General features: G+C 43.8%; 3 protein-coding genes and 1 pseudogene across 7 annotated transcripts; 2 read left to right on the top strand and 2 right to left on the bottom strand.

Moving 5' to 3' along the window:
• Positions 1-86,069: 86,069 nt before the first annotated feature.
• TTC21A (tetratricopeptide repeat domain 21A) lies at positions 86,070-146,407 on the bottom strand. Of its 2 annotated transcripts, XM_073334672.1 has the most exons (29): positions 146,274-146,407; positions 144,292-144,421; positions 142,895-143,008; positions 136,369-136,535; positions 134,818-134,940; positions 134,077-134,234; positions 133,189-133,273; positions 132,161-132,259; positions 130,670-130,865; positions 124,522-124,619; positions 123,340-123,540; positions 122,952-123,081; positions 121,005-121,162; positions 120,106-120,321; positions 117,465-117,703; positions 113,431-113,503; positions 113,120-113,230; positions 112,806-112,944; positions 112,386-112,489; positions 107,213-107,401; positions 105,159-105,269; positions 101,207-101,288; positions 100,563-100,713; positions 97,700-97,861; positions 96,971-97,166; positions 94,855-95,079; positions 94,097-94,217; positions 86,992-87,059; positions 86,070-86,907 (listed from the first exon to the last, which is right to left on the bottom strand). In XM_073334672.1, exons 1-29 carry the CDS (start codon positions 146,298-146,300, stop codon positions 86,830-86,832), a joined length of 3,951 nt encoding a protein of 1,316 aa, XP_073190773.1. In that variant the 5' UTR covers positions 146,301-146,407; the 3' UTR covers positions 86,070-86,829. The 2 variants fall into 2 exon arrangements, with proteins under 2 accessions (XP_073190773.1, XP_073190774.1); XM_073334673.1 differs by lacking the exon at positions 105,159-105,269.
• Positions 146,408-146,550: 143 nt separating this feature from the next.
• Positions 146,551-171,936, top strand: GORASP1 (golgi reassembly stacking protein 1). The gene is made up of 9 exons (XM_073334675.2): positions 146,551-146,712; positions 154,491-154,571; positions 159,211-159,414; positions 162,263-162,349; positions 162,708-162,838; positions 164,458-164,605; positions 165,306-165,456; positions 165,907-166,062; positions 167,145-171,936. Exons 1-9 carry the CDS (start codon positions 146,650-146,652, stop codon positions 167,399-167,401), a joined length of 1,278 nt encoding a protein of 425 aa, XP_073190776.1. The 5' UTR covers positions 146,551-146,649; the 3' UTR covers positions 167,402-171,936.
• A 19,469-nt stretch (positions 171,937-191,405) lies between these two features.
• On the bottom strand, positions 191,406-244,978 carry WDR48 (WD repeat domain 48). 4 transcript variants are annotated; one of them, XM_073334669.1, is made up of 19 exons: positions 244,876-244,978; positions 228,418-228,558; positions 227,428-227,506; positions 227,063-227,145; positions 226,795-226,924; positions 218,530-218,618; positions 218,049-218,150; positions 217,204-217,428; positions 210,787-210,861; positions 209,865-209,967; positions 207,640-207,737; positions 205,067-205,174; positions 204,509-204,605; positions 202,300-202,395; positions 199,082-199,187; positions 197,317-197,404; positions 195,900-195,976; positions 194,595-194,787; positions 191,406-193,360 (listed from the first exon to the last, which is right to left on the bottom strand). In XM_073334669.1, exons 1-19 carry the CDS (start codon positions 244,921-244,923, stop codon positions 193,265-193,267), a joined length of 2,034 nt encoding a protein of 677 aa, XP_073190770.1. In that variant the 5' UTR covers positions 244,924-244,978; the 3' UTR covers positions 191,406-193,264. The 4 variants fall into 4 exon arrangements, 3 of the variants coding, with proteins under 3 accessions (XP_073190770.1, XP_073190772.1, XP_073190771.1); XM_073334671.2 differs by lacking the exon at positions 227,428-227,506 and having other exon boundaries at positions 244,869-244,942; XM_073334670.1 differs by lacking the exons at positions 227,063-227,145; positions 227,428-227,506.
• A 4,519-nt stretch (positions 244,979-249,497) lies between these two features.
• LOC140906185 (sodium channel protein type 5 subunit alpha pseudogene) lies at positions 249,498-255,349 on the top strand (annotated as a pseudogene).
• Positions 255,350-288,358: the final 33,009 nt, after the last annotated feature.

Raw genomic sequence — 288,358 nt, 5'->3', positions numbered from 1 at the left:
CTTGTCATGAGTACCTGTCTGAAAGGCAGTAAAGGGACGTTAGCAATGATAGAGCAGCCGATGGGAGGAGAGCTCCCTGAAGGAGTGCTGGTCCCCAGTGGAGTCATAACCCTACCTGCTGAAGCCCAGGAAAGGGTGACTATACTGATTGCTAATGAAACGAGTCGTGATATTTTTGTGAAGCAAGGACAAAAGATAGCAGACCTCTTTGAGCCTGAGTCGATTGTAAAACCCCAGTATGAAACTCCAGTTCCGGCAATAGACCCAGCAAAGTTTGACTTTGGAGATTCACCAGTGTCCGAGGACTAGAAAGATCGCCTGAGGAAGAAACTTTGTGAAAGATCCAAGGTGTTCTCACTGCATGAGTGGGATGTGGGATGTGCAAAAGGAGTAGAGCACAATATCAGACTACATGACTCTCGACCTTTCAGGGAGAGATCTAGGAAGATTGCTCTCTCTGAGATGGAAGATGTGCGACATCATCTTCAGGAGCTGGCTGCGAATGGCATCATTACAGAGTCCCGCAGCCCATACGCCTCACCCATTGTGGTAGTCCGCAAAAAGAATGGGAAAATCCGGATGTGTATTGACTACCGCACCCTAAACAGCCGTACAGTGGTCGACCAGTACACTATGCCTCGAGTGCAAGACGCCTTAGACTGTTTGCTGGGAAGCCAGTGGTTCTCTGTGTTGGATCTTCGAAGTGGATACTACCAGATCCCTCTGGGAGAAGAAGATAAGGAGAAGACAGCCTTCATCTGCCCATTAGGGTTTTATCAGTTCGAACGCATGCCCCAAGGGATTTCTGGAGCACCTGCCACCTTTCAACGTCTCATGGAGAAAGTTGTGGGAGACATGAATTTACTGCAAGTGTTAGTTTATTTGGATGACCTGATTGTGTTTGGAAGAACCTTAGAGGAGCATGAAGAAAGACTTCTTAAAGTGCTTGATAGGTTGGAGGATTATGGTCTGAAGCTTTCAATTGACAAATGCCAGTTCTGCAGAACCTCAGTGAAGTATGTGGGTCACATTGTGTCCCAAGAAGGTGTGAGTACTGATCCTGATAAAATAGAAGCACTCACTACATGGCCACGTCCAAATAACTACAGAGAACTCAAGACCTTCCTTGGATTTAGTGGCTACTACCGCAGATTTGTGAAAAACTATGCTACGATTGTAAAGCCTCTGAATGATCTTACCAGGGGACATCAGTCCAGCAAGAACAAATCTAAGTCCAAGAATAAGGGGAGGTCCCCAAAGCCTCCTGTGCAGAGACACAATGGCCCCTTTGCACCATTTGGGCCACGGTGGGATGAGAGATGTGAAAGGGCTTTTCAAGAAATCATTACTTGCCTAACTCATGCTCCAGTCCTAGTTTTTGCTGACCCAAGCAAACCATTTATCCTGCATACTGATGCCAGTTTGGAGGGTCTGGGAGCAGTCCTGTACCAGGAAGTGGAAGGCAAATGTAAACCTGTAGCCTTTGCCAGCCGAGGATTGTCTGATAGTGAAACTCGCTATCCCACCCACAAGCTGGAGTTTTTGGCCTTGAAATGGGCCATCACTGAGAAATTTCGAGACTACTTGTATGGTGCTCAGTTCCAGGTGTGGACAGACAACAATCCACTGACTTATGTGTTAACAAGTGCTAAGCTGGATGCTACAGGGCAGAGATGGGTGGCCGCCTTGGCTAGCTATGAGTTCAGCATTCAGTACCGATCAGGGAGAAGCAATGTAGATGCAGATGCATTGTCCAGGCGTCCGCAGGCTCCAGAAGTTGCTGTGATACCCACAGGTGGAGTGAGAGCTATTTGCAGTGTGAGTCGCCGAGAGCCAGAGGCCCGTGAAGACTTTCAGGGATGTGTTGCAGAAGCTTTGGGCCTGCCCCCTGAATGCATGCCTTCTGCTTCGGTGAACTATATTGCATTAGACCAATCTCCTTTGCCCATGCTCAATGCGGCTGACTGGCAAGAAGCCCAGCGGCAAGATATTGACATTCGTGATACACTACTTGCCAAAAGGGAGGGGCGAAGCCCAACTGCGGTTGTCCCACCTAACCCGGAGGGTAAACTACTATTGAGAGAATGGACCAAACTAAAACTGATTCAGGGAGTGCTACACCGAATGACCACTGACCCTTTACAAAAACAACGAGCACAACTAGTACTGCCAAAAAAGTACAGAGCCCTGGCCATGAGGGCCCTGCATGATGACTTTGGGCATTTAGGGATGGAGAGGACCCTGGAACTTATTCGTAGTAGGTTCTATTGGCCCCGAATGGCTGAAGATGTTCGCAGGAAATGTGAGACTTGCGCTCGATGTGTTCAAAGGAAAACTCTGCCCACGAGGGCTGCATATCTCAAGAACATCACCAGCAACAAACCTTTGGAGTTGGTATGCATTGATTTCTTGTCTGTAGAGGTAGACAAGAGGAATGTTGGAAACATTCTAGTAGTGACTGACCATTTTACACGGTATGCACAAGCATATCCCACACGTGATCAGAGGGCCACCACCGTTGCTCGAGTATTGTGGGACAAATATTTCTCAGTCTATGGATTCCCGGCTCGGATACACTCTGATCAGGGGCGGGATTTTGAGAGTCACCTTCTGAAGGAGGTGCTGAAGATAGCAGGAATTAAAAAGTCTAGGACAACGCCTTATCACCCCCAAGGTGATCCTCAGCCAGAGAGGTTCAATCGAACCCTATTAGATATGTTGGGAACTTTGCGACCAGAGCAGAAGGCAACCTGGAGCCAGCATGTCGCATTTCTGGTGCATGCCTACAATGCCACAAAGAACGATGCTACGGGAGTCACCCCATATCTCTTGATGTTTGGGCGAGAACCAAGATTACCCATAGACTTGTGCTTTGGTGTATCAGAGGATGGAGATAGCTATGAAACTCATCAGCAATATGTATCCCGACTAAGAGAAAAGCTGCGGGATGCTTATCGCTTAGCTACCGCTGCGGCTCGGAAGAACGCAGACCGCAACAAACATCGATATGATGCTAGAGTGCGTTCGCAGGAGCTCCAGCCGGGGGACAGAGTCCTGCTGCGAAATTTGGGTATTGCTGGCAAACACAAGATAGCTGACAGATGGAAGGCAATACCTTACCTGGTGATGGAAAAGCTGGGAGATCTGCCGGTCTACAAGATCAAACCTGAAGACGGTCCAGGGCAAATAAAGACGGTGCATAGAAACCTTTTGCTCCCTGTGGGGGAATTGGTAAGCACCCCTTGTGAGATGGGCCACGGCAGGGCCGCCGGGCAGAACAGAGGTGCTAGACCAAAGCCGCCATCCAACACAGACAGTGGGCCCCCTGCAGCTAACTTACCCCTATTCTGCACATCTGAGAGTGAGTCTGAGGAGGAAGACACAACCCTGGTGTATCCTGGGATGGAGACAAGATTTCAGTCTCGATCAGCTGAACCAAACGAGAGTTTTCCCTCTTCCGCCCTAAACCCAATGGCGGAACTATTTAGGCCCCTTTCTGATACCCCGGTGCTGCTGATGAGACCCCCCTGTGACGACACACACAGGTTATTGGACAATGGGGACAGACAGGTAGAGGATGTCCTGGGCACCTTGGACCCTCCAGCGTTAGAACTAGGAGTGCAGGGGCCTACACCAGTAGCCGAGGGACCCTCCAGGGAAGCCTCTCCATCCGTCACTCAAGAGGATGTTCCCCTTACTTCGGCAACAGAGATTCTCAATAGACGAGACAGGGTGATAAGACCAGTGAAACGGTTAACTTATGATGCACCTGGGGTGACTAGTGAGGAGCCAATACATTTAGCACACAGGCTTGTGGAAGCTAAAGTGGGCTTCCTGAGGCCCTTTGGAGGAAACCAATGAGTTGGTATAAAGGGAGTGTGATTTGTCGGGACGACAAAGTCTCGGCTGGGGGGAGGATGTAAGCAGTGTCAGGATGAGCTCCACCCTGACATCTGGTGGTGAGGTGTGGCAAGTTGTGGAAAAGAACTTCAGGGGCCGATCTCATTTGCATAGGCACACCCACCACGCCTAGAATGAGACCATAGCTGCCCAAATGGTCACTTTGGCTGCTGTGGGATCCCCAGTGTCTCTGTTATTGGGGCAGGAAGAATAAATTGTTATTACCCTGATTATGGGAACTGTGCTTGGAACTGTACGTGGCCTTTTGTTACGATGGAGGGATTCACCATCATCTAAGTAGCACTCGCTAGGCAAGGGTCATGGGTTCCAAAACTGTGTGAAGGGAGAGAGGCTGGGGACAAGTATTAATACTTGGTGGCATGGGCCCCTTGGTGAGGGCCTTACATGCTAATTGCACTTCCTCCTCTCTCCACTGTGGAATATCAGAGCTAATTTTGATTTCATTAGAAGTCTAGTTATAGGCTGCTGAGCTCACTTTGGGCTGACAGTGCACCAGCACTGGGGCTCCCCTATTATAAGCTGAATTCACCTAAGCGCTGAAATCACTGAGTGTTGTGTTAAGTAGTTGGGGAGCCTGAAGATATATTGTGGAGCAGTTTGCGGGACGGCTGGCGAAGCAGTTCGACACGGAGCAGTGTGTGGATGGCAGGAGTTGCTTGTGGGCCGTGGAGCTGAGCGAAGGAGTTCGTGGGGCGGCTGGCGGAGCGGAGCGCAGCTGAGCGAAGGAGTTCGTGGGGCGGCTGGCGGAGCGGAGCGCAGCTGAGCGAAGGAGTTCGTGGGGCGGCTGGCGGAGCGGAGCGCAGCTGAGCGAAGGAGTTCGTGGGGCGGCTGGTGGAGCGGAGTGCAGCTGCGCGAAGGAGTTTTGTGGGGCGGCTGGCGGAGCGGAGCGGAGCGCCGCTATGGAGCTATGGGGCGGTTAGCTTCAGATCACGTAAGGTGCCTCTTACCCCCGTCCCATTTCCACCCAGGTTGGGAGGTAAAGCTCCGCCGATAAACTTTCGAACTCTGGGGCTGCCCTGACCAGGGACAGAGACTTTTGGGGCATTGGACTTTTGGGGTTGCTGGACTCAAGAACCAAAGGGAAAAGGGCATGCCCCAATTTGCCTGGGGTGGGGTTGTTTTTGCTCATGGGTTGTGTTATGAATCCGGTTGGTGGTGTTTCCCCAACATAATGCCACATTGTTTCTCTCTGTTATTAAAAGACTTTTGCTACACTCAGACTATGTGCTTGCGAGAGGGGAAGTATTGCCTCTTGGAGGCGCCCAGCGGGGGTGGTATATATTTGTCCCAGGTCACTGGGTGGGGGCTCGAGCCGGTTTGCATTGTGTTATTGGAATGGAACCCCTAGATATTGAACCCGGCCCTTGTTGCTGCCAACTCTGACGGGCAGAAGGGTTACAGTTATGAATTATTTCCTCATCTGTTTAAGCAATAGTAATTGCTTAAACCCCCCTCCTCCAATAGCTATTATGTAATACACAGTTAGCTAGGCGGACGGCATGTATTTCCTCTACGCATAAGGATCTGTTTAGTCATAATTTTAATTGATTGCATCTATGCATATAATTTCCTGTTAGGTTGATTGTGCTCCCCCTGCGAGAAGAATAGACCCCATTGTATTGCTCCATCAGCCATATGAACTGTGAGTAATGGGTTTAAACCCCAAAGGGATTGGAGAACGGTAATGATGGGTATGTGCAGTGCAGTGTGTACACTAAAGCTGAGAGAGAATTCTGTTCTATTCATGTTCTTATGCCATGCCCATCACCATGGTATCAGAGACCCAAGGCTGGCTCCAAAGCCCATTGAAGTCTGTGGAAAGGCTCTTGTTGATTTCAGTGGGCTTTGCGGCTGGCTCCCAGTGAAAAGGCATCACACAGAAGTATGGTGCACAGGCAGTCTTCTAATTCCAGCTTGTGCTGCCTGTCTTTTCAGGTGGCCAAAGCTACAGTTTCTTTTACAGTGTGGAAGAGTGCACTGGGCCGAATCTTGCTCCCTTTGCACTTAATGGGAGAACTGCCATTTTGTTCAGTGGCTGTAGGCCTTCAGGCTCCACCTAAAGTCAGCCACCGGGTGGCTTGGGCATGCCAGATGATAAATATGCTCTCAGAACCTCGTCCCTCCCGCCCCTTCTTTCTCTGACTCTTCCAAGACTGTGGCAGCAGAAGTTGGCAGCATATAGAATAATAGCAGACTTCATAATAGCTGCTTTGTGCCAAGAGAAGTTTATGTTTGATTTGAATAGCATGCAAGAGAAGGCCCTAGAGGAATTTCCTTCAGGGATTCAGTATCATGTCTCTGCAAGGCTGTAACTTTAAAGTGACAGACCCTTAATTTTTATAAGACTGAATTTTAAAAGGCCACAAATCTGCCTGTTTTATTTTAATTTTTTTATTTCTCCTGCTTTGAAATAAAAGAATCAACCTTCTGTCTTTTATTCTAGTGGAAAAGTCCTGCAGTGCTTGTCTCTCGCTGTCAATTAGAGCCACTGCAAACGCTGCCATGCCATTAATGCTAGATTACCTGTTACATGTGCTTCATACACGTTAGACCAGATTCTGAGGTCAGTTTCTCTGGTGTAAATGAAAAGAAGTGCCATGGAAATCACTGGTGCGCTTCCTGATTTAATCTGGTGTAAGGGAGAGCAGAATCGGAACCAATGACAGCTTACACGCACCAACTCACACACATCACCTAAGCCCACTACATACTCAATTTATGCATCATTTGACAGCAGGAGGTTCATCTTCATGTTGGTTGGAATTTGGGATGGGGTGTTAAATGAATGCATTGCTGCCTTCACTGTCACTTGTGGGGAGGAAGAGCTGTGCTTGATCACTGGCATTTGCTTCTTTCTTGTTCTGCCCCATTCTATTTTGCAAGCTCCCTTGTCTAGCCACCTCTTGCTCAGGGCTTTTAGCGCTTTCCTTTTTCTGGGCATGGCCATCACGTGAGTTTTTCTTTTAATACTCAGAGGTATGGGATTTCTCACCTCCTTTCTTCATATTCAGTTTGTGCGGGCCTATAAAACAAGAGTTAAACAGCACATTTAGCAACTAGGCTATAGAGCTTTTCTCCTCTAGGTCACAGAGCAGGATTTCAAAAGGGGCTGTGTCGTTTTATGACCAGTAATAACTACACATGGGACAGAGACGCCGAGTTCAGATCAAGGATGTTTGGATCAATGCCTTTGGTTTGGACACATCTCTGCTAATAGACAGGCTAGTTCCTCAATGCCATAAATCATAGTAGCGCCGCTGACTGCAACAGAGCAGTGCCCGTGTGCACCAGATGAGGATGGGTGTGTCTACACAGCAAAAAGAAACCTGCAGCTGCCCTGGGCCAGCCAGCTTGGGCTCACGGGGCTTGGGCTGCGGAGCTGTTTTATTGCTGTGTGGCGTTCTGGGCTCGGGCTGCAGCCCAGGTTCGAGGACCCACTGGGGTGGGAGGGTCCCCAAGCTTGGGCTCCAACCCGAGCCCGGAAGTCTACACAGCAATGAAACAGCCCCACAGCCTGAGCCCTGTGAGCCTTAGTCAGCTGGCATGGGCCAACGCCACGGGTATTTCTTTGCTATGTAGATGTACCCAGTGTGGCCCCATACTAGAATGTAAACCAGCCTACCGAGTGCTGACCAGCTGTCATGATTCAGCGTGCCAACGGCTCCGCTCAGGAAAACATTTCACTGCCACCATCATCATGGACCGTACTGCACAGCCGGGCAAGTAGCTATTGATATACGCCCCTGAAACATCAGCCACTGCCAGGTGTTTATTACACAACTGACATCACCTCCATCCCCGACACCAGGGGTTCCCAAACTGAGGTTCATGAACCCCTGGAGGTTCGCGAAATGTTACAGGGGGTTCTCAGGAAAAAATTCCCTAATGGCAGACAGAGCTGTACCTAGGAAACCCGGGCAGCAAGGGGCCAGCAGCCTGGAGCCCCTGGACTTCCAAGAGCTAAGCAGATCAAAGCAAGCATATCTATCACACTGAGGAGATTTAAACTTCAAGACTCCTTATAAGAAATGGAAAGGGAGGTGGATATTTTTTGCTGTTTTTAAAATTAAATAGGCAGCTACTATTGTTTTTAAAATGATTATGAAGAACAAGTTTAAGCTTTGTTGTAACATGCATTGTTTGCCTGGACTGCTCAAGACCTGAATGCTGTTTGAGTTGGCTTTTTAAATACCTTCATGCTGTTTCACATCTGATACTCCTTGATGAAACATAGGAGCCTTGTCATATAACAGGCTTATTCAAAGTGATACAAGCTACCAAAGTGAGATCTTGGAAGAGTGTTGCCGTTTTCATAATGATAAATAATAATTAATAATAAATAGTGTGTAATAAGCATGTCATAAAAACAAATTGTATATTTCTAAGATCACTGCTTTTATAATTTATACTCAGGTAAAGGAGAAAATCCCTGGAAATATTCATTTTTAGGAGGGGGTCACGAGACTTGACATTTTAGTGAAAGAGGTTCACAGGTGGTTAAAGTTTGGGAACCACTGACCTACACCTTTATTTTCTTTCTTCTCTGCGGCCCCTCCCCTCCGCAGAGAGGCAGCCCTGGTTAGGGATCTACTAAATTCGCAGCAATGAAAATCACATCACAGACTGTGAAATCTGGTCTACCCCATAAAATACGGTCTCCCCTGTGAAATATGGTCTCCGGCTGCTCAGCTCTGAAGGCAGCACCCCCGCCAGCAGCAGCGCCGAAGTAAGGGTGTCAGGGTCTAGTCACCCTTACTTCTGTGCGGCAGGGCTGCTGCCTTCACAGCTGGGTGCCCGGGCAGCAGCCACCACTTTCCAGCTGCCCAGCTCTAAAGGCAAAGCGGAGAGCGGTGGCAGCTCTGAAATCGGCGTCACCGCCTGCAGCTGCAGAGAAGTAAGAATGGCAGGGTACGGTATTGTCAGCCTTCTGAGCTGCTGCTGGCGGCGGCGCTGCCTTCAGAGCTGGGCACCCAGGCAGCAGCTGCTGCCCTCCTGCCACCCAACTTCAGGCAGCGCTGCCGCCAGCAGCAGCACAGACGGAAGGGTGGCAATATCATGACCCCCTAATAGACTTGTGACCCCATTTTTGGGCCTGGGCCCCTAGTCTGAGAAACGCTGCAGAGAAATCACACATTTTTCATGGGCTGGTCACATAGCAAATTTCACAGATGTGTTACACAGTCACAAAATTTGCTATTTATGCCATGACCGACCTGTGAAAATTGTGTAATTTCTCTGCCACTTAAGTAGACCCCTAGCCATTATAGTTCTCCCCAGCGACCACCTCTCACCAACACGCCGGCACCTTTCCTGGTCCCAGAAAGGCACCTGAAAAATCCACTGCTTCACCTGGAAGGCAGTAGTTAAATGTTCCAGTCCAGTTCATTCTGCTCTGACCAGGCCATAGTTCATGATAACTTCCAGATGAACAGAGATTTACTCTGTGTGGAAACAGAAGCTACAGCAGGAATTAGTTAATGTCTGCACTTAAAATAGGGATGAAAAATGTGCTATTTTAGCTCCTCTCATTCTGCATTGTTATTAGTATTACAGTAGGACCTACGGGCCACAATCAAGATCAAGTCCCCATTGCTGTGGACACTGTATATAAATATATAAAGACACTGTCCCTGCCCCAAAGAGCTAATGATCTAAGGGCCTGATCCTGCAAGCGTTCAGTGGTCTGCACACACACACACTACTCACTGCAGGATTGGGGCCTAACTTATCTTTGCATGTATGAATCTCCAGGTCTGTCTTTGCCTGCTCCTGATGGCCCATTAGCCTGAACGCGATGCTGGTAATTTATTCTGTATCAATTTTAAGGTATATTTTACCAATTAAGTTAAATGTGAGTAGTGAGCATTCCACTTTCATGGATTACAGGTCTGGAACTGCACAGTGAAGCGAACAGCACAAATATTTCAGAAATATTCTGGCTGGGATCCAACACCCCCTGCCAGCAGCGATGGACTTTATCTTCTGGTGAGAAAGAAACAAAATGAGAAAGATCAGAAGGAAAGCACCCCAGGAAAGAGCAGTTTTACTTCAAGGTAGTGCAAGATAAGCACTAAGGGCTAGAGGCACAAAGGGAACTTAGATCCAGGTATAATTTTAAAGCAAACATTCTTTTCTTACTTCTGGAGACTTACGTTCAGGATTCTGGACCTTATTCTCCTCCCACTGAAATCCTTGAGATTTTTCCATTAATTTCAATGGGAGACAGGCTCAAACCCTTAAGACATTTTTTCCCCCTAATTTGAGTGTCTAAAATTAGGCACCTAAATCAAAGCAGCCTGATTTTCAATTGTGTGAGGCACCAACCGCTTCAATGCATGTCAACTGAAGCTGTGGGTGCTCAGCACCTCAGAAAATGTAGGACCCTAAATATATATTTGGGTGAAGAAATTCAGGCTCCCAAGATGGAGCATTTTGGTCTTAGAGTTTTCCCTGCAACAGATGATAAAAATCACACACCTACCAGAGTGTAGGCTAAAGGAAGAAATCACAATTTAAATGATTAATAGGAAGGGTTAACTTGTTTCCTTCATAGATAGCAACTCTTCCGATGACCTTTTTAACGTGAATGCCTCTACATATGTTAAAACATTTTTGAACGGATCTATTTTATATCTCGAGTATAGATATGAAGACTGCAGCTAAAAGAATAGCAACATGTGTGCTGACCCCGTCCTCTCCTAAGCGAGCGATTTCCCTTTGCCGCCTAAGCTGGATGTCTGTGAGGGGTTCTACCACACCCTATGGTAGGACATGCAATGGTGCTGGGTGTATTGGAGGTGCAGGGCATTGGTAATTAGACTCAGAGCCTTCAAGGTCAGAAAGGACCAGCATGATCCTCTCATGAAGGCTCAGGGCATTGGTAATTGGGGTACAGAGCTGTTGCCTTTGAGGTCACAGTTCAAATCCAGTTGTGGCTGTTGGTAGTCAGAAGCTGATGGCTGTTTGGGGGGACTGTATGACATGAGGTCCAGTGGTCTCAGTCCAGTTCTTGGTGGGCAATTAGTCAGAGCACAGGACCCACCCCAGAACTGCATTAATTGGCATCCTTGTTGGCAGTCTCAAACAAGAGCAAGGGACTGAAGAGACGTAGAGACTGAACTGCATACTTCTGAGGCAGAGGGTGTCCCTAGATCAGGGTTGAGTCCTGCTGGGGGAGAGGGGTGGAAAGCACTCTCCTGCTGCTGCTGTTCTGTGGGCTACCTGGCAATAGGAGTAGATATGTCACCTTTCACAAGCCCTGGTGCCTGTTCTACGCTACAGATGTGCAATGTTGGTAAGAACATTTTGTTCTTACATAAGGGCCCCAAATGGTCGAGTGGTCTAGAACAGCTCACCTGTCAGCAGATTTAATAACAGGTAAAGGCTCAACCAGTTCAGTGCCAGGATGGATGCAGATTAGCTGAAATAGTTCAACTCATCCTCTTGTTACCATCCCACAGCTTACCAGCAGTCCAATGAAAAAACCTCCTAGAGTAGGAGCTGAGCCAGGAATTGTGGAGTAGGTGCTCACAGGGCATTGCAACTAGTCTGGACGCAGAGAGAACCTGACAGTGATTCAGCCAAACTGTTTAGTATAGACCTGGCCTAAGCACCTCATCCTGCACCACGAGTCAATAAGCATATGCCAATAACTTGAATGGGAGCAGAAGCAGGACCTAAAGCATTACAAAGTAAAACAGTGATTGTGGTGTACTTAAAATTGTAAATCATCACTTTACATTTCAGGGTTTTTTTGGTGCTGTTTGCTGGGTAGAGGATTCTGTACAATCTGGGCCTAGTAGCAGGCAGTCTACACTCAGCCACCGTGCAATAATATTAAGTAAGTTGTGCCTTAATGTTTTTTAGGGAGCAGCCTGTTTTGTCTCTCTCTGTTTTTTGCTCATTGTATAGATTATCATTCTGAATTCTAAGAAATAAAGTAGTGTTGCAGTCCAAGCTTCCAGCAAGAGTACTTATGTTTTTCTAATTTCCCTGTGTGTATGCCCGGAACATAACAAAGATGATGAATAATGTAGACAGGCCTAAATTATAGATAGGTCTGGTCCAATAGGTTGCAATGCATTACAAACTATTAACTATTATACCTTCTTGGACTAATAGAGAATAGAACTTAATGGGCCTTATGTACTTTTCATGCTCAAAGTATCCCAAAGTGCTTTCCAGTAATGAAGACTGAATTGCTCTCATGGGAGAACAGAGTTTATTATTTTCATCCCTCCTAATGCCCATCTTTTTTGCCTGCTGGTCAGTGGTTGATGGGTGAACAAGAAGAGGCAAACTTTATTAGAGACTTTGGAGACCACTCCCTACCCAGAAGGCTATTCAATCAGTCACAACACTGCAGGGACAGAAGTGACCAGAGCCAGGGCAGTATAGGATATTCCTCACGCACTTTAAGGCACTGCATTTCAGGCAGTGCAGCCGGACATTGCTCTTTCCACAGTGCTGTGTAGTTAGGGAGTTCATGCTGGGAGGTGCTGAGCACTCCTTTGAAGTGTGGAGTGCCGTCAGCTCCAAATAACATCCACAGGAGTGGAGGGTGTTTAGCTCCTCGCAGGCATGTCCGGTATCTTGGGGATCCATCTCTTTAAAGCCAGCCATTGTCTTGCCACACCCCTTCAAGATGGGAGTGCAGACTTTCCAAAATCTAGTGGGATCCCCTGTTTTATCTCAACCCACTGTCTGCCACCTTTGGAAAAGGTGCTTGATATTACCACCATCAGAGTATCATCACACAGTATGATTAGAAGGGTCACTTTAGATGAGCTTTTTTGACAGCCTTTCTTAACTGTGATTTGGGAGTGACATGATTACAGGTTTGTGATTGGGGCTTGTAGAAAGATGAGGGGTTTGTAGCTCCAACAAGACTCTTCAGTGCTGAGAGACATATGAAGCGTATAACATGAAGAATAATGCACATCTTACAAAGGCGGTGCAAGGCTGTAATTTTATCTAATGGTTCTTCTTATCCCATGTAATAAACTATGGCAAAGTAGCACAAGATGTTCCTGTCAAAGGAGCCTGAGAAGCAATGATCCTCTTTGTAATGATGACAAGATAATGGCCCTGAATTAGGGTTTACTTTCTCACAACATTTGGTTCTTCTGCCATGAAACTTGCATTGTGATACTTGCTCCTGGCTGTTCCAGGGACTGATTCTGATCTCAGTCAGTCTGGAATAACTCCACTGGCTTCAATCACTGACACCGGCATGACTGAGATTAGAATCTGACCGTCGGGGTTAAAGAAGCAACAACTTGCTCAACATCCAAAGCAACTTGTGATAACAGGTTTAAAACGGCACAGTCAGGGCTGTTGCCCTAAGCAAACTGATCACAATCATTATATCTACGGGACAGCTGTCCCAGGGCACCCTTATTTCGAGCTGATGACAGAGCTTGTTAGGAGTCATGAGAGGCTAATATCAGAGACAGGCTCACAGTGCACCATTCAGATCCCCAAATCTGAAAGGTCCAGAGTTCACTGGGTTCCAACCCAAGGCTTTGGTTCAAGACTTCCGTTAATTTATTCAGGCCGGTATAGGCCCAGTCTGTCAGGCACTGGGGGAACACAGCATTCTTGGCCCTGGGCCCTGCACATAGGATCCTTCATCAGAAAAGAGCCTGAGCCCCCTGGGGTCTAACACTGTTCAGGTGAAGGCTAGATGCTTTCACTGGGTGAAATTCTATGGCGTGTGTGATGCAGGATGTTACAATGGTCCCTCCTGGCTTTAAAATCCATGAAAGGCCTAAAATACCATCTCAGGAAAGCCTTCCCCCAGAGCCAGCAAGGCGCTAAATATTCCACACTCACAATTCTGTGCTCCTCAGCCCCAGAGGGACAGGGAAAGATCTTTTTGTTCTGGGCTTTTGTGCACCATTGTTTTGGCCAGCACCTAGATACCACAGTGATAGGCAGACAGACTGACCAGATTAGACTAGACAGAACCACTGACACCTCGGAACAGGGGAACTGAAAAAAATGTGAGAACCGAGGGGTGTCTACACCAAACAACCTGAACCATTCACAACCTAACTGCACTGATGCGTTCACATTACCCAGGCTGAGAGCTGGATTAAGGAAACCTGGTGCCTCAGGCACACCAAAACACAGGATGCCCCAGGGCTCCACCCACACAATCCCATGTCCATGCCATTACCTACAGTGGCAGTGGGCGGACCCCTCATCTGCCAGGAGCAGCAGAATTGGCAGCGAAGGTGGGCACCGGTATTTATCTCAGGAGCCATTGCTTGGGTACACCAAGGTTACTGCCCATCTGCTCTTTCAGCCACACGGAGTCCTCTGCTGGGGTGATGTTCTCAGCTCCCTCCCCACCCACCCCGAGAGATGTGAGTCTTGGAGATAATCCCCCATTGAAGTAGCTCACACTTTTCAGAGCTATTGTTTCAGGCTATCTGCACCCAAGCAGACGTCCCTGCATTGGTTACACTGGAGTCACATTTGTTCACGTCTATGAGAGCTACAAACTTAATTTTGTTTGAATGAACGCCGAGATTCTGAGGTAATCACATAGCTCAAGAGCCAGGGCCCTAGGCATAGACCTTATGCCTTAATCCAGCCTAGCCAGGTTCTTTCACTTTAAGAAGGTTTGTACTTCTGCTTCACATCCTCACTTGCACTGAGCTACAGTGAATCAGTTGCACTGCCCTTCAGGTAGCCCCCCAAAGCTCCTGGAGCCGCTCTCAGCTCCAATGGCTACTGGGTGATTTTGCAGGGCTTGTGAGATAACTCCAGAGCATCCAGGGGAACTGAGCAGGGCCGTCTTGGCGTTAGTAACGTGGTCATACGTGGTGAAGGATAGTTAGAGCTGTGTATCCTCTGCATATTGCTGGCACTTGAGTCCATGTCATCTGACCAGTTCACCTAGTAGCTGCATGTAGCTGTTGAAAAGGATGGGAGAGAGATTTGATCTTTGTGGGACTCAAGTGAGGAGTCTAAGTGATGAAAGTGCTGTTTCCCATCACCACTCACTGGGTGCATCCTTCCCGGAAGGACTCAAACCATTTTAGATCATTACCCTGCACCCTTGACACCTTTTTTAAGCAAGAAAGCACTGCTGCTTTCTGCAGCTTGGTCAGGAGGATGAGCATGGATGTCTGCCCTCTGTCCATTGACAGGAGGAGATCCTCCATCAGTACCTGTAAAGTGGTTGCAGTTCCATATCGTGGCTTGAATCCAGATTATGCTGGTTCTAGAGTCTTGGCTTCAATTAGATGAGCTTGTAGTCACCCTTTTGCTAGCTTCTCTATGAGCGTGCTCGGGAACGGGAGGTTTGACATTGGGCGGTAGCTGGCTAGAACCGATGAATGTAAGGTCATATTCTTCAGTGTCTATTGGCCAATTGTGTGTTTGAAGGAGGAATGAAAGATTCTTTCCCTGAATGATATGTTGGCTATTTTGGTCAGGAGTTTTCACCAGTTACTCATGATTCTCTTTCACAAGCCAGGAAGGGGCCAAGCTGGGTTCGTAAATCTTGGACTGAGACTCATTTAGGGTGTTCAGACCTTCTTGATAAGTGAATGTACTGAATTCTGGGAACACAGGCAGACTATGGGTTGGTGGGAGTAGGCAGGGTGGATCCAGGTTGTTTGGGAAGCCTTGCTGAATATCTGTGAACTTTTTAGGCTATGTCCACACTTAAAATGCTGTGGTGACACAGCTGCAGTTACACCATTGTAGCACTTCAACATAGACACTCACTACAGGACTGGGATGGGTTCTCCCATTGCTGTAGTTAATCCACCTCCCCAAGAGGCAGCACATAGATAGACAGAAGAATTCTTCTGATAGCCTAGTACTGTCTACACTGGCGGTTAGGTCAGCATAGCTACACCTCTAGGGATGTGGATTTTTCACACACCCCTGGACAGATGTAACTGTGCCAATGTAACGGTTCAGTTCACTAGGTGCTGGGTTCTGTTGCAGGCTGTAGGCACTTGGCATTGATGGAACAGTTCACCATCCTGATTAGCTCCGTTGGGCAGGATTTGGCAGCTTCAGTGGAGGCTAAGAGGAAGGTTCTCTGGGCCTGTAATATTGCCTCAGCATGGGCTGAGAGGAATTCATTATGTTTCATCCTCTCTCTATCAGCCTTCCACCAGTGTATCTACCCACTAAGGTCCAGATCCTCAAAGGTATTTAGGCTCCTAATTTTCATTGAAATCAACGGGAGTCAGGTGCCTAAATACCATTGAATCTGGGCCTAAGTGACCAAAGGGAAGGAGGGAGAAATGAACTCATTCCTTTAAGGATTCCAAGTGGCATCAGTTTTGCAAAACTTTTGTAGGGCAGGTCACTGGAGCACTTGGGGTACGTCTATCGAGCTAGCGGCTCGACAGACTTGGGGGAGTAAGGCTCACGCTAGCACTTAAAAATAGCCGTGTAGGCAGTGCTTTGAAGTTGCAGTTTGGGCTGGAGCTCGGGCTCTGAAGCCTGGGTGGGCTTCAGAAACCCTACCCGAGCTGCACCTTCAAAGATCTGTCTACACAGCTAGGTTTAGAGCGCTAGGATGAGTCCCACTACCCCAAGTCTATCCCCCGGGGCTGGGAGGCTCACTGCTGCAGGCTGTGTAGACATACATACCCTTGGAGACCAGGAACCTAGTGAATCTCAGTCAATGCTTTGTCCAGAACAAGTCTTATTTTTAAGCCTGTAAATTCCTCGGGGCAGGGCCTGTCTCTGTTTTCCATTGTCAGAATTGCAGGGCAAACAGCTGAGGCAGGAGCAGATGGAGGCTGGAACAGGGGCTGGCTAGTGTGGAAGCGGCCATGGGCTAAAGCAGGAGCAGGCTTTTGAAAGTACTGGCAAAGAGAGTGTTCCTGGCCAGGTAGTGATGTTGAACATACTGGAGAGACTCCTTCCCTGAGCAGCCTCTATATGTGCCTTGGGATCACTTGGGTGGATCTTCGCCTGTGGATTTGCTGAATCCTGGTTGAATGGCCTATCGCAAGACTTGCAGGTAATTGTCTTTAATGACTCATCACACTCTCTGGCTCAGGGATGACTCATTGGGATGACTCACCATCAACCTCAGCCTAGACCAGTCCACACAAGCCATCCATTTCCTGGACACTACTGTGCTAATAAGCGATGGTCACATAAACACCATGCTATACCGGAAACCTACTGACCGCTATACTTACCTACATGACTCCAGCTTCCATCCAGGACACACCACACAATCCATTGTCTACAGCCAAGCTCTAAGATACAATCGCATTTGCTCCAATCCCTCAGACAGAGACAAACACCTACAAGATCTCTATCAAGCATTCTTAAAACTACAATACCCACCTGCTGAAGTGAAGAAACAGATTGATAGAGCCAGAAGGGTACGCAGAAGTCACCTACTACAGGACAGGCCTAACAAGGAAAATAATAGAACGCCACTAGCTGTCACCTTCAGCCCCCAACTAAAACCTCTCCAGCGCATCATCAAAGATCTACAGCCTAACCTGAAAAATGATCCCTCACTCTCACAGATCTTGGGAGACAGACCAGTCCTTACTTACAGACAGCCCCCCAACCTGAAGTAAATACTCTCCAGCAATCACACATCACACAACAAAAACACTAACCCAGGAAACTATCCTTGCAACAAAGCCCGATGCCAAATCTATCCACATATTTATGCAAGTGACACCATCATAGGACCTAGTCATATTAGCCACCCCATCAGGGGCTCGTTCATCAGCACATCTACCAATGTGATACATGCCATCATGTGCCAGCAATGCCCCTCTGCCATGTACATTGGCCAAACCAGAAATTCTCTACGCAAAAGAATAAATGGACACAAATCTGACATCAGGAATCATAACATTCAAAAATCGGTAGGAGAACACTTCAACCTCTCTGGCCACTCAGTAACAGACTTAAAGGTGGCAATTTTGCAACAGAAAAGCTTCCAAAACAGACTCCAACAAGAAACTGCTGAGGTTGAATTAATATGCAAACTAGATACCATTAAAGTGGGCTTGAATAGAGACTGGGAGTGGCTGGGTTATTACACATATTGAATCTATTTCCCCATGTTAAGTATCCTCACACCTTCTTGTCAACTGTCTAAATGGGCCATCTTGATTATCACTACAAAAGTTTTTTTCTCCTGCTGATAATAGCTCATTTTAATTATTAGCCTCTTACAGTTGGTATGGCTACTTCCACTTTTTCATGTTCTCTGTACATATATATATATATCTTCTTACTATATGTTCCATTCTATGCATCCGATGAAGTGGGCTGTAGCCCATGAAAGCTTATGCTCAAATAAATTTGTTAGTCTCTGTTAGGATATAGATATTCTGGCCTGTCTGTAAAGGCCTATACTCTAAGAATTTAAATGTATTCTTATCACTTGGCTAGTTATAGAGGTATAAAAGAAACAATCAAAATCACTGTCTGCCGGTGTAAGAGCCTTCTCTTACTGTGACAGTCTGAGGCCCTATTCTTAGGCTAAGGCCTTTGGCTAAGCAACAGAGGCAGCCATAAGCTGGGAAGCGACCGGTCACATCCTCACATTCCAAACTAGTCACATTGAAATAAGGTGCTATTGGGCTGTTAGGAATACAATCCTGTCCTGATAGTGCCTATCGCCTCCAGAGAAAGGGAAGTGCCTAGAAAATGTAAAAGGAAACTTAGTTTGATAGCATCCTGTCTGCCAAGAACTCACTTATCAATAGCTGGGATATGAAATCCTCACTTCTGTATTGTTTTGTCATTATAGTTCCCACTTTGCTATTGTTTGTCTGTATAATCTTTGTCTGGTTCTGAGATTGTTTCTGTCTGCTGTATAATTAATTTTGCTGGGTGTAAACTAATTAAGGTGGTGGGATATAACTGGTTACATAATCATGTTACAATATGTTAGGATTGGTTAGTTAAATTTCAGTAAAATGATAGGTTAAGGTATAGCTAAGCAGAACTCAAGTTTTACTCTACAGTCTGCAGTCAATCAGGAAGTGTGTGGGTGGGGGGGAATGGGAATGGGGATGGGGGTGCGGAATTGGAATCATGTTTTGCTAAGGGGGGGGAATTGGAACAGGGACACAGGTGTAAGGCTCTGTGGTGTCAGAGCTGGGAAGGGGGACACTAAGGAAGGAAACTGGAATCATGCTTGCTGGAAGTTCACCCCAATAAACATCGAATTGTTTGCACCTTTGGACTTTGGGTATTGTTGCTCTCTGTTCATGCGAGAAGGACCAGGGAAGTAAGCGGGTGAAGGAATAAGCCCCCTAACAGTCTCTAAGGTGCCACAAGTACTCCTGTTCTTTTTGCGGATACAGACTAACATGGCTGCTACTCTGAAACCTGTCATTGGGTTTAAACAAGCTTGAGCTCAGAGGTAACCTGACTCAGGTTTAGGCAGGCTCCGAGGTAACTCATCACACCGATACACCACTGAGCTGTCTGTCAGCACATTAAGAGCTAAACAAATAAACAAGCAGCTAGCACAGAAGCAGAATAACACGCATGCATGTCCCGGACGTGAACAAATGCACAGCTTCCAGGGCTTATGTAAGCCACAACAGCTTCAACGGTAGAGTTCCATCCTGTACCATCCTTTAAGAAAGGAATGGCTCCTGGGAGCTGTAATCCCTTGCTATAGGCAATGGGGACATCTTCCTCATCAGCAACATCTGATTTCCTTTCTATATAGGACAGGCTTTATGCATGCCACATATCGAGGCTAAGCAGCCTGGCCCATGCTATAGGGCACAAAGTCAGGCTCCAGGACTAATGCTCTGTACCACATTTAATTATTTAGTAAGTCAAGCCCTTTCTTTTTTTTTTTTTTTAACAGTCAAACGGTGTCATGTTACCACTGTGCCATGAATATCCCACCTCTGGTATTCAGGGATCATTTGTCAGATGAACTCTGTAATCCTAAGCATAGCAGGAGTTGTGCAAAGCCCCAGCCTGCCCGTTGCAGCAGGTTGTGATCAGAGCTGAAGTTGACACATTATGGATGTGATATAACAAGGGTCTCTCTGCAGCCAATGGGATGTTGCAGAGATTTGAACAATTAGCTTTGCAGCCCTTTTTAATGAATGTTCTCCCATACCAAGTACTGAGGGCCAGTTTCGAGGGGATGAGTTGGATTTCTGGCTTGTGTATATCATCTTTCACCAGTGTATCACCAGTCAATCTGGTTTTATCCTCGCAGATCATCTTTTTTAGTGTATACAACGAGAAAACGGTGCACCCAGGATTGTGTTGCACCAGATAGCACGTGGAAATGTATGTCCTTACCAAGGGCAGCCTCTAGGTCGAGCAGCTTGTCTTCCAGTAGCTCTGTTAGTCTTTGTGAAAGGAACATATGATCTACACCCATTATTAGGGGTGTGGTGAATGCACTCACCATATTAGCTGCCACCTATGTAGACTACCCCGTCGTAGCAGGTGAGAGGAAAAGCGGGCTAGCACTGATGCAGATTGTCCATGATGACACCAGGCCTGCTGCCCCTTTACAGTACTGCATGTTAATGTGATGCTTAATGGACAGAAGGAGCTCTGCCTCAAGCAATAAACAGGGGCAACGGGCGAGAATTCTATTGACTTGCAGGTACCTTCCTTGACTGCCTGATGGTTGCCTTGGTTTCCAGTGAGGTCTCTCAGGACCTGTGCTCACTATTTTGGTGCCCTTGGCTGCTGCTACCCGGGGCAGTAAGGATGCCCTTACAGGGACACTCTCCTTCCCAGAACTTGCTTGGCTGGTGGGAAGGGAGTAGCCAGTCTGGGCAGGAGTCATGCTAATGTGTCAGCTCCTGGCCTGATTTCTGTAACAACTATCAGCAGTGGGAGGGGAGAGGTGCCCTTAAAGGGACAGTGTGGCTTAAACTGTCCTGGCTGACCTGGGGCATGGCCCAACTGGAGAATCACTTGGCCCTGCCACTGCTGCTGTCCCAGCTGAGCATAGGGGATGCTCTTAAAGCTGCTGCCTGTGTAACGTGGCCCTACGTGGACCCAGGAAAAGTTTGGTTTAGAGACGCCCAAGTCTCCTCTTCAGCTCATCCATAGTAGTGACTGACAAAGTGGAGTGGATATGGGACAATAATGATAGCCGGGGGCTAAGAAAGCCCAATAAATGCAGTTCTTCTTCGCATCCAGGCTTCAGACGATCTTTCCCACTATCCACCACATTGCCTTGGGCATAACAGCTCCACCAGTCAGGCTGAGAACAGGTGGCTTGGTCAACTACCGGGGAAAATAATTTTCTGCAATTTGGCAAGAAGACTGCCACAATCTGAAGGGAAAGAACAGATGGAGAAAACCAGATCTGCATTCCACAACATGGCAGTCTGTCAGATGGCAGGACATAACCTTGGATGCCCTCACACAACAGAAATGTAGCATGATTACTGACTTTCCAAGCAGTCAGATACTTATGGAGACAGAGGGCCCCAGCATTGTCATGTCAACACATCACACAGACTCATATATGGCACTTTTCAGAGTAGCAACCGTGTTAGTCTGTATTCGCAAAAAGAAAAGGAGGACTTGTGGCACCTTAGAGACTAACCAATTTATTTGAGCATGAGCTTTCGTGAGCTACAGCTCACTTCATCGGATGCACTGCGGAATTGGTGTCCTACAACCCGACACAGACTCTGCAGGGCCTTCTTTTTCCAGCCCCTGTTATCATGTGCCCTGTCTTGCTCAGGGGGCATGCCTTGCATTCACCGTAGATCCACAGTTGCATGCATGCACATTCAGATAGACTTTCCACATGCACTAGCAGACATGTGCAAGCAGATCCCTGCTCTGTGTACATGCATGGGTAGCCGGGCAACTGTCTAGCTAATGCACGCACACAAATCCAAGATTTGCGCATGTAGAGCCACATGAAAAGTAGTCCTGTTTGAACACATGGAAAATGGTCTTCTGGAAACTTACTGTGCTCACCCTGAACATCTTCCCATTTTACCTCTCTCTTCACTATAACAATCATTTCCCTTGACATTACAAGGGGCTGGCATTATCAAGGGATCATTGTAAGCCAATGCATATTGATGCCCCCTGACCTAAGCAGCTGGCCAATATTTAGGGTCTTGCCAGGTTGTTTTCATTAGGTGGAGAAATTGGCGATGGAGTCAGATATTTCTTTGGTGCAATGCTGTTTATTTACAGAGAATGTACACAAAGTCCTGCTTCCCAGAACACAGCAGGAAGTTGCTCACAATTTTCAAACCTGCCTTTCCAGCCATTTCTGTGCTCCGAGGTGCTCTGTCTGAGCTCGCACTCTGGGCCACGTGCACAACTGCTTCTCTGGCTTTCTGCTGATTTTCTCTTCCCTTTCCGGTTGCTTTCTGCCTTTGACAGACAAAACCTTCACAGACAAAACACAGCTGCAACCAATCAGTTCCTCAGCCCCTGCATTTCCAGTCCTCAGGGAACCCTCTCTTACTTTCCCTGAGTTAGTTCTTACTCAGGATTTCTTACATGGTGCAGTGTCTTGGGAGGTGGCTTCTATTGTTTCAGCTATCTTATTCCAGGAAGGAGCTTAATTGCTTCTCCCATGTAGCTTGAATGAAGGGTTACTAGCATGCTGCCCATCAGCTTTAACCAGGTCTGTGATTTCTTAGATGAAAGACATGCTTGCTGGAAGCTACTAAAACCTTCCAGCATAACCGTATTGTAAACACTGGTCCCTTTTGTGAGAAGCGTAGGAGTTAGCAGAGAGCAGAGAATATGGTGCCTTTAAGATCCTTTCAGTCAGCCTGGAACTGTATGTATCATAGGGGTTGTCTACACTTCACTTTCACAGCATAGCTATGGCGGGAGAGCCCTCTAGTGCAGTGGTTCTCAAAGCTGGTCCATCACTTGTTCAGGGAAAGCCCCTGGCAGGCTGGACAGGTTTGTTTACCTGCCGCATCCACAGGTTCAGCCAATTGCGGCTCCCACTGGCTGCAGTTCGCCGCTCCAGGCCAATGGGGGCTGTGGGAAGCGGTGCGGGCCAAGGGACGTGCTGGCCTCCCTTCCCGCAGCCCCCATTGACCTGGAGCAGCAAACCGCGGCCAGTGGGAGCCGCGATCGGCCGAACCTGTGGACGCGGCAGATTAAACAAACCGGTCCGGCCCTCCAGGGGCTTTCCCTGAACAAGTGGCAGACCGGCTTTGAGAACCACTGCTCTAGTGGAGACTCAGCATAAGCTGACAAAAGGAATTCCTTCGATAGCATCGCTATACCACCTCCCTGAACTACTTTAGCTAACCATCAGAGGAGTGAAGTTCTGGAACAGCCTTCCAAGGGAAGCAGTGGGGGCAAAAGACCTATCTGACTTCAAGATTAAACTTGATAAGTTTATGAAGGAGATGGTAAGATGGGATAATATGATCTTGGCAATTAATTGATCTTTAACTATTCATGGTTAATAGGCCCAATGGCCTGTGATGGGATGTTAGATGGGGTGGGATCTGAGTTCCTACAGAGAATTCTTTCCTGGGTATCTGGCTGGTGAATCTTGCCCACATGCTCAGAGTTTAGCTGATCGCCATATTTGGGGTCGGGAAGGAATTTTCCTCCAGGGCAGATTGGAAGAGGCCCTGGGGGGTTTTCGCCTTCCTCTGCAGCATGGCGCATGGGTCACTTGCTGGAGGATTATCTGCACCTTGAAGTCTTTAAACCATGATCTGAGGACTTCAATAGCTCAGACATAGGTGACAGATTTTTCGCAGGAGTGGGTGGGTGAGAGTCTGTGGCCTGCGTTGTGCAGGAGGTCATAATGGTCCCTTCTGACTTTAATATCTATGAGTCTATGAGCCTATGAGAAGCACTCTTCTGTGTCAGCACAGTTGCACCTACGATGGAGGCTTTGCTGCCCGGGCTACGCCTGCTAGCAGGTGTGGGGTTTTTTGTTTGCCTCGCCAACATCGCTATGCCGACAAATCTTAAGTCTCAGAGTCAGCATGTTTGCAATCATCAGAGCCCCTGGAAATTTCAGAGGGCACAACATGGTCAATGTATTTTTGACACGTGCCTTAACCATACTTAAGGGGACATATTTCAAGGAATCCCTGTTGAGGTTACAGGGACAAACCATCCCGATGAGTCGAAAGAATGGTAAATATGGCAGGCGACCAGCTTGGCTTAACGGTGAAATCCTAGTGGGTCTTAAACATAAAAAAGAAGCTTACAAGAAGTGGAAGGTTGGACATATGACCAGGGAAGAGTATAAAAATATTGCTCAGGCATGTAGGAATGAAATCAAGAGGGCCAAATCGCACCTGGAGCTGCAGCTAGCAAGAGATGTCAAGAGTAACAAGAAGGGTTTCTTCAGGTATGTTGGCAACAAGAAGAAAGCCAAGGAAAGTGTGGGCCCCTTACTGAATGAGGGAGGCAACCTAGTGACAGAGGATGTGGAAAAAGCTAATGTGCTCAATGCTTTTTTTGCCTCTGTCTTCACTAACAAGGACAGCTCCCAGACTGCTGCGCTGGGCATCACAACATGGGGAGTAGATGGCCAGCCCTCTGTGGAGAAAGAGGTGGTTAGGGACTATTTAGGAAAGCTGGACGTGCACAAGTCCATAGGGCCGGACGAGTTGCATCCGAGAGTGCAAAAGGAATTGGTGTCTGTGATTGCAGAGCCATTGGCCATTATCTTTGAAAACTCGTGGCGAACGGGGGAAGTCCCGGATGACTGGAAAAAGGCTAATGTAGTGCCAATCTTTAAAAAAGGGAAGAAGGAAGATCCTGGGAACTACAGGCCAGTCAGCCTCACCTCAGTCCCTGGAAAAATCATGGAGCAGGTCCTCAAGCACTTACATGAGAGAAAAGCGATCAAGAACAGTCAGCATGGATTCACCAAGGGAAGGTCATGCCTGACTAATCTAATCGCCTTCTATGATGAGATTACTGGTTCTGTGGATGAAGGGAAAGCAGTGGATGTATTGTTTCTTGACTTTAGCAAAGCTTTTGACACGGTCTCCCACAGTATTCTTGTCAGCAAGTTAAAGAAGTATGGGCTGGATGAATGCACTATAAGGTGGGTAGAAAGTTGGCTAGATTGTCGGGCTCAATGGGTAGTGATCAATGGCTCCATGTCTAGTTGGCAGCCGGTGTCAAGTGGAGTGCCCCAGGGGTCGGTCCTGGGGCCGGTTTTGTTCAATATCTTCATAAATGATCTGGAGGATGGTGTGGATTGCACTCTCAGCAAATTTGCGGATGATACTAAACTGGGAGGAGTGGTAGATACGCTGGAGGGCAGGGTTAGGATATAGAGGGACCAAGACAAATTGGAGGATTGGGCCAAAAGAAATCTGATGAGGTTCAATAAGGATAAGTGCAGGGTCCTGCACTTAGGACGGAAGAACCCAATGCACCGCTACAGACTAGGGACCGAACGGCTAAGCAGCAGTTCTGCTGAAAAGGACCTAGGGGTGACAGTGGACGAGAAGCTGGATATGTGCCAGCAGTGTGCCCTTGTTGCCAAGAAGGCCAATGGCATTTTGGGGTGTATAAGTAGGGGCATAGCGAGCAGATCGAGGGACGTGATCGTCCCCCTCTATTCGACATTGGTGAAGCCTCATCTGGAGTACTGTGTCCAGTTTTGGGCCCCACACTACAAGAAGGATGTGGATAAATTGGAAAGAGTCCAGCGAAGGGCAACAAAAATGATTAGGGGACTGGAACACATGACTTATGAGGAGAGGCTGAGGGAGCTGGGATTGTTTAGCCTGCAGAAGAGAAGAATGAGGGGGGATTTGATAGCTGCTTTCAACTACCTGAGAGGTGGTTCCAAAGAGGATGGATCCAGACTGTTCTCAGTGGTAGAAGAGGACAGAACGAGGAGTAATGGTCTCAAGTTGCAGTGGGGGAGGTTTAGGTTGGATATTAGGAAAAACTTTTTCACTAAGAGGGTGGTGAAGCACTGGAATGCGTTACCTAGGGAGGTGGTGGAATCTCCTTCCTTAGAGGTTTTTAAGGTCAGGCTTGACAAAGCCCTGGCTGGGATGATTTAATTGGGGATTGGTCCTGCTGTGAGCAGGGGGTTGGACTAGATGACCTCCTGAGGTCCCTTCCGACCCTGATATTCTATGATTCTGTGAAGGAGGAGTGAGACCAAAAAACCCTCCTATGACTCAGAAGCTGTAAAGGGTTGTGGGATTTGGGTAACAGCAAGATTTTCTGAGCCATTCTGGGGTGGGCTGGTGATACCGCTGGTTGAGGGGCATGTGGGAGCTGTTGGATGGGGGTGCTTATATGGTGGAGGGCTGGTGTTGCTGTGGGTGGGCTTTGGGGGTGAAGGGTTGGTTCTTCTGGGCGGGGTGCTGGTGTTGCCAGGTAGGGCAGTTGTGGGGTGGGGGAGACTGGTGTTGTCAGCTGGTGCTTTTGGGTGTTGGCGGGGGAGACTAGTGATGCCAGATGGGGTACTTGTGGGGTGGGCAACTGGTGTTGCTGGGGATGGACTTGTGGAGGGAGGGTAAGCTGATGCAGCTGCAGGTGGGCTTGTGTGATGGGGGTGAGCTGGTGCTGCTAGGTGGGGGCTGATGGTGTGGGGGTGGGGCTGGTGTCACTGGGTAGGAGGGGCCTATATAATTGCTTGCGCAGTGTTGGTGTGGATTGTTGAACAGCTGCTGTGTTCCTCACCAGAAGTGGCTGTACATGGTGGGTGAAGACAGTCCTGCAGTTCTCTTCAAATCCTTTTAAAAATCAGAAAATTAAAGTGTATTTTTGTAAAGCCAAACATATGGGGAAAACCCCATTGGTTTCCAGATCAAAACAGCAAAACATGCAGTTTAATACAGTAATGAGTATGACATTTTACCTAGATGTGGACTATAGGAGGCTCTCACCTCTAATCTTTATATTAGAAAGACATAACTGACCAAAAAAAATGTACCACGGTGAGTGTGTCTACCTGGTAAAAAACCCTGCTGCAGTGAGTCTCGGAGCCCGGGTCATCAGACTCAGTTAATATATGGGAGAACCTAGAAAATATTATCAAGTGCAATCAAATAACTTCATGATTTTAAAATTAAAATCCATCACTACAGATGCTCTCCAGTGCTCTTGCAACTCTTGCAAAACTTCTTCACTTCTTCATCTTCATTTGTACTTGCCATAATATACAAGATTTATCTATTTGCAGATCAGAAATGATCTCTCATTGATAATAATTGTATCTAAAAAGCAGCTCCCTTATATAGCTGTGAGTGAATTAAATGCAGGATATGCATGCACTGTTTCATCATTTAGATCCAAAGTATTTTCTTCGAGATTTGGCCTTTGTATAGTTGAGCAAAAATAAATATTTCTTTGATGTAATGGTGCCCTTCAGTGGCTCGTTTGGTTAATTACAAGTATAAATGCTGTAATACAGTTCCAGATGATTAATGCAGATATTGGGTGGAATACACAAAGGTCCACATCATGCCCTGGGGCTACGCAAGCAGCTATGAGATTTGGACAGAATAGGAGAGTGCACAAAGAAGTTAATGAGCTGGAATGGAAGTATTGGTAAATTAAACAGCAATTCTGCAGTTTTAAAATGTTCCTCTCCTATACAGCAGAAAGGGATTTGGCTACGGGTGGGTGTGTAGCTTCCCCACATACTCCAACAAGCTCCACTGTTTATAGTGTAATTAATCAGAAAATGAATCTGTTACCTCCAACTCCAGTAACAGGGTTTGATTGTTTTTTTCTGCTAGTTTCATAAACTCAATATCACCCCTGATTGGTTCTGACTCATCCTTTAAGCTGTTTAAAGCAGTTCACAGAAGTATTGTGTTGGTAAGAATACATATTGTTACACAGCTCCTATTATCGGGGATGGTGAATTCTCACATCCCAACACCTCAGTGTGTATTATTCATTATCACAGGACTGAAACAAGAGCTTCTCTTGCAGCCTTTGCCCTAGGCCTGCCCTCGCCACTCCACCAGCAATTCCAGCCTAGAAGCCATTCGTCTCCCTCTGTCACCCTGGTCTCTGAACCTTTTATCACCATGCCCCTCCTGCATGGAACTCCCTCTCCATTCCAGTTCAGCAAGGGCCTGATCCTGCTGACATCAGTGACAAAGCTCTCATTGAGTTCAGTGGAGCAGGCTCAGGCCCCAAGCCACCACCTTCTCATTCAAATGCCGCCTTAAATCTGAGCTCTTTTGCCCTTTCCACAACAAGTGATTTAATAATGATTTTTTAAAAATCCAAGCTAGCTCTTTCTGCTGGATTTCCCAATGCCAAGTTAGTTTTCTGTGTCTGCCTTTTAAGGCCCAGTCCTGCAACCACTTTACAAGGCACGTAAGCAGGTTGGGGTCAGAGGGATGATGCCGAGATGTAGCGTTGCTCATATGCCAAAGTGTTTGTGGGGTTGGGGATTTAAGCCCCAATCTTGAAAAGACTTAGGCCACGTCTACACACCCACTTTTTTCAGTATAACATAATGTCACGCCAGAGAGGGAAACAAACCCATAAATTCTACCGACAGAAGCGCCGGAGTGCACTGTGTTATGTTGGTGGGACAGCTTCTCCCACTGACCTAGCTCCCACCACTCACGGAGGTGGTTTCATTATGGCAACGGGAGAGCTCTTTCCCACTGGCACAGAGCGGCTACACGGACACTCTTACGGCGGCACAGCTGCATTGGTACAGCTCTGCTGCTGTAAGCTTGCTAGTGCAGACAGCCCCTTAAAGACATGCTTAACTTTCCAGGCTGTGAGTAGTCTCCAGTGAGTCCCATGCAATTGTTCCCAGTGCGTCAAGTTAAGTATGTGTGTAAATCTTTGAGTGAAGCGTGTGTGTAAATCTTTGCAGGACTAGGGGCTTGCATTGTAAGCTCTTTGGGGCCGAGACCATTGTCATTTTGTGTCTTGTACAGCCCCAAGCGCACTGTCAGAACTTATAATGAACCTTAATTTGGCTGAAAACCGTACCAAGGACAAATTGATTTATTCTGCATTAGCGTGTGTAACTGAAGTTGCATTCTCAGTTCTCAATAATGAACTACATGATGTTAACTCACTAGTTTAAAAAAAATGGTGTTTCTTCTACTGATGAATTAGCTGGATTTATCTCTGATGTGTCTTTGTCATCAAGAGCCGTCCATCTAATGTACTTATATGGTTGCATTACTGTAGCACGTGAGCACCTCACAATAGTTAATGTATTTAAATGGGGATGGGGAACTAAGGCGCAGAGAGAAGTAATGACTTGTGCAAGGTCACAAAGGAAATGTCTTTAGAGCCCCAGACTACTATGCTAGCCATTGGACCCTCCTTCTCTAGAAGAAGATCCCCTTCCTAAAACCTAGAACCACTGAGAAAATTAAACCGCTTGAATTTGTAAGTGAGCATGACATGCCTCCTCGTTTCATTCTCCTACACACTTGATTGGGAATAAAGGCGGGGGCACATTCTGTTCTCAGTTATAGTAGCATGATCCCACGGACTCCAGTAGGGAGCCATTCTGCACTGGCAAGGCAATGGAAATTGGTGATGAAAACATCTCGTCTATAAATTGCATGAAAACAGGCACAAACGGCTGGCCAAGGCTACACAAAGTTTTTCTCATCTGCATTATTGTTTCAGAAGTATGAGTACAAAGGGAATCAGTTCCTATTCACAGAGAAACATGAGTGCACGAGATAAGGGGAGAGAAAGGGATCACTTTTCTCCTCTCTAATGGATCCCTATCCCAGCTAAGGGCTTGTCTATACTTACCGGGGGTTCGTCACATGGTGATTGATGCATTGCTGGTCAATTTAGCGGGTCTAGTGAAGACCCGCTAAATCGACCGCAGATCGCTCCCCCGTCGACTCCCAGACTCCACCTGAACAAGTGCAAGGGGAATCAACGGGAGAGCGTCTCCCGTCGACATAGCGTAGTGTGGACCCCACAGTAAGTAGATCTAAGTGCATCGACTTCAGCTACGTTATTCACGTAGCTGAAGTTGTGTAATTTAGATCGATCTCCCCCATAGTGTAGACAAGGCCTAACTTTCAGAGAGGTGAAGGCCAGAAGGGACCGTCATGATCATCTAGGCTGATCTCCTGCCTAACACGTGCCATTGGACTTCACCCATTGATTTCTGCGTCAAGCCCACAACTACCATTTGAGCGATAGACTATTTTTTTAGAAAGACATGAAGTCTTGATTTAAGTTAACACATCGGACTGACATGGGTTGTGTTGTGCCAGAGCATCAACACCAGCAGCAGCAGCCTGTGGACAGCTGCGCATAGCCAGCACACAGATGTGCTTTCTGGTAGCTTGCCCGCATCTGCTGCTACTGGTTCTGTCAGGATGGCAGCGGGCATTGACCCCGTGCTGTTTTCAAGGTGTCTCTTTGATGGATGGAACCTCAGTGATGACACGGAAAAGTGCTCCAGCCTTTGAGGAGGTGGGTAAAATGGTCTGAATTTCAGATTTTCTCCAAGGACAGGGCTTCTCTCACATGTTTGGGTTTCTTGTAAATCTAGCTAAGAGTATGCTAGTTGTAAGTGATCAGGGCCCTAGCCTGGGACTTGGGGGGGCCCTAGCCTGGGACTTGGGAGACCCAGGTTCAATGCCCTGCTTCACCACAGTGTGATCTTGGGCAAATCAAGTTGTTATTTTGAGCCTCAGGCTAATAGCACTGCCCTACCTCACCGGGGTCTTGTGAGGAGAAATGACCTTGAGATTTTCAGGTGCTCAGACACTCCAGTAATGAGGGTTATAGAAGTACCCAAGACAGAGAACTTTAACTCTGAATTCCCTGGCTTTTTAATGGTGTGTGTTTGTTTTACTAGCTACAGTGTTCTTGTAAGGATTTTTATCTTCATGTCATGTCATGTCAATTTTAACTTCACCTAAATGAAGCTTTTTGTCTGTGGGAATACATAAAGGGAACCATATTCTATCCCAATTCTGCGAACAGAATGTTCTCTAACAGCAGTGGCAGTTTTATGCAGAGTCTGATAGTAAAGCATCACGTGAAGTTTATTCCTACCTACATTCACATGTTTTAATGAATCTCAATGATCACTAAGAAAGGATCAACTGGAAGCTCAGGGAAAATACTCTAAAATGCTCATTTGTTTCTGTCACAGATTTGAGTAGAGTGCCCCCTTGCGGTCTCTCACTAAACTGCTGTGAGGGGAATCCAAGCCCCTGGATGGTGACAGCCTCCTTTGGTCTAAGCAAACTGTAGCAGTTCTCTCCCTTGGTCTTTGGTACATTTTCTAGGCACCAACTCTCAGTCTACTATGTCACAGAAATGGAGCCCTACAGCCCACATGCCTTAGGCCCCTAGGACCAGTGCTGACCCCCAAGATATCCCAGTTGCTTACACACACCCTCTGCCAGAATCCCACCGGAAGGTGCAAGCCCTCTATATTATGAGTTTAACTCTCAGGAGGCACTTAGTAGAGGTGAGGTATATAACACATATCTATCTATCCACAGTGCAACCCCAGTGTAATCTCCTTTGATTGAAGCTTCACATCCACAACTGGTCAGTTCAGTCAGTAGTCTGACAGTGATCTCTCACATCGTGATGGCCAGGAGTAATGCCTTCTACTATCTCTGGTTGGCTTGGGGACTCCATCCCATCCTGGCAGGCAGGGCCGGCTCTACAGTTTTTGCTGCCCCAAGCAGTGAAAAAACTGCCGCCGCGGACGGCAAAAGGGAGAAGCTGCCACCGATTTGCCGCCGCGACCGGCAGAACAGAGAAGCTGCCGCCGAATTGCCACCGCGGAAACACTGCCGCCCCACGCACCTGCTTGGAACACTAGTGCCTGGAGCCTGCCCTGCCGGCAGGTGATGACTTGGCCACACCTTCATCACCTCTCGGCTGGACTACAGCAATGCAATACACCTGGGCATGAAGCCTTCAGCACCTAGGAAACTCCACTTAGTTCAAAACGTTGCCGTGCATCTCCTCAGCAACACGGGCTACACATCAAACCTGTCCGCCATGCTCTGGCTTCCCACAGAATGTCAAATCAAGTTTCAGGTCTCGGCCCTTATCTTCAACGCACTCAATGGCCTCGGCTCAGGGTATCTAGAAGATCATCTCAAGCTCTGGGACAAAGATTGTGGTCAACAACTTCACTCCTCTGGCACAATGGAACTCAATAACGAGAGTAAAGCTTGTATGTGTAGGTGACAGAACCTTCTTTGGGGGGGCGATCTGCGACTGTGGAATGAACTTCGCTGGCAACTAAGAACCATCACAAACTTCACTATTTTCCGCCCCAAGTGCAAGGCTCATTTCTTTGACCGTGCCTTCTCTAAATGGTATATTTAACACACACAAAAACCACACCCCTCAGAACCCTACCAAAGTGGGACACGCCACTCCACACGCTTCTCCTTCTGGGCCGAGGTAGAAAGAACAAACAACATGTGACAGTTGTATAGCCACATTGCTTAATGCAGTACTGGAAGACGCTCAGATACTATGGTGATGAGCCTGGTAAGAAAAGCCCACATAGAACAGAACAGATTCTTTGCAAGGAAGTCTAACACATTTTCTCCTTTGCTTAATCATAGAAAGCACAAGAGAGTATAGATCATTTAACAAACAACAAGCATTCTAACTGCTCTGCCCCTCACTAGCTCACCCTCTCCTTGGGAATCCTTGGAGGGTCCATCTGTGTTCAGGAAAGCAGGCAGGTTCCTCTGCCTCATGAAGCTGCTACATGGTGGTAGGGTTGCTAAGTTTCTACTTGCAAAAACAAATATTCCCACCCCACCCCCCCACCGCCCTGGCCTTCCTCCAAGGCCCCGTCCATGCCCCACCCCTTCTCCGAGGCCCCACCCCCCCGCTCACTCCATCCCGCCTCCCTCTGTCACTCACTCTCCCCACCCTCACTCACTCACTCATTTTCACCAGGCTGGCTCAGAGGGCTCAGGTGCGGGGGCTGGTGAGCGCTCCAGCTGTGGGTGCGGGCTCCAGGGTGGGGCCAGAAATGAGGAGTTCAGAGTGGGGGATGGGGCTCCAGGCTGAGGCAGTGGGTTGGGATGCCAGGGGGGGTGAGGACTCCAGCTGGGGGTGTGGGCTCTGGGGTGGTGCCAGGGATGAGGGGTTTGGGGTGCAGGAGGGGGTTCCGGGATGGGAGGTGGAGCTGAGGGGTTCGGAGTATGGGAGGGGGCTCTGGGCTGGGGCAGGGGGTTGCGGTGGGGGTGTGTGAGGGCTCTGGCTGGGGGCACAGACTCTGGGGTGGAGCTGGGTATGAGGGGTTTGGGGTGCAGGAGGGGGTTCCGGGATGGGAGGTGGAGCTGAGGGGTTCGGAGTATGGGAGGGGGCTCTGGGCTGGGGCAGGGGGTTGCGGTGGGGGTGTGTGAGGGCTCTGGCTGGGGGCACAGACTCTGGGGTGGAGCTGGGTATGAGGGGTTTGGGATGCAGGAGGATGCTCTGGGCTGGGAACAAGGGGTTCAGAGGGTGGGAGGGGGAATCAGGGCTAGGGCAGGGGGTTGGGGCGCAGGGCTCAGGGGTGCAGGCTTCATCTGGTGCTTATCTCAAGCAGCCCCTGGAAGCAGTGTCATGTTTCCCCTCCTGCTCCAGGTTGAGATAACACATAGAACAGATTCATAACGTGGCATCTCTCCTCACTCTCGTGTGACTCAAAGCCTCTCTCACACACACGCATGGTGCACTTGCCTGTTGATGGGCAGACAGCTGCTGTATTTTCAACAGTTTTGATCTGTTATCACTTAAATTGCGGAAGTGGGAACACTGCAGGATCTTTAGCTGGACACAGGAACTTTTAACATTAGATATCCCAGTGTATTGTGATAATAATGCAAATCTTTACACCCACATAAAAAAAAAAAAACCTGGCAGATTAAATTATTTTTCTGGCACCTGGCAAATCCATAAAAAACCCAGCCAGGCCGAGGAAATACCGGCCAGGTGGTAAACCTACTTGGGTGGCTAGCCTGGGCCAAAGTCCATGCTGCCGTAGCTTCAATGCTATTGGTACCCGAGCTAGCTAGATTAAAGCTAGCTTGAGTATATTTACATGTGCTGCAATCACACCTCCAACTGCAGTGTAGACATACCCTGAGACCCTCTCTACACATGGGCAGCAAAGCCTGCCCAAAATTGGGGGCCATGTGCACCCCTGCCCCACCCCGTCTCCGAGGCCCCCCCTCACTCCATCCCCCCTCCCTCCCTCCGTCACTCGCTCTCCCCCACCCCACTGATTTTCACTGGGCTGGGGCACGGGGTTAGGGTGGGGGAGGAGGGTGATGGCTCTGGCAGGGGGTGAGGGTTCTGGGGTGGGGCCAAGGATGAGGCGTTTGGAGTGCGGGAGGGGGTACAGGGTGCTGGGTCCTGGCAGGGCTTACTGCGGCTCCCTGAAGTGGCCACCAGGTGCTTGCGGCCTCGAGTGCGTGGGCGGTCAGGGAGGCTCCGTGAGCTGCAGCAGGAGCAGCCCCTGCAGCTCCCATTTGTGACAGTTCACGGCCAGTGGGAGCTGCAGAGCCGGCACTTAGGGCGGGGGCAGCACGGAGAGCTACCCTGGCTGCCCCTGTACATAGGGGCCACAAGAATCTGGCGGCTGCTTCTGGGAGCCACGCAGAGCTAGGCCTGGCAGGGAGCCTGCCTTAGCCCCAGGCCCTATCCTCCTTACTCCGAAAGTCCCAGGAACCATCCAGTGTCTCTAAGCTATGAGTATTCCTAATAAAGCACTAGTATGTATGTCTAGTTATGTGACATCCATGTGACAAGTACAACAGCTACCCTATCCCATCCCATCTGCACTATTTTGGGTTTCACTATATATAGTTGTAAACAGTCAGAATGAGCTCTACCCTGACATCTGGTGGTGAGCTGTGGAAAAGGACTTCAGGGGCTGATCTTGTTTGCATGGGCACTCTCATTTGCATGGGCACACCCACCCTGCCTAGCATGATGGACTGCTTGCCCAATGGTCACTTTGGCTGCTGTGGGATCCCCAGTCTCTCTGCTATTGGGGCAGGAGTAATAAAGGGTTGTTATCCTGGTTATGTGAATCAAGGACAGTAGAACTGTACTTGGCATTTTATGATGGAGAGGCTCGCCCTCAACTAAGTAGCACTTGCTTGGCAAGGGACATGGATTCCAAAACCTAGAGAATTGAGAGAGGTTGGGTATGTGGGCCTCTTCTCAAGGCCTCAAATATTACTTTCACACACCCCCACCATGGTGTAATAATAGAGCTAATTTTGGCTCCATTAGAAGCCTTGTGACATGCTGCAGAGCTGAAATCACTGATACCTAGGTCTAAGCATGAGACCTACTTTGGGCTAGTGGTGCGCCAGCACTGAGGCTCCCCCTACTATCAGCTAAAAATCATTGAGTTGGTGAGCAAACAGGAGGATGGCTAGAGCAGCGTGGGTGGCTGGCAGGAAGTGGCATGGAGCGGATAGCAGGGCAGCTGATGGAGAGGTGAGGCTGGTGGTGAAGACTGCAGCAGAACCCCATGGAGAGGCATGGCACTTGGCCGTTGACCTGAGCAGTGGAGAATGTAAGATGCCCCCCATATCTCCCTCCACTTCCACCCAGGCTGGGAGGTAAACTCTGCAGATTAACTTCTGAACTCTGAGGGGCTGCATTGACCAAAGACAGAAACTGTGGGTGGGGTGTGTGTGTATGACTATTGGCTTGCTGGACTTAAGACCCTGAGTGGAAAAGGACACTGCCAAACTTACTTTTGCTCATGCTTGGTGTTATGAATCCTGTTTGTGGTGTTTCCCCAACATAATGCCGCATTATTTCCCTCCTTTATTAAAAGGCTTGTGCTACACTCAGACTCTGTGCTTGCAAGAGGGGAAGTATTGCCTCTTGGAAGTGCCCAGGGGGGTGGTATCTAATTGTCCCAGATCACTAGGTGGGGGCTCGAGCCGGTTTTGCATTGTGTTATTGAAACGGAACCCCTAGATACTGAACCCGGGCTTTGTTGCTGCCAACTCTGACGGGAAGAAGGGTTACATTTGGACATAAGAGCATAAGAATATAAGAATGGCCATACTGGGTCAGACCAAAGGTCCATCTAGCCCAGTATCCTGTCTTCTGAAAGTGGCCAATGTCAGGTGCCCCGGAGGGAATGAACAGAACAGGTAATCATCAAGTGATCCATCCCATCACCCATTTCCAGCTTCTGGCAAACAGGGGACATCATCCCTGCTCATCCTGGCTCATAGCCATTGATGGATCTATCCTCTATGAATTTATCTAGTTCTTTATTGAACCCTGTTATAGTCTTGGCCTTCACAACATCCTCTGGCAAGGAGTTCCACAGGTTGACTGTGTGTTGTGTGAAAAAAATACTTCCTTTTGTTTATTTTAAACCTTCTGACTATTAATTTCATTTGGTGGCCCCTAGTTCTTGTGTTATGAGAGGGAGTAAATAACACTTCTTTATTTAGTTTCTCCACACCAGTCATGATTTTATAGACCTCTATCATATCCCCCCTTACTCATCTCTTTTCCAAGATGAAAAGTCCCAGTTTTATTAATCTCTCTTCATATGGCAGCTGTTCCATACCCCTAATAATTTCTGTTGCCCTTTTCTGAATCTTTTCCAATTCCAATATATTTTTGTGAGATGGGACAACCACATCTGCACACAGTATTCAAGATGTGGGCATACCATGGATTCAAATAGAGGCAATATGATATTTTCTGTCTTATTATCTATCCCTTTCTTAATGATTCCCAACATGCTGTTAGCTTTTTTGACTGTCGCTGTAGATTGAGTGGATGTTTTCAGAGAACTAGCCGCAATGACTCCAAGATCCCTTTCTTGAATGGTAACAGCTAGTTTTATTTGTATAGTTGGAATTATGTTCTCCAATGTGCATTACTTTGCATTTATCAACATTGACTATGGAATGCACAATACTACAAGTTTTTAATTCATTGTCACCTTATTATTATTGCAGCCAACCCATTCTATTACCATAGAATGGGTTGTGACCATAAGAGAGAGAGAAATGTAATTAACAGGCATATCTTTTCATTCAAACAGTAGTTCATATTCATGGACAAACTGATCCTTCCTTAATATCCACCATTATTCTCTATAATCTGAAAAACAACAGAGAAATGGATTCAATACAGAATATATTCAGTTTTGATCTTACATTATTTTTAAATGACTGAATAGGCCAATCCTCAGCTGTGCCAGACCTCCATTCAGCACAGCTCCGGAGAGTGGGGAACAAACGAGGCTATATTCCATGCCTGGGCTCTCCCCATACGGAGCTGATGGGGCTGGTTCAACTCCTGGTGCAAATTAGAGCAGTTTTAGGGCTGTTCCATCTGCCGGGAATTGCTTCAGTACAGCAGCACTTCAGCCATGCCCTCTTCACCACAGTTATGTCTTTGGCACGTCCTCTGTGCCAGAGGGTTGAGGGAGGCCAGAAGATGGCTAGCTATGCTAGCTTTATACCAGCAAGGGGTTCTCCCATACTAGGGGAATTCCCAGCTGGCTGGATCCACCAGGCTTCCAACTGCAGCTGAGGTGGGGCTAAAAATCTGATAATAAGACAACAACTTTCCAAATATAGAGAGTTCAGGTTAGTCATGGGCACTTTCCAACTAAAGGGTAAGTTACTTCAGATGAATCCATTGGGTTTTGTCCTATTTCCTGTTGACTGTAATTGGTGTAGTGCACATAAAACTCCATTAAACCCTTTGAAAGTTGGCTCCCCAGGGCCTATTTTTACCAGGTGAGGGATGCATTGCAGAGACCGCCATCTCATGGAAGAAATGGTTGTCCTGTTTTTATTCGTAATGGTTTAGAACATCTAGCTTGTTTCTATGGAAGTCTGGTACGCAGCACATCTTACAGACATGATTGTACTACAGCATTTTCCCGTGACCCCCGAAGCAGACGCCTCATTGTGGTGCACAATGTTGCTGGGAGCAAGGGCTCTTTGGACATTTCCATACCCTGGGCATTGACTGCATTGTGGGAATCAGCTGAACTGGGACAGCTACCGCACTTGTGCATTTGTAGATACAGTCTACAACTGTGTTGCCCCAGATTGGATTCAGAGATACAATAGTAGACTGCATGGATTCCTGAGGGACATGAGTTAAAGACATCGTCCCAGATATTATAACCAACTGGTACAACCATGCTTGTCATAATCACCTGGGACAGCTGCTGTATGTGTGCACAAAGCATTGTACAGGTGTCAGTCTCAAAATATACCAGGTAATTCATAGATTTTAAGGCAAAAAAGGACCAGTATGATCAGCTAATCTAACCTCCTGTATGACACAGGCCATAGAATTACACCAATGGTTTGTTGCAGTGTCTTTTTGCCTTATGTAGGAAAAGTCTAACTGATCAGATTTCATACCTATGGCCAAGTCGGATTTGTCAGCCTTACGTGTTGTACAGTAACTCCCCACTTAACATTGTAGTTATGTTCCTGAAAAATGCTACTTTAAGTGAAACTATGTTAAGCAAATCCAATTTCCCCATAAGAATTAATGTAAATGGGAGGGTTAGATTCCAGGGAAATTTTTTTCACCACACAAAAGACTATATTTATATATATACACACACACACATACAGTATAAGTGTTAAACAAACAATTTAATACTGTACACAGCAATGATGATTGTGAAGCTTGGTTGAGGTGGTGAAGTCAGAGGGTGGGATATTTCCCAGGAAATGCCTTACTGCTAAATGATAAACTAGCACTCGACTGAGCCCTCAAGGGTTAACACATTGTTGTTAATGTAGCCTCACACTCTACAAGGAAGCAGGAATGGAGGGAGCGGAGACAGCATGGCAGAGAGAGACAGAGACACACACAGTGTGTGTGAGAGACGCTCATTGGCCCTTTAAGTATGCTGACCCCACTCTAAGTACATTGCCTTTTTAAGTAGATCAGCAAGTTGAGACAGCAGCTGCTGCCAGCAAGCTCTCTCCCTCCTGAGCCATGTTGTGTCCCCTCTGCTCTGTGGAAATGGGGTACAGGAGCTGGAGGCAGGAGCGGGGTGAGGGGGCACCCTAACATTAGCACCCCTCTTCCCCCCGTCCCTTACACAGCAAGCAGGAGGCTCCTGGGAGCAGCTCCAAGGCAGAGGGCAGGAGCAGCACATGGCAGTGGGGGGAGGGACACCTAAATGCCCGGCAATTGATATCCTGCTGGTTGGCTGCCGCACAGGGAACTTAGGGGAGCCAGGAGCTGATAGGGGGGCTGCCGGTCCACCCTGGTTCCCACCCCCCACCAGCTAGCTCCAACGAGCTGCTCTTCCTGCAAGCAGTGGACAAAGCAGGTGGCTGCCAAACAACATTATAAGGGCGCATTGCACAACTTTAAACGAGCATGTTCTCTAATTGATCAGCAACATAACAATGAAACAACATTAACTAGGACAACTTTAAGTGAGGAGTTCCTGTACTTCAATCCTAGTATTTCCAGACAGTGACTGCATTCATTCTCCTTCATTAGATTTATTTGAATGTGCCAAAAATAAGGCCAAAGCATTTTGGATTTTAAACTCTCAACATTTCTTAATTCTGTTCTTAATGTAATAAGTATAATAATAAATGAATGTACTGGGTCAACCTTATCTCTGATATAACTCCATTAATTGTATGGGAGTACATCCAAGATGAATTTAAACCATTAACTTTGGGAGGAACTTACGTTGTAAATCCAGTTGATGTACGCAGATACCCGTGTGAAGACTGTAGGCTTCTGATAGGTGTTGCAGTAGGGGACAATCCCAAAACTAACAATCCCATGAATTTGCCAGGAACCATACCTGTTACACTGCAAAGGGCCCCCTGAATCGCCCTGCAATCAGAGTGGAGAGAAGTGACACACAGTTACACCCAAATTTTCTTAGCAGTTTAGAAAAACTGGAAAAAGTGGTGACAGCTGATTAATTCATGAACGTTCCAATCAATGGGCCCGATACTGTGACGTGCTGAGGATCTTTTGAGAGATGCTGAGTACTCCCAATGCCTACTGAAGTCAATGGGAGCAAAGAGTGCTCAGCACCTCCCAGAAGGTATGTGACATATTACAGAATCAGGCCCATAACTATTTGTTCTCTGAACTATTCCCAGGGGGATTCTGCACCAAAAAATTAAAAATTTTGCACATAAAAAATTAAAACAGCCTGAGAATGGGAACAGTTAACTAACAAAAAGATCATTAACAATGTTACTCTGCAGACAGGCGGCTACTTTTCTGTTCAGAGAATGAAATCAATTAACCAGCAACATTAACAAAATGTGTTTTGTTTTGTTCAAAAGCTATTTTCTTTAACTGGAAAACAAAAAATTTTCAGTAACATGATACTAATATTTAATTAAGTTTTTTTTACAATTCTCAAGAAGTTACAGACATTTTACTAGGCAGGCCGGCTGCTACATTTCTGCCTCGGGGACAGAGCCTTCCTCCTGCGTAACGAAAAGACCTACCCTCCTCGAGCCACAGTATCAAGCAAGAGGAACAGAGTCTCTCTTGCTTGTTGGCCAGCACCGCCCCCTGATGGTGATCAATGTCTCTCCCACAAGCATGTACACCCAGCCTCTCTCCCCCTGCAGTGATTTGTGTCTCTGAGGCTGCTCCAGGCATGCTGGAACAGATGCACTGCCTGGGCTGCTGGGGAAGAGACATGTCCCCCCAAAGATTTCTTTTGTATTTTTGTGTGTGTGGGGCACAGAAATATGCAGGCCATATGGATTCTGTGCCCTCGCAGAAGTGCAGAATTCTGTCAGGAGTACTGAACACACTCTCTTTCTGCCCCCTCCTATTCAATATGTTTAAGATGTTTAAGGCACTTATCCACTGCCTATTGAAGTCCATCAAAAGACTCCTAGTGAGTTCAATTCAAAGATTAGACTCTAAATAAATCAGAACACTCTTCAGGTATTTGGACCCTGCAGGAAGCTTCAGCTTCTAGCAGCTCCCATATTCAACCAGGAATGTTCTAATTCTTCCCAAGATGAGACAAATTCAAAGGATCACTGAAAGCTACAGCTCATGAATTTAAAGAGATAGCAGCACAAGAGAGGCTCTAACTAAAACAACAGAAGTGAAAGATAAACAGACTATGGGCTCCTGCTGGGTCTTAAAGCCCTGGGTTTTTTCAGGTTCCTTTATAATGAATTAATACTGAAAATATAGTCAAAGCCAAATGTATTGCCCCTTGTTTTTAGGGTTTTGCACCATTTCCTTGACTTGACTGCATAGCTGCAATGGCGGCCTGGGGCCCTGGCCTAGCACTAATTCCCAGGATCTGATCAATGGGGCTTGCTGGTGGGACAGCAAACCTTGCCCACCCTGATAACAGCTGGGGAGAAATATGTGCAATGAGAAGAGAAGGTTACTCACCATGTGCAGTAATTGAGGTTCTTTGAGATGTGTGTCCCTCTGGGTGCTCCACTTCAGGTGTGTGCGCAGTTGGTGCCTTGACTAGTGTACACACAACCCAACCCCCTCAGTTCCTTCTCTACCATAGAGTCCTGACCGCAAACTCTGAAGTAGAGGGGAGGAGGGTGGGTAGTGGAGCACGTCCAGGGACACACATCTCGAAGAACCTCAGTTACTGCACAAGGTGAATAACCTTCTCTTCTTTGAGAGCTATCTCTGTGAGTGCTCCACTTCAGATGATCGTAGAGCAGTGCCCTTGTGTGGATGGAAGGGGCTTTGGAGTTGCATTCGTAATGGAGGTTAGCACTGTTAGACCTAGCATTGTGTCTGAGCTCAAATCTTGAGTAATTGCGTAATGGTTCGTAAATGTGTGTTCAGAGGCCCTGGTGGCCGCTCTGCATATGTCTATTATTGGTACATTATTTAAGAAGGCTATTGAGGTAGATACTAATGTTGTTGAATGGGCCCTGATCCCTGATGGGGATGCTGTTTTGAGTTGTTCATAACACATCTGGATACAGTTGGAGATCCATTTTGACCGTTTCTGTGTGGATATTGCAGACCCCTTGGAAAGCTCTGTCATTGAAATAAAAAGCCTTGGGGATTTTCGGAAAGGTCTTGTTCTGTCCAGATAGAATGCTAACACGTGTTGGACATCCAATGTATGTCGGGCAGTCTCTTGTGTATTCACATGAGGTTTGGAGTAAAATGTAGGCAGGTGAATCAATTGATTGAGGTGGAAAGAGGATGATATTTTTGGTATGAATTTTGGATGTAGTCTCAATGTGACTTTGTCCTTGAAGAATATGGTGTACAGGGGATGAGCCACAAGAGCACCTAGTTCGCTTACTCATCATGTGGATGTAATTGCGACCACGAACGCCACCTTCATTGATAAGTGAAGAAGGGAGCAGGTGTCTAGTGGCTTGAATCAGGCTGTCAAGGTACTCTAGGGTACAGATGTGGGGACCTGCATGAAAAACCTCCTAAGCTTATCTTTACCAGCTTAGGTCAAAACTTCCCCAAGGTACAAAATATTACACCCGTTGTCCTTGGACTGGCCGCTACCACCACCAAACTAATACTGGTTACTGGGGAAGAGCTGTTTGGACGCGTCCTTCCCCCCAAAATACTTCCCAAAACCTTGCACCCCACTTCCTGGACAAGGTTTGGTAAAAAGCCTCACCAATTTGCCTAGGTGACTACAGACCCAGACCCTTGGATCTTAAGAACAATGAACAATCCTCCCAACACTTGCACCCCCCCCTTTCCTGGGGAAGGCTTGATAAAAAGCCTCACCAATTTGCATAGGTGACCACAGACCCAAACCCTTGGATCTGAGAACAATGAAAAAGCATTCAGTTTTTTACAAGAAGACTTTTAATAAAAAATAGAAGTAAATAGAAATAAAGAAATCCCCCCTGTAAAATCAGGATGGTAGATATCTTACAGGGTAATTAGATTCAAAAACATAGAGAACCCCTCTAGGCAAAACCTTAAGTTACAAAAAAGATACACAGACAGAAATAGTTATTCTATTCAGCACAATTCTTTTCTCAGCCATTTAAAGAAATCATAATCTAACACATACCTAGCTAGATTACTTACTAAAAGTTCTAAGACTCCATTCCTGTTCTGTCCCTGGCAAAAGCAGCATACAGACAGACACAGACCCTTTGTTTCTCTCCCTCCTCCCAGCTTTTGAAAGTATCTTGTCTCCTCATTGGTCATTTTGGTCAGGTGCCAGTGAGGTTACCTTTAGCTTCTTAACCCTTTACAGGTGAGAGGAGCTTTCCCCTGGCCAGGAGGGATTTCAAAGGGGTTTACCCTTCCCTTTATATTTATGACACGGGCTCTGGTAAGGCTTTAGAGCACCAAGTTTAAGTCCGATGGTGGGGTGGGTTCATGTATTTGTGGGTACATATTTTGTATGCCCGTGAGAAAAGGATTCATCATGGGGTGCGCCAATATTGATACGCCATTGACCTTATGGTGAAAGGCAGTAATGGCTGCTAGGTGTACTCTAGACAAGCTTGTGGAGAGTCCTGAGTTCTTTAGTTCTAATATGTATCCCAAGATCAATTGTAGTGGTGCCTTGAACGCAGATACGTGCTTGTTCTGGCATAATAAGGAGAATCTTTTCCATTTTTGGAGGTAAGTGGTACATGTGATTGGTTTTCTGCTGCTTACTAATACCTGTTTTACTTGTTCCAAGCAGGTTAACTCATAATGCTGGAGCCATGGAGGAGCCAGGCCTTCAGGTGAAGCGTGATGGGGCATCTGTCCCACACTGGCAGAAAAGGGGTTAAAAGCAGGCCTAGGGAGGCTGCGCAGGAGGCAGCCAATCACAGAAGGGCTTATAGGAGCAGCCAATCAGGGCCGGGCTGACCCATATAAGAAGGGCTGCAGAACAGAACAATGGGAGTCATTCCCTGGAGCTCGAGAAGGGAGGAGGACTGGCTGCCTTGCCGGCAGAAGGCAGCAAGCACCCTGGACTGAGCAGTGCTGTAGGCAGAGACTCAGAGGCTAAAGGCAGCTCCTGTCAGGCTACAGGGATCTGCAGACTGAGGCCCTGATGCAAGGGCAAAGAGGGTGCTGGAGCCCCTGAAGGAAGTGGACTGCAGTTTGTCACTGAAGGAAGTGGCTAGACAGTGGACTGCAGGTCCCTCCAGAAGGCAGGGAACATAGAGTGTGGCACAGCCGGAGGACAGTGTCACTGAAGAGGATGCTGTGGTCCTGGGAGTGACGTGGGACCAGGAACAGAGGTGACAGCAGGCGAGACACCACCAGAAGAGGGAGCAGTGCTAATTCCCTGCACAACCTGCAAGAGGTGCTGCAGTGGTGAGTCATGCCCCATCACATGAAGTTTTTCCAGGTTTGGGTGGAGGACTTGACCTCCATCTTGTGCGAGGAGATCCCCATCACAGAGGGAGATTGTGTGGTGCACAAATCACCATGCACCTCAGGTATGGGTACCAGGTCTGCCTGGGCCATGTCAGAACTATAAGTATGACGTTGGCTTTGTCAGTCCATATATTGTGTAGTACTCTGAGATTAGTGGTATCGTTGGGAATGCGTACAGGAAAGGAGCGTCCCATCTGATGAGAAAGGCGCCTCCAAGGGATCGTGTTCCCAGTCCTGTTTGTGAACAGAGTTGTGGAGATTTATTGTTTCGTGCTGTCACAAATAGGTTGATGCGTTGTGCGATACTATTCTTCAGTTCCCATTCATGGTCTTGGGAAAAGTGTCTGCTTAATGTGTCCGCTGTCATGTTCTGGCAGCCTGGGAGGTATGAAGCAGTGATGATGCTGTCATGAATTATGCACCAGTTCCATAATTTTATAGCCTCTGTGCATAGGGAATGAAAACAGGCTCCTACCTGTCGATTTGCTTCATGGCACCTAATTGTAGAAGATAGTTCACTTCTTGCTGTGGAAGGTGCTTATGAGGAGAGTCCCTGAAGAGGTACTGGGCGGGCGGTTGGGTGGGTGGGTTAGAGGTAAAGGGGATGGCATAACCCAATTGTATTATTTCCAAGACTCATTGATCCATGGAGATGGATGCCCAAGTGTGATAGAATGGACACAGTCAGTGGCCAAAGACCTGGGTATGTGCAGATGGCACTGGTTGTCAGGGGAGGTCGTTCAAACCCTCAGCCAATGTTTCAAAATTGTGTCTTGTGCAATGATGTCTGTGACACTGTAGGCTGAGACTGTGGGGTTCAGCATCTCTGTGGGCATTGTCTCGGTCTCTGGGAGTCGTAAGGTCATTGTCTTTGTCTTCTCCACCTATTTGAAGGTGTGTATATGCCTAAGGTATGGAGAGTTGCCTGGGAGTCCTTCATGGAGTGAAGGACCTCATCCTTTTTGGCCAAGAACAGCTTGTCTCTGTCAAAGGGAAGATCTTCAACCTTTGTTTGTAAGTCCTTCAGGATTCTGGATGAATGTAGCCATGATGCTCTGCGCATGACTATCACTATGGCTGTCGTTCATGTGGCCATGTCTGCCACGTTGAAGGATGTCTATAGTGCTATTCTTGCCACAAGCTGTCCCTTGTTAAGGATTGCCTTAAATTGTTCCTTCTTCTCTTTGGGGATGTCAGTAAGGAACTCATTGAGTTTCAAATAATTGTCGTAGTCATGTTTTGGAGGACCACGGCATAATTAGCTCTGCAGAATTGTAGAGTTGTGGACGAATATACTTTGCGGATGAATAAGTCTAGCCTCTACCAGTCTTTGTCTTGTGGGGTGGACCTGTACTGGTGTTGTTTTCCTGTGTGATTGGCTGCATCTATCACTATTGAGTTAGGGGAGGGAGTGAAAAGAGGAAGTCCATTCCTTTAGTAGGAACATAATATTTTCTATCAGCTCTTTTACATGCCGGAGGAACAGTGGCTGGTGTTTGCAATACTATTTCTGCCAGCTCCATTATTGTATTAACTGGCAGTGCTATCTTGCACCTAGAAGATATGTGGAAGATCTTTAGAAGCATTTGCTCAAGAAACTCCCTGAAAAAGCACAAGATCAAATCCGCACAGACGCACCCCTGGAACCCCGACCTGGGATATTCTATCTACTACCCAAGATCCATAAACCTGGAAATCCTGGGTGCCCCATCATCTCAGGCATTGGCACCCTGACAGCAGGATTGTCTGGCTATGTAGACTCCCTCCTCAGGCCCTACGCTACCAGCACCCCCAGCTACCTTCAAGACACCACTGACTTCCTGAGGAAACTACAATCCATCGGTGATCTTCCTGATAACACCATCCTGCCCACTATGGATGTAGAAGCCCTCTACACCAACATTCCACACAAAGATGGACTACAAGCTGTCAAGAACACTATCCCCGATAATGTCACGGCTAACCTGGTGGCTGAACTTTGACTTTGTCCTTACCCATAACTATTTTACATTTGGGGACAATGTATACCTTCAGATCAGCGGCACTGCTATGGTTACCCGCATGGCCCCACAGTATGCCAACATTTTTATGGCTGACTTAGAACACCACTTCCTCAGCTCTCATCCCCTAATGCCCCTACTCTACTTGCGCTATATTGATGACATCTTCATCATCTGGACCCATGGAAAAGAAGCCCTTGAGGAATTCCACCATGATTTCAACAATTTCCATCCCACCATCAACCTCAGCCTGGTCCAGTCCACACAAGAGATCCACTTCCTGGACACTACAGTGCTAATAAACGATGGTCACATAAACACCACCCTATACTGGAAACCTACTGACCGCTATTCCTACCTACATGCCTCCAGCTTTCACCCTGACCACACCACACGATCCATCGTCTACAGCCAAGCTCTGCGATACAACCGCATTTGCTCCAACCCCTCAGACAGAGACAAACACCTACAAGAGCTCTATCAAGCATTCTTACAACTACAATACCCACCTGCGGAAGTGAAGAAACAGATTGATAAAGCCAGAAGAGTTCCCAGAAGTCTCCTACTACAGGACAGGCCTAACAAAGAAAATAACAGGACGCCACTAGCCGTCACCTTCAGCCCCCAACTAAAACCCCTCCAACGCATTATTAAGGATCTACAACCTATCCTGAAGGATGACCCAACACTCTCTCAAACCTTGGGAGACAGGCCAGTCCTTGCCTACAGACAGCCCCCCAACCTGAAGCAAATACTCACCAGCAACCACATACCACACAACAGAACCGCTAACCCAGGAACCTATCCTTGCAACAAAGCCCGTTGCCAACTGTGCCCACATCTATTCAGGGGACACCATCACAGGGCCTAATAACATCAGCCACACTATCAGAGGCTCTTTCACCTGCACATCCACCAATGTGATACATGCCATCATGTGCCATCAATGCCCCTCTGCCATGTACATTGGTCAAACTGGACAGTCTCTCCGTAAAAGACTAAGTGGACACAAATCAGATGTCAAGAATTACAACATTCATAAACCAGTCGGAGAGCACTTCAATCTCTCTGGTCACGCGATTACAGACATGAAAGTCGCTATTTTACAACCAAAAAACTTCAAATCCAGACTCCAGCGAGAAACTGTTGATTTGGAATTCATTTGCAAATTTGATACAATTAACTTAGGCTTGAATAGAGACTGGGAGTGGCTAAGTCATTATGCAAGGTAACCTATTTCCCCTTGTTTTTTCCTACCCCCACTCTCCCAACATTCTTGTTAAACCCTGGATTTGTGCTGGAAATGGCCCAACTTGATTATCGTACACATTGTAAGGAGAGTGATCACTTTAGATAAGCTATTAGCAGCAGGAGAGTGGGGTGAGAGGAGGTATTTTTTCATGCTTTGTGTGTATATAAAAAGATCTTCTACACTTTCCACAGTATGCATCTGATTAAGTGAGCTGTAGCTCACGAAAGCTTATGCTCAAATAAATTGGTTAGTCTCTAAGGTGCCACAAGTACTCCTTTTCTTTAGAAGTTTGTAGACAAGTTCTGGCGGACACCTGCAGGCTGTTCCGCACTGTTGAGATCAAGGTGGTTCGAGTCAGAAAGAATTTTGTTGGTAGGAAGGCAGTTGCTTCAAGGGAGTTGAGGTCCACTCCAATGAATTCCAGGCATTGGACAGGTTTTAGAGTAGACTTTTGTATGTTTCTTTGAAGTCCTAAGCTGGTGAACAGATTTATTGTACATTGGGTGGAGTCTATGGCTGTCTGTAGTGTTGGTGCTTTCAGCAGACAGTTGTCTAAGTAGGGGAATATCATGATTCTCTCTCTCTGCGTAGGTAGGCAGCTACTACAGCTAGTACCTTTTGAAAATACCTGAAGCACAGTGGAAAGGCTGAAGGGCAGAACTTTGTACTGGAAATGGTCCTGTGCTATTGTAAACCATAGGAATTTCCAGTGTGAGGGATGGATAGATATGTGAAAATGTGTGTCCTTCTGACAATCAGTCCCCTGTCTCTAATGCTGGGATTATGGTGCTTAGTGTGACCATTTTGAATAGTTGTGTTTTCACAAACTTGTTGAATTGCTGGAGATTGAGAATAGGTCTCCAACATCCTGTTTTTTTCTGTGTGAGAAAGTAGTGGGAATAGAACCCCTTCCCTCTGTACTTGGTTGGTACAGATTCTACTGCTCCCAGAGATATGAAATGGTTTGCCTATTCTCACAGCAGATGCTCGTCAGAGGGGTCCCAGAAGAGGGGCAGGGAAGTGGGGTGGGTAGGGGGTTTGGAGGTAAGGGGGATAGAGTAACCAATTTTGATGATTTCTAATGCCCATCTGCCCGTGGTAATGGACTGCCAGATTGGGTAGAATGGAAGTAGGCAATCTCCAGAATTCTTGCCAGTTGTAGATGGTGCCAACACTGAGAGACATGGGATTCTCAAGCCCTTGACCAAGGTTTCAAATCTGTTGTCTAGAGGTTGATGGCTGAGAGGTAGTAGGCGAAGGAGCAGATTGTCGTCTCCTTGAAGTTTTCTGTTTCCGCCCCGTTAATCGTAGTATCTATTGTGTTGTGTGTATGGAGGGGGTCAGAATCTTTGAGGAGTTTGACAATTGCTCTGCCATCTCTTGTTCTTAGGTGTGTGGATGCCCAGTGATTGCAACGTGGCCCTCGAGTCTTTTAGAGTGTGCAGTGACTCATCTGTTTTGTCCGCGAAGAGTTTGGAGCCTTCGAACGGTAAGTCCTCTACAGTGGACTGTAGTGGCTTTGGAAAACCATATAGGTGAAGCCAGGAGGCTCTCCTCATAACAACCACTGTTGCTATGTATCTTGCTGAGGAATCAGCGGACTCAAGGGCAGCTTGTAGCACTGTTCTGCTGATGAGGTGGACCTCTGTGATGAGTGCTTTGGACTGCTCTTTTTTGTCTTCTGAAATAAAGTTAATAAATTCAGAGAGACTTGCGTAATTATTGTGATCATACTTTGCCAATAGGGCAGCATAGTTGGCAATTCTTAATTGTAAGGTCACTGCTGAATATGCTTTTTGGCCTAACAGGTCGAGCCATTTCCGGTCCTTGTCATATGGGGTGTTCCTGTAGTATTGTTGTCTACCCCGTTCGCTGACTGCATCAATAACTAGTAAATTCAGTGTTGGAGGCAAGAAGAGGAATTCAGTGCCCTTTGCTGGCACATAATATTTCTCATCAGACCTCTTACAGGTAGGTGGAATCATTGCTGGGGTTTGCCAGAGCGACTTCACAGGGTCCATGATCACATCATTCACTGGAAGGGTGATTTTGGAAGAAGTGGATGTGTGCAATTTGTCCACTAATTTGTGTCGAGATTCCTGGACCTCTTCCAGAGAGATGTCTAGTGAAGTGGCTTCTCTCTTGTAGAGATCTTGAAATCGTTTTAAATCATCAGCTGTGTTGGGAGATGGGGGTATAACTGTGTCAACCAGTGAGGATGATGAGAAATGAAAATCAGTTGGATCCTCTGGGTCCTCCTGTTCTTGAGCCCCATGTTCAGAGGTGCCAGACGGTGCCTATGATTTTAATATAGGTGGTTGGTGTGTGCGAGTTATGGGCAGACCAGTAGGTGCACCCTGTTGCTGCTGTTGTGGTATGTAGTCCATGGATGCCAGAATGGCCATTTTGGTTGGAAGGGCACTGTGGGCATCCAAGGTTGCCCATACCAGGGCTGGTTCGGAAGGTTTGCAGGGAAGCCCGTGCCTGGAAGGGCATGTGCGGTGGGAGTAGCCACAGGAGAGGAATGTTGTGAAGAGTGTCCAACATTCTCTTCTCTATATTCCTCTTCGCTAGAGAATTGTGGTGCCGAGAGATGTGGGGAGCTGGGCTGGCTGATTACCACAGGTGCCAAGGTACAATCGGTGCCGAGGAGAGGAGACTCCAGTACTGATGAAACAGATAGATCTTTGTGAGAGAGGAATTGTTGTGAAGTGCCCAGGATCAGTACCATTGGGGTGATAGGAAACAGTACCATGTGCTGGAGAGTGCTCATTGGTGACAGTGTGTGGCTGGAGTGCATAATACCAGCACTAGGTGGCAGCATTCGAGGCGGAAGTACCGGTATACTTGGTACCGATTGCTTGATCACAGTTGACGGTACTGCAGCATGGGGTTTCACTTTCCCCTTGGTGTCTGTGGTGGAGCTTGGTTGCTTAGAAGCTCTCAGTTTCTTGGTACCGATGGTGCCAGGGGGACCCATTTTGTCAACCATTGACATGGCCAGAGTGGTTGATACCGGAAGACCAGTATCAGAGCACCTTTTCTTGGTTGACTCTGGAGTCAGGAACATGGTACCCCATTTTTTTTGCTGCCTTCTTGGCAGGTTGGTCAGGAGCCCTTTCCATAGAAGAGGGGCCTTTGTCCAAGGCTGCAGTCGGCGATTACTGGCAAGAGGGGTGCGTACCTCAGGGTCAGATGCCTGGCAAAGAGATTTCTCCATGAGGAAAAGTTTTAGTTGGAGATCTCTTGCCTTTCTGGTGCGGGCTTTCAAGTTGTGACAGTGCGAGCACTTCTCAGGTATATGTGCCTCAACAAGATAGAAGACGCACTGAGAATGCCCATCTGAAAGGGGTATTGACAGCTTGAAGATTGTGCAGTGTTTGAACCCTGGGGAGCCAGGCATGCCCCTTAGGGAGCATACGCTCTCTGTAAGATGGAGAGAGGTACGGATATCATGCTGCTGCGATAGAACAGAATGGAAACTTACAGTCCTAGGAGGAGAATTAAAATAATTTCTTTTTAAAGGGATGGTGATAAGTAGGAAGGTTATGTATTTGAATCTGTTCTCACTAAAATCTATAACCTAAGACTAATTGAAGAAAGGGTATTCCTAAGCTGCGAGGCACTGCTGAGTGCTCCAACTTGAGCCAACAGTGGTAGAGAAGGAACTGAGGGGAGGTTGGTCGCACAGCACCAGTTAAACACCTGAAACAGCACGAGATGGGGACCACACATGAGAGACCCAACCAGGCACTGATACCATAAATCTCCGGCTACGAGCGCAGGGGCGCATCGATACCTAAAGTGGAGAACCCACAGGGACAGCACTCAAAGAAGAATTGAGGGGTTCAGGTCATGCACGCAGTAGTCAAGGCGCCACCAGTGCTGTGAGACAACTACTGCGCACACACATCCCTGATGGACACTGCTACTGAAAATCTTTGATCAATGGCACAAGGACGCACTGACACCTGAAGTGGAACACCCAAAGGGACAGCACTTGAAGAAGAACTTTGAAGCTTTCCTCTCCTTTATCCCCTTCCCATGGGCTCTCTTGTGGGAGGGGGCAAGCAGGAACAATAATAATTAAGAGGATGGTACTCAAGAAGAAGTAGCTGACTTGTCAGGAAGGCCTGAACTCCTGAGATGTTGCAAGCATTGGGGGAGTGTGTTGTAAGTAATTCACAATTCCTGTAGGAGCAGGGTTGTATAAGAAAGAAAGAGTTAAGGGGGAAAAGAGAAAATATGGCACTTACACTGCACCCGGCCCTCACGCCATCTCCACCAGCACACACCATGTTCTCCTTTGCTTGAGAGCCCCACCAGTGATTCTGAGAGCAGATGGCATGGTCAACCACTGGGAGTATCGCTTCTTGAAGTCTAGCGGGAATGCTGCCACCAGCTAAAGGAGAAAGGGCAATATTCTGCTCAAAGAGACACTAGAATTAAAAATAAAGGCCCACCTCTGCCACCCTTATTCACGTTGAATAGTACTGAACTATGCATGACTAGTTCCATCGGGATCAACAGTACTATTCACTGAGCAAAGTACAGCCCAACGGAACCGTAGTGGGATTGGGCCCAGGATGAGGGTAATATGTCCCCTGCTCACTCGTGGGATCTCCTCCATGTCTAGTCAGTCGTATCTGCTGAGTTTAGTGATTAAAATAAGTGTTTACCACTTAAATCATGATAGCTGGTCATGGTCAACCCTCGGGTGGATCCCAGGATGAACCACTATCACTGACATGTTAAACACGACAGTGCTTGTCCACACTGAGTGCTAAATGGTGCCAAACATCATGCTATTTAAGAAATGTTTACTCTGGGAAAATGCATCTTGTGATTACAAGAGCTTATTCCGGCATTCACCTCCCTGCAGAGAGCCATTAGAAGACCCGGCACCACTTACATCCTGCGTGAGCTGTCAAAGATGTTGCATAGCCACAGGTTTTATTTACAAAAAGAGTTGTGCTGGGTCTCTGATCTGGGTCAGTCTTTCTGGAATGAGGAGCAACTTTTTCCCACTTACCACTAGCCAGTCCCCATCCAGTAATATAACATGGATAATCATTAGGCAAAATGTCTCCTTCAGATGGAAGCATGGCTACCTCAACAAAGCCATTAGCATAGGCAGGTGTAGAGAGATACAGCAGGGCAATGTCATTTCTGAAATAGGACACAAAGATTAGCCCTTCAGATGCCACAAGGCAAAATTCTTGAGTTAGTCATGACCAAATCCCGAACACCCTTGCTCACTTTTTACTTACCTATCTAGGCACTTATATAGCCTCCACTGCCATAGTATCTGACACCTCACAAAGATTAATAATGTACCCTTAAAATGCCCCTGTGAGGTAGGGAAGTGTTGTTAACCCCATTTTACAGATGGGGAACTGAAGGTGCAGAGGGATTAAGTGATTTGCTCTAGTCATATGGAAAGTCTACAGACTAGAAACTGAGCCCAGATGTCCTGAGTCCCAGTCCAGTATTTTCTACAAGGCCATCCTTAACCTCAGTGGGTGATGGATAGAATATGTACATAAACATCTGCAGGATTGGCCCCTAAGTAAGGACATCAGTATTCATTCCCATGCCAACGTCGTGTTCAAAAACAAATTACCCATTTGCAATATCATAGGGGTTCCAGTCTTCATGAATAAATATTTTGTTCACACCAATAAAATATTCAGTGCCATCCAATTCAAAGAGATTGTGCTCGCCCAGAGCCACTCGGTAAGTTGCTCCTATTGGCCTGAAAATGAATTGAAAAATAATTACCATAAAGCACGCCCTTTGCTCCACATTGGTGCCTTTGTATGATAGCTTCTGCAGCAGTAGGATCTTTCTCTTGTTATAGTCATTTCTACAGCGCCTTTCATCTGAGGACCTTCAAAGTGCTTTAACAGACCCTATACCTGTGAGCTCGGGAAGTATTATCCTCATTTTACTATGTGGGAAACTGCACCTGTTGTATCTGACTTCCTTGTTCAGCTCCTCATAACCTTTTCAAACCAGAATCTGGAATTGTTCATGTTCCATCTATACTTAAAGTTTAATATATAAAATTATGGAATATATATGTGGAATGTTAAGGATGTGTTTATTGTGGATACTTTATTTAAGGATATGTTTGCTAAGGGCATCTGTAGCTAAAGATATGTTTCTTCTTAATATTATAATGTATTGTTTATATGGTGTCAAAAATGTGTGAGTATCAGAGGGGTAGCCATGTTAGTCTGGATCTGTAAAAGCGGCAAAAAGTCCTGTGGCACCTTATAGACTAACAGACGTATTGAAGCATAAGCTTTCGTGGGTGAATACCCACTTCTTCAGATGCATGTCAAAAATGTGCGAGGAGCTTTACGGATCATATAAGCAGATATGGCATGCAGAGGGGGTAGGCAGGGTTTCCTTCCTCACTCTGTCTTTGTGCAGGTTTATGCATATTTAAATTTATTTTAAATAGTTACATGTATGCACATTTATATGCATTTATGTAAATCTGCAATCCGCTGTTTTTTGCTTCCAGGAAGTTGGCAGAAATGGGTAAATATGGATCAGTCTTATAATATTTACCATAGGTCACAGACTAACTGTGGGTTAGTCACACTTGCTTGTCTCACAGAGAATGAATGTGTTGAGGGCTGTGAGTGTTTGAAAGGCCCGGTAGCAGTCCAAAGTGAGAAGCAGATTGGGATTTGTAGCAAGAGTTAGAAGTCTCATATTATTTTTACTTACATTTGAATGCAGTGGGCAGCAGTCATGACCCAGCTGGGATGAATAAGGGTGCCACCACAGATATGAGAAAAATAATCAGGATAATTTGCATCAGATATTTGGAGGGACACCTGAATCAAATGGCAAAATATTTAACCTCAGTGTTCCATGCCAGACTCTGCAGCAATTTACAAGTGCTATTTCGATCAGTTACATACCCTGCAACCCACCCAACCCCTCACTGGAGCTTGCTTTCTGTGTCTGCTTAATTGTCTGCTGCCCTTAGTCCAGTGGTAGAAAGTAAGTCTTCTCCAAGGCCTTGTCTAAACTAGGAAGAATAGGTACTTCTTTGAATTGAGTCAGATCAATCAAGATGGCTTAACTCAATTGTTTACTTACCACCAATGTAGACCAAGTTTAACACCTTTAGGAGCTAACTTGATTGAAAGAAACACTTTACCTTGTGGAAGCAAGGCCTGATTGAGGGTTCAGATTACCAGAGCAATACAACACCACCATTAACTCTTTAGCATCTGAACACTTGACAGTAGTATGCTACAGAAAGCCACTCCTTCAGGATTAGTGTGCAGGTGAAATGTTGGGATGTGGAACATCTTTATCATTAATATATGCAGGATCTATATGCTTGTGTATAATTAATAGGGGTGAATAAACTTTATGGGGTTGGAAAAACATTATTTGGCATGAAAGTTCAAAGAAAAATTACACATGGGAGGACAACAGTTTCCATGTGAGGATTGTAATGGGAATCCCTCACATGGGTCTGCAGAGAACCATCCATGACTTTAACCTCTTTGCGTCTCATTTTGTACAGCAATAAAATAAGGATATCACCTAGATGTAGACACCCTTAATCGAAAGATGTGTCTAAATAGGCTTAGCTGTACTTAATTAGCTCCTAGGTAGCAGTGTCTCCCTGAGCTCGCTCTGAAACCTGGCTGCAAGTTAACCCATGAAACCTCAGATTGTTGGCTAGCTCAGCCGGGTCTCCTACAGGGGATTCCACTGGACAGGGTAGAGTTTTCAGTCACTACAGAAGGCCTGCACACCCCATCACAATAACCTTTAAACCAGAGATGGTCAAATGGGTTAGTCATTCACAATGATGGATTACCAACAACTGTGGTTTTGCAGGGCAGGTTTAAAATACTGTAATTTCAACAGTACCCCTTTAAATAATTTCAGTAGGATTAGGCTTTATATTAACTCATATCAAACTTGCAAACTGTTTTTGTTGTACTACAGGACAAATAACTAAGGTCCAGAGTACAAAAATATCAAAAGATATTATGTAGAACATGTACAAAATAGCCCAATAAAGTGAATCATCAATAACTTCAGAGTGCAGTTTCCATTTAAAATTCATCCGTTTATTTAATATTTATGTTAGAATAGTATCTTGAGTGAAATCATAAGCCATAACATCATTTAGTAAGTGCTTATATCTTGCTTCATATTTTCCTTGTATTTTTAAGGGAAGCTATTTGCCTGAATTTACTCTAATGATGGGGATAATTTTTCTGTAACTATATTTCTCAAATGTAGAATAATCCATGCTGTATCAATGCCTAAGTCAGAACACACTTTAACCATTTAACATTCACAGATTGTATTTTTATTTAAAATGAGACTGAAAATTACTACTTGCTGACACTTTTTGTTCCTAATTGTGTTATTTTTACTGTGGAAGTGTGGGATGGTGTTCCAAGAAGGAGTGCTAGGCAGAGACAGGCTCCACTTAACAAAGAGAGGGAAGAGCATCTTCGCGAGCAGGCTGGCTAACCTAGTGAGGAGGGCTTTAAACTAGGTTCACCAGGAGAAGGAGACCAAAGCCCTGAGGTAAGTGGGATACCGGGAGGAAGCACGAGCAGGAGCGTGTGAGAGGGGAGGGCTCCTGCCTCATACTGAGAACAAGGGGCGATCAGCGGGTTATCTCAAGTGCCTATATACAAATGCACAAAGCCTGGGAAACAAGCAGGGAGAACTGGAGGTCCTGGCAAAGTCAGGGAATTATGATGTGATTGGAATAACGGAGACTTGGTGGGATAACTCGCATGACTGGAGTACTGTCATGGATGGGTATAAACTGTTCAGGGAGGCCAGAAAAGGTGGGGGAGTTGCACTGTATGTAAGGGAGCAGTATGACTGCTCAGAGCTCAAATATAAAACTGCAGAAAAACCTGAGAGTCTCTGGATTAAGTTTGGAAGCCTGAGCAACAAGGGTGATGTCGTGGTGGGAGTCTGCTATAGACCACCAGACCAGGGGGATGAGGTAGACGAGACTTTCTTCCGGCAAGTCGCAGAAGCTACTAGATCGCATGCCCTGGTTCTCATGGGTGACTTCAATCATCCTGATATCTGCTGGGAGAGCAATACAGCGGTGCACAGACAGACAATCCAGGAAGTTTTTGGAAACTGTAAGGGACAATTTCCTGGTGCAAGTGCTGGAGGAACCAAGTAGGGGTGGAGCTCTTCTTGACCTGCTGCTCACAAACTGGGAAGAACTAGTAGGGGAAGCAAAAGTGGATGGGAACCTGGGAGGCAGTGACCATGAGATGGTCGAGTTCAGGATCCTGACACAAGGAAGAAAGGAAAACAGCAGAATACGGACCCTGGACTTCAGAAAAGCAGACTGACTCCCACAGGGAACTGATGGGCAAGATCCCCTGGGAGAATAACATGAGGGGGAAAGGAGTCCAGGAGAGCTGGCTGTATTTTAAAGAATCCTTATTGAGGTTACAGGGACAAACCATCCCGATGTGTAGAAAGAATAGTAAATATGGCAGGCAACCAGCTTGGCTTAACAGTGAAATCCTTGCTGATCTTAAACACAAAAAAGAGGCTTACAAGAAGTGGAAGATTGGACAAATGACCAGGGATGAGTATATAAATATTGCTCGGGCGTGTAGGAATGGAATCAGGAAGGCTAAATCACACCTGGAGTTGCAGCTAGCGAGGGATGTTAAAAGTAACAAGAAGCGTTTCTTCAGGTATGTTGGCAGTAAGAAGAAAGCCAAGGAAAGTGTGGGCCCCTTACTGAATGAGGAAGGCAACCTAGTGACAGAGGATGTGGAAAAAGCTAATGTACTCAATGCTTTTTTTGCCTCTGTCTTCACGAACAAGGTCAGCTCCCAGACTACTGCACTGGGCAGCACAGCATGGGGAGGAGGTGGCCAGCCCTCTGTGAAGGTAGAAGTGGTTCGGGACTATTTAGAAAAACTGGACGTGCACAAGTCCATGGGGCCGGATGAGTTGCATCCGAGAGTGCTAAAGGGATTGGCGGATGTGATTGCAGAGCCATTGGCCATTATCTTTGAAAACTCATGGCGATCAGGGGAAGATTGGAAAAAGGCTAACGTAGTGCCCATCTTTAAAAAAGGGAAGAAGGATGATCCTGGGAACTACAAGCCGGTTAGCCTCACCTCAGTCCCCGGAAAAATCATGGAGCAGGTCCTCAAGGAATCAATTCTGAAGCACTTAGAGGAGAGGAAAGTGATCAGGAACAGTCAGCATGGATTCACCAAGGGCAAGTCACGCCTGACTAATCTAATTGCCTACTATGATGAGATAACTGGTTCTGTGGATGAAGGGAAAGCAGTGGACGTGTTATTCCTCGACTTTAGCAAAGCTTTTGACACTGTCTTCCACAGCATTCTTGTCAGCAAGTTAAAGAAGTATGGGCTGGATGGATGCACTACAAGGTGGGTAGAAAGCTGGCTAGATTGTCAGGCTCAACGGGTAGTGATCAATGGCTCCATGTCTAGTTGGCAGCCGGTATCTAGCGGAGTGCCCCAAGGGTCGGTCCTGGGGCCGGTTTTGTTCAATATCTTCATTAATGATCTGGAGGATAGCGTGGATTGCACCCTCAGCAAGTTTGCAGATGACAATAAACTGGGAAGAGTGGTAGATAAGCTGGAGGGTAGGGATAGGATACAGAGGGACCTAGAGAAATTGGAGGATTGGGCCAAAAGAAATCTGATGAGGTTCAACAAGGACAAGTGCAGAGTCCTGCACTTAGGACGGAAGAATCCAATGCACCGCTACAGACTAGGGACCGAATGGCTAGGCAGCAGTTCTGCAGAGAAGGACCTAGGGGTGACAGTGGACAAGAAGCTGGATATGAGTCAACAGCGTGCCCTTGTTGCCAAGAAGGCCAATGGCATTTTGGGGTATATAAGAAGGGGCATTGCCAGCAGATCGAGGGACGTGATCGTTCATCTCTATTCGACATTGGTGAGGCCTCATCTGGAGTACAGTGTCCAGTTTTGGGCCCCACACTACAAGAAGGAGGTGGAGAAATTGGAAAGAGTCCAGCGGAGGGCAACAAAAATGATTAGGGGACTGGAACACATGATTTATGAGGAGAGGCTGAGGGAACTGGAATTGTTTAGTCTATGGAAGAGAAGAGTGAGGGGGGATTTGATAGCTGCTTTTAACTACCTGAAAGGTGGATCCAAAGAGGATGGATCTAGTCTATTCTCAGTGATAGCAGATGACAGAACAAGGAGTAATGGTCTCAAATTGCAGTGGGGGAGGTTTAGGTTGGATATTAGAAAAAACTTTTTCACTAGGAGAGTGGTGAAACACTGGAATGCGTTACCTAGGGAGGTGGTGGAATCCCCTTCCTTAGAAGTTTTTACGGTCAGGCTTGATAAAGCCCTGGCTGGGATGATTTAGTTGGGATTGGTCCTGCTCTGGGCAGGGGGTTGGTCTAGATGGCCTCCAGAGGTCCCTTCCAACTCTGTTATTCTATGATTCTATGATAAAATGGGGATTTTTGGCTTCTACAGTGCATTACATATTTCCCATTCTGGTTTTATTTTAGGACTAAATATTGTCAGTGACACCTGGGTATGAGATATCAGAGGTAGCCACCTAATCACTTCAAATACTAGACACATTTGTACACAATGCCTATTATCTTTTGTGTGAATATACAGTGCTACAGCCTCACAATACCAGAAGTTCTATTTCATCTGTATTTCTGTGATGATATTCTAAAATGGCTAGTTATGTTAGTTACTGGATTAAGATAATAGACATAAGGTAGTTTTAAATAGATTTCAGTATGTCCACACAGGGGTTTGTAGTAGTTTAACTAAATTGATTTAAAAACACATTGTAGTAGTGCAGCTTATGCATGTAGACAAAGGTTGGGAGTCGCAGCCTTCTACTGAACACAAATGTTTGTTAAAGAGAAATTAAGTTTGTTAAAATGCGGCTATATTCTGAAAAAGTGACTGTAAAAATGGCTTCAAAAGATTCCAGGATTATTGTCTCTCGGTGGTTTTCATATTAAATAACTTAGTTGACAAAGAACAAGATTTTCTTCTAAATGCTGGACCTGTGAATTCAAGTGGGATCTTAAAGTCATGCTGGTTTTCATTGATTAATAGATTCCAAGGCCAGAAGGGATCATTCAGATTATCTAGTCTGACCTCCTGTGTAATACAGGCCCGAGAACTTCCCAAAAACAGTCCCCTGAGCAGACCTTTTAGGAAAACATCCAATCTTGATTTAAAAATGGTCAGTGATGGAGACTCCACCACAACCCTTGTGAATTGTTCCAATGGTTAATTACCCTCCTTGTCAAAAATTTACACCTTATTTCCACTCTGAATTTGTCCAGCTTCAGCAGATGACTGGTGCCCCCGAATACTGGTGCCTCCCCATATGACCTCCCCACGTGACTCCTCCCCACACCGCCCCGCCCAACCCTCATTCTCCCTGTCCCCTCCCCACCTCACGTTACCAGGCTCAACTTCTGGGGACCAGAACTGACTGTGAGCATGCTGGAGGGGTATGGGGGAGGGTGGGGGCACTCCAGCTCGCTCGGCCACTGTCCCCAGAAGCTGAGCCGGGATTGGGGGGGCAGCCTGCTGCTGCTGCAGCCAGGCGCTCTCCCAGTCAGCCGCTGCACTGCACTGGACAGTGTCCCAGGCAGCATGGCTGGAAGAAGCTCTGGCCCTGCCCCTTCCCTTCCTGCTCTGGCCCCACCCCTTCCTCTCCCCACCTGGAGGGGATACTTACAGAATGTAATTGAGTCACCCCTTAACCTTCTCTTTGTTAAGATAAATATATAGCACTCTTTGAGTCTATCACAGGAAAACATGTTTTCTAATCCTGTAATCATTCTTGGGGCTCCTCTCTGAACCCTCTCCAAATGTACCAATATCTTTCTTGAATTGCAGCCATGTCCACACTGGGAAAAGAAGGTGCCTTTTAACATGTGTTAGAACCCTAGTATAGACAAGACAGTAATAGTTTAATATGTGTTGAGGTAAATTAGTGGAGCCTAGGGTTTAGGCTATTCTTGGATTTTAACGTGTTTATTAACATGAGTTAAAAATACATCTTTTCCCTAGTGGAGACAAAGCCTGCGAGTAATAAAAGATATTGGAACGTAGCTAACAATTATGATGGCACATAAATCCAGAATAGAATCCAGCTAACTCTTTCATATCTTTATTAATTCTCTGGTGCTAACTAGAATCAATTTTTTTTAGCAAAAAAGTATTTTTGACAATGAAGCAAGCAGAAATTATTTTGGAGATATACAAGATGCAGACATGTCAGTAGGGAGATGCCATTTTTAATCTACTCGCTCTTCTAATCAGAATCATATATTTTTTAAAAAGAACAAGAAGAAAATATCCCCTCCTAGGAAAATGCACCGTAGTCAAAGGAAAGCTCCATTATTTTAGTTTTGTATTATGGGATCTTGGAGATATGGTTTTTCTAAATTCTTGGTACCAAACTACCTCAAGCAAAGAAGCTCCCTGATGGTGTAGTCAAGGGATAGTTTGTGAACCACAGCTTGTGTTCCTTATTAATGTGCTGGACTGACAGATTTAAATAAAGTTGTATGTTTGTTTGCTTTGACTACCACTAGAGAAAATTCATCCATATCTGATATCTCATATTTCTGCTTTGCTGTCATGTTCTCAAACCTTCTTCTTTTCTTTTTTTTTCTTAAGCAAAAGATTTCAAATACAAATTTTACCTGCCACTTCCAGCTGTTTTGCACGGCCTCCTGTCCTCCAATTACTCGCTCCATTAGCATATCATTGTGAACCGCATAGTTCAGAGGGCTTCCAGAAATTGCCCCTAAGTGTAAAGAAATGAATGCAGTTCGTCATATGGATCCTTAACCAGGAACAGTCAGTTTGGCTTAATGTCAGCTACAAACCTGTGCTGTGCATTGCAGTCACGTTAGCAAGACGGACGCTCAGGTAACTTTTTCAGTTATGAAATGTGAGCAGATATACTGAGATTTCTCACACAATGAAAGTGTCTTCGTGTGGTACATCCCACTTTAATTCAATTCTATCATATAAACATCCTGTACAAGAGACCTGGTTTGATTCCCAGTCTCTCCCTCGCACAGTCCTCTGCAGCATAATGCTACAGCAGCAACATGCTCATCCCTTGGGATGCAAGACTCCCTTTGCTTAAAGACAGATTTTCTGGTAGATAACCAGTCTGACAGATTCTGAGGGGATCCTTGTCTAGCCCAGCTCAGTTAAAATGTGAAACTGATAGCTTTCATCCAGACCATACCACACGATCCATTGTCTACAGCCAAGCTCTATGCTACAACCGCATTTGCGCCAACCCCTCAGAGACAAACACCTATAAGATCTCTATCAAGCATTCTTACAACTAGAATACCCACCTGCTGAAGTGAAGAAACAGATTGACAGAGCCAGAAGAGTACCCAGAAGTTACCTACTATGGGACAGGCCCAACAAAGAAAATAACAGAACGCCACTAGCCATCACCTTCAGCCCCCAACTAAAACCTCTCCAACGCACCATCAAGGATCTACAACCTATCCTGAAGGACGACCCATCACTCTCACAGATCTTGGGAGACAGGCCAGTCCTTGCTTACAGACAGCTCCCCAACCTGAAGCAAATACTCACTACCTATCACACACCACACAACAGAACCACTAACCCAGGAACCTATCCCAGGAAGCCCGTTGCCAACTGTGTCCACATATCTATTCAGGGGACACCATCATAGGGCCTAATAACATCAGCCACACTATCAGAGGCTCGTTCACCTGCACATCTACCAATGTGATAATATGCCATCATGTGCCAGCAATGCCCCTCTGCCATGTACATTGGCCAAACTGGACAGTCTCTATGTAAAAGAATAAGTGGACACAAATCAGACGTCAAAACTTATAACATTCAAAAACCAGTAGGAGAACACTTCAATCTCTCTGGTCACTTGATTACAGACCTAAAAGTGGCAATTCTTCAAAAAAAAACTTCAGAAACAGACTCCAACAAGAGACTGCTAAATTGGAATTAATTTGCAAACTGGATACAATTAACTTAGGCTTGAATAAAGACTAGGAGTGGATATGTCATTCCACAAAGTAAAACTATTTCCCCATGTTTATCCCCCCACTGTTACTCACATGTTCTTCTCAACTGCTGGAAATGGCCCACCTTGATTATCACTACAAATTATCACTTGATTATCACCTTGATTATTACTCCCCCCTGCTCTCTGCTGGTAATAGCTTACCTTACCTGATCACTCTCCTTACAGTGTGTATGGTAACACCCATTGTTTCATGTTCTCTGTGTATATAAAATCTCCCCACTGTATTTTCCACTGAATGCACCCGATGAAGTGAGCTGTAGCTCACGAAAGCTTATGCTCAAATAAATTTGTTAGTCTCTAAGGTGTCACAAGTACTCCAGTTCTTTTTGCGGATACAGACTAACACAGCTGCTACTCTGAAACCTCATAGGATAGTTGTAAATTATGAAGAAAAAACAAGATGCTCTAAGGCTCCAGCAGTTGTTCAGAACCAGCCACCCTCCCTCTCCCAGCTCAAATCCTCTAATTATAACTTACCCAGGCAACTAAGAAGGATCAAATAGTGAATCATTTTTTAAAATGCAGTGACAACACTTTCCCAATGAGATACATTTTTATACTGAACCATTTGATAAGAAGCTCTGTTTGAACTAGTAATTAATATTATTTATCTGCATTGTGTCATGATAACCCACTAGGAATAAAAATGGAAATGGTCTTTGTACAGATGGAAAAAATGATAACCAGCTAATGACACAGCACTAACCAGCTAATGGCACAGCACAAGGTTACATAAACTCTTTCACACCTGCAAAATTCCCATGGACTTGAAAAAAACAATGATATATTTAGTGGATACTCAAGTTATCAGCACAGGGGAAAACTATGCCAACTTGTGCTAAACATTCCAGCACTGCATAATATTAATTTAATACCTTACCTGTATATACTGCATTTAATCCCAAAATTCTTTGGAAATTAGCAGCCACATTCTTCTCCCAGGTTTCAGAGTAACAGCCGTGTTAGTCTGTATTCGCAAAAAGAAAAGGAGTACTTGTGGCACCTTAGAGACTAACCAATTTATTAGAGCATAAGCTTTCGTGAGCTACAGCTCACTTCCTCAGATGCATATCGTGGAAACTGCAGCAGGCTTTATATATACACAGAGAATATGAACCAATACCTCCTCCCACCCCACTGTCCTGCTGGTAATAGCTTATCTAAAGTGATCATCAGGTGGGCCATTTCCAGCACAAATCCAGGTTTTCTCACCCTCCACCCCGCCCCCACAAATTCACTCTCCTGCTGGTGATAGCCCATCCAAACTGACAACTCTTTACACAATGTGCATGACAATCAAGTTGGGCTATTTCCTGCACAAATCCAGGTTTTCTCACATCCCCCCCACCCCCATACACACACAAATTCACTCTCCTGATGGTAATAGCTCATCCAAACTGACCACTCTTCAAGTTTAAATCCAAGTTAAACCAGAACATCTGGGGGGGGGGGGGGTAGGAAAAAACAAGAGGAAACAGGCTACCTTGCATAATGACTTAGCCACTCCCAGTCTCTATTTAAGCCTAAATTAATAGTATCCAATTTGCAAATGAATTCCAATTCAGCAGTTTCTCGCTGGAGTCTGGATTTGAAGTTTTTTTGTTTTAAGATAGCGACCTTCATGTCTGTGATTGCGTGACCAGAGAGATTGAAGTGTTCTCCGACTGGTTTATGAATGTTATAATTCTTGACATCTGATTTGTGTCCATTTATTCTTTTACGTAGAGACTGTCCAGTTTGACCAATGTATATGGCAGAGGGGCATTGCTGGCACATGATGGCATATATCACATTGGTGGATGTGCAGGTGAACGAGCCTCTGATAGTGTGGCTGATGTTATTAGGCCCTGTGATGGTGTCCCCTGAATAGATATGTGGGCACAATTGGCAACGGGCTTTGTTGCAAGGATAAGTTCCTGGGTTAGTGGTTCTGTTGTGTGGTATGTGATTGTTGGTGAGTATTTGCTTCAGGTTGCGGGGCTGTCTGTAGGCAAGGACTGGCCTGTCTCCCAAGATTTGTGAGAGTGTTGGGTCATCCTTTAGGATAGGTTGTAGATCCTTAATAATGCGTTGGAGGGGTTTTAGTTGGGGGCTGAAGGTGACGGCTAGCGGCGTTCTGTTATTTTCTTTGTTAGGCCTGTCCTGTAGTAGGTAACTTCTGGGAACTCTTCTGGCTCTATCAATCTGTTTCTTTACTTCTGCAGGTGGGTATTGTAGTTGTAAGAAAGCTTGACAGAGATCTTGTAGGTGTTTGTCTCTGTCTGAGGGGTTGGAGCAAATGCGGTTGTATCGCAGAGCTTGGCTGTAGATGATGGATCGTGTGGTGTGCTCAGGGTGAAAGCTGGAGGCATGCAGGTAGGAATAGTGGTCAGTAGGTTTCCGGTATAGGGTGGTGTTTATGTGACCATTGTTTATTAGCACTGTAGTGTCCAGGAAGTGGATCTCTTGTGTGGACTGGACCAGGCTGAGGTTGGTGGTGGGATGGAAATTGTTGAAATCATGGTGGAATTCCTCAAGGGCTTCTTTTCCATGGGTCCAGATGATGAAGATGTCATCAATATAGCGCAAGTAGAGTAGGGGCTTTAGGGGACGAGAGCTGAGGAAGCGTTGTTCTAAATCAGCCATAAAAATGTTGGCATACTGTGGGGCCATGCGGGTACCCATAGCAGTGCCGCTGATCTGAAGGTATACATTGTCCCCAAATGTGAAGTAGTTATGGGTAAGGACAAAGTCACAAAGTTCAGCTACCAGGTTAGCCGTGACAGTATCGGGGATAGTGTTCTTGACGGCTTGTAGTCCATCTTTGTGTGGAATGTTGGTGTAGAGGGCTTCTACATCCATAGTGGCCAGGATGGTGTTATCAGGAAGATCACGGATGGATTGAAGTTTCCTCAGGAAACTTGATTGTCATGCACATTGTGTAAAGAGTTGTCACTTTGGATGGGCTATCACCAGCAGGAGAGTGAATTTGTGTGGGGTGGTGGAGGGTGAGAAAACCTGGATTTGTGCTGGAAATGGCCCACCTGATGATCACTTTAGATAAGCTATTACCAGCAGGACAGTGGGGTGGGAGTAGGTATTGTTTCATATTCTCTGTGTATATATAAAGCCTGCTGCAGTTTCCACGATATGCATCTGAGGAAGTGAGCTGTAGCTCACGAAAGCTTATGCTCTAATAAATTGGTTAGTCTCTAAGGTGCCACAAGTACTCCTTTTCATTCTTCTCCCAGTTACACCTGTGCAACATTAATTTAACCAGTGGGTTTGCATTCATGTAAATGAGAGAACTTGGCCCTTTCACTGATAATGGCATTTCACCCACTATTGAGATGCAACCACCAACAGGGTGAATCATAACAATTGTCTAACAGCATTCATAAAAAAAACAAGTTACTTACTTTCTTGTAACTGTTGTTCTTCGAGATGTGTTGTTCATGTCCATGCCACATCAGGTGTGCGTGCACGAGCATCGGAAACTTTTTCCCTTAGTGGTTCCTGGCGGGCCGGCAGGCCCCCCGAGTGGCACCACTGTGCTGTGCATATATACCCCTGCCGGCCCGACCCCCTCAAGTACCTTCTTGCAGGCGACACTGACAGAGGGGTAGGAGGGTGAGTGGTGGAATGGACGTGAACAACACATCTCGAAGAACAACAGTTATGAGAAAGTAAGTAATCGTTTTTTCTTCTTTGAGTGCTTGTTCCCGTCCATTCTACACCAGGTGAATTACAAGCTTACCTCTGAAGGAGGGTAGGAGTTAAGGAACAACTGCTCGGAGGACAGTTCTGTCAACTGCCGCGTCCTCTCTGGCCTGCTGGTTGACCTCATAGTGGGTTGTGAAGGTGTGCAGCAAGGACCAGGTGGCTGCTCTACAGATCTCCTGGATCGGGACCTGTGACAGGAACGCCGGGGAAGTTGCCTGCGCCCTGGTCAAGTGGGCCGTGACCGCTGGGACCGGAACACCTGCGAGCTTATAGCACGCCCGGATACATCTTGTAATCCAAGACAAAATCCGCTGTGCCGACACCGGGAGGCCTTTCATCCTCTCAGCTACAGCCACAAACAGCTGCACGGATTTGCGAAAGGGCTTGGTGAGCTCCAAATAGAACGCCAGTGCTCAACGCACATCCAGGGTGTGCAAGCTGCGGTGGCTCGGGTCCGTATGGGGTTTCAGGAAGAACACCAGCAGACAAAAGTCCTGGCCCAGATGGAATTGGGAGACCACCTTAGGGAGGAACTTGGGGTATGGCCGGAGCTGCACCTTGTCCTTGTGAAATACTGTGTATGGTAGTTTAGAGGTGAGGGCCCTCACTTCTGACACCCTTCTGGCCGAGGTAACGGCAACCAGAAATGCCATCTTCCAGGAAAGGTGGAGGAGAGAACAGGTAGCGAGGGGCTCAAAAGGGGGTCCCATGAGCTTAGAAAGGACCAGGTTAAGGTTCCATGGAGGGACCGGGGGGGTGGGAGTACGAGAACACCCTCTCCAATCCCTTAAGGAACAGTCCCACCATTGGGTGCGAAAACACCGAGCCCCCCAAGAACCCCGGATGGAAGGGGGAGATGGCCGCCAGGTGCACTCTGAGCAAGGACCGGGCTAGCCCTTGCTGCTTGAGGTGCAGGAGGTACTCCAGAATGGCTTGCACTGGGGCCTGGCCTGGCTGCACCTGTCGGGGTTCACACCAACACAAGAACCTTTTCCACTTGGCCATATAGGCCGCCCTGGTAGAGGGCTTTCTACTGCCAAGCAGAATCTGCTGCACAGGAAGGGAGCACTGGCTCTCCAGGGCATTTAGCCACAGAGCCTCCACACCGTCAGGTGCAGTGACTGTAGGTTGGGGTGGAGAAGCCGCCCGCCGTCCTGTGTAATGAGGTCCTGGTGTAGGGGCAGGACTACTGGGGCCTCCACCGACAGCTCTAGGAGCGATGTGTACCAGTGTTGGCGGGCCCAGGCTGGAGCGATGAGGATCACTGCTGCCCTGTCCCTGCACACCTTGAGCAGGACCTTGTGCACCAAGGGGAGCGGGGAGAAGGCATACATCAAGCCCCCTCTCCACAGGATCGCAAACGCATCTGCCAGTGAGCCCAGGCTATGGCACGGGAACGAGCAGAACCGCGGGCACTGGGCGTTGTCCCTGGCGGCAAACAGGTCTACCCGGGGAAACCCCCACCTGCAGAATAGCGAAAGCACGACATCCGCTTTGAGCGTCCACTTGTGCATGTGATACGACCTGCTGAAGGAGTCCGCCAGCTTGTTCCGCACCTCTGAGAGATAGGACGCCTCGAGGTGAATTGCATGGGCTATGCAAAGGTCCCAGAGGAGGAGAGCCTCGCGACAGACTGGCGAGGAATGAACCCCGCCCTAATTGTTTATATAAAACATGGCAGTAATGTTGTCTGTCAGAACTGTCATGCTATGACCCCTCAGAGTGGTGTGAAAGGTCTGGCAGGTGAGATGAACCACCCTGAGCTCCTTCACATTTATATGGAGCGACCGCTCTGCCTTGGACCACAACCCCTGCGTCATGAGGTCCCCCAAATGAGCCCACCATCCGTGGTCTGACACATCTGTTACCAGCGTCAGGTCCGGAAGTGGGGCGGCAAAGGAGATGCCTTGGCAAACCACAGGCTGGGACTGCCACCACAGCAGGGAGTCTGGCACATCCCTTGGGGCTGTCACTACCAAGTCTAGGGGGTCGCTGCCTGGCTGGTACACCTGAGCGAGCCACGCCTGCACTGTCCTGAGTCTTAGTCAGGCATGCCTGACCACGAGCGTGCATGCTGCCATGTGGCCCAGCACCTGCAGGCAGCACCTGGCCATTGTCATTGGAAACTGGTGCAGGGAGGCCACTGCTTGTTGGATAGCCTGGAATCAGGATACTGGAAGGCTTGCCCTGACTTGCACTGAGTCGAGGACCGCCCCTATGAATTCTACTCTCTGCTTGGGTACAAGTGTGGACTTGGGGACGTTGACCAGGAGCCCCAGTTCGTGGAACAATCTCAGGGCCACCTCCACATGGCCCAGCACCTCCGCTTCGGATCAGCTCACCAGGAGCCAGTCGTCAAGGTATGAGTACACCCGGATTCTCTGCCTCTGTAAGAAGGCCGCCACCACTGCCATGCACTTCGTGAACACCCTTGGGGCCGTGGCTAGACCAAACGGGAGAACCACAAACTGATAATGTTCTCGGCCCACGGTGAAGCGTAGGAACCGTCTGTGTGCTGGGAAGATGGCGATATGAAAGTACACGTCCTTCATGTCGAGGACGGCGTACCAGTCCCCTGGATCCAAGGAAGGGATGATGGTGCCCAGAAAGACTATGAGGAACCGGACCTTGATCAGGAACTTGATGAGCCCGCGCAGGTCTAGGATGGGGTGAAGGCCCCCTTTGGCCTTGGGGATGAGGAAGTACCAGGAGTAGAACCCCTTTCCCCTTAGGCCATAAGGCACCGCCTCTACCGCCCCTGCCTCTAGCAGTGAGTGAACTTCCTGCTCTAGGAGATACTCATGAGAGGGGTTCTTGAAGAGGGACGGAAAAGGGGGGTGGGAAGGGGGGAGGGAGGCGAACTGCAGTGAGTACCTGTTCTGCACCGTGCTTAAGACCCAACGGTCTGATGTAATGGTAGACCACACACGGGAGAAGCGGGACAGGCGGTTCAGGAACAAAGGGATGGATCCAGTGACTGGTCTAGTACGCTGTCCTCAAACACACCTTCAAAAGCCTGGCTTAGTGCCCAGCTGGGGTTTGTGCTGACCTTGGTTCTGGCCCGGCGTATTATTATTATCGCGCCATTGCCTGTTATCCCTGCCTCGCCTATGGTAAGGCTCATGCCTGTGATGAGGCTGGTACTGGCCTTGAGGGGGAGGCTACAGCTTAAAGGGCTTCCTCTGAGTCGCCGGGGTGTGCATACCCAGCAACTTGAGCGTAGCTCCCGAGTCCTTGAGACTAGGCAGCCTTGCGTCTGTCTGGTCCGAGAAGAGCCGGACTCTTTGAAGGGGAGGTCCTGGAGTGTATTGTGGACCTCCGGGGGCAGACCTGACTCCTGGAGCCACGCCAGGCGCCTCATGACCACCCCTGATGTGATTGTTCTAGCCAACGTGTCTGCCGAATCCAGGGAGGCCTGGAGAGAGGTCTTGGCTACTGCCTTGCCCTCATCTACCAGGGCCGTGAACTCCTGTTGGGAACCTTGCAGGAGGTTGTCCTTAAACTTCCGCACTGCCGCACAGGAGCTAAAATTGTGCCTGTTGAGGATGGCCTGCTGGTTAGCAATCCTCAACTGAAGGCCCCCAGATGAGTACACCTTTCTACCAAAAAGGTCCAGGCGTTTTACCTCCTTGGCCTTAGGGGCCGGAGCCTGCTGACGATGGCGCTCTCTTTCATTCACCACTAGGGAGTATGGACTCGTGTGGCAGAACAGGAACTCATAGCCCTTAGATGGGGCAAAATATTTACGCTCCACTCCTTTAGCTGTTGGAGAGCTGGAGGCCGGGGTCTGCTATATAGTCTTATAGTTAGACTGGATGGTCTTAATGAGCGGGAGCACTATTCTGGATGGACCTTCGGGGCTCAAAATGTCCACCATGGGGTCCTCCTGCTCAACCGTCTCCTTGGCCTGCAACCTCAAACTTTGGGCGACTCTGCACAACAGTTCCTGGTGGGCTTCTGCCTCATCGGGGGAAGACGAGGAGGTTAGCTGCTGCTCGACCCCCTCTGGTTGTTCCTCATGCTCCCCATATCCCGTGGAAGGGGCAGGAGTCCATTGGACAGCACCGGGCTCAGTGCTGGACTCTCTGGTCTACGCTGGGGGGATGCTGAAGGCCTGGATACTGTTGCCTCTGGCACCGTCTGGCGTTGGTGCGGGGACTGGGACCGCTGCACCGAGTAACTTGCCCTGGGTGGAGCCCCTTGGCGCTCCTGATAGACCCGGGGGTCCAGAAGGGCCAATGGCCTGGCGGCCCCTATTGAGGTTGCCAGCTCCCTTGAGGGTCCCTGCTTTCTGGTCCCCAGTGTGGGTAGCTATAGCGGCCGAAGCTGGCGCCGGACTGCAGCAACGCCGATCGAGACCGGGAGCTGTACTGGTATCCCCGGGACTGAGATCGGGACCGGTGCCGGCGTTCCCTGGACCAGGACCGTCTGCAGGAGACTGCTGGTGAGGGCCATCTCGACTCCTCCCAGTGCCGGTCTCCGGGCAGTGCTGGAGAGCGGTGTGCCCTTTCTGGCGCTTGTTAGCCGACGGCCAAGGATGTTTGGTGAGGTGCCAGCTATGCCCGTTTATACCATCCGTGACTTTAACCGCTAGGACGCACTGTCCCTTCGCGGCGGGCAGCCCGGGCTAGGCTGACGGATGCCCCAAGGTCCTAACCACCCGTGACTTTAACTGCTAGAGCTCAGAGCTCCTTCGCAGCGGGCAGTCAATACTGACTGACAGGTGCCCCAATGGCAGCACTAAGAGCCTCTCCACACCCGTGACTTTAACTGCTAGAGCTCAGAGCTCCTTCGCAGCGGGCAGCCAGGATTGACTGACAGGTGCCCCAAGAGTTTGCCCCGTGGAGGCGGCACAACTCAACGCTAGGCTCTTAGTACTCTCACCTAATGGCCAGGCTTTAGAGCCAAAACGGCTGAGGTTCTTTAATTGTGTTGGCTGCTTTACAGTAAACCAGAGAAAACAAGTCAGGCTTATGCATAAATGGTTACCAAAATTTATTAAGCTAGATTCTAATCATGTGGTTACAAAATTGCTAGTGCCTACTTATTTAAATGTAGAGATGTTACACACACAAACAAGTTACAAAACTGAAGCCACAATCCCAAAGAAAGAAAACAAAGTATAGAGCTCTATTTCAAAATATGTGTACACTAAAGATAGGAGATCAGGTGTGGGTGCTTCTTACCCTCCTTGCATCTCTCGATTCCAGCGGTGCCAAGCCAGGATCGGTCACTCAATTCCGCGGAAAGACGAATAAGGGACAAGGCGTAGGGACCCTCTTAGCTGCAGAAGCCTTGGGAGGCTGTCACTTATCTGACCAGCAGATAGATAGTGAAAAGCACTCAAAAATCATGGTGCTGTAGGTCCCCTACTTATACCTCTGTACTCCTTTATTCTCTTTCTCCTTTCTTATGCCAAATTGAGGCTGGTCTGTCGGGGAGACGCGCTTTCGCAAGAGTAGTTTACACTTGCAAGGGAGAGAAACAATAAGTGTCGACTACTGGACATTTCTTTTATCAGGGTAAATATTTTCCCACCTAGGATGTTGGTGTGTGTGCATCACGCTATTTAGTAGGGGCTAAGAGCCATGTCTGTCCCAGGGCCTCTGCCTGCTGTGAGCTTAATCGTCGTATCTGCTCCCAGAGGCACAGTGTAGCAGCACACCTGTGCTTTCACAGCTTCAAAGGCTGTGCTGGAATATATGTTAAGTGCCCTGTTCCTGCTTCCTCCTATGTTTCCAGCAATGCTGGTCTGGGGGGGGGGGGCTGGCTGTCTGGCTACATTCCACCCCCTGATGCACCACACTACATCCCAGATTGCAAGGTGGTGGTGATGCCAGCACCTCTTGCCCTCCTTGGGGAAATCTAGAAATACCCAACAACCAAATTAGAGGATGAGGGTTCGCGGAATTGGGTAGGATCCCTTTTTAGCTCTAGGTATCTGATTTGCGTGGAAGAAAGAGCAGTTTGAATCAAACGCTTCATAATACATAAAGTTACACAAAAAACAATTACAATAATTAAAATGGTTAAAACAGTATTCACAACCGAATGTAAAAACGGGGAGAGGGAGAATCCCAAGTGTTGAGCTAACCATTGCATCCATGAGGTTTGTCCATTCTCAGCCACTGCGTGTAGTGGTACCAATTCAATTCCCAGTCCATTGGTTGAATCTAGCAAGGTGCACATCCAGCAATTTGTAGCACCAGCAGCTGAGGCGATGGTTTGGATTGCTCCCCGAAGAGGATGTTCTGGTATTGCCAAGGTGACTGGAGCCAACAGAAGGATCATGAGGGCTTGCAGGAACATATCTCTGGTGGGTCGTGTTCTAGCTAAAAAACTTATTTTAACACTAAAAGCAAAAATTACACCTGCTATTATAAGTAATGGCAAATATATCAACAGTCCATAGTAGTCTCTAGTGATCAAACAGGTCTGCTGCATGGTCCATTTTGCTGACAGGTTAGCTGGCAGGTTGCTCGGAACCATGGGACCATTCCTGCAATAAATCACATGGTCAGCCGGTCTTGGATGCGATCCAAGCCTCTGTAATGGTTATTAGCCTTTTATCAGCATTTAAGGCACTCCATACACCTTTCTCTTTATAGGCGTGCAAAACGCAGGTAAAGGTTCCCAGGGCTGGGTGTTTAATCACAACAGTGTCTCCGGGAGCATACTTGGAACTGTGCAGTGGTGTTCTGGCAGGGGAGATAGCTTTCCCTGTAGGGAAGAATCCCCTGCTGATTGGACTTCCTGTAGGAGTCTGTCTGTTGTTTAATCTCTGCACCACTTCGTCCAGTCTGTCTCCCCATGTGCCATCAGTAGGCTTCAAGTGATTCTTTAGCAACCCATTCCAGCGCTCGACCATGCCATTAGATTGAGGTCGATATGGAAGGTGGAAGGTCCATTGGACTCCATGGTTAAGGGTCCATTCCCTTACAAGTTTATTCTTAAAATGCGAACCATTATCTGATTGGATTTCTTGAGGCATTGGGACAATTGCTGTTAAGCGGTTTAGTCCCATAACTGTGGACAACCCTGTTGCCAATTGGGTTGGATATGCAAAACCAATCCCTGAAACAATTTCTACTCCAGTCAAGATGTATTTCCACCTCTGCCTTGTAGTGGGCAGTGGTCCGACATAGTCGACCTGCCAGGTTGCCCATAGTGTTTTTCCATCTCTTAGCCTGGCAAACCTTTGTCCTTCTGCTATATGTTTTCTAGTCTCAGCACAAATAGTGCAGGCTTGCACCAGGTCTCTAGCCTGTCTGTGGGTGATAGGCCACCCCCTGATATGTGCTTGCAGCACTAACTCATCACTTCCTGTGTGTCCTAAATTATCATGTAACTATGAATATAAGCGTTCCCATTCTACTTGTGTGGTAAAGAGCTGGGCAGCTGCATCGGCTAAATCGTTTAACTGTGCAGCTGGGGTATTATTCCTCTGATGAGCTGAGACATGTCCTATAGACAGGGGTTGTTGCAGGGCATGCTGATATAACCACTGCCAGTATTCCAGTCCCCAGACTGGTTTACCTCCTATTTCCCAGTGGTTATTTTTCCAGTTAGTGATCCACTGAGTGGCACCTGCCCATACCGCATAGGAGTCCGTATATACTGCGGTGGCTCCTGCTTCACAGGCCAGTTTAATTGCAGCCAATTCTGCAAGTTGTGCTGACCCATCAATTTCAGCAGTTAGGGGTGCTGCAGAGGGGTCTGCAGGCGCTGCTGCAGCTTTTCCCTTCCATTTTCCTTTGACCAGCCTGGCACTGCCATCAGTGAACCATACTCCCTCAGGCTTAGAAGGATCAAATGGGGCAGCATCCTTAATGGGAGACTGCTGTGGAGGTAGGCGGTATTCATCAGGCATTCCTACTTTCCATAGGGATTCCTGAATCATAGTGGGGTTTTGTGCAGTGTCTGCACTCCCTACCCTGTGGTGTATGTAAAGTGCCCATCTTTGGATAGTCATCTTTTGTGCTACACCAGGTGGTAACTCTTTCCCTTCCAATATAGGTTTAATGATTGGAAGAGGAGTGTGAATTGTGATGTCCTTATCCTGAGTTAATTCCTCAGTTTCTCTCAAGGCTGTGTAAGCTGCCAGAAGCACCTTCTCATAAGGCGTGTAGTTAGCCTGTGACCCTTGCCATGACTTGGAACCAAACTGAATTGGTCGTCTGGGAGCAGTGTCACTTTCTTGCCAGAGAGCATAAGACATTCCAGTGGCTCCCACAGTTAGGTACAAATGGAATGGGGCTTCAGGATGTATGGGACCCAGAGCCTGATAGGTGTGTATCTCCCCTATCAGTTGCCTGAGGGCTTCCTCATGGGCAGGAGCCCATTCCCAGGCAGCACTTTTCTTTAACAAATTGTACAATGGTCTGGCTATAATGGCAAAGCCAGGTACATGTTTTCTCCAAAACCCCAGGGTTCCCAAAATCTGTCTCAATTGATCTTTACTTTCAGGGGAGGGTGCCTGATTTAGCTCTTGCACAGTGTCATTAGGCACAGACCTCCTACCTCCCATCCATACAGTACCTAAGAATTTTATCTCTTGGGAGGGACCTTGGCATTTCTCAGCTGGTAACTCTAAATTAAGGGTTTCTAGTGCTCCTTTGATTTGATTCATAGCCTCCTGTACCTCTTCTGAGGTTTTCCCACCTATTAAGATGTCATCAATGTATTGCACAGTTTGTACATTGGGTGGCAGTATAAGGTCATCTAGGACCTTTGCCAGTGCCCCATGGCAAATAGTGGGTGAGTGTTTAAACCCTTGTGGCATTCGGGTAAAAGTGTATTGTACACCTCTCCAAGTAAAAGCAAATCTTTCCTGGTCAGCTGGTTGCAAAGGGACCATGAAGAACATGTCCTTTACATCTAATACTGCTAGCCAGGGTTTATCTCAGGTTTGTATGGTGTTTACAATATCTGTTATGCTAGGGACTGCTGCAGTTAATGGTCCAGTGTTACTGTTTAGCTTCCTATAGTCTATAGTGAGTCTCCATTTGCCATTTGGTTTCTTGATGGGCCACACAGGAGAATTAAAGCGAGAGTGGGTACGAATTAAAATTCCTCGCTGTTCCAAATCTTTGATCAGGTCAGTAACAGGGCTTATGGCCTCAGCTGGGACATTATACTGCTTTGTGTTTGTTACTGTTGAGGGCGGGAGAGCAGGCGCGCTGCTAAGTAAGTTTACAGAATAGTGGGGAGGGCTTTCCTCTTCCAGGTGGGTGGCATGAGGAACAGAACTGACTCCAAAAGCCCATCTTTCCCCATTAATCCTTCCGTCCATGCCCAGTATGTTGGCATTGCCCAAAATCACCTCATATTTTCGGGGCTGATGGTGGGGTTGCAAGGGGATATCCAGTTTTATCTTAACTAATGGGTAAGTTATGGTACTGCCATTTACCCCTGTAACAAGTACCTGCTTTCCGCCAGTAGGTGGCGAGACCTGAAAACTTTCTCGCTTAATCATGGACCTTTGAGCCCCTGTGTCCATTAAGAAAGGAATAATGTGTTTGTCATTTACAGTTACATGTATCCGGGGGTCTTTTGCTGTTATTTTCTCCTCTTTGGATTTAAGTTGGTTTATTAGGAGAGGAGATTGACCCCCGCAAGCTAGTTTCCCTGCTCTGGTAACTCTTGCAGTTGCCGCAGCAATGGAGTATACCGGGTGTCTGCAGGTGGGGAAAGAGGAGAGAGCTGCAGAGGTGCACTGGGAGTAGCATTAGTTGTCTCCCAGTCAGCTCTTCTAAAGGTGGTGAATAATTTTAGCCGCTCTGTGGGCAGTCCATTTATCACATCTCTGGGATAACCTAAAGCCAGACATTGTCTCCACAACTTGGCTCTAAGCTCCTTTTCCTCCTGGGTTGGCTCTCGCTTGTTTTTATGTCCTTTAGATGGTGCCCCCTTGTTTCCCTGAAGGGAACGCATCTTAGCTTTGCCTGTCAGTGCTCTGATGTCTCCGAATTCTCTAAAGTATGACACCAGAAGGTTTAGCAGTACCCGAAAGGTACTGTTATGTGCTGCAGCTTCTGATCTAAGGGACAGTGCCATAGCCCTGTGGTTACTCGGAACTCCCTTAAGCAGGGGTCTGAGATCATCTACATCTACCTGACCCTCCCATGGGCTTTCATAGGCTGACTCTTGAGGGTTTTGGCCAAGCATGCTAATGACAGCCACAGTTAATAGAGCTGTTTTTACCTCATCTGTGTTGGTCCAGTGCATTACTGTGGGTTCATCTCGGTCTGCTGGGTAAATACCTCTTGCCCATCGACAAGCCAGAGACCGAAGTGTTTTAGGGGTGTTCCCCTCTGAGTGTTCCAGGAATATTCCTGCACCTAAGTTAAGGCGCTCAGTTTCTTGGGCTGTCAGGCGTATATATCCACCCCCAGTGTCCCAGAGGCGGACCAGCCACTCTATTATACCTTCCTCGGGCTTTTTAGCAAAATCTCCCTGGATTGTTTTTATCTCCATGGGAGTATATTGGCGGGTGGTAATTTTGGTAAAGTGTGTTGGAGCTTTACTCCCTTTTCCCTTTTTACCTCCCTTCTTTGTTTTTGAAGAGGTGGATGGATAATTGTCATCCCCTTCTTCATCCAGCTCTGCCCCACTCAAATTTTCCTCATGTTTTTCTGATTTGTGATGTGTGATAGCTGGTCTTAATTTTACAGAGGGACCTTCCTCCTCAGAGGAGGGGGACTCATCTGCTGAATCCCAAATGTCTCCATCCCATTCCTCAGGGTCTAGCCAGAGAGCAGTCTCAACTTTAGCCCGGTTGATACTGCGTGTTTTAGTCTCCAGCTTTTCCCTTCGTTCTATCCCTTCTTTCTCAATTAAGGGAAGTAATCTTTTCTGAAGATGTACCATATCCCTATTCAGTGTTCTTACTCTGGTATCTAAATTCTGGCATTCCTGGCGCAGTGTGTCCCTTTCCTGCTGTAGCCTATTAAATTCTATTGCCAGACTATGATAATCCTTACAGGCAGCTTGCCAAATGTTAGTAAGCAGCCATATACAAGCACCTTTTCCTTTCCCTTTCTTCATCTTGCAGGCAGTTCTCCAGTTACAGAAATGCTGCCAGATCTCTGCTGGTTTTCCCCAATATTTCTCCAGCAGTTCTTTGCTCCACAGAGGATTTCCCCATCCCTCTTGGGTCAAACTTTTCTCTAGCTCAGGGAATTCTGTGGTGTTTATCATGACTGGTTTCATTGTGTTACTGTAGTGCAGCCTATATCACAATCCTGTTCGTGATGCCAATTTCTGTTAGCCGACGGCCAAGGATGTTTGGTGAGGTGCCAGCTATGCCCGTTTATACCATCCGTGACTTTAACCGCTAGGACGCACTGTCCCTTCGCGGCGGGCAGCCCGGGCTAGGCTGACGGATGCCCCAAGGTCCTAACCACCCGTGACTTTAACTGCTAGAGCTCAGAGCTCCTTCGCAGCGGGCAGTCAATACTGACTGACAGGTGCCCCAATGGCAGCACTAAGAGCCTCTCCACACCCGTGACTTTAACTGCTAGAGCTCAGAGCTCCTTCGCAGCGGGCAGCCAGGATTGACTGACAGGTGCCCCAAGAGTTTGCCCCGTGGAGGCGGCACAACTCAACGCTAGGCTCTTAGTACTCTCACCTAATGGCCAGGCTTTAGAGCCAAAACGGCTGAGGTTCTTTAATTGTGTTGGCTGCTTTACAGTAAACCAGAGAAAACAAGTCAGGCTTATGCATAAATGGTTACCAAAATTTATTAAGTTAGATTCTAATCATGTGGTTACAAAATTGCTAGTGCCTACTTATTTAAATGTAGAGATGTTACACACACAAACAAGTTACAAAACTGAAGCCACAATCCCAAAGAAAGAAAACAAAGTATAGAGCTCTATTTCAAAATATGTGTACACTAAAGGTAGGAGATCAGGTGTGGGTGCTTCTTACCCTCCTTGCATCTCTCGATTCCAGCGGTGCCAAGCCAGGATCGGTCACTCAATTCCACGGAAAGACGAATAAGGGACAAGGCGTAGGGACCCTCTTCGCTGCAGAAGCCTTGGGAGGCTGTCACTTATCTGACCAGCAGATAGATAGTGAAAAGCACTCAAAAATCATGGTGCTGTAGGTCCCCTACTTATACCTCTGTACTCCTTTATTCTCTTTCTCCTTTCTTATGCCAAATTGAGGCTGGTCTGTCGGGGAGACGCCAGCTTTCGCAAGAGTAGTTTACACTTGCAAGGGAGAGAAACAATAAGTGTCGACTATCGGACATTTGTTTTATCAGGGTAAATATTTTCCCACCTAGGATGTTGGGTTGAGTGCATCACGCTATTTAGTAGGGGCTAAGAGCCATGTCTGTCCCAGGGCCTCTGCCTGCTGTGAGCTTAATCGTTGTATCTGTTCCCAGAGGCACATTGTAGCAGCACACCTGTGCTTTCACAGCTTCAAAGGCTGTGCTGGAATATATGTTAAGTGCCCTGTTCCGGCTTCCTCCTGTGTTTCCAGCAATGCTGGTCTGAGGGGTGGGGGGGCTGGCTGTCTGGCTACAGCGCTTCTTCACGTCGACCTGCTGCCGGTGCCGCAACCTCCTTCTGGGCTGCTGGCAAGTGCAAGTCTGCAGAGTTGGAGCTCAACCGGGACCAACTCCGGGAGCGTTGCCGGGACAGCGTCCTCAAGTGGCACACCATTGCCGGCTTACCCCTCAACGGCATCTGAGGCATGGGCGCCGGAGGGTTCTCCCCATACCGGAGAGGGCTCACCGCTGACAGCTCAACGAGGTCCTTTGCAGCCTCAAAGGTGCCAGGCGTGGAGGGCTGATCCGTTATGCCCTCGAGCCCATCGTCCACACTGAGCTCACTTAGGTCTGGGCTCGGTGGGGCTTGTGCTGCCAGGACCGCCTGCGTCAGCACCGGTACCGCGGCCTTCCCGCTCTTGTCGGCTCTCGGGGCCTTGGGAGGCGCCAGCCTCCTGTGGGGGAATGACCACACCTTCCTTTAGGCTGCGCCGGGGGCCGCACCGGGGAGGACGATTGGTGCCAGGGCCTAGCCTGGTGCTCCAGGGCCGACAGTTTACAGTGCTTAGCCGGTGCCAGGTCTCTCGACGGCTCCAGGGCACTACGCAGCGAGGAAGCCTGAGCTGGAATCGGGTGCTCCAGGCCCGGCTGCTGCAATGCAGCCTCCATCAACTGTTGCTTTAGGTGAAAATCTCTTTCTTTCCTTGTCCTTGGGCTTAAATGCCTTGCAAATCCTATACCTTTCAGTTTGATGTCCATCCCCCAGGCAACGTAGACACGAGTCATGGGGGACACTAACTGGCATAGGTTTGCGGCACGTGGCGTAAGCCTTGAAGCCGTGGGCCTGCGGCATGCCCCGTGGCCTGGGGCAGGTGGTGGAGGCCTCCAAGCACCTAATGACTTAAGTGTCCACAATCTGTATGTAAATTAACTGATAACAGCTACTCTAAGGCTAAGGGACTGCTCTTCTACTCGCACTGTTAAACAATAGAATACCAATTGAAACTCATTCAATGTTTTGGATGTTTTTCTACATTTTCATATATATTGTATTCTGTGTTGTAATTGAAATCCAAGTGTATATTATTTTTTATTACAAATATTTGCAATGTAAAATGATAAACAAAAGAAATAGTATTTTGCAGTTCACCTATACAAGTACCCTAGTGCAATCTCTTTGTCGTGAATGTGCAACTTACAAATGTAGATTTCTTTTTTGTTACATAACCGCACTCAAAAACAAAATAATGTGCATTATTTTATTGTTGAATGCAGGTTTTTTTGTACTTAATTTTACATTTGTAAATTCAACTTTCAGGATAAAGAGATTGCATTACAGTACTTTATTAGGTGAATTGAAAAATACTATTTCTTTGGGATTTTTTACATTGCAAATATTTGTAATCAAAAATAAATATAAAGTGAGCACAGTGCACTTTGTATTCTGTGTTGAAATTGAAATTAATATATTTGAAAATGAAGAAAACATCCAAAATATTTAAATAAATGGTATTCTATTATTAACAGTGTGATTAATCACAATTAATTTTTTTAATCACTTGACAGCCCTAATAATTACATTATCATGAAGTACAGTATATTAAAATCATTGCAGTCACCTACAAACTGTCTTCATTAGTGTCCCAGTTTAAAGACATTATGTTTCATTGTAGCTTTCTGGATGAAACTGTCAGCAATATTATTTACATCTAGGTTCCCTGGTATTGTTTTGAGGCACGTTAAGAACAGCTACATTATTCAGTATCTACATTATTCAGTTGCTTCTGTCCCATTGATGACTGGAGGTAATTTTTAAGCCTTCTGAAGCTGGAGAATGAGTTCAGGATAATACAGGCACAGTGAGAAGGATTCTTATGAATTTGCAGTACTCTGGAAACATAGTGCTTCCAGAGTACTACAAATGACTCCAAGATCTCTTTCTTGATGGGTAACAGCTAATTTAGACACCATCATTTTATATAAAAAGAAAAGGAGTACTTGTGGCACCTTAGAGACTAACCAATTTATTTGAGCATAAGCTTTCGTGAGCTACAGCTCACTTCATCGGAAGAAGTGAGCTGTAGCTCACGAAAGCTTATGCTCAAATAAACTGGTTAGTCTCTAAGGTGCCTCAAGTTCTCCTTTTCTTTTTGCGAATACAGACTAACATGGCTGTTACTCTGAAACCCATCATTTTATATGTATAGTTGGGATTGTATTTTGCCAAGTGCATTACTTTGCATTTAACATTGAATTTCATCTGCCATTTTGTTGCCAAGTCACCCAGATTTGTGAAATCCTTTGTAATTCTTTGCAGTCTGTTTTGGACTTAGCTATCTAGAGTAATTTTGTATCATCTGCAACCTTTGCCACCTCACTGTTCACCCCTTTTTGCAGATCATTTATGAATATGTTGAACAAGCACTGGTCCCAGACCAGTACAAGCCCCTCAGGGGACACCACTATTTACTTCTCTCCATTCTGAAAATGGACCATTTATTCCTATCTTTTAACTGGAGTGCCAGGGAATGCTTTCAGGATCATCTAATGATTCTTAATTTAATGACAAGCTTTTTGTTATCTTTTCACCCTGCCTCTGTTTATAAACAAACTCCCTGCCCCACGGGCAGAAGTTGTTAGCAACACAGAACTCATCACATTCCACATGCAAGCTCTGGCTCCTGGGTGTTGAGCACCCACTATTCATCCGCCCCCCCCCCCTGCCGCATGGGTGCTTGAGCCCCAGAGCACCCACAGAGTCAGTGCCTATTTTTGTTAGGCCTGGCAAACTCACTTCGTTTCTGTTGCTAATTTGTTATTCAAAAGGGTAGTGCTTGTTCCCAGGGTTGAAAAATACTGTTGTTTGTATATTTTGCTTTTGAATATCATGTTGTTTAGCTTGTTTGTCCATAATCTGTACTTTACAGTAATACACAGAGTATCATATGCATTTTTCAGCTGAATTGCTTTGATGTAATGTCATGTTGTAATACCAAAGGAGAAATAAATTACACTGCTGATGAACTACAGCTGTTTGCAGCATTCCTCTGCTTTAGCTGTTTTAGGGTGGAGCTCTTGAAGGACTGTCTGATTTCTGTTCTGTGCTATACCTATTGGACTTGTGAAAAAAATGAATCTTGAGGAGGTATCTGAATGAAGAGAGGAAGTGGAACTAATGCACTAGGAAATTTGCTCCATGCACACGTGGTTTGTGACACATGGCTAGAAAGGGTTAAACATCCTGCAAAATAAATAACCCTTAAAAGACCTGTGGGGAGATAATGTTTGTGTTTTTGTGTATTTACATATGTATGAGTAGGGTGGACAAAAAGTTGACAAAATCAACAGTCCCTGTCTATGCTGTATTCTGATCATTCAGAGGTCAAAAGAACATCCTATCATGTAAATTAATTGTAAACATGGGATATCTCAGTATTCATCTCTCTTTGAAATGTACTGCGAATGATGGAGGAACAAGCAAATGGCCTTACGTTAATTCATATAGCTAAGTACCCGTGATGGACCTTTTTCAAAGTCACCCTAATTACCTTTTGTTCTCTGAGGAATTCCAACTTGTCAAAAGACATGAAATTGCATAAAAGATCCTTGGGTCCTGATTCTGTCATCTCAGGTCTGCTTAGACTTCATCAGGGGAAGTTTGAGTCATAAGACTGAGGTCCCATTTATGCTGGTATGCCCTGAATATGAGATTTGGACATTTGACTATGACCCATGAACTGAATTCTAAAGGAACTCTTTGCAACTACAAAGTTCACCGTCTCTGCTGTGAATCTGAAGCTCAATGAATTGAACTAATTTCTGTATGTATATTGATCTTTTAACCATACTCTCTCTCTTTTGTTTTTAAGTAAATTTTAGTTTAGTTCATAAGAATTGGCTGTAGTGTGTCTTTGGGTAAGATCTGAAACATTCATTAACCTGGGAGGTGATGTGTCCGATCCTTTGGGATTGGTAGAACCTTTTCTTTTATATGATGAAATAAGATTTACAGAAATTTTCATCATATTTGACATGGGTACCTGGATGGAGGCCTGAGGCTGGATCACTTTAAGGGAACTGTGGTGTTTGGACTTCTGAGTAACCAGTGAAGTAATAAAGAAGCTACTTTATGCTGGCTTGGTAAATCTAAGTATTGGAATATCCACCAGCTTTTTGGAGCTTGGCTGCCCCATTCTTTGCAGTTCACCCTGAGTGACCAGAGCTGACTCCCCACTAGGACCCTGGTCACAGGGTTGCATGGAAGAAGTTATAAAGTCAATAATGGGGGAAGGAAAAAAAGCCTGGAGACTGCTGTCACTGGCAGAATGAAGACGCTGAAGGGGAATGTGAAAGACTGTTTGTATAGTATTGTATTGTAGTAAAGCCTATGGGCTCCAAACAGAGACCAGAGCCCCATGGGACTAATTGCTGTAAAAACAAGTAGTAAGAACCCAATCCTGGCCCCACAAGAGTTCACAATCTAGATGGAGCAAGTGGGTGAGACTCCAAACAGGATGAGTGTGGCCGGAAAAGAGAAGTAAAACAAGAACCTTTTGCATAGGAAGGGGTAGCCTTAGCTCGCCACTTGCCTCGCCGTTATGAGATACAAGATGTAGGCTCAGGAAGAGGATTTTTCACTGAAGAATTAAGGGGAAGAACTAGCAGCTTTCCCAGACATCTACAGAGAGCTAAGCAACCTCACAGTGTTCTGTTCCATCATGCATCAACAATCTGCAACCTATCCTGGAGAACGACCCCTCACTCTCCCACACCTTGGGAGACAGGCCAGTCCTCGCTTACAGACAGCCCCCCAACCTGAAGCAAATACTCACCAGCAACTACACACCACACCACAGAAACACTAACCCAGGAACCAATCCCTGGAGCAAACCTCGTTGCCTACTCTGTCCCCATATCTACTCTAGCGACACCATCAGAGGACCCAACCACATCAGCCACACCATCAGAGGCTCATTCACCTGCACATCTACTAACGTGATATATGCCATCATGTGCCAGCAATCTCTGCCATGTACATTGGCCAAACCGGACGGTCCCTACATAAAAGAATAAATGGACGCAAATCGGACATCAGGAATGGTAACATACAAAAGCCAGTAGGAGAACACTTTAATCTTCCTGGGCATTCTGTAACAGATTTGAAAGTAGCTATACTTGAACAAAAAAAAATTCAGAAACAGACTTCAAAGAGAAACAGCAGAACTAAAATTCATTTGTAAATTTAACACCATTAATCAGGGCTTGAATAGGGACTGGGAGTGGCTGGCTCATTACAAAAGCAGCTTTGCCTCTTCTGGAATTGACAGCTCCTCATCTATTATTGGGAGTGGACTACATCCACCCTGATTGAATTGGCCCTGTCAACACTGGTTCTCCACTTTTGAGGTAACTCCCTTCTGTTCATGTGTCAGTATATTTATGTCTGCATCTGTAATTTTCACTCCATGCATATGAAGAAGTGGAGTTTTTACCCACCAAAGCTTATGCCCAAATAAATTTGTTAGTCTTTAAGGTGCCACCGGACTCCTTGTTGTTTTTGTGGATACAGACTAACATGGCTACCCCCTGATACTTATCATACACCATGGCTCCAATAAAACCTGCAATTGATTTTCTGGGGCATGTCTCTACTTCACTAGTGCCAAATTCATGGCCAGGAATATGGAAAGGATATTTCCAGGGCATCACAAGTTCCATGCTGTCAAATTCTACTCATCAAAATATAGAACATAACTTATGCAATACTGTAAATACTAGCCTGGGGTGAACACAATAGAGTTTGAGATTTTGTAGGTCTTGAACAATTTGTTTACAAAGATTCAGAAAACCAAAGTTGAAGTTCATTCATCTAATATACTGTAGATATATGAATTTCATGATAACTATACTGTAGTTTTGATATTTGTATGTGCCACAAAGTCCTATACATTTACTAGACTATATTTACAGTACAGTTACAATGTGCATGAAAAATAACTTCATTGTAGTTACTGTGTATAATTCAATACATAATTCTTAGTTGAAGTTTACCAACATTATAAACCATTTTTTGTCAATTACATTAATTTCTTAGTAGATATATTTCAGAGTAGCAGCTGTGTTAGTCTGTATTCACAAAAAGAAAAGGAGGACTTGTGGCAGCTTAGAGACTAACCAATTTATTTGAGCATAAGCTTTCGTGAGCTCATGCTCAAATAAATTGGTTAGTCTCTAAGGTTCCACAAGTACACCTTTTCTTTTTTAGTAGATATAGTGTATTGGTACATAATCTACAATTAGAGATAAGTTCAAATCAAAACCTTGGATCCAAATACCCCCAGACCTTGGGAAACCTCACATCCAACTCCAATAATCACAGAAAACCTCTCAATATAAAATGGACAGAACAAAAAGTCTGAATTTGAACTTTGCAGTTCAGACTCTTTTCTATGTTGCAGTAAAAGCTTTGTTTCCTCTCCTTCTTTATGGCCCCAACTCAGTAAAGCGTCTCTATTCAAGATAGCACTTAAAACACATACTTAACTTTAATCGTGCTAGAATTAAACATGCTTAAGTGTTGTCCTGATAGGGATGAACTTAAACACATGTTTACCTGCTTTCCTAAATCAGATCCAGAATTATGTATTAGTGAGAGAAGATCCCTGCCAAAAGCTAGAGTTACATAAGTAACCTACATTTGGCATTTCATTTTTCATTCAAGTTTCTTTCTCTGCACCCTCTTCTCACAGGCTCATCTAAGTGGAATGCAAACTCACAATCAGTCAAGCTTGGTTTGAACTTTCAAACTCAATATTAAAGTTGGATCCAAATTACGCAAGATGAGTTTATCCACCTCTAACAGAACCCTATAACTACATAAGCAAAAAGAGTTTGTTGATACATAATAGTGAAGACAGACAAAACTTTAATCAGTTTAATTTACTTTATATATTGGTCTCAATCATCAATAAACCAAGGAAAAGGGACAAATTACTTTTCCTTGTCCCGCCTTCTGCTTTTATTGTTGGAGGATGAATTATTTATTTCAATATAACTGATCTGAATTGTTTGATTATTTGAAGAAGCTGTGAATAAAAATGACATTTCTCTCTCTTGCAGCCAATGCTCCTCCTGAATTAGAGTAAGTTGTGGAGAAAAATTACATAATATCTAAAAATATATATATTTAAAATGAATTCTCATTAAGTGACTAAAAAAAGTAAAATAAAATAAATGCATGAAGAAGCTTTAAAATAAAGTTCAAAACTAATTCATTTTTTAAAAGCATAGATTAATAGATTTTTTTTCAAAAGGATGGCTTAGTCTTATTAATATAAATGTCTAAACCACATTTGCTGATAAAACACTAAAGTGGTGTCTGATCTGAATAACCAGTCATTGGGTAAACACTATAGAGTTAATACATACAGAGATACACACTTCTTTGAAAAGAACTTTAAATATTACATTCACTAGGCAAGTGAGTCCCACAGGCATGCCATAATGGGAACCTTCAAAATTTTCCTAAACTCTGTACTTAAAATATTTTTTAAAGTACTTGGATATATTGTAAATTAAATATATTGAGCCTGAATCCCATTTACAGTAAAGCCTCTTTACACCACTCTGACAGGGTAAAGGAGCCTTAAAGTATATGTAAACATAGTTTAACTCTCACTTTAAGACTCCTTCACTCTGACAGAACGATAGAAAGGGGCCTTATTAAAAATGAGAATCAGGCCCACTCTATTTTCTTTTAAACTGAATCCAGTAAATAATGTAGATAAGATAAAGAGGATATACTCTTCTGCTGAATTTACAATTCTCCTTTGTCAGTCCATATACAAAGTCTAATGGCCATGCCTGAGTCTTAATAGCTGTTCATTTCCACAAGTTTCAGCAGCGTACTCTCTGCAAAGAGGCAAGGCTGAGTTTTGTACTAATTGGAACATCTAAAATGCATAATAATCTTTACTTTCAATATGTTTTTATTTCTAGTGCTTATTGACATATTTCTGATATCAAAGCATTTCATATTATCAAGACTTTTATTTCTAGGGTTTGAGAGCTGCTTGAGCCTTTTCCAAAATCTCTTCTCTAATTTTTGGGTAACTTGGGCATATCCTCAAAACCTAGTGAAAAAGAAAAGATGGAAAATCAATAAATTAGGAACAATCTATTTCATTATCTAATTAAAAGTTTTCTGTAGAACTTACATCATGACAAACTTCTATTGCCTCCACATATTTCTTATCTTTCAGGTAATTGAAAGCAAGTTTGAAACCTGCAGAAGGGATGGAAAAGTTGTGATTTCATTGGATTTGAATACAAAAACTACAGATAGTCTTAAGACTTAACATTTATTAAATAGCACTTCAGGCAAATAACTCTGATGAACTCATGTTAAAATATGATATAATAGAATTGCATCAAAATAATTTACTTATAACTTGTGGTGCAAATATTTTCTACAAGGGCATTTTAACTGGATTAATTTATGCATGATGTTAGCAAAATGAAAAGTCAGAAGTCCTTAAAAGAAATGTCCCTGGTAAGTAGACAGGGTTTATACACCCTTTGGACCTAACTCAGCTTGCAGTAAAAAACAGTTACCTTTTCCATAACTGGTGTTCTTCAGGATGTGTTGCTCATGTCCATTCCATGTTAGGTGTGTGTGCTCGCCACATGCACTGGTGCTGGAAGTTTTTCCCTCAGTGGTATCCGTAGGGGACCAGCTCTGGCGCCCTCTAGAGTGGCGTGCGTATGCTGAAGTATAAGGAGCGCCGCCAGCTCCCCCCACCCTCAGCTCCTTCTTGTCAGAACTCCAACAGCAGGGAAGAAGGGCGGGTCATGGAATGGACATGAGCAACAGATCTCAAAGAACACCAGTTATGGAAAAGGTAACTGGCTTTTCTTCTTTGAGTGCTTGCTCATGTCCCATTCCACGTTAGGTGACTCCCAAGCAGTACCAACGGAAGCGGGTAGGAGTTCATGGACGTGTAGCTTGTAACACAGCTCTGCTGAACCCAGCATCATCTTTGGCCTGCTGGGTGATGGCGTAGTGTGCCGTAAACATGTGAACCAAAGACCACGTCATGGCTCTGCAAATGTCCTGGATGGGGACATGTGCCAGGAAGGCCGCCGAGGACGCTTGCACTCTCTTTGAGTGGGCCTTCACTAGAGGAAGAGGTTGGACCTGTGCCAACTCATAACAGGTCCGGATGCAGGAGGTGATCCAGTTGGAAATACTCTGAGAAGACATGGAAAGGCTCTTCATCCTGTCTGCTGTCGCGATGAAGAGCTATGTTGACATATGAAAGAGCTTAGTGCGCTCCAGGTAAAACGCCAAGGCACGATGAACGTCCAAGGTGTGCAATCACCTCTCCTCTCTGGTCTTGTGAGGCTTAGGATAGAACACCGTGAGGAAGATATGGTTGATATGTCGTGGTTGATATGGAAGGAAGACACCACTTTCAGCAGGAATGCTGGATGGGGTCTCAGCTGTACCTTGTCCTTGCAGAAGACCATATACGGCAGTTCCGAGGTCAGGGCTTTAATCTCCAACACTCGTCTAGCCAACGTCACTGCCACAAGGAAGGCAACTTTCCGTGAGAGGTGGGAAAGGGAATAAGAGCCTAAGGGTTCAAAGGGCGGACCCGTGAGTCTGGAGAGAATCAGATTGAGGTCCCATTGTGGGACAGGATCCCTAATGGGAGGGAAGAGCCTTTCAAGGCCCTTCAAGAACCTGACTGACATCTCATGCGAGAACACCGATTTACCCTGAATTGACGTCTGAAAAGTCAAGATGGCAGCCAGATGAACCTTGATAGAAGAGAGGGCCAGGCCCCGATTCTTCAGAAGGAGCAGATATTCCAAAATGGACTACAGAGAAGAGTGCGTCGGGGAGACACTATGCTCAGACGCCCAGTGGGAGAACCTTGTCCACTTCGCCAGGTAAGTCGCGTTAGTGGAGGGTTTTCTACTTTCAAAAAAGGTGAAGTTGGGGTGCAGGAGGTGACCATGATCTTGCGAGAGAAGGTCTGGGCGGTTGGGCAGCGGCCACAGGGAGGCTACTGCCATATCCAACAGCGTGCTGAACCAATGTTGGCGTGCCCATGCCAGGGCGATCATGACTCGAGCCTTGTCCCTTTTGATTTTTGACAGGACTCTGTTGACGAGCAGGAACACGTACATCAGGAATCCTGACCAGGACAGGAGAAAGGCGTCCGAGAGAGCATCCTTGCTGAGGCCCTGCAGGGAGTAAACGTTGTTCTGCCTGGTGGCAAACAGGTCTACTCGGGGAGTTCTCCACCTCTGGAAAAGTATCTGGACCACTTCTGAGTGGCGCGACCACTTGTGAAAAAAGAAGGATCTGCTAAGGTGATCTGACAGCATGTTCCTGATGCTGGGAAGGTGACAGGCTTCCAGGCGGATCGCATGCCGAATGCAGAAATCCCATAGGCAGAGTGCCTCTTGACAAAGGGCCGATGAGCGCACTCCCTCTTACCTCTAGATGTAAAACATTGAGGCCGTCAGGACTCAAACCACTCGGCTGGGAGAAAAACCGCGCAGGCTTGGCAAACTGCCTTGAGCTCTTTGACATTTATATGCAACGTCATCTCCTCTGCGGATCACATGCCTTGTGTCCACATCGCGCCGAGGTGCGCTCCCCAGCCGAGGTCTGAGTCGTTGGATATCAGTGATACCGAAGGTCGCGGGCTATTGAACAGGACGCCATTGAGGTCTGCTCCGGGGTTGGTTCACCACTGCAATGAGTACTTCCGGTGGGATGGTGATGACCTTGTCCAGGTGATCCCTGGATGGGGCATAGACTGTAGCCAGCCACTGCTGGTGAGGTTGCATCCAGAGCCTTGCACGGCGGATGGCAGACGTGCATGCCACCACGTGGCCCAGCAGCAATAGGCATATCCGGGCCATCATGAGAGGAAACGCAGAAACACCGGCAATGAGGTCCCCCATCATCTGGAACCTGTTGTGTGGTAGAAACACCTTTGCCCTGGTGGAGTCAAGGACTGCTCCGATAAACTCTATTCTTTGTACAGGGACTAATGTTGATTTTCCTCATTTATCAACAGGCCTAGCCTCCTGCATGTGGTCAGCAGCATCTTGACAGTGTCCTGGATTTGGACCTAGTACCTGGAGTGACCCTTGACCAGTCAGTTGTTGACGTACAGGTAGATCAGGATAACCCAACGCCTGAGGTAAGCCGCCACCATTGACATGCATTTTGTAAACACCCTTGGTGCCGTTGCCAGGCCAAAGGGAAGCACTGCGAACTGGAAGTGTGTGAATCCCACCAGGAAGTGGAGGAAGTGTCTGTGTCCTTGAAAGATCACTATATGAAAATATGTATCCTTCAAGTCAAGCGCAGCATACCAGTCTCCTGGATCCAGGGAGGGGATGATGGAGGCCAGGGAGACCATGCGGAACTTCAACCTCTTGAGATACTTGTTGGGGTTTTGCAGCTCCAGGATGGGCCTTAGGCCCCCTTTGGCCTTCGGGATCAGAAAGTATTGTAACGGGAGTATAACCCCTTGCCCCTGAGGTCTAGGAGGACTTCTTCCATGGCTCCCACCTGCAGCAGGCCCTGCACCTCCTGAGGCAGTAAACTCTTGTGAGGGGGTAGCTGAAGAGGGACGGGGAGGGAGGAGGGGGTAGAAACAAATTGAAGGGTATAGCCCTGCACCACAGTATTGAGGACCCAATAGTCTGAAGTTATAGAGGCCCAGGCTGGGAGGAAAAAATAAAGGTGGTTGGAGAAGTGGAGAGGGGCAGGATACAGGACAGTGGCTGGAATGTCGCCCTTGGGTGCACCCTCAAAATACCCACTTTGACCCCTGCTGGGAGCAGGAAGAGCCAGCCTGTGACGAGGTAGAGAGCTGCTGGCCCTGACGGTGTTTGTAGCCCTGGCCCTTTTTCTGGAAGGAATCCTGCCTAGGCTGGCTACGCTGCTGGTGGGGAGGTTGCGGCTTAAACTGCTTCCTCTGCTGCCCTGGGGTGTACAGGCCCAGGGTTTTGAGTGTGTTGCGTGAGTCCCTTAGCCCATGCAGCTTGTCATCTGTTTTCTCCGCAAACAGAGCTTGGCCATTGAAGGGGAGGTCCTGGATGGACTGTTGGACCTCTAATGACAAGCCTGAGGACTGCAGCCATGCTGCCCTCCTCATTGTTATGGCTCATGATTCGCCACCCTCAGCTGAAGGCTTGATGATGAATAAACCTTCCTCCCAAAAAGATCCAGTTTCTTTACCTCTTTATTTTTGGGAGTAGCCCCCGGTTGTCCCTGCCTTTCCTGCTCTTTGACTGCAGACACCACTAATGAGTTCGGGGCAGGGTGGGTATAAAGGTATTCATACCCTCTTGCAGGCACATAGTACTTGCACTCCACACACTTGGAAACTGGGGTTAGCGATGAGAGGGTCAGAGGGCTTTGGTAATCTTGGCCACCCCCTCATGTACTGGCAGTGCGAGTCTAGCCAGGGCTGCCAAGTTGAAGATGTTGAAGAGGGTGTCCGAGGGCTCCTCCAGCTTCTTGGTTTCTAGCCCCAAGCTCGAGGCTACCCACCTTTGGCATCGTCCTGGGGGACCGTAGGTGGAAGCCCCATGATGTCCTCATCAGGGGATGAGGAGGATGATGCAGGTGCAGCAGACATCATGACCTCTATGACCTGCTCAGCCAGGCCTTCGTCCCCCAGTTGTTGCATATGCGGTGTCCCAGGCATGGTGGCCTCTGTCTCAGGCAGGCAGGAGACCATAGCAGAGGGCTTGTCGGAGCCTCCTGACACCAATTTATGCCCTTGGGATGGCTGCAGGAACCCCCACGGGTTTCAAGGGTGCCATGGCATAGGCCATTGGCCCTGGGGCCAAGATAGTCCCGCCAGTGCCGCAGGAAGGACTGGTGCCGCCAGTGGAGGATCTTGACCCACCTGCAGGGGTTCCTGGTCCAACTCTGAGCCCAGGGATGGAGGGCCATGTTCTGGAGACCAGGACTTTACCAAGGCCAACCAGCTGTCTCGGTTCCAGCTGTGCCCACTGTCATGCTCCGAGTGGGATCTTTACGCGGGCGACAACCTACTGTGTCGAGATCCCGATGACTGGCATTGGCATTCAGCGGATCCACAACAGTACCCCAGAAATCTACGCTGAACACTTCCTGACCAGTGCTGAATTATAGAGCAGGAGCAAGAGCATGACCGATGCCATGATGATGAGTGTTGACACAGGCACGGCGACCTATGTCGGTAGGCTGGTGACCGGTACTGAGAATCCCGATGGAGGATTTCACAGAAGCAGCATTGATCTGAAGAGGAGCTGCTACAACGCTCCCGGTACTGAGAATCCCAATGGAGGCTTTCAAAGGGGAGCTGCTACAATGCTCCCGGTACTGGGGTCGCAGGGTTGTGCATGCCTTGGTAGGTCTACACCACCTTGCCAGACTCAGATTCTTAGAGCCCGCAGAACAATAGCCAGAATCCGGAGACTGGCGCTGAGGGCTCTGACTAGTAGGCAGCCCTACATCCAAGGCGCAGTGGCTCTGTGCGGGTGAGCGCTGGCAGGATGCTCCCTGGGGTGACGAGCAGTGCCACACTGACAGGGACTGAGGGGGTGGTCCAAAGGCAGACTTACCCCTTGATTTGGGAGCTGCCGTTACCGGTGTTAGATATCCTGTGCCACCTGCAGGGCCTCTGGGGTCAACGGCATCGCCAGGTGCCAGACTCCCATGCTGCTATCCGGGATAGTGGGCGCGTCCCAGGATGGGCTAACCCGCTCAACAGAACCTGCGGCCTGACTCCCACTTGGAGGTGATGAGCCTCACTTTGTGGGTCTAGGCTTGCCTCCTGCCCTCTCCTTGTCCTTGTGAGCAGGAGACCGACCTCTCCCAGTCTTCCTCTTCTTACTAGCAGGTGCTGGGGAGGTGGATGACGGCACCAGCAGGGCGCTCCGCCCAAAGCCACGGTGCTGAGCACGGAGTCAGATTTCGGCTGCTCCAGTGCCGGTGTCAGTGCCGACTCCATAAGGAGTGCTTTAAGTTGGATGTCCCACTCTTTCTTCATGCCAGGCTTAAAGCTCCTGCAGATGTGACACCTGACACTAATAGGAGACTCCCCTAAATACCTTAAATAACTAATGTGTGGATCACTGACCAGTATAGTTTTCCTATAACGGTCACAGTTCTTAAAACCCGGGGACTGGGTCATGCCCCATCCCAAGGCTAGGTCCCATCTGGTACACTAACTAAAAACACACTAAGGGAACTAATACTAAATGATATAACTATTTATGATAGAAAGTTCGCAACAAACAGTTTCTAGAGAAGGAAAGGTTTGCCGAAGCAAAGGAACTTTCCAGCACTGGCACTGGAGGTAAGAAGGAACTGAGGGTAGGGGGCACCAGAGCCAGTCCCCTACAGATACCACTGAGGGGAAAACTTCCGGCACCGGTGCATGTGGTGAGCACACACCTAACATGGAATGGACATGAGCAAACACTCGAAGAAGGAGGACTGGATCCTGCAAGATTTGGAGAACTTTGCAGTCTCAAGCCATGTCCTATAGTGTGCAAAACAGCCTTAAATTCATCTTAAAGAGCTAGTAGGGAATCCTCTAGTGGTGAGAACCCAGCATAGTGGCCTCAATATCACAAGCTTCTCAGCCCCTGGAATAGAGTGTGTGGCCAGGGAAAAGGGGAATGGCTGATATATCCCTATGCTTTAGTGATTTCAGCTGCTGGAACAACTCAATGGGGCTGTGAGCTACTGGTATAATATACATTGTATTGGGGGACTGAGCCAGTATATGGTGACTTGTGGAATGAGAGAGAGAAAAGATGTCTTAAAGCTACCTTTTCACTCACCTCATGAGCAGCCCAGGATCTGGCCCAAAGTGTATAACTTTCATTAGTCATATGCAGTAGGTCTGGAAACCAAGAGGGATTCTTCCTTTCAGTCTTTCAACTTATAAGAAATCTTTTCCAAATATGCTAATACCTCCATCTCTACATGGATCTCTTTTGCACTCCTCTACATGCAACTATTTTGTACTTAGCCCTTCTACAGATTTTCACTGTTCTTACACTATTATGCAATATTAAAACTAGCTGTCAATAAACTCTTAACAGCATTCTGGATCAAATGCTGCCCTTAGTTACACCTCTGTAACACCACTATCTTCAGTTTGGTTGCATAGGTGTAACTGGGGGCAGAAGCATCTATATTATCATCACAATTTGTTACACTTTCAGGAATAAATGTGCTGGATGATATTCAGGTGGAACTTGAGCTAGAACAGTACTTTCTCAACTCACCAACAGCAGGATTTGCTTGATTACTGTATTTCCAAGCTAATTCATAATTAGTTGCAGCATCCTTATAGGCCTGTTCTTTCTCCATGATAAAACCCATATATTCATAAGCTTTTGAACAAGACTAAAAAAACCAAAACCACAAAATGTTACATCATTATTGAGAATACTTAGCATACCCAAATGTCATAACAGCATTGATTTTTCATATCTTAGTGAATTTAAATTGTGATCAAGATTGTAAATACAGGGCTCAAATTACATTTTCCATTGAAATATAAATGTAAAATTGCACTGTTTCCTATATCTGTTTTTTTTGTTAAATGTATAGCTTGATGTTTTATTCTTAAGATAATAACAAGATGTGTACTAAAACACAGAATGTGCAACATGACCAAGTTAACATTACCATTGTGAGCTTAACTTTTGCATTTCCTGGCTTTTTGTGATTTAAAATGTGCAACCTTAATGTTGCATTAACTGTCTGTGTGTGTGTGTGTTTAGGATCACAATAGTAAAATCAATAATGAAACTCTCACCAATTTCAATGTGATGAAGATTTTGCCATTAACTATCATTAAATTAATTATTATCCATTACCTACTTTTATTGTAGATCAGGTTCTAAATTACAGCTGTTACTTTTGGGGTTATTGTAAATGGCTATTAATGAAAAACTCTATTTGTGTTCAAATCCCTAACCGGTCACAATGTTTTCTGACCTTTCAAGATCTCCTTGTAAACACCTCCTTTTCCTCTCACCTTATTATATTGTAAGCAGCGTTTCAGTTGTTCAGTTGCAAGATCATACTTTCCGCTTTTGCAGTATATATCAGACAATAACATCCAACTTTTTTCTAACTCTTCAGCATCAGACAAAGTCCAGTTAGCTTTGGCTAACCGTTTTAGCTGGGTTCTGGCCTTGGGAGTCTGTTTTAGAATCATATAGGCTTGGGCCATTGCCAAAATAGCTGGAACATTTTCCCTCTAAGAAATAAAAGCAGAAATACTATTGTTTAAACATTACACTCTTTCCAAGGTCTAGAAACATTACTGGTTTTATTGTCTTACTTTAAAAGTTAACAGCTTTCATTGTTAAACCAAATTTCATTTGGATTATTAAAAACAACATGGTTGTCAAGAGACTGTTAAATAAACTTTAGTATTTCCCTTACGTTATCTAGTCTGCCATAAACAATTAGAGATGACAATCTAATACCCCAATACTTGCAACTGAATCCATTTAGACAGACCATTATGATCATACAGTGTAGATGGATCTACAGATGAAAGCATTATATGAGAGTTAAGTATTTTATTATGATGATGATTAAGAATGAGAAGTCAATGGGACTCCAAGCACACTCAAGATCCATGTGTGGATCCTACTGTAAAACTGAGGTCCTAGGGGTATTGGTATTTGGGGTGACAAGGTAATTGTTAAAAACAAACTACCTCAAATTTAACTATGACATTCTAATATGTTTACAAAGAATGTCCCCTCTTTGTCCCCATGAAAGCACCTAGGATGGGTGTGTACAATAACAAAGCACAGTACAAAACAGAACCCCCCCCACTAATATAATGAAAAACAAACAAAATGGTAAACTCAAAACCAGAAAGCTAGGAAGGTAAAAGGAAAATGTTCTACATATGAAGGCCAACGGTGGTCACAATAAAAAACAACCTTTGAAAAAGAAGAGTTTTCAGTTTTTTCTTAAAAGTGAGTATAGAAAATACCAAGGGGAAAAACATTCCATATCCTAGGAGGCCATGGCAGCAAACACACGACTGCAATGATGCAGTCCCTTGGAGCTGGGTGTTGTCAGAGTGTGCTAGCACAGTTGTGCAGTGCAGTACAGCACAACTTTGACTATCCAACCCCCAACTATCCAAAGCGCTTTGTGAACCAAACCAGGGTCTGGGGCTCAATTCTGCAAAGTGCTGAGCATTTTACCTCCTATTTAGCAAACTTTAAGCATGCATGGGAAGTCAATAAGAGTACTGATTTGTTTACAATTAAGCAGGTCATAAATAATTCACTTGATTAGGACCGAAGTGCTCAGCAGCATGTAGGATCAAACTCCTGTTCCCAACACTTAGTTGACTACAATGAAAATTCCCTTAATTAGCCAAAACCTCAATAATCCAAATTTAATCATGCACTTCATATAATTAAAGCATTCATCAATGAAAATGAAAAAACCTTAGCTATATTCTTTTCATAATATTAAGAATAACTTGATCTGACTTAACTCCAGACTATGTTGAAAGTACAATATATATCCTACTACCACTTATTTCCATTCTGGCTGTAGCAGCTTTGCTACTGAGTACCAGTTGTTGAAAAGCCTGTACATTTGTACATCTATTAAGAGTGACTAGCTATTTTTCCACAATTTGCAAATAAAACATATCCTTTTGAAAATTTAGTCCATTAAGTTTTCAAAACTTTGGGTAAAATCCTGCCTCTATTGAAGTCAATGGGAAAAACTCTGTTACTTCAGTGAGGCTAGGATTTCAACCACTGACTTTGTAGAAACGGTTCCTTCTGAGATCAAAGTACAGTGATGCTGGCAGAATGACAACAAAAAGAAAGTTAAGCAGACATTCTACAGCTTCATCTCTATCCTGCTGATGTTGCAGCTTGCAGTTTTCTCTCTCTTACTGATCCTTTAACAAGGAAATAACAAAACACACATTAAACAGTAACACCTTATTATGCCTATTAAATTAATTTCAAAGCTCTTATCGTTTTAAAATTATGGAGAAAATGGGTGGCCACTCAATTGAAAATACTCCTAGTAAAAACCAAAATGTTATCTATTAGCATTTTACAACAGAAGGGAACCTAAGATGAATTGAAGAATTTTCTTACCTCATTTTGGGCCATTTCTACAAATACACTGAGGGCTTTCTCCACATTAACTTTGTCTTTTGTGGCCACCAGACAGCAGTTCTGTAACATCTTCATCTGATTTTGTCCCTTTTGTGAGTGAGGATAAAACTCTTTAAGCAGTTTCTCAGCTGTGCGTATCCCATGTTGCTCAGATTCTCTCTTCTCTTTTAAGTTACTGTTAAAATTATCATTGAATATCATACATGATGATTCCTAGAGTGTCAAATCCTGTCTAATGATAAAGCAATATCTTTTAATTCTAATAGCACCATATTTAACAGAGCAGATTTGCATTTCTTCTTCTAAATACCTCATAATTCACACATATTAGATTACAGACTATTGACCCTTCCAGACCAGAGCTGAAGCACCTTAAACTGCGACTCCCCATGTATCTATTCTGTGTCTAAATACAGGCCTTCAGCCTCCAGGTCTCTCAGTCCAGTATTTTCCACGAACATTAAAATTCATCTCCTTCTTTTTAAACCCACAAATATGGCAAATGTTTCTATTTTCTGTTAGTGACTATAGCATAGAGTGCACAGCTGAACTGAAATACTGTGTTTAGCCTCTCTTTACACATGTAGCGGGGAAAGAAATTACCAGAGCTTTATGCTAGTCTTAGACATATAATGGAAAATGAATTTGATATTCTATTACATATCTCTATTACAAACTGTTTCCATAAGTGTTGGGTTTCTCTTTTACCTGTTCTCTTCATTGAGGCTTTCAAACACTTCTCCTCCTATTATCTCATTATCAGGATTTAGGCAGATCTGAATCATATTGTTGATGGCTCTCTGGCCCCAGTCACTATCCTTTCGAGCTTTGTTGAAATATTTCAGTGCCTGATTGGGCTGTCCCATGTGCCTGTTTGGAGAGAATACGTAATATGCAGTTGCAAGAGTGTAGGGTGATCATCAATCTTAACAATAACATTTCCATATTTATATACATAAAAGCACTAATGAAAAAGGCCTTTGTCAGCGTGGAAAAATCTTGTAATATTTGTTATACGTACAGAACATTTCTACATATGGATTCTATGAAAAATAGGAATAAAAAAGTGCATAATCTGCACCAGATACTTGTTTAGTTTACTTTATAGTGTACTGATATTCTTGTGTGTGACGATTCTTTTACTGTAATGTATACTAATTCTTATTACTTATTGTTCTATGGATGATATTCCTGTTTTCCTGTATGTGTTTGTCTTTTTTTGATATATTAATGTAAAATCAAACTAACGGTACAGAAAGCCACATAAATATAAAATGTTATATGAATATATTATTTAAATGTGGTTGTGGTTCTGTTCTTTGCTAATATTATCAGAGTCTGGCAAAGGCCTCAATTATATAGCAACCGTACCAGACCTAACATGAAGGAGAAGGAAAGGGAAGTTAAAAGATACTCAGTTCAAGAAAGCACTTAAGAAAGTGCTTAAATTAATTCGTTTTCAGGAAACCACTTGAGCATATGCTTAACTTTAAGCATATATTTAATCTCATTGACTTCAGTGGGATTTAAGCATGTGTTTAAATTCTTTCCTGAATAGGGGTGCATACTTGAACTGGGGCCTCAGTGAGCATTGCTGGAATCTTGGAATGCTAGAGGTTGCACAGACCATGTACACTTAAAAAATGAACAAACAAAAATACCAGAAACAAAATCCTAACGAAACAAAACGCTCCACTGAGCTCAAAATTCTCCCCCTAGGGGAGAATACAAGATGTTAGTCAATTTTTTCACGATTTTTTCACGGCGGTCACAGAAGTCACAGAATCCGTGACTTCCAGTGACCTCAGCCCGCAGCAGACGGGAGCTGCAGGGTCCCCCTGCCAACAGCAGTGGGAGGACCCCAGAGCTCCCAGCTGCCGTGGGGTTACCCTGGAGCTTGTGGGTGGCAGGGGTACCTTGCAGCTCCCGGCTGCCACAGGCAGTGGGGGGCCCCGGAGCTCCAAGTCCCCCAAGGTGGTGGGAGCCCCGGCTCCAAGCAGGCCCCTGCAGCTGCCTTGCTGCTGCGGGGTGGTGTGGGGGACCCCACAGCTGAGCTCCCCATTTTGTCATGGATATTTTTAGTAAAAGTCACAGACAGGTCACAGGCAATAAAGAAAAATTAACGGAAGCCTGTGACCTGTCCGTGACTTTACTAAAAATATCTGTGACAAAATCTTAACCTTATTTATGCACTACTGGAAGGTGGTCAGATACTACCATGATGAGTGTGGAATATGAATCTATACAGAATAAAGAATAGGACCTCCTTTGCTGACTGCTGACTGGAATAACTGGTGGGCAGCATTTTTACTTGGGAAGGAGTAGCGCACAACAGTTAGTAGGGGGCCTGGCTCATGCCCTACCCTGTTACTGCTGTCCATGATGGTCAAAAAATCTTGAGAGGTAGGTAAATTCCACCACAATCATATTAAGAAGCCAAGACCCAGGAACTGAAAATCCTGCACAGATGATATCTACAGAATAAGTATTTTTATTGCCTTTTTCCTTTTAGCACTACAAAGCCATCACAGCTAAGAGTAAGTCAGTTTTGCATTGTATTCCAACTTGTGCATCAACACATTTGTTAAGTTCCAATCAATTACACCTGTGGAACGCCCTTCTGATAATCAGGATGCACAGATATTACTGAGGGTATAATTTGACTACAGTACATTTTCACAGATGTGAACAAGGAGCATTTCGGCCTATGGAACCTTTATTATTCATGAGAAGGAAAGAACCCAGCTTGATCGGCCAGATCCCAGATTAAGTCTGCAGGGCTAACAGTTAGTAGAAAAACATCTTTTGACTTGTGCTAGTTTGATACTTGAATCACTGAAACATAGTATATATGGAACCCTGCAATGCCATTTTTAGAGTCACATTTTCAAGTAGAGACAGACCTCAAGGTAAGGAGGCTAAGTGCTGCTTTGATTTATCAATCTGTGAAACAAGTAAAATATCTATCTGAGGTGCTTTGTGGGGCTCACATGTTTGGAAAGTGCTTTGAGATCCCCAAATGAAAAGGTGTTATATAAAGCAGAAACTATTCTTCATTATTTGACCCTCAGAACATGAAGTTTAATATATTATATCCAAATATCTTGGGTGAAATCCTGGCCTCACTGAAGTCTATGGGACTTCTGCCTTTGACATCAAAGGGGCCAGATTTCACTCCTTGGTTTTAGAGCCATGTAAAATATTTACAATCAAACCTCAACTCTCTTGTACTGAGTCTGATATATTCAAGTCAACTGACTTTGTTCTATTCTATTCAGGTTCTTACATACAACCAACTACTTTCCTATGTTCACCTGAGTTTCTTTTTCTATTCCAACATTGCCCTCTCCCACAAAAAGCCTTGAGCCCAGTAGAAAATTGAATTTGTATTAGAACTTTAACTTCCCAGCAAACCTGAGATGCTGGTTCACTTCCAGTTCTTCCAAACCAAATTGCAGGGCGCAGTTCTCAAAATGAACCTGAAACAGCACACATAAGCTATACAGGGGTTGCATAGCCTTATTCATCAGGGTATCTATAACATTGCTAAAGACTACTCAGTACAAATTACCAGCAGTAAAGTCCTTTGCAGTAGTTATAACCAGGCTCCAAAAGTACTCGAGTTGACTTTTTCTTAGCCATTTCAAAGAAATATGTAGCTTTATCAAGCTTACCACTTCTTCTTAGCAAATCTATTAACCTTTCCATGACGGAGAAGTTATCTAAAATGACATAACAATGTAACAAAGTAAGAAAGTAAACTTTACCTTTGTATTGAAAAAACTCAGGCTATCCGAATTCATGTTAAGCTTACACTTTAGTTTAAAATGTGAAAAAAGGCCATGTTTTGCTGTAGGCAGCTATCAGTAGGGTACTACAATGATGCCTGGAGGATTCAAAGCTGGGAAGAGACTAAGGCTTTCAAAAGGGAAAATGGCAGAGCTTCAAAGACACACAAGAGAACCCAATCCCCACCAACTTTTCCTGTTCTTCTGAAGTGCCAAGGCATAGTCTCCATCCCAAAGCTTCAGACCCATTCATCTTGTTCCTTTAAGTGTTGTGGGACTATAGAAGCTCCTTTTAATGAACAGAACATGCTACTTGGAAGTCTTATAGATGAAATTAAGACAACAGAGTTGTCACATATTTTCATTAGTTAACCTTATAAAAATAGGGTGAATCTAAAAAAACTCCACCTTATTTAAAAGTAGATACCTGGTGCTTTATCCAGAACATTTTGGTGAAGATTTATAGCTTGTTCATACTTCTGTTTTCTAAACATGAGGTCTGCCATCATCTAACAGAGCAGAAAAAAACTGCATTAAAAGTGACTGAGTTGAATTCCTTGAAAAGAACCAGAAATGTAAAAGTTATTTTAATCCTTCTGAAAATAGTCCTGACAACCAAAAAAGGATATGTTTTAAAAATAGCTGAGCATGAACTAGCATTAAACAATGTACCAAGTGAAAATATGAAATATGCAATAAAATAACTATGCACTATTCAGATAGACACTTGAATGTAAAGACCAGATGTTGCCTCTTGTTGGATTTGGGCCCAATTCTCTCATTTGTACTTCTAGGGCCCTGGGTATTCTCTGTTTCTGCAGCTGTGCATTTTACCATAGAATTCACCCCTTGCTAAAGAATTATGTTCCAAAAATCAAAGCTTTCAGTTAAAAAATATTTCTAATAATTATGGTTGCTGAAATAATCTAGAAAACAAACTAAGTGTAAACTGATGTGGTGCTGCCTTTTTAGTTGCAGACAAACATGAAACAGTAGTTTTGAGAGATGTGAACAGCCCCCTTCATTTAAATAGGTTGTTTTAACTCTGAAATATAAATAAGATCATTTCATTGTCAAGGGTATTAGCTATTTTCCTGCTGGTCATTTAGCAGAAATATGTACTGACATGCTTATGAAAAATGAAATTTCAGAACTGTTTAAATCAGCCTCTGAACCAGATGATTGAAAGAGAGCTAATGTAATGCTGATTTTTAAAAAAAGGCTCCAGAGGCGATCCTTGCAATTACAGGTCAGTCAGCCTAACTTAAGTACCAGGCAAACTGGTTGAAACTACAGTAAAGAACAAAATGATCACACACATAGATGAACACAATATATTGGAGAAGAGTCAACACAGCTTTTGTAAATGGTAACCATGCATCAGCAATCTATTTCAAGGATGTGAACAAGGGTGATACAGTTGAGATAGTCTACTTGGACATTCAGAAAGCCTTTGACAAGGTCCCTCACCTAAGGCTCTTAAGAAAACTAAGCAGTCATAGTTAAGAGCAAAGATCCTCTCATGGATCAGCAGCTGGTTAAAAGATAGGAAGCAAAGGGTAGGAATAAATGGTCAGTCTGCACAGTGGAGAGAGAGGTAAATAGCAGGTGTAGAGATAGGTTTGTAGAAGATTATAATTTAGAAATTCTCCGGAATTTAGAGATGTGCCCTGAAGGTGGGGATTGGGACATCATATGACTGCGTGCAGCAGTTCACCAGAGATGCTTTCCCGTTTGTTCTATTAAAGTTTTATTCCTTTCTCATTCACTTGTTTGCTATTTAATGAACCCAAAGATCATTAGAGCAGGGTCCCCCAAGGAGCTGTACTGGGACCTGTGTTGTTCAACATATTCATAAATTATCTGGAAAAGGAGGTGAACAGTTTGGTGGCAAAATTTGCAGATGATACAAAATTACTCAAGACAGTTAAATCCAAAGCTAAATGTGAAGAGCTATAGAGGGAGCTCATTAAACTGGGTGGCTGGGCAATAAAATGGCAGATGAAATTCATTGTTCATAAGTGCAAAGTAATGCACATGGGGAAAATATCCCAACTAAACATACAAAATGATGGGGTCTAAATTAGCTGTTACTACTCAAGAAAGACATATTGGAGTCATCGTGGACAGTTCTCTGAAAACATCTGTTCAATATGCAATGGCAGTAAAAAACAACAACAACAAATAACAGAATGTTAGGAACTATAAGGAAAGGAATAGATAATAAAACAGAAAATATCATAATGCCACTATATAAATCCATGGCATGCCCACACCTTGAATTCTGAATGCAGTTCTGGTTGCCCCATCTCTAAAAAGATATATTACAATTGGAAAAGGTACAGAGAAGGGCAAAAAAAAAATGATTAGGGGTATGGAACAACTTCCATATGAGGAGAAATTAAAAAGACTGGAACTGTTCAGTTTAGAAAAGAGACAAGTGAGGGGAGATATGACAGAGATCTATAAAATCATGAATGGTATGGAGAAAGTGAATGGAGAAGTGTTATTTATCACTTCATATAACACAAGAACCAGGGGTCACCCAATGAAATTAATAAGCAGCAGATTTAAAACAAACAAAAGGAAGCACTTCTTCACTCAGTACATATTCAATCTGTGGAACTTGTGCAATGAGATGTTGTGATGGCCAAAAATATAACTGCATACAAAAAATAATTAGATAAATTCATTGAGGATAAGTCCGTCAATGGCTATTAGCCAAGATGGTCAGGGACATAACCCTATGCTCCGGGTGTCCCTAAACCTCTGAATTCCACAAGCTGGGACTCGCTGACAGGGGATGGATCACTTGAAATTGCCCTGTTCTGTTTATCCTTTTTGAAGCGCCTAGCACTGGCCACTGTCAGAAGACAGGATACTGGGCTAGATGGAACCATTGGTCTAACTCAGTATGACCATTCTTATGTTCTTATCCCACTGCCCCAAGCTGCCTCTCCAAGAGCCCAAATGCCCAGCTGTCCCCTCCCAAGCTGCCAAAATCTCTAGCTTCATCAGAGACAGCTTCCACCATGCAGTTCGGTATTGCCACAGTGAAAATTTTCAGCATACTAAATGAAGTGTAATAAATGTAATGGAGCCAATATAAAAAAAACCCTGAATTGAATATTGTAATAAATAACACAATGGCTACTTTACTACTGTATTATTCATTATTATACTTAATTCAAAGAAAACTTCCATTAAGGTAACTCACATGTGTATGTGTTTATGGGATCAGTGTCTGTGTTGGGACTGAATTCTTCAAGCAAGTTATTCCTGGTACAAGTAGTTACTGCACTGATTGACCCATCACATGGCTAAAACATGCACTTCAGTAATAAGGTATACCCTGCTATTTCCTAGATTGAATCCCACTTGGAAGGGTTTTGAGATTCAGAGAGAACCTATAAAGCTAGCAGAGTTGAAGAAGGCTGAAAATGAATGAGATGGGGAAAGGTAGAAAGAAAAAGAGTAGAAGAAGGGTGAATGTTTACCTGAGTGTTTTCTGCTGGCTTTGTTTTTCCTGAACTGTTATTTTGAATAATATCAAAGGGTATTTTTCAACATAACAAATTAAAAGACACAATGAAACAAGTAATAATAATCATACAGACTTATCATGCAGTAAACTGCATTTTTGGAGGGGATCCAAACTCATTTTCAGGTGTCCCATTTCGTCTAATGACTCAGGGCTTGTCTACCTGGTGGGGAAATGGGCTTTACAGGAGTGTGGTATCTCAACCACACTAATGTGTTCACATTAATTGGTCGTGTGGACCCTGCTGGTGCACAGTAACGTAGTGCTGTTTGAAACAGTTAAAGCACACTAAGGAACCTTTAGTTTGCACCAGCAGGGTATATACATGGACCACTTAATGCACAACACATTTGTGCACTTTAGAAATCACAACTGCTATAGCACATTCTTCCACAATGTAAACAAGCCTTGTATCTCACTTATATGCAATACAACACTGACATGACACTTAGTGCCATGTGAAACATGGACTGAACTGCCAATCAGAGAAACTTTGCCCTGTGCTAAATTGATAGAAGTACATGATTACCCTCAAAAAAGCAAACACTTTTCCATTACTCATAGGTAAGTATATGTTTAATATTTTTTCTGCTCTTATGCAGATTGCTTTTTGGGAGGTATACATTTGCCTTTTACTTTCCCCTTACCTCCCTTTCCTCTGATTCTTCATGGAAAAAGTTTCATTAGTAGATGCAACCTATTTTGCTACCAATTGCAGTGTAGCTTCTTGGACATAAGACATATGCCAATACATAGAGGAATGTCTTTAGAATAGCCTAAAAATTGAAAACAATTCTTTAATCTGATCTGTAGATGATTAACTATTACCCATTTATACCATTGTTGCAATTTCGTTGCAATTGTCATCTTGAAGAAGCAGAGCACAATGATGTTCACATGACTCAATATCGCCTTGTGTCAAATAAAGGCAAGCCAACTGCAATAGTACCTGGGAGAATAAGGACAAGTAATTAAAGAAGGGAAATATTTCAATGATCAGTGTAATTGATATCGAGAGTCATATATATTTTTTCTTTCTTGATTGAGAATCCTATCTCAGAGGCTAGAGATGGAAAAGATTTCAGTGAAGTGACCTCAGGGATAAATTTGTCCCATAACAACATTTACATCACCCTCCTGATAAAGCGGAATGCTCCAACAGTAGTATGCTCTTCAGTGCTTTGTCTTGTCTAATTTTAATTGTCCCAAATGATGCGAATAGCATTATTTCTCTTAGAAATAAACAGCTCCAGTTGATTTGGGGCAAAACAGTTACAGAAAAGTCACAGTACATGCCATGTAACCTTTGGAAATGAGTGTGATTTACTCCAGGAAAACATGCATAGATTAATGTTGTTCTCATTTAAATGGAAGTTGCAGATGCTTGATCCTGTGACATGCCTGAGTGCCATCAGCTCTCAGTGAAGTCCGTTGAAGGGGTGACAAAGAGAAGAAGGCTAAGAGGTGACTTGATTACAGTTTATAAGAACCTAAATGGGGAACAAATATTTGATAATTGTTTTTTAAATCTAGCAGATAAAGCTCTAACTTGATCCAATGGCTGGAAGCTGAAGCTGAAACTAGGCAAATTCAGACTGGAAATAAGGCATGCATTTTTAAAAATGAGAGTAATTAATCACTGGAATAATTCACCAAGGGTCATGGTAGATTCGCTATCACTGGCAATTTTTAAACAAGATTGGATGTTTTTCCTAAGAGATCTGCTATAAGAATTATTTTGGGGAAGTTCTATGGTCTGTGTTATAGAGGAGGTCAAACTAGATGACAACAGTGGTCCATTAGTGGTCCCCTAGCCTCTGTTTGCCAGAAGCTGGGAATGAGCGACAGGGGATGGATCACTTGATGATTACCTGTTCTGTTCATTCCCCCTGGGGCACCTGGCATTGGTCACTGTCAGAAGACAGGTTTCAGAGTAGCAGCCGTGTTAGTCTGTATTCGCAAAAAGAAAAGGAGGACTTGTGGCACCTTAGAGACTAACCAATTTATTTGAGCATAAGCTTTCGTGAGCTACAGCTCACTTCAACGGAGTGAGCTGTAGCTCACAAAAGCTTATGCTCAAATAAATTGGTTAGTCTCTAAGGTGCCACAAGTCCTCCTTTTCTTTTTGTCAAAAGACAGGATACTGGGCTAGATGGACCTTTGGTTTGACCCAGTAGGGCCATTCTTATGTTCTTAATCTGGCCCTTGAATCTATGAAACTATAAAGTTGAGAGGGTACAGCATCCCAAAGTTGTGCTGATTACTGCACCCTTCTTGCAGAAAGGGAACATTGGCATCTAACTTGGCAAAATTCCCAAGGACTTCAATTGAGGTTCTGCCTGCACAGGGGGAATTTATCATCATATTCAAGACCATGTTGCAATGCTTAGTGGACCTGAGACTCTAACCCCCAAAACTGTAACGGGAGTTTTTCACATGTAAACCTTATAGGGCTGGGCCCTCTCTTTGTTGCTAATAGAAATATGTGCTTCAGAAGTTTAAGAAAAATGTATAATAGGAAAGGGCTTTTTTTCTGGAGGTAGGGGTTGGTATTTAATTTCTCTTAAAAAACCACTTTTTTTTTTATTGTACATATGCTCCATGTTTTTTTGTAACTGGATGAATTTGATAAAATAAATAAATGAAAAAGTGCTAGTAAGAGCCTGGACCAATATTTCCTTCTTAGATGTGATTTGTTTTCTTCTGGCTGCTATTCTGCTGAAATGCAAGTTTAAGAATTCACTCATGGTACTTTTTATAGTCTAAATATTCAAACATATTTTCATCACACCCTTCAAACAACAAAGTGGCTAACATAACTATTTTTCCAACTTAACGTGCACTTAAAGTACTGTTGAATAGATACTGACTTGGATTTAAGACAATACTTACTTTACTATCTGTCTGAGTATAAGATAGTGCGTCTTTATACCATTTAACGGCCTGTACATACTCTTTCTCGATTAGGTATTGCTCAGCAAACTGTACACAGATCAATGATGTCAACTGCTTCTGAGAAGGGATCAATTCAGGTTGTTCCAGAGGGATACGTTTCAGTATTCTCAACTGTATGTCAATGGCCTTATTGAATAAACAAATATACAAAGAGAGATTATAACTCAAACAGTAATGGAGTAACTATTTTAAAAGTTTTTCATGCAGCAGGAGGTCTAAAATTTATACTTGCTAAATTACTTAAGATGTTTCAAAAAGGTTTTTGTTATATTGTAAGTCCAATTTCCATTTCATTCTCTGCAGCTACTTTCTTTTTTAAAAGTAATGAAGTTATCTTAATATTTTGCAATATTGGATTTTAGGTTAGTTGGTTAAATTACTCCTGTTTCTTATAACCTTTTCATATTCTGGTGCATACAATTAGCTACTGCAGGCAATGGCTTGGTGCATCTGCTCTTTTACTATGCAACAGGTGAATATTCTCAAGGCCAAATTGACAATACCAGAAGGTTGGAGAATCAATATTTCTTCAGCCACGCTGGAGCAATGAAGATGATGACCTTGGCACGGGTCAGCTTGAGGATTACTTGCAAGATGATTGGAATCAGAGGGAAAGCATATAGGAGTGCACACTCACAACTCAGGTGAAAGGAGTCAGTCAGAGAGCCCGGATTGAGGCCTTCTCAGGAACAAAACAGACAGCATTTCTTGATGTTTCTCATAGTGAACAGATGTATTGCGGGGATGCCCCAAATTGCAAAGATGGACCGCAAGACACTGGGCTTCAGAGACCACTTGCAACTCAGGGCAAAATTCCCACTGAGGTGATCTGTGTGTTGATTCTCAGCCCCAAGTGAGTGATCAGCCACCAGATCAGCCACTCTCAACCCGGGGGGGGAAGAGGAGAAGAAGCAGCCTGATTGCTTCCTGACACAGCACTTTTGAGTGTGCTCCTCTCTGTCTGTTCACACAGAATATTAGGGTTCGAAGAGACCTCAGGAGGTCATCTAGTCCAATCCCCTGCTCAAAGCAGGACCAACACCAACTAAATCATCCCAGCCAAGGCTTTGTCATAATATATTGTGGTGGTATGGTCCATAAGAATGTGAACCATGGAGCCCCAATGTGATCTCAAAAGGCATGAAGTGTTGTAAGTGGCCCAAAGCTCCATATGAAATGTAGTTTCCTGTTCTGACCCTGAACTCTCAGTGACCCCAGACGTGCTCCCCAGCCTACCAAGGAGGCATCAGTGACAATGGCTCTGGTCAGTGGGGACCAAACAAAGGGAACACCCTGGCATTAATTGCATTGAGCTATCCACCACTGTAAGGAGTCCAGGATAGGCACAGGGAGCTGGACCAAACTGTCCAAGGGATGATGGGTGGATGATAAACTGTCCTCAGCCACATTTGGAAAGGGTGAAGATGTAACTTGGCAAATTGGACTACCTGCATGCAAGCAGCCCTGTGACCCAACAGCCTTAGGCACCCTCAAGCTGTAGTTTACTCCTGGGGGTATTCTGTGTGACTGCATACATGACAAAAACGCCCCTCCTCTGCAGAACTCCTGTGATTCCCTGCAGAAAATGGCAGGGAAGCAAAGGGATGCTGTCTGGGGGGAAGGCCCAACGATGGTCACATTTAGGGGGGACTGCCCCCCCCAAACAGAGGCGAGGCATAGGGGAGCACACAGAGTTATGTGCCACTGCTCCCTCATTTCTGCAAGTACAGAGCTGCCCAGCTGAAGGAGGCTACATCTGGGCTCCAGCTGACTCTGCAGCTGAATGCGTCCTCCTAGGTCCTAGTGCCAGTCGTGCTGCACTTCTGTGTGCTGGGGGCCTTCCTTTTTTCTCAAAAAGAAAAGGAGGACTTGTGCACCTTAGAGACTAACCAATTTATTTGAGTGTAGGCTTTCATGAGCTACAGCTCACGAAAGCTCATGCTCAAATAAATTGGTTAGTCTCTAAGGTGCCACAAGTCCTCCTTTTCTTTTTGCGAATACAGACTAACACGGCTGCTACTCTGAAATCTATTCCTTTTTTCTGTGGAACAGTGAGTGCCCGCAGTGGGGCTGTGGGAAATGAGGGAAGGGGGTGAAAGGAAAGGCAGTGGGGAGGGAAATGTGGGAGTGAGAGGGGGATGGAGAAGAAAAGGGGATCGGGGAATCGCAGGGGGAAGTGGGAGCCTGGCATGCAGTGTCCCCTCGGCAGCAGCTGGGGCTCTCCGTTAAGCAGGCCCATTGAACCCTGACAAGCCGTATCCCCCTATACCTGGACCCCTCTGATGAGACTTCCACACCCAGACCCCCACCCCACTGATCACCAGCAGCTGCACTGGACTCTTACCCTATCAAGCCCCACTCCCCCAGCACCTGGATCCCTTACTGATCCCCCACACCCAGACCCCCCCCCCCGTTGAGCCCCATCTCCCCACACCCAGACCCCAACCCCAACCCCATCCACTTTCACCTGGATCCCCTGAAAAGTCCCACTGCTCCCACACCTGGAACCCTGCAACGAGCTCCTGTGGATCAAGATCTCCCATTGAGCTGCCCACACCGATTGTCCCACCCTGAAACCTCTCACCCCACACATGGATCGCCCCACACTAAGCCCCTCCACACTTGGATCCTGCTGGGCTGAGCTTGCCCACCCACACCTGGTGTACTTGGTGCAGAGGGGTAGGGCCCCAGGGCATTTCTGGGGCAGGCTCAGCCCTTGCATTGTGTCAGGGTCAGGTGCAGACTCACTGCCGAGTCCCTGTACTGGGGGAAGTGGGGACTTCAGGGTGATCTCCCACCTCAATACAGCCAGTGGCCTGTGCTCCCACTGCCATGCTGGAGCCACATTTATTTATTGAGAAATAAAATTTGCAGAATTTTAAAATACCATGCGCATAATTTTTATTTGGTGCAGAATTTCCTCAGTAGTAGTAGTTAAAGGCTGAGAGTGCAGCTTCAGAGACAGATGACAAATCATCTGAAAATGGTCCATTGGCAGAAGCACTCTCAGACTTGTAGCTCTGTTAAGGCCCCAACCAATTCATTCTTTGAGTGGGGACCGACGGTGACCTGTTTCCATTGAGAATGAGATCCAGGCAATCAAGTAAGCATAGTGTGACATGTATGTGGGACAGAAATTCTTCCCTCAATTTGCCCCTCAATAACCAATCATCTTGGTATGGGAAGATACGAATTCCCCTCTTCCTGAGGTACACTGTCACTACAACCATGCATTTGGTAAAAACCCAGGGAGCAGAGGACAGACCAAAGCAGAGTATGGTATACTGATAATGGCCATGTGCCACAACGAATTGGAGAAACTCTCTGTGGCTTGGAAGAATTGTCACATGAAAATAATCGTCCTGACAGGCCAGAGCAGCAAACCAGTTATTCTGATTTAACACGGGAGGATAGTCGATAGAGTGATCATCTGGAATCTCACATATCTGATATATTTGTTGAGGTTGTGGAGGTCAAGAATTGGTTTCACCCTGCCTTTAGATTTGTGAACCAGAAAATACTGGAAATAAAATCAGTGGCCCCAGAGTTGCAGAGGGACCTCCTCCACAGCTCCCAATTCTAGTAATGACTGAATCTGCCCAAGGAGTAGTGCCTTGTGAGAGGGGTCTCTGAAGAGGGACAGGGTAGGAGGGCGGAGAGGTGGGATGGATAGCATAACATAACTGGATAGCATAACACAACCTGATGGTGCTTAGGACCTAGCTGCCAGGGCAGTTGAGCGCCAAACATCTTGAAAATGAGCAAGTCGGTCCCCAAATGCGGGGGACGGGTATATAGAGGTCACGACTGGATTACTGCCCTTGACAAAGAAGTCAAAACAGACTCTTGGTAGACACCGGGGGAGAACAAGTTGACTGGCCGAACCAAGGACCCAAAGGCCTCTGCCTCTGGGATCTATGACCCCTTCTGGAGTAGTCTTTCTGCCTCAAGGGAGGGAAGGACTGCCCGAAGGAGCATTGCAAGTGGTACTGTTGGTGCTGCTGCTAACTATCGAAATGGCATCTCTGCACTGCTGGAGTATACACCCACAGAGCGCATAGGGTAGAACTTGAACCTTTAAATGAGTTCAAGTTTTCATCAGTGAGTGAACTGATCAATCAAAGGACAGGTCCTCAGTAACCTGCTGCACACTGGGTGCAATGCCTGAATTTTGCAGCCAAGATGCCCTTTGCATGGTTACTGCTGAAGCCATAACTCTGGCCAATGTAACTGCCACATCCAAAGCAGTTTGCAAGGATGTCTTGACCACCAAACAGCCCTCAGCTACAAACACTCAAAATGTATCCCTGAAGGCTTCAGGTAACTGATCTACAAACTTAGACATAGCTGTCCAATTAATGAAATCATATTTTGACAGTAATGCCTGCTGGTTTGCAATATGCATTTGTAGGGAAGAGGAGGTTGAGATTTTTCTACCCATTAAGTCAGGCCTCTTGGACTCCTTGTCCTTGGGGGTAGATTTATACCTATCCTGCTGGGTCCTATCATTCACCACAGTCACTACCAGGGAATTGGGGACCAGGTGGGAATAGAAGCCCCCCAAACCCTGCATAGGTACCAAATAGCATTTCTATGAACTCTTCACCGCGGGCAGCACAAAAACCGGATTACTCCAAAGAACCTTTACAGGCTTCATAAATATATCTTTAATAGGAAGGGCTACTGTCCCCAGGGCAGACAGCTGGAGAATATCCAATAGTTTGTGAATATTCTCCTGCAGGAACTCTGCCTAGATGCCCAACATAGCAGCCACATGACACAAAAGGTCCTGGTAGCCTTGAAGTCCTCAGGCACTGAGGGAAAAGGGGAGCCTGGTACCATCAAATCATCGGGGGACAATGATGATTGTCACTTGCACTAGGGATGTGTTCTGCCCCTGAACTGTCAGACCTGGATGGGACAACTGGAGGCCACAAAGAGTGAGCATTGCGCTCCTACAGGTACTGCTAGGCAAAATTCTGTGGCTTCAGCACCCTACATAGGATACACAGCTGCATCTACTCAAAGAAGAAGTTAAGCTATTTTTACTGATAAATGATTAGGGAATATCTCTAGCATTGTATATGGCTTGTATAACCTCATGAATTACCTTGTTCAAAATTCCCATCACTTCTTCTTTTTTATTGTTTTTGTAAACCTTTGCTAGTAAAATCAGGCTCTTGACATCCTTCATCATGGAAGGCAAGTCATTAACTGAAAGATTAAAATGGTAATATGTTATCTTTCTAGTCTGACATTTTTCTGGATATCAGAAACAAGAATTGATGTTTGGAGTACACAATGAAGTATTTTTGTGTCACCCACAAATGTGTAAAACAAGGCCTGGGAGAGTGCCCTCATGCAAGGCAATTTAAATATTTATTGAATGCTCGCGCAAGTGTACTCAGTCTAGAAATATAATTAACTAGAATAATTATTTATGAAGAAATTAATGTTGTATATTTTAAAATGATTCACAGGCTTTGATACTACACAGAGCAAACTTAATAGAAAGGATGAATAATGCTACCAGAGTCATGGTTCATAGCTTGATTCAGAACTCTTTCTGCCTTGTTAAACTTCTTGAGTTTGAGGAGGAGTTCAGCAAGATCATGGCACAAGAAGTCCTGCTCACTCATCTTTAGAGCTACTTCATAATAATTAATAGCCTGCAAGGAAATTTAAAGAGGTCAATATAATATCCCAAATACAGAATTACACACAGTAGGTCAAAATGAAACATTCATATATAACTTCTGTCATCTATTTGATTATTTCTCTTTATTTCTTTGTTCTTATGATTTAAATGCTCAATGAATAAAATAAATACTTTGTTTTCAAGACCTTGCTATATTGATGAGTTTTCACATATGCTTGTCCAATTTTTCTGGCCAGTGTTGCATCTAAAGGATTCTTTCTTTGAGCTGCTTCGTATACTTCCACAGCTTTCTCTGGCTAAAAGTAAGTGACAGAAGTAGGAGTTATTTTCATGTGTAACATTAGAAGTTAGGAATATTTTTGCCAATGATTCAGCAACATTTATTGTATGCTATATACGTGCTAGTTATTAACTGATTATTATTTAAATCCAGCTTTTCAGTTAAATGTATTTTTGTTTGAATTACTACAGATTTATTAAACAAATTTATACTAACCTCTTGAACATTCATGTAGGCATCTCCCAAGAGAAGGCTAGTATGAGGACTTGGCAATTGTTCACATAGTTCGCTACAAAAAAGTAAGAACAACATTTAGAATCAAGACAATAAGAAACAAATTTTGAAATCTAATGGATGAAATGTAAGAAAAATACATGAATCCTCAAGAAAATAAAGTCAGTTCTGTCATTTAAAAAAACAGAGCTAGAACTTCAGCCGGTGTAAGTCAGAGTAGCTCCAATGACTTCAACAGCCACTGCCCCAAAATGCTTGCGCAATCTGAATGAAGACAAGATGCAATACACTGGTGCAGCAAACAAACTGAGAGAATTGGGATGGAAAGTTGAAGATAACAGTGATAGGAACTCATGGTTACATAAAATAGTTAGAAGACGTTTGTACGTTTTGAATTTAAAAAGTATACTTGTTAACAAGTTTCCACCACCACAGTCTGATTCTAGCCCCTCTTGACACACACACACACACAAAAGTAACTAATAGAAAAAGGCAACCTCTCCCCAACTGTATCTACTGTGAGGTTTTTGCCAAATTCTCTCATCAATGCACTACCACTGGGGCAAGTTCACAGGGGTTAGCAAGGATGGCAGCATAGTATGCACCAAATGTGGGTCTTTTTGTTACTAAATCATCTAACCCTAAACAGAACAGATCTAGACTACATGGCAGTAAAAAAACCACCTGTGCTCAGACTACATTAGTGCTCCCACCATTCATAGCACTGGTGAAGCTGCACTGCTACTATAGTGCAGTAATGGGAGAATTTGACAAAACTTCAGAGTGGGTAAATTCAAGCAGTTTATCCCCCAGAGATTAATCTAAGGGCTTGCCTACACTTGGAAATATACTGAAATAGTTATTCCAGAATAATTATTCTTCAGGCTAGACCACACTACTGTGGAGGACAGTCTATTATATCTAGTTGAGAAAATTAAATAAACTCAGCACAAAAGAGCAAGGCAAGGCAGGAAAAAAGCGAAGTGGGTAAATGGAGGGGAAATCTCTGTTTTTCACTTTGCCCTAGATAGGGGGATTTACTGACTTGACAATCTCTGGTAAACTCAAAAGTCTTTTGGGGAGCTGAAAATATTGGTGATAGTCCAAGGAGGATATGAATAAAGCATACACTAGCTGTGCATAATGGCTCTTTATAAGGTATGTTGTCCTTCTGGCTAGGATTAAGTGTGTTAGATGATTTTAATATCAGATATTGTCCTTTAGAGGCGGAACAATATCATGCACTTGAAGGGGGGTGGATTTTAAGAGTTCTTTCTCCTCTAACTTCTATGATCTTATATTCTTTTCCCTCACCAAAGCAGACATCTACATCAAATATTAGGAGATACTGTGACTTAGCAAGGGACTGGGAGTGTGGAGGTCTGGGTTCTCATTCTCACTGTATCATACCCTTGCAGTGTAACCTTGAGTGAAATCACTTTACTTCTCTGTGCCTTGGTATAAAATAGACATAACATTTCTATGCTTTTAAGGACTTGATCCTGTTTGCATTCAAGTCAATGGGAAAACTTCCATTACCCCTAATGATGCAGGCCCAAGCCCTAGAGAAGTTTGAGCTCCTCAAAGCAAAGGTGCTGTTATTACCAAACAAAAGAATTCCCCCCACTCTTTTTCATACAGGAAATCTTACACACAAAAGTAATTTCAGTTCTGCTTGTCTGAACATTGTTGCACACTCAAAAATAGCCAAAGGACCATAAACAAAGGAAAATGATAAAAAGCAATATATCAAATATGTAATGGGCGGGGGAGGTGCCTAGGAACATACTGCACAGGAATTTTATTAGGTTCTATCTTATTTAATATTCTGATGGGGATCTGGAAGAGGGAAAAAATGTAAATGGCACCAAACTTGGAGGCATTGTCAATACCAGTGAGAAATTATTACTACTTAATAATATGCATATTGCTATGGTGCATAGAAGCCAAGCAGGTTGGGACCCCATTGGGTTAGGCACTGTACAAATATAGAAAATGATATTCCATGCTCCACAGAGCTTACAATTCAAAAGACAGACATGACAGATGGATGAGACAAACAAGCAGGTTAGATTGAGGGGAGTGGAGAGAGAAAATAGAGCACAAGTTTTAGCAAGTAAAGAGCAGTAATCCCAACTATCCCCTTTCCTTCCTGTATAAGGGCTTTTCTGTATTAACAGTATTGTGCAGTAAGATGGGATATAAATCTACCCCACACCAGCCTGCTGCACACTAACTGTGTGGCGCTCACTGCCACACCCTAAAAGTTCCCTAGTGCACACTGATCTATCCCGCTTTGAAGCAGTGTATCAAAGTGCACTACTGAACTGTTAGTCCACAGCAGCAGGGTCCACATGGACAGTTAATGGGCAGCAATCTAGAGTGAAGCAGATTTATATCCCATCTTGACCTGCACCAACTGTTCATATAGACAAGCCCCCCAAAAAATAATACCAGAATTCCAGCATATTTCGAATCTGAGGAAGAAACAACAAAAAGAGTTAAAACTTGGAAAATATAAGCTAGTGCATCTGGGCAAACATATTATGTGGCCTGTTTACATGTATTACTTAGATTATCAGTGAAAAACCACATGCCAAAGTTCAGTTATCAATAGAGAAAAAAATTATATTCTGAACATCATTAAGTGCATATCTCTAATGCTTTTAATGTGTATGGAAATTCATTACAACGATTATGTAAAATCTCTTTCGGTTATAGAGGTGCTGGACTGAGGATTTTGCCATTTGTGTGACAGTAGAAAGCTTTTAAATGAATGATTTATCACTCGGGATATATAATTATTTAATCATAGAATCATGACGTCTACTTCTATTTCTGTAGGTCCAGATTCTGTCCCCTTTTCTCATTTTGAGTAGTATCTTACTCAAAACTGTGACCCAGGCAATGGGGTGGCATGAGGGAGTGCAAGATGCTCCTCTTGCCATTTACCTTAATCATCATTATTAGCATGGGAGGGGATACAGGCTAACCGTACAGGTGAGCCAGAGGGAGCAGAGAGAGGTCAGAGCCTTAGCTCTGTTCTCCCAGCATGCCAAACACTGTGGGTGTACTTGATGCTTCAGGGAGCGTATGCTGCATCAGGTACAGCCTCCACACAGAATGCTCTCTCTGCGAATCACTGTTTCCTGCTCCCTGCTCAAGCTACTCCTAGGGCAACACAGCAAAGCACTGCCCATAACACAGGGCTAATGGCAAAGACATAGTTGAGCTCTCTGTCAGCAGTCCTATTGACTGAACGGTCTAATTCTGCTAGGCAAATACTCAGTGTGAGAGTGACAGAATCTGGCATTTAGTCTTCCCCACTTCAGTTCTTTTCCCCATAAAACCAATGTTATCCAATAGTCAAAATCAGTACGTATTTTATGTTTCTGATGCCAGAAAAGCTTTTTTGTCTTCTTTAGCTGAAGATGAAAGCTTCTTCCAATAAATAAAATACTAGTTCTGAAATAGAAATATCTGACCCTTAATGCCAATTTTGAGGGAAATATATACCCTTGGCTAGTGATTAAATGGCAAATTCTGCCATCCGTACTCCCACTGAGTACTAATTTACTCCAAAAACTGACCTTTTGTTTTCAGTAGTACCTGAAAAAAGGTGGCACAATCTGACCCCAACTGTTTAGCATAATATTTTATGTCATAACAATGTTTGTTGTGGTATTTTTAAATATTAATGTATTTCCTTAAGATTCTCAACTGTTTCTAATTTTTTCTCTTTCCCCCAAGATTCTTAGAGGTCTTGTTATCTTAACAAAAATATGAATGATTATGACAAACAACACTGAAATTAAAACGTGACTTGTGGAAATGGACCTTGTTCTCTGGATTCACAGTTCTGTACTTTCACTCCTAGACTATGCTTCCAAAAGCTCTGAAATTGGTTTTGCTCTATATTGTCAGCTTTTTTTCTGTATATAAAGCCATTGTCTTTTTAAAATAAAATATTTGAAAATGTAAACATTTTTAACATATTTAATCTTAAACAATATTACCAATAACATCCAATGTATAGTCTCTTATCCTTCCGTATCTGAAGGTATATCTGAGCCATCTTTTCTTTAACCTCAGTATAATATGGTTGGCTTGGGGTGATATTTCTCAGCATGCTTAGCGCTATTTCCACTTCCCCTTTACTGAGAGCCAAATCTACATTAGCAACAGTGATGCGGATTTCCTCTGGAGTTCCACTAAATTCATTAATGGCATCCTGCATAATTTTAGTAGCTTCATGCTGGAATATTAAAAAATAAGTAAACTTTTAACTAAATTACTCTGTTATCATCAAAGGATTAGGTAGTGCAAAATGTATTTCATTTTAAAAGCAGTTGGCCTTGCCAAACCCATTTTCATTTCATATTAAACTGGAGGTTCAATTGAATCCAAAACCCTAATATTGCAAACAGTGGGACCATTGCTTTTCTTTTCGTGCTAACCAGTTTTGTCTCATTGTTACCTTCACAGTTCCCTTGTGTTTCCCCCTGTCTGTTTGTTGTATCCATATGTTCAGTCTTATACTTAGATTGTAAGCTCCTCATGGCATGTACTGTCTTTTGGTTGTGTGTTTGTATAGTGCTTACTACAGTGGGATTCTAGTCTATGACTGGTGTCTCTATGCACTTCTGCAATCCAAATAAAGAATAGTGTGATGCTTTAAAGTCTGACAGCATGCAGTGTTATATCTGGCATTGAATAAAAGTGTTTCCTTAAGCAAAAAAGATAACTATTGATAAAGTTAAGGCTTTATTCAGCTAATAACTGAGTAACCTGCATGTTTGTGATATAGTCTATTTTTAAAATTTACTATATATAAGCAAGTTATCTCCTTTGTAAATTATGTAAATATTTCAGACAATATGTGCTATCTAACTTTGAATAGCAGACAGCAATTTGAAAGTAGGTTATTTAGGGAAAATATTCAACCTAATACCCTTTTGTTTGGAGATGCTTTATTTCAATTAACCAATTTGTCCCAACTCTAATGGCAAACTTTCTCATGAGCAATATATATTTTAATTGGCAAGAGAGGGAATGTTCAGCACTTCAGAACAGCATAGACTAATTCTCCATGAGGAGACAAGAATGACACTGGAAGCTGTTGATGCTATTATTACCAAAGGAAAAAAGGCACCAACAAATCATGAGACTTTCTTCATTGTCTATTCTCCTGATTTTTTTAAGTGTGTCAGAAGGCACTTCATTTTGGATTTACTGCAGTTGCCACGTATCTCAGTTAAATGACTGATGACAAGTTTTACTACACATAATTTAATGAGCACTACAGAGGACACTATGGACTGTGCCCAAAGCACATTCTAATCACTTGATTCCGAGAAACACTGAGTGCCTACAGCTCACACTACAGTGAAAGGCACGTCTCAGGATCAGGTTCTAGACTAAGCTGAGGACAATGTATACACACATAATACACAAGATGACAGCTATACTACTGTTTCCAAATAGTATAGGTATTTTAACTTTGAAATTAGGAATTAAAATGTACCTATTAGGTCATTCAATTTTTGTTTCTAGTTAGAACTACAAATGGCCTTTTTTGAATGACTACTTATTGTGGGAATATTTAAATAGCTTTTTGAGGGTGAGATGGAAAGTTTTAGTCACACAACTTCTCAGCTATTAGTTGTAGGATCCATATATAAAACTTGTTTGCATATATATAAAACCACTTGTTATTTTATACTGTCTGTTCTATGTAGTGAAGTACTTAGCATGTATCGTACACTACACTCAATGTGGGTGAAATCCTGGCTCCATTGCAGTCAATGGCAAAACTCCCATTAATTTCACCCAGTATTGTTAGGGGAAACCACTAAAATGTTGGCATATTCTGTATAAACACATGCTTTCAGATTAATTGCCATCAAGTACCTCACAGGTATATAGAGGACAATATTATTACATACAATAATAACATAATATATAGTGGATAATTGATAAAGTGAATGTTAACTATCCCCTCAGTGACATTTGGAATCATCTTCATTGCATTGCTAAGGAACAGGGCAATTTTCATAGCCCAGTGAAGTTATGAGCCTAATGAGACACTTGGACTAACTCTACAATTCTTAAAATGTACAGAGTATAGTCACATCATATAAAATATATGCAGAGCTTGCTATAACAAATGGACTGTATACCAAAAGGACTTCTTCTTTGGAGAGGAACTGTGCTGTTCGGTTCAAAATCCCTTATAGTTTGAAAAATTAAGACTCTTTTACTGTGTAAGAAAAGTATAGTTTCTGTGTGACTGCCCCCTCAAAACTGCTTAGGGAGGCCCAAGAAGATTGATTCTGTACCTTCTTCTAGATGTCTCCTTTTCCTACAAGGTCAGACAGACACAGACCGGACACAGAAAAGACTCCTATGGGTCAATTTACAATCATAAAATATCATATCTGCCTAATGAATTTCGCAACATCTTTCAAGAGATATTTTAGCAACTAATCTAGATTACAAACATCATTCTTGTTGTGCTCTATTAATGTATGGCCAGTTTTGTTTTCCTTACCGAGTTTCATTACTCTAGATTTACCTAATCAGAATGGCTCCTGACTTTTTAATTAAAATTTATGACATTTTCCTTACTGAAAATGTAGTTTACATTCAATTTCTTACCAGTTCCCCATTGAGTCGAAGAGCTTCTGCAAGTTCCAGATATATGGACACCCATTCATCGGTTGTTATACTGGTACCAAAGATTCTTTTACTTTCACCTTTCTTCATATAAGGTAAATTGATAATCATTTTTAAAATTTTTATGGCTTCTGGATAATCTCCTACTTTATTCAGTGCTCTGGCCTTGATGAAGTGATACAGTGGATAATCACGAACCTGAAAAAAGTAGTAAGTGTATGCTGTATGTTCATGACAAAAATTCAGTTACTTTGCAACCAGAGCCTGATCCTGCAATGATTACTTATGCAAGTACTCAAAAGTCTATTCTCAATTGCTGGTTGTCGAGAAACCATTACTGTGGAATTGTCAAGTGCACTGAAACAACTTTGACTTGGAACGCTAAATAGATGTCCTTCTGATATAGATAAATTGCTCTCAACTCAAGAATGTTCACTCAAAAATAAAACTAAGAAAATATCTCAAGATAATAAATGTTGTAACCCTGTCTGTTAAGAAGGCATCTGTTACTACAGATAGGGAGAATAAAAGTGACCAATCTCAGGACATTAGACCACACCCTTTACTGTAGCTCCTCCCATACATTTGATATGGTGATAAGGAGACAGCCATGAAAGATCATTGACTGGGGAGTACCGACTCTTCTGAAAGCACTAACATACAAAAGTGAACAAATGGCGTATGGTGGTGTATGCCACTGCTGAAGCTGGTATCAGTATATCTGCATTTCTCACTTCTGTGGAGTGTAAGTTAGTTAAGGATATTTCCTAAGAGGAAAATGTTTAGTACAACATATAAGGGATTAACTCACACAGTGTATTGTATATTGTGAACAAATACTTCCAGTAAAAAGATTTTTTGAAGTCAGTACTAGCTCTTACCTGAAAATTATGGCTGACCCCCAACTCCAATGAATGAGAACACTCTCTGAAATTTCCTTGAGACAGATAGATCTGGGCCATTAGAAGATGGACATCCGCTGATGTAGGGTCCAAATCTAGACAACGTTGCAGAGTACCCTGTGCATTTTCCAACTCACCTGAAAAACAACTGACCATTTTCTTTTGTTTTTGACCTGCTTTTCTTATAAACTGTCTTAAATAAGCAACGTGAATATACCGCAAATGTAATGTCTGATATGTGTCATGATGCTGTCAGTATCTCAGTATGTCAGTATGAGAAAAGAGCCAGAGCCTTTAACCTATGAAGCATATAATTCCTCTTTAAGAATGAGAGCATAACATAAATAAAACATGATGTACAGAGCATGTACAAAGTGCCAGTTTGTCAAATATATTCTACAGCTGGGTGGTATTCTTTACAGTCTTACATGTAGTTCTTACTGACTTTGCAGATCTGATGAAAACTCATTTGCTCTGCTTGGATCTCTGGCAGTTAAAGGAGCATCAATCAGAGAAGCCCTGCTGTGTGACGCAGGGAAATAGCATTCTGACTCCTGGAGTAAGAATCACCAGAATATTACTGTACTTCTCTCCCAGCAGCCAAGAACGGGAGAGACGACAAAGGAGAGAAGAAACAACCTTCTGTTTTTTCCCCAAATGAGAAGACTGGAAATACGATGTTTAATGAGTAGGAGAGAACCACAAAATAGTTCTGGTATGATATCTTGGCATTGTTATGACTTTTGCCTCATGCTTTTACATTATTATTTTTACTTCAAAACATTCATCACTGTAGTGTCTTGGCATCAATTTAGAAATGATAATAAATCCCTTGAGAGGGGAACTCTCTAACTATTGCCTATACAAATATAAACCCCATACTTTGGAGGAATATATGAGTATGTTGAGTCTCAGTGACAACATATAGGTGCAAAATCTCATTTCAGTTTACAGTGTGAAATAAAGATGTCCCACCGTGATTATATGGTGGTGTCACAACTTGGACTTCAACAATGAAGTAGCTCTCCAGTTCTTCTGTTCTCCAGTACTGCTTTGGAATAATTTTAAATAAAGGGGCATTTTTCCAGATAATTTAATTAAAGGATGGTGTAGTTCCAGCCAGGCTAGTAATGGCTCCCACAGAGACCCACCTCATTCAGTGCAGACACTCAATGGCACAAATGTCTTATATAGCCGTTGGCAGTCATTTACATTTTTTGCTCTTTCATTACAATCTCTGGAGACTGGATCTGTGCCCATAAGGCCAAGGGAATATTTAGTTGGAAATGAAACAGGAGTAGTATTTTCATCAGATCCTAGCATTTTTTTCCACTTTTGAGAAATAGTGATAATGGCTGGTTTAATCCCAATAATTAATATATTCCTAATGATCATATTTTCTTCTCTCTCAGTTTCATTATCAGAGACCAACTAATGACAAATTTCTAAATATTTTACTACTCCTACCCTTGAAAACTGCCACTTGCATAAGCCAGTGTCAAAATCCACCTATGTTTCAAATTTTGTGGTTTAATGTAATTTCATTGGACAAACTGAGGGACACAAAGAAGCATAATACATCAAAAGGTACTAAGAGACAAGGTGGGCAAGGTAATATCTTTTATTGAACCAAATTCTGTTGGTGGGATTGTCCCAGACCTGAAGAAGAAGTCTGTAAGCTCTAAAGCTTGTCTCTCTCACCAACAGAAGCTGGGTCAATAAAAGATATTACCTCACCCATCTTTTCTCTCTAATGTCCTGGGACCAACATGGATACAACAACACTGCATACATCAAGAGGTACTAACTCAGTTTAACCCAAATTTTCAGAATGTGTTCTAGCAGTCAATGAGTCTTAAGCTTAATCATTTCTTAGCATGTAAATTTTTATTTTTATTTGGATTTAACAACATGGTCTTGTCTTACCTGATAAATATTTAACTTGTGCCATTAGATAAAGAGGCTCCAGCATACCAGGAGAAGCTTTAACCACTGGATTCAAAATTACAGCTGCTTGTTTAAGAAAAGGAGATACAATTTGACCGGGTGACCTAGGCTATGAAAAATTAAGAATTAGACTGGCCTTACTACATATTTTCCAGAAGTGTAATATACAGAGTACCATTTCAAAAGAAAATATATTGGTGTCTAATCTCTCCTCCATTTCTACATATATCGCCTCATAAGATCAATGAAAGTTATGGGCATGTATTCTGCAGAAATTAAACATCTAGATTTCTAAATTACAATATCAAAGTTAAATATAAACAGATAATAAATCAATACTAAATATTTAATCTAAAATAATTCCCACCTGTTTGGGACAGAAGACTAAATATTCCTTCACGATTTCAATCAGGAACATGGGGTTTAGTTTTTCATAGTATTCCATGCTCAGAGGAAGGCCATGCAAAGCAGAAAAATGAAGTTCTGCAGCTTCATTCAGAAGGGCAGTTGCAACTGGTTCATTCTTGTTTTTCTTTGAAGCAATAACTGCCTGAAGATAAACTAAAACCTGTGAAAAGGAAAATTCCCATATTTTACTATATTAGGACAAATGCTGTCTTTAGATAAGTGCACATAACTCCAGTGGATTTCAGGGCAAACACAGAGTGATCATCTGAAGGTAGTTTTAGGCTACTTATATCCGTTTACATCAAATTGTGTGTTTTATTTTGGGAACTATCCTATCCCTTGTCTAAATGTTTGACCTTTAGGGCTTTGTATAATCATTTACATCCACGCAAATAAGTAACAAATGAGTGTAAAACCCTACTAAATCATAAGAGAAGCATGTGCTTTAAGTGCTTTGCTAGACTGGGGGTAAAGTACTCAGCATCTTGCATGACTGAACCACAGATGGTGTTGCACCTTAGAAGCATTCAGAAACTACAGCTAGAGCAGAATGTGGTCCACTTGTTAAGAAGCATCCCCCAATGGGTGCACATTACATGTGTGTTCCAGGGTCTGCACATCCATTTCCAGATGAACACTGACATTGATTTTGACCTATAAATTCCTAAATGGCAGGGACTATCTGCTTAAAAGACTGTCTCTTTCCCCATGTGATACAAAAGCAATTGCAATCATAGCTGCAGCTAACAACCCTGACTAAATGAAAGGAGGCTGGCAGTAGTGTTTTCTGTGCAGGATCCTTGATTCTGGAACATTTTTCTCACCTTGATCATCTAGAGCCCAGATTTGGTAGCCTTCAGAACATCCTTCAAGACTTAGCAAGACTTCAAGACTGCTTTTCCCAAGGAGGACGAATTGTGTGGGGGAATGGAGTTGAGAAAGTTTTTAGACAGTCTAGTTCTGAAGATTGATTTAATATATTTTCTTAATGTTTGTGGGACAGATTCTGTCAGTCCATGAAGTTAATCTGGATTTACACCAGCATAACTGCACAGAATTTTAAAGGTGTTCAATGTGCCTGGAACATGTGTAGAAATGAAGAACAAAAATAAAGAAAAACAATTGTATTTCTATATCTAACCGCAGATTTTCCAATGGACTGCTGAACTTCCTTTAAGAATTCCAGCTGGTGCTCTGCTTCATCCAGCTTCCCTTCCAGCACCTGGCACCAAATAATACCTGTAATACAACAACATGTCAAGTGCTTAGAAATACATAAAAAGGACGTTTAACCACAACAATAAAAAAGGTACACAAGCACCCTGTGTACATGAGATTGGATTCTTTGGACCAGCAATGTTCATTGGGCTGTTCGTGCACCCTGCGTATCCATGAGCCCTTCATTCAAGGGCATAAAGGGCAGCGAAGCCCCAACTTCCACTCAGTTCCTTCACCAATACAGAATCCCAAGTTTAAAGAGCTCTGCATTAGCAAGAAGGGCAGGTTATGGGATCCATGTGGACAAAACATCTTGAAGAACCACAGTTACTCTAAGGTATTTTTTCATACAGATCTCATTCTGATTGGCACCGTAGCAGACATTTAGTGGATCCTTCCACCAGAGTAGTGGTGATAGGATATTCTCAGTATGACTACTTGCAGATTCACGCCATCTGTTTGGCTGATAGACTAACTTTAGTCATCGCTGGAGTGGACAGAGACATAACACGGCGGTGTCATGTCTGTACAAGAGGTCACATGACCCAGAAGTCTGAGAGAGACTTTCACTGATGTCCTTGGCTGAATCTTAAGATCTGATATTAGACGACTCGTGGTGTCAAACCACTCTGGAGGGAGACAAACCCTTGCTGACTTTGAATCAAGAAGCAACTCTATAAACTGGTGACAGTGATTGGTCCCAGGACACAGTCTTAGAGCAGTACTCTTTCCTACCATGGGCAGGAGGAGCAACTGACTGACCCAAGGGGATCTGTGTGACCATGTCAGTAGACTTTGTTGAGGTGCTAGGTGTCTTCAAGTCCAAGGAAACTCAGGATCCAGGACCACTGGCTAAATAGAGTTTTGAAGCAACAGGAGCTTCTTTTCACAAAGGGGTCTCAGAACCAGGCACACCTTTTATTTAGCACTTTAACAAAAATAATTTCAATCAGACGTCTCCAGCCTGTTAGGTGACATTTGAAAAAAATCTACAGAGCAAATATTTTTCAGGGACGTGTCCCTCTCTAAAGCCAGAAACACACTTAACATACCCATCATTTAAGGGGATAGCTGCCACACAGGCTAGAAGGATTTTAAAATCTGGAGACTTAGGCACCATCCCTGTGATGGAAGCTAAGTATAGTACCAAGGTAACGTGAGGAAACTAAAATTCCTCCCAACTTTGTTAAAAGAGCCAATGGCCTAACTAGGTACTAATAACTATAAGAACTAACACTAACGGTCAGAAGAATGAGAAAGATACAGCTACAGGGTAAATAGGACACAAAGGAAGTTCCATCTTGCTGCCACAGGTTGTAAGAAGGAACTGAGTGGCAGATGGTCCCTTTCCATCCTTTATGCCCTTGCGTGAGGACATGTAGGGCACAAGTGTAGACTTACAGGCCACTGCTGAACAAATCTGATCTGATGTGCATGGGGCATATGCACACCTATAGTACAGTCCGTGTGGGCAAATACTAAAAAAGTTCTTTCTAAATTGATAAAAAAAATGTTAAATTGATCTGTGCTCCACATTATTATCCAAACTGAACAATCACCAAAACACTTTTGCATGTTCTTAACTTTAGGCATGTGCTTGAATCTTAGCTTCAGTGGAATTTTAAAATGTGTTTAAAGTAGGGCTGTCAAGCGATTAAAAAATTAATCACGATGAATAATGCGATTAATCACACGATTAATTATACAATACCATTTATTTAAATATTTTGGATATTTTCTAGATTTTCAAATATATTGATTTCAATTACAACACAGAATACAAAGTGTACACTGCTCACTTAATATTTATTTTTGATTACAAGTATTTGCACTGTAAAAAACCAAAAGAAATCATATTTTGCAATTCATCTAATACAGGTACTGTAGTACAATCTCTATCATGAAAGTTGAACCTACAAAAGTAGAATATATACAAAATAAACTGCATTCAAAAATAAAACAATGTAAAATTTTAGAGCCTGCAAGTCCACTCAGTCCTACTTCTTGTACAGCCAATCACTCAAACAAACAAGTTTGTTTACATTTGCAGGAGATAACGCTGCCCGCTTCTTGTTTACAATGTCACCTGAAAGTGAGAACAGGCGTTCTCATGGCACTGTCATAGCTGACATCGCAAGATATTTACGTGCCATATGCACTAAAAATTCATAAGTCCCTTCATGCTTCAACCACCACTCCAGGGCACATGCTTCCATGCTGATGATGGGTTCTACTTGAGAACAATCCAAAGCAGTGTGGACCATGTTCATTTTCATTATCTGAGTCAGATGCCACCACCAGAAGGTTGATTTTTTTTTTTGATGGTTCGGATTCTGTAGTTTCCGCACCGGAGTGTGGAGTATGCTCCAGACCCCCTCCTGATCAGATTTTGGAAGGCACTTGAGATTCTTAAATCTTGGGTCAAGTGCTGTAGTTATCTTTAGAAATCTCACATTGGTACCTTTTTTGCGTTTTGTCAAATCTGCAGTGAAAGTGTTCTTAAAATGAACCACATGTGCTGGGTCATCATCCAAGATTGCTACAACATGAAATATATGGCAGAACGCACGTAAAACAGAGCAGGGGACATACAATTCTCCCCCAAGGAGTTCAGACACAAATTTAATTAACTTTTTTTTTTTTTTTTAAAACGAGTGTCATCAGCATGTCCTCTGGAATGGTGGCCAAAGCACAAAGGGACAAATGAATATTTAGCATATCTGGCACGTAAATACCTTGCAATGTCGGCTACAAAAGTAGGAGCACTGTCAGCAGATCGAGAGAAGTGATTATTCCCCTCTATTCGGCACTGATGAGACCACATCTGGAGTATTGTGTCCAGTTTTGGCCCCCCCACTACAGAAAGGATGGGGACAAATTGGAGAGAGTCCAGCGGAGGGCAAGGAAAATGATTAGGGGGCTGGGGCACATGAATTATGAGGAGAAGCTGAGGGAATTGGGCTTATTTAGTCTGCAGAAGAGAAAAATGAGGGAGGATTTGACAGCAGCCTTCAATTACCTGAAGGGGGGTTCCAAAGAGGATGGAGCTAAGCTGCTCTCAGTGGTGGCAGGTAACAGAACAAGGAGCAGTGGTCTCAAGTTGCAGTGTGGGAGGTCTAGGTTGGATATTAGGAAAAACTATTTTACTAGGAGCTTGGTGAAGCACTGGAATAGGTTACCTACGCAGCTGGTGGAATCTCCATCCTTAGAGGTTTTTAAGGTCAGGATTGACAAAGCCCCAGTTGGGATGATTTAGTTGGCGTTGGTCCTGCTTTGAACAGGGGGTTGGACTAGATGACCTCCTGAGGTCTCTTCCAACCCTAATCTTCTATGATTCTAAGAAGAGGATAGCATTATCTCCTGTAAATGTAAAAAAACTTGTTTATCTTAGCAATTGGCTGAATGAGGAGGACTGAGTGGACTTGTAGGCTCTGAAGTTTTACATTGTTTTGTTTTCGTACACTTTTTATGTCAGTTACAACACAGAATACAATTTATATGAAAATGTAGAAAAGCATCCAAAATATTTAATAAATTTCAATTGATATTCTATTTTTTAACAGTGCGATTAAAACTACGATTAATTTTTTTGAGTTAATCGCGTGAGTTAGCTGCAATTAATTAACAGCTCTAGTTTAAAGTTAAATAACTGTTTAAGTGCTTTGCTGAACTGGGGCCTATCTTGCAAGGTACTAAGTGTTATGTGCCCTCAACTGACATTGATTTCAGTGATAAAGGAGCTATTACTACATTGCAAGATTGGGCCCTAGGCATGCTTTTCTTTTTGAGATTTGCAGCACTTACAAGACTGCAGCTCTAACAAAAGAGCATTATAAGTCAGACCGCTAGCTCCGCCCGTTATTAAGGCTGTCCAAACACTTCCCAATTTAAGACTCTTGTTTTCAGTTGCTTATAACTTTGCCAAATTTAACTATTTGGGCTGAAATTTTCCACTCTGGGTGTTTACTTCAAGTTGAATTTTTTCAAAATTTAAATGTCAACAATTTTTAAGAGCAAAACTAGAAAAAATATGCTGTTTTCTCAATGTTAAAAAAACATAGCAACCTTTTCTTTGAGAAGCTCTTGCTTGTGCTTTGGAACAGGGACTTGAAATTGGCAAGGGGCAGGTCTTTGTGTCTGGGATGCGTCTTTTGCTGTTCCTGTTAAAATCTGCCCAATTTTGGTTAAATTATAAGCCTTTGAAAAATTGTAGTTCACACCTGTGCAGTAGTGACTTACTAGAACTTTGCAGCTAAATTCCCAAAGATTCCATCTGCACTGGGCATGTGTGACATACCAGGGTACAATCCAGACTAATGAGTATCTGTACCACCCCTGCCCGGTAACCTGGGGTGCCCTTCACAATGCCTTGCTGCTGTAGCCTCCAACCTGGACTGCTCACAAACAGCCTCCAGCATGTAAGTCACTCCCAGCTCTGTGTGTGTGTGTGTGTGTGTGTGTGTGTGTGTGTGTGTGTGTGTGCGCGCGCGCACGCTGCAGCCAGCCAGCCACCCCTTGGCTCTTACCAGCCTTGGTTATGCTGCAGAGTGACCCAACACACTCCCAGACCCAGATCTTTCCCCAGAAATGTACATTCTGTACGGCCCAGCCCTCTCCTGGACAGTACAAATATGTCACATCCATTATTCCTTTAAAGGAATAATATGCACACAACTTGTTACCTCAAAAGGAGTTACCCAGACACTTCAACTTGAACACACTGTATTATATCTACAAGTTTATTAACTACAAAGATATAGATTTTAAGTGAGTACATGTAATGAGGTAGAAAGTTTAGAAATGGTTACATGAAAAATAAAGATAAAACACTTACTGGTGCCTAACTTAACCAACTATATTAGATTCAAAGCAAAGTTTTCTCACCACATGTTTTAACAGCAGTCTTACGACCAAACTCTTTAGGTCAGCAACCCTCCCCCAAAGTCCAAAGGCTGCTTCTTTTGTCTCTTCATGTACAGTGAATGCAAAGGGGAGGGAGAGAGAGGAATGTTTTGGGGTGTTTGCCCCGGATTTTATAGTTTCAGTCCCCCTTTTGAGAGGGACTGGATACTGCATGGAAACATTGCTGGGGAACTTGGGGACAGGAAAGTCCAAGGCAAGATTTTAGCCTGGCATAGTCTTGAAGAGTTTGCTTGCAAGGCAGACAAGCTGGTGAGTCAGGAGGCCGATACACAGCTTAGCAGCCGCATAGCTCTTACTTGCTGAGGCACTGGGGTAACACGTCTGGGTGCCTTGAGGAAGATGCCACAAGGACAAAACCAGAAAAACTCTCAGGTTAAGGTAAAGCTGTTCAGGAGTATGGAAGGTAGTGCCCAGATGCAGGAATGCATGAGCGACAATGGCACCAACAGAGTTGGAACTGAAAAGGTTGCACTTAGAAATGCAGAAGCTGCAGATACTGTACAGCTACCAGGAGGAGATGGAGAAACACTGTGAGAAGCATAATAAACAGAGACTTTATGAGGAGATTCAGTGGATGTGAACACAAGCTGTGATTGAAGTGATGAGTAAAGGCCTTCATAGCCTGTAAGTTCATAGAACTCCTGCACATTTGAAAACTTTATTGCAGTTAGTAGATAGGGATGACTTGTTTTCAGATTTTTCTGGTGTGGATGACATTAGTATCTATGCAAACATACAAAAGACCTTATGGGCTTGTAATATCAAATTTTCCCCTTTGGTAGAAGAATCCCCCACCTGCCCTTTTTGGGGCAGTTATAAACCCCTTTTGCACCACTGAAGCAGTGCAAAAGGGACTTAGCCCAGCCCAAAGATCTGGCCCACATACTCCATATATATGAGTGTATGTAAAAATACAAATGTTAATGCAAAAAAGGAAAACCAAGAACATTGATCAAACCCAGTTGCATTCAGATATTATATTTGTTAATAAAAAAAAACTGAAGTAGCTGGTGTCTTGAAATATTATTATTGTTTCCAATAGAATCCACAATGTGCTAACACTTTCCAAACATAAAGGAAGGCAAATTCTCTGTCCCAAAGAGCTTAAAATTATCAGAGTCCTCTTAAAAATACCAAACCAACCCTACCTGTTAGAGCATCTACACTGCTTTCATCCAGCTCCATGGCTCTTCTATACCACACAGAAGCATCTTTCCACTTCCCCTGAAGAATCAGTTGATATCCCAGCTCATTAGCAAAACATGCATCTGAAGACTTTAATTTTGTATACGAGCGTTCAATAAATCCATATATTAGCTTCAAGATTTGCTGATTTTTCCCACACTGAAAGTAACAAAATTCACATGGACTACTGAACAATGTACAGAATATAAAGAAACAGTTTCACAAGAAATTCCAATTCAGTCAAGATAAAATAGAGGGAAAATAAGTACTTAAATATAACAAATCTACAAAATAGTTAACAATAAAATAGGCCCACTGGCTTGGAATACCAAGCGGCAAATGGAATATTTGGAGTGAAATCACGGCTCTACTGAAGTCAATGTGGTTGGGACTTCATTTCTGAGGAATATCCAATGGGTGGCCAAACATATTATGTATTATTCATAGAGCTTGTCTCCAATATTAAGGGTGAACCCACTTCACCTATAACAAAGCCAGAATCATTGAGTTCTAGGTCTGGGTAGAAGATGTCAAGGAAAAACGCTGGTTCCTCTGTTATGTGCAATTATTTCCTGTGAAATTGTCTGAATATGTGACTGACATATTCTAGATAATAGCTATGCCAGATAACACTGTGCTAACTAATGAATCTCGGTCTTCTGCTTGCAGCATTTCTTCAAAGTTATCCCTGCAAACTTCTTAGCATTGTAGATTTTATGAACTCTGCAGAAAAGTCAGACCTTTAAGTTTGTAAGTTCTCTGGGGGAAAGGACTGTCATTTTCTCTATGTTTAGACAGTGCCCAGCACAATGTGACTACAACCTGATTGAGGTTTCCAGACACTACAGCAATGTAAATGTTTAACAAACATAATAATGGACAGGTTCTAAAATCCATAGGCCAGATACTGTCACAATTACTCCTGTTGAGCTGTTGAGTACTACCTTTGTCTGTGAGTATGCACCACTGAGGCAAAAAGGACTATTTGTGGAGTAAGGTTCTAACCAATGAGAGTTAGAGTGGCATGATAATGCCCATATCAAGTAATTCTAATATTAACCATGTAATGTTCCCCAAAGCACTCAAAGAAAGTAGCTCTTACCGAGTGCAGATGAATAAAACAAACTAATTTAATAGACAGAGACATTTGGAGGTGATTTTTTTAAAAAAAGCTAAGACTTTTGCCAAAGTGAAAACCTACATTTTCAAAACTCTCATCTCTCTCAGATGTTTTGAGCAATTGCACCAAAACTTTACAGGAAAAAAAAAAAAGTACTTTCATCAGATGTCACAAAGGACATTTAAGCTGGAAAGGATTTTTTCTTTTTCTTTTTTGGAGACTGACTCAGAGAGGTCCAGAATAGACCTATAATGGAAAACTAGTTACAACTGCAACTATGTAGTTGCTTCCACAGATGCATAATTACTATCAGTTTTTAAACAAATATGCTTACCAATCTACTGACCACAAGGATTTTTCGAAGATGTAAGTCTGCATTTTGAGGTTCCTTAGTCTCCAAAGAATGAATAAAATCTCTAAGTTGAAATGATGCCTGCAGAAAAAAAATTTAATGAACTAATGAATTTATTTCAAAATTAGAGACAATAATTCAGATAATACTACCATTCTTTACACAAGAGTCCTCTGAATGTTACACAGGGTAAAATTCATGACCACCAAATGAAGTCTGCGTAGACTGATTTTGTGTAGGGGACTGTGTTGGGATGGAGTATAGAATCCATCATCAAGTCAGCAGGCAAGATACAGGACTCAGTGGCTGCTACTCAAGCCCATGGGCTTCATAATCATGAACCCACTGACCTCTCCTCTGTCTCTTCATCAGCCTTCTCCAACCCCTACTCCACAAAAGCCTACATCAGCTATGTCACAGGACAATGTTGTGAACTCTCCCTGTACTTCTGTTCTACAGCGGAATTACGAATGTTCTGTTGCAGTCTTCCATCACCATTGTGCTGCTGGATGAATTTTATTCTAACTGCAGAAATCACTTGGCCAAGTAAATTAGCATTGTGATTTACAGAGTACATTTATAACAGTTTAGGATACTAACAATAAACTGGCTCACATGCCTTCCCACCAACTACATTTCATCTTATTGCTCTTAAAAATCACAGAACTACTTGAGCTAAAAAGCACCTCTAGAAGGCCATCTAATCCATCCCTTGTACTTCAGAAACCTGGAAGGAGTCTAAAGATGGGATTGACACAGGTCAGCTTTGAAGACTTCATTCCAGCATCAAGTGTGAATGAAAGTATAATACTGATATTGGAAATATAAGGATATGCTCCTACAGTGACAGAGGATGCTTTGGGATTCATGGAGTATTGGGGTGTCTTCTAGGATTAGAACCTCTTCATACCACTTCTCTTGAAAAAATACCATGAGGTCTTTAAGGATCACAAAAAAATCAAGGCCTCAACTTTATACTTCAAATACTTGTAAATATAGAATATACTCACAGCATTCAAGTTTCCAGTTCTTGAAAGCTCATTTACAATACTAGCTTGAAGTCCATCTATATTGGTCCCATCTTTACTCAGGATTCTTAAACAATAATTATTATATGTATTATATGTAAGTTGCAAGTTTTACAAAACAAAACAGAATACAGTACATACAGTTATTTTTAATAGATTCAGCTTGTTCTCTGATGTTGAAAGATAATCTAATCATTGAGTTAAAGCTTCATAAATGATACATTTCTAATTGTGGTAAATAGAAAATAGGAAAAACTGTGGCCCTAGAGTACCGAAGGGTACATCTACACAGCAAAGAAAACCCCATGACAGTGAGTTTCAGAGCTCAGATCAAAAATTGACTTGGGCTCACACCATGGGGCTAAAAATAGCTGAATAGACATTCGGGCTCAGGCTGGAGCCCAGGCTCTCAGATCTGTTGAGGGGGGGGGGGGTCTCAGAGCCCATGGCTGCAGCCTGAGCGTGAATGTCTACATGGCTATTTTCAGTCCCATATCACAAGCCCTACAAGCCTAAGACAGTTGACCTGAGCTCTGAGACACTGCTGGATAGGCTTTTTTGCTATTATACATAATCTGAGAATTTACACTCTGATATAAATAACAAATGCTGTCCCAGGGACACACACTTCAGTTACCATGAAACTGTGCTTAATATCAGGAAAAATTAGTCTGGGACCTCATGGAAGAAAATTGCTTAAAATATTTTAAGTTGTTAAATGTATTTTGAGTAAATGAATTTGAAGAAGAAATATACTCTTACTTTACAAATATATGTGTTACAACTTTATAGAGGCATGTAATAGAATTTAGAAAGGAAATCACATATCTTAGTCTGTACTGGGTTTGTTTGGTTTTTATTATCCCCTACCTTAGTGCAGTTTCTAAAGTTTGCTCCCAGTCTTGCTGAGCTAAAAATAGCCTCATCTTGAGGATATATGCTGGTATGAAACCAGAAAAATTGACTATTATTTGGTTAACTACTTCCAGAGCACCTGAATAATTCTGTTGCATCATGAAATATCTTGCCTATGGAGGAAAAAAAAAGAAAAACAAACAAACAATCTCATTGATTCAGAAAAGTGGCAGATTGTAATAATATGCTAAAGGAATATCATTAAATTGGTAGCTAATTACCATCTGCTTCATTACTTGAACCAGCAAAAGATCCAGATCACTTATCACTGGAGCCAACAAGAAGGGGGATTAAATTCAGGGCCTCCAAGCCCTCCCCACACAGTCATTACAAGACTCACCAGTAACCATTTTAGAGAACTGCATACCAGCATCTTCCATTCTCTACCCACTTTCATGGCCAGGACTAGCAAGGGAGGAGCTGGAAGTTAATGGGAGTTAGGCACTGAACCTGCTTAGGCACTTTTGAAAATCTCACAAGGCACCGATCTGCATTTTAGGTGCCTAAATCACTTTGAAAACAGGTTGTATATTTCTGGAAAGCAACCTAGGGGTCAACAATGCTATGTGTGGGCACAGGAAAAGGAAGTTGTCTTGTGTCCTCTCTGTCAAAAATGAAGTCCAATGACAATGAGTGAAGTAAGAAGGAAAATATAAAATAGAGTTAAACCCCGCCCCCAAGAATTAACAATCATACCTTTCCCATCATCCCAAATATATCGGTGGTGTCTTGTATCCCTTCGTCAAGGTATTTGATAGATTTCTTAACAGCATGCTGTTTGTCAGATGTACAGTACACCCATCCTTTAAGCACAAGACCCTGTGAAGGTAAAAAAAAAAAAAAATCCATATATTTTAAGTTACACAATAGGCAAATCATAATATGCAGTGAAAAGTCCTAATTTCTTGTCTCAAGTACATTTATTTTTGTTTAAATATTTAAATGCATAAAAATAATAAAAAGATACCTCTCACAATCTCTAACCACCTTTGAAAATTATTTTAAGCCACAAGAGGTATAACATCAGAAAGCAGAAAGACTCAAACATTCTCAAAGTCAGTATTCTGGCAAATATTTGAATTAGCCATTGCACACAATCTTGGTTAGAAGGGTCATTCTCCACTGGCAATATATATGGATAAAACCAGAACACACTCCCCGCCCCCCCGCAATTGTTGTCTTACCATTTAATTAGGAGTCAAAACTATCAAATTCTCCGTATGCAACACATCAACAGATGGATGAGAATTTTCAGAAAAAAACCTCAACTATTATATTTATTGAGAAATTTGGCTGGATTTGTCATCCACCTGTTGTTGTGTATCCATCAAAACTTCAATATATAAATATCCACACCCTGTGGCATGTGTTAACATGCGACAGATGTGACCAGCTTGTCCAATTTTTTGCATGTTCAATATTGCTTCTGTGGCCAGTCTGCTTTCTTCTGTGATGAAATCCATGGGAGGGAATTCAAGAGAAGGAAAAATCTTGAGTCTTCCCTGGCTGAATTCCTCCAAAAAAAATTTCATCAAAGTATAGGGTTTGCCTCTCTATAGCACAGGCTGTTGGGCCTTCCCAGAAATTGCACACAGTCCAAGGTAATCTGCATGAAGGCTGTGTAATTATGGACAGAATCTGTGCCCAGTTACATCGATTAACTCCACTGATGTCAGTGGAGCGACCTCACATTTACAATAGAAGATGGCCCATCATGGCATACTTGTGTGATAGTTGTCCTACTCCACAGCACTGCGATGAAACAATTTGCTTCATTCATTTCAAGTCAGTAGCATCACACACACACACTAGTGTTTTGATCATCTGTGTACTGTGAAAATTGTTTCATCAGTTTTTACAACAAACAATATATTTGCACACAGTAGTAATGTTTTTGTTCAAAGTGTACACAAATGTATTTGTACACAGTGAGTAAAGCCAGTGCCATTTTTCATGGTGGAAACTCAGCATGTAGTTATTTTCCTTTGCAAAAAAATATTGCTTTGGATTGAGGTGGAGACATCCACTTCAAACTGTTCTAAAAACAGCATCAAACAGCTCTCACCTCAGCTTGTGTATGAGACAAGATATTTACATCTAGGTAAATCTAAGTTTAGGGATAGTAGACTATGTTTTGCTGGTTTATTTTTTACCATCTAATTAAAACTGTGATTACATTTAATTTTAAATATTAAGAACTTCAGCCAGACATTTGTCTTATGGGTGAAAAACCTTTATATACATTACCTCTCTAGATCCATTAGACATTTTCAGCATTCTGTCAATGTATTCATTTGCTTTATCATTTTTACCCATCAGCCACAGAAACATTCCTGCATAATATAATGCATTAATTCCTGCGGTCTTCCGGGTTTCCTTTAATTTGTTTTCCAGCTCCAAAACAGCATCACGATCTGAAAGCAAATATCCCAACCAAAAATGTTTAAAACATATATAGAACTTATATAATGCCAAAATATGGTATTTGGTAGCCAAATGAACCAAAGGCCCCAATCCTGCAAACACTTATACACGTGGATAACTTTTCACATGGGTAGTTCCATTGAACTCAAAGCTAATCATGCAAGTAAGGGTTTGCAGAATCAGGGCAAAAAATAGCAGGCTGTTTTCCTTTTAGAACTGGTATATTTTAACTGGAGTTATTTTTTTGCATACAGACAAATTGAAAAAAGTAGCACACCATTCTCTATTACTGTAGGCTCTATTCTCCCCTCAACATGTGTGAGATTTGGGCCCAATCCTGGAGGTACTGAGCACAGTACACTCCCATCCCATTCACTTTAACATGAATAGAAGGTGCTCAATATCTTGCAATATCTTTCTGCAAATAACTCCAATTAGATTTAATATTAGCTCCCTGCCTTTCTCTCCCTGGTATTATGAAATAATCTTGCACACTGCTTGGGAGATACCAAATACAATAAAACAGATTAATGACTCCTGGAACTGTCCAAACAATTAGTGAAATCATTTTATAATCTAAGCCTATTTGCCTTCTCTTGGCTTTCTCATGCCGCTCTATTTTCTCCTCTTATCTTTCTATAAACAGTCCTCTTTCCCTCTCCATATTTTCTTTCTTTCCCTACTCCTTTCCTTCTAGTTGTTCCACCTACTTTGTGTTCTTGTTCTTTAACAATTATATAAATATGTTAACAATTAACAACAAATAGTGCTCTGAATGATGTACTAACATTGTGGAATGCTCCCACTCATTTTTGTGTTTGATGTTAACAGTAATAGAATAGAACCTTGCTAATGTGTACTAATGACTGGGCTACCTATTGTGGATTACAGAATTTTACAAATAAGCAAATAAGAGAGTAATCAATTTTAATAACATCAAGGCTACTGCATAATAAAATAAAATTTACCCATTTATTTTAATTTGTGTAGTTTAATTCTTCATAGTACAATATCTTTTCCCCACTGATATCATTGCTGATTCACTCCATTCCTCACTCTCCTCCACTCTTGCATCTTTTGTCCCCCTCTCCCATTGAAAGGTCCGCCTTGCCAGCCCCCAACCCTGGCTCACCCCCAAAAACCACTTCCTACACTCCTGCTTCCCTGCTGTGGAGAGTCTCTGGCAAAAATGCAGTGACCAGGCCCACTTCCTCCATTACAGCTTTGTTCTCTCCTTTTTCAGTTCTACCATCTTCCAGGCTAATCAACTCTACTTCACTGAATCTCACACCTGCAATCCCAGCTGCCATTTCACAACCTTTAACTCACTCCTCAAACCTTTCCCTCTTCCTAATTCCACTTCTCCCTCTGCACGGGCTGATTTCTTTTAAGGGAAAACTGACAAAATATGCCTCTCCCCTTGGCTTGCCTTTCTTTCCCGTATTGCCCCCTACAACTCTCTCCTCCTTCTCCCTGGTCACAGATTCAGAAGTTTCTCATCTGCTCTCTTCCTATAACCCCACCACTTACCCCAGTGGCCCCATCTCCTGACCTCCCTTGCACACATTCTCATACCCTACATCTCAACCAAGGGTCTGCAAGACCTTTCAGGGGGGCCACAGGCCCGCCGTCTGAAACCCGGTGTCCCAAGCCCTGGCACCCGGCCCTCTCCGAAGCCTGCAGTGGTGCAGTGAAGAGCTGAAGCCAGCAGCGGTGCAGGGCAGAAGCTGGGACCCTCTGTGTCCCCCCGGTCTGAAGCTGGGAGCACCAGTGCCCTCCCCCAAGGCTGAAGATGGGAGTAGCAGGGTAGCCCCAGCGCCCCCCACCCCATCAGAAGCTGGCCACGGTGCAGGACAAAAGTCAGGAGCCCTGGCACCCCCCCCCCAACTGAAGCTGGGATCACCTCATCACCCCCCTCAGGGTGCACCCCCAGGATGAAGCCAGCAGCAGCGCATGGCTGAAGCCCTGAGCCCTAGCGCTTCCGCGGGCAGAAGCCCTGAGCCCATGGGCAGGGTGTTGCCCCCCCAAGCTGCAGTGTTTTACCCAGAGTGGGGTAGTCCCGGGGGCAGCTCCAGCTTCTCCTCTCCCTCCTCATCTCCCCCAGTTCCCCTCTGGCCAGGTTGTAGGTGAGAAGCCAGAGCTAGGCAGTGTGGAGCAGCTGCTCCTCTGGCTGGTGGTGCCATGGAGTGGACAGCTGTGGCATTCCCACGTTTGCTGCTGGTGCCCAGGATTGCGGCTGCTCCTCAGCTCCCACCCCTCTTTGACTACTCATGCAGCCAGTAAGAGTTGCCTGGGCGGGGGGACCCGGCTTCAGGGCTGCAGAGCCCTTGGAGAGCAGCCACTGCATAGGGAGCCCTCCCAGCACAGAGCTTCTATCTACCCTCTCCCTGCACCCTGAGCTACCCCCTACTGACACAGAGCTAACCCTCTCCCTGCACCCTGAATGGTTTTCAAACTTTTTGAACTGAGTCCACCCTCTGAGTTATATTTTTTCGTTGTGTCCCCGCTGGGTGGCCTGCTGAGGTGAGTCAGGGAGTGAAGGGGTCACTCCCTCCCTGGACCACATTGTGTAGAGCTGGCCCAAGCCCCGCCGGCCCTTGCCCCCTCAAAATAAAAGTCAAACTACACCTATGAAGGACTGCCCCTGCCGGCCTGGAGCCCCAAGTCCTCCCCGCCCCCACTGAGCCCTGGAGGGCTCACCCTTTTTATAGCATGTTGAGGGGAGCCTCCAAAAGAAAAAGATTAAGAACCCCTGCCCTACACTACTCTTCTCCTTAATCTCCCTCACTGTCCTCTGGCTTCTTCCCCACACAAGACAAACATGCTTAGTCAATCTCATTTTAAAAGAGTCACTCTTGACCCTACTTGCCTCTCCATTACTGTCTCATCTCCTTTTCACCTCTCAGTTAACTGAACACACTCTTTACAACAGCTGTCCAGAGTTGCATCTAAGAGCGTCTCCAATAGAGCTTCCACCCCTTGCACTCAACTGAAACCACTCTTGCCAAAAATCGCTAATGTCTTTCTCTTAGCCAAATCTTAGAACCAGTACTCTAGCCTCATGTTCCTTGACCTGTCAGCTGCCTTTGATGCCGTTGATCCTGTACTTCATAAAATCTTGTCCTCCCTCAGCTTTCATGACTCCATCCTCTCCTGGTTGTCTCCTACTTCACAGCTTGTTCTTTGGAGGACATCCCCCACCTTTCAGCTTTCCTGGGGGCATTCCACAAATTCTGTTCTTTGTCCCATCCTTCTCTCTGTCTACATCTTTTCTTTGGGTAATCTCATCTGCGAACACACATTCAACTACCATCTCTATGCAGACTATTCAAAGATCTACCTCTCTACTCCAGACCTGTCTGCTTCCATCCAAATAAAAATCTCAGCGTGTCTCTCTAACATCTCCTTGTGGATGTCTAGCCATCAGCTCAACATAGCTAAAACAGAGCTCTTAATCTCCCCCTGGAAGCCCTCTTCACTACGTTCTATCTTGATCACTGGGGACAATACCACGATTCTACCTGTCACTCAAGCCCATAACCTGGATGTCATCTTCCATTTGGACCTCTCTCTAGGTCCTCAAGTCCAAGCTATGTCAAAATATTGATGATTCTTTCTGCATAGCATGGCCCTTCCTATCCATCCACGCAGCTACAACTCTTATCCAGGCTCTCATCATCTCACGTCTCAATTACTACAGCACCTTTTTCTCTGGCCTTGACAAATGCAGTCTTACCCACTGATATACATTCAGAAGGTTGATGCAAAGATCTTTATCCCGTTGATTTGACCACGTCTCCCCTCTCTTTGCATCCCATCACTGGCCTCCTCTTCTCTATCATATCAACATAAAATGATCAGTCTTCATTTTCAAGGCCCTCCATGACCTATTCCCCACCCTACCTATCATCTCTCATTCAGTATCGAAAGGGCAACTCCCGCCTTCAGTCAGCCTCAATCACCCATTTGCTACACTTTCAAACAAATACCTTTGTGCTTTCTCCCACGCTATTGCTCATACTTGGGGGAAGCTCCCCATAAACATCTACAAAGCTAACTCATTCAAACCCCTCCTCTCCTTTCCTGTGAGACCTATAAAAACTTGACAGTGGTTAGGTTGCTGGTGTGCTAAGACCACTGCCCATGATGCTGACCAATATTGTCTCATTGTTTCTTTGAACTCCCCTGTCTGTCTGTCCATCTGTTGTTTCTTGTCTTATATTTAGATAGTAAACTCTTAGGGGTAGGGACTGTATTTTGTTCTGTGTTTGTACAGCACCTAGCACAATGGGGTCTTGGTCCATGACTGGGACTCCCAGGCATGCAATAATGCAAATAATCAATATTAAAATATTCAGCAATGTGCTTTATAAAGTAACATAGCTATAGTAATAATAGCTATAGTAATATGAGGTCACCTTACTGCGTTCTGCTATGAAATCTCTGCTGAGATGTCAGATGAAAATTATGATTTGGAGGATAATTATTAGTTTTGCATATTAATAAACTGCGAATTAGTGAGGTTCTACTATAAGATTGATACAGCACTTTTTATCCCCAAGGATCCCAATGTGCTTTATTAACTACATTCATATGGCAATTATATAGCCTATTTCTAAGGTCAGAGGTCAGCTACTAGTCAGATAATGAGTGCACAATATGCTGCACAGAAGCTGGGATGTGTGTGTGGAGAGAAGGGAGGGATTATTCTGGCAAATGAAACCAAGGCAACCACCCACTCTTGCAAAGGTACCGTGGGACTGGTAATGTCCACAAGAGCAGACAGAATATAGGTTTTAAGATTTCATCCGAAAGATCCACACCTCAAAAACTGCAAGTACTCACCTAATTTGCAAGGGTGAAAGGTATAGTCAAACTAGGCAGGATTTAATGTAGGGAACTTCTAGGTGTTTCTTGGAGAGTCTAATTATTTCCAGCCTAATGCTTAAACAACCAGATCACCATGAACTCAGAAGACTGAAAGATGTGTTGTCAATAGTAAAATAAGATGTGTTGTTCACAATAAGATAGCTAATTCAAGGCAAGTAACTGGTCAAGGCATACCATAGGAGGTTTGTCTAGGGCAGGGGTGGGCAAACTATGGCCCGGGAGCTGAATCCAGCCCTTCAGACGTTTTAATCTGGCCCTTGAACTCCCTCCAGGGAGCAGGATCTGGGGCTCGCCCCGCTCTGGTGCTCCAGCCAGAGAGCAGGGTTGGGGGCTTGCCCCGCTCCGCGCGTTTTGTGGCTCCATGCAGCTCCCGGAAGCAGCAACATGTCCCACTCTGGCTCCTACATGTAGGGGCAGCCAGGGGGCTCTACATGCTGCCCATGCCTCAAGTGCCACCCCTACAACTCCCAGTGGCCGGGAACCATGGCCAATCGGAGCTGCAGGGGTGGCACCTGCAAACGGGCCTGCCTGCACCTCCACGTAGGAGCCAGAGACGGGACATGACACTGCTTCTGGGAGCTGCTTGAGGTAAGTGCCGCCGGGAGCCTGCACCCTTGACCCCCTCCCTGGGCCCCAACCCCCTACCCCAGCCCTGATCCCCCTTCTTGCCCTCCGAACCCCTCGGTCCCAGTCCGGAGCACCCTCCTGCACCTCCAACCCCTCATCCCCATCCCCAGCCAGAGCCCTCACACACACACACACACCCCAACCCCCTGTCCCAGCCCAGAGCCCCTTCCCGCACCCTGAACTCATTTCTGGCCCCACCCCAGAGCCCACACTCTCAGACAGAGACCTCACCACCTCCTGCACCCCAACCCCCTGTTTCGTGAGCATTCATGGCCTTCCCATAAAATTTCCATACCTGGATATGGTCCTCGGGCCAAAACTTTTGCCCACTCCTGATCTAGGGTATATCTCGGCTAGCTACATCATGGTAAAACTACTGTTTGCCTTGTCTTCATGCGGATTTTATAATGAGATAGTTATCTCAAAAGACACACCTTGTTCGGTTGTGAAATCCCCAAGTTCTCCAATACCTAGCACATATATAACGCTTTACAAGTTCAAAGTGCTGTAAAAACTAACTAATTAATTCTCAAAACAGCCTGTCAGGCAGATAATGAGTGGCTGGGGACAGGTTGCCCTTGTCAGTAAGTTTAGCAATTAATGCAGCAATATTTCTTTTTGGTGCTATTCCATTTAACAATCAGTTAGAATCCTTTTAATAGACATCAGTTAGAGCGCATATATTTCCATAAAAATACTCTCAGGCTACTTTCCCCCTCTGGTCCTCATTTGACCTAAATATGTGAATGCAGCACAAGACCACTGATTTGGTCAACTTTCTGATTTTTGTAAGTTTGTGATGAATGACATTTAACAGATAAGAAAAACTCACCAACATTTTCACATATTTTGTGTGCATAAATGAGTGCTAAAAGGCAGCATAATGAAACATCAGAGTGGCATTTCCTGGCATTCTCGAGCTGTAAGATAGCATCTTGTATTTGACCTGAAAAGACAATGCAGATAGCAGATTCACTAATTTTCACATTTTAATGATCACTCAAAGAATTCACTGTATACCCAGCTCAAAGACTCAGGCTAACTGAGCAGTACATTTCAATTACATGTCCTTGGCACTGGAGCTACCCCGTTTATATCTGTATATTTAGTATGTATACTAGCTTTGGGAACATTGGAACACTGAGGAATATGGTACTATGGAGATATATTTTGTGATCCAGGTTCAGGTGTCTCATTACTAGCCTGATTTGCTGTTTACTCCTGGGGGAATTCTGCGCCACTGTGCAATGCAGAATTTGCAGAAATTAACATTGTATGCACCAAATTTCCTTTCCCCTACAGAAACGGGCTGCAGTGCTGCTAGCTGCCATTATGGGCCACTGGACCTGGCAGAGCTTAGCTTACACATACTATAGAAGACACTGCTGGGGGGAGGGAAAAGCAGCTAGATGGTTTGTGGCAGCTGTAGTTCCCAGCATGCCCAGAGGGAAGGTGAGAGCAGCTCACAGGAAACTTTGTGAAAGCCTGGGACCCAGCCTGAAGCTGTTTCTCTGGGTAGGAAGGGGGATGGGTGTCTGGGCAAGAGATGGCAGGGGCTCGCACCTGGGCTCTTGGGGAGAAGGGGTGTGGGTATCTAGGTCGGGGAGACCCCATGGTTGGGCGCTGGGGAGGATATGTTTAATACTGATTGGGGATAGTATCTCTTTTTTCTATCTGCTCTTTATTATGTACCGTATGAAACAGTAGGAGCCATATGGACAAACTGGTATTCAAACCACGCATATATGAAACCACAGAGCCTTGTTCAGCCATAAGGCTGAAGTAGCAACTGCAGACTGACTGCCTTGGGAGGAGATGTTCTCTCTCCTTACCCCACTGACATGCCCAGCCCAGTGACACCAGCTTGGGACTGTGCTGGAAACAGAATTTGAGATTTAGGGATTGTCTGCACAGGAAGGCAATATAAGGCAATGTGTGAATTTACGCCACTAGAGTTATACTTCTATAACTCCCTGTGTGGACACTCTTATTCCGGTATAAATAGTACCTTTTTCTAGTTTACTTTATCACTTTGGAAGTGGTTTAAGCTAAACCCAGTGGGCCATCTATCTCTTCCTGAACATATCTGTTATTGAAAAGTAAAAGTAAAAGGCAGAAGTAAAATAATCCGTTTTAAACAAGAGAATAAAAAACACAGGTGGAAAGTAAAGTAAATTCAATTGTTGCTTTTCCTTACCAATATAACAATCATCTCTTCTTTGTATTTACCTAAATGTAAGGTTCCATATGCCTTGAAAAACTGAAACACTGGATCATTGATGTATTTGTCCAATTCTAAATTTGCAAATTGCCTTACATGGTTGAAATATTTTTCTTGAGCATAATATATAATATAAGCCTGGAGGGAGGAAGAGAGCAGGAAAATTAATTTTTATTTAAGTAAGTGTACTCTTTTTAATTTGAAAAATATGTGAAATGAGGAAATTCTTTCACTAAAGAAAGGGAGTTGCTGCTGATTGAGGATCATATTATGATCCTTATTTCATAAACTGAAAACCAGATATTAAGATATCAGTATGACAGCAGAGAGATGGCTACAAAGGGCACAGAATATTTGTAAAAGTCATACTTTACATAATTCGTTAACACAAGAAACTCTAAATGCTAACCCAAAAAACACTTATTGCTCTGTGTTTTTTTCTTCCAGTTTGTGGGCTTAAAGCCTGATCTAGCTCTGCTGAAGTCAACATGAGTCCTTCCATCTACTTTAGTGGATGCTGGATCAGGCTCTCAGATTATAAACCTTCTCCAGGATGAGGATATATTTGAGTCTCCAGGCCCATTTAATCCCTGATGTTTCCGATCAGACTGACAAAAAAGGAGCCTAACAGTGTAAATGGGTTTTCATGACACCTGTCAATTGGAAGCCAGACAAAAACCACTGAATTTATTTCTACTGAAGTCATCAGTTTCCTCTGTTGACTAGCTAATCAGCTCTCAGTGTGTAAATGGAATTACTTATTAATTCTTCCACTCTACTCCACACTGATAAATCCACAACGTTAGTAGTGTGTCCAGTTCTGGGCATCACATTTCAGGAAAGATGTGGACAAATTGGAGAAAGTCCAGAGAAGAGCAACAAAAATGATTGAAGGTCTAGAAAACATGACCTATGAGGAGAGATGGAAAAAACTGGGTTTGTTTAATCTGGAGAAAAGACCAAGGGGGGTTTTGACAACAGTTTTCAACTATGTAAAAGGTTGTTACAAAGAGAAGGGTGCAAAATTGTTCTCCCTAACCTATGAGGATAGGACAAGAAGCAATGGGTTTGAATTGAAACAAGGGACCTTTAGGTGTGATATTAGGAAAATCTTCAAAAAAAAATGTCTGGGTAGTTAAGCCCTGGAACAAATTACCTAAGTAGGCTGTGGAATCTCCATCACTGGAAGCTTTTCCAAGAACAGGTTGGACACCTGCCAGGGATGGTCTGTTATTACATAGTCCTGCCTTGGTTGCAGGGGATTGGACTAGATGACCTGTTGATGTCCCTTCCAGCGCTACACTTCTATGTTTCTATGACTACATACACCGGGCTAAGCGGAGAAGAATCCGGCTGAAATGCACACTAGGAAGGGGTTTGGAAGAGAAGACAGCAGCATTTCGCCGGCAGGAACAGCGCCACTCTCTCCGGCCCTGGGGGCAGCGGGGTGGAAAGCCTGCAGCTGCGGGCTGGCAGGGGGAGAGAAGAGAAAGAAAAGGAGAGCCCCGCGGAAGCAGGATGGAGGAGTGGGGCGGGGCGGGACGCAGGGTTATGCCGGTTTAGAGGTGGGGGTGAGGAACGTGAATGTGAGGGGGAGTTTGCCAGGGAGGGGAGTCAAGGCCGGCGTGACACGGGTGCGGAGCACACACCACCAGGGCAGGGCCGGGCCGGGCCGGGCCGGGCCGGGCCGGTCAGGTGAGGCGGGGGGAGGAAGAAGCTAGGATGGGGGAGGGAGGAAGAGCCCGGCGGGGGCGAGCCCCCGCCCGATGCCCCACGTACCACACCCGCCCCGTCACCGGGCTCAGCACCACCCGCGCCCCTGCCTGTCTCCCGTTCTCAGCCGCGCCTCGCTCGTGCCCCAGAGCAAGCGCTGCCTCCCCGGTTGCCGGTTCCCGGCCCACCTTCGGGCCCCCTCCCGTGTCCCCATCGCTCGCGGCCCAGTGCGCCCCCCGCCCCGTACCCCCTGCCTCGCCCGCGGCGCGGTCTGTACCATGGGCTGGGGGGCGCGCTCGGTCATGGCGGCGGCTCGGGCGCCTCACTGCCGGGGGCGGGGCCGCTCGGGCTCCTGGCTGGGGCAACCGCGGGGGGCGGCGGGGCGCATGAGACTAGTTGAACCTCAACGGCTCCAACGGACACCCGCCGCGTCCTGAGTTACAAGGAGCCCCGCCCCGTTACTAAGCGCGTCTCCTGTCACGTGACGAGCGCGTAGCCTATCAACTACCAGAGCATAGCCCCACCCCTTACCCAGGCTTGAGCAGCCGCTCAGAGCGGTCGGTTCGGCACTCGTTTGATCGGGTCTGTGGTGCTGGCGGAGCGGAGGTGGCGGCCCCGGAGCCTTGAGCGACCGCCGCTCCCGGAGTGCGGCGATGGGGCTGGGCTCTAGCTCTGAGATCCCCGCCGGGGGCGCTGAGGGCTTTCATGTGCACGGGGTAAGGCTCGGGGGATCTGCCCCGGGGACCTGGGAGGGGGCCGGGATCTAGTCCCCCGGGATCTCGCACCGGGGAGGGGCCAGGGGGGACCCGGGATCTGGCCCCGGGGAGGGGCTAAGGGGGGGACTGGGACGGGACCCATCCCAAGGCGAGATCCTTGGGGGACTAGAGGAGCACGGTTCCGCCCTGGGGGTGATGGGCGGGGGGCACAGCCCCATCGAGGGGGGGGGAGATCAGCGCTGTGACACGTCCCTCCCATTGTGCAGCCCCTGGGGCAGGGGTGAAGGAGATGAGGAGCCTCCCTGGCTTCGATGGTCGGGATCTTTGGGAAATGTCCCCGCTTCACCGCCCCCGAGGCTTCAGGGTCCGACCGCCCTGCCATGCAGTGCCCTTTTGGACATACGTTCTGTATCGGGAAGGCTCAGCCCCACATTAAGGGTTCATGGGGAATAAGCCCTGCCCCTGCGGGGGGACGATGGAAATACCCCAGGCAGGTTCCACCCCAAAATGCTACTGAGCATTAAACGTTGTCAGACTTTGCATACGTGTTAAATATTTGCCATGCTGGTGTCTCCTCCTCATCTTCCAACCCTCCACCTGTTCCCTTCTTCCTCTGGAAGTGCCAGGACACAGAGGAAGAGGAAGAACAGCATGACAATCATTTAACTCAATTTTAAGGCATCAGCTGGATGTTTGTACACCTTAAATTTATTGGAGTTAAAGGAGGGGTTTGGCCTGATCTTCCTATTTAACTCTCCTGGCAAAGTTAGGACATCTTAATTGTTTTGTGAAGCACCATACACATCTGTTGCTCTACATACCGAGGGGCAGTAACATCTCCCCATTATCCTTGCAATCAACTTCAATTATAAACGGCTGGTTTTGCTTCCCTATAACTATGGATTGGAAAATAGGCTTGGCCTGAAATTTGTTGGATTTACACTGAAAGCGAAGGAGAATGTTTACGTAAATTTTGATGAATTTTTTTCAAATGGTTTCTGAGTTACAGGTAATCTTAAAAATTACCTTGATATGAGCTTTGACTTTTGTCTGGTGATTTTTAACATTACAAAGATGCATCATTCTAGACAGGAATTAATCTCTGCTCAGACCATAAGATAATACATTTGGGGAGATTGGTTTCTCCCGGCAGTCCTTAACAATTATTTTGTATGGCATGTTTCAGAGTAACAGCCGTGTTAGTCTGTATTCGCAAAAAGAAAAGGAGTACTTGTGGCACCTTAGAGACTAACCAATTTATTGTATGCATCCGATGAAGTGAGCTGTAGCTCACGAAAGCTTATGCTCAAATAAATTGGTTAGTCTCTAAGGTGCCACAAGTACTCCTTTTCTTTTTGTATGGCATGATGCTGGCACATGGGTTGTTTTGAATGTGTGTCTTGGAGCATAGATGTCAGGCTAATTTGCATAACAATGCACCTGTCTTTTAACTATTGGTATATGGCAACCTCACAATATAAGAGTTCACATATTATTGCTACATGCTTCTTTACAGTTAATCAGCTGTTCATGTGTCTCAATAAAGAAGCTGTACAGTATCAATAGGAATAGGGTACAATTTTAGGCCAGTGCATCAATTATCTGTATGTAATCTGCTTTGCCTTTGTTCTCTGCTGTGTTTATGGAGTCTGGAGAGGCCTTGGCTCCTGAAGCACATTTCTGGATGGAATAACACACGTATATTTATTCAACCCCTCCTTATATGAGGAATAACGTGATTCTTATCCTCCTAATCTCAAACGTGTTTATCATTTATTAATTGTTAACAAAGTGCTGTCCCCTGTAGAGGAGACGAAAGCAGTCCCTACACCAAGAAACAAATAGAGCAGAACTTTCAATGTTGTTTTACCATCAAGAGCAGGTAAAGAGGAGGGCTCCTTACTGTGAATAGTCTGTGTCAGTGGCGACTGGTGTGTAGAGAGTGTTATGGCACTGCCCCCAACAAAGTAGGCAAGTACACACTTTGTATTTTTTTAATTTATTTATACATGGATGTGTGTGTGTACATGTGTACATGTGAATCACCAGCGTATTTAGTGACATACACATTCTCTCATACACATTTTATCTATAGAGTGACAGCGCAAGACTAAGTATGCTGCAATTCATATTTAACAGCAGGACGTTCTTGTGGCACAGGCAGAATTCCTCACCCCAAGCTGCAGGCTATGGTGAATGTAGCACATGCTAAAATGTCCCCACGCAGGGCTGGGGATGTCTAGGCCAGTGGTTCCTATCCTGCGCCGGACTCAGCTGCTAGTCCTGGCTGGACTGGGGTTGGTGAAGGAGTGCACTTCCCTGCACGGAGGGGCCACCCCTCAGACCACCCCCCAGAAACCTTCCCTGACTCTGCACCCCCCCCCCCCTTCTTGCCCCATCACTCCTCAGCCACAGGAGGGAGGGGTCACTATGGGAAGCTGCTCCCCCATCTGCCCAAATCCTGTGGATCTGGACCCCCCATTCCTAAATACACACACCCCTGCCAGGCCCCACCTCACACCTCCAGGCCCCCCCCTTTTTGAGCCCTACCACCATGCACCAGGCCCCCTTGTACCCAGACCACCTCCTGCTGAGTCCCCCGGCACCCTAATGAGCTACAACCAGCTGCACTCAGACCCCCACCCCACCAAGCCCCACTTCCCCAGCACCCAGACCCCTTGTAGAGCCCAATCCCCCCAGACCCCCTCCTACTGAGCTCCAGTCACCTTCACCGTGACACTCCCCCGCCCCGCAGAGTCCCATTGTCCGTGTACCTGGAACCCCACACTGAGCTTCCCACACCCAGATTGCCCCACACAGAACCCTCTCACCCCACACGTAGGTCCCCCCACACTAAGCCGCTCTACACTTGGATCCTGCTGGCCTAAGCCTGCTAGCTCACATGTAGTATTCCTGGCGCAGAGGGATAGGGCCCTGGGGTGTTTCTGAGGCAGGCCTGGCCTTTGTGCTGTGTCAGGATTGGGTACAGCTTCACTACCGAGTCCATGTCCCAAGGGTGCAGGGTGATCTCCCACCTCAGTGCAACCAGTGGCCTGTGCTACCTACTGCCATGCTGGAGCCTCCACATTTATTTATTGACAAATAAAATTTGCAGAATTTTAAAATATTGTGTGCAGAATTTATATTTTTTTGGTGCAGAATTCCCTCAGGAGTAAATAATGTACACAGTCCAATCACCAGCACAGACTTCATGGCCCGGGTGCGTCTAGTGGTACAACAAAGGTAGTGAGGCAGACCCCTCCTTGGCTATAGCAGGCATGGGGGCGGGGTGGAGGTCTCATCCAATCCTGGTCTTTCTGATGGGAAAGGACCCAGATGGGACTTCACCCTCCCCTCTCCTTCCATTGGAGAGGCTTGGGCTGACTGGGAACTCCCCCAGGCCCTGGCGCTGGGCCTGGCAGAGGGCGCTCACTGGAGGGTCAGTGCAGAGGGAGCCCAGACTAGGAAGGGGAATATGGGGGCCAAAACTGCTGGTGTGGAGCTGAAGCCAGATAGTGGGCCCCCCCACAGGGAGGAGGGGATGGGAATAGGATGGGCTCTGTAGGGTGGTCCCTGCTCTTCTGGGCCTCCCCCAGCTCCTCTAATGCCTAGATCTTCCTCCCAGCTCCTCCCTGCTGATCTGATAAATCACCCCACTGGCCCCAAAGTTCACCAGCCGCCACTGGTCTGTGTACTGATGTGACTGCTACTAGCTGGACATACAGAACTTTAGCAAAAAGACAGGCATGTATTTTACAACGGCACCTTTTTGACCCATAGATATTGTAGAGTTTTGTCATTGTGACAGGCTGAACAGTGCATCTTGAAATGTGTAAATTTCCATTTACGCACTTCTGTGCACATCTTAACGTTTACTGTACTGTTAAATAGCTAGCATATGACACCAGCTGAATGGGCCTTAATTGAAAGACTCCTTATACTGTATTTACAACTGAAACCCCTCATGCCCACTTCAGCAGAAAACAAACCCTGCCATTATTGTGAAGGCTTCTAGTTCCTCTGCTGTCATGGTGGCTAAAAGTGACATACCTTGGCTAATTATTGCATATTTGTAAGGCTGGGAACTACGCTTACGAAGTTTTACTGCATAATTGTGTTGCTGCTGTTTCTGGTATATGGCTACTGACAGCACGAGCAATGAATTAGATGCCAGGTAAATGATGTAGCCACTCTACCACAGCAGCATCCACCGGAAACATCAAGAATATACATCCACCGTCAAGACGTTAAAGAGGACGATCCATAACCAGATAGCTCGCTGTTTGTTCTTGAGCACCTCAGAGGCAGGATTGGGAGCCCAAAAAGCCCCAATGGTAAAAATGTAAGTTAAACTGCCTGTGACCACAACATATCCTGTTGTAACTGATGGATCTTTTGGTTCATGTGGGTGTTCATGAGGCATGAGAGAGCTGATCCACAGAGACTAGGGAATGCAGCTCTGAGTTGTCTATCTGCCAACAAATGTGCCATCAATTCAAAATATATGTTTCTAATGGCTTGCTTTTTTTAGTGACACTTATGCCAGTAAAAGCCCTGGTGTAGACTCACTTTATCCCAGTTACATAAGGCGCTTTTATATCAGTACAGCTTATTTTGTTATACAGAACCGGAATAAGCTGTACCTTCTGAGTGGTATCACTGCATCTACTATGCTAGCAGAATTAAAGCTGAAAAACTTTTAAGTGTAGATGAGAGCAGTGGTTCTCAAACTTTTTTTTCCACAGACCACTTGAAAATTGCTGAGGGTCTCGGCAGACCACTTAATGATCTTTCCAAATGTTGTTTGTACCGTTAGCTAACTATTGTAAAGCACTTTGGATAAAAGCGCTATATAAAAAAAACCCTTAATAATAATAATATTTTTTGTTCTACAAATAAAAGCACACGACTCATATTTTAATATCAGTTGTCTTGCCTTTGTAATGCGATGGATGTGCCCTCTCTCCCACACCGCGGCAGCTCCTGAGCTGGGGCTGGGAAGGAGGGCCGTCTCTCCCCGGCAGCCGCAGCCCTGGAGCTGGGGAAATTCGCCTCTTTCTCTGGCCACTGCAGCCATGCTCATCCCAAATTCCCCCCACCCCCTCCTCTCAACACTGCCCCCTCCCACCTACTCCCTATTCCCCCCAAGGCCACCACCTCACCTTACATGTGCACCTTCTCCAGGGTCCAGGCACCTAATTAGTGGAGCCATGCCTGCGCGGCTCCACTAATTAGGTGAGTGGCCCTTCATTCACTCTCGCGTGTGGCCGCCCAGGCGTGCACCTTAGAGGGAACTATCCTTGGACCACTTGAATGGAGCTCACGGACCACAGCTTGAGAACCTCTGGACTAGAGCTAAGTTTTACCTTAAGCAGCCTGGTAGTGTTTGTTTTAGGGAGGAAATAGAGCTATCATGGTTTCACAGGCCTTCGATGTAATGTAAAGTAAGGAGGGTGGCAGTTATTTTTGTTCCAGGGGAATTGTGACCTCACAATCAACAGGGCATGTGACTTATCTGTCTGTTTACTTTTCTGTTCACTTATAAGCAATATTGGCATGGCAACCTTGATATGGCACTGCATTTTTACCTTGAACTAATCATACATCTAAGTAGAAACATTTTTTCAATCTGATGTACCTATATATTCTAGGTTTTGATGCTGTGTTTAATGTCAATTTGTGCTCTTTTGTATCCTTGTCTGAACTGCATTTTGATAAATATTCTATACCGTTTTTGGTTTATATTATACATTTGTTTTGTTCTCTCACATGTACAGCTGTTGAAAATCAACACGCTGTGACTTCTTTCATGCTTTCATTAATATAGCTTACAGCAATTCATTAACTTCTGTGGGTCAGAACTTATAAGCACTTATGTATCCATGATAATCTCTTTATCCATAAAAGCGGCAAAGAGTCCTGTGGCACCTTATAGGCTAACAGACGTCTGTTAGTCTATAAGGTGCCACAGGACTCTTTGCCGCTTTTACAGATCCAGACTAACACGGCTACCCCTCTGATCTTTATCCATATGTTTCTAATCTAAAGCTGAATGAACATGACCTAATGACTTTCTTACTTTTTAATACGCACAAGCTATTAATTGCAAAAAAACTACTGAACATCAACTTATTCTGTGAAGTGTTCAGTGACCATGTACCACTCGTTCCCGTTTGCGGCACTTCTGTATACTGTACTGTTAGCCCTTAAAGGGCCTGCTCTTGGTATCTGTAGAGGCTGGAGGAGTGGCTCTTAGGTGCTGATCCTGCAACCTGCTCCATGCAGACAAACCCCTGTTGAGAGCTCCCTTGCCTTCAGTGGGTCCCTGCATGGATCCAGTTGCAGAATCAGGGCCTTAGTTTGTAAGTTTCTTAGGGCAGGGTTTCTGTCATTTGTATGACATGTTACCCAACTGGAAAGCACCACAGACAGCTAACAGTACTTAAACATATTGATGTCGGTTATGCAGTTCTTAACATGTAGTTGTCCTAAGCACTGAGTGAGTGGAGATATCAATACTACAACAAGATTATTTCATTCATAGATGTTAAGACCAAAAGGAATGTAGATCCTCTTGTCTGACCTGCTCAACACAAGCTAAAGAACTGGATTCATTTAGTAGTGTGTACACCACTGTATTCAGCACTTTGTTAACCATTTCACAGCAAACAGCAGATACACCAGGTACTTTCCAGCACTGGATAATGTTTCCTGAATGCACCTGGTACTATCTTCTCATTCCCTTGGTTTAAAGCAGAGGTGGGCAAACTATGGCCCCAGGGGCCGCATCTGGCCCTTCAGACACTCTAATATTGCCCCTGAGCTCCAGCTAGGGAGTGGGGTCAAGGGTTTGCCCCGCTCTAGCCAGGGTGTGGGGTCAGGGGCTTGCCCCACTCTGCACATGCCGGGGTTCCGCTCGGCTCCCAGAAGCAAAAGCTCGTGTCCCCCACCCCCACACACCTACATGTAGGGGCAGCCAGGGGGACTCCACACACTGTCCCTGCAGCTCCCATTAGCTGGCAACCACAGCCAATGGGAGCTGATGGGGCAGCACCTGCAGATGGGGCAGCGCGCACAGCCGCCTGGCTGCGCCTCCACATAGGAGCTGGAGGGAGGACATGCCGTTGCTTCTGGGAGCTGCTTGAGATAAGTGCCGCCCGGAGCCTACATCCTTGACCTCCTCCTACACCACTGCCCCAGTCCTGATCCCGCTCCCGCCCTCCAAACCCCTCGGTCCCAGCCCAGAGTACCCTCCTGTACCCCCAACCCCTCATTCCCAGCCCCACCCCAGAGCCCGCACCCCCAGTCGAAGCCTGCACCCCCTCCCACACCCCGACCCCCAATTTCGTGAGCATTCATGGCCCGCCATACAATTTTCGTATCCAGACGTGGCCCTCGGGCCAAAAAGTTTGCCCACCCCTGGATTAAAGTGTGCACCGTAGAAGAATGCTGGCCAGAATATACCTGCACTTTGTCAGCTGCAATGCCATTAAAGTTGCAGAAAATACAATGTTTCAGTTTCACCTGCTGAAGTTTAATTGACACCTGTTGTCTAGTAGGACTATTCCACAGATGGCCCATATGGGTGTCATGGCTCAAACAATTGAGGAAAGGGAATTCAAATTTCTGAGAACGCTTCCAAGGTCTCTTAAGTGGTGTCCCACATTTGGTTCAATCCTGAATGTATTTATTCGTGAATCCAGTATTTATAACACTGTCACTTGGTGATATTTATTGTAGATTTTTCTTATTGTAATTTAAAATATGTAATTTTGCAGGTTCAAGAAAACTCTCCCGCTCAGCAGGCCGGGTTGGAACCTTTCTTTGACTTTATCATCACAATAGGACATACCAGGCTAGTAAGTGGCTAAAGACAAGTTATTTTCAAAGAAGAAATTAATTGTTTTATTTTAATTTTGTGCTCTTGAAAGGTGCTGGCCTATTTGGCTCTGGGAGATTGATGCTATCTTTAGGCTGAATGGCAGCCATGCAAGCTTCCCTACACTTTCTTGCCAGTGTGCCAAAACCCTGACCCAGAGGGATCAGCTGTGGGTGAAGTTATTTTGTGATCTGAAGGCTCATTCCATCCTTGGCCTTCATGCTTAGCGTGCCAACTGATGCAAATAGGTTTGCTTTTCACAGTGTGGACACATGTCCATGGGAAGCTAGATTGAGACCATCCAGCTCATTTCTTCTGAATTCATTAGTGTCTTCTGTAACACTGATGTGAATATCTCATACACCCTGAATCGCAGGGTGAAAATATTGTAAGAAATCTATGATCACCTTGGACTTCCCACTTCCCTCCAGGCTACATATTTTATGGCTGCCTGAAACTTGATGTCAGCAATAGGGATAGAACCTAAAAACTCCTGTTTTGAAAGAACAGATCTCTGTTGCCTTTTCTAACAGAGTGGTTTTGAGGTGCACCGTAGTGATAGGTGTGAAATCTTTCTTGCACTGGGAAGTAAATGAATGTGCTGATGCTGGAGGAGTTATCACTGTTCCTCCACTGAGCAATCCTCACTCGAGCAGAAGAGAAACCAACGAAAATGTTTGTGTATTTTTGCTAGAGTTGCGAACAGGAGAGGAACTGGGTGGTTTTGCCTGAATTATTTTGTCATGCTGTTTTTTATAGAAACCTCTATTTTTCCTAGTGACTGTCAGAAGAACTACATGAGGCAAACCCAGGCCTTAGTTAAGGCCTGATCAAACTCCTGTTGAAATCAGGGGACCCTTTCCTTTGACTTTAATGGGACTTGGATCAGGCTGTCAGATATTTCTAAAACAATGAAGAAAAATAACTTCTCAGGAGAGCCTCCTACTCTTGTTCCCTTCCCTATTTTATAGGACTCTGGCTCCATGGTGTGCGTATTTGGTGTCTATTGAGTCCTTCCACCCTGGGGTCTTTTTGAGATAGAGTTGTGGTTCATTGTACTATAAGTCCCATAAGTCACTAATGCTAACTGCCTCTGTAGTAAACTGTTTAACAAAGTCCCTACATTGTAAACCTGAGCCTACATAAAAGTTAAAATAACATTTAAAAATCTTCCCCATGTGACATTCTAGCTGTCCCCTTGGATCCTTGGATTGCATAGACAATCCAGGAAGTTTTTGGAAAGCGTAGGGGACAATTTCCTGGCGCAAGTGCTAGAGGAGCCAACTAGGGGGGGTGCTTTTCTTGACCTGCTGCTCACAAACCGGGTAGAATTAGTGGGGGAAGCAAAAGTGGATGGGAATCTGGGAGGCAGTGACCATGAGTTGGTTGAGTTCAGGATCCTGACGCAGGGAACAAAGGTAAGCAGCAGGATACGGACCCTGGACTTCAGGAAAGCAGACTTCGACTCCCTCAGGGAACAGATGGCCAGGATCCCCTGGGGGACTAACTTGAAGGGGAAAGGAGTCCAGGAGAGCTGGCTGTATTTCAAGGAATCCCTGTTGAGGTTACAGGGACAAACCATCCCGATGAGTCGAAAGAATAGTAAATATGGCAGGCGACCAACTTGGCTTAATGGTGAAATCCTAGCGGATCTTAAACATAAAAAAGAAGCTTACAAGAAGTGGAAGGTTGGACATATGACCAGGGAAGAGTATAAAAATATTGCTCGGGCATGTAGGAATGTTATCAGGAGGGCCAAATCGCACCTGGAGCTGCAGCTAGCCAGAGATGTCAAGAGTAACAAGAAGGGTTTCTTCAGGTATGTTGGCAACAAGAAGAAAGCCAAGGAATGTGTGGGCCCCTTACTGAATGAGGGAGGCAACCTAGTGACAGAGGATGTGGAAAAAGCTAATGTACTCAATGCTTTTTTTGCCTCTGTTTTCACTAACAAGGTCAGCTCTCAGACTGCTGCGCTGGGCATCACAAAATGCGGAAGAGATGGCCAGCCCTCTGTGGAGATAGAGGCGGTTAGGGACTATTTAGAAAAGCTGGACATGCACAAGTCCATGGGGCCGGACGAGTTGCATCCGAGAGTGCTGAAGGAATTGGCGGCTGTGATTGCAGAGCCACTGGCCATTATCTTTGAAAACTCGTGGCGAACCGGGGAAGTCCCGGATGACTGGAAAAAGGCTAATGTAGTGCCAATCTTTAAAAAAGGGAAGAAGGAAGATCCTGGGAACTACAGGCCAGTCAGCCTCACCTCAGTTCCTGGAAAAATCATGGAGCAGGTCCTCAAAGAATCAATCCTGAAGCACTTGCATGAGAGGAAAGTGATCAGGAACAGCCAGCATGGATTCACCAAGGGAAGGTCATGCCTGACTAATCTAATCGCCTTCTATGATGAGATTACTGGTTCTGTGGATGAAGGGAAAGCAGTGGATGTATTGTTTCTTGACTTTAGCAAAGCTTTTGACACGGTCTCCCATAGTATTCTTGTCACCAAGTTAAGGAAGTATGGGCTGGATGAATGCACTATAAGGTGGGTAGAAAGCTGGCTAGATTGTCGGGCTCAACGGGTAGTGATCAATGGCTCCATGTCTAGTTGGCAGCCGGTATCAAGTGGAGTGCCCCAAGGGTCGGTCCTGGGGCCGGTTTTATTCAATATCTTCATAAATGATCTGGAGGATGGTGTGGATTGCACTCTCAGCAAATTTGCAGATGATACTAAACTGGGAGGAGTGGTAGATACGCTGGAGGGGAGGGATAGGATACAGAAGGACCTAGACCAATTGGAAGATTGGGCCAAAAGGAATCTGATGAGGTTCAATAAGGATAAGTGCAGGGTCCTGCACTTAGGACGGAAGAACCCAATGCACAGCTACAGACTAGGGACCGAATGGCTAGGCAGCAGTTCTGCGGGAAAGGACCTAGGGGTGACAGTGGACGAGAAGCTGGATATGAGTCAGCAGTGTGCCCTTGTTGCCAAGAAGGCCAATGGCATTTTGGGATGTATAAGTAGGGGCATAGCGAGCAGATCGAGGGACGTGATCGTTCCCCTCTATTCGACATTGGTGAGGCCTCATCTGGAGTACTGTGTCCAGTTTTGGGCCCCACACTTCAAGAAGGATGTGGATAAATTGGAGAGAGTCCAGCGAAGGGCAACAAAAATGATTAGGGGACTGGAACACATGAGTTATGAGGAGAGGCTGAGGGAGCTGGGATTGTTTAGCCTGCAGAAGAGAAGAATGAGGGGGGATTTGATAGCTGCTTTCAACTACCTGAAAGGGGGTTCCAAAGAGGATGGCTCTAGACTGTTCTCAATGGTAGCAGATGACAGAACGAGGAGTAATGGTCTCAAGTTGCAGTGGGGGAGGTTTAGATTGGATATTAGGAAAAACTTTTTCACTAAGAGGGTGGTGAAACACTGGAATGCGTTACCTAGGGAGGTGGTAGAATCTCCTTCCTTAGAGGTTTTTAAGGTCAGGCTTGACAAAGCCCTGGCTGGGATGATTTAACTGGGAATTGGTCCTGCTTTGAGCAGGGGGTTGGACTAGATGACCTTCTGGGGTCCCTTCCAACCCTGATATTCTATGATTCTATGATTCTATGATCCTGTGTCGTCCAACTTCTATGCCTCTTGACTCCCTGAAGGACTGATAGAGTATCCTCTGGCATTTCCTCTAGCGTTTTTCTGGCACGAGATGAAAGTCCCGGTTTTTAGGTTGTTAGAACTCGACACTTGTTTGAACAAATGTAAACACTTGGTTACATATGAACATGAAAATGAATCATTAACAAGTGGGAAGCTGCCATGTGGCCAGTCTCATGCAGGGAGTGCAGTTCCTGTTTGAATGCCTGAGGAAAGAGGAGACTTTCAAAGCTGTGGTGGGGACAATTCTATTTTTAAAATCAGTTTTACCATTAAAATCAACAAATAAGTTTAAATAAATCCCTCACAATTTTGAAGATCCTTTGCTTTCTTGTATTCAGATAGAAGCTGAGGGGTTTTTTAAGTCTGTCTTACCTATATCAGACTGGATCTTCTATTGGAAACTGTCAGTACAATGGCTGTTTCCAGTGAGGGGCAAGTACTGCATTAACCATGTGGAAATAGTGAAATTGTGGTAGATATTTCTAAAAACTGTTCTTAAAAAGCCCATCTGTTGTTCTATAGTAAACATTTAGCTAAGTTATAACTAGTCACTACTAATTTGTTTTAAGAATTCTACTTTAAGACTTGCAAAATGGTTGCATTAGTGAGGTAAAGAAAAAGATCAAGGTCACCATATAAAGTATTGCTATTTATTGTAATGTAGACATAGTTCAGAACTAGTATAATTGACCAAAATTGTTATAACAGCATTATAAAAGAAGGGGGTGGCGGGAGTGATACTGATGGATGTGAGTAGTGAATAACCTTACCCAGGATTAGAATCGGTTACACTAGTTCATGCATCCAAACAAAGTAGTGCTGATGGAGTTGTTATGGAGGGTAGAAGTTAGGTCCCCACCTTTGTTGGTTCTAGATATTGAAAATCTGCCTCTTCATTGATGTTTTTGCATTCCAGATCCAGCTACACACTGTCAGAAACAAATCTTTCCTTTCCTGTGTTTCACAGAATAAAGAAAACACCATGTTGAAAGATCTGCTGAAGGCAAATGCCGAGAAGGCAGTGAAGCTGGAGGTGTACAACATCAAAGCGATGAAAGTGCGCGAGGTGGAGGTGATCCCTAGCAACATGTGGGGAGGACAAGGGCTTCTCGGAGCCAGTGTGAGGTTCTGCACTTTCCAAGGAGCCAATGAACACGTGTGGCATGTTCTGGTGAGCAAGAGAAACATCTGTGTACTCAGGCTGTGTGCTTTAGCTTAGTAAAAATGGTTACTAACCTGTTCTGTCACTTGTCCTTCAAGATGTGTTGTGCATGTCCCTTCCACGTCAGGTGTGTGCACGCCCAGAGCACCAGTGTAGGCCAGCACGGGTACACTGGGCACACACGTGCTTGAAGTGGCATGGATATGTGCACTCATTTGAAAAACTTACTTTATGAAAACAATTCAGCATATAAACTTGGTACCTTAATGCAGCAGTTCCCAGATGCTATTAATGTTTGAAGTACCTCATGCATATTTCTCCTTTTTGTGCATATTTATTTGAGGCCTTAATAGACTTAAGTATTTATGGACTCAGAATAAAATAAGTTTTTTGAATTTGGCTGGTGGAGTTTTGCCTGGGGGAGTTAGAAGAGAAGGGAATCTGGTTGGGAAAATCTTGGTGGGAAGGTTAGAGGACGTGATATTTAAAGCAGGGTGGGAATTTTTCAACTAAACTGGTTTTCATCAGAAAATGCTGATTTGAAACTGGAACATGCCAGCTTTAAGAGACATGGATTCAAGTCCTTGCTGTGCCTGCTTCGGAACGAACGCACGAACGTGCGCGCTCACACGCCCCTTTTCCCCAGGTGGAAAAATTTATGTCTCCATTTTGTCCTGATGCAGAAGTTTCATGAGACATAAAAACCGTTTCCTGCATGGGGGTGGGGATTAACTTGTGCACCAGGCAGCTCCAATTCGTAATCTCATAGAAGATTAGGATTGGAAGAGACCTCAGGAGGTCATCTAGTCCAACCTCCTGCTCAAAGCAGGACCAACTCACCCTTGTTGCCAGTGCCCTTCCCGTTTCCTCTGAGCCAGGGGACTACTCCCACTGCAACCCCCTTGCCTCTGGAGAGTCTTTCTCACAGGACTCTTCCTGCCTCGGCCCCTGGACTCACAACTCTTTCCTCTTGATTAAGGGATTCCTCAGCCCTTTCATGGGTCTGTGCCATGATTTAAGCAGGTTTCGCCAGCCCAGACCACCAGAATCCAAGTTCTTGCTCCATTCTCTTTCACACAATGCACAATTAACTTGTGGAACTCATTGCCATGAGATGTTGTGATGGACAAAAGTGTAACTGGGTTCAAAAAAGTCCTCCATAAAATTACCTAGTACAGGTCCATTAATGGCTATTAGGATGGTCAGGGATGCAACCCCATGCTTCCAGGTGACCCTAAATCTGTTTGCTAGAAGACAGGGGTGGATCACTCTTAACTGCCCTGTGTGTACACTCTCCCTGAAACTCTTGTACTGGCTACTGTCAGAAGGCAGGATACTAGGCTAGATGGACCATTGGTCTGACCCAGTATAGCAATTCTTATGTTCTGATTCCATGGAGCCTCCCTTGATCCTTGGACTCACACACTTCTTCTCCTTGGTTCCAGGGCTCCTCAGCCCTCCTTCCTGGGGCTGGGCTGTAATTCAGGCAGGCTTCCCCAGCCCACCAGTCTCTGTTCTAGTTTACACCGCAGGGAACCTCTCTCCTGACTTGATACTCCCCTGTAATTCCCTTTCCAGTCTGTCTTTGTTTCCTGGGAGTCACCTATCAGCTGGATTTTATCCTTTTAAGGAGGTAGCTACCTGATTAACACCAGCTAGCCTACTGCTCCATTGAATTCCTGTTTCCTTAAAGGGGCCATGCTATAGAACACAGATTGGTCAGCTCTAGGTCCCAGAGCCTCTTAAAGGAGAGACACTGTAAGAGGGCAGTCTATCAGTTCCTACAAGTTCATGTACCACAGTTTAAAGAACCTTTGCCTTAAAGCTTTCTGCAAGACACTGACATAGTCCGTTTCCCTCCTCACATCAATGGAGTTAATTTCCTGATGGCAAATCCCTGGAATTGCTTTAAAGCAGTGATATCATTTCTCATTTACTTTCAGATAAAACGTGCCACTTTGATTTCTAGGGGCCTAGTGAATGCTTGTTCTGATAAATGTTAGGAGCTTCTTCATGAGCATTCTCTGGATGGGAATGTGAGTGTCATTGTCAACCTGAAAGATGCAGTAAAATATGCTCACGACCATACGACTATCGTTAGGAGAGTGAAGCCTCGAGATGATGGAGTTGCCAATTAGTGTCTTAGTACTCCCGATACATGGAGCATTTAATTTACTGTTCATTTTTGCATGCCAAAGCAGTAACACCATTGAAGTCAGCTAAGAGAAGAACAGGAACTGTCCTAAGGATTTGCCTATGCAAATATAATTTTTCAGTAAAGGGACTTCTTTTGAGCTCGGGATCACGAATGTAGGCAGTTATTAATGTCTTAGCCCAAGATCCTCTTTCTGGATGCTGAACTTTATTGGCAGGTAAAGAATTCCTGGCAAAGTAAATGCATTCCAGTTGGATTGGTCTCTTTAGCTTGACTGATCTTCATTAAAATAATATGGAGATGGAAGAGCACAGAAAAGCTTTATTTTTAAAGTAAATGTTAATATTGGTTTAGGGAGTAGGCCAAAAGAGACTGGGAAGGGTCCCCAGCAAAAGCTAGTTTCATCTCATAATCTTTGACTTCTCTTGGTGAGATGTCTGTTGAGGGTTAGCAAGAGATTGCACTTGGATTAAAACAAGGATTGGGTTGTGAACTGGTGAAATTTAAGTTTGGTCTTTATTTATGAATCTTGAGTACTCAGGAGTACAAAGAACTACTCAAATGCAGCGTTCTCAGATATTTTTCTAATCTAAACACAAATCATTTTACCTTGCATTTTTCTTGAGTTAAATTTTTCACTCTCTAATTGTTGGACAGTTTATTCAGCTGTGAATGCAGGTGACCTGAATCATTCCTTTACAGGACGTAGAACCCGCTTCCCCTGCAGCTCTAGCTGGTCTGCAGCCCCACACGGACTACATTGTTGGATCAGATCAGATACTTCAGGAGGTAGAACATAGTTTTCCTTTTTTTTTTATTTAACTATTGCAGTTTTTTGTGTATGCTGTGAAGTATGAATTGTAACTGCTTTAATTGGGTATACATCCCCCAAATTTACGTAGCTCCGGGAGGAGGCAATGATAGCCACCTCTTTATGACCAACTTAGTCATTACCTCTTTATACCAGACAATGAAATTAGCTGCCTTTCAAGATCAAATGTCACCAGCAATTTAGTAGTCGTCTTTAATCCTTTGGAGTAGTGAATGTGATCGTTCTCTTCGTTGAAAGCTGCTTATATCTGTAAAGTGGGGAGCTGGGATAAAATAACATATTTTAAGGGCTAACACACTATCTTTGTTTGATCAGTCAGAGGATTTCTTCTCACTGATTGAATCCCATGAGGGGAAGCCATTGAAGCTGATGGTGTATAACACGGAAACCGATTCCTGCCGAGAGGTATTCGTCACTCCCAATGGAGCCTGGGGTGGAGAAGGAAGGTATTGATTTGTGATTAGTCTTTGCCTGATTATAGGGTATGTTTTGTAAATAAATTCTTCTGTAAAATAACATCACCAGTTATTATAGCTTTCCACTTTTCAGTTGAGTCTTATTTTCCTCAACATTCTCACATAAAATTTCTCTGCTCTGAGGTTTTAAATAATGGAGAGCAGCTGTGGAGTGTGAATTTGGCATAATGTAGGTCTAATCCTGCTCCCATAGAAGCCAATGATAAAATTCCCATTGACTTCAGTAGTAGCAGGAGTGGACCCTTTATGCCCTGCAATAGTGTCTCTCATTTGGAATTAATTTGGGGTTTTTCCTGCATTTTGTAAGGATGGTGTAAATGAAGCTCTTGAAGTTTTTGAGTCACACAAGGCTAAAGCTGAACTGCGAAATACTTCATGGCCTCAGTATTGCTACAGTTAGGTTTGGTCTACACTACATAGTAATTTGGGTATAACTATATCGCCCCGGTTGGTGTGAAAAATCCACATCCTGAGGGACACAGTTATACCAACCGTAACCCCCTGAGTAGACAGTGCTATGTTGGCGGGAGAGCATCTCCCGCTGACATAGCTACTGCCTCTTGCAGAGGTGGAGTTATTAATCCGACAGGAGACCTCTCTCCCATCTGCTCAGAGTGTCTTTGTTACCCGGGGTTCTTTCAACCCAAAGCTCTTGGTAACATTTACTCTGTGCGAGGTGGTGTCAGAAAATAAATCAGGGGAGACATGGCTGTCCGACTGATAGATGGCTGGCACAAACAGGACAACACAAGAGTGCCTTCACTTAAAGCTAAACTTTACTTAGTTTCAAGCACTTACACAAAACACCCCAACCCTTGATAATTACCAAAGCTGAGCGTGGCTCTCAAGTGACACAGCGGTAGACTTCCGTCTGCCAAATCTTCCATCTGCTGATGGGGACTGCAAGATGTATCCAGAAGGAGAGTCCAAAAAGAATCCAACTACCTCAAACTTTTCCCCTTATTTATACATTAGTAATAGAATGACACGTCCCTTAAAGAAAACTTGTTAAGTAAGCAGTTTCAATGGTCAAGCAAGAGGTTCCTTCTGATTATCGATTAACCAGGTGTGGGTTTTTCCAGAGTTTGCAGCCTTGAGGCCCCAATATATGTTCCTGGGGCACATCCTGCTCTTCTAAATAGCATGTATCAGCAATTTCAACACAGTTCTTATCAGGAAGGACGAGGGGTCAAGCTGCCCTTTCTGTGGCACCCAAAGACCCCCTCCCCTCCTGCCTTGGTTAAGCTAAGCCTGCTGACTTGGCCAATCTACAGCCTGCTGACTTGGCTGCTTTTAGAAATAAGCCATAGTGGTTTCAGGCACTTTACTGGTTTGCAGACATCTCCCCGTACATCTTCACCAGATGTGCTACAACAGTGCAGCTGCGCCAATGTAAGTTTGTAGTGTGGATCTGGCCTTAATCATGACTACAATTCCTGCAATGCCATATTTCTTCCCATAGGTCAAGAAAACTAAATTTCTACCAGGCTTCTGCTTAGAGATTCCTAACTTAAAACACTTACAGAGTTAGCTGCAGAAAAGTACACTATAGTCTGTCAGGTTTCTTGTACTTTGCTTTTGTTGTGCAGTTTAGGATGTGGTATTGGATATGGCTATTTGCATAGAATTCCAACACAGCCTGTTATGCCAAAGAAGCAGCAAGAGGAAATCAAACCACCTTCACCTTTGCCGTCGGAAGACAGATCCCCTGTGCCATCTACAAATGGCTACATAGAGGTATGTAAGAAATTTGTTCATATCTGCAGGGTACCTTTTGAGGTTATTTTGGGGTTTTTATGAATGTCTAACAGGTGAGGTTCCATGAGCTAAGGGCTTGAGTAAAAGTGGGCTTGGTGAAGGCCAAGCCAAATGAGAGGTGATACTGCTAGAATGGGGGATATGACAACAGAGGAGATTTCATCGAGCTGTGCCTTTTATCACTCAAGATTGCAAGCTGAGATCCTCTTGGATTCACCGTACTATGAATACTTCATGTTTCATCTGCAGTTGGTGAAGAGGTTGCGAGCTTTCTTTATGGGTATAAACATAACCAGTTATCCATCTAACTGAGGCTAATGTGCTTCACATGGGTCTACCCCTGAAGACCATTCTGTCAGAAATTTCAGCCCACTTAGCAATGCTTCTTGTGTGCTACATATTATACCTGTTCTCCAGAGAATACACTGGCTTCCAGTTGGTTTCTAAACGCACTCCAAGGTGCTGATCATGATTATTTAATGCCCTTTATGGTTTTGGGGCATGTTGGAACCCATCTCTCTCCTCTTTTATCACTCAGCAGTTAGAGCTGCTGGGATGCTCAAGCTGGCACCCCCTGAATTTGTATTTTTGGGAACAGCGGGGCAGAGCATTCACAGTGACAAGCCTTTGTCAGATTGACCAGAGATGGTATGAACGGGATACTTATCTGTTATTTTAGGCTCCATTGTTGGCACCTAATTCCCAAAGGGACAGCTCTGAAGAAGTTATGAACTTGGATGAATCCACAGGTCAAGAAATGAATATGTATTCAATGGAAAACGCACTTCTCCCTCCTCCTCCCCCTCCTGTCCAGAGAGTTATGGATCCAGGTAAGCACTTCAGTTATTCATCTTCAGAACATACAGTTAAATTTGTGATTGCAGTTTAATTCTCACTTCCCCTAGCCACCAGTCCACCATTTTTTATTTAAATATAGAATAAGTGTGGCTTTTGATGTTCTTACTCGAAATCTGGCAGAACTTTAACACTCAGGTGTTGATTATGGGCCTGATCCAAAATCCACTGAAATCAATGGGAGTTTCTGCATTAACTTCAGTGGACTTTGGAGCAAGCCCTATATCAGAATGGTATCTTCTGTGAATTCTTTCTTGGTGCTCTAATAGCTCTATTGCTTGCAATTACTGGGGCGGGGGGGAGAGGTGGGGGAGAGAGGTATGGAGGGAAGAAATCCACTGATTCCAGGAATTTGGGTATCATTTTTCTTGATGGTCTAGAGTTTCATACTGTGTTTAAAGCAACACTGTTGATTCCTCCTTCAGGTTTTCTAGATGAGTCTGGTGTTTCATTTCCTGAAATTGTTGACTTAACGAAAATGCCTAACTTACCTTCCTCTGCCCCCTTCAACATGTCAGCTGCAGAATCTTTAGCGGGGACTGAAAGTTTAATACCTAATGATGGAACTACTACTTACTTTGGTGAGTTTGTTTAACGTTGTTAGCCTGTTGGCTTGGTATTGGTGACAACTCAGTTGATTGTGGGGTTCATGACTGAACTACAGAGTCATGCTTTTGGGGATGTGTTGTATATTATTCATAGGAAAACCTCCTGCTAGTTGAAAAATCATACAGAAAGCACAGCTAAAATGAGACGGAGGTAGAATTAGGATTTAAAAGGCAAGGAAAATGGTAGCCAAGAATGAATGGGTTAGCTAAAGCTAATGGATTCCAAATTTGATAAGGCCAATGTCATAAGGTTTTTTATTTTTGTTTTTTAATATCCGGAATATGGTTTGCTCTTTGAGATATTTATGTGCAGAATGTGGTAAATGTGAGGATCCCCATTCAAGCGCTTAGGTCCTCCAGATGCAAGAATGAACATACAGATCTTGTAAATTTTGCTGCAAGGAGATTTTCATACTATGCAGCCCAGTTTTCACAGAGCTGGAAAACTGATGTTTTAGCAAGGCTGCTGTCTATTTATAATAGAAAATGTAACTCAAAATATTCAGGAGTATTTCACTTTTTATTTTAAAGGAAAATTTCTTTGTAGGAAGACACTGTTCCCTTTTTTAAGGTGGGGGGGAACATTCCAAGAATAAAGACAATATTTTAGCTTACAAAAACAAAATTGGGCCCTTTGTAGTGAGGCTGAAATGTCAAAAAAGTAAACTAAAATATTTAATTTAGCTCGTCTTCTAATCCTAAAATATTGAGATGTACTTTCTGAGTGTCTGAATTTCAGAAATACGAGCATTCTCAGCTCACTTGTCTTTCATGGGAGTTGTGGGTGCTAAACATCTGAACACAAAAAGCTGTTGATTTGTAAAGGATGATGATAAAGCTTTAGAAGAATCATTAAGCAATCCTTGTATATTACCTTGGTGCCGAGGAGTTCTAGTCATAGATCAGGAACCCACTGTATTGCTCTGTATTAGAGTAGTCCGTCAGCTGCATCGCACCCAAGCTTATGCTATAGAAATACAGCCACACAATTAGTCTCTGCTAGGTGTCTGACAAGTTTTGGTTTGTTTGTTTAACTTACTCTTTTATTTTCTCAGAGCATGCCACGGCTTCAGTCTCTGCAGATCTAACCACGTACGCTGAGGGCTCAGTTACACAGTCAGACCATTTAATTCCTTCACTGTCCCCTTTACCATCCTTTGCTCTTCCTAATGATATTTCTTCAAAGTCAACACTAAGAACAGATTCTGATTCTCAAGAAACTGAACTACTTGAGAGCTCACCACCCACTAACCCATTGAAACTTGACAGCGATGAAAAGACACATGAACTGAAAGAAGCTATACAAGACTAGCACTAAAAGGACACTTCCTTATGTCGTCAATCTGCAGTCTGCCATATGCTGTCATGCTACATCTCAAATGTTGACTTTTTGATCTCTAGAGATAATTACAATTATTCTATTTTGTTAGCATAGGCAATGCTGTAAGAGTATACAGGTCCCGTACGCAGCACTTGTTCTCTTGTTATCTCTTCTCAGCATTGTTTGATAGATGGAACTTATTTAAATGTTATGCAAACTCAGATTAGTCTATTGATCATGCATCTATTTGTCTATTCAATTTTTAAAAATTGATATTTTTTTGAAAGATCTGCTGGAGATTGGAAAAACTCACTAATTTTTCTTCTATTAACAAGCATTATTACAATTTGTTTTTAATTTGTTGATCCAAAGGCATAATTGCCTTATGTAAAGATTAAGCTACATTTTAATGACTATTTCCCTGGTATCTTTTACAGTGTTTAAGAAAAATGCTAGTCATAATTTTGACTTCCCGGAAAACAATTTTTACATCTTGACCCAATTTTCCTGAACACGTACAAACGTATTTGTAGATCATGTAGTTCCAAAATAAACTGTTTTATACAGACTTCTTAATTAACATGAAAGTAATGCAAACTTTATATATTGGAACTGACTAAGTGTTCCACTGCCTTTCATTTAGGGAGTCAATGGGAGTAAATTTACTGGTTGCCATAAAGTTATTTTTGCAGGAAATAGTGCACATTAGATAGTGCAACATATACTGGGTGATACAGAACTGCAAGTGGCTGTGATTGGCATTCAATAGATTGTTCATTGGTCTGGATCGTGGTCTTTTACAAAGAACTTTTTTAAATGAAGTTGTAAGGGAAATGTTTTTGTGGAGTTAAAAATTAACTAAGTTGATTTCTGTTTAATCAGACTATGGTTTTAAGATGAAGCATGTGGTTTGATTCTGGGATGACTAAAATTTTAAATGAATATTCTGTTAGAGGTAATGGGCTGACAGTGAATAGCCTTGGTACTGGTTTTTATTAATCTATTGTGTATTTTCCCATTTCTTAACGATTTTAGATATAAATCTATAGGTTTAAAACAGTGGAATAGAATATGTAGTGTAATGATCTGTACTGCTTTTATAGATTTGTTTTGTTTTCAAACACTTCCTATATTTTTAAACACTTATTTTACTTTATGAATATTTGCTATTACTGTTCAGCCAATTGTCAAGCTACCAGCATGGGATCCTTCTCATTACTTAGGTGGCAACTCCTTTGACGTTTTTAAGTACAATGCAGTGGTTCCAGTCTTCTTCTCATACAGGTGTTGATCAGGAATAACTTCACTGTGGTCATTTATGCTGATGTAAATCCAATATATATGAAGAGAATGAGGTCCAGTGAGGTCTAAAATGCATCCTAGTTGGAAAACGGTTTGTAGCAATGGAAAATGTTAACTGGCATTTTTCCACCATCCTACATAAGATATTGTATATTTCATAGGCTTCAGTATATTTAGGATAATGTCTTTGAGCCAGGCTGTCTTAGTCAGATGGCTTTGTCTGTAGTCCTCACATGTAGTAATCAGGATTTAGAAGAGTGTTGTAGATGAAGCCACAACACAAGGAGGCAGATTCTGAGCTGGTGTGGGTTGTCATAGCCACAATGGAGCTATGACAGCTTGCATCAGCTGAAGGTCTTCTGCAAGGTCCCTTAGATCACTGTGCAATTTCTTATTAAACTCTTGTTTGACAGGACATATGGTATCTGTATAAACAGGATGGCCAACATATTTTTACCCTTTATAGAGAAGAATATATCAAGCATTAAGTACAGGGGATTTGCAATTAAAATGATTGCAGTTACAGTTTGAGATGATAGTAATTTGTTTCTCACTACATTATATTAGCAGAATACTGTATGTGCAAAGTGAAAGCTCACATGAGTGAATATTCAATGTTCATAAAGAAGAGATCATACAACTTAAGCTACTGGTCAATTTATTTTTCTTGTTCAGTCCTTCTGTTTTCAGAGCATGGTGAAAGAACTAGCCACCCTTATGTAAAGGAGGATCTAGTTAGGCAAGCATCATATTCTCATTAACAGGTTGTAGTTTTTTTTTGTTTTGTTTTTTTAAGCTAATGGCAGTTCAGCTAAAGGAGTGGTGGGGATTTAAGGTCCTTCACAAACCTGGAGCTACTGTTTAGCACCCAGATATAGAAAGAGGCCCCTTTTTAAGAATTCCAAAACAGAACAGGAAATATCAACCCCAATCTTAAATTTCAAATGTAACAGTAATAAATAGCTTAGCTACTTATATGGTGTTTTGGGTGTTCACAGCATTTAACATTAGCTAACCTAGGATTGGTTGAAAAACAGAATTTAAACTTTTTGTGATCATAGAATCATAGAATATCAGGGTTGGAAGGGACCTCAGGAGGTCATCTAGTCCAACCCCCTGCTCAAAGCAGGACCAATCCCCAATTAAATCATCCCAGCCAGGGCTTTGTCAAGCCTGACCTTAAAAACTTCTAAGGAAGGAGATTCCACCACCTCCCTGGGCAACGCATTCCAGTGTTTCACCACCCTCTTAGTGAAAAAGTTTTTCCTAATATCCAATCTAAACCTCCCCCACTGCAACTTGATAATTACAAAGATCTTGTCATTCTTCTCATTTTTGATGAAAAATTATCTAAAATGTGAATTTTGAAAATTTCTGACCTACTCCAAACTTTTCTTTGACTGTAGAGGACTGTAGCCCCTAGCATTCTGAATGACTGATTATCTTAGCCCCTGCCTCAGGCACTTCATCTGTAAGAATTTGTGGGTTGAAGCTACATTCACTGTTTGTAAAGCACTTATGCTGAAAGATCTGATGTGAAGTCTTGTTTTTGTGATTTCCTTATAACAGGTAAGCTGTGAATTATGTTCTTGAGAACAGCTGAACACCATTTAGACTGCTAACATTCGTGCAAGATAAATTAAATTGATATTTGTGAATATGACTTCAAAATTTTAACTCTTCCAGCATAGAAGAATTTAATTTGAGAAACAAGAACCTAAGTTCCTCTGACCTTAATACTTGGAAACTTCCTTAAGGCACACAAAGATGGAAGCATGGCTTAGCAGTCTAAGTATCAAGTTTGAAAAATACTATATTGTTGCTCTATCAAGTCCCAAGAGCACGTGGTCTGTCAGATAGAAGATGTGTCCGCCTGGCTAATACAAATGCTGGAGCTAGTAGGATGTGCTAGCTGGGGGCGTCTCTAGTGCTCTTTTCTGTAACAGTAGAAGAGTTCCTTGCCAAACATTTACTCATCCCACTGCCCTGCCTGGCAGGATTACCATGCTGAAAAACACCTGGACAGGACTTGACATAGAATCATAGGGTTAGAAGGGACCACAAGGGTTGTCTAGCCTAACCCTCTGCCAAGATGCAGGATTTGTTATGTCTAAGCCATCCAAGACAGCTGGCTATCCAGCCTCTTTTTGAAAACCTCCAGTGAAGGAGCTTCCATAACCTCCCTAGGCAGTCTGTTCCATTGTCCTACTGTTCTTACAGTTAGATTAAATCTCAGAAAAAACTTCCTAAATCTGCTATTGTATCTTGTCCTGTCCTCTGTGGCAAAAGAGAACATTTTTTCTCCATCTTTCTTATGGCAGCCTTTCAAGTATTTGAAGACCGATATCATGCCCCCTTAACCTCCTCTTTTTCAAACTAAACATATCCAGTTCCTTCAGCCTTTTCTCATATGGTTCACATTCCATCCCTTTGATCATCTTGTTGTTCATCTCTGGATTCTTTCCAGTTTCTCTACATCCTTCCTATACAGTGGTGACCAAAATTGAACACAGTACTTCGGCTGAAGTCTAACCAGCGCCAAGTAGAACAGTACTATCACCTCCTCTGACTTGCATGCTCTACCTCTGTTAATGCAACTCAAAATTACATTTGCTTTTTTTGCAATAGCATCGGATAATTGACTCATGTTGAGGCTGTGATCCACCACAACTCCCAGATCCTTCTCAGCAGTGCTGCTGCCAAGCCAGTTATCCCCCATTCTGTATTTGTGCATTTGGTTTTTCCTCCCTAAGTTTAGCACCTTTGTCATAAATATAAAGGGAAGGGTAAACACCTTTAAATCCCTCCTGGCTAGAGGAAAAACCCTTTCACTTGTAAAGGGTTAAGAAGCTAGGATAACCTTGCTGGCACCTGACCAAAATGACCAATGAGGAGACAAGATACTTTCAAAGCTGGGGGGGGACAAGAAACAAACGTTCTCTCTGTCTGTGTGATGCTCTTGCCGGGAACAGAAAAGGAATGGAGTCTTAGAACTTAGTAAGTAATCTAGCTAGATATGCATTAGATTTCTGTTTTGTTTAAATGGCTGGTAAAATAGCTGTGCTGAATGGAATGTATATTCCTGTTTTTGTGTCTTTTTGTAACTTAAGGTTTTGCCTAGAGGGATTCTCTATGTTTTGAATCTGATTACCCTGTAAGGTATTTACCATCCTGATTTTACAGAGGTGATTCTTTTATTTCAATTAAAATTCTTCTTTTAAGAACCTGATTGCTTTTTCATTGTTCTTAAAAAGAAAAGGAGTACTTGTGGCACCTTAGAGACTAACCAATTTATTTGAGCATAAGCTTTTGTGTGAGCTGTAGCTCACGAAAGCTTATGCTCAAATAAATTGGTTAGTCTCTAAGGTGTCACAAGTACTCCTTTTCTTTTTGCGAATACAGACTAACATGGCTGTTTCTCTGAAACCTGTCATTGTTCTTAAGATCCAAGGGTTTGAGTCTGTGTTCACTTCAATGCAAATTGGTAAGGATTTTTATCAAGCCTTCCCCAGGAAAGGGGATGTAGGGTTTGGGAGGATTTTGGGGGGAAAGACACTTCCAAGCGAGCTCTTTCCCTGTTATATATTTGTTAGATGCTTGGTGGTGGCAGCAATAAAGTCCAAAGGCAAAAGGTAAAATAGTTTGTACCTTAGGGAAGTTTTAACCTAAGCTGGTAAAAATAAGCTTAGGGGGCTTTTCATACAGGTCCCCACATCTGTACCCTAGAGTTCAGAGTGGGGAAGGAACCTTGACAACCTTACATTTGTCTTTGTTGAATTTCACTTTGTTGTCTATAGCCCAGTTCTCCAATTTATCTTTGAATTTTCATTGTATCCTCCAAAGTGTTTGCAAACACCCCCCACCCCAGCTTTGTGTCATTTGCAGATTTGATCGGTATGCGCTCTCTTCCTACATACATATCATTAATAAAGATGTTAAATAATACCAGACCCAGAACAGACCCCTGTAGAATCGCACTTGAGACCCCTTTCCAATCTGACGTCATTCCATTAATAGTTACACTGTGTGCAGTTGTTTAACCAATTATGTTTCCACATTTGTGAAATGTCTGGGGAAACCACAGAATCCAAATATATAGTGTGAGATGTAACCAAAACACCTCTTTTATTGTACTCCATTACTACTTGCCCAGACTACATGTCATTAGGACGGAAGAATCCAATGCACCGCTACAGACTAGGGACCGAATGGCTTGGCAGCAGTTCTGCGGAGAAGGATCTGGGGTGACAGTGGACGAGAAGCTGGATATGAGTCAACAGTGTGCCCTTGTTGCCAAGAAGGCCAATGGCATTTTGGGATGTATAAGTAGGGGCATAGCCAGCAGATCGAGGGACGTGATCGTTCCCCTCTGTTCATCTGGAGTACTGTGTCCAGTTTTGGGCCCCACACTACAAGAAGGATGTGGAAAAATTGGAGAGAGTTCAGCGAAGGGCAACAAAAATGATTAGGGGTCTGGAACACATGACTTATGAGGAGAGGCTGAGGGAACTGGGATTGTTTAGTCTGCAGAAGAGAAGAATGAGGGGGGATTTGATAGCTGCTTTCAACTAACTGAGAGGTGGTTCCAAAGAGGATGGTTCTAGACTATTCTCAGTGGTAGTAGATGACGGGACAAGGAGTAATGGTCTCAAGTTGCAGTGGGGGAGGTTTAGGTTGGATATTAGGAAAAACTTTTTCACTAGGAGGGTGGTGAAACCCTGGAATGCGTTACCTAGGGAGGTGGTGGAATCTCCTTCCTTTGAGGTTTTTAAGGTCAGGCTTGACAAAGCCCTGGCTGGGATCATTTAGTTGGGGTTGGTCCTGCTCTGAGCAGGGGGTTGGACTAGATGACCTCCTGAGGTCCCTTCCAACCCTGATATTCTATGATTCTATGTCCCTTTCCTTCAGACTCTTCAATCAGCGGGGCTAAACCTATTTCTCCTCCCGCTGTATTATATGTCCTAAAGCACTCTCCTCACTGTCCATCCTCATACAAGCACCAATGTTTCCTACTCCTAGTATTTGCCACCTCTCACACTCATAATTCCCATCTCCCAGCACCTTAGTCCCTGTTTAGCTGTTGGGAATTTCCATGGCCATCTGCAGCATTAGCAGGACTCTAAGGTGGGGAGGTAAACGGGGCTCTGTAGTGGAATCAGACTTCAGGGAAACCTCAGACATACCTGCTCCAACAGTAACTAACGTAAGGACAACAGCAGTTCCTTCCAGATATTGAATAACATGGATAAGCAAACACCACACATATTCATGAGTGTATTCCCCTACTGTGTGAGCTGGATCAAAGAACAGTGGAGTGTTTTAATCTTCTGAATTTTTTAAGTGTATGGAAGCACCAATGGGGAATGGCTTTCATATGGATGCTAAAAATCAAAGTATGACACCTGGAGTGGTTGGTGGCTTAAACTTGCTATAATGCACATCTTAAACAGTATAAAATATTCACTTTTTTCTCCTGTTTTGGTTAGAATTTTTTTTCATGTTCTTGTAAAACCTTTATAAATGTCTGTTTCATGTCACTGATTTGTTCAAATGCCTTGTGTTACTAAATTAGTATGGGTAACTCTTTCTGCGTTGCAGTGTTTTAGGAGGAGGTGTGAAACGAAACCAATCTAGGAAGACTGCAGAGAGGTGGAGCTGCAGTTTTGATCATTTGCTTGGAATATATTTTCAAATTCACAGTACTTTGGGGCAAGTGGTCTGTTTTAAAACTCATTATGAAGGCAGAAAAAGTTGTTACAATAAGTAATGATTTCAAAGTATAAGTCTGTGTCCTAAGCCTGAAGAATCCAAAACCAGCTTTTTTTTTTTTTTTTTTTTTAAAGGGGATGGGGAAGACATTCACGTGAATTTGGTTCAGTGTTTAAGTTGTATAAATTTAAACTTCTGAAACATATACCCAGTTATTCTGCTGCAATATCTTGGAACATGTTGTACAGTGCCAGTGTACAAGAACCAGGAGGCAGGGAATCCAACCGTAATAATCTCTGCTTGTAGAAGCAAACATAAAGGTCTACTTCAGTGGAGAGAAGCATCTTCCTTCCTTCCCTCCCCACATTTGCTCTGTGTATTTAATTTGTACACACTCAAGTAATTTTGTGCTGATGACAGTGAGGTGTGTAAGGAAGTGAAACAGTGACTAGGTGAACTTACCTCATGTAAGGTGGTAAGGACCTAGTGTATTTAGTGGATTATGTATATCACATATTAGCTAGTAATCCATAAGCAATATAATTGTTAGCCAGTTTTTATTGTGGTTAATAAGACCTTTGAATAATGGTTGGGGAAAGGAGTGCAAACAAAATATTTTTGGTTTACAAGATACGCTGCTGTTCAGTTTTTGGAATATCCCGGCTTTGGGTACAGGACAAGGATGAAGTTACTGTGACCTGCCAGATACAGTGAGGATAAACAAGGAAAGTCCCTGTCAGATAATGGGATTAGCTTGTTATTGCTAGTAAGTAGATAAATATTTTATATAATCTAGCATGTAATGTGGATTTTCATATTTGGTCATAATTTACCATATAATGAATCAGGGTGATAAAAGTAGGGGGTCATCTTGGGTATAAAAACATTGTACTGAGACTTAAACTTGTTGGAGTACTGTGACAAAGTTCCTCCTCTACCTTGGTGGGTCTTGCGCTTATTGGTGGATTTGCTCGCCTTGGAGCTTCACGGCAGCCCTCAGCTTGGCCGTTTTTCTGAACCCACAGTCCAGGTTGACTCCTCCTGTGTCTGACCAGGAGTTGGGAGGATTTGGGAGAAACCTGGGCCTGCCCTCTACTCCGGGTTCCAGCCCAGAGCCTTGTGGAATGCAGCTGTCTAGAGTGCCTCCTGGAACAGCTGTGTGACAGCTACAACTCCCTGGGCTACTTCCCCATGGCCTCCTCCAAAAACACCTTCATATCCTCACCATAGGACCTTCCTCCTTGTGTCCAATAATGCTTGTACTCCTCAGTTCTCCAACAGTATGCATTCTTACTCCTAGCACTTCTTACTCCCAACTCCTTACACATGCACCACAAACTGCAGTGAGCTTTTTAAACCCAGGTGCCCTGATTAGCCTGCCTTAATTGATTCAAGCAGCTTCTTGATTGGCTGCAGGTGTTCTAATCAGCCTGTCTTAATTGTCTCCAGAAGGTTCCTGATTGTTCTGGAACCTTCCCTGTTGGGAAACGGAACGTCCTTTGCTTGCTCCTCAGCTATCTGCTTTCTATTCTTTCCTAAAGCCCCCTGGCCTGGATTTTTCTTACTTTTGGACCCTGCCTTAGTTTCCCCCCCCCCCCCCCCCCCGACTGGGCCAGATGCTTTTTTGTTTCGTTTCGTCTTTCTGCCGTTTCTCTGTTGCTGCTGAGTGCTGGTCAGCTGCCAAATTGCCGCCAGAACCCCCCCCCCCCCCCACCTGCTCCCGGGCGCAGCTATTTGCCTCAGCTGAAATCCCTGGAGGAGGGGGGGAAGATTGCCGACCTGCTATCCGGAGCGGGGAGTGGAAGCTCCCAGACCCAGCCGTTTTGCTGTCAGCTTATTTTTGTAATTTTTCTCAGCTGGCCGGAAGCCTTGGAACACAGCCAACGCAGCTGGAGAAGAAGATTTCAGAAGACAGGAGAAATAACCCAGGGAAGCTACAAATCATCGTGAAGGGGGCCGTAAGACTGAGTGATTTTCTGAATTATACTCTCGTGGGGGGGAGTTTGACTGTGTTTTACTTGCATTTGTGGCGGCACAGGGGGTGTGGCAAGGAGCCCCCCCCCGATCCATCGGTGCCCCTAACCCCCCACCATTACTACAACTGTTACGGCCCCCCCCGCCATCCGTCCCTGCTGGCAACCTGCCATCTATCTTCGGATCCAGCTGTTCGCTTTGAACTTTGCCTTTCGGACCGGACATAACAGCCGACCAACCAAGACTCTTTGGACAAATGTGTGTGGGTCTGCACCCACCCCCCCGGATTGCTTATCCCACAGCTTGCCCCTATTACTGGACCCCGATTTGTTCCCCCCCCCCAGTCCAACCCCTTCGGCATTCCCCCCCCCGGCCTGCAGCCCAGCAGGGAGGAGCGGTTAATCTGCTTCCCCCTCCCCCCTCCTCCTTCTGGTGTCTCCCCGTCTCTCCCTGCTCACAATGGTGGGGAATGAGAGGGGCGAGGCCCCTCCAACAAAATCAGTTGTCCTTCCCCCAACCCCCCTGCCCAACCCCCAAGGCCCCCCCCCCACTACTGTCAAAACACCTGCCACCGCCCCTGCTGGAGCACCGGCAGCAGGAGGCACCGGGGCGATTACTGCTGCTGCAACATCCACCCCCCCCCCAGATTCTAGGAATCCCCCCCCAGTTGGCCAGAAAGGCCAGGGCGTGAAGAAAGGAAAGGGCCCCGCTAAAACCACTAGGCCCTCCATGGCAGGGGCTGCCCCCACCGCTGTGGCCTCATCATCGATCATGGCGTCCCTCCCTGCTGCTCCCTCCACCAGCTCTGTGAACGTCCCTCCCCCGGCCCCCAGGACATATGCCCGGGCGGTGGCAGGCTCCCCCCTGCCTGCCGCCTCGTCATCTCGTCCACCCACTGCCTCTGCTACCATCACCAGCAGCCGGGGCCCCTTCCCCACCTTGACCAGGAGGCATGGTGTTCGTTGCCTCCTGGTGCCTGCCTCGCCCCACGTGGAGGCATACGTGCAGGCGTTGGCGAAGCTGGTAGGACCCACGGCTATTGTGGCGGCCTGCAAAATGTATGGGAAGGTCGTTTTTTTCTTAGCTTCAGAGGCTGCCGCCCAGGAGGCGGTGGAGAAGGGCCTGGCGGTGGGGGGTGGGGGGTGTTTGTCCCCCTAGAGCCGCTAGAAGACCTGAGCGTTCGCCTCGTCCTCACCTCCGTTCCTCCCTTTTTACCCAATGCTGCCCTGTTACCCGCTCTCTCCACCCTGGGGAAACTTGTCTCTGTCATCAGCCCTCTCCCGTTGGGCTGCAAGGACCCCACCCTCCGTCACGTCCTTTCATTCCGCCGGCAAGTGCAGTTTCTACCGCCGGCGGCGGTGCGTGATGGAGAGGCGCTCGAGGGGTCCTTCCTAGTCCCTTACCAAGGAGCCCACTATAAGGACTTTTATTCCACCGGAGAGGCCCAGTGCTACCTCTGCTGCTCAGCGGGGCATGTCCGCAGAGACTGCCCTTTGGCCCAGGGGGGAGGGGCACCCGAGACCCCCGAGACCCGGCAGGACATCGGCCCCGTCGTTGCCGACGCCCCTGGCCGCCCGGCACCTGAAACCAACCCTCCTCCTACTCGACCCGCCGCTGCTCCCGTCTGGGCCCAAGAAACACCTCCCCTACAACGCCCAGGTGAGCAAGGGAGTCCCACCCCTGCTATTACCAATCCGGCAGAGCCTATGGAGGAGGGTGTGGCCAAGATATTACCGGGTATAGGAGAGGGCCCGCCCCAAGGAGAACCCCCCGCCCCTCATGCTGCCTCACCGTTACCCCCCCGAACCCCTGAACAATCGCCTCCGCCCCCCGACACGACCCCTGCTAACCAACCCCCAGACGACACTATGGAGGGCTGGACTCTAGTCCAGGGGAAGCGAGGCAAGCGGAAGACTCGAGCTCCGCTGCACCCATCCGATGCGGAAGCCCCCCGGAAGACCAGGAAGGGAGGCACTGATATTGAGCCTTCCGCTACGGCCACGAGTGAGATCCATCCGCTGGTGTCGGGAGGGGAAGACAGACTGGCATTGGAGGGCAGAATCCCCCCTCCACGAGAGACCCTCCCCTCCGAGACCCCTGAGGAAGCTCCTTCTGCCCGGATACCACCCAAACCCCCCGCGAACCCCGAGGCAACCGTTGAGGCGGGCCCTAGAGGAGAGGCCCCCTGGGTAGCGGGAGTTGGCCTCTCCTCCGTATATGCGGAGATTGAGGCCCTAGATTTGACCCCGGTCACCCAGGGAGAGGATGATCTACTGCCGGCTGGCCTCGATCTGGGTAACCTCACCGCAGCCCCCCTTTCCCCATGCTCCCTCCCCGTAATTGCCTTCGCGGGCAAGCGCCCCGCAGAAGGTGGTCCACCACCTGATGCCATGGCCGCCAAGACCACCATGGAGCCAGCGCCTAGCGTCACTGGGAGCCCCCTCCCTTACCCCTTAACCCTCGACTCTGCTCAGGAGGCACCTTCTTTTAGCTGCTCGCCTCCTGAAGCCCAGAGCCTTACCTCTGCCCCTGCCCCCACCCCGTCCCTGCCCAATTCACCTCCTCCTGCAATGCTATTGATGCCCCTGGGGTTATTTCTTTCCTGCCTTCCGCAGATTCCCCCCAGGGAGCAGTCTTTGCACTTTCTAGTTGCGACCCATTAGGAGTTGCAATTTTTCCCCCGCCATCCCCTTCCACCAAAAGGCGTGAAATGGATTTAATAACCCCAGCCTGTCAGACGCCCCGCCGGTGGTCCACACCCACCCGCCTTAGAGGACCACGAGGCTGCATTAAGAGCCCCACCAGGGAACACCCCAGAAATCGTAACCCCACCCCCCCATGAGCTGCAGCATGCACTACGGAAGTTCCTAGAACACACCCATGGTGCCCACAATAGGGCACAGCTGGCTCTTCAGCTATGGGGGGACTTTGATCAAATTCTTCAGGCCACAAGGGCCCTTATAAAGGAGGGCAGGTGGCAAGGAAAGCTCAGTGCTGCGGCCTACGAGCGGGCCCGCGGCTTCTGAAAAGATTTACTCATCCACGGGATGGGTCACGGGTTGCTGCGCAACCTGCAGGGGCCACGAACACCCCCACCAATAAGAACCCCCCAGCCCTCCGCATGACACCTCTCATTATTGCAACCTTGAATACCAGGGGCTGTAGGATGGCTCTCCGCAGGTCCCAGGTGCTCTCTTACCTTCGGGAAGGGGGGTACTCTGTTGCTTTCCTGCAGGAGACCCATACGGACCCGACCGTCGAGGCCAGGTGGCGGCTGGAGTTGGGGGACGGGGTATACTTTAGCCACTTCACGACTTGGCAAGCTGGAGTGGCGACCCTGTTCTCCCCCACCCTACGGCCCGAGGTGCTAGGGGTCACTGAGGCCGTGCCGGGCCACCTGCTGCACCTTCGAGTCCGTATGGAGGGGCTCGTGGTCAACCTTGTTAACATTTATGCCCCGCAAACGAGCCCAAAGCGGCCACAATTCTATCAGCGGGTGTCCGACTTCATCGGCACCCTAGATTCGCACGAGTGCCTGGTCCTGGGAGGGGACTTTAACACCACCCTCGAGGAATGGGAGCACTCAGGGGCCGAGCCGAGCCCGGCCACCGCGAACATTCTCCGAGGAATGGTTGAACATCACTCCCTAGTGGACGTCTGGCATGACCATCACCCAGATGACACTTCCACGTTCACTTTTGTCCGGGTGGAGGCCCATCGGTCACACCACTCTCGGTTGGACCGTATTTACTTATCCCGTTTCCATCTCTCACAGGCCCACTCCTCCGCCATTCGGCCGGCCCCATTCTCCGACCATCATTTAGTCACCATAATGGTCTCCCTCCGTGCAGAGAGACTGGGGCCACCCTATTAGCACTTTAACAACAGCCTGTTGGAGGACGAGAGCTTCGTGACGTCCTTCCAGGAGTTTTGGCTGGCCTGGCGAGAGCAGTGGCGTGCCTTTCCCTCAGTGCGGCGATGGTGGGATCTCGGGAAGGTGCACGCCAAGCTCTTCTGCTGTGACTACACTCGGGGCACCAGCCGACGGAGAAATACGGCAATAGAGCAGTTGGAACGGGAGGTCTTAGAGATGGAGAGGCGCCTGGCCGCCAACCCCGAGGACCTGTCCCTCTGCGGAGTGTGCCAGGAGAAGCGGGAGGAGCTCCGGGCCCTCGAGGACCACTGGGCCTGAGGTGCCTTCGTTCGGTCCCGCATCCGCCTCCTTCGGGAGATGGACCGCGGCTCCCGCTTCTTCTACGCCCTGGAGAAAACGAGGGGGGCCAAGAAACATATCACCTGCCTTCTTGCGGAAGACGGCACCCCCCTCACGGATCCGGAGGAGATGTGTGGGAGGGCCCGTGACTTCTACACAAGCCTTTTCTCCCCGGGTGCTCTGGGAGGAACTCCTCACGGTCAGCGTGGGCGACCGAGACCGCCTAGAGCTGCCTCTCACCCTGGCCGAGTTCTCGGAAGCCCTCCGTCGCATGCCCACCAATAAATCTCCGGGCATGGACGGGCTGACCGTGGAGTTTTACCGCGCGTTCTGGGACATCCTTGGCCCAGACCTAGTCACCGTCTGGACTGAGTCCTTGCAAAGCGGGGTCCTCCCTCTGTCGTGCAGGCGAGTGTGCTCGCCTTGCTGCCGAAGAAGGGGGACCTCCGTGATTTACGAAACTGGCGTCCCGTCTCACTCCTTAGCACGGATTACAAAATTGTAGCGAAAGCAATCTCGCTGCGGCTAGGGTTCGTGATGGCGGACGTGATCCACCCAGACCAGACCTATACTGTCCTGGGTCGCAGCATTTTTGACAACCTATTTCTAGTCCGAGACCTTTTGGAACTCGGGCGGAGAGATGGTCTGTCGTTCGCCCTCCTGTCTCTTGATCAGGAGAAGGCATTCAATAGAGTAGACCATGGGTACCTCCTGAGCACTCTGCAGGCGTTTGGATTCGGACCTCAGTTTGTGAGTTTTCTCCGGGTGCTGTATGCCTCCGCAGAGTGTTTGGTTAGGCTCAACTGGACCCTGACCGAACCGCTCAGCTTCAGGCGAGGAGTGCGGCAGGGGTGCCCCCTCTCGGGCCAGCTGTACGCTCTGGCGATTGAGTCTTTCCTCTGTCTCCTCTGCAGGAGGATGACAGGGTTGGTGCTGCGGGAGCCGGAGCTGCGTCTAGTCCTGTTGGCGTACGCTGATGATGTACTCCTCGTGGTCCAGGACCTGGGCGACTTGGCACGAGTGGAGGCATGCCAGGCCATCTATTCGGCAGCCTCCTCCACCCGAGTCAACTGGGTCAAGAGCTCTGGCTTGGTGGTGGGGGATTGGCGGCAGGTAAGCTCCCTCCCACCCGCGCTTCAGACCATCCAGTGGAGTGCAGGTCCACTGCTCTATCTCGGCGTTTACCTTTCCGCCACGCACCCTTCTCCGCCGGAGAACTGGCAAAATTTAGAGGGCAGGGTGATAGAGTGGATCCAGAAATGGACGAGGCTACTCCAATGTCTCTCCCTCCGAGGGAGAGCACTGGTGCTTAACCAACTAGTCCTGTCCACCCTCTGGTACCGGCTCAACATCCTGGCCCCGGCCCCGGGTTTCCTGACCCACCTCCGGAGATTGATTCTAGAGTTCTTTTGGTCAGGAATGCACTGGGCCCCTGTTGGAGTTCTTCATTTACCCCTGAAGGAAGGAGGGCAGGGCCTGAAGTGTCTGTACACTCAGGTCCGCGTTTTCCGCCTCCAGGCCCTGCAGAAGCTCCTTTATAGTGCAGGTAGTTCAACGTGGAGCATATTGGCGCACGCCTTCCTGCGCCGCTTCCAAGGGCTCCGATACGACCGGCAGCTCTTTTATCTTTGTCCGAGAGGTTTTCTGTGAGACCTCTCCGGGCTGCCGGTCTTCTACCAGGACCTCCTCCGGACCTGGAAACTATTTCTAACGACCAGGTCCGTGGCGGCCACCGTGGGAGCAGATCTCCTCACGGAGCCCCTGCTACACAATCCCCAACTCTGTGTGCAGGTGGCGGAGTCCCGTTCGGTGCACCAGAGGTTGGTCCTGGCGGAAGTCACGAGGGTCGGAGACCTCCTGGACTACGACCGGAGAGACTGGCTGGATCCCCTGATGCTCGCTCGGCGCATGGGGCTCTCCAGCCCTCGTACCCCCCGGCGCGTACTTCAGGAGGTGAAGTCCGCCTTGACCCCCACTGCTCGGGCTTATGTCAACCGAGCCTTGCACGAGGGCGCACCCCGCCCATCCTCTACCCCAGGCCCGCCGGACCTTTCCATTGGGCCCCTACCCTGCCGATTCCAACAAACCCCTCACCCTTTCACTGCAAGCCGGCTGCATGAGCTGCAGCCGGTCAGTTTTCAAATCGCACCACGGAATTATTTATACACACTCACACTTCACACCCTTCACGCCCACACCCTGGTGTTCCGCCCTGATACAAAGTGGTGGGACCTCCTGCCACCCTTGGAGGGTGAGCAACCTCGGTGGGCCAGCCTGTATTCCACCTTGGTCCCGAGGCCCGTTGGGGACATCAGTTGGCGGCTCCTTCACGGAGCTGTGTCTCGGGTGTGTTTCTGACACGGTTTACCCCCATCCCGGATACTTGCCCTTTTTGTAATGTGAGGGAAACCCTGGCGCACGTATATTTAGAGTGTGCCAGATTGCAGCCCCTTTTCCGGCTCCTCACAAATATTCTATTGCGCTTTTGGCTTCATTTTTCCCCTCACCTTTTTATCTATACACTCCCCATCCATGGCCCCACAAAATCGCGAGACCTCCTGGTTAACCTCCTCCTAGCTTTGGCTAAAACAGCCATTTATAAAACCAGAGAGGGGAGGTTGGCCCATGAAGCGTCCTTTTCCAATCCTCAGTACATTCATGTATCCGGGCGGAGTTCCTCTGGGTGGCGTCCACCGACTCCCTTGATGCCTTCGAGGAGCGGTGGGCGCTGTCCGGGGTTCTCTACTCGGTGACCCCGTCCGGTTCCCTCTGTCTGACCCTTTGATTGAGGGGAAGAGCGAGAGACGCTAGCCCCAGCCGTTGCCACTGTGGATACCATCATTACTGTCATCTAGGAGGGGTCCTATACTACATGGGTGTCTACCCCCCCACCCCTAAACCACCCACCCCGCAGCCATGCCCATCTTGCCGGGCACTCTCATGAGAGGGATGATCGGTGACACCGGGCGCGGCACTAGGTAACTCGAGGGGGTGGAAGACCACGAGTGTCGAGGAAGCCCTCCCGCTCTAGGCCACCAGGTAACTCAGGAGGGTGGAAGACCATGAGTGTCAAGGAAGCCCACCTGCTCTGGGCCCAGGCTAGCCTGAACACTTCTCCCTCCTGAAAGCTGCTGTGTTATACCTTCTGTTTGCATTGTTTTGTTGCATAGTTTGTTTTGTTTCCTTTGGTAATTCTTTGTAAGTGTTACAAATAAACTTCTTTTCTGTTTCAAAAAAAAAAAAACCTTCCCTGTTACCTTACCCAGGTTCTAGTACTCTCCTGTAGCCAGCTGGCCTGACCCTGTCACAGTACATGTAACGACTCCATTGGCCTATCACCCTCAATTGATCACTGGGGGGTTGGCATTCTGTACCTTTGCTGCAACAAACTTCCTTGGATTTGAAGTTGGAGTTAGTGGTTTTTGTCTGCTACAGCAAGCAGTGGTGGTTTGCTTTGCTGTGCCTTCGTCCCTTGTACAGCCTCAACCCTCCTGCCACTCACCAAATAAAAGGTAACACATGCAATGGATGCAAGTCTGACTACCTTTCATATTGCCACTAATGCTTAAATACTCTCCAGCCCTGCTTTTGACTTAAACTATGGCACTCTCAGAGACATATCCGCTGTAAATTCCTTCTGTTTCATTCTAGAGATAGACCTTAGCCTGAAGAATCATGCTTTAAAAATAATCCTGCCTGTAGTAAATGTTGTGGAAATGTTAAGTTTTTAATGACAAACAGAAGAGGCTTTTGTCCCTGTGATAGAACACCTCTGTATTCACATCCTATTGTAATAATCTTACCTTACAAGGCCTACCTTGTACTATCATTTGAAAACCCAATGTGCTGGTCAGTATAGTCCTGATAAATGTGTGTGGCAACACTATATGTGAAGTTATAAGATTCCTCTGTATGATAACACATCTTCCAAAACCCACAGACCTGCCCAAGCAGACATTGGCAAACAGGTCTGTGCTAAACAAAGGAATGTGTGCTTGCCTCCATTTGCATTTAAGCAGTAAACCGTCATCAAGCAGGAAGGGAAAACAAAGGAAGTTCAAACAGGTTAAATAAAACTCAGCAGGGAACATCCTTCCACCTCCACTCTGTCTTTTGGTTCTCACAGCTGGCAATGTTTTTCAAGAGGGGGACAAACTATAAAAAGAAGAAACAAATGCCTCAAAATACCCCTCTCTCTCCCTGCCCATCTCATTCTCTGCACCTGAGAAGACAAAAGGAAACAGCTGTTGGACTCTGGGGGCAGGGTCCTGACCTGAAGAGTTTGGTCAGTAACCTTGCTGGAAATGGGGTGAGAAAGTTCGCTTTACAATTAAGTTAGTTTCCTAAGTAAAAACAACTTTTTTTTCTTGTAACCATTTCTGACTTTTATGCCTCATTACTTACATGCACTTAATCTCTTTGCAGTTAATAAACTTGTTTTATTGTTTTATGTAATTCAGCGTGTTTAATTTGAAGTGTCTGGGAAGCTCTTTAAGCTAAAATGACACATATTATTCCCTTAAAGAAATGGACTTAATATATTTGTACTGTCTAGCAGAGGGCTGAGAAGTACAGGACATACATTTCTGGGGGAAGATTTGGGATTAGGGTGTAGCCCATAGGATTATTTTGCTAGCTATTATATCCTACTAATCCAGCCGGCAGTATCAATTAATATGTTTCTTTTTCTGATATTAATCCATTTTATTCTTATATTTTATCAGTATTAATTCCTTGGAATTTAGGATGTGTTGAGACATGTGTTTCCTAATAATTTTTGCTGAAATGCAAGAAGCCTACTGGCCTGTAAGATCTGCTATATAGCAAAAAGTATAATCAGTTATGAATATGTCAGCATAAAAGCTGGCAACCTTTGGCACAAATAAGAATGGTCCCCGAACTTTGGGGAACTAAAGGGAGGAACTATCCACATCACAGGTTTATCCGGCATCTACAACCGGTTGGTAACCACAGGGTACGCCACAACTTGGAGGTCACCAAGAGACCAAGGTTGGCAGTTTTGGAGTGAGATAATCCTTATTAATATATTTAGAAAGTGTCATAATCCACTAACCTATAGGAGAAGGGTACCCATAAATTTCTTAGGGTACAGAAATAAGATTTAGGTATAGTAGGTTAGGCCTTAATTACATAGGTCAGGATCCTATAAAATACCTTGTAAGAGAGCTCTTTTTAGTTCCAGCGTCTTCTAACTCCTGAAGCTTCAGTTTCTTGGCGTGTTCTTTCCAGTTCTCTTATACTCTAGAGACTATCTTCTATCACGCTATCAGCTCAGCTTGTGCAGTACAGTATAACTACTCAACATTCCTAACCATTAGGGAAGCCAGCACCATCACATAATTGGGCATGCCAGGAGTGAGGCTGGTCCTTCATCTCTTATTACCAGGTCCTCAAGGAAGGGTGTGAGTATGTTAGGTTAAGGTACTTATAATAGAAATGGTACCACCAGGAGTTTTGGAATTTTTACTGTTTTGCAGTTATAAGTTTCATTGCATTTCTTATTTTTGTTAATTTCAATAAAGGTTTTATCAATGTGATATTGTCCTCAGTGTATGTGTTCTTGCCAAGTACCCTGAGATTCCTCTCCTGCTATAGAACTCTGAGTTCTTGAACTCGGTAGACTGAATTGGATAAGAACCTATAAATATTCTGGTCGGATGCGATCAGTGGCGAGCCACAACTAACCCATCAAATTCAGGTCAATATGGGGTGTGTTGGGGTCATCCTGTAGTATAACCAAGGCTATTGAGAGCCCACGTGTAGCTGGCAGGCTGCAGTTATTCTCAGATACTCAGGGTGTGGCCTGCATGCCCTTTCTGAGCAGCCCAGATGGAGAGCTACAACAGCAGAGCAATGTGAGGCACCCAAGGTTGCAAGGCAGGGGTGACAGTCCCCCACAACTCTGAATTGCACTCCTCTTATGTCACAGTCCCCCATTAGAAATTACAGGTAGCATAAGCTCTTCCCCCTTTGCCTGGCTCAGGCCCCTAGACGGTGTTCCCTATCAGATGTCACTTCTTACAAAATCAGAAAAACAATGCAAATATTGCAGGAAGTGGTGGTGCATGCATCGACTAGCTCCTTCTCAGACCGCAGCATTTAATTTTTTGCTCATCATTTATAGTCCTTTCTGGCCTTAGTCAGTCTGATATGCTTAACACAGGCCATAGAACTTCACCCAGTAATTCCTGCAGCAACCCTATTACTGCTGGCTAAACTAGAGTATTTTCTAGACAGAGGTACAATCTTGATTTAAAAATTAAGTGATGGAGAATCCACCACATCCCTTGGTAAAGTCCAATGGTTAGTTACCCTCATTTAAAAATGTATGTCTTAGTCCCAGTGCGAATTCAACTTCCAGCCATTGCTCTTTCTAGATTGCTTGAGCCCTGCTCTAAGTTATGTTTGCTAACTTTACGATGAGTGTTTATCCAATCCCTTCAACTAGTGATACAAAATTGGGGCTTGTCTCATAGCAAGTGAGGCCTAAGATGTGGAAACAAAGAAAAGGAATTAGCAGAGACTCAAATTTAACCCAGATTGAATTGATTCTGGTAAGAACTGATATTACAAGATACAGTGATAAGCAAAAATTCCTAGGGAATCATACCTAGTCAAGTCAGCCTTGCAAAACTCATTAAAGTTCATGCAAGGTTTAGCCACCTACACCAATAGATGATGAGTAAAAATAATAGCAGAGGTTGCAAGAAGCTAATGTTAACCTTGTGAGTACACTAGGTCTTACAAATTTCAGAGTAGCAGCCATATTAGTCTGTATCCACAAAAAGAACAGGAGTACTTGTGGCACCTTAGAGACGAACAAATTTATTTGAGCATAAGCTTTTGTGAGCTACAGCTCACTTCATCGGATGCATGCAGTGGAAAATACAGTGGTGAGATTTTATATACACGGAGAACATGAAACAATGGGTGTTATCATACAGACTGTAACAAGAGTGATCAGGTAAGGTTTCCTTGCTAAATATACTCTGCTATGCTGGTGAGCCCCAGTGAAAGGGTAGAATGCTGGAAGAACAGTAGAGGGATGTACTACACTGTCCTGTTCCAGGTCTCCTTTACAGTGGAGCTATGCTGGTTTACACCAGTTGACTATTTCACCTTGATTGGCTATGCCTGATTATCTTTGATCACACTTCTTTCTCAATCTAAGGCAGCAACTGAGATGACTAGTGATTTTCACTTGACAGACAGGCTGAAGTTCTTGCAGGCTAAAAATTTACAATGGAAGATAACTGACTATGGAACTTACTTTACCAGAAATCAGGATGTGCTTGAATCTTGCTACATTGGAGCATAAAAAGTAAAGCCCATGTCTTTGCAATATGTCTTTCCCTCCATTACCTCAGAATAGCTCAGTAATATTTTCTTGGGGCAGGAAGGGGAACAAAACAGGGATTTCTAATGCACACACAGGGTTTATGCTCCCTTCAGATAGAATTCACTGCTCTCCCTTAACTCCCCAAATTCAGCTAGGACAGAGGTACTCAAACTTTTTCCACACAGTAGATCAAATCTTGAGTCTGCATTATGAGCACCTCCCTCTTCAGGATAACATGTTAGGGTTTATCTTCACTGGGAAACTTCATTTAAATACTTACATTTAACAGTCTAGGTAAGCAGCATGCTGATCATGACTGACTAGCTGTGTAGACAAGTTCAGCATCATGTCAGCTGCTCATTGGTAAATGCTGATTAAAGTTTACCAACAACTTGTGCTTGTCTCTGAGGAGTGGTCAGACATGGTCAGCACCATATCTTCTAAGTTGATTGTTAAGAATCATGTTTGAACTCATTTTAAATGACTGTCCATACATATTCCATTCTCAGTGTGCACACAGTCCACATGCTCAAGATCGGAAACCTTTTGCCTGTGGGGTCAGGACTTCTGCTCCAGGGTTATGTAATCCCTTTCCTCCTTCCCTGAATGCTGGGACAACATATGCATGTTTGCCAATTTCTTTACTACTGAAGGTCTTGAAAAAATAAACTCAGGCACCACATGGTGGTAATGATCCTGATAGCACCACGCTGGCCCAGACCATTTTGGTGTCCAGATCTAAAAAGACCATCCATCCAACAGTAACACTGCTTCAGATTATAATCTCCCAGAATAGACAAGATTCCTCATTCTGACCCAATCTTATTGCATCTTACAGCATGGGTGCTGGCTAACAGAGGTGGAAAGATGCTGATGTTCAACACATTTTAACTTGAAGCAAAAAAGACTCCACATGACTGACATAGTTAAGTGGAAAAATTTCCCTACTTGGGCAGAGCACTTTTCTCCCATGGAGACTCAGACCCCCTTTGTTTTGGACTCTATCATCTTAACTCTGGTCTATTAATTCTATTACAGTGCACCTGGTAGCAATATCAGCCCACCATCCTCCAATCCAAGGTCACATGATATTCTCACATCCACCAGTAGCTAGATTCCTCAAAGGCCTAGTTCATGTATTTCCTTCAGTCTAAGAGCTCCCTCTTTCCTGGGATGTTCATGTAATTTTTAACTAGATAGGTTCCCTTTCTCCCCCCTCTTTGAGCCCTTGGCATCATGCTGGCTACATCATCTTTCAATGAAGACAGCCTTTTCAGTGGCACTCACATCATCCCAAAGCATAGGGGAGATGAGGCACTTACAGCAAAGCCATCATACAAGGTCTTCCACAAAGTTACCCTTCGCACCCATCCTTGTGTACCTTGAGATCTACTTTCATCTGAACCAGATAATCTCCTTGTTTTCTTCCCCAAGACAGACGGCAATCAATGGGAGGCTAGGCTCCATACTTCAGATGTGCTCTGGGCTCTATCCTTTTGTCTTGATAGAACCCAAACATTCAGGGTCTTACCTAGACTGTTTACTTCTTTTGCAGATAGGGTTAACTGCCAGGCTATATTGTTCCAAGGACTTTCAAAATGGGTCTCCAATTGCAATAAACTATATTATCTAGCTAGTTTAGACCTCCACATCAAAGTCAGGTCAGAACTCATTCAGCTAGAGTGCAGGCAGCATCTGTGGCTTCTCCAAGAGGTGCTCCAATCTCTGAAATGTGTAGGGCAGCTACCTGGGATCAACACATACCTTTACAAGACCCTATTCCCTTGTACAGGCATTTATTTAGGTCAGATGCCAGTTTTGGCAGAGCCATCTCAGTTATTTAGATTCTGAGCACGCACCTTCTGTACATTAGGTCAGTGGTTCTCAAAGCTGGTCTGTCGCTTGTTCAGGGAAAGCTCCTGGCGGGCCGGACCAGTTTGTTTACCTACCGCGTCTGCAGGTTCGGCCGATCGCGGCTCCCACTGGCTGCGGTTCGCCGCTCCAGGCCAATGGGGGCTGCAGGAAGGGTGGCCAGCATGTTACTTGGCCCACGCCGCTTCCCGCAGCCCCCATTGGCCTGGAGCAGCGAACCGCGGCCAGTGGGAGCCGCGATCGGCCAAACCGGAGGACGCGGCAGGTAAACAAACCGGTTCGGCCCGCCAGGGGCTTTCCCTGAACAAGTGGCAGACCAGCTTTGAGAACCACTGCATTAGGTTATTGCTTGCAAGTCACCAAGAGAGGAATACCTATGGACAATCACTTGAATTCAAAACAATTACTTAACTACAATTACTGTAAGGTCTGAGATGTGTTGTCCATATATATTCCATGACCCATGCTTTTTCTCTGCTAATATGGAGTCTGACAACACCTGGATTCTGTACTTGCAAAGGCACTGATAGACAGTTGACCTTGCTCTGCTCTTTATGCTCTCGGGGACACAAGGGCATTCAGGGCTCAGTCCTAGCCAAAAGACAATTCTAGCAGAAGATTCTGAACTCAGGTGTGTTGGGCACCAAGAGTGGAATACATTTAGACAGCACATCTTGAAGAAGTACAGTTGCTATAAGGTAAGTAGAAGTCTTTCTAGTCACAACAAGCAGCAACTATAGCCATTGCTTACATGAAAAAGGTGAAGATTTTAGTGTATTTGTAGATGTCTTAATGGAATTTAGGAGCTGAAAATGGGAACATGTGACCAGTCTGCTCAGCTGGCTCACCAGAGGTCCAAAGAACAGGGTTTGGGAACCTCTATCTAGGAAATTAAAACAAGCCACTCGTCTATAAACTTGTTTGTGAAAATATGAATGTTGACAGCAAAAGGATTGTGAATTGCTCGTCTAATGAGCTACACCTCATGTTTTAATGAAGGTAAACACTGTGATTAATCACAATACAGTACCACCTTAGGGCCCCTACCTTCCATCAGGGTCTATAGCAAGTGAACTTGTTTGTAAACTTATTCTTGGGTAAAGGAGAGTTTAAATTCAGCTCTGCTGCCTCCTCCCATTGTACAGATGCTCAAGAATAAAGGGCTATTTTGGCAACAGAGCAGGGACAATGTCTTTGGGAAAACAGAGCTCTGCTCCCAGGGTCAGTAAGCCTGGGATGAACCACAAGCTGAGGAGTATTTTCCTTCTTACATTCCCTTATTTTGTTTTCTTGTTGCAAGCATTATCCCTTGAGAAAGAGCAAATATTTTTTCCTGTAGTCACATTCAACTATCTTATGCTACACTACAAAAATCTGCATAAATTACTGTGTGTATTTCACTAGTACACTACCCTGCAATTATTTTTAAGCTACTGGGAACCTGACTTCTAATTTTTAAAGAAATTGCTCAAAGGATTTATATGCCCTTTGTGTATAGGGTGAAAAAAAATGACAACCCCAGGGTTGCATAAGTGAACCAACGAATGATCAAAACAACTTTGAAATATTTTAACTAAAGCCTTTTATTCTGTACAACTGTGAAATACAGATAATTTACCCTTTTGGCATTGCAGACGCCCTTCAATCTCTCCTGAAACTGCATTATTGGGATGGTTGGAAGAGTAACCTTGGCTGATTTCAGACAAAAAAAAACAAACAAAAAAACCCCCGAATGAACGAATGAACTGGGAGCAGTTACAATGTATACAAAGGGACAGCAAGACAACCAGAAAGAATCACTGTCTATTAGAACAAAGCATAGACCTCTGCTATTAATAAATACAATTCAGGACAATTTATTAATAAAAGTTACACAGTTCTGCTAAACCATTTAATTCACAAATATCACTAAAAATGTGCAATATAGCACAATTGTGTCAAATGGAGTATGCACAGAAATGGGGCTTCCTTTCAAGGAAGGGAAAAAGACATGCTAGCTTAATTCTTAACCATACCCTCTTGTTTAAGTGGTGACTTTGTCCAGGACATAATGCATTTGGATATTTTTCTAACATATGCCAGTGGGAAAAAAATTTTTTTTTTGTAGTTTGATCACTATAAAATCCCAGTAATGTATCTGGGACTTTCTGTAGGCCCCAGCCTAAATCCTGATAGCAAAACACAGGAAGGGCAAGAGCACACGTCTCCTGAAGAAACTTGAATAAATATACTGCCCTTTGAAGGCACTTGTGCTTCTGTTTCAGACAAGAGTCATATTGTACACAATTTTGTGGTGAGGATTTTTAATTTGTTTTGGCTACAAATAGTCTTTTGGGACAGTCCCAAATTTTCTTGCCAAAAGATGAAATGCTTTCCCCTCCCCAGTAAGTTAAACTTTATACAAGGCTACTATGAATATATGAAAGCCTTAGATTTTTAGAAAGAACAGGAAAAGAAGATGTGTACAGCTATAACAAAATCTGCATATAAAACTTGGGAAAAAAGAATACAAATGCTTTTATATCATGGATATGAAATTTGCTACTGACATCAACAAATAAAATTTAAATTTTCAGAATGGTCTTAAATTTTTTAACAAAATGCCACAGAAGTATAGAGCACAGTTTCTTGGAATTCCAACTAGCGTGTCTTTAAAACAAGGACACATTGCAGGAAGAATTATATATTTTTTTAAAAAATCTATTAAATTTTGCAAAACATGTTTATTCTATTATGATGCACAGCATCACTGGACTGACCCTGCTATAATACTTCTCTAGTGTTCTCAATCTGAATGGCAATAGCTCTCTATAAGAACGTTTGAACTGCAGTATTAAAACAATTCTAATTATGTTAACCTTTGACTTACAATTAAATGGGCTACTACTTTCAAGTGTGCAATAGCATTCGGTGTTTTTTGAGATTTCTCTAAGTGGTAAAAATTATTTTTATGAATAACCTGTGAAAAATCATTGTAGGTAATGTATGAATGGAATGTATTCAAAAAATACAGTGCATGCATTATGAACATAGTGACTAATATGGCCAAAACAGTGTTTCATATCAAGCCCGAGCAGATGAAAATTTAATGCTCTGGAAAAAACAAAACCAGAAGGAAGCAAAAGTCTGCACTGGATTATCATCTGTTCTCTGTATACCTCACATAACATGAACCACTAGGGACTTCTCATTTCACTTGCTGTGCCTTAGCTAGGACAGACTTTAGTTTAAGTCATATAGATTTTTTTTCTCTATATTACAGATCTATTAGTCACTTCAATTATTAAATGTATACTCTCTGGTCCATACTGAGTCATTAGAAGTCTCATCTACCTTAGGGTTCAGTGGGCTTCTATAGTACTACTCTTGGAACCAGTACAGTAAGGTCAAGTAAATGAACAACCATTTGAGTCCATCATTCCTTTCACGTTGATTTCTGTCGGTAGTGAAGTGTCAGATCACCACCACTCTTCCATATGAAGTGCTTAACAGTTCGAAGGTCCATATTTGGATCCAAAACCTGCAGTGTAAGAGGATTTATATTTTATTGCAGAAGACCGGTAGATATGTTAAATCTTTCGATGCTGGAAGTTTTGATTTTCAGACAAGCATATTCTAGGCTGACAGTGGTACATCATACTAATAAGGACTGGTACCCAGGGGCTAACATATATTAGAGAGAACCAACAGCAGCATATATAGGCTTGGAATGATTATTAGTAAATGTCAGTAAACATCAAAATGTATAGATAGGCAAATAAGAAAAATGCCGCTTGAGTCCCACCTTACTGTCTATAAAGTGTACTGTAATACTGGTATTAGTGGAGTTGGAGAAGGGGTGCCATTTAAGTGGCTTTAACTTACTGAATCTGAACATCTACTGTCTTTCCCCCCATAATTGAGACTATTACACTCCTTTCATTTGTGATCCAAGGAAGTTTGAAACCTACTTCCAAAGTAGCAGTGCCTCTTGCTGTGCTATTGCACATATTGCCACTAAACAATTGTACTACTAAACCTAGCAGGCAATATACAAATATGCTCTGAAGTTAGACAGATTTTGAACAGGACCAGACATGTAACAATATTCTAAACCCCACAGTTTATTTGCTTAAGTTAATCTTAATGATGTTATACAGAAGTGTGATTACAATTTATTGCAGATTGATATCAAATTCTAGGAGGCATACAATAGATGAAAATGGGAAATGATTTTTAAAACTAATTTGTTCCTAGTCTGGTTTTACAGCTTTCTAAATAATTTTGTCTGGAAGAGAGGTATATTCTACTCAACACTGTAAATACTGGTATCGAACAAGCATGAGTAGCTTAAGGCCCTCCTCAATGGAGCTCTTCTTTAAAGCCTGTGATCTTCGAGAATAACAAAGTACTGTCATCTGTGTTTACTGCTCATATCAGTATAGCTAGTATATGATTAATAAGATTACTATCATGAGCAAGAGTTTGGAGTATTAGGCCCCAAAAGAGAATACAGTTCAACAACCAAAATTCTGCGATCTAGACATTTGGTAATGCAATATATCCACCCACGCTTTATATGCAAAAAGCAAAAAATAGTACTACTATCCATTAACATTGAGTTCATAACATACAATTTAGTTTCAAAGGCATCTGTTTTAAAATAGTTTACCTGTAGCACATTTTAAGAACAGTACCTGGAGGTTCACAAATGATTTACTATTGATCATCATATTTTTGAAAGAAGGCCTAAATGAGTGCTTATGCCAACTTACCTGGTCCTGGCACAAAAGTTCAATCTTTTCTTCTGCTAACACAGCAATGTCCTCCTCTTTCTCTTGTTCTCCAGCTTTTTCATTATTGGAGGAGCTAGTTGTCTGAGATTCATTATCCAGGTTTATGATTTTCTCATAAACATGTTCCATCACTTTTCTGACCTGCAGCATGTCACTAGCTGACAATCGGTCTCTGTACAAGTTAATTAAAAGTTGTGAAACACCAGATTTAGCCTTTCAAACACTTATCTTCACAGTATCATGTGCAATAAGGTTTGCTATAGCAGTTGTTTGTAATATAAAATAAGATCTTTATAATAATGCCTTTATATAAATCAATGGTGAAGACTCATCTGGAATACTGTGTGCAGTACCAGGCACCTTATCTGAAAAGGATACTGCAGAACTAGAGGGTGCTCAGAGAAGAGCAACAAGAAAGATCAAGATCTTGCATGGCAAAACTCAGATGAAGAGAGACTGAAAAGACTTGGAATGTTTTCCTTAGAAAGGAGATGAAGCTAGGGAGATGATAATAAGTATAATAAATAATGACTTGTAAACAGAAAGGTGGTCAGGAACTTCTGTTTTCCCTATCTTATCACACAAGAGACATTCAAAAAAGTTAAAAAGGTAGGAAATTCAAACGGATAAAAGGAAATACTTTTTTGGGCAACATGTAATTAAACTGTGGAACTCATGCCACAGGAAGTTGTTGAGGCCAAGAACGTATCCAGATTCAAAGAGGGACTGGATGTTTATATGAATATCAAGAATACACACAGTTGTCATAATTAAAAGACAGCAAACATTTTAAAAATTCATGCTTCAGGGCTCAAGCCGATCTCTAATGATTAGAAACCAGGATGGGATCTAATGTAAGGGACAGGTTCTCCCAAGCCTGCCTACTTTGGTGTTTCTTACACCTTTCTCTGACTGAAGCATCTGTTTGAGATAGGATACAGGATTAGATAAGACATTAGGTTTGATCCAGCCAAAAATGTTATGGTACCAACTCAAACCTCATTATTAATACTAAGGTAAGACCTTCTAAAGTACAATTAATTTAAGCCGCTGCCATTTACAACTACAGTATCTCCCAGATCTTTAAAATATTTTTATATCAACCAGTGTAGCAGGATGTTGTCCTGTAACACTAAATACCTTCTCTCCCAAGAATTGAGATAGCATGTCCAATGTTGTTCTCTGGATTAACCAAGAGTACCGTTATTCTCTTTGGCATACCCTTTTACGAGTCTGCTAATATCAGTATCTCTGAAATACTAAGAGTCAAAAATATATACGTACTTTTTTAAAGTTTTTGCCCCTGAAGACGAATGAGGTTGAAGGTAGAAAGGAATCTTATTGAATTTGGGCATATTTTTCTAAAAGGAAACAAAGTGTTACATTTAGTACCAATTGGCATCACACAAATTATATTCACTTCATTGTTTCAAATTGGAAAGTGTGTTTACCTAATATGTATATTATATCAAATAAAAATGAGATTTTCTCTAGCACAATGATTGAGGACTAGTTTTCTTTGAATTGCTTAAGCTTCTGGAGAGCTCAGATCTATCTCATGCAAGTCCTTTGTTTGCCTAGCTTTTATAGAAGTTGGAGCTCATTTCAGCGGAAGCAGGTGAGTGTAAAAAGTGTACAGCACTTCGATATGATAAAAAGTCAAAACACTGAATATTTTGTTTAAAAAATGACTGCAAGTTTTAAAGAAGAAAGACTTTGAGTATCTGGAATACAGCATCAGAAATCAGGTTTCTTAGGAGGTGATTTGTTAAGGAATGGAATCAAATTCGAGACACATGTGAAGAACACTTCACCCCAACCAGGCAATGAGGGATATTTAGTATGGTTCTAACTCAAAAATGTACCTTATCTTCTCTTGGACTCCCCCAAATTCATCATATTTCAGTATGCCAGCAAGCAACACTACAGTAGACATTATGTTGGTCATTTCCCCGTCAACCAGGAGACCCCAATGAAGCTGGCTTGTTTGAAAGGAAGCCAAAGTGGTGTTTAAAATAAAGGTCTTCACAGGCCTAATTTTAAAACCTGACCCAGACCCAAACTGACAATGCCGAATCATTTTCAAAACTGATGCAACCTGAACCCAACACTCCCCCCACAAACCTGTCAGCACCGTCACCACCACCTGGAGGCTGTGATTTGTCAGCATGCTTACTTCACTGCACAGTAGCGGCAGCCAGCAGGAGTGGTGCACACAGCTGATGCCATGCGAAGCCCCCAGGCAGAAAGCAGCTGGAGTCAGAACACAGACATGGGAAGTGGCAAGCCCCCACTAGGCCAATCCCCATGTGACAATGCTGACATGGGTTTGGGTTGGTTCTGAAAAATGACAAACTGACACTCCTGGGTTGGGTTTGAGTCAAGGTCAGGCTTTAAAATTAGGTTGAAGGAGACCTCTATCTCATACAACACCCTGGTTCCTATTGGTTTATGGAACATAAGCACAGTGCATGCTGGGAAGTAGGGATTTACAATGGGCAGGTTCCAGTGACCTGTAGGGAGGCTGAATTTCAATGGGTTTATGAGAAGAGTGTTTTGAGCTAGTAATGCCTTGAATATCCCTTTAGGTCTGATTACTGAAGATATTCAATATACGTTACTTGAGATGCTGGAGTCTAGTTAAATTCCTTTGCAGTTCACCTTTAAAAGAAGGGCAAAGTCTATACCTAATGACACTTACATCCACAGTGATGTCAATTACCCATTGTGGCACAGTTTCATTAAGCAGCATAGATTCAGTTTCACCACCTGAATCCCGACATAATAACCTAAAATATATAGAAATGAGTTTCATAAATAATACATTTAAGCACTGAGAAGAAAATTGCTGTACAGCACATAAATTACAGAACTTAAATGCAAAGATTAAAAAAAGTGTGCACAGTGATGGGCAAAACCAGAAATTATTAAAATAATAAATCTGTTAATCAGATGAAAGAATAATAATTCCATAACCACGAGTTAAGCAAGATTAGTGTTTTACGAATTCTGTTTAAATGAACTTTAAATTAAAAATAAATTGTTTAAAAAAACCCAAACAAAGTATATACATTTTAGCAATTGTGGACTCCAATCCTTTAAGTTTGATATGTGAGGGTGTACCCTTGCCCTTGTGTAGAGTCTCACTGATTGAATGGAACTTTCTGTAGACATAAGCATCTGCCAATGCAGATCTAACCGAAGGGCTAGAATCCTCAGTTACAATTCAAAAATATTAAGAGCTGTGGGAATGGGGTTCATTTTAAATTGAAAATGTAGCCTCATTTTACTTGAATGACCCGTGATCTGAAAGTTACACTGCTCCCAGGCTTGGGATGTGCTATATTCAGTTCTGGAAAACTAAGAAACCTTGACTGAAAAACCAGTCTTAATTTAAGAATGGATATATTCAGTTACCAGGGATAAACGTGAATGCTTTATGACATTCAAAAACCTGGCATCCCAGGGATATTCATCATGATATATTCAGTGGTGAACTGGAGCCGGTTCGCACAAACCGGTTGTTAAATTTTGAAGCCAGTTTAGAACCAGCTGTTAAAGGGATGGGGAAGCTCAGGCGGGACAGACAGGATGTGGCCCGTGGGACTGTCCTGTCAGTCCCGCCTGAGCTCTCAGCTAGGGAGGCTCCCATGTGAATTTTTACTGACCCGGCGGCACTCTGACCCTTCGGCAGCAGGCCCTTCACTCACTCCGGGTCTTCGGCGGCGGGTCCTTCACTCACTCCGGGTCTTCGGCGGCGGGTCCTTCACTCACTCCGGGTCTTCGGCGGCATTTCAGCGGCGGGTCCTTCAGTGCTGCCGAAGACCCGGAGCGAGTGAAGGAACCGGTTCTTGAGCTTCTGGCAGCTCATCACTGGATATATTAGCTGATAAAGTCATGCTGGAATCAAAGTAGTGTAAAAGGCAAGATGGGTGGTAATCAGAGTGGCATGATAAGATCTCATACTACTTGACTGGTCAGACCTGAAAGCACTCTGATAGGCCAGCAAATATACTTTTAGGAGAAGTTCCCCATACCAGTGGATCAGAAAAAAAAAGTCTAATGCCTGAAGACTAACACTGCAGCACCATAATAAAAGACAATAATTATACATTAAGCTCTGCTTGAACTTAAAGTGGTACATTAAATAGTCTTAGAAGGAAAATGGATCAGCTTTAGGTTGTTGTTGATTAGTCTATGGAAGGATGGTGTACAGGAAGTGCCCTCAGAGCTATAAATCAACAAGTCCTTGTAAGAGTTACTGTACAATTCATGCACCATGTCTTGATGATTTGGAATCTAGATGTTCCTAGTCTGACTATGGAATGACATTACCAGCCACAGACCAATTTTGTATGGTCAAGCTTCTATTTCCTGGACATTGATGAATATCTGAAATTGTTCAAGAGCCAAAAAGAAAATAATTCTATTGCTTTAGCCACACTGCATTCTCTGAATTTCTGTACCTGAACAAAGTGCGTCCTCCAGCTTCACCAAAGATAACTGGTGTATGCGGTGGTACCTGAAAGTATCCATTTCCTTTCTGTACTCTGTTCTCCTGCTCACCATTCACTATAGAAAAATATACATCAAGACTATATACCTAGTTTTAGAGCCAAGTATACAGACTAACACAAGTTATTGTCTCTTGCCAATACAGTGGTGAATTAAAAAAAGAAAATAAACAAAACAGATGCAAAGATGAAGACATGTTGATTTCTCATAAACCAGAATTTCCAACACTTAAATATTTCATGAGAAATACCAAAGAATTAACACATTATAACTTTGTAGGAGGCAGATCTCAATGTCTGATGTACATGAGAATAGGGGCCATGAGTGGAACACTGATTTACTATCAGTTTTCCCCAGTTTCTGAGCAATACAGAGATGTAAGTATCTGGGGAATTGAATGACCCTTACTTTAGAGGTGAACAAGAAAAAGAATAATTCTGCAAAGGCAATTATTTCACATTCAAAAGTAACATCTTAACAAGCATCTTCTTTGCTTTCCCACCTAACTACCGACTCTGAAACAGAGGACCAGGAGAACTTGACAGAGACATCTTGATTTCACTGCACTGTACATTCCATTAACTATTGATCAGGTTCATGTCTATGGACTATACAACTAGAAGTGACTGATGACATTTCAAATGCAGAGGGTCAGATTAAAAGAGCAGTGATTCACTTGTTAGACTGACTACAGCTTTCAAAATGAAACGATTTGATAAATAGTAATTATTTTGCAGTGCAATGTAAAGTTCTCTGAAAAATATGGGAAAAACTGTTTGGTTGCAATGCCTTTCAGTCAGAAAAGAACCCAGACTTACTATGTGGCACCTGAAATCCACCAATTAACAAATTTTAATGTTCTGTCGAATGCTACAACATACCAGATAATTGAATATGGGTTCCTGTGGGGGATAGGAGTTCCAAAAAGATTGCTTAGCTCATTTATGAGCAGAGCATAAAATAAATGGAGGCTCAGAATTCATAGCCAAGAGTACAGTCTAGAGATAAGACTATTGTATATTCCCATGCCCGGAGCTCATCAGAAACAAAATAAAATCATTCTGGAAATTAGAAGGGAGAAATTTTGGGGTTTTAGAAATTTCTTTAAAATAAATATTTTGGTGTTACCCTCCTGAATTTTTGATTTTTTAAAAATCAAACTCTCCTTTTTGGAGGCAGTGGAAATTTCAGCTTAAAAAAAAATCCCACTGGACGTAAGGTAGGGGAATGGTGCTATCTCAGCATGTATCAGGACCCTGTTCTCAAATGCTACAAAAACATAACATAGATGCCAACAGACATCCCTTTTTGTTAATAAGCAGATTTCAAATCTGTGTCGTCCAACTTATTTTCCATAATGGTGACTCCAGAGAAACTATGAACACTTTTCTCCTCGAGTTTTTTTTCCTAGACTACAAAATTAATGAAGTATTTTATTACTAAAACAGTTAGTATTCAGCTTGCCTAGTCACAATCTTTGTATGGTCCCTCAGCTCTCTATTAACAATATCACTGATCCAAGAGACCCCCGGTGCACTTTTTATTTCCCAAGCCACTATTAAGTATTTGCTTTGTATTGTTAAATTTTAATATTTTAAAAGCAAATTTAGAATCTGGTTTTACAATCCTTATTTACCTGACCAGTTCTACTAAAGTACAGTACTATTCACGAGTCTATAGGAGGAATCAGGTCTCTAATGACTTGGAAAGTTGGTAAATTGCCACTCTTTATTCTTCCCACCCCAAGACTAAGGGCTTGTCTACACTACCGCTTAAATCGATGGAAGTTATGTCGCTCAGGGGTGTGAAAAAAACACCTCCCTGAGCAATGTAACTTACGTTGACTTAACACAATGTCTACACTGCGCTATGTTGGCAGGAGAGCATGCTCCCATTGACGTAGCATGTCTTCACCAGATGCGCTAAATTGACGCGGCTGCATCAATCGCAGCGGCACCAATTTAGCATGGTAGTGAAGACAAGCCCTTAAGCCTTCTAAATGCACAGCACAGGAAGTAACAATGCAAGAGCCTCCAAAATAGCCTAACAGAGTGCCTCAACCCCATTCTGAGACCACACTGAGTGAAAACGTAGTTAAACCCACATAATCCATAGGAACGTAGGACTGGAAGGGACCTCCTAGGTCACAGAGTCCAGTCACTTGCTATTGAAAGGTATTCCATCATATTAATCCCATTCATAATTTTATCAAATTGCATTTTAAACCTAGTTAGTTTGCCCCCAACTACTCCTATTGGAAGGCTGTTCCAGAATTTCACTCCTCCAATGGTTAGAAAACTTTTTCCAATTTCCACACTAAATTTATTCCAACACATGACAAGGATTTCAGCTGAAGGCCAATCTGATAAAAAAGCCAAGAGATTACCAAAACTAATAGTTTTGTAAGGTAAACATCTGCAAGACATATGAATTTAAACCACCTCATTTTATTGACACCAAAAACTTTTGAATTGCTTTGGCCCTGATTGGATGTGAACTTGTGTCCCAGTGAAAGGTTCTACCAATCATCTTCCAAACCTTTGAGCTATAGTTTCTCTTATTTTCTGCCAAATCCACCCACCTATCTTGTGTGCCATTTACAGAACCCTACTGTTAACCTCACCTTTCCTTTGTGGATTACTTCAGAAGATAGCCTCCTGGGTCAGTACACAATTCTGTTTTCAACATCCATTCAGTGTAACACATTCCAACAAATATAACTGCTATTTATTAGTGTATACTTCCCAGTAATACTTACAAGCAAATTAGGCAATGTGCCCTGGACACTTACCCAGAAAAGCATAACTGAATTACTCCCATTCCTCTGCCCTATCTAGAATTTAAGGAATTTATTCTCTCCCTTAAAAACCTAGCCTCTTAATTTTACCAGAAATTTTTTTCATTGCGAACTAATAGCATTTCTGTAAATTCACCCTCAATGCAGAATTAGCTTTTCAATTGTTTTCTCTTTATTGTGGAGTTCCAAAGGCTTTTAAACAGCACTATCGTCAGTGGAGGAGTGCTACGTGAAACATTACAAAGCAATGTTATATTAAAAGCTATTGTACATGTAGAGACAACTCTAAAAACCTCACATAAAACAAACTAGCTATGAATGCTAGAGACAAAAAGATTTAAAGATTCTTATATTGTACAGGTGAACACTAACCATGATTTATTTCATTTTCCTCTTCATCCATTGGATTGATGTGTGTTCTAGGCCAATACTCTAGAAGAGCTTGTAATAGAAGCCCTCCGAGATTCACTATAAGACATGATTAAAAACATAGAATATAATTATGTAAAAATCACTGACCCATATAGCCAGTTTAGAAAAAGACGACAACTCTCCATGTTTTTAATTCACAACTGGTTAATATAAGCGAATTGTTTGTATTTCTTATCAAAGCTTAAGAAGTTAATACAAGAGAAACTGAACATTTAAAAAAATGCTAGGTCCCAATCCTGCAATGAACTCCTTGCTGGCACTGAGGTCTACTGATGTGGAGTTCATCTCAGGGTCAGGGGCTTCAGCCCAGATCCACAAATGGACTTAGGTGTCTAACTACCACTGTAGGCACCACTGAGATCCTCAAAACTCTGGCTACTAACCCTGAAGGTGCCTAAAATCCTTTGGCACCTAAATTTCCGATAAAGTCCTTATGACACCTAAGTTTCTGCTTCTAGGTACATGCACTGCTGCCTCGCTCTAAGAGCTTGAATACCTATCTCATGCCTAAGCCCCAGAAGGATCTTTGAACCATGTAAAACTAGGCATTCCTTTGCCTATCTCGCTGGCTGGGCCCAAGCTGGTGGGCATGCTCTGAGCACATCTAATTCCAAACAAAACTGTGAGAGGGAAAGGAGGAAGAGGCAGTTGTAGCAACTTCCCTAACCTTTAGTCCAGTGGTTAGGACAGTGTTTCCCCAATAGTTGGTCCCAATCCACCTGTGTGTTGTGGGAAAGTTTTAGATGGTTGCCATGTCCAAGGCCAGATGAACTCATCACGTGACCCTGAACTAGGCAAACATATATTTCACCTGGCCTGGATGTAAAGCCTCAGGTGGGTGTGGAGGGGAGAAGAGGAAGGGTTTGGTGAGCAAGCCTGTCTCGCACTCATCCCATAGTGGGGCTAGTCCCAGTTCCCCACTCTGGTCGTTGTAACCTGGCACACGAGGCTGCAGCACCACTCAGATTTGGTCTGGCTAGCCCTCCCTCATGAAAGAGAGGCAGCCGGGCCAAACTTGAGTGGTGCTGAGACCTTGCACATGAGGTAGCACAGAGCAGGAGGGCTTGCCCTCCAACCCCACCCATCTAGACCTCCCCTCTACACTGGGCCAGGATTAGGGTTGTGGTAACAGGACAGAGGGTTCATATAGGTAAACGATGGGTTACAAAATAAAGACAATGCTGTTGGTGGGTTGCCTTTGTAAAACATTTGGGAACCAGCAGGCTAAGGCACTCACATGAGACAGGATTTGAGCAGGGTTCTCACACTACTTCTTGTCAAGGCACAGGGGGGAATTGAACCGAGGTCCCGCATTTCCTGGGTGATTTCACTAACCACTGGGCTAAAGGTTACAAGGGAGGCTGCCACATCCTGCAACCTCTCCATTCACCCCCTCGGGCTTTTGCTTGGACTTAGGTGTGTGCTGCCTTTCTTCTTGCAAGAAACAGCATAGGTGCCTGACTCCAAGAAAGGATTCCTAGCTATAGATCCTAAGTGGAAATAGGCACCTAATTCCCTGTGAGAGACAGGGTTTAGGACACACCCTTCTCCATCGCATCTGCTACTGGCTAGCTTAGGCAGTTCCTCACCTAGCACTATGGCTTTAGTGGATCCCATCCGTAGGTACCTAACTCTTCCCATGCACGAAGCAGGGAGTCCAGTGCCTAACCCTGGTTTATGGATTCCACTGGGTTGCAAAAGCACCTAGAAGTTAGGTGCTCCCATGCTCTGTGTTGCAATGCCTAAGTTGTTTTGTGGATTTGGACTTTGTCTTTAGTCTTGTAGAAAAAGCTAATTTTGCTATAATTCCAGTCAGTTTTAATTGTTTTTAACAAATATTTTAAGATATGAGTTTATTACAGTATTATTCTCTAGTTCAGATCTTTCATATAATAATTCCAGTCTAGCATTTTTCATTTTGCTTTTTGAAGGAAAATGAAATGGACAAATGAAATAGACAAAGTGAATACAAGATTGCCATTATAAAGCATCTCAGTACATTTTCATTGGAGAGTCATTTGGAGGATTTAGTCTCAAGAAAAGTGGGGAAGTCCAAGCAAGCACAAAACTACTATCTGCCAGAAATATACTAATATGTAATGGGGTTTTATATTGTTTGAATGAAATGTTAATTTAAATTAAAACTCACATTTTGGATCAGATCCATCTGGACTGCTAAATCCAGCATCTTTTGCTGAGACCCAAGCTGCAAAGCAGTCACTCTCATCTAAAGTAATTGTCAACATCTGTCAAAAGAAGACCATATGAATATTGTATTAAGAACCCAGCAGGTTTCTTTTACATATACAGAAGACACACTAAACTGCAACTACAAAATATGGTAGTATTTGATTATACAGCGACTGTCTACAAACACTCCATTTCTCAAATTTTATTACATTAGTAATTGCCGTGTACAAGATTAGTTTAAACCAACATTATCTCCTTACAAAGAATTCTGTAATTAACTACTCTTCAAGTTATCAAGATCCAAAGAAGCATTCACAGACATGTTGATTGAAAGATAAATTATATCAGATAATCAAAATATAGTTTATGCCACACACATTAAATTAAATCTTGGAGTCAAAGCTTTATATGGCTCACAGAAGTTTAACTTAATAAAGTGTATATATTAATGCTTTCATGAATGGTCATATGAAATGACAAACGCCCAAATTAGGAAATAATTTAAGTTGTGTCTTACCCCAGTTTTTAAGTCTACTGAGAACCAGTTTGGCACATACACCATTTTAAATCTCTTCTTAATTTCTTCTTCAAAATCTACTTTCCCAAGGTCTTCAACTTTACATGCCTGTACACCAGAATATTAAAAAAAAATACGCAAGTTTCTTAATACTGAATAAGCAGTCATATCCACTGTTAAAACCTTTAATTTGCATATCAGAAAAATTAACTTTTAACAAATGTATTCCCTCATGTGTATACCCTCTATGTAATGCAATACTCAACTTGAAGATTCACATTCTCAAATGGCTGTACAGTAAATTGTATGCTAAGTAAGCTTTTTATTTTTCTTGGTAGCTTGATGCCACTACCCTCCAAAACACTAAAACAGAAAGTATGGAAGCACTACTTCAGAGCAACATAAACTTCTTCCCCAGTGTTGAATCTTGCCTTGCCTTGAACTGTAGTTCATTTTAAAAAAATAAACAGATGGATTCAAAGAAAAAAGGAACAGAATGAATATTAATACTATTCATTACAAGTTCAACATCTACTAGTTCTATAAAAATGCTACTCTGATAGTGGTACTTACTGATCTATTGACAAATTAATACAAAAATGGATTTTGAAATGCTCTTTTTATTTTTAACTTTTTTAATCTGAAAAAACTACTTACCTGTTCTTAGACTGTTGTCAGTAAAGACATTGTCCTCTCCTCCCCCCACTACTGGAGTACACATGCACGCTAAGCCTGGAACCTCTAGTAAGGACTGAGCAGTGCTATGGCTCTCAGACACTCTCTTGAGTCACGGAAAACTCTGGTATAAGTAAACATGACCCTCCCCTCCACCAAAACCTTCATTTACTCTCAGTTCCTTACACTCACTCAGAATCGAATATAGGTTCCAGGAAGTAGGGATGGAGGGTGGAGTCACAGGTGAGTAACTCTTCTCTTTCCTTTAAATATAGTCAGTACAGATCCCCAGTTTTAAAGTGGACTGAATCTATATAGAAACTACTTGGGAGCTAGTGGGTATCCCAGTCCCAGAAAGCAAGGTGCATCTAGGGCATGCCTTTGGAATGTCCCAGTAGTGAAATATGTAAAGATGCTATCAGGTGCTCAGTTCATCCTTTACACAGCATTGATCTCTGGACTTGGCCTTGAGATCAAATGCCCACCTCAGGAGAGCAGTTTTCTAAAGTTGCCCGATTAGATAGTCTCCTCATCAGTTTCCTACTGCTAGTGAATCTCCCAAATTTGTACTGACAGTATTCAAAGGGAGAAAGAAAAGTGACTCACCTTTCTCTAAAAAAAAAAAAAGAGTACTTTTGGCACCTTAGAGACTAACCAATTTATTTGAGCATGAGCTTTCGTGAGCTACAGCTCACTTCATCGTATGCATCCGATGAAGTGAGCTGTAGCTCACGAAAGCTCATGCTCAAATAAATTGGTTAGTCTCTAAGGTGCCACAAGTACTCCTTTTCTTTTTGTGAATACAGACTAACACGGCTGTTACTCTGAAACCTGTCACCTTTCTCTGGAATTCTTCAAGCAGAGTGTTATTACGAATACACTCTTCAACCTCCATCCCTGTTTCTTCAGTCTATAATGGATTCTAAGGCACTGTAGGGTACCATACTTTGTTATAGAACCTTGTCTGGAGCATTCCATGTATCAAGAGAAAAGGCCAATTTCTCAAAAGCATTTAAGCGCCTTAAAAGCCCATATCCCACTGACTTTTGGAGAGACTTAGGAGCTTAAGTGCCTGTCACTTTTGTAAATAGAATTTAGGCATTTTTGAAAACGTTACCAAAGATCCATGCAGATCCCACAATAGTCAGGATTTTTTTAGAAGATATATGCACCAATATGCAACCTGAACTGGCATTTTTTGATTTGTGCTGCTTATTGATAAGTAAGGATAAGATTTTGTCATGGATATTTTTAGTAAAAGTCACAGACAGGTCACGGGCAATAAAGAAAAATTCACGGAAGCCCATGACCTGTCTGTGACTTTTACTAAAAATATCCATGACAAAATGGGGAGCTCACCTGTGGGATCCACACACCACCCAGAGTGGCTAGGCAGCTGCAGGGGCCCGCTTGGAGCTCCATGGGCCCCCAACACCTGTGGGGGCTTGGAGCTCAGGGTCCCCCACTGTCTGGGAGGGCTCCCGCAGCAGCCGGCAGTCTTGGGGGGCCCCCACAGCTCCTGGCCACTGCAGGCTGAAGTCACAGAGGTCACTGGAAGTCACAGATTCTGTGACTTCCAAAATCGTAGCCTTAATGATAATGTTTTGACTGATGTCCATCCATCTGTCCCCCTCCCCATCATGCATTCTTATTATGTTCATTGTTTTATTTTAAAGACAGAATTTTAAACACATTTATGTAAGAATGAACAGTAATGCAGCAGAAGAGACAAATATCGTCCCTTATCAATGAGAGTCTTTAAAAATACTTGCACTATGTTTTGTGGCACAATGAGGACCTATTTTCTCCAATCATCACCTCACATGCAGACAAATAGCAAAGGAAACAGAAGACCAGAAATCCATTAATACATGTCTAATCCAAAATTTTACACTTACCTTCAATACATCCCAGTATGCCACATTATTATTTGTATCTTTGGTTAATATATGTCTCTTGTCATTAAGAATGTGGCACTGAATAATACTAGCACCCCCTAGCAGTTATAAAGAAGAAATAAAGTCAGCAATGCCATTCATTTAATTAAAACAACAAACAACAACAACAACATTAGACTGCTACAAAAGTAGGAGCTATTCCTCAGCTCCAACAATTTGGCATGAAGCTATTTCAGCACATAATGAATATATGGCATATATGTACATCTACATGTGTTTCAACAATGATGTTGATATATTGTACAGTCAATTGCTTAACCACAATTTGGGTTGTTATGAAATATACTCAAAAGATAAAATAACCAATGTAGGTCAAGTTTATTGCTATACAGCAGGGGTTCTCAACTTTCATTGCAGTGAAACTCCCTTCTGACAACAAAAACTACTACATGACCCCAGGAGGGGAGACCGAAGCCTGAGCCCCACCACTCCAGGTGGAGGCGGGCCAAAGCCCAAGCCCCGCTGCCCGGGAAGAGAGGGGGGCAAAGCTGAAGTGGGGAGCCTGTAACCTGAGCCCTGCTGCCCAGGGCTGAAGCCCTTGGGCTTTGGTCCTGGCAGGTGGGGTTTGGGCTTAGGCTTTGGCTCCAGCATGTCTAACACCAGCCCTGGTGACCCTACTAAAAAATGGGGTCGTGACTCACTTTGGGGTTCCAACCCATAGTTTGAGAACCACTGCTATACAGCAGTGATAATATAATACAGGAAAAAGGTTCTAAACAGAGACTATAATATAGGCTTGATCCAAAGCCCCTTGAAATCAATGGAAAGGTCCACATTGATTTCAGTGGGCATTAGATCAGGTCTTATGTCATTTATAGGTTTTAACTGTGACAATGATTTTGAAATTATACTTAACAGGGAGCAGTATTTGATATTTATCTGAAATAACTAATCACAATTTCCAACTCTTAATTACTCACAGATCTTACATTATGGTCATTGTTAACAAAGTACCAATAGAATAACCCTAAAATCAAAGGCTGAGAAGGGTTAGTGAATTTTTTTTTTTAAATTATACTGTTCACCACACAAGCTAAAAATATGCTTGACACACACAGTTGTAGGATACTATTATACAAAACATGCTATTTTCTGCAGTTCAGGTTATAGCAGAGAGAATTCCAAGGCATTCATGCCCTTAATTTATTATAACTTCATTAAAATGTCTACTCTGAATATAAAAATACTTAATACCTTTTAGATGCTAACATTTTTTTTTTAGCTAAATTGTCATGGTTATGATCGACATGTATATTTATCCATCTTCACATGTGGTTTGGTCATATCGTTTATCTAAAGTACTCAAATGCAAATAGGGCATTCAATCTTTAATATATTTATCCTCAATATCTCTGTGAGGTAATGTAAGGAAGTAGTATTATGCCCATTTTATAGAGACTAAGGGTATATCTACACTTCAAAAAAAGGTGTGTTCTTAATTGAGGCTAGCTAACTCAGGTTAAAATAGTGGTGAAGACACAGCAGCTCTGCTTTTAACTTAGGTCAGCAGCTCAAGTTCAACCCCAGGTTTCTTGAGCTGCTAACCCAAGTTAAAAGCCAGGTTGCCAGGTCTTCATTGCTTTTTAAACTGCATTAGAGAACTTGAGTTAGGTAACCCCCAAACCACACCTTTTTTCTGCAGTGGAGACATATCTTAAGTGCCCAAGGTCTCACAGGAAGTCTGTGATGGAGCAGGGAATTGTACCCAAGTCTCCAGCATTCCTGGCTAGCATCCAACCCACGGGACTGGTCCCTTATTTTCTCAAAGGCCTTGACCATCAGCTCTGATAACGAAAGTTAGAATGAGCAAGTGAGGAGAACGGGTAGTAGCTAGAAGAGCCATCTCCCAAACACCTCCCATTCCAACACATTCCCCCACAGTAAGTTTATAAGAGAATAGTTTAAGTGCTTTTAGTGGAATTTTCTGTTGTTCTTCCATTTAAATGTTCATATACCGTACTAAATTTTTATACTGCAAATGTTTTACATTGCATTTTCAGATAAATATGGGCCTGATCCAGTGCCACCTGAACATAGTGGAAAGGCTCAAACAGAATTCTATGAGCTTTGGAACAGGCCCCGTATTTGTCACGCTACCCTCTTCACCTGCCATTTTTTCTAACAATATTAATTATTTTTTGAGATGTTCTGAAAGACCTGTTTACCTTTGATAACTTGGTCAGGCTGTGTACAAAGAGGTGTTATAGGATTGGTACAGTCATTGTCATAGTCCCCAGAAGCTCTAAAATTATGAATTCCCTTCAAAGTCTAAAAGAAGAGACAGAAGCATGACAGTCATAATTTGCAGAGATCAGTGAAACCTATGAACATAGCTAGCCCAGGTGAGTGAGGTAATATCTTTTATTGGACCAACTTCTGTCAGTGAAAGAGACAAGCTTTCATGCTAACTCAAAAGCCCGTCTCTCACCTCATACAAGTCCACTCAATCCTACTTCTTGTCCAGCCAATCACTAAGACAAACAAGCTTGTTTACATTTACAGGAGATAATACTGCCCGCTTCTTATTTATAATGTCACCTAAAAAGTGAGAACAGGCGTTCGCATGGCACTGTTGTAGCTGGTGTTGCAAGGTATTTATGCGCCAGATATGCTAAACATTTCGATACCCCTTCATGCTTCAACTTGTAGGCTCTAAACTTTTACATTGTTTTGTTTTTGAATGCAGTTATGTAAAAATAAATTCTACATTTGTAAGGTGCACTTTCATGATAGAGATTGCACTATAATACTTGTATGAGGTGAATTGAAAAATACTATTTCTTTTATTTTTACAGTGCAAATCTTTGTAATCAAAAATAATATAAAGTGAGCACCGTACACTTTGTATTCTGTGCTGTAACTGAAATCAATATTTGAAAAATGTAGAAAAAAATCCAAAATATTTATAATAAATTTAAATTGGTATTCTATTATTATTTAACAGTGAGATTAAAACTCTGGTTAATTGAGACTTTTTTTTTCCATCATGAGATTAATTGTGATTTTTTTTAATTGTTTGACAGCCATATAGTAAACTCATACTGAACTTAAATTTTAGCCATATAATGGACAAAGAAAATCACTCACCCACTTATTCACAGAAGATTTAGTTGTTGCAACCCAAAGGGCTGGAGGAGGATCAGCTGATCTATCAAGTTCCATCTGAATAATTAAACCACAGAACACTTTTAGATACCCCAAGTTTAACTTTTTTCTTTTCAATAAGTTTTTTGCTTTCCAGTGACCTCCAGTCATTGCCAGATGTGCTCCAGAAACAGCACTACCTTCAAGCTTACTGAAGAAATACAAGTTTCAATACATTAAATAGCTAATTGTAATTTTTAACTTTATCGGTGATTTTAAGTTTCATTACAAACAATAAAAACTATTTTAAATCTCTAGAAACATTTTAGAAATTGTGACTAGAAATATTGAATATGTTTGAGTTGTTTTTAGCTAATCAGCTGTGGTTTAAAATGTTTCAAAACTACAGTATTTTTATACATTATCTAAAGATTTTAATATTTGACAGGATGATCATTTTTAAAAAGATACAATTAAGAAAGTTCAGTACTACTAAATATGTAGAATTTCAGAAAATTAGATTCACTTGCTGGTTTACTATAGCAGTAGTGATCCATCCTAGTTAAGGATCATAGAACATTTCTATTCTAGCCCTGTGTGTGATCACAATTTTTTAAATTTCATTTTCAGTTGAAATTTTCCAGGTTTTGACCCCTTCAAAACTACACTTTAGATATGCACAGTACATTTTGAATTTGGTTCTTTTGCTAAGCCAGTAAAGCGTGCAACTAAGGAAGACCAGCCCGCTCATGCATTTTAGCTGTGCACTAGAATATATACCTCTTGGGGTCCTAGCTGTTCCAATGGTACATAGCCAAATAGTTACTAGCTATGACACTCCCTCCCTCATCTTTTTTCCTTCTTTTAAAAAACAAGACCTTAGATTTTTTTATGCAATTTCCTAAATTAAGAGAATGTTAGTGTTGCAAAATTAGATGTTCCAAAGCCCTACACAACCTTAACTCTTCTCTCCCGTGTGAGTATGCATCACAGTACAGTCTAGTTACATAACCACATACTATTTCTCAAATACAATATACTAAAATTTTTTCTTCAGACTTAGAAACACTGCTGTAAATTTTTGTAATCCCCCACTCCTTGAATACCTACATTACCAAGTTTCAGAGTAGCAGCCATGTTAGTCTGTATTCGCAAAAAGAAAAGGAGTACTTGTGGCACCTTAGAGACTAACCCATTTATTTGAGCATAAGCTTTCGTGAGCTACAGCTCACTTCATCGGATGCATAAAGTGGAAAAAAAATTACATTACCAAGTACATGGATACATTCAGAGTGCATAGCTTTTTTGTGCAGAAAGCATTTAGGGAAGAACACAGGTAAGTTAAGATTACCTACTCCTGAGGGCATTCTGCACCAAAACACTAAAAATTCTGCACCAAAAAATTAAAAATTCTATGTACAATATTCTAAAAATTCTGCAAATTTTATCTGTCAAATAAACGTGGAGGCTTCAGCATTGCACTGGGGAGCACAGGCCACTGGCCGTACGTAAGTGGGAGATCATTCTGCAGTTCCCCCCTGGGACACGGACTCAGCGGTGAGGCTGCACCCTACCCTGACCCAGCACAAGAACTGGGCCTGACCCAGAAACATCCCAGGGCCTTGTCTTGTATAGAATGGACTGAGTGAAGCTCGTTCACTCTTCTGGCCAAGGTGACAGTCTTGCAAGTACGATAATGGATGAAGCATTTTGAAAGGGGCTTTAAGAGCAGTCTAAGTTTTAAAAGGATGACATTGAGGTTTCACACTGGAGTAAGTTCTCTGACTAGAGGGTATGTACGTATCTGGCTGTTGAGAAATCTGGAGACCACTGAACGAGAGATCAAGAACAGCAGCATCAGTGTATGATACACCCATACTGTTGCCAGTCAGACCTTGACTGCGTGAAATTAAAGTCCAGATTGTTATAACTACAGCAAATGTTCAAAACAATCTTTGGCACTGGGGCTTGCACTAGATCTAGGCCTTGTTGGACCACTCATATTGAAAAAGCTGTTTCCATTTAAAGTAAGTCTTTCTCACGGATAGCTTTCTGCTCCATGCCAGGATTTCCTGAACATGTTAGAAGCACTCCCTTTCCAGGGTGCTCAAACAACATTCAGGCCATCAGATGCAGTAACTCTGGGTTTGGATGGAACTCTTAACCCTGATCCTGTGATTGCAAGTCTGGGTGGTCTATCAGCCACAACTGTCTCGGCCAGAAGGGAGCTATGAGACTGAGTGTGACTTTGTTTCCTCTGGTTTCGGCAGTTACTTTGTTGATTAGCTGAATCAGTGGGACAGCATCTTGATTCCATTGCAGAAGGAAGGTATTCAGCAAACAAGCAAGCAAACAAAAAAAACCCACATCCCTTGTATCTGTGGATGGGTCCAGGAGGACTCCCCCATCTCAGATGTGCCTATGACTAATGCCCTGGAAGGTTACAAGGTCATGAACTGTATCTCTTTTTGCATATTATCAGGATGCAGTTAATAGTTCAGTAGCTCAAAGACATAAGTGGAATTAGGACTTTCTTGCTAATTGGATACTTTGCAGGGGTGTAGGCTCATCTGAGCCAGAGATGTAGCAGTCTCCTCTCAAGTCTGGTAAGTGGCTTCACATATGTACAGGCAGACATATGGCCTAATAATGCGAGACAAGTCCGTACTGTCATAGCTGGCTGCGATTTCACATTGTTCAGTAATGACTAAAGGGAGAGGAATCTGTCTCCCAGATAGGTGAACAGAGAGAGGGTGTAGCTGAGTCATGTCAGAATTCCTTGATGCGATGCTGCCTTTGATCAGCCAGGCATCTATATACAGATACACATAGATGCACCTATGGTGATGCATCTGACAGAGACTCTGGGTGCTGTGGAGAGTCCAAGGGTCAGTATCTTGTACAGGCAATGATTTGACCCCAGAATAAATCTCAAGTACTTCTTATGAGCCAGGTGAATGGCAGGATGAAAGTACGCATCCTTAATAACATGAGTTACAAACCAGTCCTAAATCTAAAGTGGTGGAATGATGAAGCAAGTGTTACCATCCCAATTATGAGGCACTGTAGGCATTTTCAGAACAACAAAATATTGCAAGAAGAAGCCTCTTCACCTGTACTCCTGCAGGACCTCTTTTACATCTCCTATGTGAAACAATGAGGCCAATTCTTTTGGTAAAAGACTCTCATTAGAAGGATCCATAAAGAGGGACAAGGGTGATTAAGACGCAAGGAAAGAAAATGGCTGGGATAGTGATAGGCTACGTCCAGCATTTGTCTAATCTCCGACTACACCTGATGGAAGTGGGAGAGGGTGACTTCCAAAGTCTGGCTGTAGAATGGCGTTTATGTGGTTCTTGACACACCTCCAGTCAAATCTGCTGCCTCTGGACAGGAGCCTGGTGCATGACAGAGCAGAGTGACAGGTGCCTTCTGGTGTAATGGGGCCACTTTCTAGGCAGGTACTCCAGTTTGTGATTGTGGGAACAAGACTGTGTTCTTTGTCGGAGTGGGGGCTGGTACAAGAAGGGCTTCTGGTATGGTGCTGGGGTATAGATTCTGCAGATCTAAGGACACCCCCAAATCCTTGAGGGAACGGAGCACCTTGTATGTCTGCTTGCTGAAGAGCTTCATGCCCTTGAAGGGTACATCCTCTACTGTCAGCAGGACTTTTCAGAATCCCAGACACCTGCAACTAGGAAACGTGACACATTGCAACTTATGTAACCATGGATCAAGAAGCCACCGACTCATCCACTGCCAATAGTAGCGTGGTTTTCATTACCATGTGACCCTCCTTGATGGAGTACCTTGCATCCTCCCCAAGTCCTGAGGAAGCCTAGAGAGAAAGGAGATCACCCTTTCCCTCATTAGAGAACTGCATTTCACGAACAGGGCTTGGTAGTTCACACTGTTGAATAGGAGGGAGGTTGATAACTAGGCTTTTTGGCCAAAGAATTCATTTCTTGGAGCCCTTATCTTTTAGAATCCCCTTGGTGGACCTGTTTTTTCCCCCTGGACCTGCAGAAAACACAAGGGAACCCCAGGTTGGTTGCACATAAAAATGTCTGAAGCCCTCGAACAGGACTTGATAGAGCTTTTCTACTCACTTTGAAGTAGGAGAAAGGGAGACTGCAGCATGCAACAGTCCCTTTGCTGAGTCAAATATATTCTCATTGATTGGAAGGACAATTCTTGTCAGCACCAAGGAAATGAGGTAATTGAACAGTCTGTGCTTGTTCTTTTAAATCACCATTGTCTCAACATCCAAAGTTTCAGCTATCCTCCAAAACAGATCGTGAGCAGCCCTAAAGTTATTGATGAGTCAGGGCTGAGGTGACAGCCTCATTTACCTAACAGAAGGATTCCTTAGATAGGAAAGGCAATTAGGAAGTGTCCTGAGCCACATCTGTTCCATCACAGGGAGGTTCTTCTGGTTCTGGTGTGGAATGCCTGGCTACTAATGTGCATGGTGACTGAGACCTCCTCTTTTCTGGTACATTGATGGAGCTCTGCTCTGGGACCTGTGGGAAGGTGGGCCCCAATAGTGCCAATAAGGCTCCAATGGTAAATTGTACCCTTACTGGCCAAACTGTCTCCTGAACCTTCTCTGTAGCTGATGGCTTGCTTCCAATCCTTCATGTTGAAAAGGATTTGGAAGACTTGCCTTTGGAGGAACGCTCTGAGTCTTCCTTATGGGATGATGCCACTGTGCACTGAGCTGTGATTGTGCTCAGTGTGGGTACATGACTTCGTGTCTGAAGTGGCTGGCATAGGTGCCCTGGGGTTGATGCCAATGCACTTAAGGCGCGGAGGCAGTCTGTGCTGATAGTGCCGGAAGGATCAGCACTAGCACCAACGGTCTTGGCACCCTTTTAGGGCTTCTTCTCCCTGCTGGCATCAGAGGTATGGTGCCGGGGCACTTGCCATAGCTAGCTTCCTCAACTCCAGCTTGGAGGAGGTCTCTTCTCCAGGATTGGACATGACCTTTATGGATTGCTTTGAGTCCCTTCTCTCTCAATATTCAAGTGTGGAATGACAAGGAGTTGCAGAGGGAGCACTTGTCGGGGGCGGGGGGGGTGTCCTTCTCTGAGTCAGAAGAAACATCTATTGTGCCCATTAAAGACATAAGATCATCGTATGATGGGCAAGATTGATACTCTGTGGCTTTACAGTCTGCCATGCTGGTGTTGGTGTGAAGTACTTCACCCTGCTGTGAAGCAGGGTTGAGAGGGTCTCCCTATCCCTTTTTCTTTGGAACATCCAATAAGAAATAAGATGATAATGACGGTGAAGAATTTCTTCACAAGAGGGTTGAGACTGAAGCTTGAAAAACTATAGTGGGTTGCAGAGTAACAGCCGTGTTAGTCTGTATTCGCAAAAAGAAAAGGAGTACTTGTGGCACCTTAGAGACTAACCAATTTATTTGAGCATGATGAAGTGAGCTGTAGCTCACGAAAGCTCATGCTCAAATAAATTGGTTAGTCTCTAAGGTGCCACAAGTACTCCTTTTCTCATAGTGGGTTGGACACTGTCCAAGTTCTGTCTTGCTGCCACAGGCAGTAAGAGGGAACTGAGAAGGATTGCCACTGATCTGCCCTGTATGCCCTTGGATGGAAGCACCAGGAGGAACAAGGTGCATGCACAGCACCCAAGGATACTACTATTCAAACGATTTCGAGCTCATGTCCATGACACACACCCCCCCCCTATAGTGGGATCCACAGACACACATTCAAAGAAGAATTTAATGGGGTGAACATTGGTTGTCTTACACATATTCTTACATACAGTTATATTTGCAGCTGTTCTGTTACATAACATGCCACAGATTAAGCATAACTATGTTTTACTGTGTACACTTTTCATATGAGTGAGTTATGGATGGTCTAGAATATTGAGCAGCATACAAAGCTACCAGTTGTTACCCACATCTGATATTGTAGAAAAAAGCATCCAATTTGCGTGTTTGAGAAATAGCACGTAACCAACCCTGTAACTAAAGGCTGTTGAAATACATACACACCCAGGGGAGAGCCAAGCTTGTTTCCAAACACATGAGTACTGAACCATTGAATCTAATTCTCTTTCCATAATTCTTAATGGAAACAATTCCCAGAGCAACTTGCTCTCTAATGCAAGGATCTAAAAAGTCCTTTTCAAAGAATGAAAATCTGCAAATCATCATTAGATTCAAAATTTTACCAGGGATCAAAATTCTCTCTTTGGGACCAGTAATTAGAACATTTTACTGGTCCTAAGAACAACTGCAATGGTCCAAAGGAATTCCAGCTTTATTATGTTATCAGATGGTGTACCTTAAACATCAAGTCATTCCATTTACCATCTTGCATTTTAGGAGCTACCAAAAGCTCTTATGGAAGATCAAACTTGTAGCAATCTTTTAAGTAAATCAATTACCTTAAGAACTGGTGCCTTTTCTTCACAGATGAGCACACGGATATCAGGATTTCGTAAATCTGTGCAATAAATCTTCCTGTCTCTTCCTCCTGAATAAACATGAGTGAAGGCTTCATTGACCTGCAGAGCCCAAACACCTTCATCGTGGACTCGATATGTGGCTATACATCTCTGCTGGCCAAGGGACCATAGACGAATAGTTCCATCAGAGCTGCCTGAAAGACACTGAGCAACAAACATTGTATTTAAATTACACCACTAAGTACCTGGAAAAAAGTGACTGTTAAAAAAAACCCCAAAAAACAAAAGCAGTTCTTATATGGAGGCTCTAGAAATCTTACATTCATATTTTTCCATTAAGACGGTGTTAAACTGAGAATTGCAAAGTCAAAATTCTGGTCACATTTTTCTTTACCCGATGCGTATATTGTACATTACATCAACAAGAGAGACAGAGACAAAAATAGTATTGTTTTATTCCCTCCCACAAGTCTCCCTTCCCCAAACAGAAACTAACCAATATTAGTTTACAAGTAAAATAAAGGATAAAATATTCAGATGTGAAATCACAAGCTCATTTAACAATATATTTATGGCAATTCTCTTAGCTACTCGTCACAACTATGCTTCAAAAGTAAAGCGAAAAGTTACAGATTATTAATTTAGTTTAATATATTTAGATTAGAGCACTCACTTTTAGACCAAGTTTTATTTAAAGACTTTCAATATTCTACAGAGAAAAAGTGGAAAAAACTGTTCTGTACTGAAAAAGTATAACATTTTTTATAAAGCTCTAAAGAAAAACCTAAGTGAAAGATATTTGTGCTTCAAATGAAAACCCATACCTGTGTGCCATCTCTGTTCAACAACAAAGCTTTTACGTTATCCGTGTGCCCTTTAAGTTTCATCAGCTTTGCACAAGTCCTTGGATCCCATACCCTTAAAACCTGTCAAAGCAGATAAGATAATTACATATATCATTTTCACACATGCATTGCCTACATATGAAGATACCTTTGAAGTAACTCCCATTTTTTCAAATAACTGATTCTTCCAAAAGTGTAAAAAAAAAAAAATTGGTACTTTTGCAAGATTCCTATATTTTATTAAACTCACAAACACCTAACATGTTATCTGCTATCAGGAGTATTTGCAGCAGGATTTTGTTATGTTTTTACAAGACCAATTTACTTCAAATGATGACACAAGTTAAACAAGAAGATATTGATTGCAGAGTCAATTCAGAATTAGATTAGAACTCAGTGTCTAAAAAAAATTAGCAATAATTTTACTAAGGTTGAAAGAGTTCTAATAGGTCCTGCTTACCTTTTCAGTGGACCCCGATACAATTACTGTTCCCATTTGATTCATCGCAAGGCTGTAAATGGAATCTTTGTTCCCACTCAGGGAAGAAGCTAGTGCAAAGTAAGATAACAGTATTAATGCTTTGCTTTCTCCATTTGTCAAAAAACAAACACTATGCACTTGAAAATGCTGCACTTAAGAGCCAGCTGCAGGTTTTGATTCAGTATGATGGTCCAATGTGAAAAAACAGCAGTGCTTTCACCTAAGTATCTAGAATTACTTTTAATAGAAAAAGAATCTGGATAACATATTGCTAGAAAAAGCCTTCTCAATTCCTCATTTGCAATTCTGTAAAAGAATCACTATAATCATGGTACCACTGCAAAACCATTGATTGGCATTAGGATAGTTAGAGTGCTATCTGCAGCTTCTTCTCGGGCCCTCTATGTTAACTCCACTGTAAGAGAGGGATTTATAAGAGACTCTGAAATACACTGGGTTTGTGTTGCAAACACAGACTATAACATTTTGCATATGGAAATTCAGTCCCACCACTTCTAAAATTGTATTTTATAGATTAAGGAACCTTTTTCTTAGTCCTGTGGAGCAGACTTAGAACTTTTAGCTTAGGGATGTGTGCATCTGGGAAGTCGTAGTGTGGGGTAGGGATGTGTATGTCAGAACTTGATAAAAAGAAAAGGAGTACTTGTGGCACCTTAGAGACTAACCAATTTATTTGAGCATAAGCTTTCGTGAGCTACAGCTCACTTCATCGGATGCATTCAGTGGAACAACTCTGACATCATAATCAAAAAGGCTGACAAAGGAGGTGCTGTCATCATCATGAATACATCGGAATATGAACAAGAGGCTGCCAGGCAGCTCTCCAACACCACCCTCCACAAGCCATCACCCTCCGATCCCACTGAGGGCCACCAAAAGAAACCACACCATCTGCCCAAGAAACTCCCCGAAAAACCACAAGAACAAATACGCACAGACACACGCCTGGAACCCTGACCCGGGGCACTCCATCCACCACCCAAGATCCACAAACCATACTGTTCCTGAAGGCTTGTAGTCCATCTTTGTGTGGAATGTTGGTGTACAGGGCTTCTACATCCATAGTGGCCAGGATGGCGTTTTCAGGAAGATCACAGATGGATTGTAGTTTCCTCAGGAAGTCAGTGGTGTCTCAAAGATAGCTGGGAGTGCTTGTAGCATAGGGCCTGAAGAGGGAGTCTACATGGCCAGACAATCCTGCTGTCAGGGTGCCAATGCCTGAGATGATGGGGCGTCTGGGATTTCCAGGTCTGTGGATCTTGGGTGGCGGATGGAGTGTCCCGGGTCGGGGTTCCAGGCGTGTGTCTGTGCGGATTTGTTCTTGTTGTTTTTCGGGGAGTTTCTTGGGCAGATGGTGTGGCTTCTTTTGGTGGCCCTCAGTGGGATCGGAGGGTGATGGCTTGTGGAGGGTGGTGTTGGAGAGCTGCCTGGCAGCCTCTTGTTCATATTACGACCTATTCATGATGAAGACAGCACCTCCTTTGTCAGCCTTTTTGATTATGATGTCAGAGTTGTTCCACTGAATGCATCCGATGAAGTGAGCTGTAGCTCACGAAAGCTTATGCTCAAATAAATTGGTTAGTCTCTAAGGTGCCACAAGTACTCCTTTTCTTTTTGCGAATACAGACTAACACGGCTGCTACTCTGAAACCAGGTAAGGTGAGCTATTATCAGTGGGGGGAGGAACCTTTTGTAGTGATAATCAAGGTGGACCATTTCCAGCAGTTGACAAGAACATCTGAGGAACAGCAGGGGGCGGGGGAATAATTTTACTTTGTGTAATGACCCATCCACTCCCAGTCTTTATTCAAGCCTAAGTTAATTGTATCTAGTTTGCAAATTAATTCCAATTCAGCAGTTTCTCGTTTCACAGTAGCAGCCGTGTTAGTCTGTATCCGCAAAAAGAAAAGGAGAACTTGTGGCTTGCTGTTTCTCCAAAACGTAGGAGTGTGTGTAGGAGAAGGCTGTAAGGATCCCATCAGTGGAGGGCTGCAGGTGTTCCATTCCCCAATACTGGAGGAGTAGGGACACAAAATATCAGAGGAGTTCAGAGTCAACCATCCCTCAAACTTCATCAGTTTCAGAAAGAAATTCAATAGCTACGGCGTAGGCACGACTAGAATGGTGGTAATGGCACTGATAACAATTATCATAGTTCTTCTTGCAACAAAAGGCATTGTAGATACTTCTGTACAGTACATAAATTCTCCACCAGGTTTTTAACACATTGCTCACCATGCAGCAGCATAAAGATTCTGTCTAGTTGAAAAACTTGTGGCTTCATTTCAGTATCCTCCTAATCATCTAGTATTGTTATCTGAAGTGTAACCTTTCATGCGAAGCCTTTTTTGTCATTCATCATCAGGATGCTTTGGCTCAGACTCTTATTGCAGAGCCAATAGAAGATCAACAAACAGGACCAAACCCCTTAAAATGAGATTTGGCAATTCAGCCATTTTAAAGTTTATATTAGATGAAAACTGGTCTTACTCTACGTCGAGAATAGCTGCTATACATATGTAGCACCTATTTTTCTCTTTAATATTAAAACCCTCATACGCTCCCGGCTTTGTATGTAATTCATAATATAGATCAGGGGTTCTCATAACAAACTTTTTGATGGCCTCAGAGCGCGGCCACCAACTCTTTCCTGTGGCCGCTCTGACAATTTTTCCTAAAATACTCAATTAACTTTAGGAAAAACAGATAAATATGCACATATACATATCCAAATCATTGTAATTCAATTGTGTAGAGCTTTTTGGTAGAGTCAATGATAAAAATAATGTACAGTTGTTTCTCTTCTTTACTGGACCTATACAGAATAGAAAACACATATAAGGTGCTTTGCACATTCATCTTTTTTTGTTGTTGCTTCTTTTGCTTTTTAGGTTGCTTTAAAAAAGAAACAAACAAAACACTTGTTTTGTAAGCTTGTTAATATCACTTTTCACAGCAGACTTACTAGCTAGCTGGGAGTGATATTAACATACATACAAATATCAATTGTCACGGCAGACTTACTCAGCCCTGTTGAGCCAGGAGACAAATTAAGCCCTGGATGAGGAGGTGGGTAGGGAGACAGAGGGGGCAAGGGAGGTGGATGGGGAGCCAGGAAGGCAGCAGGGGCCAGGGATCATACAGGGGGTGGTGAGCCGAGACCTGGCATCCACAGCCGGAGCCCAAAGCCCCACGACCGGAGCCTGCTGTCTGTCCTCCCAGGGCTGAAGCTCGAAGCCAGAGCCTCACTGTACCCAGGAAAGTGTGTAACTCATTGGCTGCCTGCTTCTCTGACCTTTGTGGCTCCAGAGGAGGGCAGGGCACAACCCCTGCTGGTGGCTCTGGTGGAAGGGTCCACTGCTTTCACCCCTTCCTCGCCCCAGTCACTGCCCACGAGGCTGTAGCAGCAAGAAAAGCCCCTGGTGGCCGCAAGCACCCTCAGTGGCCGCGTTTGAGAAACGCTGAGTAGATATACCACATATGTATAGCAAAACAACATGCCTGATTTCACTGATTTCACTGCATAAGTATATTTATATTATAGGATATTAGGAAATTACTGTTCTGTTTGCTCAGCAGCCATGATCATATTGTGGTAGGATATTATAAGTCAAAGAAAATTTATTCTTCCAGTTTCATAATATGCAGCATTTGATTACAAGAGGCCCTTTGAAACATGGGCTAGATGTAGAGCTAAATTCTGCCCTCTCTTCCTGCCTAACTCTACAGACTTCACTCGGTTTTATAAATGTAAATTTGGGCAGAATTTGACCCTTAATTTCTTACCAGACTGAAAGGAAACAGTATAAGGAGCCTAAGTGGGCAAAGTTTAAGAGATATGGCGTCTCTCCATTGTAAAGCATCCAAAAGTACAAATCTTCCTAGAAACAGAAGTTTCACACCTTCCCTCTTGAAGGAAGAAAAGGAGTACTTGTGGAACCTTAGAGACTAACAAATTTATTTGAGCGTAAGCTTTCATGAGCTACAGCTCACTTCATCTGAAACCTCTTGAAGGAGGCCTGCTTCAGAAGTAAACACTTTTCCCTCTGAATTAGAGTGCCTACATCTAGAAAGACTGATGGATACACCCTTTTAACAAGGGTCTGTCTACTGTCAGGCTCCTTATACTGTTTTGTTTCAGTCTGGTAAGAAATTAAGGGTCAGATTTTGCCCACATTTAGATTTATAAAACCTAGTGAAGTCTGTAGAGTTAGGCAGGAAGAGAGGGCAGAATTTAGCTCTACATCTAGCCCATGTTTCAAAGAGCCTCTGGGGCATACAATATGTTTTTCTCTAGACCATTAGGAACATTGTTTACTGAACAATCAAGTGCTTAAGAAGAGTGATAAAACCAGAGCATTTTTTCTTTTCAGACTCTTTAGTGATTGAACTCCATAGGCACACATTTGTTTCTACTGCCTTTGAGGCATCCTCTCTACCTTCTTTAATCTCGGGTCAAAAAAATGGCCGTTGAATTATTTATAGGAATGTTCATTTGCTTCAATTTGGCCCAATATCACTACAGAAGTTTCTAATAAGCCCATCTTCACTTGATCTACAACAGCCTTACAATGTTTTCCTATGAGCCAGCTAGTAAATCTCTAAACTACTCTTGCATCTGCACCCATTAGGCTAGAAGATGACCTATCCACAGTTGTCAGAAAAGATTACTTGGAAATAGAAACTCCCAACTACTTCAACAATAACCAGTTTCAGAAAGAATTACTGGAGTAAACCATCAAAAACAAAAGCAAGAGAACATTGCCAGACATTTGAAGACGACAACATATCCATCTGCAACAACACCAAGAACTGTGTACATTCTCTGTCTTTAAAAAACTCAATGTTCCTGTTTCAGAGTAACAGCCGTGTTAGTCTGTTTTCTCAAAAAGAAAAGGAGTACTTGTGGCACCTTAGAGACTAACCTATTTGAGCATAAGCTTTCGTGAGCTACGGATGCATCCGATGAAGTGAGCTGTAGCTCACGAAAGCTTATGCTCAAATAAATTGGTTCGTCTCTAAGGTGCCACAAGTACTCCTTTTCAATGTTCCTGCAAACTGTTTATATGTTCTATTACATTCATTCCAAGCACACAATCTTTAAAACAGGGCTTGAAAAATCCACGCACCAATGATTAATGATACACTCTTCTCTAGCCGGAGCCTCAGCCATACATTTCTGCAGAATATTAGCTTTCTTTTTTTTTAAAAAGTGTTTCTACCCCTCATGGTAACCTAACCTTCCAATGTGAACTACATATAAACCAAAGCGACATGTTCTTCCTGATTCTACACACACACACACACACACACACCCCTTCAGTGTCTCTGCTATTGTTCACAGCTTTAACAAACAGTGCAGGAGTAAACTTAACGAAACGGGTCATTTTCGTTGCTGTTATTCAGAACCCTACGGCAACAATGTCAGAGAAAACCACCCATCTTCTCAGCAGCCAGAATGCTCTAGAGGGAGGAAAAAGAGAAAGCTTCTCTCTTAACCACTTTATTTTTTAGTGCAGGAGGTGATGCTTTGTAGTGCTTCATGTAAGACATCTACTAAACAGAAGCTGCTATTAAAGACTAACTCACAAAAAAAAAAATCTACAAAAACAGAGAGGAGTCCAGTGGCACCTTAAAGACTAACAGAATTATTTGGGCATAAGCTTTCGTGGGTAAAAAGCCCACTTCTTGTATTTGAAGTCTGTTTTTGAAGTTTTTTTTGTTGAAGTATGGCTACTTTTAAATCTGTTAATAGAATGTCCAGGGAGATTGAAGTGTTCTCCTACTGACTTTTGTATGTTACCATTCCTCATGTCTGATTTGTGTCCATTTATTCTTTTACGTAGAAACTGTCTGGTTTGGCCCATGTACATGGCAGAGGGGCATTGCTCGCACTAGCAGATGTGCAAATGACGGTATCTATCACATTAGTAGATGTGCAGGTGAATGAGCCCCTGATGGTGTGGCTCATGTGGTTTGGTCCTCTGATGGTGTCGCTAGAGTAGATATGGGGACAGAGTAGACAACAGACTTCAAAGAGAAACTGCAGAACCGCAATTTATTTGCGAAATTACCACCATTAATTTGGGCTTGAATAGGGACTGGGAGTGGCTGGCTCACGACAAAAGCAACTTTCCCTCTCTTGGTATTGACACCTCCTCACCAATTATTGGAGTGGACCACACTCACCCCGATTGAATTGGCCCTGTCAACACTGGTTCTCCACTTGTAAGGTAACTCCCTTCTCTTCATGTCAGTATATTTATGCCTGCATCTGTAATTTTCACTCCATGCATCTGAAGAAGTGGGCTTTTTACCCATGAAAGCTTATGCCCAAATAAATCCGTTAGTCTTTAAGGTGCCACCGGACTCCTCGTTGTTTTTGTGGAAACGTACTCACACGGCTACCCCTCTGATAAAAAAAAAAAAAAAAAAAGGATGTATTGACAGTGCTTTTCCCAGTAGCTGGGGTTAACTGGGATTCACCAGGGCATTGCTCCTAGACCTCCTTAGTGTTCACTCCCACCTTACCCCACCCTCTCCTTTTGTATCTAGATCTGCCTATCGCTGTAGGCCTTCCATTAGTAGGCATTAGGTATGTTTATCAAGCTCTTCTTTAAAAGATTAATTGTATTAATTTCTGCTTCGGCCTAAATACAGAAGATGGGAAGTACAATATGCCGAAAAAGCAGTAAACTAATATCCCATTGGAAAACTACTACAATGTATTAATTGAGGAGCTAAGAGCTTTTGAAGCTAAAGCTCTATTGAGTCTAGATGAAATACAGACTCATTACATTATGTTCAAAGAGATTTACCCTGTATTCTAGAATCTGTAATGATCAGATGCTCTAGTTTTTCAGCTAAGATTATGTTTGGCAATAAACTGAGATTAAAATAAAAAAGTAAACAATGATGAGAATTACCTGAATGTTTTATATATACTATTGGTACTTTTTAGCAAATATTAATGCTTTTAGTATATTAAATTAATTTACATATTAACTACTCTCCCAAAATCTTTAAGGTATTAGCAAAGTGTATTTGAATAGTAAGGCCAGAGTGTTGGTCCATAACATGTGAATAACTTATATTCAGGAATTTTTATGATTATTAGACGATAATCCATCATGGCTGGCACCTGCACGTCTGTGAAAAAGCAGGTGTCCAGGATAAAGTCCTCCTCAAACTACCAAAAGGGTCTACTAAGATATAAGCAGGATTGATAAGGAACAATTGTTATTGTAGAAGCTTTCTGCAATGATGAAATGGGAATCCATTAAAAGATGTTTTGGGAAATGTCGGTTGTCCTAGATGTTAGGGATAAATGACCAGATTAGAATTCCCTTCTTGCTTATCAATCATGTAACCTAAAGATACCATAAACGAAATTCCATAAGTAACGAGAAACAAAACGATTAAAACGTAAGATATAGAGAAAGCGATCATGGGAAAATATTTTTCCAACCCCAAAAGGGATTTCTTTTTCTCATACCCTATAAAAAGACAGAGGTACTGGGAATTAGGTAGAGGATGCAAAATTGTTGGCATCTCACCAGATACAGAGAAGAGAAAGACAAAGGTCATCTCTTTGCCTTACACCAAGCGTGGTAATGCAGTGGCACTCAACCTTTCCCGACTACTGAATCCCTTTCAGGAGTCAGATCTGTCTTGCATACCCCCAAGTTCCACCTCACTTAAAAACTACTTGCTTACAAAATCAGACATAAAAATACGAGAGAGTCACAGTGCACTATTACTGAAAAATTGCTTACTTTTTCATTTTTATCATATCATTATAAAATATATCAACTGAAATAAAAATATTGAACTTACATATACAGCAGTATAAACAAGTAATTGTCTGTTTGAAATTTTAGTTTGTACTGACTTCGCTAGTGCTTTTTATGTAGCCTATTGTAAAATTAGGCAAATATCTAGATGAGTTGATGTACCCTCTGGAAGACCTCGGCATACCCCTGGTTGAGAACCACTGTGGTAATGTATCTATTCTTTCTGTATAGTGCTGTACTAATTTCCAATTCATAATCTTTTATTTAAATTACTAAAAAACAGGTTCAAATGGATTTATTTAAATTATTAAATTCAAACATGTAACAATACACACACACACAAACACTCAAGTTTACTGTCCTAAATTGAACTAGTGGAAAATGTTAATAAATGAGTTATACAGTATTTTAATTTTTCCCAAGTACCTACTTGTGACAGTGTTGTTTGAGGCAGTCAGTGCTGTTAGAGTATTTACATCCCAGAGGAATATCTGTCTGTCCAGCCCGGCAGATGCTACCAGTTCTTTATCTTTTGCATATGCTAAGGCCTTCACATAATCCTACAATAAAATGGGTACAGCAACATGACATTACAGAACCAGCAAATAACCTTCAGTATGAAGTCTGCATCTAAATACGTACACTATTTTTTTAGAACAGTAATGATCATTTATGCATCTTTAATTCATGCCTTTTACCTTATGTGTCCTTAGTGTTGACATGCAAAATCCCTTATGTGCATTCCACACTTTAACAGTAGTATCTGAAGAAGCAGATATCACTAAATGGAAAAGATTGGTACATTTTAACAGATTATTTCATCAGAGCATGTGAAGCTCTTAATATCTTTTAGTTTCTCTTCAAAGATTAGAGGAATTGTATATCTTTGCTGTTCATACAATACACTTTACCAAAACTTATTTTATATACTAACAACGCAAAAAGTTACCCAAGTTGTAGCAAGTGAAGCAGTTGGTAACAGTCAGATACTTAATAAATTTCTGAATGCCATATTTTCCCATTTTATACTATTAAATACTGAACAAAGTAAAGAGATACTTACATGTTTTACCATTGCAACAAAGTACAATATCGTTTACCCAATCAGTGTGATGTTCCATAGATGCTATATAAGGGTCTTGCTGGAATTAAAAATAAATTGTATGAGGTCCCTTCAACATTGGAAAAGACTAAACTGGTTTTTGGGTTCAGTTGTGATATCCCCTTCTACCTCTCATACTGATTAGCAGTTATTTCAAATAGTCCCACCGAAGTCAATGGGGCTACTTGTGATAACTACCACCCGGCAATATGAGTAAGTGGGTCACAATTTGGTCTTTAGTAAAACTCATATTTTGAAATACTTTATATGTGGAATAGTTGTTATACTGAAGTTTAATCTCATACCATTTTATAATGCTTATTTGTGTACAGCATGACAGCTGTGCAAGGCACCAAGTAAACTTAAGACAAGATTCCTAAGCAAAGGAGCTCACAACCTAAAATCCTAAAGGTGCTGAGCTAAGGACACTCATCACATTGCAAGATCTGACCCTAATTAAGACAGACAACAGGTTAGTAAAACATAACATGCCAGGGGAGAAGAATGGAGACAGATCCTGATAAAATAAAGGGGAATGGGAAAAGCGGAAAAAGGAGTCTCCTTAGGATACAAAAAAAAAAAAAAAAAAGATCAACCTAAATAGCAGTAACTTAAGAAAAAAGTCCAGATCCTTCAAAATAAAGTACATTAATAAGCAAAGCAACTCCATGACTTACCTGATGTAATTTCCCCTCCCCCCCAACTATATACCCTTTATTATCTACTTTTGTTGTATTCTCTTAACATAGACTATAAGCAATTTGGGGTATGAATCACATCCTATTTGTCTGTAAAATGCCATGCATTTTTAATAGCATAAGGATAGCTACAAACCCTTAGAAAAATGTCAACATTGTAATAATCTGGTTTAAATTAGTCCACCTGACAGAGTCCGCTAATATAAAAAGTGACTTTTTAAATTAATAAAAAAGACTACGTCTCTTTGCTTACCTTGTGCTGATTGACACTCCATATCCTTATTATAGAGTCTCGACCCGCCGTGAAGAGTCTGTTTAATGCAGGATCCAGCTGGAGTGCATTTACACCATTTCGATTATACTTCTCTACCTCATCTCTAATCACATAGGAGACCTAAAATATATTTATACAAATCTGATTATGGTATTCAGATATTTAGTCTACATGAAAGAAGTGACTCTATAGCCATTTCATTTTTAATAGCACCTTCCATTCAAAAATGTCAAAGAACTTTACAAACATTAAATAACCAAGTCTCAGCATCCTCTGTGAGACTGACAGCCATTATTCCCAATTTACAGATAGAATAACTGAGGCACAGAGAGGTTAGGAGATTTGTTCCAAGTCACATAGATGACTTTGTCAGAGTCTGGAACAAAACTAAAAGGAAGGACAGTTCAGTGGTTAAAGTGCTAGCCTAGGTATTGTGAGACCTGGGTTTAATTCCCTGTTGTGCGACAGACATAGTATATGTCCCCGGGCAAGTCACTTAGTCTGTGCCTGGGCTCCCCAGTTGTAAAGTGGGGATAACAGTATCTCTTTACCTCACAACATTTTTGATTATGAGGTGCTCAGGCAACGGGGGCTATAATATCTAAGACTGAAAGAACCCAACTCTCCTTACTCTTAGTCCTGTGCTTTAAAAGGGACACAGTCTTGAAAATTATTTCCTTCTGAAAAAGTCTGCTGTTATACAGAACTCATAAGATTACACGAACAATAGTTATTTTTCCAATTACTTTTCCATTTGACAGCACTGTGCATATTATTCATTAAACTATTTTGCTGATGATTAGCTGTATGCCTGTCTTATGCACTATCATGACATAACTCAGGCATAGCAATGAGTCAAACGTACATGTTTGGTCTTCTAAAATCTCTACAAGATGTAATTGGAACAACATGATTTTAAGGTCTGTTATAATATATCCTGCCACAGCAAGAAACACGTGCGTACACAAGTGTTTCCAACACCTGTAAACTTTTAACAAGCAGTAAACATTTGGTCCCTGAATTATTACTTATCTATTACAAGAGTCCCAGGAGACCCAAAACTAGATCAGAGCCCCCACTGTGCTAAGGTGTTGAACAGATACCTATTAAAAATACAAAAAACAAACAAACATTCCTCCCCTCAGTGTCTTCTTGTTCATCAGCCACCCTCCTTCCCTGTATAGCCCCAAACCCCTCTCCCACTTGTTCCATCCTTTGTGGCCTGGCTCTCAATACTGCTAGATTCTCCCACCTACTTGAATCCCATCTACAATCTCTCAGCTCCTCCTACTAAGGTCCCCACAATATACCCTACCTCCTTACTCTGCCAAAACAATCCACCATCTCCTCCCAGGGGCTGGGCCCATCTTCTCACCTGCACTTTCTACCACCCTGCTGTAAGGATAAGGCCTTTTCCTGTAGACATACTGTAAGGTCTGAGGCCTTTGTCCGCAGCTAGATTAGGAAAGCAGCAGCCATGAGCTAAAAAGCAGAACGTCATATCCTCACATTCCATCTAAATTATATTAAAACAATGTAATGTCGGGCTGTTAAGGTGATCCTGTCTTAATAGTAACCACCATCACCAGATAAAGAAACACATCTTAAGATGGTTAAAGAAAACTTTGCTTGATAGCATTCTGTCTGGCAAGAAATCATTTATCAACGGTTGTGATGGTAAAATCTATACTTCTATTGTTTTCCCTGTATGGTCCCTCCTTCTCTATTGTTTATCTGTATGGTCTCTGTCTGGTTCTTTGATTGTTTCTGTCTGTTGCATAAGTAATTTTGCTAGGTGTAAATCAACTATGGTGGTGGGGTATGATTGGTTAAATCGTTTTACAATGTTAGGATTGTTTAGAAAATTGTTTAGTTATATTTTAGTAAAACGATTGGTTAAGGTACAGCTAAGAAGGACTCAAGTTTCACTATATAAACTGGGGTCCAAAAGGAAGTTCTTTGGAACCAACTCCAGGACACAGCCCCAAGATCAGAGTTGCCAGACCTCAATACTCTGCTAATGACACCATGGAGAAGCTGGAGTTCCCCAGATGACCGGATCCAATAAGGCAGATGAACTTTTCTTGATGGCCAGCCAGGAAGTGTGAGCATTGTATACTTAGCATGTGATTGTTAATAAATAGAGATTAAGTAGAATATTACTGTGTAAGGCTCTTTCACTAGTAAAAGATCCCGCAAATCCGCAGAGTGTAAGGTTAAGCCTTGAGCCTGTGGAAGGGTAAAGATGGGTGCCCTAGAGCAGGGATGAGGAACCTCCGGCCCGCGGGCCAGATCCGGCTCATTGCTTCATTTCATCCAACCTGTGGCAAGTCTCCGCGCTGAGTGCCGGAAGCCCTGAACCTCAGCGCCCCCCTGTGGGGCTGAAGCCATAAGCACCAGCTCACCCCACCACGGTAGGAAGCTAGGGTTACATCTGGTCAGCTCCGCGCAGCTCCCGGAAGCGACCAGCATGTCCCCGTGGCCCCTAGGCACAGGAGCAATCAGGAAAGCTGTGTGCTGCCCATGCCCCCTGTGCTGGCTCTGCAGCTCCCACTGGCTGAGAACCGCGGCCTATGGGAGTGGTGCCTGTGGGTGCGGGCACTGCGCACCACGCAGAGCCCCCTGGCCCCTCCACTAAGAGGCTGGATATGTCAGCTGCTTCTGGGAGAAGCGCAGAGCCAGGGCAGGCAGGGAGCCTACCTTAGCCCTGCTGATCGGGAGCTGTCTGAGATAAGCGCTGTCCAGCCAGAGCCTGCACCCTGAACACCCTGCTCGAGGTCGGAACCCCCTCCCGCACCCTAACTCCATCCCAGACTCCACACCAGCACCCCAACCCTGAGCCTGCTCCCGCACTCCAAACCCCTCTTCTGCACCCCAAACCCCTCATCCCCAGCTCCACCCCAGAACCTGCACCCCCAGCCAGAGCCCTCATTCCCTCCAGTACCCCAACCCCCTGCCCCAGCCCCCTCCTGCACCCTGAACCCCTGATTTCTGGCCCCATCCTGGAGCCTAGGGGAAGCGCTGAGCCTCCATGCCTCCCCCAAGGGCTGTATGTAGCCCATGACTGATTTTTTTTGTGCGTCAATGGTCCCTGATAGAAAAAAGGTTCCCCACCCCTACCCTAGAGCGTAACGTTGAGCCCTGAGCCCTAGGAACTGGGTAAAGGTGAGTGACATAGAGCGTGTGAACAACAGAGAATTTTGTGTGGGTAACACTGCCATGTTCTGTCAGTTATGTGCTGCCATCTAGTTTGTATTTATGATTCTCTTATGGCTCTAAATCAGCATTTTAAGAAGAGAGATGCTGTCAATCTGGAGACGTGTCTTGTTATCTTCAAAGATGACGCGGACAAAAGTGTACGGCTTCAGGTAAGAGAACAAGTAAAAAAGGGAAGAAAATGTGAGATTTCTGTCTATAGCATCAGAAAGCCTTCTGATAAACACAGATGGGCATAATGATGTTTCATTTATGTAGTTATTTTTGTAGTATAGATGGAGGCTGTATAGTGTGCTGCTACTCCACTCCTTAGCAAGGCCTGAACACACTGCCTCTACATTGTTAAGAGTCCTTGCTTGACTGAAAGAAAAGGAGTACTTGTGGCACCTTAGAAACTAACCAATTTATTTGAGCATAAGCTCTCGTGAGCTACAGCTCACTTCATTGGATGCATACTGTGGAAAGTATAGAAGATCTTTTTATACACACAAAGCATGAAAAAATGGGTGTTTACCACTACAAAAGGTTTTCTCTCCCCCCACCCCACTCTCCTGCTGGTAATAGCTTATCTAAAGTGATCACTCTCCTTTCAATGTGTATGATAATCAAGGTGGGCCATTTCCAGCACAAATCCAGGGTTTAAAAAGAACGGGGGGGGGGGGGGGGGGGGATAGGTTACCTTGCATAATGACTTAGCCACTCCCAGTCCCTGCTTGACTGGTTGTGCAAGAGAACACAGTATAAAATAAAAGCCTGGTCTGTATAGCAAGACAAAGCACTAGTTTTCAGATTATTCGTATTCAGTCCATGAAGACAGGCAACTTTCCTGAAAAACTAGAGTAGAAACAACTCACACTGTTAGCTACAAGATGCTGGGTACTGGCAGCTCAAACTAGATGATCATGGTCATCAGGAAGAAATGTCCTTTCTCCTTGTGACATACTGCTATAGTTGAGATCAGCAGAGGCACTCAAGTTACAGCACCTCAATGTAAGTGAGAGGGAGATGCTGGCAAGGCGTCCACTATAAGTCATTCTCGACTTTGGAACTTGCTTCTCCGTTGGGGTCTTTCACAGCCTAGATTAGTTAGCCTTCTAGGCACACTGCAAAGCCAATCATTTCCTCACCTCCCGCTTCACTAAGGATGTTTTGAAGGGTATGGGCTGACGTGGACATGTTTGTGGGCAGTCCTTTGTTTACACTCATGTTGTAATTTTTAAATTTATGTGACAGGAACCCAGAGCACTTGATGGGCGCCTATAATTTTATTAAACATTAAAATTAAAAATAAATGATAGCCCCTTTCAGTAGCACTATTTGTGAAGAGCGTTTGGGGTGGGAGGATAACTGGTTACTTTTGCATATGAGTGAGACTTTTATGGGATTAAGTGAAGAAAAGGTTCATATATTTCTTGATCAAACCCACACAAGCAAACTTGCAAAACTTAATATTCTAGCATGAGAAGAGATAAGCAGCTATGTTTCCCCACTGACCAACATACAATTCTTATATACTATTGACACAGACAAACTATGGTAGTGAAATCATCTCGTACAGAAAGGAGACAATAAGACAGTCATTTCTGCTTTATTCTGTGACTGATCAGGCACATCAATTAAATTATTCTGCTCTAGAGGTCCTTGAAATATTAGTTGTTGGCTAAGCAGTTGCTTTTCACATTGTGCAAACGCACATCTGATTAGGGAACAACTGAGAACTGTTAACGACTCACTAGAATGTTCATCAGGGAGAGACTGTACTTGTTTCCTGGTTTCATAAAATAGCAGCTATATCAAAAGATTTAAATAAGGGTCTCTAAAGTTCCTTTCAGTCATGAGACCTGAAAACATATGGATCTAAATTCTAAGTGAAAATACAGGGGAACTCAGGCAAACCAAGGCATGATACTATTAAGAAGCCACTGCAGACTAACACAGAATAGCATTGCCTCTTTTTCTGTAGATTGCACAATCGTAAAACACCTGAATAAGTCAACAATTAAAGCAATCGAGACCAACAACAAAGAAAATAAAGACATAGCATCTCTATGGATAGAAATTCCAGGCATGAATAATAAGAGTATAGCAGCAGAAATATACTACCGACCACCTTAAAAGGATAGGTTTCAGAGTAACAGCCGTGTTAGTCTGTATTCGCAAAAAGAAAAGGAGTACTTGTGGCACCTTAGAGACTAACCAATTTATTTGAGCATGAGCTTTCGTGAGCTACAGCTCACTTCCGATGAAGTGAGCTGTAGCTCACGAAAGCTCATGCTCAAATAAATTGGTTAGTCTCTAAGGTGCCACAAGTACTCCTTTTCTTTTTTCTTAAAAGGACAGTGATTGTGAAATACTCAGGGAGATTAGAGAGGCTCCAGAAACAGAAAACTCAGTGATAATGGGTGATTTCAACTCTTCCCATATTGACTGGGTACTTGTCACCTAGGAGGGAGGCACAGATAACAATTTTAGACACCATTAGTAACTACTTCTTGGAGCAGTAGTCCTGGAATCCACAAGAGAAGAGGCAATTCTTCATTTAGTCCTAAGTGGAGCACAGATCTGGTTCAAGAGGTGAATACAGCTGAAGTGAGCTGTAGCTCACGAAAGCTTATGCTCAAAGAAATTGCTTAGTCTCTAAGTTGCCACAAGTACTCCTTTTCTTTTTGCGAATACAGACTAACACGGCTGTTACTCTGAAACTGGCTCTAGACTGTTCTCAATGGTAGCAGATGACAGAACGAGGAGTAATGGTCTCAAGTTGCAGTGGGGGAGGTTTAGATTGGATATTAGGAAAAACTTTTTCACTAAGAGGGTGGTGAAACACTGGAATGCGTTACCTAGGGAGGTGGTGGAATCTCCTTCCTTTGAGGTTTTTAAGGTCAGGCTTGACAAAGCCCTGGCTGGGATGACTGGGAATTGGTCCTGCTTCGAGCAGGGGGTTGGACTAGATGACCTTCTGGGGTCCCTTCCAACCCTGATATTCTATGATTCTATGAAACCTGACAGCTGAACTGCTTGGTAATAGCGACCATAATATAATTAAAATTCAACATCCTTGTAGGGAGAAAAATACCAAAAAAACAAACAAACAAAAAAAAAACCCACCACAGTAGCCTTTAACTTCAAAATGGGGGATTACACAAAAATGAGGAGGCTAGTTAAATGGAAATTAAAAGGAACAGTCATAATAGTGAAATGTGTTCAAGCTGCATGGAAACTTTTAAAAAACACCATAATAGAGGCTCAAAACTATATGTATACCGTAAATAAAAAAGGAAAAACAGTAAGAGGACCAAAAAAAAAAAAAAAAGCCACCATAGCTAAACAGAGTAATAGAGGAGTACTTGTGGCACCTTAGAGACTAACCAATTTATTTGAGCATAAGCTTTCGTGAGCTACAGCTCACTTCATTGGATGCATCTGCTAAAGTGAGCTGTAGCTCACGAAAGCTTATGCTCAAATAAATTGGTTAGTCTCTAGGGTGCCACAAGTACTCCTTTTCTTTTTGCGAATACAGACTAACACGACTGTTACTCTGAAAAGAGTAATAGAGGCAGTTAGAGAAAAAAAGACATCCTTTAAAAATTGGAAGTCATATTCTAATGAGTAAAACAGAAAGGAACAAACTCTGGCAAGCCATGTGTAAAAGTATAACTGGAAGATCAACTAGCAAAACACCAAAACTAACGGCAATTTTTAAGTACATCAGAAGCAGGAAGGCTGCCAAACAATCAGCTGGACCACTGGACAATCAAGATGCTAAAGGAGCACTCATAGAAGAAAAGACCATTGTGGAGAAGCTAAATTAATTATTTGCATCAGTCTTTACTGCAGAGGATGAGAGGGACATTTTGACACCTGAGCCCTTCTTTTTAGGTGACAAATCTGAGGAGAAGTCCCAGATTGAGGTGTCAGCAGAGGAGGTATTGGAACAAATTGTGATATTAAACAGTAATAAATCACAAGGAGCACATGGTACTTACCCAAGTGTTCTGAAGGAACTCCAACATGAAACTTTAGAACTGCTAGCTCTTGTATGTAACCTATCACTTAAATCAGCTTCTGTACCAGATGACTGGCAGATACCTAATGTAATACCAATTTTTATAAAATGGCTTCAGAGGCGATCCCGGCAATTACAGGCTGATAAGCCTAACTTCAGTACCACGCAAATTGGTTGAAACTATAGTAAAGAACAGAATTATCAGATGCATTGATAAACACGATACGTTGAGGAAGAGTCAACATGGCTTTTATAAAAGGAAATCATACCTCATCAATCTATTAGAATTCTTTGACAGTGTCAATAAGAATGTGGACAAGGTGATCCAGTGGCTATAGCGTGTACTTGGACTTTCAGGAAGCTTTACACAAGGTTGCTCACAAAAGACTTTTAAGCAAAATAAGCAGTCATGATGTAAGAGGGAAGGTCCTCTCATGGATCAGTTAACTGATTAACAGATAGAAAACAAATGGTAGGAATAAATGGTCAATTTTCACAGTGGAAAGAGGTAAATAGCGAGGTCCCCCAAAGATCTGTACTGGGACCTGTGGTATTCAACACATTTATAAAAATGTATCTGGAAAAAAGGGGTAAGCAACAAAGTGGCAAAGTTTTCAGAAAATATAAAATTACTCAAGATGGTTAAGTCCAAAGCTGATTGCAAAGAGTTACAAAGAGATCTTACAATACTGAGTGGCTGGGTAACAAAACGGCAGACAAAGTTCAATGTTGATAAATGCAAAGTAATGGACATTGGAAAACCTAATCCCAAGTATACATACAAAATGATTGGATCTAGATTAGCTGTTTCCACAATCTCGAGTGCTGTCTTTTTGCATAGTTCTCCAAAAACATCTGGTCAATGTGCGGTGGGAGTCAAAAAATGCTAACAGACTGTTAGGTACCATTAGGAAAGGGATAGATAAGACGACATAAAATATAATGTCATTACATAAATGCATGGTATACCCACATCTTGAATACTGCAGGCAATTCTAGTTACACCACCTCAAAAAGATATATTAAAATTGGAAAAGGTACAGAAGTGCAACAAAAATGATAAGGGATATGGAACAGCTTCCATATGAGGAGAGATTCAAAAGACTGGGACTGTTCAGCTTAGAAAAGAGATGACTAAGGGGAGATATATATGATAGCCATCTATAAAATCATGAATGGTGTGGAGAAAGTGAATAAGGAAGTATTATTTACCCCTTCACATAACACAAGAATCAACGGTCACTCAATTAAGTTAATAGGCAGCAGATTTACAACAAACAAAAGGAAGTATTTCTTCACACAACAACACAGTCAACCTGTGAAACTCATTGCCAGGGGATGCTGTGAAAGCCAAAACTATAACTGGACTCAAAAAAGAAAAAAATAATTAGATATGTTCATGGAGAATCGATACATCAATGGCTATTAACCAAGACTGCAAAGCCTCCGACTCCTAGATCCTGGGACCGGACGACAGAGAATGGATCATTTGATAATTGCTCTGTTCTGTTCATTCCCTCTGCAGCATCTGGCACAGGCCATTGCCAGAGGACAGGATACTGGGCTAGACAGACCAGTGTCAAACTAGAAAAAAGAAAAGGAGTACTTGTGGCACCTTTTCTTCTTGTGAATACAGACTAACACGGCTGCTACTCTGAAACTAGAAAAAAGGGACTGTAGTGTCATGTGAACTTAACAGGTAAATAAAATATTTTTAGAGCAAGAACTATCTTTTTTTTTTTTTTTTTTTTAAAAGAGAGACAGCCAGCAAAGCCTTGTCAGCAACAGCAAAGGTACATGTTGCTGAAGCCCACTGTCAGCAACAGGTAATTTTGCTACTGTTGACAAGGCTCAAGAGAGCTTATGATAGGTCATATGCTCTTCAGATACCATCAGAAGGTAGAATTTGAAACAGACATTTCTGTCTCACCTAAGAAATCTTTACAACTTTTACAATCCCTCTGTAGTAAGATTTCCCCTCTTTAAAAAGAATGCTATTCCTGACTAGTATATTTTAAGCTTAAGACGAATGGAGTAAGAAAGGAAAAAAAAAGTTATCCTCTGAAGAATGACCTGTAGCAATAACTTTCTGCCTCTCATAAAAAGAAACTATCATAATATGTTTTAAATAATAAATAATAATAATAATATTCCTGTAGATAAAGCAAATGCTTCTTGTATTTCTCCTACTATTGCTTGTACTAAGTGATCACTTTTGAAGAGACCTTGTTAAGAGGATGGGGGTGACGGGGGGAGGGGTAAAGGAAGAAAGAAAATGTTTATGTGTTGGATAGGTTTACTAGGGATCCTCTAACATTCAAAATATTTCAGGCAAACACTACTCCTATTATTAGGTAAGGCAGGAATTCACAAATACATGAACCACTTCTCCATGGAGAGAATGTCAGACACTTTTTTTCATTCACAACCATGACCTAATAACATCCCTGTGGCAACTACATCAACTGCTTACATGAAAAATAATTCATGCATTTCTAACTTCTTTCAATGCAAAGAACCAGTGTCATGTGACAGGCCAGTTCCTGCAGATCACAAGAAAGTGATCCACAGAGAACAGTTTGGGAAACACTAAGGAAAGGAATAACATGTATGAAACAAGAAAGCAACATGTCAAGACACATGCAGAAGATTTTGCTGGAGAAAAATTAGTGACCCCACAAGACGTTTGCATCAAAACCTATTTGCTGGACATCACGTGGGGGCATTCTATAAGAGAGCTTTAAACCAGAAGCATCCAGAGATTTTTTTAAATACATTACACATTCACATGCCAAAGCATGACAACACAGAAGAGTGGCTTGTCTGAATCTATACCAGAAAAGAAGTTCAAGGGGTGTTCGAGACATCCATGTGTAACAAAAAAAGGCTCAAATTGGAGAACTCAAAGTGGATCAATAGAAAAAAAAATCCCAGTGACATACATAAAAAGAAATGACAAAGTTTGTGTAGTAAGATAAGGGAACAGCATACAAATGCATTTAAACCTCTCACAGCACAACCAGAGAAGGGCTGTTGGTAACACAAACACCACTTTGCTGTACCCCTAATTCTGGTAAATAAAAAGAAGTGTTGAAAGTATTTTTCTGGATGGAATGCCACTGAATAAGCCATGATACATAATGTTCATGTAATATGCTGTATTTTGTGGTTTAAAAATTCACCACAGTTAGTCCTTGTAACACTGAGTCACAGTGATTTATGGCTTTCCCACCTCTTGGCTAGATTTCTGCAGTGTCCGATATTTGGGGCTGACCATTAAGGTCACCTGGAAGTTACATACGATATATCATGCTGTGGCCCATCTGCCAAGCAGGAAAGGCTAATAGCACAGCAACACTTCATGCTTTGCACTGGTTTGCTTATTCAATTCCACATCTGAAAAACAATATAATGACAAGGATCTTTTATCATTAGTATTGCAGTAGTGCTCAGGAGCCACAGTCACAGACCAGGACTCCACTGGGTAGGCACTGTGAAAACACAACAGTAAAGTTGTCCCAAAGAACTTATACCGTATTCTTCAGTGTTCTAAATGGACAGGGCCTAGCTATCTCAGTGGCCACCCATGTCCTTTAGCTCTAAAGCTATATTTACAGGAGCATTTTGACTGACAAAGCCCACGGAAGATTTTTAAGCGGTTGGGCAGAGAGTTCTTTGTAGGGGAGCCTGTGGCTGTGGAACCTGATTCTTTTCAAGTTCAACCGAGGGAGAATTTTGCCACCTTTAGAGCATGTTGCAAGACACAGCTTAATGCAGACATTTTTCTAATGGATGAGTGGAGCCCCCACCCTGTAACTCTACATGCATCCGACGAAGTGAGCTGTAGCTCACGAAAGCTTATGCTCAAATAAATTGGTTAGTCTCTAAGGTGCCACAAGTCCTCCTTTTCTACTTTGACAGCAACAATCCCAGTACAAGGCTATGGTAGAGGAGGATAAGGTGGAGATCAAAACTCTGATACAGGGCATTCTTTGTTCTTGAAAAAGCAAAGAAAACACTTGTGAGTCTACATGTCAGTATGGATGATTTAAAAATTAATACCTTTCACAGCCACTGGAGGATTTCATGACATTTATCAACTAGGAATTTTGTCAACAGTAAATTACACTCAACCGGACAGACTGCCTGTTCATCAGGAAACAACATTCTTTCTCTAGCAGTTAGTGGGTATACCAGAATGATTTTTTCCTTAACAGGGTTTCTTTACTAAGGGTATGTCTACACCAGAATTTTTACCATGAGTTAATCTACTGCCAATTTAACCATGGACACCAGAACAAACATTCTGGAGTTTCTGTACTAGCTTTTACAAATATATTAGCTACCTTGAGTTAACTGGCAATCAGTTAACTGGATGTAAAAAAAAAACTCTAGTGTAGACAAGCCACGAGGTATCACAAGAATTACATATCCTATTTGCCAACCTTTACTAAATCTTCACTTATTAAAAGCAAACTTCATTTTATTTATTTTTTCAGTAGCAATCATTAGCTGAAAATATTTTCTAAATGTAAATGTTTTAATATATTCCACTAATTTCAAATAGCTCCCACATTACATCATCCCTATTCAAGCAGCCTTTCTGCTGCAACTTAAGAGGAAGAAAGAGCCTTGATTTGGACATTTTTATTTTATGCCTGGTCTACACTTAAAAGGTAATAATGATAAAGCTATTTGTTAAGGATATGGGCCTTTTTTGGTTGTTTGGTTTTAAAACATTCCTATTTCAGTATAAGCCCTAGACACGCCCTACAAGTTTTGCCACCAAAACCCAAATCACTCACCTAGACAACATATCTATCCATCCCAACCCCTGTGTTGATGCAGCTTATACAGCAGAACCTCAGAATTATGAGCACCAGAATTACAAACTGAACAGTCAACCACACACCTCATTTGGAACCAGAAGTACGCAATCAGGCAGCATCAGAGATGACAAAAAAGCAAATACAGTACAGTACTGTGTTAAACGTAAACTACTAAAAAAAAAGGGAAAGCAGCATTTTTCTTCTGCATAGTAAAGTTTCAAAGTTGTATTAAGTCAATGTTCAGTTGTAAACCTTTGAAAGAACCACCATAATGTTTTGTTTAGAGTTATGAACAACCTCCATTCCCCAGGTGTTCGTAACTCAGACTGTACTGTACAGGCAAGAGAATCATTTTTGTCATTCAGGGAGGTGGCTTAACTATAATAGCAAAACAATTCTTTTGTTGGTAAACACTGTCTCCACAAATGGACACTGCCAATATAGCTATCCCAGGTAAGCCTTTGAAGTGTAGACTAACCCCTATTGTGTACATAGTTATATCAATATAACTGTGCTTATACCACTATAACTTTGCCAGGTTTCAGAGTAGCAGCCATGTTAGTCTGTATTCGCAAAAAGAAAAGGAGTACTTGTGGCACCTTAGAGACTAACCAATTTATTTGAGCATAACCTTTCGTGAGCTACAGCTCACTTCATCGGATGCATCCTGTTAGGATATAGATATTCAGGCCTGTCTGTAAAGGCCTATACTCTAAGAATTTAGGTGTATTCTTATCACTTGGCTAGTGATAGAGGTATAAAAGAAAGAATCAAAATCACTGTCTGCTGGTGTAAGGGCCTTCTCTTACTGTGACAGTCTGAGGCCCTGTTCTTAGGCTAAGGCCTTTGGCTAAGCAGCAGAGGCAGCCATAAGCTGGGAAGCAAACAGTCACATCCTCACATTCCAAACTAGTCACACTGAAATAAGGTTTCAGAGTAACAGCCGTGTTAGTCTGTATTCGCAAAAAGAAAAGGAGGACTTGTGGCACCTTAGAGACTAACCAATTTATTAGAGCATAAGCTTTCGTGAGCTACAGCTCACTTCTTCAGATGCATATCGTGGAAACTGCAGCAGGCTTTATATATACACAGAGAATATGAAACAATACCTATTCCCACCCCACTGTCCTGCTGGTAAATAAGGTGCTATTCGGCTGTTAGGAATACAATCCTGTCCTGATAGTTCCTATCACCTCCAGAGAAAGGGAAGTGCCTAGAAAATGTAAAAGGAAACTTAGTTTGATAGCATCCTGTCTGGCAAGAACTCACTTATCAATAGCTGGGATGTGAAATCCTCACTTCTGTATTGTCTTGTCATTATAGTTCCCACTTTGCTGTTGTTTGTCTGTATAATCTCTGTCTGGTTCTGTGATTGTTCCTGTCTGCTGTATAATTAATTTTGCTGGGTGTAAACTAATTAAGGTGGTGGGATATAATTGGTTACATAATCATGTTACAATATGTTAGGATTGGTTAGTTAAATTTCAGGAAAAATGATTGGTTAAGGTATAGCTAAGCAGAACTCAAGTTTTACTAAATAATCTGTAGTCAATGAGGAAGTGACTGGGTGTGGGTGTTGGTGGGGGTGGGCATGGGGGTAAAGGAGATGGGAACAGGGAATGGGGGTAAGAAAATTGGAATCATGTTTTGCTAAAGGGGGAAATGGGAACAGGGAATGGGAGTAAGGAAGTTGGAATCATGTTTGGCTAAGGGTAGGAATGGGAACAGGGACACAGGTGTAAGGCTCTGTGGTGTCAGAGCTGGGAAGGAGGATACTAAGGAAGGAAACTGGAATCATGCTTGCTGGAAGTTCACCCCAATAAACATCGAATTGTTTGCACCTTTGGACTTCGGGTATTGTTGCTCTCTGTTCATGCGAGAAGGACCAGGGAAGTAAGTGGGTGAAGGAATAAGCCCCCTAACACATCCGATGAAGTGATCTGTAGCTCACGAAAGCTTATGCTCAAATAAATTGGTTAAGGTGCCACTAGTACTCCTTTTCACTATAACTTTGCAAGTTCCAGAAACTGATATAAGCTACACTGGTGTAACTGCATAAAAATTAGGAGGGTTTTACTGATTCAGTTATTCTGGTATAATTATACCTTCAAAACCCTCCCAGTATGGGCAAGCCCTTAGCTTTGAATTTAGTGCTCATGCAAGGCACACCAATTGACAGCCCTAGAAGGTTCTCTGTTTATCCACAGAATAGGTACAACTAAAGTAATAGAACTGCAAACTTCCCTAGTAACACTTCCTCAGCCGTGTGCTTACAAAGTGTTATCAGCTCATGATTTTATTGAGAGTCTAACAATATTTGTTGTTTTTCTGAAATCTGCAGTTCCTAGAATCATGGCGTTGCGTGGAAAAAAAAAATCACACTTTTAGAAAATTTAGAAGTTTCTAGTCTTCTCAAAAAGAAAAGGAGTACTTGTGGCACCTTAGAGACTAACCAATTTATTTGAGCATGAGCTTTCGTGAGCTACAGCTCACTTCATCGGAAGAATACTGTGGAAACTGCAGAAGACATTATATACACAGAGACCATGAAACAATACCTCCTCCCACCCCACTCTCCTGCTGGTAATAGCTTATCTAAAGTGATCATCAAGTTGGGCCATTTCCAGCACAAATCCAGGTTTTCTCACCCTCTGCCCCCCCCCCCCCCCCAAACTCACTCTCCTGCTGGTTGGGAGGAGGTATTGTTTCATGGTCTCTGTGTATATAATGTCTTGTGCAGTTTCCACAGTATGCATCCGATGAAGTGAGCTGTAGCTCACGAAAGCTCATGCTAAAATAAATTGGTTAGTCTCTAAGGTGCCACAAGTACTCCTTTTCTTTTTGCGAATACAGACTAACACGGCTGTTACTCTGAAACTAGTCTTCAGAGTTGTTAATAAATTTGCTCAACTTTTTTTTAAATATATATAGTGTTCTTTTTATCTCTGATCATGATTTTTTGGACCTCACTCATGATTCTTGAACCCTTGGGGTTCGCTATGCTAATTATGCCCTGACCTGGAAATATAACCCACTTCATGGGGGGATGAGAGTAGTTCTATTTCCATAGACTGTATACACAAAGGTGTAAATTGTCATGGTGGTTTCTGTAAGATGAACATCTGTCCACTGGGAACTGAGCTGACACTTCCAACACCATCCAGTGGTAACTTTTGGTCACTGTGAATAGACCCAGGCCAGATTTGAACTGGCCACTTACTACAAGCAGCTCTCTAGCTCCCCTAAACCATCTAGTCTCCTCTGTATGGACACGTCTAATTAAAATGAAATTAAGAATGTTTATACTAGAGCAAACAAAACGCAGAAGTATAATTATCCATAATTATCCTGTTTTATTTTTACTTTCACTGTTTAAGAGTATCTGTTTTTGCATATATTTCAGCAAGATAATCAAAACATTTCGTGCTCTCTCTCTCACGCACACACATAAATTTCTCCTCTGAAGGAGACCCTGTATGCCCCAAACACACCAAGTTGAAACAAAGCGTAGATCCAAAGGGATGGTTGAGACATGTTCTCACTTTAAAAACAATATGAAAAGACGGCAATTACAGCTGAACAAGTACTTTTGCTTCTTCAATATGGAGAGTCTGACACATTTAAGCCAGACACACGTTTCCCCTAAGAAAGCACCCACCCTGTCAGAACCCCAGATCCTAGTGGTAGACGGTGAGAGCAAAGGGCAGACTGTCGGCTGACAACTGCCTGCGATATATTTTAGCTCCATTTTATTTCTTAATTATTTTATGTCTAACACTGACAGACACCGAGAGACTCCCAGCGGCCGTGGGCGAGGTTGCGAAGGGTCTCTACTAGCTTCTCCCTCCCTCCTCGCAGCAGCAAGAGAGGCAGCCTTGTTCCCCCCGCCCCTCCCCAGGTACAACAGCACCTGCCCCAGGAGACACCTAGGGCAAGAGGGGAGCCCCCGCAATCGACACAGACCCACCGCCTCCTCTCCTCGCCCCACTCCCTTTGCCCCTCCCACACACACCGCCCCAACCCCCTAAACCGCCTCCAGCGCCCGCAGCCCTGCGCCTTCTCCAACGGCTCCCCGCCCCCAGCCCCCTAAACCGCCTCCAGCGCCCGCAGCCCTGCGCCTTCTCCAACGGCTCCCCGCCCCCAGCCCCCTAAACCGCCTCCAGCGCCCGCAGCCCTGCGCCTTCTCCAACGGCTCCCAACCCCCTAAACCGCCTCCAGCGCCCGCAGCCCTGCGCCTTCTCCAACGGCTCCCCGCCCCCAGCCCCCTAAACCGCCTCCAGCGCCCGCAGCCCTGCGCCTTCTCCAACGGCTCCCCACTCCCTCTTCCGCAGGCCCCTCAGCCACCCCACACGCCCGCTCCGGCGGGAAACCCGACCGACCTCTCACCTGCACTTTCCGGCGCCCGGCCGCGTTCTGTCGGTGATGCGCCGCCATCTTGCATGTTGACACTCTCACGTCATTTCCGAAGAGGTCGACCCGGCCCGGAAATCCCGCCCCCTGGCCGCGAGACCCGCGCGGGGCAGCTCGGTTGCTAAGGGAGCTCAGTGGGTAGACTGGACTCTGGCCGCTAGCCTCGGGGGGCGTCAAGCTGTCCCGCCGGCTGCCAGTCACGGGGCTGAGGAGATACTCGCCCCGTCACGGTGCCCTGAGGCCGCGTCCCCTCCCGCCGCCCGGTCACGGTGCCTTGAGGCCGCGTGCCTCCTGACCTGCCACGGTGCCTTCTCTCGCCCTAACCCAGCCCATTACAGTCCCTGAGGCCACGTCCTGTGCCCTGCCTCCTGCCTTGGTGTTCTGAGGTACTGGGCCCCGTCTCCTGCCCCGGTGCTCTGAGGCCCCGTGCCCTGCCTTTTGCCCCGGTGCTCTGAGGCCCCGTGCCCTGCCTCCTTCCCCAAGGCCGCGTGCCCTGCCTTTTGCCCCGGTGCTCTGAGGCCCCGTGCCCTGCCTTTTGCCCCGGTGCTCTGAGGCCCCGTGCCCTGCCTCCTTCCCCAAGGCCGCGTGCCCTGCCTTTTGCCCCGGTGCTCTGAGGCCCCGTGCCCTGCCTTTTGCCCCGGTGCTCTGAGGCCCCGTGCCCTGCCTCCTTCCCCAAGGCCGCGTGCCGTGCCTTTTGCCCCGGTGCTCTGAGGCCCCGTGCCCTGCCTCCTTCCCCAAGGCCGCATGCCCTGCCTTTTGCCCCGGTGCTCTGAGGCCCCGTGCCCTGCCTCCTTCCCCAAGGCCGCATGCCCTGCCTTTTGCCCCGGTGCTCTGAGGCCCCGTGCCCTGCCTCCTTCCCCAAGGCCGCATGCCCTGCCTTTTGCCCCGGTGCTCTGAGGCCCCGTACCCTGCCTCCTTCCCCAAGGCCGCATGCCCTGCCTTTTGCCCCGGTGCTCTGAGGCCCCGTGCCCTGCCTCCTTCCCCAAGGCCGCGTGCCCTGCCTTTTGCCCCGGTGCTCTGAGGCCCCGTGCCCTGCCTTTTGCCCCGGTGCTCTGAGGCCCCGTGCCCTGCCTCCTTCCCCAAGGCCGCGTGCCCTGCCTTTTGCCCCGGTGCTCTGAGGCCCCGTGCCCTGCCTCCTTCCCCAAGGCCGCGTGCCGTGCCTTTTGCCCCGGTGCTCTGAGGCCCCGTGCCCTGCCTCCTTCCCCAAGGCCGCGTGCCCTGCCTTTTGCCCCGGTGCTCTGAGGCCCCGTGCCCTGCCTCCTTCCCCAAGGCCGCGTGCCCTGCCTTTTGCCCCGGTGCTCTGAGGCCCCGTGCCCTGCCTCCTTCCCCAAGGCCGCGTGCCCTGCCTTTTGCCCCAGTGCTCTGAGGCCCCCTGCCCTGCCTCCTTCCCCAAGGCCGCGTGCCCTGCCTTTTGCCCCAGTGCTCTGAGGCCCCGTGCCCTGCCTCCTTCCCCAAGGCCGCGTGCCCTGCCTTTTGCCCCGGTGCTCTGAGGCCCCCTGCCCTGCCTCCTTCCCCAAGGCCGCATGCCCTGCCTTTTGCCCCAGTGCTTTGAGGCCCCGTGCCCTGGCCTCCTTCCCCAAGGCCGCGTGCCTTGCTTCCTGCCCTGCCCTGCCCCGCCTCGCCCCACCCCGGTGCCCCGAGGCTGCATCACCTCCCCTTTTCAGCCTCATCACAGTGCCCTTAAGCCAAGTCCCCCTGCCACCCACTCCCAGTGCCATGAGGCCGCCATCTCATCTCTGCCATAAGCATGGAGCCCACTATTCATATGAAAGTTGCAAATACAGGATGAAAAATTCTCCTGTATTTGTAGACCTGCAGAAAGAACCGCAAGAATGGGGGACATGACAAGTTCTTCGAGGATAGATTGTTGAAACAGTGAAAAACAATTCAAGGTTGTTGGTGGTGTTCACAGAGCGGCTGGAGATGGTGGGAGCATTGCTATTGGGCTTGAGAAATGAGCACTGACTTGATGGATCACATTGTAATGCAGGTTTGGGATGATGAGTAGTGGCTGCAGAATTTTCAGGTGTGAAAGGTCACAATTCTGCATCAGTGTTCCAAGCTCGCTGTAGCCCTCTAGTGCAGGGACACCAGAAAGAGAGCTGCACTGATTTAAGAAATGAGTGGCAATTGCATTCTAGAAGCTTGCAGTGCTGAATTGCTACTGATCAGAGGGAAATCATTTTGCAGTTGGCAAATCCACAGTGGGGGTCATTGTCATGTAAGTGTGTACGGCCATTAATAGCGTCTTGTTGCACAGGGCTGTGTCTCTCAGCAGTGTGCAGGACCTGGTGGATGGATTTGCAATAATGGGATTCCCTAACTGCAGTGGGGGGATAGACAGCATGTATATCCCTATTTTGGCACCAGACTACCTGGCCACAGAATACATTAACAGAAAGGGCTGCTTTTCTGTGGTTATGCAAGCGTTGGTGGAGCACCAGAGATGTTTCACCAAAAGCAGTGTGGACTGATTAGGGAAAGTGCATAATGCTTGTATCTTTAAGACAACAGGGCTGTTCAGAAAGCAACAAGCAGTGATATTCTTTCCTGACTGCAGATTACCATTGGCAATATTTACTCTTGGGGGAATTCTGCGCCAAAAAGTTAAAAATTCTGCACACAATATTTTTAAATTCTGCATATTTTATTTGTCAAAATAACACAATATAATCACACCAGTTTCAATTATTTTGGTAATTTATTTCAAAATACCTGTCAGCAAGTATGTCTGTAACAATACAGACAACAAAAAAGATTAAAGAAATTGTTTTTTGGCCAATAGATTCCTTACTAGGCATATTAATACAGAAGTCTGAGTAATAATTCATTAAACCTACAATACAGAACTGTATTTTCTGTACCTCTCAGAACCAGTGGAAAGGCGTAGGGGTGTCAGGGGTAACAAAGGAGCTGAGAGAGAGGGAAATAATTGCTGGGAAGGAACCTAGGTGTGAACTTGGAGGGTTGTTGGGTATGGGTGGGAAAAGTATGGGACAGTTCTTTTGAGGCGGGTGGGGAGGGATTGTTAGGGAGCTTCCCCCATGCAGATGACCCTTAGCCTCTCGCATTCAGTCAGGCACATCTGCCCCTGTACCCATGTGTCCCTCCACCCCGATTCAGACACCTGTTCCCCCCATCCCCTTGTGTCCCTTCATCCCTCCCCCCGTCCCCATGTGTCTCTGTGCCCCCACTCAGCTATCCCCTTTTCCCCATGTGGCCCTGCACCTTGTCCCCCCGTAGCCCTGCACCCTCTCAGCCAGACCCCTCCCTTCATCTCCATGTGTCCCCTGCACCCCCTCCCCTGTCCCCATGTGGCCTGCACCTCCCTCGCCCCTGTGGCCCTGTGCCTCCACTCCCATTCCGCCCCTGCCCCAGTCTGTCTTCCTTCACTAGCCCTTATGAACCCCAGTCTGTGACCCCCATGCAGCACCATGCTGTCAGTCTCACCATGTCCCCTGTCTTTTGACCTGGCTTGACAGGCTCTGTGATGAAGGCACTGCAAGCTCTTTTTCTTCCCTATGGTAACTGGGGCTGGTGGGGAGCAGCTGCTTTGTTCCAGCACCACAGCACCCTCTGGTGGGCAAAAGATAGAACTGAAGCAACTTTTGGCAGAAGTTATTTTCTGTGGAAAGAAAAATATGTGTGGCATATGAATTATGCGCACGCAGTGGCACAGAATTCCCCCAGGAGTAAATATTGAAATGTCAATAGTGATCCTGTCTCTTGCTTCCTAGGGTCATGAAGCCATACACTGGCCACCTTGACAGCACCAAGAAAAGATTCAGCTACTGGCTCAAGAGGTGCACAATAGATGTGTAGAGTGAAAGGATGCTGGTGTTGTTTAGTCAAAAGATTGTCTCTCAGTGAGAAAAATATCTCAGTAGTTATAGCTGCCTGTTGTGTCATGCATAATATCTATAAGGGAAAGTGAGAAAAGTTGCTGCTGGAGTGAAAGGCAGCGGTGGAGTGGCTGTCTGCTGAGTTTGAAGCACCAGACACAAGGCCTTTACAAGAGTCAGAGGCTTTTGGGAGGCTTTGAAAGAGCCCTTTAATGGTCAGCTGCATTAATGTACTATACTTGACTGTGCTCTGAATCTGAAGGTTGTGGCTGGGAGGAATTGTGTAGTGCTTGTTGTACATTTATACATAGAATACTGTGTCTTTTAATAAACCTATAAATTATTTGGTGCTTGCTGTACATTTATAATTATTATATCAAGTGTGTCACTGAACCTATGAATTATGCAGTGCTTGCTGAACTTTTACAGATGAGTAGGTGTTTTCTTGAACCTGTGTGTTCTGTGATGTGGTACACTTACAAGTACTGGGTGCTTCTAGTACTTCTATACATTCTGCAATATTTGTGGTGAACTAATAAAGATTGATTTATTTTCAAAAATTAAAATGTTATTTAGTAATAAAAGGAGTGGAAAAAACAGAACAATGTACAAATGAAAAAGAATAATACAATAGAAATTTCTAACGTAAATTAACAGGATGGAACTTTAAAATTAAAGAGGCAGCAAACATTTTTGTCCATTCCAGTGCACAAATGGAGTCCACTTTGGCTACACTTACACTGGCCTGTGAGAGGCATGGTTGGGGTATGTGAAGCTCTGGTTGTCCTTAGTATCCTCAGGCGTGGAGAAGTAGGGAGTGTGATCCATGATACCACATGGAATGTTGAGGGGGTTCAGGGAGCTGCAATCATGGAGTTCTCCAGGAACTGTAAAGAGTGACAAGTCCATGATTGTTTTACCTGTAGTTCAACTAGACTCTCCAGTATTAGTATTTGCTGCCTAAGAAGCCCCATTATGTCTTGGTGCAACTCCCATTTCTTTTCCTGTGGGTTTCCTGGGTCTTCATTTTCTCCTGTAGTCTCTGTCCCTCTCCAGGCCATCCGCCTTTTTGGCCGGCCCAGCCCTTTGTTCACAGTCCAATGCAAAACTGGCTTGCAGGATCTCACTAAACATATCCGTAGTCCTATTCTTTCTCCTCCTCCTCTGGTTCAGGTGTTCTGCTGGTGTGGAGGGGCATCCCCAAAGGCCACAACAGCAGCAGCTGCAGATAAAACAGACAGATCTATTGGATTTACAGCCACATCAGAAAGTGAAAGATAAGTTTTTAAAACTCTTCCCTTATTCACCCAGAATTTTTTAATAAGGCATGCTTATTGAAACTTCAGTTTTGGAATGTCTTTGCACAGCACTACCCTCCCCACCCAGTATGGGGGCTGGCCTACGTGCGTGCCCTCCGGAATGTTTCCCCTCATCCCCCAGGGGGGTATGCCCCACAGTTTGGAGCCCACTGGACTAGATGATTAGAATGGTCTGTTCTGCCCTTGAAATGTATAAATATATGATTTTTCCTGCAATTTCTCCATGAACAAGACACTTATTCAAATTGTATTTTGCACTGTTTTTAGAAGGTTTAAAACCTGAAACCTGTAGTAAGATACATGCATGTACACCCTTGTACCTGCCCAAAGTCCCATAAACGTCACTGGGGCTCCACACATGAAGGGTAAATTAATACGCTATGTGCTGTTCTTAGGGAAGGCAATGTTGAAGCATGCTTTGCATTTGCCTTGAAACATAGGCGGAGTTGTGGTAATAAGACTGGTACCTAAAAGATTGCCTATCTTGAGTTGAGTTACATGTTGCTCATTACAGTAGCATCTGAGCATCTTACAACTGTTAATGTATTTATTGTCACAACATCTCTGAGAGATAGGAAAGTGCTATTATCCCCATTTTAAAGATAGGCACAAAGATACCAAGTTACTTTCCCCTGGTCACACAGGAAGCCTGTGTCAGAGCAGGGAATTGAGCTCAGATCTCCCAAGTTTCAGACTAGTGCTCATTACAACCATACATCCTCTCATATTATCCTGGGCTCAGGTCATGTAGTACTGTGAAATAAGGACCAAGTCTGTAAACTTAATGTGATACTCTATTGGAAGCCAGTGAAGAGATTGAAGCACCAGGATACTGTATTGGTGGTAATCTGTGCCCTCAGTGAGGCATGCTGTTGCATTCTTTACCCACTGCAGTTTTCTCAAGGCTTATGTTTTTGAGACCAAGTAAAGTGCATTGCTATAATCCATTTGGGAGGTATTCTTATGACCAGGTCAGTGGTAGCAAGAATGGGACAAAATCTTCCTAATTGTTTGGTGATGATAGAAAAAGTGTCATACATGCTTTTTTTGCAAGAACTTTGTGTCTGGGAGGAGGCTAGAAAGACTGCCAAGATGTGGACTGTCTTGATGTTCTGTGGGCATGCATTGTCGACTGGAGAGAGCTGCAACTTGATGGCTAGCTGTTTGAAGTGTTAACCTCTGTCTTGTTGGGATTCAATTTCAATAAGCTCTACCTGAGCCATGTGCTAATATTGGCCAGTCACTGGGAAAACGGGATGACCATATTGTTAGCCTATGTTGAAAATGACAAATTTGGGTCATTTTCATGTTGTTGACATTATAGCCCATGAAGTCTTCCCATTTCTCCCATTGGCTAAATGTAAATACTTACTGAAATTGGGGAGAGAATTAATCCATGTGGTTCTCCACAAATGAAAAATCTGGTAGCAAAGGTAGCTTCTGTATGTGACTCTCAAGAAAGGATTCATATAATTAGAGAACATTTCTTTGGAGCACTGTCATTTCCCTCAGATGGGATAATAATGTCTTGCAGTCAGACATAATGAATATTGCAGAGAGGTCCAGGAGTGAGACAATGGACATTTGTTCTTTATATGTAGTAAGAGATCTTCCATTAGCAGTAACAGGACTGTTTCTGTTCTGTATCCTGGCCAAAACCAGACTATGTTAGATCGTTTCCTTATCCCCCAAACAGAAAAGGAAGGACAAGGCTTAGCATTTTTGATAAACTTCTTTTTTCTCTGCAAGGAAAAGATCAGCCTTCTTTAAAAAAATCTTAGTGATGCAAAAAAGGGCACTTGGTAGGCATGCAGATTTTAAAATGTTGTCCAGAGATTTTTTCAAACTGCAAATATTTACATCAACAATTGCTGTGGTACTACATCCAGTGAGGTATCTTGCATCTCACACAGAAGTATATTTCAACAAGCCACATGAGTCATAGGCACTCAGCACAATGATGTACACAGTATGAAAACAGATGCATGTTACTTATCTAGGAACTTTAATTTTGTAACATTTAAAGGGCCTTTTGTTTGTTTGCTTGTTTCTAGACTTTTGCAGGTATAATATAACCTTTTTAACAGTGTAACTTTCCCTTTAAGTGCCAAGGACACTGGCAGTTTTCCTGACATTGACAGAACATTATCATTCTCCCTTTTAACACAGAAACAGACCTTAAACATTTTCTGACCTCATCTGGCTATTTCATAAAAGATAATTAAATGTACATATGTATATCTAGTGTATATCAAATCTTCTTGATCTGATAATTTAACATTGTGTTTCTTTTTCTTTCATTTTAAAGATGTTGGAGTTGCCGGTGTTTTAAAGTCTCCGTCATTGTTGAGAATCATTCGCTTGGTGCGGATTAGCCAAATCCTGAGACTAATACGGCAAGCCCAAGGAATTAGAACTCTCCTTTTTACATTATTGATGTCCCTTCCTGCTCTGTTCAATATTGGTGTCCTACTTTTTCTGATCATGTATATTTATGCTATTTTGGGCATGGCTTACTTTGCCTGTGCTAATTGGGTGGGATTGATAACATTTTCAACTTCCAAACCTTTGGTGGCAGCATGCTCTGTCTCTTCCAGATCACAATGTCAGCCGGCTGAGATGGCCTTCTTAACCCTTTCGTAGGGACAAGATTTGACTCTTGTGCTCCAAAGCTAAAGATAAGGAGTACTTGTGGCACCTTAGAGACTAACCAATTTATTTGAGCATAAGCTTTCGTGAGCTACAGCTCACTTCATCGGATGCATTCTGTGGGGATATTCTATCTACTACCCAAGATCCATAAACCTGGAAATCCTGGGCGCCCCATCATCTCAGGCATTGGCACCCTGACAGCAGGATTGTCTGGCTATGTAGACTCCCTCCTCAGGCCCCACACTACCAGCACTCCCAGCTACCTTCGAGACACCACTGACTTCCCGAGGAAACTACAATCCATCGGTGATCTTCCTGATAACACCATCCTGGCCACTATGGATGTAGAAGCCCTCTACACCAACATTCCACACAAAGATGGACTACAAGCCGTTAAGAACACTATCCCCGATAATGTCACGGCTAACCTGGTGGCTGAACTTTGTGACTTTGTCCTTACCCATAACTATTTTACATTTGGGGACAATGTATACCTTCAGATCAGCGGCACTGCTATGGGTACCCGCATGGCCCCACAGTATGCCAACATTTTTATGGCTGACTTAGAACACCGCTTCCTCAGCTCTCGTCCCCTAACACCTCTACTCTACTTGCGCTATATTAATGACATCTTCATCATCTGGACCCATGGAAAAGAAGCCCTTGAGGAATTCCACCATGATTTCAACAATTTCCATCCCACCATCAACCTCAGCCTGATCCAGTCCACACAAGAGATCCACTTCCTGGACACTACAGTGCTAATAAACAATGGTCACATAAACACCACCCTATACCGGAAACCTACTGACCGCTATTCCTACCTACATGCCTCCAGCTTTCACCCTGACCACACCACACGATCCATTGCCTACAGCCAGGCTCTGCGATACAACCGCATTTGCTCCAACCCCTCAGACAGAGACAGACACCTCCAAGATCTCTGTCAAGCTTTCTTACAACTACAATACCCACCTGCGGAAGTGAAGAAACAGATTGATAGAGCCAGAAGAGTTCCCAGAAGTCACCTACTACTGGACAGGCCTAACAAAGAAAATAACAGAACGCCACTAGCCGTCACCTTCAGCCCCCAACTAAAACCCCTCCAACGCATTATTAAGGATCTACAACCTATCCTGAAGGATGACCCAACACTCTCACAAATCTTGGGAGACAGGCCAGTCCTTGCCTACAGACAGCCCCCCAACCTGAAGCAAATACTCACCAGCAACCACATACCACACAACAGAACCACTAACCCAGGAACCTATCCTTGCAACAAAGCCCGTTGCCAGCTGTGCCCATATATCTATTCAGGGGACACCATCACAGGGCCTAATCACATCAGCCACACTATCAGAGGCTCGTTCTCCTGCACATCCACCAATGTGATATATGCCATCATGTGCCATCAATGCCCCTCTGCCATGTACATTGGTCAAACTGGACAGTCTCTATGTAAAAGAATAAATGGACACAAATCAGATGTCAAGAATTATAACGTTCATAAACCAGTCGGAGAACACTTCAATCTCTCTGGTCACGCGATTACAGACATGAAAGTCGCTATTTTACAAAAAAAAACTTCAAATCCAGACTCCAGCGAGAAACTGCTGAATTGGAATTCATTTGCAAATTGGATACAATTAACTTAGGGTTGAATAGAGACTGGGAGTGTCTAAGTCATTATGCAAGGTAGCCTATTTCCCCTTGTTTTTTCCTACCCTCCCCCCCAGACGTTCTTGTTAAACCCTGGATTTGTGCTGGAAATGGCCCACCTTGATTATCATACACATTGTAAGGAGAGTGATCACTTGAGATAAGCTATTACCAGCAGGAGAGTGGGGTGGGAGGAGGTATTTTTTCATGCTTTGTGTGTATATAAAAAGATCTTCTACACTTTCCACAGAATGCATCCGACGAAGTGAGCTGTAGCTCACGAAAGCTTATGCTCAAATAAATTGGTTAGTCTCTAAGGTGCCACAAGTACTCCTTTTCTTTTTGCGAATACAGACTAACACGGCTGTTACTCTGAAAGTTAAAGATACAACCTAGAGACAATACTACTTGTGTAAATAGCTCTGTAGCAATTATATATTTTGTAAGTTATGTCATTATATCATTTCTTATTGTTATAAACATGTATATAGCTGTTATTTTAGAGAACTTGAATGTTGCTACTGAGGAAAGTACGGAGCCTTTATGTGAAGATGACTTTGATATGTTTTATGAAATATGGGGGAAGTTTGATTCTGAGGCGACTCAGTTTATTGAGTATTCTGCACTTTCAGACTTTGCAGATGCTTTGGAAAAACTCTTACGTGTATCAGAACCCAACAAAATTCAGCTTATAGCAATGGACCTTCCTATAGTTAGTGGAGATAGGATCTACTACTGGGATATTTTGCTTGCTTTTATCAAACAGGAGAATCTGGGGAGATGGACAAACTAATGATGGAGAAAAAGCTTAAGATTGCCATTCCATCCAAGCTTCCTTATAAACCAATCACAACTACCCTTAGAAGAAGACAAAAGGAGCTTTCTGCCATTATTATCCAAAGGGCCTTCCAGTCCCATTTGATTCAGTGTTCTGTGAAACAGGCCTCTTTTTCATACCAACACAGAAAGTGATCAGGAACAGTCAGCATGGATTCACCAAGGGCAAGTCAAGCCTGACTAATCTAATTGCCTTCTATGATGAGATAACTGGCTCTGTGGATGAGGGAAAAGCGGTGGACATGTTATTCCTTGACTTTAGCAAAGCTTTTGGCACAGTCTCCCACAGTATTCTCGCCAGCAAGTTAAAGAATTATGGGCTGGATGAATGGACTCTAAGGTGGACAGAAAGTTGGCTAGATTGTCGGGCTCAACGGGTAGTGATCAATGGCTCCATGTCTAGTTGGCAGCCGGTATCAAGTGGAGTGCCCCAAGGGTCGGTCCTCGGGCCGGTTTTGTTCAATATCTTCATAAATGATCTGGAGGATGGTGTGGATTGCACCCTCAGCAAGTTTGCAGATGATGCTAAACTGGGAGGAGAGGTAGATATGCTGGAGGGTAGGGATAGGATACAGAAGGCCGTAGACAAATTGGAGGATTGGGCCAAAAGAAATCTGATGAGGTTCAACAAGGACAAGTGCAGAGTCCTGCACTTAGGACGGAAGAATCCCATGCACCGCTACAGACTAGGGACCGAATGGCTAGGCAGTAGTTCTGCAGAAAAGGACCGAGGGGTTACAGTAGATGAGAAGCTGGATATGAGTCAACAGTGTGCCGTTGTTGCCAAGAAGGCCAATGTCATTTTGGGATGTATAAGTATGGGCATTGCCAGCAGATCAAGGGATGTGATCGTTCCCCTCTATTCGACATTGGTGAGGCCTCATCTGGAGTACTGTGTCCAGTTTTGGGCCCCATGCTACAAGAAGGATGTGGAAAAATTCGAAAACGTCCAGCGTAGGGCAACAAAAATGATTAGGGGACTGGAACACATGACTTATGAGGCGAGGCTGTGGGAACTGGGATTGTTTAGTCTGCAGAAGAGAAGAATGAGGGGGGATTTGATAGCTGCTTTCAACTACCTGAAAGGGGGTTCCAAAGAGGATGGCTCTAGACTGTTCTCAATGGTAGCAGATGACAGAGCAAGCAATAATGGTCTCATGTTGCACTGGGAGAGGTTTAGGTTGGATATTAGGAAAAAACTGTTTCACTAGGAGGGTGGTGAAACACTGGAATGCGTTACCTAGGGAGGTGGTGGAATCTCCTTCCTTTGAGGTTTTTAAGGTCAGGCTTGACAAAGGGCTGGCTGGGATAATTTAGTTGGGGATTGGTCCTGCTTTGAGCAGGGGGTTGGACTAGATGACCTTCTGAGGTCCCTTCCAACCCTGATATTCTATGATTCTATGATATCTATCCACAGATAAAGCCTGGCTGTATAAATTTATTTTGAGTAATATAAGTATGTTTGTTTATAGCATTATATGACCTTGTGTTTGTTTAAAAAAACATGTTTTACTGTAGTAAAAGGCAACATTTACTGTATATGTTGGGAGTGGTATTGCCTAATTTTTATATTTAGGCACCTAAGTAAAAGTGGCCTGGTTTTCAGATTGCAGAGCACATGCATCTTCCACTCACTTCAGAGAGAGTTATTGGTGCTCAGAACATTTTGAAGATCAAACTGTTTTTATTTAGGTGCCTCACTTTAAGCATCTACATTTGAAAATTTGCCCTTAACGTGTCTGTATCCCAATTTGTTAGAAAAGGTGTGTGGGAGGGAACGACGGGGGGAGACAGGGGAGGGAGAAAGAAGGCTATAGGGTGTTGTGTGAATCCATTAAAGTGCTTTGGAGATAAAGTGGTATATTCAATTTTTCATCATCATACTGCAGCCAACCTGTCACAGAAAATATTACCTGGTAATCTGATACAAATTCAAGGCATGTGTATCTAGACAGAAGATTCTGGGAGTAGTTGTTTTTCCCTACTGGCTGTGAGATCAGCTTGTTTACTTGTCGGGTGTCTGTAGCAACATTGCTTTGACTGCTTTGTTGTGATAAGGCTGGTCAGCTGAAGTAAGCTGGGTGTCACAAAATTATTGAGAAAGAGAGGCTTAATTAAGATTTTGTATTTAAAAGCTCAGATGTCTAGGTGTCTTTGTCTATTTTGTCAGAATCTATCCTATCCCCTATTTCCATCTTTCATTTTATTAGAGAAGGAGTACAATCACATAACCAGGAGTTCTCAAACTTTTTTTTCGGGCTGTGATGATTCTCCCCACCCATACCATGCCACCCTTACTTCTGCACTGCTGCTGGTGGCAAAACTGCCTCCAGAGCTGGGCGCCCGGCCAGCAGCTGCCACTCTCTGACTGCCCAGCTCTGAAGGCAGCGCAGAAGTAAGGATGGCAATATGGTGACCCCCCCATACAATACCATTGCTACCCCCAGTTTGAGAAATGCTGACAAATATAAGACTTTAGCAAAAATATCTATCTATTCAAATAAGAGATCTGAAAATACTTGTCACAGGCAGTGAGAACAGTACTTGCAGATACAGATGAAAAATGACAGGAATAATAAGGTAATAAATAATTCTTTATAATTATTTGTTGCTTTACTTAGAAAATATTTTGTCTTAATGTGAAAACTCCATATAATAAAAATAAAGAAGCTATGTAATAGAGTGATATCCTAAAAAGATGAGGTGACCATTGATGATAATACAGAATAGTTTTCTGCCAAATGCTTCACGATTAAACGTAATTTATTTTATTTTTGCAAGACCCTATGAAACAAATTGCAATTAAAAACTATGTTACATTTTATTCAAATATTCTAATAAAATGAGTCTGAAGTAGGTCTTAACTAAACACATTCAAAACTCTCTAAAATTGCAAAATTAGTGTCAAAACCTTTGTACGGTTGGCTTTTATCCTATTTATTTTTTTAACTTGAGAACTGAAATATAGCTGTTACATTTGTAATATATTTGGAACTTCCATAGAACCTCAGGTAACTTTCTGTGCAAGTCTGTATTAAAGGAAATACTTATAACAATATATCAGTGCTGTATCCTCCAAGTACACTGATATTAAGCTAAATTTTGCCCTGAATTACATCCCATGCAGCCACCCCCATTGAAGAATTTGCCTCCTTGTTTAAAATATTTACTTACTTACTACCTAACGGTGGATTTTGTAAAGAGCATTAGGGGAGTTAGGTGCCCAAATTACATTGAAATTCAGAGAGAGTTGGGTATGTATCTCCTTTACAATCCTTTGAAAATGCCAGCCTGAAAGCATGATAGATGCTGCTGCTTTCTCCTGATTGATTTATTAAAGATTACAGAATAAAGAATTAAAAATACAAAACAGCAAGAAAAGATCAGTGGATTCATAGACCCATATATTTTAAAGATAGAAAGGACACTTGTGATTGTCTAGTCTCACATTCTGAATATTATAGGTTATAGAATTCATCCAGTAATTCCTGAATCAAGCCCATAACGTCTGATTGAGCTAGAGGATATATGTTAGACAGACATCCAGTCTTGATTTAAAGACTTCAAGTGATAGAGAATCCAACACATTTCTTGGTAAATTGTTCCACTGGTTGGTTAACCCCACAGACACTGCAGGACACATTAAGCTATTTGTATCCAAAAATGTCAACTTTATATTTCTTCTTTAAGTGGAAAAAAGAACAACTAATACTTTGTATGTGAAGTTGTTTTGTTTAATTGGTGTTTACATGATTACTCCAGCTTTTGTTCAACATCTGAACACCATTAGATGGCAGCATCTACCATGTTTAACATGTAGTTAAACTTAATTGAAAAACATGCAAAATTTGTTGTAATCTCCCTTTGGAGGTATTAAAATTATTTGCCTAATAAATATGAGAATGAGCTCATGATCGGTTTTAGTTTTGCTAATGAGTCTCTCTCCTCCTGCACATGCTCCCAAGCCAGCTACAAATCTTTGCAGGTGCTTGTCCCCTCAATTTGGTATATCTTTTCTATGCAACAGATCTTATTTCTTCAGCCACCAGTGCTGCCTTTTACTGTTTCTCTTCCTTCTGCCTCGACAAAACCATGTTTTGAAACAAAGGGTTCCTGCCATCTGCTGAAGCTATATAAGGCAGGGAATGACATCATCCGTGGTTCTTCACTCCCCACACAAGCAGACACCTGGAAACACCCTAGGAACAAAGACTGAACTGGGGGAAGTGCTAGACCCAGGCGAAAGTGATTTCTAGCCAGTGTATGAAAGACATGGAGATTCCAAGCTGTAAAGCAAGTGCAGCTTGTCCCTTAAGAATCTGCAGCCTGCTTGTATAATTTCTCAGGGTGAGAATCTGCTGGTTCATATCCTATCTTTCTAGTATCTTAGACTTAGTTTACGTTTTGTTTATTTACAAGGTAATCTGTTTGCTATCACTTATAATCACTTAAAATGTATCTTTTGTAGTTAAAATATATTCTATGTTTTAATCCAAACCAGTGAGCTTTGACTGGAGTGCTTGGGGAAAATCACTGCTTGATTATCACAAGTGTGCATTGTTCTCTTCACATTGAGGGACAGGTAGACCGGGTATTAAACCCATATACTGGTCAGATTTGACTAGGGCAGGACTGAACTTATTTGGGGTCCTCGACTGGGAAGCTGGTGGTTAGAGAGCATGCGTGTAACTACAGCTGGGTGTGTCCCTACCCTATTTCTGCACTCCAGTTTTCCCCAGCTGTCCACATTAGCCTTTAAGGGTCATAGGCAGCCAGGCACAACTGTCTTGAGGCTGCTCAAAGTTCCACCAGTGACTGAAGTGGCCCCAAGACTGGATAGCTGCAACAGTGGCAGGAACTCACCTTTCTCCCCCTCAGCCTTGTGGTACTGTGCTTAGCACAGCTTAGCCAGACCAAAGAATCTGGCCATTAGGTCTGCCAGAAGGTTCAAAGAGTAATTATTTTGTAAAGAAAATTAATAGCATCTAATTCACCAACAGCTTTATCTGTTGTAATGGGAAAAGCTCTTGAAGGGTCAGAAGAGAAGCTGGGACCACAAATACCTAGATTGATGAAATGACAGTTGATGTCCCAGTCAGGACCAGAAGGGACTAATGTTAGCAGTGACATTTGGATATGATGCAGTTGAAGAGAGGTTCTATCAGAAAGAGACTGTTCAGAAGATTGTGACAGGACGCTAAATAATTAAATACAATAGAGAAAAAAACCATGAAGTGTTTGAAAAACGCTGAAAGGGAGAGAAGTGATGTAGTTAAAGAGTGAGTCTCACCTCCTGATGCAACTTTTAAAATGTATGGAGTTTCTTTTATTAAAGTCCAAGTTGCTTAAAAATAAATAAATAAATAGATAAATAACAAACAAAAAAATAAATAATAAAATAAATTTATATAAATAAGTAAATAGAAATAAATAAATAAATAAATAAATTTTAGCTCAGATTAGAATTTATCATCCTTTGGTTCTATTTCCTATTTTTTGATGGGGTTTGCTGGTTCTGCTATAGTATAAGTTCTTCTGTAAAAGGATGGTATCTTAGTCTATGTTTTGTAAATTGCTGTTGTAGCAAAGAGGCCTGGCCACCCTCAGAGACTGACCAGGAGGGACGGCCAAATGCCCCTTGGTTGGCAGAACCAGGAAGCCCATTCTTACCACACCGGAAGCAGAGGGGCAGGACAGGAACGGGAAGTATAAAAGGTGGGCCCTGTAGCTCAGTTGAGCACCAGCTCCCAAAGGAGACGGATGTGTTCTCCCCACTGCTGATGCAGGAACCCACAGAAGACTTCAGTGACCCTGAGGACTCACCCAAGCTACCAGAGCTGCCAGAGCCAACCAATGCTGTGGAGCTGCTGGGGTTGCCACTGGCAGTATACCCTGAGGAGACACCAGACTCACCACACCAACATACCAAACCTGAGGCGAGTAGGAAGTAGTGCAGGGAAACTAGACAGTCATCTGGTTGAGTGCTGGCCTGATACAAGGTCAGTGTGTTGCGGGCGGATCCCCACTGGCGGACCACTCCACCACTGTTAGAGTCCTGGGCTGGGACTCAGTGGAGTCGGGTGGGCCCACGTCCCCCTACCTTCTGTCACCCCACTCCTGTTGTGGCAGCCTCCCCACCGTAGGCCAGGAGGCCTGTGTCAGTCTACTGCCTGAGCCCTAGACAGAGTATGGTGCTCATTGCTGCCTGAAGGCCAGGTTCCTAGACTCTTACCTGCTATACCCTGCTTGAGGGCTAGACTTCTAGACTGCTTGGTGCCCTGCCCTGCCTAAGAGCCTGGGCCCCTGAACTGTTCACTGCTCTACCCTGCCTCAGGATTTGAGCCCTAGAGACAGCTAATTCCCCCTTACAGACTGCTGTTTGAGGTGCATAACAGCAGAGGAGTGGCCACCCTCAGAGATTGACAGTGAGGCATTGACAGACACGCACGCCTACAGCTGTGTAAACTAATGGTGTAATGTAAATGTTGAATAAGATATCAGAGCAGCATTGGAAGCAGATAAGCAGAGTCCTGTGGGAGCAGCAGTGTGTGGAATATTTGACTCAAAACTAATGTATAGAAAATCAAATTTGATTCAAGTTCAGTCAGTATTCACAAACTAGTGGTGGTTTGCTTAAATTTTTGTCATGTCTGCAAACTTTTCAAAGCATATAATAATTAGTAATAATGTCTGTCTTTCAAAGTGTAAGCTCTTTGGGGCAGGGACTGTGTTTTCTTGTGCCGTACTTGTAATAGTTAAGTCTTTGAACATCTAATTGCTGTTAAACAGATGATGCCACAAACCAAGTCAGCACTATCCTACCTCACAAACTCAGCCTACTAATGCACAATGTCTAGTGCCACTTCGTAGTATAGAGATTACATATTGGATACACTGCTGGTATCTGTTTAGTGTCTTCAGAAGGCTTCACTGCATGAGAACAGTGTTGGGGAACAGTGAGTGATCAGGTGTGCACACTGATCTCTGAACCTCTAAACAAGATGGATTCAGCTTTCCTGACAGATGGGAAATAGAGAAGAATAGATTCCACCAAAACAAGCCTGGTGAGAAGGATCTTCAAATTAGCTGATGTCACCTGGGTGGAGGAAGTAGTCAGAAGTGTAAAAGTCCTACCAAGTGTGACGGTAATGGAAAAAGCCTTCTACTTTGTCCAGATCTGTGTGACTGCTTTGTCTGTGACTTCTGAGTTAGTAACCTGCAATGTATTCCACTACTACCAAAGAATTACCCTAAGCAGGCACCATGGACTCTGATGACCTTTGGTGAAGCCGTGTGACTCCTCCTTCCCTATGTTCATTCAGAAGCTTCATGAATTTCTAGCAAAAGAAGGAAAGACTTTAACTGAGGTAATAGGAGTTAGGAAAAGGATAGGAATAGGACAGGCTGATGGTTGGATGCAGCTAGCAAAAGGTTGGAAACAGTAGTGAAGGTGAAGAAGATGGAAATAGGAACAACAATGAGAGGAGGAAATTGTCAATTTTGTTTTGGACTCCCATTGCCTTCAATAGGCACTGGATCAGCCCCTCACCCCCCCCTTTTTTTTTACAGACTGTTACAGAACATTATCATCATACACTCAGAGTGAGATACTCCACTCAACCAACAGGATGCTAAATTCTATCTTAACCAAAAGTAACAAAGGCAAAAATAACAGTAGCCATCAACCTCCTTGCCAGGTATAAATGGTGAGGGGAGGGAAACAGGTCTGGCCGTTGCTGCTATTTGGTCAACTAGAAATAACTGGAAATCTAACCAGACCCCAGAGTTGCAAACTTTGATAACAAATAATGGCTGAACATCCTCCATCAGGAGGGCTGATATAATTGGACCCAAATCATCTGATTTCCTTCTTCACCCTACCATAATCACCTAATGCATAACAATAGGCATATAATAAATTATTTAAGAATAATGATTATTAAACAACACTTAGTGACCGTCTTCAACAGTTGTTTGTATCCAATTGGAAGTTTGAGTCCATTCCAAGTGATATAAAAGATGCAATTCTGTTCCCTCTATATAATAGAATTGGTGACGGAGTAGAGTGTGGAAATTACCAAGGGATCTCCCATCTATCTATTCCTGGTAAAGCACTGGCAAGAGTCCTCAATCAGCTTCTACAACACTGTGTCAGATTTCTTTCTGAGAGGCACTTGGATACCTCAGTGATGAATGCATTATAAATGCTTGGACAGAGTGTCATCAAGTGGTTTCAGAGTATGATGTGGTAACACTGGTATGATCTTTATTCTTTGCCAGCACCAGAGAAGATAAGTGAAGAATATCAACCATAATAAGTGGTTTTTATTGATCTACAGAGGGCCTTTGAAAGTATTAAAAAGATATTTAGGCAACTCCTCAGGAAAAAAACTTCCCGGGCAAGTCAGTTGCAATCAGCTCTTTATTTCATGAGGCTATGTCTGGAAGAATCAGTTATTGCAATAATGTCCTTCCTGATCCCAATCTGATCAAGACAGGTATGAAACAGGGATACATATTTCTACTGGGTTTGATTCAGAATGTTTTTTTTGCTGCTGTTATTAATGAAGTTTGTTACAATCTGCAGCCAGGAGTCTGCATTCACTTTGGAGAAGATAGAGCTTTCAGTCTGTCATACAAGAAAGCAAAACCTTAAATCACTGACTGTCTCCAAAATCTGCATTCTGCTGCTGGTCTTTTTGTCCTTTCTGAACAGGAGCTACAAGAAATGGCTACACATTTTAATATGGCAGCACTGTCCATATTTTTTTTTAAAAGGCCCAAATTCTCTGTCACTATCCTCTGGGTTACCATGTTGGTCCAAAATCATCACCAAAAGACACCAAGTTTACAGTTTTATAAGATGTTTTTTATTAACTAATGTTCAAAAATTCAGGCTTCATATAAGTATTCAGATGCTAAATCTCTAATATTGTTCCTTAGCCGAATATTTTTTAATACAATGGAAATCATTTTAAGAAAGAAAATGTATCACAATGTTATTTACTTTTATTACAGTACATGTAGTAGTTTCCGTACTTAGAATGGGAAATACTACAAGTACTGTGATAGTCAGCTACTGTGCATTTTAAATGGCATCTCCTGTATCTGTTCAAAGCTGAATAGTTAGGAGACACAGTTCCCTTCCCATGATATTTGTGGCCTGGTAAGCTCATGCGCTTCTCCTCTTTTTTTCTGAATGCCAGTTCTGATGGTGGCTGAGGGTAATCCAGAGACAGGAGCCTCTCTCTCTGGCCCCTCCATGTAACGTCAGATGAATCTTCTTTTATGACCATTTATATAAGACAATCTTACTGTTGTTCCTTTCCTACCCATTCCCCACCTGTAACTAACTTTAGCTATTAATCTGTCATTCTGCCAGTATCAATTAAGTTTGCTTAAAGTAAGGAAAGAGTGAACCTCATCATATAGATGTACTTACATCTGTGTCATTAGTATAAATAAACAACATACCTCTAGGTCAAAGGTATAAGAAAAGGAGCATTCAGAGTAAGGTCTTTAACTTTTCAATGATGGGGAAAAATCCTTTTGTGAAAGGAAAGTTTATTTTTCAAAAGACATTTAACCACCATGACAGTGAAAATAACCTTCAATTTATGATTATGGGTTCAGTGCTTATACCTGTCTATACAGAAGCAGGTGTTCTAATTGCAATGCTTTTTTCATAATGTTTTATAACATTCTATTAATAAACATAATGGGGAAAGTAATATCTAACTCATATATTCTGTTATATGATGTTAGTCATTGGATTTGATTATTAACATCCTGCTGCAGTAAAGGATAAAATAATAGATACAATTGTATTACTTATTGCTTTTTCCATTGTTCAGTTTCTAACTCCTCTTCAGCTGAGCACTGTTCTTTGATATTCAGCTGAATACTACAATTTTTAATACTTAATTAAAATTTAGCTGATAAACATGAACAGGGATGAAGAGCATTGTGAGGGTCTTCTGCAGTCACTAGCAGTTCGCTAGCATCTGACATGATTTTCTGGAGACCTACCCCTATCATGATACAGGAAGTAATCCATCTGGAAACTGTCTGTGCTGAAAGTGCTTGCCCTCTTATTCTGTCTTGCATACAAAATGAAGAGCTGAGGGGACAGCCTGAAAGTCTTAGTTCTGTCAAGATGGAATGCTAAAGCTCACCTCACATCTAAAGTATGGAGACACTCTTCATCCCTATTTGAATGTGGCTTTGGGGAAAAGAACAGGTAAGTATATTGTCTGGTTTAAATGAAAAGCCAATACCACTTTAGTTAAAAATGGTGGATGTAGCCTCAAAGTTACTTTATCGTTGAAAAATAACATATGTGGAGGTCCTGCCATGAGAACCAGCAGCTTACTCATTCTTCAGGCTGATATGATGGCAATGAGAAAAGATACCTTCTGATACAGGTGAGGCCAAGAACAGGTGGCAATATGCTTGCATGGAGGGCCCATCAAGGCAGATAATACAATGTTAAGATTCCAAAGTGGTACTGTATCTATAACAGGAGGAAAAAGCTGAATAATCTTTTAACAATCTAGAGAACATGGGGTTGGAAAAGACCAGTCTCCCTTGAATGGGAGGATGGATAGCTGAGATCATTGCTAAGCGAACTCTCACCGAGCTTAGAGAAAGTCCTGAGGATTTGAGATGTAACTGGTACTCAAATGTCTTGAATCTTAGTTTCTGTTGGCTATATTCCCTGGAGAATGGACCAATTGGTGAAACATTTCCACTTAGCTCAATAAGTGGCTTTAGTGGACTGTTTTCTACTATTAAGTAATATTTCCTGAACTGCCACTGAGAAGTCTTTCTCAGCTTTATCTAATCACTCAACCGCCGTGTCATGAGGTGCAGACTGTTTGGATCCAGGTGCAATATTCATCCATGCTGCTGAGATAGCAGGTCTGGGAGAGGAGGCAGAGGCCATAGAGGTGGAATCAAGAGACTGAAAATCCAAGAACTAGCATTGTCTCAGCTATGCTATAATAATTATCTTGGCATTCTCTCATTTCAATCTGAGGACAACCTACAGGATGAGAGGAATTGATGGGAGATGCATACACGAGACTTGGTTCCCACCATAGGAAAAGGCTGTGGTTAGTGAGGCTGGACTATGACACACTTGGGAACAGACTTGACATTTTCTGTTATCCTTTGTCACAAATGTATTGACTGATAGAATACACCAAACCTGAAAAACATTTCTGAGCACACACTTCTTCAGGGACTGCTCATGATTTTGGGAAAATCTCCTTCTGAAGTGATCTGCCAACTGATTCTGGGAACTTGGTAAATACATGGCAATGGGAATAATGTCTTCTTTGATACAAAAGTTCCACCACTTCATTTCTTCTTGACAAAGCTGATTGGACTTTGCCTCTCCCTATCTGTTTAGATAGTACATCGCGGTTGTATTGTCCGTCAGTGTTTGGACTGACAAGCCTCTGATGCAAGGGATCAAAGCATAGCATGCCCTGTGAATTGTCTGGAGTTAAAGGACATTGATATGAAGAGTTGCTTTGTGTTCCTTTCATAATGCTTGTGTTTTCAGGTTCTCTAGCACCCCACCCTTTCACAGAGGCATCAGTAATAATTGTCCTGGATGGAAGTGGACGAGAAAAGGGTACACCCCTGCATATGTTGATCTGATCAGTCCACCACTGTTGAGATTGTAGGAATGCAGGATGAACCCAGACCAACTTGTCCATAGGATGTCTGTCTGGTCAACAGACTGATTTCAGTGACCCTTGAAGGATACGCAGGCAAAGCCTGACATTGTGGGTCATGTAAGAACTTAAGGCCGTGTTGCCTAATAGCTTTAGACACATCAAGACTGTGATGATGGTGTGTGACTTGAGAGAGAGGCATAGTTGATGAATCGTCTGAAATCTCTCCAGTGGGAGAAAAGCCTTGAATTCGCAGAGTTGAGTAGGGCTCCACTGAACTTGGTTTTCCATGGCAGGACTTATGTGGATTTTCCCCTGTTCAGCATGAGTCTCAGATGGTTGAAGAGATGAACTGGATATAATGGAGAATCTGATGTTTGGATCTGTCCTGCATTAACCATACATCCATGTCAGGGGAGAGGAGCATTCCCTTTCTCTTCAAGTAGACCACCACGTACTTGGTGAATAGATATGGGGTTGACAGCAGGCCAAAGGGAAGTATTGAGTATTGATAGTGTTGGGCTGCTGTTAGAAATCTTAGAAACTTCCTGTGAGTTAGCAGTGTTGTCACATGGAGGTAAGCATCCTGCAGATGGAGGGCAGCAAACCAGTCATTGCAGTCTAGGGAAAGAATGACTGATGCTAGGGAAACCATACAAAATCTTATGTACTTGATGAACTTGCTGTGATTTCAAAGGTCCACCCTGGGTCTCAGAACTCCCCCACACTCCTTGTACTTGGAGTTCAGAAAGTATTGTCAGTTAAACTTCATTCCCTGATGTTGAAGGGGAACTTCCTCTATGGCTCCTAGAGTGAACAGTGTCTGAACTGCTTGAAGGAGCATTGACCTGTGAGATTGGTCCCTGAATAGCGATGGGGCAGGTGGGTAGGAGAGGGAGACGGAGAGAAATAGGATAGAATATCCCAGTCTCACAGTGCTTAGGATCCATTTGTCTGTCAGTATAGAGTCCCAAGCAGTGAGGAAACGGGACAGTCTGTCCCTAGAGGAGAGATGGCTGGAAGATCACTGATGACTATATTGCTATCTTCAAAGAAATCAAATGGGCTGCTTCTTAACAACTGAGGATGCTATCGAACTGGAGTTGAGGGCCTCTTTCTCTGTGATTTGTGCTTTCTATTCAAAAAAATTTTCTAGCTTGGCCTCTTTCTCTGTGATTTGTGCTTTCTATTCAAAAAAATTTTCTAGCTTGGTGGGTATACAGGCTGTCTATTATACTGATGTTGATATTGGATCTGTAATGATGGCAGATGGCTGGGGTATAGCTTTCTAATGAACAAAGGGTAGCATGAGAGTCTAAATAATGTAAAGTTACACTGGTTTTATCTGAAAAGAAAAGTTAATCAACAAACAGGATGACCTTTGTAGTTTGCTGGATATCAGAAGCTATGCCCCAGTTCTGTAATCATGAGGCTCTCCTCACTATTAGTGCAGAGGCTATCACCATAGAAGAAACATCAGCCACATCAAGCATGGAGTGAAGCGACACCCTGGCCACCATGGAGCTTTCTGCCAGGAAAGTTTTAATTTCCTCCCTTGCATTTTTTGGTAGTTTGTCAAAAACTTGGACATTGCATCGCAGTTTACAAAGTCACATTTAGCTAACACTGTCTTCTGATTCACTATATGCACTTGGAGAGAGGAAATAGAATGATTTTTTTCTCCCAAATAGATCAAGTCTTTGGGGCTCTTTTTTCTGTGGGAGTTGATTTAATTCTCCCCGATGTGATCTCTCATTGGTTGATGTAACTACCAGTGAGGCAGGATGGGAATAAAATCACTCAAAGCTTTGCACTGGGATATGATATTTATCTGTGCGCTTAGTTGTAGGAGCTAAGGAGACTCGTGTATGCCACAAGGTCTTTGTCAGTTCTAGAAAAACCTCATTGTTTTGGAGGGCAACTGGCATGTAAGTGTCCTCTTGCACAAGCTCAGCTTCTATAATGGAGAAGCCTCAGCCCCAGCCATTCTTGTCAGCAGTGCCTGATGAGACTTAAAATCCTCTGCTACCAGAGAAGAAGAGTCCAAGATCACTGAGTCATCGGGTGAGAAGGAGGAAGGGATAACAGGAGCCAATGGATGCTTATGTGATAGAACTGGTTCATCAGCAGTGGTTCTTCCTGCAGCACTGGAATCATAGAATCATAGAATATCAGGGTTGGAAGGGACCACAGGAGGTCATCTAGTCTAACCCCCTGGCTCAAAGCAGGACCAATCCCTAACTAAATCATCCCAGCCAGGGCTTTGTCAAGCCTGGAGCTCAAGGGTGAATAGAATCTCTGTGTGCTTCCAATTTAGGTGTCTCTGTTTTGCCAAAGGCAGTGGCAACCTTCCCTTAGATTGGGCCAGTGATCGAGACATGGGGGACCAGGAAACACCAAAGGGGTCCAATAAGGACATGGAGGGAGACCATAAGGCATGGGCAACCAAAAAGTATTAGGTCATGATGACTTGTTCCTGCTGAATGATTGGCCCTGCCCCCGGTACTGATGTTCTCCTGTGGGCAGCCTAGATGATTAGCTAGAGTGACTGTATCTAGGAGAGGATGGTGAGATACTGTAAAAGTCTGAGCTTGACTGAGAAGAACCATCTGAGTAGTCCATGGGCATCAGGGGCGCAAAGCCCGATGGGGCCACTAGGTGATCTGTTGTATCTATAGCCCACTGTGAAGATACTAACATTGGCACCTAGGTAGATATGTTTCAGAGGAGCAGCCGTGTTAGTCTATATTCGCAAAAAGAAAAGGAGTACTTGTGGCACCTTAGAGACTAACCAATTTATTTGAGCATAAGCTTTCGTGAGCTACAGCTCACTTCATCGGATGCATGGTATTTTCCACTGACAGCATCCGATGAAGTGAGCAGTAGCTCACAAAAGCTTATGCTCAAATAAATTGGTTAGTCTCTTAGGTGCCACAAGTACTCCTTTTCTTTTTAGGTAGATATGGTAGTTGGTATTACAGTGGTGCACAGAGACACTGAAAGCATGTCTTTCTTAGTTGGTGCTTCAGTGCAAAATGTAGGCAGGACCCACTCTGACAACTGTTCTGGTACTGAGGTTGTTGGTACTGAGACAGGGAAAAAGGCTAGTACAAACACCGATGGTCTAATCTATGATGACACTGTGTGTGCTGGTGCCAAAGAGGGCACTGTGGAAGGCACTGAGTCCTTGCCATATTTTGTAGCTGGTGCCGACACTAATACAGCTAACAGTCTCTGCACCTGAGCTGAGACCGACAGGCCCCTAAAGGGGGATGCACCACCAATGCAATGGACTCATGCACCACAATAAAGTCTGGAACAGAGAGGCAAAGTGAGTTGTTTGTTGCTTTATAAGCTTGTGGAGTTGTTAGTACCATAACATTAGTGCTGAATCAGTGTCCATTGTTACCAGACTCAACAGCTGTTCTGCTGACGGTACCAGAGCCAATGGCATGGAACTAATATCCTCCTGCCATGATATCCGGGAGACATGGGTAGATGTCCCAGCTCTACTAAGTACCTGAAGAATCCCAATGATGTTTCAAGTCTTTTTTTAAGGAAGAAGAGGAACTCTTTTTTCGACTTCAAGATGTCCAGTCTGTCTTGTGAGTCCTCTTTCAGGGGGGCCCTGAAGGGGAAGAATGTCCCCTCTTTCTTGGGTCTGTCAAAGACAAACACAGGTACAGTCGTGTTAGTCTGTATTCGCAAAAAGAAAAGGAGTACTTGTGGCACCTTAGAGACTAACCAATTTATTTGAGCATAAGCTTTAGTGAGCTACAGCTCACTTCATCGGATGCATGCGATGAAGTGAGCTGTAGCTCACGAAAGCTTATGCTCAAATAAATTGGTTAGTCTCTAAGGTGCCACAAGTACTCCTTTTCTTTTTACAGGTACAGTCGCAGTCTGTGGTGGCAGCGTGCTTACTAAGGCCCAGGATTGGAGGCAGGCCTTTTTGCCTGCTCCCTGAGGTGATGTTTGAGGCACAAGTCTCTGGAAATCTGCATCCTTTTCTTGAAAGAATGGCAGCTGCTACACCTCTCCTGCATATGTCCCTTGCTGATGCACAAAGGCAGTGCACATGGGGGTCACTACTTAGGATAGACACCCCATATGATAGGCAGTGCTTAAAGCCCAATGAATGCTGCATGCCACTGGTGACCACACCAAAAACTATTAAAATAACTTAAAATACAATAAAAAAACCTCGCTAACAGGTGCTAGCTGCTAACTATTTACGGGTAAAGTTAGAAAGCTAAACTCACAGATTGCACAGAGGAAAATGTATCTGAGGTAAACTGAACAGGGAGCTCATACTTGGGCCACAGGTGATGAGAAGGAAATGATCGGGGACTGGGCAGCCCCACCCTTATATTGCCTCAGCAGGGGCCACAATGATGGCCCACCCCAACGAGTATTGCTACAGAAAACTCTCCAGCTTTAACATTCTGTGCACATGCACACACACCTGAGTGGGATACATGTATGCAACCAGTCAAAGAAGAAAGTGAAGTTCTGGATATCATAAAAAACGAGGGTAAGATGAACAAAAGAACAAATTATAGTTATTTTCCTTTATGGTTTTTTTGGTTTTGATATGATATTTAGGTATGTTTTCCAAGAGGCAGTTGTAGACATTTCTTTTAGCAGAAATCAATTATGCATTGGCATCAGCCTAACAGTATCTATCAAAGTGTCACAGATGCTTTCATGTATGCAATATATTGCTTCGTCAGACCCCAGAGAAGGGAAGATTCAGGCATCACAGAGTTTTCCACTTAAGTAGGTGTTGAGCAAATTATCCCATTACATTTCAGCACGCATTAGTCCATTAAAGAGATGAAAATTCCTTTGTGTAATCAAATGGTTTCAATGTGTACTTATACTAGTCATTTCCTGTTATTCCATAAAGTTCTTATTACCCTTTATTAAAAAGATCTGAGTTTTTACAGGACCATAACTGTAAAAAAACATTTGATAAAAGAAAACATTCTCTTTTATTTGGCAAAGTAATTAACCGTATTTAATAACATTAAATATAATTACACAGTGATTTGAAGGACTTTGTTTTTCTTTTAATTTATTAACATTCTGGGTAGCTTTCTTATAATGGATTTAGTTTCTTATTTACCAGAAAAAAATCTTTCTTTATTTTAATGTTAGAACAATCCTGCTTTGAGAAAAGGACAGGATGAATATGACTTTTAAGGCAGTGATACGGACACCTCAGTGGTTCAGGAGCCAAATTAGCAATCAACATTACCCCAAAAAGCCCCAGTAGTGTGAATTCATTATTTCATTTACTATAGTACTATTTATATTTAAACAGTATGCAAGGGAAAATATTTAGTTTTTATATATAAATATTCTCATAGCAACTAAGTTAATAACTTAGAGAAAGTTGATAATTTACTTGGTTAGTAACATAGTAAAAGCATCCTGGTGGGGTAATAATGTTAATATCATGTGCTGCAAAGAGCTGCAGGAGACACATTAAAGAGCTACTCCTGAAGGAATTCTGTGCCAAAAATAAAAAATTCTGCATATTTTATTTGTCAAAATAACACAATATAATCACACCAAGTTCACTTATTTTGGTAATTTATTTAAACTACCATACAGAAAAAAATCACAATAACTATTCAAAATAACTTTTCCTAAACACATGAAAATTAAGTTACAAATCCTGGTAATCAAGACCTGGCATTCCAGTTATAATACTGGATTTTCATTTAAATTACATTACTTTTATTTTGGTGTTTGATGTTCTGTAAAGTAGAATGTTGCTTTAAATTGCTCAGACTTTCATACAAGAAAATCATACAATTTTGCTAATCATTGTCCTGCATTTTTTTTAAAATGGATAAGTAAAAACCAGTGGGGCCCCTGGACGTTCGAGATACAAAAGAAGTATTTAAAGACGATAAAGTCACCGCGGAGAAACTAAAGGAATTCTTTGCTTCAGTCTTCACTGCTGAGGATGTTAAGGAGATTCCCAAACCTGAGCCGTCTTTTGTAGGTGACAAAGCTGAGGAATTGTCACAGATTGAAGTGACAGTAGAGGAGGTTTTGGAATTAATTGAGAAACTTAACAGTAACAAGTCACCGGGACCAGATGGCATTCACTCTTGTGTGAATGCCATCTGGTCCCGGTGACTTGTTACTGTTAAGTTTATGTTCTTCTAGGTGTCTGACAATTTTATTCTTTACTATTGTTTCAGCTAATTTGCCCGGTACTGATGTTAGACTTACCGGTCTGTAATTGCCAGGATCACCCCTAGAGCCCTTCTTAAATATTGGCATTACATTATCTATCTTCCAGTCACTGGGTACAGTAGCTGATTTAAAGGACAGGTTACAAACTATAGTTAATAGTTCTGCAATTTCACATTTGAGTTCTTTCAGAACTCTTGCGTGAATGCCATCTGGTCCCGGTGACTTGTTACTTGAAGGAGGTTTTGGAATTAGTTGAGAAACTTAACAGTAACAAGTCACCAGGTGACTTGAACTCCTTGCCTGAGGAGGTTGTGAAGGCTAGGACTATAACAGGGTTTAAAAGAGAACTAGATAAATTCATGGAGGTTAAGTCCATTAATGGCTATTAGCCAGGATGGGTAAGGAATGGTGTCCCTAGCCTCTCTTTGTCAGAGGGTGGAGATGGATGGCAGGAGAGAGATCACTAGATCATTATGTGTTAGATTCACTCCCTCTGGGGCACCTGGCATTGGCCACTGTTGGTAGACAGGATACTGGGCTGGACGGACCTTTGGTCTGACCCAATATGGCCATTCTTATGTTCTTAAATAGATCCTGAGCTGTAATCTAACCCCATTGTGCCTCTCTGGCACAGGAAAAAAAAACAAGAAAGCACATAGACCTTCCTAGCTGATGATTCCGTTACTGTCATTTACAGTAAGGCTCCTTTATACCACTCTGGCAAGGTAAAGGAGCCTTAATTGACTAAGAATGGCATGAGTTAACTAACAATTGGAACATTAGCAGCCTGCCTCTTTAGTTGTTACATTTCTGCTCTGCCTCAGGGACAGAGCCTGTTTCACACAGCCCTACACCTCCAAGCCCAGGATGCAGCAACAGTGAAGAGAATGACAGAATGAATCTGTCTCACTCATTCTCATGCAGGCAAGCACCCAGCCCCACCCCCTTAAGGTCTCTCCATGGATGCAAGCACCATGGATGCAAGCACGCATGCCCAGCCTCCCTCTGCTCTGCTCTCTGCTGCCGGCTGCACCTAGCAGATGCTCCCGGGCTGGAGTGGCGCCTCTATGGCCCAGTGTAAGTGGTGCTGCGCGCTCCCCCCCACCCTCAGTTCCTTCTTGCCACCAGTGAAGGTGCTTCGGAACTGCTCTGTTCCAGCTTCTCCGCAGCTTTCCTCCAGAACTGTTGTTCATTCATTGTAGTAGTACCTGTAGTTGAAGTAGTTAGATTAGTTTAGTTTAATGCGCCCGGGTCGGGGCATGCCCCATGCCCCGGGCTTTAAGTTGTGCGACCCTTGTAGGCGGCCAGTGCCAGTGAGCGATCCACATGCGGTCTGTTTACGCTGTCTGGGTGAAACCCATCTCAGCAATCGCTGCAAGATTTGCAAGTCTTTCAAGCCTCGGGCCAAGAGAGAAAGAGACATTCGGCTCCAGGCTATCCTGATGGAGTCGGCCTTGACCCCGACTCAGGCACGCCGCTCCGAGTCGGCACCGGGTACCGCTGTGTCAGTGTGTGGAGACCCCTTGGAGCCATCTACCGGTTGGCACCGCTCCCCATCCGCAGGGCACTCCAAGAAGGCTAAGAAGAGGCCTTCGCCGCGGCACCAGAGCAAGACCAAGGGAGAGGCGAGACCCATGTTGGGCAGTCCTCGGTCCCCATCGGCCTCCAGACCTCCAACTCAGGTTGAGCAGAGTAGCCCGGCCCATTCAGAGCAGGCTTCCCCGGATGTCCGGATGCCCTCCGTGTCAGAGGCCCTGCAAGCGGCCCGGGATGTTATGTCCCTGCCGGTGCCAGGGGCTCTGCCAGTGCTGTCTCCCCAGTCCAGAGGCAAGCCACCACTGGGATCTCTGCGGTCGCCCCCTGCTCAGTACCGTTCACGGTCGAGGGAATGTTCCCGACGCCGTTCACCACTCAGTGACCATCCAGTGCGTAGTCCATGCCGGTCACCGTTGACCCCTACCAGGTTGTCTGGCTGGGTTCCAACTAACAGGGGCTCCAGGCACTGCTCCGCCTTGAGGAGCAGGCCCTGTTGAGACCAAGACAGATGTCACTAAAGGCCCTCATCTCTGAGGGGCTACCATAGCCAGTTGCGACAAGAATGTTGACGCCGTTCCCATTCGTCATCTCACTCCAGCAGTTCTGGGCATCAATCGCCAGCATCTCACCGTTGTGGATCCGCCCGCCAGAGCCGATCGTGGAGCAGCTGCTACCAGCAGTACTGTTCCTGCACATTGGGATCAGAGTCTCACGGCCAGCACCGTTCCCGCCGCCGCCGCTCCTCCTGGTCCTGAGTCAGCGACAGGTCATACGCCAGCCTGACATCCCTTTGTAGCCGTCGATCGATGGGACAGGCCAGTGAGGCTGAACAGCCTGCTCCACCGGTGCCACAGCAAGTGCAGTGGCACTGGGCTCCTTGGCCGGCACTGTGGTACCAATGGCCCCCGTGGCCCCCAACACAGCCTCCAGTGGGGGTTCGCTCGGTGGCTGGAGCCTCGGTATGGCCATCAGCCTCTCTTTCCCAGCCTCCTAGGAAAGAGTCGGTGGAACATGCATCTTCAGTTCTGTGCCCGGAGGGTGACACGATCCATTGTCTACAGCCAAGCTCTACAATACAACCGCATTTGCTCCAACCCCTCAGACAGAGACAAACACCTACAAGATCTCTATCAAGCATTCTTACAACTACAATACCCACCTGCGGAAGTGAAGAAACAGATTGATAGAGCCAGAAGAGTACCCAGAAGTCACCTACTACAGGACAGGCCCAACAAAGAAAATAACAGAACATCACTAGCCATCACCTTCGGCCCCCAACTAAAACCTCTCCAATGCATCATCCAGGATCTACAACCTATCCTGAAGGACGAACCATCACTCTCACAGATTTTGGGAGACAGGCCAGTCCTTGCCTACAGACAGCCCCCCAACCTGAAGCAAATACTCACCAGCAACCACACAACAGAACCACTAACCCAGGAACCTATCTTTGCAACAAAGCCCGTTGTCAACTGTGTCCACATATCTATTCAGGGGACACCATCATAGGGCCTAATCACATCAGCCACACTATCAGAGGCTTGTTCATCTGCACATCCACCAATGCGATATATGCCATCATGTGCCAGCAATGCCCCTCTGCCATGTACATTGGTCAAACTGGACAGTCTCTACGTAAAAGAATAAATGGACACAAATCAGACGTCAAGAATTATAACATTCAAAAACCAGTCGGAGAACACTTCAATCTCTCTGGTCACTTGATTAGAGACCTAAAAGTGACAATTCTTCAACAAAAAAACTTCAAAAACAGACTCCAACGAGAGACTGCTGAATTGGAATTAATTTGCAAACTGGCTACAATTAACTTAGGGTTGAATACAGACTGGGAGTGGATGGGTCATTATAGAAAGTAAAACTATTTCCCCCCCCCCACCCTCCTCAGACGTTCCTCACACATTCTTGTCAACTGCTGGAAATGGCCCACCTTGTTTATCACTACAAAAGGTTTTCTGCCCCGCTCCACCCCGCTCTCCTGCTGGTATTAGCTCATCTTAAGTGATCACTCTCCGTACAGTGTGTATGGTAACACCCATTGTTTCATGTTCTCTGTGTATATAAATCTCCCCACTGTATTTTCCACTGAATGCATCCGATGAAGTGAGCTGTAGCTCACGGAAGCTTATGCTCATAGCAATTATGGACATTTGCAAAGTAGCAATATGGTCATCTGTGCATACTTTTTCAAGACATTATGCCATCACTCAAGCCTCTTGCAACCTCAGCAAGTTAGTGCTGCAGCCTCTCTTCACATGCTGCAAAGTCCCACCACATCTTTGGGAACTGCTACAGAGTCACCGAAAGTGGACTCTAACATGCATAATCACTTGAAGGAGAAAAAGTGGTTATTCACCTGCAGTAACTGTTGTTCTTCGAGAAGTGTTGTGTACATATACATTCCACAACCCTCCCACCTCCCTTGATACTTCGGACAATGTTTCATGAGTGAGGAGAAGGAGCTGAAAGGCAAGCAGTGGACACCCCCTTTTTATGCCCTCAGCTGGGTGCATGAGGAGAGCAGGGGCACATGTGCCGCCTAGTGGTACTCCTAGCAGAAGTCTCTGACATGAGTACATTGGGAACCTCCCCCCTCCCCCAAAGTGGAATGTGATGTGCACAACCCATCTTGAAGAACCTTAGTTACTGGGGGTGAGTAATCTTTGTTTTCCTTTTAATTCCTTTTTTCACCCAGGGCATTTCAATCTGGGGGTGTAAATATGGCAAAAAAAGCACAGCTCATGTAGAATGTCATCACAATTATGCAATGATTAATTCATCACGTCTAATAGATGTTCAGTGATCAACTTGTCCCCTGAAAAAGAATTGTGTTTGCAACATAATTTTTTGCAGCTTGAATTGTGCAGTCTTGAATCCCTTCTGCAATCAAGAAGTCTCAGTTGGCATCATGGACAAGCATGTTACAAATCACAAGTTGGCTCCTCCTTCCAGTGAAGTCAATGGGAGATTTGCCACTGATTTCAGTGGTAGCAGGATCTGGTTGATGTATATATGAGACAGAGAAGTACTTGAACTGAAAAGATTAGCTGCATTCAAACATCCAGCCATAATTACCTAGTAAATTGGAACTTACTGTGGTTCCCAAAATACATTCATCTTAGAATGCATGGGTGCAGCTGCAGTATAATTATTTGATTTTATTATATGTTTAGCTTTAAAAATTTCCAAAGTGCACAGGTGAGAAGTTGAAAGTTTTTACTCAAGGTGACCAAAAACCCAAGCAATGAAGAGGTTAGAAGCATACTGAATGCCATCCAATTCTCCCATGTTAGCACTGTCCTTCCATTTGAGTGGGAGGAGGTCATACAGAATATGTCTTCATTTAGTTCTAAATCAAACCTAAAGTATGCATGGCAGCAGAACACTAGTACAAATTAAAGTATTTCAAGGAGGGAGGAGACCTACTTTCATGGCTGGTTAACATAAGTGAAAAGTAAATCATCATCCTTATTTAACATAAACAGTATTCCTTCTTAGGTAAGATCATGAAAGCATCTGTTTCCTCTTCTTAAATCTGCTTTTCCTCTCTATAAATTCCCCCTCCTCCTCACCGGAGTTAGATGTCTAGTCAGCAATCTTAATACAATTTACAGCATAAACAAGACTAGAAGATTTGACCTCATCTTTGAAACATGAATCAGGCACTTTCTGCACCAGGTTCCACTGTCTTGATTAAAATTGTTTGGAATTCAGAGTTATTTGGCTTTATTTTCCTCTCAGTGTACATCAAGATTAACTGAGTTTAAGTTAATGGAGTTACACCCTTGTAAAACTAGTGAAATTGAGAAGCAAATCAAGTCCATTATTTTGTTAAGTGGAGGACCCATTCTTCCCTCACGTATGCAACAGAGAATGAATAAATCATGTAATTTAAATATACAGCGCTTACCTAATCACTTATTTACTTCAGGTTTATGTCAATTTTATCTAAGTTACATTGGTGGAAAACTGTAGTAACACAGTAGTGAAACAGTTTCACAGGCTGTGAAGTTCAAACAGTGTTTCCTCTTTTCACCTTCTCCTCACTTCATAGAAAGATCAAAGTCCACACATAGTTTTATGAAAGTCATATATTATATACTGTGAGCCAGTTCTCTTCTCACAAAGATCATAGAGACATATAAGACCCTTGACTTAATTGAAGTTACTCCTGATTTCCGTGCATGTGAGAAAAGAATCAGGTTTATGTGCTTTGCTTCTTCAAGGAGATTAATAATAAAATGTTTCTACTGTTTGGTTATATGTTTTTTCAGAGGGTGTATTAAACTGATTTATTGTTACTGTATGTGTTTTTGAGTGGTAAAGTGCTTGGTATTGTCAGGGCAAACCCCTAGATATACCTAATCTTGGTTGGTATAAGTAGTATTAGCGATGCTCACTTTTTAACTTCACTTTGACTGAATACTGTAACTCTTAATATTGTGTAGTTAGACCACCCAGAGGAGAAAAATGGAGCAATGCAGAGTACTCTACTTAAGTACTTAAATAAATTTTCCTGCTGTTTGAAATGTGCATTAGACCATTTAGAAATCTGAAGATTACTGTATGCCACAGAATGGTTTCAGTATGTTCTTAAAATGAAAGTCATTTCCTCTTATTCTGTAATACCAATTATCCATTTAAAAGAGTTTGGATTTTACATCAGTGTCATTTCTTATTTCATTCTCTGATAGAAGGAAATGAGAAACCTTTATACTAGCTCTTTATTTTGACAAAGATGCCAATTAACTACTTTGTACAATTAGACTCCACTACTATGGAGACTAGAAAATGGCTTAGGTTTTCCTCTTAAAGGAAAGCTGAATATAATAGAACGTAAGAGCTATTCTAATCTCTGTTATTACAAAGCACTGCAAATCACTAAAAACTACTTCAGATCATTCCCCAGCCTTTACACTGGGTGAGGAATCTCCATGTAAGTTAATGTTCTCTACATCAGCATTGATTTATGAGTTTCCTTACTGTACAGCAGCCCTCTCTCCCCATGGGGTTGGATTGTCAGCAGAGGTCATTGAAGAGGCTAGAAGTTATGTGGAGTCTTTGGATCTATGTATGGATAGACCTTACCCTACAATGTGAGAACTGTATTTCCGGCGCAATCCCCATCTGTTCTATGGGAATGAAAGCAAATCCTGCAACAACATCCAATAAGGTGGAACCTCTCTGATACTAAACTCACTGACATCTCTTTTTCCTACAAAGGAATAACCCACATGGGGGAAAGTTTGGTCCTTTATTTGCTTTGCTTTAAATGTGAATTAAACACTGTTTGAAGTACTTTCTAGTTCATTTCAACTACTGTCCTATATATGTCTACAGAAGTTGCAAAATCCTATTTTTGCAGGCTGTATCTCTTTGTAATTAGAAATTCTATTGTTTTCAGTTAAGTTTTCAGTTAAAAAGTTCAGAAACTTTTATTTTAAGTTTAACCCATTACAGCATACAAGGGTTTTTTTGATTAAGGATTATACAATTCCACATTGAAAGCTTGAAATCTGTTGAAGAATTGTAAGCTGAAATGTTTGTCTTAACAGGGGAAGAGAAAGAACATCATATTGAAAATCTCCCCTTTCTGAGTGCATGTTACTATAGAAATTCAACCCTACTTTGCATATTACTAAAACTTTCCATCTATATCACATTTCTCAAATGTTACATCATCCTCTCCCTCACAATTTCTAATTTCACTAATTATGACCGTTGCATTTTTGTGAGATAAAGAACATGACATAACTGTGGTTTGGTATTTTTATTTCATGATCAGAAAGTTCACATCTTTCCAGATATAGTTTGTGCTACCAACCCCACTGTATATCATTAAAAACAGATTGTATTGAAACGGGAATGGAATTTACTGTGATGTTTCTGGCTAACGTCTGGACCAGGGGTTCTCAAACTTCATTGCACCGCAACCCCTTTCTGACAAGAAAAAATATTACATGACCCCAGGATGGGGTCTGAAACCTGAGCCCAGGTGGCAGGGCCTAATGCCCAAGCCCCACCATCCTGGGGGGAGAAGCCAAAGCCCAAGGTCTTCAGCCCCAGGCAAGGGGCCTGTAAACTGAGCCTTACCACCCAGGACTGAAGCCCTTGGGCTTTGGCTTCAGCCCTGGGTGGTGGGGCTCGGCTTCAGCTTTGGTCCCAGGTTCCAGCAAGTCTGTGCCAGCCCTGGTCACCCCATTAAAATGGGAACCCGACCCACTTTGGGGTCCCGACCCACAGTTTAAGAACCGTGGGTCTAGACTATGCGGAAGGACCAAATGTTTATCTTTAATATTTTTGATGATGCCAGCTTTCCAGAACTGCATGCACAGATGTACAGTGAGATGCATATCTAATTTGCTCTCACAGTTAGCACAATTGCATTCACAAATGTGGTAACTGCATGAGCAAATGACCAGTTAGACATAGCTAATACAGTGATGACAGACATATAAGAACCTAGATAGATAGTGTATGGAGCTGCAATATATGTGTAATTCCTCGTCTTGTTATTTCCACTCTTTGTTACTTCTAAATTAAATTGTAAATTCTTCATAGCAGGGACTGTGACTTTCTATCCATACTGCAAAGTGTCTAAATTTCTGTAAAATAATATAATACAACAGATAAACTGTATATACAATCATCAGAAAACACAAGTAATTAAGCTGGCAGTTTAAAGAAAACTAGGAACTGAAATTTCCTGATACTAGAATAAAAGCTTTTTAAAATCTCAGTTTAGTATTCCAAGGTTCTTGCTACACTAGGGAGGGCAATAATTAGAAGGCTGTTGAATCCAGTAATTTCAACCAAACATGTAACTTTCTTACATGTGAAGGCTCCAGTGGTGTGGACTGGAGAATGAGAATTTACTCATAGTTTACCGTACTGGAGTTTTTTGTGATGTGTTTTTCATATGCACATCCACAACTTGCACTTCCATCTTCTTTACTTCAGCACCCTCACTTTGGAATTCTGCAGTGAGAAGGAACCAAATGGCAGCTGGCGCACTCCACCCATATGTGCTCTCAGCATGGAGCATGAGGACAGACAAACACATGTGTTCCCTACAGATACTTTTGGCCAAAAAGACTCCAATTTCTGGCACATGAGTTGCATGCACACCCATTAGTGGAATGTGCATATGGACAACACACCTTGAAGAACTTCAGTTACTGTACACAGGAACTAACTTCTTATTCTCCAGTCCACTCGCCACCCATAAGCTGGAGGGAATGGGAGTAGGTACAGAGGGACAGGTATTTATAGGTATGTAGGCACCTAAAGATGCAGAAAGATGTCTAGTGGGATTTTCAAAGGTTTCTAGTGGCCTGTGATGGGGTGCTCCACTCACCACTAGGATGGTGCCTTCTCCTGGTCACTCTGGGGAATAGATCATCAGGTCAACACTCCTTCCCATGGTTGCACGCCATCTCTCCACCTCTCTCTCTGAGTCTGCAGCCCCTCTCTAGCTCCACAAGCTGCTGCTGCCACCTCTTTGTGACTCAGCGTTCCGGCCAGGTCACTATCTGCATTGTCCCCTTCAGGGGTATCAAAGTCTTCCTTCAGCAATCCTGGGCAGTCTTCCCATTCAGTGCCGCATGGTGCCACTTCCTCAGTGGCTGGCAGGGGAACCTGGGCCTGCCCTCTATTCCAGGTTCCAGCTCAGGGACGCTCTAGCCCGCAGTCAAGGTCTGTTCTCTTCTAGACCTTACTGCCTTTTCCCTGAGCCTTGTCCTACCTTCCTGGCTTCCCCCTTCCTTGAGTTTCCCAGTTGACCTTTCTGCTGCCAATTTCCTGCTTTTCATTCCTCTTCAGCTGGGCTCCCTCACTCAGTCAGGGGATTACTTAGTCATCTGGTTCCTCTCAGCTGTGGCCTTCTGGGTCTTCTTTGTCTTCATTAACCCTTTCAGGGCAAGTGTGGGGTAAACACCCCAGCACATGGTCTAAATGCTGTTTATTTCAATGAGAGTTATGCACTTTTGAAAATCACACTAGGCACCTATCTGCATGATTAGGAACCTAAATATCTTTAAAATCTGGCCCACAATGCCTTTTTACTCCTCTGTGTCTGGACCCAAGGTCCAGATAGCCTATGCAGGAAGGATAAGGTGGTTTTTACTCTCCTACATGGGCATCTAATCCAAGTTACAAGCTAGTCCTAAGAGAACAAAATCACCGTTCAGTAAATAGATGTGTCAGATTCTATGATGATGAGGGCCATGTAAGGACAAAGGTAAATCGATAGCATAAGACATTGAAAGGAACAAAGATAATATAATTTGAGTTTATATTATGAAGTCTGAGATTTGTTTGATTGATCTGTACAACCTGCTCTTACTTTATGCTGTTAATTGAAAATAATAGTGAAGGAAGTGAAACCAAATGGATGGATAAATCTTTTGGCTGTTTCTCTCTAAATGCAGTGTGTGTGGCTAGTTCAGCAGCACCATGTGACTTCCTTTAACTGTTCCTGGATTTCCACACTAACCTATTTTAGAAGTATATGTTTTGCCCATGGAATTAAATAGTTGATATAACATCCTTTCCTTTGAGATCTAGACAACCAAATCCAGCGTGATGTTATTGACATGAACTGTGACCATGTAAATCATTGTTGCAACCAGGGTCCTATGGTTGCACCAGGTCTTGTACTGAGAAGGTCCAGTGGGGTGTCTATGGCAAGGTTGTAGTTTGCTGGTTATGATTATGCTGTCTGTATGTGTGTATCATTTTTGTATTTGAAGTTATAAATATTGGCTATGTGCTTGTATCTCAATGTGTTTGATTCTAAGTAGCCTCAGTGAAGCATTTGGTCAGATTCTTGAGAAAGGACTATTCTCAGTAAGTGCCCAATCAAGAAACACTTAACTGACAATGGACTTTAGGAGACGCCAATCCACATCTGAGCTTTCCTGGGAACATTCAAACTAACATGTAAATAATGGCGTCAGCCTGCAAAAAGCTGAATCATTCATGGACATGTGACTTGCCCATGTGGCTACAAACTCCATCTTGTTGCTGTGACTTTGCACAGAAAAACAAAGGGGTTTCCTCCCACAAGAGAAAATATAAAAGGCCCTGGAAACCCCTCCATTTTATCTTCAGCTGGCTCAAGAGATGGCCTTTCCACCCCAAAGAGATGCCTGAAAGAAATTGGAACAAAGGACAGTAACTACGAGGGTGTGAGTGATTGCTGGACCCAGACTAGGAAGGAGACCAGTCTGTGAAAGAAGCTTATTGGAACATCTCTGGGGGTGAGATTTCATCTTCTAATCAGTTTCTTAATGTATTAGGCTTAGACTTGTGTGTTCTGTTTTATTTTGCTTGGTAACTTACTCTGTTCTGTCTATTAGTTGGAACCACTTAAATCCTACTTTTTATACTTAATAAAATCACTTTTGTTTATTATTGAACCCAGAGTAAGTAAGTAATACCTGGGGGAGCAAACAGCTGTGCATATCTCTCTATCAGTGTTATAGAGGGTGGACAATTTATGAGTTTACCCTGTATAAACTTTATACAGAGTAAAATGGATTTATTTGGGGTTTGGATCCCATTGGCAGTTGGGGCTCTGAGTACTAGAGATAGTAGCACTTCTTAAGCTGTTTTCAGTTAAGTCTGCAGCTTTGAGACGCGTGCTTCAGACTGTGGGTCTGTGTTATAGCAGGCTAGCGTGTCTGGCTCAACAAGGCAGGGTTCTGGAGGCCCAAACTGGCGGGGAAAATGGGCTCAGAGGTCGTCTCAACACATCAGGTGACAGTCCCAAGGGGCGTCACTGTGACCCAACCCATCACACCCAGGACTTAACTCATCTTCTTGTGAAAATGCTGGATTCTCAACAAATTTTAAATATACAACAACAAAAAACATTACTTGCCAAAAGACAGCAGTGCACCAGCACTACATAAATGTTGTGGATGTGGTGAATATACGTTAGCCTTAACTGTTGACACTGGCCCCCAAATGGCCCATTCATCCTCCTCTCTCATACATATCTCATGGGTTTTGTGACACAATGTGCTAGACTAAGAAAGAAGGACAGAGCATCAGTGACAGAAAACTAAGGCTTAAATAGGAATTGAAACAGAATTTCTCCCAGCCTATTGCAAGGCTATATTAGAAGCCCTGAGAGCTTTCTTCTCCACTTCCACAGAAGCTGCCAAAATACACTCTAAGGAACTATAAATTCTGGTAAATTGTGTCATTAGCCCTGACTGCCTGTAGTCCACAGTAGAACTTAGCAGCAAGCATTGCACAGAGCTATCATCCTCTGTAGTTAAAAATATTGCTCACATTTGGAAAAGCTGCTCAGGATCTGCAGATACAATCCCTTACGATGATATCCAATTACCAGATTGCTTTCATCCCTTGAGGTCAGCCTTTCCTAACTAGAGGAAATATTATCAGACACCCTGAAGGAGACACAATTCAAAACCTGTGAATCAGCCCCCTTCCTGTCATTTTTGGTACAAGAGACTCATGAGCAACTGGGGGCCTCTTCTGACTTAGACAGAAAGCGCCTCATTTGGAGAAGGAATCTTCCTTCCCCCTCAAAACATGTCACAGAGTAACCAATGCTGAAATAAGCTATTCTGGATGCACTGGACCTGGCTAGCTATTGCCCACTATCAAACCTTCCATTGCTGATCAAGCTTATTGAGAAACTGGCCAAAAGTAACTACAAGCTTATTTAGCTAAAGCCAATATCCTAAACCCTGCACAGACCAAATTCAGGCCAAGACACAACAGAAACAGTGATAGACTGATGGACAGTCCTTTGATCATGATGGGTAGAGGTCAGATCTCCAGTCTCATACTCCTGAACTTCTACACAGCATTCAACATGGCTGATTACAGGAAAGGGGAGTGTTGGAGCCCAAAGGAATGCACTAAAATAGCTTAAATACTTCCTGGAAGGACATTTCCATAGGGTAGTTATAGGAAACAATACCTCCCGCACCAGACTCCCTTACTTGTAGAGCCCCCACAATGATCAGTTCTTTCTCCAGTCTTATTTAACAGCTGTATTCAGTCACTGGAGAACTGGCGAGACTTCACGAGCAGAAGAAGCCCTCCACCACTGCCACACACACTTTATGGGTTCATCTGATTAATCTGTGCTTTCTAACATTCATTCTGAATTTGCTACAAAGTTTTGCCCTCAAAATTAGAATTTGTTAATGATTTTTGGGCTAGTAACTGAATATCAAAAACATATTAGTGAAGGTGGATTGCAACCTTTCACTACCACAAAAGCTATACATGTTTTTCCATTAACATCCTTTCTTTCTTTTCTTCTCCTCTAATTTTGACCTTATCCTTTCGGTATAGTTCTCAGACTCAGCACCATATATATTTTGCACTATTTCGCTAGAAGGAGATGGAAAAATATTCAAATAATATGAAAGTATTTATGCTGAAAGTTTTTGCAATACAGACAGGGTGGAGAGTCCACTACATGAAGAGAAGAGGTTGTAAAATAGATTTTGCCTTTGTATTTCCTATCTGCTTTGTTCAGATTCAGTGCAAACAATGTTTTTTTTTGTCAAAGATACTCTTATTTCTGCAGAGATAAAATAAAATTGTAAAGGAATACTCAGCTAGGAGCCTCCCCCATTCTTTGCTTACTTGAGTTACAGCCTTTCCCAAGAGATCTTGTAGAATCACATTAGTTACTTTCACATCTAAACAAACACACACTCCTCCTTCATTCCCTCCCTTCCCTCATATACACACCCCACATACAAATAACATTGTCTCTGGAGTAAGAGTTTAGCCAGGGTGGAGAGGAATTGCTTAAGGGGGAGATACAGATGGTGATACACGGAGGAGAATTTTCTAACCCTTGGGAGATAACTGGCCTGAAACTCGTTTCTCTTTGAATTAATGAAATGAATTCTGGAGCCTTTCTTTAGAAGGAGTGGAAAAGAATGTAAGTTTTATGTACTTAATGCATTCTTTTTCTTCTTGGGAATAGGAATATTAATGCTGGGAACTTTTACTTGCTTCAGTGACGTATTACCTGCTTAAAAGACATCTGAGAAGCTAAGCAAAATCTTTCATCTAGGTGAGTGGTTTGAACAGAACATTAAAATTGGGCAGGAGTTAAAGAAAATGTGAATGTTTACTTCTCTGAGAAGTGAAATGGAGTTTCTCTCACTCCAATTTTAGTATATTGTATCCCTATGATTTCAGATAGGATCAAAACAACATTTGTAAGACATAATATATGGTTCAGTAAAATTTGATCTGCTTTGATGTTGAGATGCCAGAGATAAGACTGTTAAAAATAAAGACTATTTAGTTATATTTTTTTCTTCAAAACCAAAGGGTCCCCTAGAATCTGGAATTATTTCAATAAATGAAAGTTTAATACCTCATTATTTTATCATAAAGTGAAAATGTTTATTTTATTTAAGAACACCAGATGCTGACTGTGACTAACCTTTATATTCTGAAAACAAGAAAAGAATAGGTCTTATATTAAAGTGGATTTTTTTTTAATCACAGACTTAATCAGGTCTCCGTTTTGTATTTGTAACCAAAATAAGTCAGTGAGAAACTTGGAAGATGATATTTGGTGATCATGGTTTTATCAAGACCAGGGCAATTACTCCAATGAGAGAGTTCGTGGGAAAATAAATTAAAGAATGATGTAGCAAAGGGAATAGTGTCTGAGATTAAATATTTGATGGGCATTTGGCTAAGGAAATGAAGATAAACTTTTTAAAGATACCTAAATGGGAGTCAGAGGTCTGTTTGTTTTGACCAGTTAGGACAGTGAAAGGTCCTAAAGATTGCATTTGTGGTAAATCTCTGGGAAAATGGTATAAAATGAAATAGAAGCCATACAGAGACTTTGTAAATCCTCATAAGTAAATCTGTAGGTGTGTACCCAGCTCTGAGCATTTTTGGAGCTCAGTCCATGGTCCTGCTATGCATTCCAGTAGCTTGTTTCATAGGTCTAAGTATTTAGTAATGTAGAATTTTTTTTTTTTAAATTGTAGGATTTGAACTGAAACTATTTTATGAGTAAGGGAGATAAACTGCTTATTTTTTTGATCTTGGCTTCTTGCTAGGATAAACAGGGCAGGTGAAGATGCAGATTATGGCAAACTGGGAACTTCTATTGTCTAGATAGACTTTTCAGATTACTTTAATGCAAAATGGGACCTTCAGAGCTACATTCTGCACATATGAGTTTCAGCTTCTTTCTCTGATTAAAAACTTTTAGGCTAGAATTTGATACAAGTTGTAATTTTTTTTAGATTTGGAGGTCAAAAATTTCAGTCTTTGGATGATTTTCAATAATCCTTTTATAAGTTTGTTACTCCAAAACGTGGTACTCCGGGTGTGAACTCCTTTTCTATCTAGGAAGATACCATCTGCAAGCAATTTTCAGCACTTCAAAAATTACAAGTTTGTGGTATTTTCAGTGTGTATGTTATAAAAAAACCTCATCTTAAATTGTTGTTTCAGTGGGATTTTTATCTAGTTTTATCAGTTTTAACCAAAACTTCTAAATGGACAGTAGAAATATAACCAGTTTCTAATTTAAAATGTTGCTAATTTTTGGGCTAGAAACATACATAAATTCATATTTATCTTAATTATAATTTTCAATACACTATTCTGTCTAAATATACTGCTTATAAATTGAATCAGAATTTTTAGGAAAAATCTTAGGAACAGT

This window comes from Lepidochelys kempii, chromosome 2, assembly GCF_965140285.1.
Source record: "Lepidochelys kempii isolate rLepKem1 chromosome 2, rLepKem1.hap1, whole genome shotgun sequence".
Classification (NCBI taxonomy): Eukaryota; Metazoa; Chordata; order Testudines; family Cheloniidae; genus Lepidochelys; species Lepidochelys kempii.
This window is presented reverse-complemented; position numbering and strand designations above follow the sequence as displayed.

Excerpts from the sequence above, each read along its gene's own strand:
- TTC21A (XM_073334672.1), bottom strand. The coding sequence starts at position 146,300 with ATGACCGAGCGCGCCCCCCAGCCCATG. Across the intron at positions 144,422-146,273 it reads AGCGCGCCCCCCAGCCCATG|GCTTATATTATATATTATGC; the intron begins GTACAGACCGCG and ends TCCTCCCTCCAG. Across the intron at positions 94,218-94,854 it reads GCTGCTTACAATATAATAAG|TCTTGTTCAAAAGCTTATGA; the intron begins GTGAGAGGAAAA and ends TGGTTTTTTTAG.
- GORASP1 (XM_073334675.2), top strand. The coding sequence starts at position 146,650 with ATGGGGCTGGGCTCTAGCTCTGAGATCCCCGCCGGGGGCGCTGAGGGC. Across the intron at positions 154,572-159,210 it reads CAATAGGACATACCAGGCTA|AATAAAGAAAACACCATGTT; the intron begins GTAAGTGGCTAA and ends TGTGTTTCACAG. Across the intron at positions 165,457-165,906 it reads CCAGAGAGTTATGGATCCAG|GTTTTCTAGATGAGTCTGGT; the intron begins GTAAGCACTTCA and ends TTCCTCCTTCAG.
- WDR48 (XM_073334669.1), bottom strand. The coding sequence starts at position 244,923 with ATGGCGGCGCATCACCGACAGAACGCGGCCGGGCGCCGGAAAGTGCAG. Across the intron at positions 204,606-205,066 it reads CAGTAGACTTAAAAACTGGG|ATGTTGACAATTACTTTAGA; the intron begins GTAAGACACAAC and ends TTCTTTTGACAG. Across the intron at positions 202,396-204,508 it reads AGATGGATCTGATCCAAAAT|TGAATCTCGGAGGGCTTCTA; the intron begins GTGAGTTTTAAT and ends CATGTCTTATAG.